Source organism: Oryzias latipes, chromosome 17 (assembly GCF_053564925.1).
Source record: "Oryzias latipes strain Hd-rR chromosome 17, Olatipes_Hd-rR_3.1".
Classification (NCBI taxonomy): domain Eukaryota; kingdom Metazoa; phylum Chordata; class Actinopteri; order Beloniformes; family Adrianichthyidae; genus Oryzias; species Oryzias latipes.
Window position 1 is genome coordinate 3,116,324 of NC_136253.1, and position 288,358 is coordinate 3,404,681.

Here is a 288,358-nt window from a genome sequence, read left to right on the forward strand (position 1 = left end):
AAGAATGCAGCAGCTTTATGGGGCATCAGCAGAAATCAATTAATGTTCATCAAATGTCAACACATGCAGCAAATTTACTGAGATGGAACATGATGCTGTTATTTTACTCTGCTTTGAAGATTTAGCCGAAAACATTTGGTGTGAATGGGATAAGGGCTGCACAGTAGGGTAATAGTTAGAATAGACTTCTCACTGTGCAGTGGGAAGTCTATGGTTCAAATCCCAGCTCTGCCCCTTTTGTGTGGAGTTTGCATGTTCTCCTTGTGCATGTGTGGCTTTTTCCAAGAAATCCAGTTTTCTCCCACAGTTTTCTCTGGAGTAGGAGCCTGGAGCCAACCCAAGCGGTCTGTTGTGATGTCAAATCCACACCCGACCCGTTTATAAACACGGACCGAGGAGTCAAACAGTATTCATAAATCATAGTCTTTGTGTTTTAATAAAATCACAACCATGCATCAGCTATACATTGCGTTTCCTATATAATGAAGTATTTATTTATAGAAAAGTTTAAAATGTCACTTATCTGTTGAACTTTGTGCAAAAACCTTAATACCATGGCCTGGGTCTTATTTTTTGTGATGATCAGATTTTTTTCTTTTTAAAATTGGACCCAAATTAAGCATATTGTGTTAATTTTACTGTGTCTGATAAGCTGTGTCTTATTGTTTACAGGCATGTCCAATATGGCGTTGATCTTTATGTATCTCGGACAATGATAACAGGCTAGCTGTCAGGCTCGACGCGTGGATGCAAAAACAGGAACAGAGAGGTAAGTTGAATCAAAGGTTTCTTCTTTAATCTCGAAGCAGAGATTCAAAGCACAAGGAATGCAAAACGCTCCCGTGCCAGGCACTGGGTAGGAAGAACTTAAATACACAGCAATGATGAACAAGAGGTGCGTGAACAGGTGCAGTTCATCAACAGAAGTAAAGGTGGAGGCAACACAAACAGGAGGAACCGGAAGTAACCAAAATAAAGGCCTAAGGAAACCGGAAAATCCAACACCAATCTAGAAAGCGAAACAAACTAAACCGCCTTGGCCCCTGAACCTCACACTAGCATAGTCTCCTGTAATAAAACTCATTGATAATATCCATGCAAATAAAGTATGAAGTCCCTCCCTGTCATTCTGCTTTTTATGTATCATATCATCTTGTTTTATTTTCCTTTCTCTGTCCTCTTTATGTCTACCTTCCTCTATCTTTTTTTCAGGCTTTTTTCTTGTCTCAGTTTACCCTTGCTTTCCCTGCTTGGCTTTCTTGCTGAGAGCACCAGAGCTGATCTGAGAAAACCTTTTTTCTCAAATGTAAACATCCATTACCGACCACCGACAGAGCTGCTGAACGGGTGGTGGAGGGATGTAGCTGCCACAAAGTGTTTGCATCTCCAGCAAATGAAACCTTAAGAAAAAATTTGACCTCAATTTCAGTCAGACAACTCTTGCAGTAAGAAATATTTATTTGACATTTTTCCACATTCTTTAAGTTGGCATTCACATATTTTCGTTTGGCATAAGGCTCCGTTCAATTCCATAAAACTTCCATAAAATTCCATAAAATTTCCATAAAACTTTCGGGTAACAAAACCCCCCTTTACGGAGCCCACAGGTGGAAGCCGGGGAGGAGGGTGGGGCGAATGAGCGCTGAAGGTAAGAAAGAATGAACAACTGCGCACCTGGTTTAAATAGGACGCTGAGCATGTGAGTTAATTAACTGAACCGCCCTAGGGTATTTACCTGAAAAACACTGCAGCGAGTATCTGCCCGAAATACGATAAATCGTCATTTCAGTCAGACAACTCTTGCAGTAAGAAATATTTATTTGACATTTTTCCACATTCTTTAAGTTGGCATTCACATATTTTCGTTTGGCATAAGGCTCCGTTCAATTCCATAAAACTTCCATAAAATTCCATAAAATTTCCATAAAACTTTCGGGTAACAAAACCCCCAACACTAAAATCATCCAGAAGAAGAAAAGTGTGAATGTATAATCAGTGTGTAATAAAATGGGGTGTGTTCTCGGCAGCATTCCATTTTCATTTCATTTCCCAGTATGACTGCTATGTGTGACCCGGCACCATTGACCGTTTGGGCCGCCCCCGTTCGAGTACAGCGCCACGAAGGGAACATGCTATCTAGTGGATCTGCTATGTGTGACCCGGCACCATTGACCGTTTGGGCCGCCCCCGTTCGAGTACAGCGCCACGAAGGGAACATGCTATCTAGTGGATCTGCTATGTGTGACCCGGCACCATTGACCGTTTGGGCCGCCCCCGTTCGAGTACAGCGCCACGAAGGGAACATGCTAACTAGTGGATCTGCTATGTGTGACCCGGCACCATTGACCGTTGGGCCGCCCCCGTTCGAGTACAGCGCCACGAAGGGAACATGCTATCTAGTGGATTTGCTATGTGTGACCCGGCACCATTGACCGTTGGGCCGCCCCCGTTCGAGTACAGCGCCACGAAGGGGACATGCTATCTAGTGGATCTGCTATGTGTGACCCGGCACCATTGACCGTTGGGCCGCCCCGTTCGAGTACAGCGCCACGAAGGGGACATGCTATCTAGTGGATCTGCTATGTGTAACCCGGCACCATTGACCGTAGGGTCGCTCCCGTTCGTGGAAACCACTAGAGGAACATACTATCTGAAAGAGAGAGGGAAAGAAATAAAAGGGGAGCCAACATAAAATTACTTATACCTGATCTTAGAACGTAAGCTCACTTCCGCAAAACGCTGTGCAGAACTATAATTTAAACCGCCAAACAACCCGTATGATACACTAACTTAACAAACAATCCAAAGCTTCCGATGGCGTATGACATGCTTAACAGCAATTATTCAAACTTCTATTAAACTAAGAACAAGTTTGATGGCCATAAACTCTTCCATTTTGACAACTATATATACACGCGCTTAAGTAACATCCATTATTTCTAAGCTCCCAACGACAGTACCACGAACGAGCTTAATAGCCATAATTTTCTCCATCTGGCATACCAATTATAAGCGCTCAAGGAACATCCATATAAATGAGGTTCCATCCCAATATTAAGAACGAGTTCAACGCCCATATTTACTATGCTTCATTGGCATACTACAAACAAATGAGCTTAAGAACCAGATTCGAGCTCTGCGCATACTATGATACAACTTAGAGCAACCCAAATTTTGAGGCTTCCACCTGGCTATAATTTTCTTTTAACATCTATAATCGAAGAATTTACATTCATTCTGCGGTTGACATTGATTAATTAATTCAGTCAGAAGTGTCATTGGAATGCAGAGGAGGTCCAACGCCCCGTCACTTTCAGTGCAGCAATAGGTACGTCGAGCAGTCATCGTTGCAGCACCAGATCAAGGAATGCATGGGTGACATCATTTCCTGGAAACGGAGAAGCTGATCGGGGCGTAGGGGTTTGCAGGCTCAGGATGCGATGCATAGATAAAAACAAAGCAGTATTAGTCTTGACAAGAATATATAAATAACCCAGAAACTGATCAGTTTCAAAATGATTGAGCTAAATTAAATAACAGTGCTTTAAAAAAAAAAAAAAAAATCTGAGAAAGTGAAATTTAGTAGATAGTTAAGGTAAAGACCCATTGTGGATTTATCGCACCCTAGAAACCACCATAATTACAAATTCCAACAGTGAAATGATAGTGAAATATATGACCTGCACGAAATCTTAACACCAATTTTTTATATATTCCAATTATGAGAAAAGTAACCTTTGACAGTTTCAGAGGGACGCACCTTCAGGAGGCCATCGAGGAGTAGTAGATGGGAAGAGTAGCCAAGGAGATTTGTAGATGAGGAAGGTCAACATCCCACGTAGCAGAGGATTACAGCTCGGCTGGATTTGATGCCTTGTATTTGATATTAGTGGTTCTCAAATTTTTTAATTATCCAAGGGCGACTGGATACTGCAAAAGAGAACTTGAGAGCCATGAAGGATCATAGGTTTTGATAGTATTTTTGCTAGACTGAACCTTAAGCATTTAGAGGCAGAGTATAACAAGCCTCTAAATGGGGATGCATCTAGCAGAGTGTCATCTGCTTAAAAAAGGCAGATAGAAGACTGACTTGTGGACACAAGATTTAACTCTTGAACTAAGCTTGAGAGCGCAAGTGATATATTTCCTACGGTCAGGGTAGAAGGTGCTCAAGGTGTTATTTAAACATTAACCAAGTCAACCGATGACACAATACTATCATTCAATATTGAAACAGCCTTAATATAATCTCCAAGGATGAAATAACCGGACGACCCCTTAAGAACCATCAGAGCCGTAGATTCTGGCGGCCGGACAAACACAAACCATTCTTCTTAAATCCTTTTCCCCCAAACCAGAAGGCGCAGACTCAGGAGAACAAGTGGAGGGAGCCTGAAGACACAACAGGTATCACAAAACCACTCCAGGCATAGAGAGGGAAAGATCAAACGCAAAACACGAAAATCCAGAACAGGAACACGTGGCCCAGGATCGAACCACCCAGAACAAGAACACAAAATGAACGGATGACCATAGGACCAAAGCTACAGCAAATGTCAGGTGGCCCAATCATTGACGAATTATATCCAACCAGAATTTGAATAAACGACATGCTGCACAAAAGCTAGAGATGACATAATGGGGAGAGACAAGCGTCAATGAATCACCCAAATCTATAGAAGAAAAATAAATCCGGACGGGTGGAGGACCGTACATAATAGATAACGTGGAAACCCAATTTTGAAAATAAAGTTTTTCCACAGAGATTCAAAAGACCAGGGATACAGAGGAAAGCCGGCCACCAAGAAATCATCAATAACATGCAAAATGAAGGGCACCCATCGCCTACAAATATCCAGTACAGGGCGATAAAGTCGATTTTATGAGGACTGCCACGACAACGGAAAGGTAAACCGGCAAACACCTCGAGCGCCAACTGAAGGCCAAGAGACGCCACTGAGAGGCATAGAGGCAGAACAGTGAGACCATCAGTGACAGTCATCCTCAGCCTTATATCGCGTTCGGAGGAAAATCGTGGAGACAGCATGGGGAGCTGAAGAAAACATATACTAATCCTGAAGGCGCATGGGGAACCAGGCCACTGATGCCCAGAAGATGAACTGCGAGGCGCTAACAGGTCCAGATCAAGTCACGTCAACCTGAACACTTCCTAGGGGCCCCCTCAGTGGTGGCTTTGAAAACGATGCTGTGGAAGAATCCATCACATAGAACCCACAACCTCCAACCAAACTAGAGAGAGAATAACAAATTAACTGTCCAGCCGAGAAAACAAGGCCGCGACGAGACCGACACACCCACTAATGCGGCCGACGCAAGTCCCTGAGGACAGGGCAGGACCCACTGGGGTACACAGAGCGGGGAAAAAACAGGCGGAGCAGAACCAGATGCAGAATGTGCGGGGGCAATGAACGAGGATCGCTGAGTGAATAAAATGAGCCATAGACGCTGCATAAGAGAGACCAATCATAGGGAAAAATGTCCACAGAGCAGAGACGGGTCCAAGAGAAACTGATTCACATTCCGACCAACCAGCAGCTACAACAACGAAGGAAACAAACAGAAGAACCGCCACAATAATAAAGCCAGCATCAAATTAAATATAAGATTTACACACAGCTCCCAAAGAACAAAACAGCAACAGAAAACAAATGCTAAAAGCCATGATAAATTCAGCCAGCATGAGAAACCTGTCCAAACGAGGACTGGCAGTCTTCACAACCACAGAAAGGACCCCACAACCCCTGAAAAAACAACCGGACGACGCAGAACTACGCAGCAGAAAAGGAATCAGAAGTGCATCATGAAGGACCCGGAGTCAAAACTACAATTCCCAGGGTCCTTAGGGGCGTGACGTCACCGAAGTAAACAGGAAGTGAGACGCAGCCATAGAAAACTACACGGGAAAAGTACCTCACGACGCTCACCGTGGATAATTGGGGTGACCACGGCAGACGAGAAGACCCGGACTACTCCTGATCGGGGGGCACGGACATCCCGAACATCGCGGAAAGCACACCCCTTGCAGATGCACGCGACCGCGGCGAAACGAACGCGCTGTGCGCCGTCAGCCGCCCGCGGATCGGAGGAGAAATTAAGGAGAGCAGACGCGGCGAAACGAAAACCCCACATCAGAAAGATGGGGATCATCCATCCGAAGGACGGGGAAACACAGCAAGATGCCGAAAGAGACGGAGACCCGCGGCCTCGGAGACCGGCGAAGAATGAGCGCTGAAGGTAAGAAAGAATGAACAACTGCGCACCTGGTTTAAATAGGACGCTGAGCATGTGAGTTAATTAACTGAACCGCCCTAGGGTATTTACCTGAAAAACACTGCAGCGAGTATCTGCCCGAAATACGATAAATCGTCATATCACAAAATTTGGGGAGGAACCTGTGCTGCAGTCTGCGTTCTCTACACAAACTGTGCTTCAGTCACTTCCAGCAGCTGTTTGCTGAAAGCAAAGTTGTCCAAAACATACCCGGGTTCCAACACCTTAAGTCAGCCAACAAGGACTTTTATTTTATATTTAAAATCACTACTCCCTTTTAGGTATAATCTTGGTTGTCAGCAGAAAGCATACTACCACAAGGATGATGCATGAGTTAACATCACATTTCATTGATGGCATTTACTTTTTGCTACCCCTTGTGCTATCCTATGACCCAACCCTTACATTGACGTGTTCTCCCTACCATGACAAAGGTGGATAAAGGTGGAAAGATTTCATGTAAACCATGGACACCAGTGAAGATCACAAATCATTGAAGAAAAAAGGTTCAGCGCGGTGTCTTGTGGGGTCTAGATGACCCAACTCCCAATGGTGAAGTGCCTAGGATAGCACAAGGGTTACAGGAGTGGATGACATGGACATCAGTCAAAACAATTTTGAAGCTGCTTAAACACTGCCCTTGATAATGCGCGTTCAAATGCCCACTTCCAATGAAAAGTGTATGTACACACACGGATAAATGTGTGTTTCAGGCTTACTTGTTCAAAATTATTAAAGAGCTAGCATTGGGACTTTAGTTTTGTAGGTGTGACTTCCTTCCATCCAGGCTTCTCACCACAAATTTAAAATCCAGAGCATTATATACATCATCATACATATCCATTTGCAACGGGAAACAGGAAGTGACTTCACATGTTTGATTTTTTTGGGGTTTTTTTTTCTCTCTAAATGATTTATATGTCTCTAACTTATTTCTGTGTTTCATAAGTTAAGAATATTTCTACTTGTGTAGAATATTTCTAATTTTTGGATTATGTTTAAGAATCTTTTGAGTTGTAAGTTAGAAGTTTTTGAAGAAATGTTTACTTAATTGGCCTGTGGGAGGGGCTAAGCCTTTGTAAGTCTATGGTCACATATCTCAAAATGCCACATACGGAGACCTGAATGCAGATTTTTCAGATCGGTAGTCACAGTTTTACACACCACTCAACAGCCGTCCTGGTTCCAAGAAATGTTTAAGGTCATTGGACGACTTTGTGACATCAGTCAGTGGCTGTCCGGGCATATATGGAGGTCGCGCAGTGGCAGTCCAGTGATAAACGGGTGCTAGGAAGGCAGCAATGTGACAACTGACTGAAAGGAGGGTCTCCAAGTTCCCCAAAATTGTCTGATGATTAGCTAATTGCAGACTGCCATCCTCCAGCCACCCCTCTGCCGTCCCACTACTACCATCTGATTTTTAACAATTGGACGGTAGAATCTCAGGCACTCGTTGAGGGCTGTTGACATCGGTCGGGGGCCTGGCGATGACCAAACATCAATCTGGCGATCCCGGCCACTGTGGATACAAAAAGGCAGACGGCACTGATGCTGCACAAATCTCATCATGGCGTTGATAGCACCACAGCGGCTCTGAGACCTGCATATTGACCAACTATGGTTGATGCTGAGAAGAATAGGATGACAGAACGTTGTGCTTGCTGCAATAATCATAGAAGAAGAGCAACGCGCACAAGAGGGGCAAAGAAGAAGAAGTTGTTGGGTGGGGTTGTAGCTGCAGCGCAATGTTGCAGGATAGCCCACTTTCATAATCCAAGCTACCAGGTGGTTGGCGGCCAGTGATACTTGATATGGACGCGCCATCCGGAGACATTTACAGATCGTCCAATCAGAGCTGCTGCTGGCCAGCGATCTGTCTGCCACCGCCCTGTGGCTGGCTGATTTCGTAATGACGTCGTCCCTGTCTGACTGACAGCTACATTAATGACTATTTGTCATTACCAAATATTTTTTGGCAGCGGCAACCAATCCTGAAGATTCCGCCGATGCCTTCCCATTACGTGGTGCCAGATTTTTTTATTACAGAGAGAACAGTCTTTGTTGTAGTGGTGACAACAAGCCTTTCCAGAAACGGTTGTGTACTTTCAGTGTTTGTTTGGGAACACTAAAATCCCATTGTGTTTTCTTCAAAATTTCTGGCTTAATCATCTTATCCCATCTTATCCCAGTTGGGACCCTTCTGTGTGGAGTTTGTATGACCTCCTCATGATGTGTGGGTTTTCTCCAGGGACTCCAGCTTCCTCCCATATGCCAAAAACATTTTCATAGGTTTTTTGGTGTCTCGAAATTGTTCCTGGGTGTGGGTGTTTGTCACAGATTGGCAATCTGTTCAGGGTGTACCCCACCTTCATCCAGCAGAAGCTGCTATAGGCTCCAGGAACCCCATGACCCCAAAAGGGAATCAGCAGGTTCAAAGGATGAGTGGATGTTTGAAAGCTTGATTTCTACTCTTTAGATGGGGGATCAAGCCACCAATCGTGGCCTTCACCTGGTTCGAGAGTATCGGCAGACCCACAGTAGGCACAACTCTACTGAGTAACAGACTTAATTTTGTGGTGCTGATATAACTGCCAAATGTTCAACGAAATTGATCATTGGTCTCAGTTTTATGTTAAACTTTGAACTAGGAAACAGCTCACAGCAGCTTCTTTAAAAAGGAGCGCCCCTCAACCTAGAGTTTTCTCATTCTGTTCATCTCACAAAGTCATGCTCAGTCACGTCAGTGACACCGACACTAATGTTGGGACTGACGGAATAAATTAAACACTTCATTTCCCATCAGCACTTTCATCAAAAGGTCAAGCAATCATGGTGAAACTGAGCAGTTTTATGAGCAAGCTGTTCCTTTCCGGAGGGCTCTATTCTGTCCCAGCAGTCCCCAATGAAATGTCACAGATCTACTGTTCATTTAGTATCCTAAAGTGTCCAACCTGAGTTACTGCGTTGTAATTATTACCGTTGCTACCGGGATGAATGAATTAGAATGGAATAATTCTGCGTTAATGATCCCTCTAGGTAACTGCAGACCTGCTTGTTTAGTCCACGGCCCGTTTGAACTGTAGTCTGCAGGAGATGAACGACTGAAATGGGCTTAATGGGGACACTAATCACTCTGCTGAAGCTGTTTGAGCTTAAGTAGCTGCAGGTTCAAAGGGTTAATCGACTCTTTCTGCTTTGAGGCCAGGAAGCAAAACCAAGTACTGGAATAGTAATGCGGAAAGAAGAAATGTTTAAACTCTGGTTCTTTCATTCTTGTTTTCTCTTAAGCTACAGGTGAAACGTCTCTTACATTTCCTCAAAAATGTTTTATTACAAAGCAAATGTAGCTGGGTACTTAACCACTATGAGGATTGTGGAGTCAAAATGAGCCATTTCTCAAACATTACAGCAGAAAAAAGGTCATCTAAAAATAGACTTCCCTCATTTATCTGATTTTAGTTTTATCATAAATTACATTGTCTATAATCCAAAGATTTGAAAAGAACTACATACATTTCTTGCTAGACTAGAAGGGGATAAAAAGATGCTAGTTTAAAAAAAACTAGCAAAGTCTGAAAATGCGCATTTAACAAGTTTACATTTATAGTTAACGACAGTTGGGTTTGAAAACATCTGTTAATATTATTATATTAAATGCACTAGTAATTCATCAACAGTACATTTCAATATTCTAAAAAATCTACACTGGTCCATCTGCGGTGCATCTCTGTTGTGTTGCATGAGGAGTCTGTCTCGTGACCGTCAATTAGATTACATGAACTCTGTTGCGTCTCCGGTCCATCCCCTCCCCCCGGTTCCCGGAGGAGTGGTTTGTCCTGCCACCCCCGTGTGGAGTAGTTTGTAACGTTCTCCTTGCTCATCCACAGCCTAAGCAATCGGGCCCTATAGTATAAGACAAAGATACTTTATTGATCCCAGCTTTATCCCAGGGAAATTGGGTTGTTGCAGCGTCCATATGTTTGTATTGAGCATACATGCTCAATACAAACAAACAATGGGTGAAAATCAGAAAAAAACAATCGGTTCGCTGAACAGCTCTAGAAACACAGACATCAAATGTGTTTATCTATTGCAAATGGATGAGGAGTTATAAAGTCCGAAGGAGTGAGGTAGGAATGATCTCTTGTAGCGGTTGGTGTGGCTGCCTTAGCGTCTTAGAAAAGCCGCTCCGCTGACAGTAAAGTACAGGATGGAGAGGATGATCAGGATTATCCATGATGGATACAAGCTTATTTACAGTTCTCCTCTCCATCACAGCTTCGAATGTGTCCATTTTGCACCCGATTACAGAGCCAGCTCTTCTTATCAGTTTGTTCGGTCTATTAATGTCCCTGGCAGATATGCTGCCCCCCCCCCAGCAGACCACCAAGAAGAACAGAGTGCTGGCCACAACAGACTGGCAGAACATCCCGAGCATCCTTCTGCACACATTGAAGGACCTTAGTTTCCTCAGGAAGTAGAGTCTACTGCTGGCAGTGCCGTGGTCTTCCAGCTCAGTCTGTTGTCGATGGTTATTAGTCTGTTGTCGTCTGTAGTCTGCTACATCCCTGCCGAAGAAGCTGGGAAGCTGGACTATCCCCTCCCCTTCCTTACTGAGTCCTTGTACAATGCATTTTTTGTGTCATAAATGTTACGTTTTGTACTTACAAAAGTAAACTGTTGTTGTCCATGGGGAAAATGGAACATGCATTATCTCGTGGGCATAACATTTAAATATAAAATAAGTTTTGTATTGAAATTACAACGGAAGTTTTTATTTTGAAACCCGGACCTGTTTCTGGTTCTCCAGCTTTTGCCGCGGAATTGACGCATTAATGGACTGGAAATAGAATTCCAAGTTTGCTTGGGTGGTGGACAGATGGGCGTGGAATGCAAAAATGACGGAACATTCTGATTGATAAATGATTGTTCTATTTTTTGAGTTACACAACAGAGACGTAGTGCAGACTGACCAGTGGGAATCAGCCTTTCGATGGCAAAGCTCACCGTACTGCAAGAGTCTCTGTATGATCTCATGAACCCACACATGGAGACGGGTTTATTAATGCAAAATAAACAAGTCCAATCTCTACACAACATCTGTGTCTTCTAATGATTTAACTGTATATGAATTTCCCAAACTGGGAGTAATAACATATCGCTTTCTTATCTTTTCTTATATACAGTTAATTCTTCCATGTAGCAATAAAGCAAAAATCTTTAAAAGTGTCTCATCTCATACAAAGCAAGAATGTCTGTCCATGTTTATGAACACATTTTTGGAGAAGCGTCCAGCAGCAAATCGGATGTGTATCAAATTCGGTGGACGCGAATTTGACACACTAATTGTGGTGTGAACACAGCATGGTTTTAGATTACTGCTAACACATGTAAATCTCTAGCAAAGGTCTTTTTTCTTTTGGACACAAACACACACATGCACACAACCACATTAACACAAGACTTCATGTCTATGCAGACACACAAACATACATTGATTTACACATATAAATATGCAGTATCATGGATGCATGCAAATGACTGAGTTTACCTAGAGAAGCAGTCTGAGAGCCATCCTCCCGGGACAAACCGACTCTGGTACCCAGAAACATAGCCAGAGAGTCCAACAATCCCACATTTTTTTTCATGATATTTTTTCTTTATTGCAAATTATTGAAGGTATAAACAAACCAATCAGATGCCTCGGTAAAAGCATGCAGTGCCTGCTGGTTCCCACCTTGAATGTTTGATTGGCAGATTCTCGCGAGCCACTCTCAGTGGCACTCCTGACTCAGACTGGCTGACTAATCGCTATTGACTAGCTTCAAATGGTGGCGCCCGTATCGCAGAGTGCATGCCCCAGCGCGGTCACATGCCAGTTCCCGTGCTGTGCCCATAGTCCAGTAGAAGGCCTAAGAAGCCCCACTAAAAGACAAGAAGCCTGCCATTGCCCAGGAGTCATAGTGTGGAGACGACACCAGGTCCAGGGAGCCAAAGTCCAATTTACACATTTTAGAATAGAATAAAATAGAATTTTTTTTCTTCAAAAACGAATTCCCTCTTGCTTAATTAAAAAACAACTTTGATTTTTTTCATCTATACTTGATCATCCTGAGTAATGAACCTCACAACTTTTAGCCTTTAGCAACAGTTTTGGGGTTTAATATTTCTGTTGCTAAACATGTTATGTTTAAACTGATGCGTTTCAGCTCAGTTTTTAATTTAAATTTAATGTAGACACAAAAAAGTCTGTCCAGCCGTCCAGCCATTCTGAGAGCTTGGACTGGGCTCAGTTACCTCATGTTGGCTGTGAGAGGGGGGAGTCGCTCAGCTTGGTGTAATTATCGGCCATTTGACACAGCCTGAGCATCACGCCTGGAATGTGAATGAGGAGATGAAAAATACAGAGATCAGAGTGAACCAAAGCCTCGAATCTGAAGGAATTAGCAATGCATTGAGTCTCGTCCATGTCCTCATCAAGCACCCTCCACCTCACAATAATTACCTCATTAGAAGCCACTTTGCCTTCCTCTATCTTCAAGCTTCTTTGAAAGGTGAGTTCCTGTTGTAAATGTTAAACTCAGCCAACAACGCAGCCTTTGTAGACTTGGCACTGAGCCCAGCCCTGCTTTTGACACCAGCAGTTCCTGGTGATGTAGTTAAAGCCTAACGATTTCTAATTGCGAGTGTCTTTAAAGTTTTATTGCTAAACCCTATTGGGACTCTTGTTTTTCAGATCTAAGCAGTTTGCTGTTGTGTCCTTCAACTGACTACTTGAGAAGAAGCACAAAGTTCAGACTTTAATGGCTCCACAGGTCATGGAGTACGAAGCCTGTAACCTGACATGGGTAAAAATAAAAAAAGACTTAGTTCCCACAAAATAATAATTCGTTCCCATGAAATTCATTCATCTTCTAATTCGTTTGTCCCTTTTGGGGTCAGGGGCTGCCGGAGCCTATCCCGGCAACTTGTGGGCGAAGGCAGGGGACACCCTGGACAGGTTGTCGGTCTGTCGCGGGGATTTTATGTGATTGGTCGAGATGCAGTATGGGATATGTGTGATGCATAATGGGATATGTACAAAGCATGTAGCCATCTGATGTAAAGTGACTGCTTACGAGTTTGTTGATATAAGACAAGTTACCTCAGTACGTCCTGAATATTATTATTCCTGTTCAACCCTACAGTAGAACACCCCATACTGCAGCAGCTGTCCGTCTGTCGGCCAGCCAGCTGCCCAGATTCAGGCATGAAGAAAATGGGCTCTGCGTCCAGCCGGAGCTCATTTGCTTATCATGCCGGCATTCGCGCAGCTGGCTAGCCGGCAGCTGGATAGCCGCTGTGGTACAGGGAAGCAGGAAGATCGGGCAATCTAAATCTCAGTAGCGATTTTAGGCACAGGCAATACAGGCAACTGCCCAGGGCGCAAAGTCAAAGGACGGCGCCATTCCCGTGCTTGAAAGAAAAAACAAATTGCACCACTATCGGTTTTCTATCATTTGTTATATCACAGAGTTTGTAACGGCCTAAAACCTGCGAATTGGCGCCTCCGCAGCTGCCCGCTCCTATCTTAGAGAAGGAGCCGCACATATGTTTGAAGAAAAAGGGGAGGGGTAGTGGGCGCAGGCAGCGAGATGCTCAGCCTCGATTGCCCAACTCCTGGATCATCACATGCTGTTGGATTACTCAGCTCATGCTAATAATGTTATTAGTTATTAATGAACTATTGTAGACCTTTTTATTACAGGTCTTTATTTTCTGTATTTTTTACAACTCCCTTTCGTTTAGTTTGTGTCAGTATTTGGCATAAAGACGGCAGGTAATGCAGGCCGTAAAACTGCTGCGCTTTAAGAGATCATAAATAGACAATAGATCATTTGTTTATGAAAGGATTGAGCTTTTTTTGGAGGATATTTACTGTAGGTGTTGCACAAAATTAGGAAAATGCCAAATATATACGTTTCATAAAGTTTAGCTCGTGCTGGTTTGCGGCGCCTTCCGTCCGTGAAACCAGGGTTCGACTCCGGGCTGCTCCCTGTTCCCTTCTCCACCCCTGTGCCGGTTCCAAGCCCGGTTCCAAGCCCGGTTTGAGAAGGTTGCGTCAGGAAGGGCATCCGGCGTAAAACATTGCCAAGTTTACCATGCGACTTGTTCGCTGTGGCGACCCCTGATGGGAGAAGCCGAAAGAGGAAGAAGATAAAGACACACACAGGACATCACACACCAAGAAGAAATGAACTTATTGCTAAAAATGATGCCAGGAGTCCAGCTCTAAAAAATGACAAAAGAGCAAAGAAAACGCCATGATTTGATTTGTTATTTCTTATTATTAATATTTCCAGGCTTTGTTATTTTTTGTTCTGCAGCATGTTCATATTTGTATAATTTTGACAGAATGCCTTTTATGGAGAGCAAAATATTATACGTTATTTAAGATTTAACTTGATTTATTCTGGATTAATATTCCTGCGTGTCTTTATTAATAATTATGTTCAACAACATAAGTTTTAAAGGTTTAAAAGTTTAGCTTTAGGGTGTTCAGTAAATGTTTATCTTGTTCGGCCCGCAACCTAAAGCGTGTTTTGGATTTAGGCCTCCTGTGCAACTCAGTTTGACACCTCTGTGATACGAGTTTTTAAAATCCTGCATTTTTTGTATAAAATAAAGTATTTGAAAACAAGACTGCTTGAATCAAAAGAATAAGCACACTTTAGAATCCAGGTAAAAATTATTTGTTATTTTTTAGCTTGTAAACCTGGATTTCAACTTGATTTAAAAACATTGTAAAAATACTTTTTTAATCAAAATTATTTGCGCACATGCAAAAGGAAATGAACATTTTCATTTAGCAACTCACTGATAAATAATAACTTATACAATATTGTTAACAACATTAAGTTAGCCCTTTAAAAAGGGGCCAAATTAGTTGTTACCATTGATTATGCATTACTCACTGACATCAAGGACCGCACGGTTTTCGCAGTTGGAAACATTTCTGCGCCTTTGAGGGAGAATTGGACCCCCGCCACATGCGCAAAAAGTCACCAAAGTTTGCACACACCTACTAGCTGGCAAAAATTAATTTTGGGCATAGTGAACGACACCACCTCATGACGGTTAAATCACAGTGGGCCGAAATATGAATGGGCCGAAAATCGCCTATGGAGCCAAAAAAAGCTATTTTGAAAAACAGTTACGAAACCAAGAGACACGTGTTGGGGATATCCAAAGGAAGTTTTGAAGTTATTATGGGATGGCCAAATGACCTAAAGCTTGGCGGTCATTTTGTGGAAAAGGTTGAGATATGGTGTTTTTCGCGTGTTTTTCAATAACATTTTTGTTCATGCAATTTTCACAAAATTTCATGCACATGCCTCTCAAAGAGCCATTGGATCAGTTTTTCACAGATATGAAAGCACAGGGAGCCACAACGCTAGAGGTGTTAGAAAAAAATCATTTTGCCCATTTATCGCGATAGTTCATTTGGCGATACTTGTATTGATTGTAAAATGCTGTCAGGATATTTATATAGTTCTTTAAAAAATTATTAATGAGCATGAAGTTTCTTTGATCTTTTGTCCATCCTCCACAACCTTGAATAGACTTTTCTGTCTTTGTTGCAGGTCTGGAATCATAAGCAGTGAGTCTAAGCCCCGCCCCCGCCTTTCTACCTGCTCACATCCTCTGCAGCTCCAAGTTGTTTTCACCCGTGCGCAACCCCCCTCCAGCATGTTCTAGACAGACAACGCTACATCATCATCATCATCGTCATCATAGCAGCAAGTTGACAGGATAGTAGGGGCGCTATACTACTAATTTGTTTTGTAATTTCTCTTTTACTTGTGTTTGTTTTCTTTTATTTTATTATGAGGGGCTTATTTAGGTATTTTATTGCATGAGTCGGGATTGGTGTTTTTATGCTCTTTTTATGAACAGCACCTTGACCTATTTTCTTTACATGAAAGGTGATATAGAAATAAAATTAATTTGAATTTGAATTTTGGAGCGGTGAGCTGCAGACACGGCAGCACTCAGGAACCATTTGGTGTATTTAACCCCAGCCCTAAACTTAAGCCTAACCTTAACCATTCGTCCGGGTCCATGTGGCAAACAAAAAGGTTCAGCACTGGCCACTCGTACATAAAAAGATTACATGCGAACAGTCACTTTCTCAATAAAAATATACATTGATGACCCAAACTAGCATGCTAGTGTAACAAATGTTAAGTTTCTGGTAGTTTTATTACACCAAATTCATGGTAAACTGTTGTTTTGCATACATTTCAACCAGAATATTATTCTGCCCGAGGGTACTTGAACTCACCACGGGCACGCAAGCAGGAGCGGATGAGCATGCGCCGCTAAGACTGCGGCCTTGTAGTTATATTATTTGTTAAATTGGTTGTTAGTTTGTTGCAATTACAACTTACAAAATTAGGAATTGTGTGGCATCAATTTTTCGTAGTTTGTGTTGTTTTATTTATTTTTAGCCGCTCTAAACAAGCTAAGGTGTACTGCTTCTTGGGAACATTAGGTTCGTGCCAATTTTCATGGATGTTTATGTCACCTTTTCTTTCTTTTTTTTAAATTGTAAATTGGGAAAAACTCTGGACAGCATTGTCTCATTTTATGGTGTTCTTTTTGTGTTATTTTACGTGCTGTGGGGGGAGCTGCTGCGTGTGTTTAGACTGCTGCGAGCCTTGGCTGAGGAGGAAAACAAATTGTAAATTTGTTTTCTGTTAACAAGGCACGATTAAAGGAGAATGACTCAACATCCAAGCATGGTCATTATTCACTCGAGCACAACGCAGGGCAGAAAACTCAACCCAGTTACACTAGCATCTAGCAACTTCCCAGTCTGATTTCTTTCTATTAAAATGTAATTACTAACCTAGGTGATTGCTCTCGATCGTGAAATTTTGCTGTCATAATTTTTGCAGTTGATTGTAAAACATTGTGTCCCCTTTTTTGATTCTTTGCGTGCCTGTTTGGACCTTGTCATTACTTCACTCGGCAAGACGGTCAAGACTCAATGTAAAGTAATGGTGCATATGTGTCAAGTGGTGTGTCACGTGACGGCCAACCCAGTAATATATATCGATGGTGTGACGGTGTAGAACCGTCAACCGCCGCTGCAGGCGCACACACACGTGCACACACGCTCGCACACACACACGTGCGCATTGACCCGCACGCACGGACCCGTAAAACACGTCATTTACATTAACTTACCCTTTTCGCTCCGTCCCTATCCCCCTGCAGGTAGCCCTGGGTGCACACTAGGTTGCCGACTCATCATCCTCATGCATACATTAACACGAAGCACACACGACGCCAACATTAGCGTCGTCAATAATTAAGGATTATTGTTATTTCTCTGTACATGACACAGAATGTTTCTATAAATGAAACTGTTCATTTCTGTATGTTTATTTATGTTCTTGAACTTTGTAAATTATTTTCCTCTCTCTTGGGACTGATGGAGAACAACGCCCAGGAGGAGGGGCTTACCATTTAAAAGAGAACCAGTTACAGCTGTCAGTGTGGGAGTCTGAGTGGAGAAACAGACGTTGGTTAGCCTTTGTGGAGCAAGTGGGATGCCCTATTCTTAAATAAAACAAGAATACTTTCACCTTGCTGCCTCTGCCCAATTATTCCCTGACGGGACCCACGACAGATGGCGAATGCTTTAATGCTACTGAGCAGCGTCCTGCACCTAAAGCAGTGTGATTCTATGAGGAAGAGGGGAGTTCTGCTCCAGTCCAAATGTACTAATAACCTGTAATAATCTCTTACCTTTTCAACTAATTTAGTATTTAAAGTTTTGAGTAAAAACTGTGAAAAAGAGAGAATCAAGCTTTTAAAGGTTTTGTGGGTGGCTCTCAGAAGAGCCATTGTGGGTCCTGGTAGGACAGAAAACAGGATTCTGGAGCTGCCATTGGTCTGCTCCCTCTGAAGCAACCTATTTTATCCCGTGCAGCGGCTGGTCTTCAGTTACCACAGCCTCATCACCAAAGGTTCCTGTTGTGCTGAGGACCTGATGAAGCTGTGCAGAACACGAGAACTTCACACTCTGCTCTGGATCTCCAGGCAGGCGCCAATACAGACTCCACTGTGCAGAGAGCATCCAGAAGGCAATCTTCACAAGTAACCGGGCAGGGGATAGGTCGTGCTTAAAGATGCACCTCTATCGGGTAAGGAGGACCCGAGGGAATGACTGGTTTGGGTTTCTCTGCAGTGGGAAGGCCTCATCTGCCACAAAGACACGGGGACGGAGTTCTTTGTTTTTTCCTCTGGGGATTCATTGGAGACAGACAATTGAGTGATCCACTGTGAAGCGTCTACCCAAAGGTGAATAAAGCCAGTGTCCCACCGTCGCTCGCCCTACCACAACTTCGGTTACCAACAATCAACCAAAGCCACAAGACGAACTACAGAAAAAGTTCCTTTGCTTTGGGGGCCTTCAGGACAACATCCTTGCTGTCCACTGCCCCACAGCAATGTAAAGCCACCTGACAAGAACTAGCTAGTCTGGCTTCAAGGTGGGGACCTGGTAACTCTCGCTAGGGAGAGTAAGTGGATCTAGCAATGAAAAGGTTTTTGTTTACTTAGTCCGGCCCGTCTCCCAGGACCAGTTTGAGGTGGAACACCACCGCCGGCTCCTGGGATCATTCGGGCACACAAACCCCTCCACCACGATAAGGTGGTGATTCAGGGAGGGGATATTTATCAGTCACTAGCCAACCACCAACAATAACTGGGGGAAACCGAAGTACTACTTAAAGTTGGTTCATTATAAACCCACAAGACTGCCAGGCTTCAATTTTGTTCTTTATCTATACCATTTTTTACTTATTTATCTATTTAATATATTATTATCATTACTATATAATCTTTTTTTATTTTATTTCTTATTTTTAATAATTATTATTATCATGGCCCACAGCAGTCACTGACTGCAAGAACCCTATTGTTTTCACAGTTGTAAAAATTGCTGCACCTTTGAGCCATTTGTTCAGTTGATGATGCTGATTGCAATGTTAGAACTTTTAGCCACATTAGCATAACTAGCATAGATGGCACTATTAGCACCTTAAGCAAAGTGCTTTTCTGGGTCAGTTGATGATGCTGATTGAAATGTTAGCACTTTTAACCAAATGCAGCTCAGACAGCCTTACAAAAAGAGAAAGGTGAGTTGTGTAGTTGCATCCCAGCAAGTGTGGTCGGGTCAAAGGCGGTTGGTGAGAGCCAGGCGGCAAGAGCCAGGCGGGCAGCTAGACAGGTGTCGGGTGGAGTCGGGCGGCGAGAGCAGGTAGCGCCTGGGGGCCATACAACGCCACTCCCAGCATCAATTGAATTAGTAATTGCATATCTGTTTAACCCTTGTGCCATCTTAAGCACTTTAACATTGGGAGTGGGGTCTTCTAGACCCCACAAGACAGTTCGCTGAACTTCTTGCTTCAATGATATGTGATCTTCACTGGTGTCCATGGATTACATGAAATCCTCTCCACCTTTATCCACCTTTGTCATGGTAGGGAGAACACGTCAATGATCATCTTGACCCCATAGGACAATACAAGGGTTAAAAACAAAAGCACCAGGAGGCAGATGCCAAGAATCAAATTCAAGAAAAATATGTTATGCATTAGGTCACTAGGTTTGTTTGCATTAAATATGATGCATGTGGTATTTCAATGGTTAACAAAGGTATTAACATATTTCAGAAATGCACTGGAATTTGTGACCATATGTAAACTAGGTTTTCACAAGTACTTAAAAACTGCAGTTTTCATACAGTTTACTCTTTTTTTTTTTTTTTTAACTTGTCCTGTCCAACAGCTGGGCAGACAGATGAGAACTGAAGGCCTCTTGTGTTGGACATATTTTACTTTAACAAGAGGGGTTATTAATCTTCAGACAAACCAATGGTATGTCTGAATAAACCCCTTTTGTAATTGAGGCCAAACTTTATTAATTTTAATCATATCTTTGGTGTTGGACCGGACGGAAAAGGAGGGAAGAAGAGAGAGGGATGTGTGTGTGTGTGTGTGTGTGTGTGGGGGGGGGGGGGGGGGGTAGGAGGGATATAATAGGAGGGGGGGATAAAACCATGAAGCAGCATAAAGCAACAAGTTTACTGGTTGTTTATCATTACGGTAAGGTTCAAATGTAGTACAAATCTCAAAGGGCGGGGACTGTCCACACACACACTCAAATGTTATCAACACACTTACTAGCTGCAAAAATGTCCACGTCAACATGTACACAAAATATTGTTCACACACGCATACTTATGCCTTCAAACCAACTAGTGTGAAATATTTCATTCAATCACACAAACTATTACTGCAAAGGTGAGCTAACACCTGAGTTTTTATGTTCTTCTAAAATGGATGGTGGAATGTGAAAAGAAGGAGGGAGAGCCATCCAGCCAGCCATCCCCACACCAAAACCCCCTCCCCAGCAGCATCGGCAGCCAGAACCCCCCAACGCGACACGGCAGCAGGCAGAGGACAACCGCCCAGGGCCACCAGGACCGCCGCGAGGCCCCCAGAGCCAGAGAGCAGGGAAGCACGGGGGGAACGAGAGTGCCACCCCAGCCCAACCAGGAGAGCAGCCCCCCCGCCGCGCCAGGAGGGCCAAACGCAGGGCCCCACCCAAGAGGGGTGCCCACAGCCCCAGACGAGCACCCCATCACCACCCTGGAGTTCCGGGCATCCCCCCGCCCCAACCCCAGGTACGAGCCAGGACCCCCCAAGGGAGACCCGCTCCGCACTCCAGGCAGCCACCCACCCGGCCCACGGTTGGTCCAGGAAGGAGCAAGGCAAGGGCCAGCCGTCCCCACCCAGGAGGGGGGCACCCCGGGGAAAAGGGGGGCCCACGAGGGGTGTTGTAAACATGGCCCGACCAGGCTCGGCCATAGTTGGAAATTGGGTGGTGCCCAGCAATCAGGGACAAGGGCCAGAACCCACCCCACAGGGATACAGACACCCCCGGCTCAGGTGTAATGTGAACCCTCTCCCTGCGTGGAGAGAGCACCGCCGGGCCCAGGAAACCGGCACCCAGGGGACACAGCCGCCGATGCCAAAGGTCCCGTACCCCCCACCAGGGATGGGGTAGGGGACAGATGTTCCTAGGTTCCACCTTCCTTGCAAAATGCGTGTGTGTGTGTGTGTTTGTGAGGGTGTGTGTGTGCATGTGTGTGTGTATTTATGTTTGAATGTATATTTTGAGGAATAAAGGGTGTGCGTGCTAAGGGGGTGCAGTTAAAATTGGCAGGTAGGGCACTCATACAGTTTACTCTTACTAGTTGTGCTGTTTGTTCTTACTTGTATGTTTAGCCAGTCAAACCAAATGGGGGGGAAATATTTGGTAAAAGTAATAAAATACTAAACATTTTCTGTTTATCAGCTTGTTTGGTGTTTTGGTTTCTAAAATACAGGCTGCACCATGGATCAGTGGTTAGCACCCTCACCTTACAGTGAGAAGATTCTGGCTTGAGGGTCCTTTCTCTGGAGGTTGCATGTTCTCCTTGTGCATGTATGCATTTTTTCCAGGCACTCCGATTTCCTTACAGCCCATGCTTCATATCCAGGGGTGCTCAGTACGTCGATCGCGATCGACCGGTAGATCTTCAAGGACATGAGGGTAGATCGCAGGCCAGCAAAGATCATTACCCAAAAAAATAAAAATGTACTTCCAAAAAATCTGTCAGCGAATCAAAATCCCCACAGAGAAGACATCACTTGATTGACATGCAGAACGGCCAATCGAGCAACCTCTGATACTTACGTCAATGAACATGTGTGTTTAAATACACTGAGCGAAAATTCTGTCTGTCATCATAAAGTCGCTAATTTCCCCGCCACTCCAGCCCACTCTGTTAGTTGTTATCACTAAACTGTTCCTGTGTGTGTTTTTTTCCCTGTGACGACAGACTGGCATCCTGTTCAGGATGTATCTTGCTTTTGCCCAACAGTAGCTAGGTTAGGCTCTAGCAGCTCTGTGACCCCAAAAGGGATTCAGCAGGTTCCGTAGATTTTTTCCGTAGATTTTTTAGGTTATCGACACTATTTTATTTGTCACATTTCCTATTTTCTGCATGTTATTCTTTACATGACCTGAACTTTGTGACGTTCCTCCTAAAAGGATTTTCACATTCATCTAACGCTCCTACTGTTGTTCTTTTTCAGCATTCACAGTTCAGCATCACAGAATCTTCACCAGAAATGCAGCCCTTTATTAACACTGATGACATATATGAATACCTACTGAGAGAAGCAGATGTTAATACAATGAAAAACCCAATATCAGAAACAAACAGGACAGATACCTGAAAAGGAGAGCATCTGAGAGTGTTAGCAAAACTGTGAAGAAATAAAAAGAAACATAAAACTGACACCGAAATACAAATTATGCAATAGAACATAGGATTTTCTTAATTATCAACTGGTCACTTGCAAAGACTGATGACATCATGATGGCGACTGTGTGAGGTTCTTTCCTCCTATTCTCTGCATTCCTCTGCAGCAGAACAAATCATTTGAAGGCAATTTAACATTCACAGTCACTCCTTAGAGAAAGAAGAGGCTCCTTGGGAGTGTCAATGCTCATCCAATCAGAGCTCTTCAAACGCAGCTCTGATTACACTTCAAAAACACCAATCTTCAGTCGCTGCGACTTACAGACGAGATGCTTTAAGTGCCTGTTCAAGATTTCTTTCTTAAGAGTTTGATTAGAATGAATTTATTATTTTTTAAGTTTGAGATACTAGAAGACCAAGGATGGTAGATCTCAAAGACCAAAGCTGGGCAGCATATACTGCTGAGAGATTATGTATTGAAGGCCCCTGCAGTGGTAAACCAGCAACAGAGACAGAAATAGTTTGTTTGATAAATAAACAATAAGTATTATACCATGGTCCGGGTGAATACTCGATTCTGATTGGCTGCTGGGTGTGCATTATAAAGTGATATACCACAGGATAACCGCACGGTGAATGACAGGTTGCGCTTCAAGATGTGCTTCCACTGATGCTGTCCATCCATCCCTCCCTCCGTTTTCTTCCATTCATCCAGGCCTGGGTAGCAGCCAGACTCTTTTCTCCCAGCCATTTCCTCCAGATCTTCCGGGGAACTCCTGATGCCTTCCTTGATCATCCAAGAGACATAAGTTCTCAAGCATGTCCAGGGTCTTCCCCAGAGTCTCTGCCTGGTCGGCTGTGCTCTGAACGTCTCTTCAGAAAGGTGTCCAGGACACATTAAAACCTGATGCCCAAGCCACCTCAGCTGCCAATTCTATATGTGAAGGAGCAGCAGCTCTGCTCTAAACTCCCTTCAGAGGACCAAACTCCAAGGGAGCACCCAGATACCCAATGGAGGAAACTCATTTTGGCCACTTGTATCCATGACCTCATTTTTTCAGACTTGACCCAGAACTTATTACCAAAGACGACAGATGGAATAAACTGAAAGTATTTTTCTTTTGTTAAGACAATTCCAGAGCTTAAAGTGGTATAGTGTTGTAGGCGTAGCCAAATGAGCATCTTTTCCTAAGACTCAAATGTATATTTTGATTTTATTTTTACCTGTCATGACAGAAGAAGAGACTGGAGAAGGATTAGAATTTTTTTTTTAAATCTAGACCTTGTGATCAAGTCAGACAAAGGACAGGTGAGCAGATGGCTAAAGGGGGTAACGTCCAGGAGTCAGGTCAGCGAGCAGATTGGAAAAAGAAAAAGACAGGGTCAACAAATGAAGACGGGCTACAACATTCATCAAACCACATATGAGCTCAATATCACCATGTTGCAGTTGACGGACTGGCAGGTAGTGGAGGGATAAACAGGATTTCAGTACTGCATTTTTATGAGTTCCACATGCACCATCTGTGAAAAGAACAGAAAGAAAGAAAAACAGCGACAGCAGTAAACTGGTAACCAAGAGAAAACTAAAAGAGGGCAGAAAAAGCATTACTTTTACATTTAGCCTTTGAATGTGCTTGCAAATGACATAAATAACACAATTATTGGTAATAAATTCACAAAGGTAATAAAAAGCGCTGGCAACTTTAGAAAAGATGACTAAATCAAAAGAACTATCAGCTAGTCTCCATATGCTGGACTTTTAAATTCACCGCCCCATTTCAAAATATGGTCAAATGAGGCAAATATACAATTTTGTCCTAACAATGTCCTTACATTAATTTAAACAAGGGCTGAATATGAGAAAATAGAATTTAAGTTGGAATGCATGGTGGAATAGTGGGTAGCACTCTTGCTGCAGCGTCAGAAGGTCCTGGTTCAAATCCCTGCTATATTTGCTTTGGTTTTCTTTAAGCACTCCAGCTTCCTCCCACCCTCCAAAAACATGCAACGTAGGTCAATTTGTGATTTTAGATCATGCCAACATGTGAGTAGTTGTGTGTATCTAGTGGACTGCCAAAACATCCAAGGTGTAACCCACCTTTGCCCAAAAGTGGCTGGACCATATGACCCCCCCCCCAAACAAAAAGGGATTGGGCACGTTTGAACATTGATGAATAAATATGGTATTGAAAACTGACTGTAGAAGTTAACTTTCTTTTTTATTTTACCATTTAGAGGGCTTACCTTTCCCTTAATGGTATCTTAGCTTATGACGCCTGGGTGGGCAGCAGTGGAACCGGGGGGTGTGCCCGTTGTGAAGGGTTCAGGCGGATTGAAAGAAATGGAAACTCTGTCCTACATCCCCCTTACTGTCACACCTGTTGCGTGTTGCTTAAATCTTCACCATAATCTGTCTTCCTCAGCATGCCTGCAGAAAAATGTGTATGAACACATTTGCTCTATGAGCTCAGTGGGTTTTCTACGATCTCAAAATTTCAGGTTTACACATTTTTTGCCCAAACATAGCCTGTATCCACCCATAAGGGCAGTTGTGAGTGAGGTTTGTTTGATCAAGCTAAAGTAAGTTAAACCCATACCTCATTCTGTTTCAGACAAAAAAGAAAGACAAAACAAAGAATTTTCTTCTAAAATCCCAAACTTATTGGAAAAAGGTTAAGGAGCTGTGAGAAGTCCCAGTTAATGTCCGTTGCTCCAAGACTATCACCTGGTCCTGCAATTTTCCGAAGGAGACAGATAAATGACAACACTAGGGTACAGGTTGCAGAAAGGATAAACTTTGAAAAGGCCTCTGATGATAACGTTGATGAATAAGGGAACTCTGTTTCTTCTAGCATTTTTAATGTCCTGAATGCCATTGTCCCTATGAACATTAGAATCAGAAAAACTAAACAGAAAGCTTCCTGGATGAACCATTATTTGATCAGGGCACAGAAATGACAGTGCCACAGAGCTGAGTGATAGTGGCGCAAGACAAAACTCTGGGTTCATTTATGAAATGTAGAAGGGAGAGTTGTACAGCCACAACCAAATCCTATGCAGAACAAGGGAAAGGTACTTCTCTGAAATCATTGGAAGTTGCAGCAGCATCTCTCGTGTCTTGTTGGCAACAGGAAACAAATTAACAAATCCTCCAGCTCAGCTGCCATTAGAACTGGTTTGCACATCTAATTGTAATGAGTTGGATGTATTTTTCAATGACAAGGTTCAGGGCATTAAAAAAAGCCAGGAACTCCACAACACAAATAGTGTAACTACCCAACAGCCACCTAGTCACTTTAAGCTGACTCACTTTGTATCTGTAACTGACAAAACTGTCCAAGAGATCATCACCTGTCTTAGTTCGTCTACATGCTGCCTTGATGTGTTACCCACTAGATTCCTAGAGTCTGTACTGAACATTTTGTCAGCAACAATTACTCAAATATTTAACATGTCGCTTCAATCTGGAACATTTCCTGAGGCCTTAAAAACTGCAGTCAGTAAACCTGCCCTGAAGAACAACCGAACCGAACAATTACAGAGCCAGCTCAAATTTGCCATTTTTAGGAAAAGTCCTTGAAAAAGTTTTTTTACCAACAGCTTCCTGACTTTCTCTTCCTAAACAATTCATTCGATGTTTTCCAGTCAGGTTGTATCCCCCTCATAGCACAGAACCCTTTCCATCAAGGTAACTAACGACATCCACCTAAACATTGACGCTGGCAACATCTCTGTCTTAATCCTGCTAGAACTGAGTTCTGTTTTTGACACTGTTGATCATGGGATCCTTTTACACAGAATCCTTGAACTGTGATGTGCCTCAGGGATCAATCCTGGGACCCATTTTGTTCAACCTCTACATGCTGCCACTAGGTCAGTTAATTTGCAGTAATAACATATCTTATCACAACTATGCAGACGATACTCAGATCTATGTGTCACTGACATAAGGTGAAAATGGGCCAGTGGATTCACTTAGTTATTGCATCCAACAGATCAGTACTTAGTCTGTTTAGTTAGTTTAGTTTAGAATTTTCCTGTTTAATTTTAAGTTTTCATGATCTTTGTGATTTTATGTTTACTTTACAATTACCGGTACAAAGCCCATTGAGACGACTGTTGTTGTGATTTGGGGCTATATAAATAAAACTGAATGGAATTGGATGCAAAACAACTTTCTCCAACCAAACTCAGACAAGACGGAAGTCATCGTCTTTGGTCCACAGAAACAAAAAGTAAAAACTTCAAATCAAGACAGAACCCTAGGGGGAATCATGTACTCTGACTTGAATGTTAACAGCCATATCAAGTCAGTAACATCAGCAGCATTTTTCCATCTAAAAAACATTGCCAAAATCCAAAACGTAATGTCAAAGCCAGACCTGGAGATACTTAATAATGCATTTATCTCCAGGTTGGATTGCTGTTACAGCCTGCTCACTGGCCTCCCCAAAAGAGCTGTAAAAAGTTTCCAAGTCTCTCCATGCCCTTGCACCAAAGTACATCTCTGACATGTTAGTATGAACCATCTCGGACTCTGAGGACCTCAGGGACCGGCCTCCTGGGGGTGCCCAGAACCAGGACTAAACTAGGGGAATCAGCATTTCAATCTTATGCAGCTAAAAGCTGGAACAGTCTCCCTGAGGTTGTGAGATGGCCCTCTGCTGTGCTAAGGTTCAAATCTAGACTCAAAACATTCCTGTTTAGCCGTGTATATAGCTGTAGAGTCCTCATTGACACCTCTTTTCATTTTCGTTTCTCTTTCCTTTCTTTTAAAGTAGATTTTATAATGAGTCAGCGTTTTGGGCTGACAAGATGGCTGACGCTCCTGGAGCTGTCGTTTGTGACTGCAACTCAGATCACTGCCACCTTCTAGCCATTATTCAAAGGCTAAGATCTGAGCTTAAGGAGAAATACAACCTGATTGATAAAATACTCTGTTTCGGCCTCACAGTCAAATTATATTTCATACATCCAGCAATCAGTCATCGTGGACCAAGCCAGTCGCTCCCTGTCACAGACTCTTCCATGGTCTGGAGGAGGAAAGCCTGCAGAAGCTCAGTCCACCGGCTCCGACAGCAATATTGTGCAGCTACGTGGCGTGACAGACGGATTGGAGCCGACCGATGAGATCCGAGGCCCAGACAACCCCAACTCTGGAGAGTCGGTTCGGTTTCCAGCTGACCTCGAGCAGGAGAAGGCCGATGCGGGGCTCAGGGACCCGGCTCTCAGCTCGACACCCAAGCTGTCATGGGCGGAGGTGACACGGCGCAGCCGGAGGACCCGGAGGAGCCACGGGCCAAAAACTGATCCTTCCTGCTCGGCTAGACTGGCGCTCTCCAACCGCTATGCCCCGCTGGGTGAAGATCCGGGACCCACTGATCCGCCAACAAACCAACAGGACCCACCAGGAACGGTGTTGTGTCAGCGTCGTCCTCCTGCACTCCCATCTCCCACGGCTGGTGCCGGATGTGATCGGAATGAGCCTCCTGCCGTTCACCCCTCGGCTACGATCAGGGTTCGGAATCGGGGAGCGACGTCCACTGCGGCCTCCGGGCCCGCTTCGAATGAGCCTGACCAGGCCACTGCCTCCGGGCACCCCTCGCGGGAGCCATACCGGAGCACATTCTCTCCAGGAGCAGCAGTGCCGGTCCCGTCGCCTGACTATCCCTTCGTTCTCCACCGCAGGAGTGAAGCACCGCCGGCTGTTACGTGACGCAGTAACCCGGCGCTCGGGCGAGCCCCTCCGGGGTTTGGAGAACATCTCGCCCGATCATCATCCTCTGCCAGATCTTCCTGCTAAGCTTCACCCGGGATCGCTGTCTGTCAGGCATTCTGCTGCCTCGCAAAACCTGGCTGTCAGGTATGGGAGCCCCGCACCGGATCCGGGATCAGCGCCCCGTCCAGTTCTCATCCTGGGAGATTCTATGATCAGGCAAGTCAGCATCAAGAGGTGCCACACACACTCCATCTCAGGGGCATCAGTAAAGGACATCCACAATCATCTCACCAGTAAACCCCCCTCTGCCTCAACCATCATAATTCAAGCAGGTACCAGTGACATTAAGTTCCAGCAGTCTGAGACTTTGAAAGCGGACTTCATCCACCTCATTCATCACATCCAGCAGTTAAATTTACATTGCATCATATCTGGACCACTACCTTCACCCCGTTACAGAGACACAAAATTCTCCCGAATCCGTCAGCTCAATATCTGGTTAAAAAGTTACTGCCAGAGATCACAAACGTTCACATTCAAAGTCAACCATTCCTTCTGTCAGATGTCTCCGTCCCAGTGGCGGTTCTACACTAACTTACTCCCTGGGGGAGTAACCCCACAGGCGCCCCCCCGCACACACACAAAATTTGACAACATCCTGTTGTGTTCCCTATCTTCTATTTAGCCATTTTACACAAAAAATGCATGAATTTTCTAGACTCGTATTACAGGGGGGTCAAACTCAGTCACACAGGGGCCTAAGTTAAAAACACGCTTAAGGTTTTGGGCCGGTTCATTTACTGAACACACTAAAGATAAACTTTTAAACCTTTTCAACTGAACCTTTTGAACATAAATATGAATAAAAACAGGAACACAAGTTAAACCTTAAATAACTTGTAATATTTTGCTCTCCATAAAAATATATTCTGTCAAAATTATACAAATATGAACATGCTGCAGAACAAAACAAAGAAAGCCTGGAAATATTAATAAGAAATAACAAATCAAATATTTCCAGTTTTTTTTGCTCTTTTATCATTTTTTAGAGCATTTTTTTTTAGAGCTGGACTCCTGCTTCATTTTTAGCAATAAATTCTTAATGTGTGACGTCCTGTGTGTGTCTTTGTGAAACATATCAGAGGGATTAGATCTAAAAAAAAAAACTTATTGTGATTAATATGTTTAGGTCTTATAAAACATTAAAGACTAAATCATAGAATTCATCAGTGGGATTACTCCAAAAATATTTGGCATTTCCCTAAATTTGTGCAACACCAACAGTAGAAATCCTCCTTATTTTGTAGGGTTTCCTGTTTTGTTTTTGTTGTGAGTTTTACTTTGGTTCCCCATCCTTCCTGATTGTGTTCACCTGTGTCTCGGTTGTCTGTGTGTATTTAAGTCTTGTCATTCCCTTCCTCCTGGGCTGGTCCATAGTATGTTAGTCAGTATGTTAGTCTGCTCTCCCCGTTTCGAGTGTTTCGAGTTTCTAGCCTGCCGTCTGCAGTGGTTTTGGTTTTGTGTCCTTAGTTTTTTTTTATTAAAGCCCCCGTTCCCCTGCAACCTCCTGCCTCCTCTCGCTCTCTGCGCCTGGGTGCTTCCTCCCTTCTCCCCCCGTAACAACCTCTCCCCCTCCCCTTCCCTCTCACACACGCGGCTCCGTCTCTATGACGGGAGGCGCAGCTGCGGCCCAGAGTTGATTGTCTACGGTGGCCCTGAAGTGCAAACCATTCAACAAATCACTCGATACAAAAACATTTTTAAGATCACAGCAACAATTTAAAAAGCGTATTACATTTTAGAAAACAAAACAAAATTTCAGAAACCAAAACATAAAAAAGAAAAAAGAAAAAAAGATTTCAGAAAACAAAATTAATTTCCAGAAAAAAAAGAAATATTACAAAATGAAAACATTTCAGAAAAAAAATTAATTTCCAGAAAACAAAATGAAATAAAAAAAATGAAAACATTTCAGAAAAACTAAATGAAATATTAAAAAATGAAAAACATTTCAGAAAAAAAAATGAAATATTAAAAAATGAAAAACATTTCAGAACACAGAATGAATTTCCAGAAAACAAAACGAAATCTTCAAAAATGAAAAACATTTCCAAACCGGAAGAAGCAGGTACTATGGGACAACGCTGATTGGATGATGAAGTTTGTCAATCATTTGAACTGAAAAGTATTTTAAATGAAGCGACGACGGGTTTTATCGTCCAAACAACAATGTACCATGATAATTCCCATATTTCCCATTTACATATTAAATCAAAAATGCAGCAAACAGATAATGAAGGTTTAAATTATTTTTTGAATATTTCGTCTGAAGCAGAACGGTCACCCGGAAGTAGTTTGTGTGGATGACGTCCGTTCTGCAGGTAAACAAAGAAAGGGACGGTAAAACGTTAACATAAACGTTAATCTTTGAATATTTAGCGGATGTGATGACAGAACGCACGCAGAAATATCAACACCAACCAGGTTTACAAATGTTTCAAAATGTCGTGAGAGGATTCTGTCTAAAGCAGCAGCTGCGAAGAAACGGGTGTTAAAGACGGCGCACATCAGGAAATGCAGTCCCGCCATCCACAGATAAGGTATGGAGGCATATTTGTTTGATCTAATAAATGTAGCGTTAAACGTGATTTCTAGGTGGGTGTTTACAGACAAATCCAAGATCCTTCAGTCATACGTTAATGACAGGTTACCTCATCAGCTGGAGAGGGGGGGGTCACGTGGGCAGCATTCTCAGACAGGTGTACCAGCCGCATAAATCAGCAAAGCTGTCAGGTAAACTGCAGCAGTTTGTGTCTGAGAATAACATTTATGAATGCATCTTATTCACACTATTAAGATCTGTGACTTTAGAGTGTGTCAGTGCACAGAAACATGACAGTAAATGACTGGATGTGCACATCATCAGACACGTCCAGGTGTGTAACTAAAGGTGGCAAAGTCTGTAGTGTAAAAAAAATCTTTAAAAAAAACCATTTTAGTCTTTCAGGCAGAGGAGGAATACCAAATTGTTTTAGAATGTATTTTTATAAGACTGAAATAATGTATTTTATTCTGAGTTTGGTGTTTTGACCCCTCCCTAATGAATTTCTGGTTTAACCCATTTTCTCCTCATTTTGATGAACTCAACTTTTTCCTGAATGAAAGATGAACGGCAGCCGATGTTTTTATGTCAGGGATTTTTAATTTATTAATTTATCTCTGTCAGGGATTTCAAGAGCTGGAGCTGGAGTCCAGTGCAGAGGAAGCTGCAAGCATGTACGAGCAGGAACTGGCGTCTCTTACCTGTGCATCTTCCTCTGGATGTGATGCTGAGCAGCAATGTGGACAAAACTTCCCTGACATGACTCTTTTTGATATAGTTGTTAAGCACAAACAGACTTTTCCCAGATTAGGGTTGGGCGATGTCCCTTAAATTGGCCGTTGACGATGTTTGCTGTCAACCATCGGGATGGACGATGATATCGTCGTTGGGGGGGGGGCTATTTTTAATATTTCGGTCTTATATAATTGCTATTCGTTATTTTACTTTATTACTTTATTTATTTTATTTCCCAACTAATGACTCATCCGCAGTACTGAGGGAAATAACTAACAAAAAAAGTAACAAACAAACTAGAAAAGAAATGGTTTGCTCCCGCACTTAACTAGTCAAGTGGACCGGCGGAGCGCGGACTTACAGCTTTGTGTTTGAGGGGAAGGGGGGGGGGGGTGCTTTGTTACATGAGCGGTATGTGGGAGATTTAGAACTGCGATCCGTTCCGCAGCTCTAGGGGAACGGGCTACCGAACTCAGAACCGGGTCTAAAAGTGTGTGTCTGAGCAGAGGATCGTGAGCACACACACAGCACTTTGGGGCGGTGTGAGCTTCAAAGCAGAAAGGCCGCTCAGTCCTTAGAAATCGTTCAAACAATCACGTGGATTTGTGTTTCGAGTCGTGTCCCGACTAAATAAAGGCTGATGTTATTCCCACATGTTTAAATGCAGCCAAGATGCAGATTGCAGCACCACCCAAAGCTAATGTTGTGTTAGCCCGTGTTAGCATACTGCTAATTCTGGCTTCTTTCCGGCTCCGTTTTTCAACAGAAAAAGCAATGACTACACGGATTAAAATTAAAACGATGAGCGAACAGGCGTTTCATAATAATCGTAACATTATTAAAAGCACGTTTAGAAGATCGTCTTGTATGTTACCGAGCTGACATATCAATGTATAAAGCCGCTCGGCAACATTGTTTTGTATTGAATTGTTACATTCAATAAAGTTTGAGAAAAAAATAGCCGCTCGGCGGAACTGATATCCGCTTCCGGTTTTTCAAACCCTACTGCGCATGTGCGAATGATTTATTCCGACCAAAAGTGTGAGCCATGTGAATGTTTTTTATATTCTGAAAACATTTTTCTGGAACCATGTACACGTTTGGATTCTAATCCGACCATTGATCCGGTCAAGATATTATTCACATGTAACCGCGGCTTATGGTGTCGACTCGCAGCGTGGCGGGGGCGTGGCATCACGATGGTGTCTCTCCATCGGGATGTCAGTCACCCATCACGATGGACGATGGTATCGTCCATCGGCACAACCCTATCCCAGATGCATTTTTTCCTCTAATAAATGTGACTGACAGGCACGCTGAGTAAATGCTGATTGTAAGCGCAACATTTGATTGACTGCATGAAGAAGCCCTTAAAGGAAAATCCACAACTGTTTCTTTGTTTCTGTTACTGAATAACATATTCATGTTAAGTTTTCAATAAATATACTGCATTGCTATGAAACAAATTTGTTTATTTTCATATCCATTATTACAATCCTCACATCAGCATTCAGTTTTTTCATTGACAAAAAAACATTTCTAAACAACAGCTTTGAAAATCAAACATCATCTTTGTTAATAAAGCTTTAAAACCTAAAATGGTAAACATGGAAAAACTCCTAAATGAAGCAAGCCTAATATGAACATTTTAAACTGGAGTTTTGCTTAAAGGAACATTAAGTTGTTTGGAGTTGAACAAGTGTTTGATGCGATTCCTCATAGATGTGATTTCCAGATCATCAGCCCGACGCTAAAGCCAGGAATTGTGCTTCGTCTTTCACTCCCCACTGCATCATTTACAACTAATCAGGCTTATGCAGCAGGTTAAAGACGTTTTTTTAAAGGACCTGCAATTTAAAAAAAAAATTAGATATTAAGGTTAAATAATATTTATTGATTACATTTCACATAAATCATGGTGACTTGCCTGTACACTGCACAATGATATGAATGACTTTAGTCTTCTTGTATTCCCATGTAGAGCTGCCATCTGTTCTTCTGCAGCACAAACCTTTCTGGAACTTCGCCTTGAGTAACTTCCGCCCCCTGTGAAGTGCCGCCCTGGGCGACCGCCCACATCACCCATATCAAAAAGCGCCACTGCTCCGTCCTATTCACATAGCACTAAATACAGAAATAAAATTAACAGAAAAATCACTGGGTTCACCTGTCACACTGAACATGGCTGTTTTTAACATCAGATCTCTTTCTAACAAGTCTTTTATAATTAATGATCTGATTACTGACTGTGATTTGAACTGTTTGTTTTAACTGAAACCTGGCTTGGTACTGATGCTCCAGCTATTCTCATTGAGGCCTCTCCACCTAATTTTAATTTTTTATTCTCTGTAAGGGAAGGTAAGAGAGGTGGTGGCACAGCATCCATTGCTCAACAAGGTTTAAAAACGGAAACCTTTACATCAACTGATTATCCTTCATTTGAGCATCACTCCTTCATGTTCAGCAACCCACCTATTTTAGCAGTGACTGTGTACAGGCCACCAAGTCCTCCCTCCGGTTTTTTACAAGATTTTTCTGAGTTTTTATCTGTCATTCTACTGAGGCACAACAGGATTTTAATATTCATGTTGATAACATGAATGACCCTTTTGCCTCTGAGTTTTTAAATATTTTAAATAGTATGGATTTTACCCAGCATGTGGCACGGCCGACTCACAATAGAGGACACACCCTGAACTTGGTCATCACCTACGGCCTGTCTGCTGGTGTGTCCTCTGTTGTTGACTTGGCTGTGTCAGACCATTATTGTGTGTTTTTTAAGATGACTGGTTTTATCCAGCAAGAGGCCTCAGTGAGAACTGTGACAAAGCGATATATAACCCCTGAAGTGGCAGAAAATTTTATTGACATTTTAAAACAAACTCCTGCTCAGATTTTACCTTTGTCCTGTGATTCTCTGACTGATGATTTTAATGACAGACTTAAGTTTGCCATTGATACAGCCGCTCCAATGAAAACTAAAATCTTGAAACAGAATCCAAAGACGCCTTGGAAAAACGGTGCTATTTTAAATCTGAAGAGAATTTGTAGGAGAGCGGAGAGAAAATTTAGAAAAACTAATTTAACAGTCGACTATGACTTTTTAAAGGATCAACTAAAAACGTACAACCACGCAGTTAAACAGGCAAGGACACTTTATTTTTCTAATCTCATCACAAATAATAAAAACAACCCCCGGTTTCTTTTTAAGACTATTGATTTTTCATTAAACAAAGATTTTAATAAATCTATCATGCCTCACTCACAAACTGCATGTGAGGACTTTGCTGACCACTTCAGGAGTAAAGTCAATGCTATTAGATCCAACCTTCAACCGGTACATGACAGTAATCCTAGCAGGTCAGTGGCATTGTCTTTACCTGAGGAATCACTGGAGAGTTTTGTCCTGGTTGATGCAGAGATGCTTGGTCGAGTTTTTTCCCAAGCAAACACTGCAACCTGCCTTTTAGACCCTATTCCCACTTCTCTTTTTAAAACATTTTATAAATTCTTTGAGTCCGAGATTATAAACATAGCTAACTGCTCTCTTCAGACGGGGGTCTTCCCCTCTGCCTGTAAGACGGCGGTGGTGAGGCCCCTTCTGAAGAAGAGTAACTTGGACCCAAAGATCATGGACAATTACAGACCTGTATCCAACCTACCATTTTTAGGAAAACTTATTGAAAAACTTGTTTTTATTCAATTGCATGATTTTTTAAATGAACATAATGTTTTTGAAAAGTGTCAGTCTGGTTTTAGGACAAATCACAGTACTGAGACGGCCCTTTTAAAATTTTTAAATGATCTCAGAAATACTTGTGACTCGCAGAAACTTTCTGTTCTGGTGCTGCTAGATCTTAGTACCGCCTTTGATACGGTAGATCACCAGATTTTACTTGACAGACGAAGGACTCGGTTTGGCCTCTCAGGAACTGCTCTTAACTGGTTTCACTCCTATCTCACAGATCGACACTTTTTTGTAAGTATGGATACTCGTTCCTCAGGAGTCCATGAAATAAGTTGCGGGGTTCCCCAGGGTTCAATCTTGGGTCCAATACTTTTTAACTTGTATATGTTGCCTCTTGGGGATGTCATCAGGAGACACGGCGTTGACTTTCACAGCTATGCTGATGATACACAGCTTTACATCGCCGTGTCTCCTGATGACCTTGAACCTGTCAACACTCTTTTAAACTGCATTTTAGATATAAATCTGTGGATGGCAGAAAACTTCTTACAGCTCAACCAGGACAAAACTGAAGTTTTAATCATTGGTGCTGAAGACAAGAGAGAGATGATTTTACCCAAACTTAGGAATTTTAAATCTTCTCAATGTGTCAGAAACCTGGGCGTTCTTTTTGACTCTGAGCTGAATTTTATTCCCCACATCAGAAACGTTGTGAAAACAGGATTTTACCATCTTAAAAACATTGCCAGAGTCCGCCCGTTCCTCTTTCTTGCCAGCACAGAGGTACTAATGCATGCTTTTATTTTCAGTCGTTTAGATTATTATAATGCACTTCTCTCTGGTTTCCCGAAAAGTCGATCTCAAATCTGCAACTATTATAGAACTCTGCGGCACGAGTTCTGACGAGAACCAGAGGGCGGGAACACATTACACCTATTTTAAAGTCGCTGCATTGGCTCCCTGTGCGTTTCAGGATTGATTTTAAAGTTCTTTTAATGGTTTATAAATGTTTTTATGCTCTTGGGCCTTCTTATTTAAATGATGTTATTTTAAAATACGAACCCTCGCGGACCCTGAGGTCCTCTGGCACTGGCCTCTTGGTTGTCCCTAAGGTGAGGACCAAGACACACGGTGGGGCTTCGTTCTGCCATTACGGTCCTCGCCTGTGGAACGGCCTGCCAGAGGCCCTCAGGGCTGCAGAGACTGTAGAGGTTTTTAAGAAGAGGCTCAAGACCCACCTTTTTAGTCTGGCTTTTAAATGACTTTGAACATTTTCTATGTCTTTTTATTTTTTATCTATCTATTTATTAATTAATTTATTTATTTACATATTTATTCATTTATTTATTTGTAAGGACTATTATTATCTCTGTTTTTAATATGCTATTCTTTTTATTGTTATTTTACCAATGATACGTAGGTTATGTTTTTAATCAGTTTACGTATTTTATTTTTTAATTACTAAAATTGTTAAATCTTATTTTATTTTTTTTTTATCTTTTTTCTATTTTTATTGTTGTTATTTTATGATTATTTTAATTCTCATGTTTTTAACTCCAGTGTTTCCTCTTGGGGATCCATTTTTCTGGGGCACCACCGGCTTGACCTGTAGGGGTTGCTGTTGCTGCAGTGCCCGTTCTTGTTGGGCGGGCTGGGGTCCCGCTCTGTGGTCTAATAGCCATGGAGTGGGCCCCGGGCTGCTCTGTGCTGGGCGGGCGCTGTGGTACTGACCCCTGTGGTCGGGCTGGGCCTTGGAATGAATGGATCCCCATCATATCGTTTCCTCGCAGCAGTACCAAGCCAGACCTTCTTTAAGCTGCAGTTCTTTGGTTCTGTTCAGGGTTCTACGGGGGGAACTGGGTAGGTGGGGTGTGGGTGGGTGGGTTGGGGGGGTGGGGGTGAGGGAGGGGTCCCATCTTTGTGTGATTGTCCTTTGTTTGCTGTTTTTAACAATTTTCGGTTTTTATGACTGTTTTATCTGCTTTTATGTGAAGCGCTTTGTGTTTTTAACTGAAATGAAAGGCGCTATATAAATAAATAAAGTTTGAGTTTGAGTTTGAGTTTAAACTGTTAGGTATTGTGATTTCAATGCTTTTTCCTGTTTTGTGAAGCACTTTGAATTACTTCGTGTACAAATTATGCTATACAAATAAACTTGCCTTGCTTTAACTATTGCCTCTTATTTTGGGCAACTATAAGAGAATGAACCCTAGATGAGTAACTCTTCCCTGAAGTTGCTCAAAATGAGAGGCAGCAAGCAGGAAGACCCCTGCCTGCTTGTTTCTCTCTCATTCCGGGTTTTTCTAGAAAAGAATAACTCCTTCTGAAGCTACGTTTTCAGAGTTGCTTGGGCTAAAAATGCAGATCTTCTTCTTCTTCTTCTTCCACTTTCGGCTTCTCCCATCAGGGGTCGCCACAGCGAACAAGTCGCATGGTAAATTTGGCAATGTTTTACGCCGGATGCCCTTCCTGACGCAACCTTCTCAAACCGGGCTTGGAACCGGTACAGAGGTAGAGAAGGGAACAGGGAGCAGCCCGGAGTCGAACCCTGGTTTCACGGACGGAAGGCGCCGCAAACCAGCACGAGCTAAACCGGCTCCTGGGCTAAAAATGCAGATATATTGCAAAAACATAGATTTTTTATTTTGTTTAAGTCTTCAAACTTGAATGAATCTCGGATTTTTCTTGTAAAGAAGGACACATCATTGACCTCACGATTTCTGTATTGGAAAAGCAGCACAGGGCTGCTGGCTTTCCTACAATTAACTCTGTAGGAGCAAAACTGAGGCAGACTTAATGATCTGATAAATGCTGAGGTGGTTGACTGTAAGACGAGAAATTAGAGAATCCTGTGGGACAATAAAGCAGTGATGTATAAGTTAGTATGTAAAACACATTTCTGTGTCTATCTTCTGCCAGAATCAGTCTCGGCTCCTCTTCTATGTTTTGATCTTCATCTCAGATCGGCACAGCAGGATGCCAGCAGAACGCCGCTGGTGGTCCAGGTAAAGTGGAGGAGCGGAGCTCTCTCTTTTTTTTAGACTTTTTGCTCCCCGTGACAGCTGATTCATTCCAAGCAGCAGCAGCCCTTTCACCTGAATTGCAACAGATGTTTTTATAAAAGTATCTGAGCGTACATCTTCAAAGAAAAACATCACCTTGTAATCTTAGAAGTGCACATCCCTCCTGAAGCTGGTTTCTGTTGGAAAACTGTCCTGGAATTATGTTCTTTCATGTCTCAGTGACTTGCTGATGAGCAAACAGCTTTTGAGAGTGTGGGGTTGAGTGGTAAAGTATCACAGCCAAAGTGATGAATCGATTTATTATCTTTTCACAAATGCACAATTTATTCATTTAAATAACTATTTTATCATTTTAATGTAAAACCTGTGAATATTTTTCATATTACCCTAACCCAATGATGCAAACAAAACAAAGGCGTGACTTTTATGAATGGACCTACACATTCTTAAATTATAGGCTATTTGAAAGCAGCTTTCCCCAGAAAAAAAATAAGAGAACCTGCACAGATCAATCTCACCCTCAGGTCTCATATACCCTTAGTTTGGCATTTGCCACCTCCACCTTCTGCTGCATCTCTCTGTAATTAAATCCTCTTCTTCTTAACACACTCCTGAACATTCCACCACCAAGTCTCCTGATCTGCTTTCCTCACTCCAGATGAGACACCAATATCCTCCTCCAAGTCTACCTTATTACTTTAGTTGTAGCTTTCAAGACTTTTGAGAGAACCTGCCGATTTCCCAAATCCTGTTTTAAGTTGTCCCTAAAGCTGCACACACCACACATTTGACGCGAGTTCTTACATGTGCGTTCACACTGAATGAGCGGGGCTTCCTCTGTTTCTTTTGCTATTGTTTAATAGTGCATGTCCCCCTCCTACAGTTGGAAAAGGCTTTGTATGAAATGATGAAGCAGGCAAATTCTGTGAATCTTGCTCCAGGTTTTTTTCCGTTCACAGCTCTATTCCAATGTATGAAAGACTTGGTGTCATAAAATTCTGTGCGGGGCACAAACCACAATAATTTTTCCTTCATAATCAGTTTTTGAACGTTTGGATCTTCAGTGTTTTAAAAGGGATGCCATCTTTCAAAAGCGCGTTCAATGGCTGCATGGTTTCTATGTAAAGGTCGAATGAATACGGTCAAAGAAACTTGTGCAGCTGCGCGTGTATGAGCTAGAATTAAGACTGTACTTTTGTACTTTGTACACATTTTTAAAACACAGGTTTGAAACTCTAGGCTACAGGTACAAAACCAAACCTACAAAAATGTTTTTACCAAATTTGGCATGCCTGGAAGAACCAATGAGGAGTGAATTTTGAGCAACATATGTTTTTAGAATCTCCATCCAAACATGGCAAGAGGATGGTTGGGCTCCGCAGTGCTCTCAACCAAACCCGATGACATTCACACAGTGGGTGTATACGTCCTCCCCAAATGTAAGTAATGTTATAGACACTAAAATGTTTGTTTTTGGGAAGAAAATTATTATTGATGTCATCTTCCTCACCAGAGTCATCCTCACATCAGCATCCTCCGCTGTCTGGCCACACTCTCCCCAACCACAACTTTACAGTCACTGATCGCTTTCAGATTCTATAAGAACCCATGGTGACATCAGTGCAACAGAAATATATCAGAAATGGATTATGTAGTCCACTTGGTGTATGGTAAAATACTCATAATTTTATTTTTAAAGAAAAAATGAGTGTGGGTTTTTACAGGTGAGGGAAGTTGAAAGATGATGACCGAAGTGTGTGTGTGTGTGTGTGGGGGGGGGGGGGGGTTGAATAATCAGCAGCAAGCAACAAGTTTCTGGACTGTTATCATCATTACTGCCAGGCGTAATTGTTAATGTTAATCTGTTACATGTAATCAACCTATGTGATGCTCCCCTGACGCTGACAGAGTTGTTCTCTGTTCTCTGACTTGTTGAGAAAATATTCCATAGCTCTCAACAATTTAACTTTCCTTTCTTAATTTGGGTTCTCATAGTCCAGTCAGATACAACCGTAAAACTCACAACAAAAATTAAAAATAAAACGTTCTTTTTTAAAATACAAAAGCTTATCTAGCGACACAGCAGACATTTTTCCTGTGACTTGTATTGTTATAAGGCAAAAACTGATTGCAGAAAAATCAAGACAAAACCTGATATAGAGCAATAAACTTAAATAGAGAAATAACAAACTATTTAAACCAAACTTCAAAACAACTAACAGCAACAGTCCAAAGACTGCAGCTTTGATGATCAGTGTAGAGAAAGATTTAATGGTTTCATTTGGAATTTCATTTTCAGTCCCATAATGCGTGTTTGTTCAGGCTTTGAAGCTCACTTCAGAGTTTTGTTTCCGTTTTAAAGTATTTGATTTGACTTTAAAACTCTTCATGCAAAGAAGCATAGAAAACATTTCTCCTTCGCCTAAAGGGACTGATTAAAAATCAAATTTGATGTTTGAGTTTGATTCAGTTTGAAATGTATTGGCCTGCATCTGTTCATCTGAACTCCAAGCAAATAAAATCCCACCAAACATCAACAGACATTAACACGCAAAGAAAAAGCACACAGCTTCTGGGTGAGAATAAGACCTGTTTTCCGTGGAGTGATGTAACGTCTGTAAAGACGGATGAAAAAAATAGCATCAATCTAGATTGAAACGAATTCCCTGCTGTGAAGCAGCATTTGTCGTCATCAGTGAACCTGAAGCAGAAACATCTGTCTGTGAACCCTGTGCCTGGCTTTCATGCTCCAGTCTGAATCGTCATATGAACCCCCCGGCAGCTTGGCTCTCATGCTGCAATTAAAACCGGCCTCTGCTACACGGGTTTAAGCCAGCACTTTAAATGGAAAGTCCATGTCAACCCACGAAAATAGCATCTTTCGCCTTCAAAACTCTCGCATTTAAGCGTCGGTACGCACATTTTCAAGTCTTTTCTTGAGCTGTACGTACAAAACATGCAAACACCAACACGCATTGAAAGTTAAACCAGGTCAAGCTTTGACCAATCAGGGACACAGATTAATTAGTGACGAATGTGCAGCATCCTTTTTGATTAACAGATGTGATAACTTGTCAAGATTAGGCAAGCAGGAGGAAACCCCGATGCAGAGAGGAACCACAAGCTGACAAGACCACAGAATGGAGAGGACTCAGATGCGGAGTTTCAAGGAGTTATTTAATCCTGAGTTCAGAGTTTGGCTTAACTTGGCACGTGACATCACCTGTTCCTGAGGGCAGGAACAGGTGGGAACGATCAAGGATGATTAGGTAGACAAAACTGTGGGGAAAACAGACATGGACAGGAAAAGGGGAATGGAACTTTCAAAAGAAAACAGGAAGTGACACATGAGGACACAAATGACAGACAGGAACTTGAAGAAACATGACAGTACCCCCTCCCTAAGGACCGACACCAGACGGTCCAGGAGCCCCGGACTTGAAAAGTCCGTCAGGAGGGACCTGTCCTCAATGCAACGCTCCGGAATCCACTGGCGATCCTCCGGACCGTAGCCCAGCCAGTCCACCAGGAACTGGCCAGGATCTTCCACACAGTGTACACCGGACCACCTCCCACCATCCTTGGTGGAGGTGGGGGCTCCGAGGGAGGCACCAGAGGACTGTCCACCACCGGCTTCACCTTGCTGACATGGAGACATGTCATGGAGACATGTCTCCATGGAAGGACCGGGGCAGACGAAGGACCGGGGCAGACGAAGGCGAACTGCTGCCGGGTTGATGATCTTCGTGATGGGAAATGGTCCCACAAACCGGGGAGCCAGTTTCCTACATGGGACGTGCAGGTTGAGATCCCTGGTCGAGAGCCAAACCTTCTGACGGGGTCGGCGTTCAGTCTGACCGTTGGATTCTGGGTGATGTCCCGAGGACAGGCTGACCTTGGCGCCTATGAGCCGACAGAATTCCTTCCAGAACCGGGACACGAACTGCAGTCCCCGGTCTGACACAATATCCCTTGGAAACCCATGGTATCGCACAATCTGGTGCATGATGATCTCAGCCGTGGCCTTGGCTGATGGCAGTCTTGGCAGGGCGATGAACCTGACCATCTTAAAAAACCTGTCCACGACCGTTAAGACGGCGGTGTGGCCCTGTGAGACAGGAAGCCCAGTGACGAAGTCCATCGAGATGTCAGCCCATGGTCTGGAAGGGATGGGAAGAGGCTGGAGGAGTCCCATGCGACGGCCAGTGGAAGACATGTTCCGGGCACAGACTGAACATGCAGCAACGTACTCCCGGACCTCCGGCCCCATGCTTGGCCACCAGAACCTCCGGGAGATGGCGTGCATTGTCTGTCGAACTCCCGGATGACAGGAAAGCAGTGAGGCGTGGGCCCAGTGAATCACCCTTTAGCGTAGTGACAGAGGAACGAACAGGCGGTTCCTCGGGCATCCACTGGGCGTCTGCACCCCACTGTTAGCCTGCTTTACCTCGGATTCTATTTGCCAGCACACCGCCCCAACCACACAGGACTGTGGAAGGATAGACTCAGGTGCTTTGGCAACAGGCGCGGGGTCGAATCGACGGGACATCCAGCTTGATGTTCTTGGACCCCTGCCTGTAAGAGAGAACAAAAGAAAAACGGTTAAAAAACAGTCGCCAACGTCTTTTGGCGTTTCGGATGTACTCCAGGTTTCTATGTTGTCCGTCCAGACCACAAATGGGTGTTCGGACCCCTCTAACCAGTGCCTCCACTCTTCCAGAGCCACCTTAACCGCCAGCAGCTCTCGGTTGCCGATGTCGTAGTTGCGTTCGGCAGCGGAGAGACGCCTGGACAGGAACGCACAGGGGTGCAACTTCCCATCCTGCTCCAACCGCTGGGACAGGACGGCCCCGACCCCTTCATTGGAGGCATCCACTTCCACAATGAACTGCCGGCGCGGGTCAGGCAGAGTGAGCAGCGGAGCTGACGTGAAGCGGCGTTTCAGTGTCCGGAAGGCGGCTTCGGCTGCAGGCGTCCACTGGTACTGCACACGAGGAGACGTGAGTGCATGGAGAGGCGCAGCTATGGAGCTGAAGCCCCGTATAAAGCGTCTGTAAAAATAGCAAACCCCAGAAACTGCTGGAGTTTCTTGCGGCTGTCTGGTGACGGCCAGTCCGTCACCGCACTGACCTTGGCCGGGTCCATCTCAACCCTCCCTGCGGACACTATAAATCGCAGAAAGGCGACGGTTGAGATGTGGAACTCGCTTTTTTCCGCCTTGACATACAGGTGATTGTCTAGTAGGCGCTCAAGAACCGCAGAGACATGGGAGACATGAGGGCCCAGGTTAGGGGAGTATATGAGAATTTCGTCCAAATACACGTAGACAAAGTGGTCCAGAAAGTCCCTGAGGACATCGTTGATCATGGCCTGGAACACAGCGGGAGCATTGGTTAGTCCAAAGGGCATCACCAGATACTCATAATGGCCCCTGGGTGTGTTGAACCCCGTCTTCCACTCGTCCCCCTCCCTGATCCTGACCAGATGGTAAGCGTTTCGTAGGTCGAGTTTTGTGAAGACTTTTGCCTGCTGGAGCTGGTCAAAAACAGAGGACATGAGTGGCAATGGGTATCGGTTTTTAATGGTAATGTCATTGAGGGCGCTGTAGTCGATGCAGGGCCTGAGGGTAGGGTCCCGTCCTTGTTCCCAACGAAGAAAAACCCAGCCCCGGCTGCAGAAGAGGAATGACGGATCAGGCCCGCCGCCAGAGAGTTAACGATATAGTCATTCAGAGCTTGGCGTTCTGCTGCTGAAATGGGGTACAGAGGCCTTTTCGGGATGGTGGACCCTGGAACCAGGTCTATGGCGCAGTCATACGGACGATGAGGTGGAAGACTCGACGCTCTGGACTTGCTGAAGACCTCTCCCAGACGGTGGTAACAGGTGGGAACTGTGCTCAGGTCCGAGGTCCCGGAACCTAAAGCAGGACGAACGGGAAATGGATTATTGTTCACAGGAGTTTGTTTACCTGCTGACCCAGAGCTCCGGTGTTCATCACAGTCCGGACCCCATCCCAGGATTTTCCCTGATGACCAGTCCACCTGGGGTCTGTGCTGACACAGCCAGGGATAGCCCAGAACCAAGTTCCTAGAGGAGCCCTTAAATAGGTAGAATGGCATGGTTTCTGAATGGTCATGTATGGACACTTGAAACGGTTCCGTGGCGTGAGTGATATGAAAAAGACCCCTCCCATGAAGACCACAAACCCGGACAGGACTGTTCAGGGGGCAAAGCTCCAGACCTAGGTCTTCTGCCAGCATCCAGTCCATTAAGCTGACATCAGCCCCTGAGTCAATGAGAGCTGAGAGGGCCGTGGTGACGCCATGGTGTGTTACCTCTAGGGGAGTGAGGCTTGATGAGGCAAATGGTGGTCACACCAGATACTGACTGGTTGTCTGAGTCCCCTGACCCCCTCAATAAAACAAAACTGAAGATTTCAGAGTGGCCTTTTCTTGTGGCCAGTCTAAGGCACACCTGTGCGATAATCATGCTGTCTAATCAGCATCTTGATATGGCACGCCTGTGAGGTGGGATGGATTGTCTTGGCAAAGGAGAAGTGCTCACTATCACAGATTTAGACAGATTTGTGAACAATATTTCAGAGAACTGGTTATTTTGTGTATGTGGAAAATGTTTCACATCTTTAAGTTCATACCATAAAAAATGGGAGCAATAATAAAAGTGGGTAACACTTTATATTAAGATTCCTTAACAAGCTTTGTTAACACATTAACAAGCATTATAAATGAATTTATAGGGAGTTAGTAAGACATTTATTAGTACAATAAATCTAATAAGGTTTATTAAATTACTTAGTTAACACATTTACAAGCATTATTATTAGGATGTTTTCAAGATGCTAATGATGCCTTTACTGATATTATAGGTGCCTAACAAATGTGTCAGTGTTAATAAGCTTAATAAGATTTATTAACAACCTTTGTTAACAAATTAAGAAGTATTTTTATTGTTTGGGGTTCTAGTAAGATATTGATTAGCATTATAGATGTCTCACACAAGCCTAAGTGTTCATAAGCTTAATAAGTTTTATTAACTAACTTAACAAATTAATAGGCTTTATTAATGTGTCAGATCTTGCTCCAGGCCTTTTCTTTTATAGCTGTATTTAGATATATGAAAAACTTGGTGACGTATATCTTTGACTGGAAACAAACACAATTATTCATTTCTCCTTCATGATTAATTTTAACAGTTGTCATTTCTGTGAATTGAAAAAGGTGCTACACAAACTGTACATAGAGTCTGAAAAAATTTGAGTAGTGATACATAAACGTGAGAGTTTTGAACCCAGAAGCCCAAAGCGCGCACATTTGTGCGTTAACAAAGACTTTTCATTAAAAGTGGTCGCCTGAATGCGGGTTGCTGAGGCTGTTGTGAACGTTATAATAATGGATTTGATTTATCTGTGCTTTTCCAGACGCCCAAAGCGCTCACAATATGACCATTATTGATTCACTCCTCATTAATACTTGGAGATTACAAAGGCGTGGCTACCGGTTCGTGGCTGCGGTCCCTCTGACCATCGCTGGGACATTCATACACATTCACACACCAGTGGGGCCACACTGGAGGCATGGAGGGTGAGGTGTCTTGCCCAAGGACATGGTGACAGTTGACTGGGGGGGAGCAGGGATCGAGCTGCCGACCCTTTGATCATTAGATGACCTGTTCAACCACCTGAGCCACTGCAGCTTCAGAAATGCAGGCAAAAAATCCATAGATAGTTGAAAGTGGATGACTAACATCCCTCTCTCTTCTTCCCTCCTTTCCTTTTCCGTCCGGTCCAACACAAAAGATTTTCAAATATGATTAAAATGAATAAAGTTTGGCATCGATTACAAAATGGTTTTTTTCAGACATACCTCTGGTTTGTCAGAGGATTCATAATCCCTGTTGTTAAAATAAAATATGTCCAACACAAGAGGCCTTCAGCTCTCATCTGTCTGCCTAGCTGTTGGACAGGACAAGTAAAAAATAAAATAAATAAATAAAAAGGTGGTGGATGACAAACCAAATCCAAACCAAACCCAAACGAGACGAGATGTTGTGATTCCCTCCATCCAAATTTAGATTACACCTGAGATGACAGATAAAAATGCATTAAAACACAAATTCACTTTAATTGGAAGTAATTAGCTCCTTTTTAATCTAGCATTTGAGTCATTAGTTTTTGAATTTTACAAAAGCTAATTAAACAAGTCCAGCTGTAATCCTCCTAGAAGATAAGTGTTTTCATTTACCTGAAGAAAGTTGTACTCCTCTTTTCTGCCCGCCTCCCTAATGACCCCATTTTCTCTGAACTATGACTCTAAGGTGTCCACTTAAGCAGCTTTTTGATCTAAATAATGTTATTAATCAGCGTCTGGAGAGAAGAAGAAGGAATAAGCTTTATAACAAGAGGGCTATACTCAACACGCCACTTTCTCCTCCTCTCACCTCCTGCCGTGCACTCTCACCCTGCTGCCTTCCTCCAGATGCCTGTTTTCCTCTCATTGGCTGTAATGTTTTCCATGTTTGAAATTGCCCCTGGAAGAACTGGTTATGAGGCAAAATAAAGGAACAAATATCAAACTCCTGTGGCCAAACTTTCATTTCAACAGCTCAGAAGCATTTTAAATGGTTTTACAAGTGTTGAATTAAAAATTTGTCTTTAAGGCCGAATCCAAATTTTTCCCCTTCCCCTCCAATTGTAGGGGCATTTAAAGGGGTAGGATTGTCCGTAAAAAAATTTTTAAAGGATAACTCTCACTGCAGAGGGATGCCGAACCCTACCCCGCGAGGATGTTCCATGTTACGGTGTGCCGCTGAGAAGCGCTTTTCTAGTGTAGGACTATCTAGTCTAATCTAATTGATATGCGTTTTGTGATGATCATTTATGAATCCTCTGTGTTTTGAAGATGAAAACTTTGATGGTTTATAAAAAATAATAATTAAAAAACGTTTTTTTTTGCAAATAATTAACAAACACACACTGGTGGGTGCAGAGACTTTCTACAGAGAAATTTCTTGGGCATTCGATTTTGGAATTGTAGATTCAGACAGCACTACAAAATGGCGAACACACTATATAGTGCACTATGTAGTGAGTAGTGAAGGAATACGGACATAGCCACTAATTTTCCATAGCACTCCGTTTGGAGGGCTAAATGCAGGGGTAGGGAGAAGCCGTAGGAGAAGAATTTGGCTTCGGCCCTAAACTCCAACCAATTGAGTATAAAAGTGAAGGGTCATTGGTATGCTCGTAACCCTTGTGCTATCCTAGGCACTTCAACAAAAATTATCTAACAGAACCAACTTTCTGCTTAGTCCTGATCTAGTCAGGGCACAGAAACAACATTGCCGCAGATCTGAGCGAAAGTGGCGCAAGCCAAAACTCCAAGTTCATTATGGAATGTATAAGGGGGAGTTGAACTCTTACAACCAGATCTTATGCAGAACAAGGGAAAGGTACTTCTCTGAAATCATTGGAAGTTGCAGCAGCAACTCTCGAGTCCTCTTCACAACAGTAAACAGATTAACTAACCCTCCAACCCAGCTACCAATAGAACTGGTTTGCACACAAATGTAATGAGTTTGCTGTATTTTTTAATGACAAGGTACAGGGCATTAAAAAAGCCATCAACTCCACAACACATATAACTATCCAACGGCCACCTACTCACTCTAAGCTGACTCACTTTATACCTGTCACTGACCAGACTGTCCAAGAGACCATCACCCGTCTGAGCTCGTCTACATGCTGCCTCGATGTGTTACCCATTAGATTTCGAAAGTCTTTCCTGAACAGTGTGTTGCCATCAATTACTCAAAAAGTTAACATGTCTGTTCAATCTGGAATACTTCCCGTGGGCTTAATAACTGCACTCATTAAACCCCTCCTGAAGAAGAGCGGTCTTGATCCCACTGTACTGAATAATTACAGACCTATCTCTAATCTGCCATTTTTAGGAAAAGTCCTTGAAAAAGTTGTCTACCAACAGCTCACTGATTTTCTCTTATTAAACAATTCATTTGATGTTTTCCAGTCAGGCTTTAGACCCCATCATAGCACAGAAACTGCTCTTATCAAGGTAACCAACGACATCCGCCTGAACAATGATGATGGCAAAGTCTCTGTCTTAATCCTGCTAGACCTGAGCGCTGCCTTTGATACTGTTGATCATGGGATCCTTTTGCACAGACTCCAAGACTGGGTTGGCATCTCTGGATCTGCCCTAAGTTGGCTCAAGTCTTAACTAGAAGACAGGAAATATTTTGTTGAAATTGGGAGTTGTGTCTCAGACTACATGGCCTTGACTTGTGGTGTGCCCCAGGGATCGATCCTGGGACCCCTTCAGTTCAACCTCTACATACTGCCACAAGGGCAGTTAATACACAGTAATAACATATCTTATCACAACTATGCAGAGGATACTCAGATGTATGTGTCACTGACAACAGGTGAATATGGGCCGGTGGATTCACTCAGCCACTGCCTCCAACAGATCAGTGCGTGCATGCAGAACAACTTTCTCCAGCTAAACTCAAACAAGACCGAAGTTATTATTTTTGGCCCACAGAAACAAAGAGAAAGTGTCAGCAGCTACCTTCATTCTCTATCTTTTAAACCCTCAAATCAAGTCAGAAATCTAGGGGTAATCATGGACTCTGACCTGAACTTTAACAGCCATATCAAGTCAGTAACATCAGCGGCATTTTACCATCTGAAAAACATTGCCAAAATCAAAAACATAATGTCAAAGCCAGACCTGGAGATACTTATTCATGCATTTGTCTCTAGTAGGTTAGACTACTGTAACAGCCTGCTCACCGGCCTCTCCAAACGAGCTGTAAAACAGCTTCAGTACATCCAGAATGCTGCTGCTCGAGTCCTGACCAAAAGGCAAGGCAAGGCAAGTTTATTTTTTGTATAGCACAATTCGTACACAAAGTAATTCAAGGTGCTTCACAAAACAGAAAAATGCATCAAAATCGCAATACATCATAGAAATAATCAACGTAAAATTTACTTTAAATGAAAAGAAAAAATATGAAAATTGATTTAAAAATAAAGGAAGGAAAGGAAAGAAAAGTTTCCAACTGTGGTCGAGCCTGGTCGGGCCATGTTTACAACACCCCGTGTGGGCCCCCTTTTTCCCCGGGGTGCCCCCCTCCTGGGCGGGGGCGGCGGGCCCCTGCCTTGCTCCTCCCTGGACCAACCGTGGGCCGGGTGGGTGGCTACCTGGAGTGCGGAGCGGGTCTCCCTTGGGGGGTCCTGGCTCGTACCTGGGGTTGGGGCGGGGGGATGCCCAGAACTCCAGGGTGGTGATGGGGTGCTCGTCTGGGGCTGTGGGCACCCCTATTGTTAAAGTAAAATATGTCCAACACAAGAGGCCCTGAGCTCTCATCTGCCTGCCCAGCTGTTGGACAGGACAAGTTAAAAAAGAAAAAAAACAAAAAACAAAAGTTCAGATAGGACCTTTCAGTCATATACACGGCTAAACAGAAATGTTTTAAGTCTAGATTTGAACATGAACACAGAAGAGGCCTGTCTTACGACTTCAGGGAGGCTGTTCCAGATTTTAGCTGCAGAATATTGGAACGCTGATTCCCCTTGTTCAGTTCTGACTGTGGGAATCAACAGGAGGCCGGTCCCTGAGGTCTTCAGAGTACGAGATGGTGCATATGGCACTAACATTTCAGAGATGTACTTTGGTGCTCGGCCATGGAGAGACTTGTACACAAGCAGAGCTGCTTTGAAGTCTATTCTTTGAGGTACAGGGAGCCAGTGCAAAGACCTGAGCACAGGACTAATGTGATCATACTTCCTGGTTCTGGTCAGGACTCGAGCAGCAGCATTCTGGATGTACTGAAGCTGTTTTACAGCTCGTTTGGAGAGGCCGGTGAGCAGGCCGTTACAGTGGTCTAACCTACTGGAGACAAATGCATGAATAAGTATCTCCAGGTCTGGCTTTGACATTATGTTTTTGATTTTAGCAATGTTTTTCAGATGGTAAAATGCCGCTGATGTTTCTGACTTGATATGGCTGTTAAAGTTCAGGTCAGAGTCCATGATTACCTCTAGATTTCTGACTTGATTTGAGGGTTTAAGAGACAGAGAATGAAGGTAGCTGCTGACACTTTCTCTTTGTTTCTGTGGGCCAAAAATAATAACTTCGGTCTTGTTTGAGTTTAGCTGGAGAAAGTTGTTCTGCATCCACGCACTGATCTGTTGGAGGCAGTGTGCTTTTGTTAAAGTCCCACTCCGATCATCATTTGATCTTTTTTTCTCAAAGCATTTACAGTGGGGGTTTTTTATGTTTTTCTAAGCCAAAATTTAAAAAAAAAGATTTTTAGAACATATTTTCTGCAGAGCAACAGTATGTCATTACTGTCAGGTGCGGGGGTTGATGAAGGACCCAAAATGCATAGACAGGACGCAGTCAGTTCCAAGGGCAAGGGGTTTGTTAGATAAACAAGCAGGGAAACCAAAAAAACCAACTGCCTGGGTTAAAAGGAAAACAGGGAAGCAGACGATGTAGACCAGCACAGAGGAAGGCATTGACAGAACATATAAACAAACCAGACTGATAATAATATAAGATCAGGGGAGAAGTAAATCTCCAAACTAACGCATGCAGGAAACCTTCAAAATAAAACAGGAAGCAAAAACCAAAGCAAGAAACCCTAATCATGACAATTACAAATTAACCTGAGTTGTAAGCGGTACCATTGGCATGGAGCAATCCCACTCCCGTTACCCATCATCCATCTGTTTACATGCTCTCCCACTAGCTTACAGTCCATCACATCCCTAAGCTAACATTAGCGGTGTAACAAAAATGGTGAGCAATATTGGAGCTATCCAGCCGTACAGTTTTAAGCCAGATGCCAGCTGATGCATTAGAATGTAGTGGGGTAGGGAGCTTGTGGCCCACCCGATGCACTCTGTCAGAAATAAGCTCTTTTTCAAAGGGCTTTTTTTTCATCTGTGATTTGAATAAAGAAATACTCAGAAATGGGATTTTTGAGCTTAATCTTCTTTAAATATGTCCTCCATCATCAGAAAAATTCCACAAGAACATTGTAAATACACAAAAAACAGCATTTCCAATTGAGTGTTTCCAAAGAAAACCATAAACATTTCAGTCAAGATTTATTTCCATATCTCTTTTAGTCTGGCATGAGGCTCCGTTCAGATCCATAAAACAAAGTTCTCCATAGAAAACCTTTTGGTATTCGGAGCTCACAGGTGGAAGCCGGGGAGGAGGATGGGGTGACGAACGCAGAGCTCGCGGAAATGGGAAGAAGGATTGGACCGCACCTGGAACTTAAGTAAGACGCTGAACAGGTGAGTTGATTAGACTGAACCGCCCGCTGGGAGGAGAAACCAGGTAAACGATCGAGATGCCTGCCTGAAATACTCTCAGGGTCGTTCATTTTTTAAACTGTTTTTGTTCTGCTAATTTTTCTTGACTCTGTTTAGTTCAAATTTATGGGTTTTAAACTAATCAGCACCTGATGATCCATCTTTAATAATTGTACTTCAGTAACTTCAGAAAAGCTGTATACATGTGTTTTTTCACAAAAAATTACTGCAATACACAGAGAGTTGATTTATTTTAAATAAAGTCCTTGTTAATTTTTTGAGAAGATAAATCTTGAATGAGCAAAAACTGCCAGATTTTGCGTGAACACATATTGATTGTCTCTAGCCTATAAAAACAGAATCCAAGGTTGTGCAAGACTTTGTCATTTCTATCCTCACTAACCCTTTCATTTTTCTTCAGCTGTAAACTGCTTTAAAAGGTTCCAAACTTGGACTGAAAACATATTTAAACAATCTTGTCATGACTGACTAGGCTAGACAGACCCAGATGCTGGAACCCAAAAGGATGACAGGAGGTGAGTTATGGTAAGTAGTGGGTTTATTGGTTCAGCCGGTGATGTTGTCTTGATACGGCAGGGAGGCGACGTGGCTGGAGGGGTCCGTGGATCCGAGACAAGACGAGGACAGGAGACGCAGCTCGAGGAACCGACCGTGGCTTGAGAGTTGACGTGGAATGCAGTAGTGCTCCACTGCAGGAGGTGAGTGTGGATGGAAACTGCTCGGCACGTCCGCTTGACCGCTCACTCGTGGACTAGGGTTTTCCTGGAACAGGACAAAGAGGCGTGAGGCGAGAAGTAGAGGGTACTCAAACATGGATCACATGAGGCTAGAACATGCACCATTAGAGGCAACGAACTCGCGTTGAATACTGGTCCTGGAGCTCCTTATGAAGGTCTGGCAGGCTGATGAGATGAGTGGCGGCAGCTGCAGAGAATTAGGCCAAGCAGAGAGGGGAGGGGGGAGGAACCTGACAGAGGCACCGTGACAAATCTGCCTTTAAAGAATATAATCTGTAGTTACAGCAGCGTTGATGCGTTCAAATCTGTAAATCCTTGGCATGCCTGGATTTTTGTAATTCAGTTAGACTTTAAGCAGCTGAGCGCAATCATCTGACTCAGATAAATATGGAGTTCATCCAAGGACACTTGTCCACCTTGACAGGCTCTCACAACCCAACAAATCACTGTCCTACTAGGCAAAAACCCCTCCTGTTATTGTTTTGCTGAAGTGACCTTGAACCTTTCTATGCTAAAACAATTCAAACTTCTCCAAAATCTTGTTTTTCATCTGTTTTACAGCAGAGGAGCCCTCCGGGAGCCCAACATCCCAGATCATCTTTTATGTTTTCTGGGTTAAAAAGAGCAAGTTAGCTGTTGTTTCCCCTCTTTCAGGTTTCCTTCATTGTTTTTAGTATCACCGTTCCAGCCTCTGTGGGCCCAGTTAAACCATCTGTGCCAGAGTCATGGCATCTCAAAGTTCAGTTTGTCTGATCACTTTGTTCTTGAGCCTTTTGCAGGAACGTACAGCCAAACTTTCACTCACTTCACCTTTTGCATTTTAACTCCGCCCACCCCCACAGCCTCACTCATTCTCACATGAGCCCGCCCACAATCACTGAAAAGGTAAAATGATTCGTTAGAATTTTACAGCAATACAGAATCAAATACAAGTGATTGACTGAAAAGGAATCACCAAAATAAAGCACCGTAACCTGAGCTTTTATACAGTAACCATGATACTGTACACATCTGTATCAGTAGACATTCCTCGTAAGCTGTTTAAATATCATAACCAGACTTAGTTAGCTCACCAGCAACAATAAACTTGCTTACAGTTTAAAGTGGCACCACAATAAGGCAAGTAAAAATTCTTTTGTATGCTGAAAGAAGTGAAAAAAACTCGTAAATTTACGACTTTAAATCTCATAATTTTACTTCTTTTTTTTTGGTTGCCCTAAAACTTCATCGTAGATCTTGGATTTGGCCCTGCAGAACATTTTTGTGAGCTATTTTCAACTGTGTATTGTCTCAATGATTCCCCAAATTTGTGTGTTGAAGGCCATTCTTCTGAGTAATGCCATGCACCAGCCCTCTCATCTTCACCTCTCTGTTCTTCTCCCTCTTCATCGTCAGCTGATCATCTCTTTCTCTCTATCGTTATCATCTTCATCATCTGAACCTCTCCCCTCGTTCTTGTCTGTTGTGACTGACTTGTCTTGTTTGTCTGCACTTGTTTTCCCAAAATTTACTGGCTTTGCCCTGAACGTCCACCATAGGACCAACCTGTTTCTTTCCTCCATCTGTCCTTAATCTTTCTCTCCTCTCGTCTTTCTCTCCATCCTCACAGCTATATGATCTTGTGCGTTCGCCATTTTGTAGTGCATTCCCAATTAACAATACCAAAATCGAGAGCCCTAAAAATTTCCCAGAAGTCTCTGTAAAAAACCTGTATGCTTTGATGCTCACTGGATTGGAGAATAAAGACCACGATGCATTGCGTTTGAATAATTTTTGCAGAGGGAAAAATGTGTTTAAAAGTATTCTTTTTATAGAACAACACAAGCAATATTCTGATTTGCATCGATTTGAATTAAGAAATAATTGAAAATAAAGTGTTGAGCTTAATTTTCTTTATATATGTCCTCCATCATGAGAAAAATGCCCCAAAAACATGTTAAAAACACAATTTTCATTTGAATGGGTTTTTAATCGACTTCATGACCCATTTCAAGTAACCTATGTCTTATTTTTACCCCAACATCAACTTTTTAGAACTCTACTTTAAAACAGTCTGAAGTTAGCGTTTGATTTTACCAGATGAGGTTCAAATGACAAATTACTTGCTGATTCTAACTGTATGCCTTTTACTGTAACCTTGTTGTTTTATGATCTTTCAGCTGTGACGGTTTGTTGCTGTTTGTTCACATTTAAATTTCAGCACTGCGCGCCGTGGAATTAATGCCTCACTGGCATATAAATCTCACAGCTGTTTTCTCAGTAGGATAAAAACAAAGATGAGGATTTTGACAGCGACAGTGATTTTACAGTGTTAACCTGGAAAACTGTTTCTTTACACAAATTCCTTTATTAATTTATTTTCAAAATAACTGCACGTGAGCGGCATGATCCATTTAAAATGCCACATTTGTTATAACTGAATTTTCCCCAAAACTTATTTTTTCTGGCTCATGTTTGTCATCCTGCAAGCCTTTCTATCTCCAGACCTAAGATGGGAAAAGTTTGGTCACAGACAGGAGATTAGCTGAAGTCCTGCGAAGCAAGTGAGCAGCAGAGCTGCTTTTATTGCTTCTGGAACCATCTAAAGTCACAGCCTGTGAACTCTCAGTGCCTCCAGCTGCAGCTGATAACAGCATCAAGCCAGGTGGATGTGCATACCAGGACAACTGAGGTGTTAATATCCATCTTAGGATGCTGCCTCCTCTTGTTGCTTCAGAGACAAAAAAAGCAGACTCCTGGCTGCCTGGGTGAGTCAACACTGTCAGTCTGACGGCTCTCTGATAGAATCCAGAGGAGACCGGACTCTTCCAAATGTTTATCAGTGGCGAGCAGCAGCACAATTACACCACAAACTACAATGGAAATGATTGCTGGAAACAGCTTTTCTAGTTATTTACATAAGTTGGAGTGAAAGCCTGTCTGTCTCTTTTCTAGTTTTCTCTGTACAACCCTGCAGCATCTGGGCCTTATCCTCAGCTCCACAGCTAAACCTGTTAACTTGAATTATGTGCAACTTAAGGATTTCCTCACATTAATTCACACTGTTGTGATTTCCAGGAGTGTTGTGTTGCTCTCTGGCAAGTTTCAGCTAAACAGAGATTAGTGACGGAAACATGAAGAAAACCTTGCCCTTTCTCTGCAAAGCAGCTCAGCTGACTTTAATGCCTCCTGTCTGTGCAGTGGAACCAGTTTTGTCCTCATCAATGTTTTTACAGCAGCCTTCTGCTCTTCTGTTTGAAGGTTAAGAAAAATTTACAAATTACCAGGAAAACAAAACAGGAAGCAACTGCTGACAAACAGGCAGAGGTAAGAGGACTTTATAACTGCAGAGCTGATTAACAAGGAGGAAAATAGCAAAACAGATGAAAATAAAACAGGAAGCTATGAGGTCACTGCAAAGAGGGCCAGATTTAGCAAAGTGAACATGTGTGAGGGAAACCATTCTTTGAACCCTTATAATAACATTTAGAGGGCCTACGCCATGCAAAAATTAGTTTTTTTGAGCTTTTAAATGAATTATAATGTTAATTCCTCGCAACAAACAACCCCAAAGTGGTATTTGGATCCATCAACGCATTTCTGAGTATTCCTATAAAACCCTGCTCTGAGTACCAGTCCCTCCCAAAACCACGAAAACGAGCGTTTTCTCACAATCATACATATGAAAGTGAGGAACAGCTAGGAAGAAAGTGTTAAAAATCCCCTTTTTTAATTAAACATTTTGATTACACTTTATATTAAGATTCCTTAACAAGCTTTGTTAACACATTAAAAAGCCTTATATTCAAATTTTAGGGTGTTAATAAGACATTTATTAGTAAAATAAGTCTAATAAGGTTTATTAAATTACTTAGTTAACACATTTAGAAGCATTATTATTGGATTGCTAATAATGCATTTATTGGAATTATAGATGCCTAACAAATAGCCGGTTTAGCTCGTGCTGGTTTGCGGCGGCTTCCGTCCGTGAAACCAGGGTTCGACTACGGGCTGCTCCCTGTTCCCTTCTCTACTTCTGTGCCGGTCCCAAGCCCGGTTCGAGAGGGTTGCGCCAGGAAGGGCATCCGGCGTAAAACGTTGCCAAGTTTACCATGCGACTTGTTCGCTGTGGCGACCCCTGATGGGAAAAGCCAAAAGAGGAAGAAGAAGATAGATGCCTAACAAATGTGTCAGTGTTAATAAGATTTATTAACAACTTTTGTTAACAAATTAAGAAGTATTATTATTGTTTGGGGTTCTAGTAAGACATTTATTAGCAGTATAGATGTCTCACACAAGCCTAAGTGTTCATAAGCTTAATACGTTTTATTATTTAACTTAACAAATTAATAGGCTTTATTAATTTGAAAGGTGCTAGTAAGATATTTATTAGCATTATAGATGTCTTGCAAATACCTGAAAGTGTTAATAAGATTTATTAACATCTTAAGTCAGACCATTGTCTTCAAAATCCATATTACTAAACTGCTTATGAGTTTAACAAATGTATTAATTATCTTTGTTAACAGTTTATTAATTGTTTTGCAGCACCTCATCTAAAGTGTGGACAGTTTTTACCACAAACAACCACAAAGCATAAAGCTTGTAAAAAGGAATTTTATAACATTAAAACAGACTAAACATACAAAAATCTTTCTGTAAAAGAAATATAATGATTTAATTCAGACAAATTTAAAAAAATAATAACTAAACATAGAGACCGGTGTTGGATGACTCTAACATCATAGCTAATAAGGATAAAGTATTAGCATCTATCCCGAGTGAAACATTCATAGCAAATTCCATCACCAGGAGACAGTTTGCTGGATTCAATGCCAACTGCATTCAACCACTGTTGCCTTGCTTCCAAGTCCACTAGAAATTTGCACAAACCAGTAATTTCTGACGACCGAAGGCAATAAACCTACGAGCCATGCTAAAGCTAACACACTAATGACCGACTGGTACAGAATCAAAGATGGGCGGGGTTTTTTGTCACCTGTGTGAAACCGTCAGAAAGTCTAAGAGGCCATTCAATTGGCCGAAAGCGGTCACGACTGTTTTGCTGATGAGTTTGATTGACAGATTCATTACCCAATGGTAAATTAGTTAACCTGCCCATCTTTGATTCTGTACCGGTCGGTCGTTAGGATGTTAGCTTTAGCATGGCTCTTGTAGGTTTATTGCTTTTGGTCTTCAAAAATGAGTAATGTCCAAACACCCTCCCCACCAAGGGACCCTGCCTCCAGTGTGACTCCACTGGTGTGTGAATGTGCATGAATGATCCCGGTGATGGTCAGAGGGGCCGTAGGCGCGAACTGGCAGCCACACCTCTGTCAGTCTGCCTCAGGGCAGCTGTGGCTACATCAGTAGCTTACCATCACCAAGTATGAATGAGGAGTGACTGAATAATGGACACAATGTAAGCGCTTTGAGTGACTTGAAAAGCGCAGATACATCCAATCCATTATTATTATTATTAAAAGGACATCTGCTGCTTGCTGGACGTGATGCCCAAGCGCCCCCCCTACCAAGGGTCCTACATGTCTAATGTGCAATTAAAACCAAGAGGGGGGGGGGGGGGGGTTCCCATACAACAACCAGGGGAGGGAGACCGAGGCAGCCGACCAGCCGGGGCAACCACCGATTGCCTCAGTGGAGACCCCAAACCTCCAAGGTCCCGTACTGATAGTGGACCCTCCCCCTCCCCCAGGCAACCCCCCCCCCCCCCAACATGGCAGACCAGACCGACCGCCCACCCCCCTTGACCCCGTGGGCGTTGCCCGGAGTGACCACAGACTTTAGGGGAGTTGCCCCACCCCGCCCCGGAGCCAGAGAGGGAGCGATCCCAGCCTCAGATGCAGATGGGAGCCCATCCAGTGCAGGCAGAACCCCCAGGGGAGGACCCCCCGCCAGCCCCCCCAGCAGAGGCAAAAAGACCACCCACCAAGCCAGCCCAGACACCCACACGATCCCCCAAACCACACCCCCCTTCCCAGGCTGGAGAACCCCATGGCACCCCCGCCTGCCCCACCCAGGTACCGCCTGCCCCACCCAGGTACTTAGCAATACAAAGAGAGAAAATGATAGATTATAATCCTCCTTCTATATCAATGGCACTCATGTCACCAAGCACGTAAAGTGACGGTGAAGCCATGATTGAAACCTTAAGCCAGACTGATAAATCGGCACATACCTGCTGCCAGAGAGCCTGGACAGGTGTGCAGAACCACAGTGCGTGCATGTAGCTGTCGGGTAGATTACTATCACAGTGCTCACAAATGTCTGAGTTACTGAGACCCATCTTGAACATCCTCTGTCCAGTGTGGTAAATTCTGTGAAGAGTTTTGAAATGGATTATCTGCAAGTTTGGACTTTTTGTAAGTTTAACCCTTGTGCTATCTTAGATGACCCCACCCTTACACTGACATGTTTTCCCCACCATGACAAAGGTGGATAAAGGTGGAAAGATTTCATGTAAACCATGGACACCAGTGAAGATCACAAATCATTGAAGAAAAAAGGTTCAGCGCACTGTCTAGTGGGTCTTGATGACCCAACTCCCAATGGTAAGTGCCTAGGATAGCACAAGGGTTGCAGGTGTTTAGACAAAGTTCTGACCAGAAGCCTTGAACTGAGCTGATGCTCAAATCTGCATCCCATTTTGTTATCGGGATTGAAATATTATTATCTAGAATTCATAAGATTTTATATATTTTGGAGAGAGTTTTATTCATTGAAAAATTAATCAGAGAGATAACTGATTCTGGTAGTTCTAGGTCATTGTCTTTGTATTTAAACTGTTTATTAATTATAGATTTAAATTGTTGATTTTGTAAGAAGTTATTTATTCCATGTTTGTCTTGAAGTTCCTGGGATGTTATGAATATTCTGTCAATAATTAAATGCTCTAGTAGTGTTACGCCCCCTGCTTGCCAAGCTGGGAAGTGTAACATTTTTTATTTATAAGGATGTCTGGGTTGTTCCAGATGGGTGTCATTTTGCACAGTAAAAGTGAGGATTTTGACACTTTAACCCTTGTGCTATCTTAGATGACCCCACCCTTCCATTGACGTGTTCTCCCTACCATGACAAAGGTGGATAAAGGTGGAAAGATTTCATGTAATCCAGGGACACCAGTGAAGATCACAAATCATTGAAGAAAAAAGGTTCAGAGCACTGTCTAGTGGGTCTAGATGACCCAACTCCAAATGTTAAAGTGCCTAGGATAGCACAAGGGTTACCCGTGGCTACCTTGCCCATGAGGGACGGAGGCAGAATGACCCAGCGGGTTAGATCATCCTGTATGATTTTCAGTAATGGGGTGTGGTTTAGCTGCACCAGTTCTGATAATTTGGGGGAAAAATAAATACCTAGATATTTTATTTTGCCTGATTTGATTGGTAGAGAGTGTCTTGGCTCTGAATTACTGTTCAGTGGTAATAAAAAACTGATTTATTCCAATTAATTGAATAGTCTGAGATGGAGGAGAATTAATTGATATTTGCCATTGCTTGGTTTACAGAACGGGAATTATTTAAAAAAATAGTGTGTCGTCTGCATAAAGACTGATTTTACGATGGCTGTGTTTGGTTTTTATTCCTTTAATGCTCTCATTCTGTCTTACTGCTGCCGCTAGAGGCTCAATAAATATAGCAAAAAGAGAAGGACCTCATTCATTTTTTTAACAGTATCGCTCGCAGTGATGTCATACTCTTGAGGGGTGTTGTTCACTATGCCCAATTTTCATTTCCACTGAGTACTAGGTGTGTGCAAATTTTGTTGAGTTTTCGATCATGTGGGGGGAGCAATTTTTGCTCAAATGCGCAGAAATGTTTTTACGACTGCAAAAACAACATGGTCCTTGTCAGTTACTACTGTTGCAGGCCATAATAAAATCAGCACAGGTAAGATTTCTCATTAGTTAGTTGGTTGTTTTTACTCCATGAATTTACTCCTGAGGTCAAGCTTTCTTTGGTTTCCATGGTGATCTGGGAACTATTGTTAAAACATAAAAACTCATCATAACCACTAAAAATCATCTCAAAGAAGTGTCAGTAAATTGAAGAAAATCAATTTACCAAAAAAAGTAAAGACATTTTTGTAGGAAAAAGGACTGTTTCTTACATCACAAGACATGAAATTCTACCACGGCTTAAAGAAGATAAAGGCAGCTTTTGTGCACGAGCCAAGAAATGAAAGGAAGGCGTGTTCTCCACTGAAGCTTGTTGACACCAGACAACTCCAAATGTGGAACTTGTTGGAGGTAATCGGGCAGGACGATGAAGCTCAGAACAGACACGCTGCTGAAACGTAAGCGAGCGTGCCAAATCAGGACGTTTGTTGAACAGCCATCCAGCAGATCGCAGTTATTCACCCAAGCATGCAGATGCTGCATTTCTGTGAAGATCTTAAGGCGGAGCTGCAGACAGCGAGTTCAAAGAAAAGCAACACAACAACTCCAGCTGAAATTGAATTTAGAAGGACCTGCTTTTTTGTGCATCACACTTCTGCACAGACAGGGAGGAAGACAAATTTCTGCACTGATTCTTGACACTATATGCTAATGTTCCATTATTTTCCTCCATTTGTCCTTGATGGAGACAGCTGCTGCCTCAGGCGTATTTGTAGATTAACAACACTAAAAAACACCGTCCGTTGATCTTACTGACTTTTGGCACTTATCCGTGTCGCTAGCACAACCAATTTATTATCTAAAGCATAACGGTTAGCTCAAAAAGAGCAGCTGCTTCCTCTGTTTTTAACACCATTTCTTGTTTTTTTTAGCATAAAATGCTGCATTTAGGCAGTCATCCATCCCTCTGCTGCTTTCAGGCCTGAATTTCTGCCATCAGAGAAAAAGATGAGATTACAGCAAGAGAAAAAGATAATGTGAAAAATGTAAAATCTGCTACCAGAGAGGGATACCTCAGGGGCGGAGATGTGAGAGGAGGAAGCACAGTTTCAACTCTTCCAGCAGAATGAATTTCCTTTCTTAAAGCCTTCAGGTTTCTGCAAGACAGTAATACAAATAAATTACACACTGAAGCTTATCCTGTGTCCTTTGCTAAAGAATTTTATACTTACAGTATAAAAAGAGGCAACAAAAAAACAGAAAAAAAAAGAGAAAAGTTTTTTTTCATGATACAAATTTCACAGGATTAACTTAACCTTTAGTTTGCAAATGAAAATGCATGAAGTCCCTATTCAACTGTAAACAAGAAGGATATCTGTAATTTAAAAAAATATAATTTTTACAAATCAGTAGTAAAAGCTTGACATCACTACAAAAAGTAGAAACCGTCTAAATCTATGAAGTCAAATCGGGGTCATAACTGTTTCCATGCTACAGGGGCACACTGAAAAAAGTAAACCATTGCTGTCATCAGTTTGATGCGTTTCTACTCATTGCATTAATATAAAAATTTTAATTTACTCTCTTGAACTCAATTCTTATAAGTTATGCAATGTGTCTTTGTTTTTTTTTTACTTTACTTTAATGTAAATGATAACAGGGTACCAAAGTAAAATTTTTTCGTTTTGTGAAAGCACAATTATTAGGTTGAGTTTGATGTGCGCATGCGCACTAAATGAAATGCAAATTTGGCGGGCCGTATTTCTGCCATAATCTGAACTGCTTCTCAGAGCGACAACTCGACAAGTAAGGTAAAACAACATCAACAAAAATCATTGTATATTAATTAGTTCAGTCGTTTTCTCCTTGTACATTTAAACGAGGATTTCCTTCACTGCCTGGACACAATTTTCAGACGACGTTAGTCGGTCCCCAACCCCCAGCAGCAGTAAGTTTGTTTGGAAAAGAGGAACTAACCGCCGCCAGGAGACCGACAGCAGCAGCTTAAAGGTAAGTTCTTACCTCTAATAAGACAAAAGCACTAATTTAAATACAGTCGGCAGTTTTCGAAGCTTGCATTGGTTTGAGTTTTCCCCAAGAATTTTAAGCTTTTACACTTTCTGCTGCAAATTCAACTTTAGCTGCTGTGCAGTTAAGCTAGTGCAGTTAAGCTAGTGCAGTTAAGCTAACATTTAGCACTAACAGTGAGGCTCTCATGCCGTATTTTGCGACTGGTGAATTTATTTTAATAAGGAGTACAAATTGATGCAACACTGCTATCAAACACTGTTTGTGGTGTATTTGCTGTCGAATGTTATTTACTACAGGAAAACATCTATGAGCCGTGTTACGTTATGTTACACTGGATATTTTATTGAATTTAACAGGGACAACTGCTCTCCCCGAACCGACCGTTCACGCATGCGTGAATATTACGTCACTTGACAGAGTATGTCGTCGGAGGTTAATAATAATAAACCTATTAAATTTTTTATAATGATTGAACAAAAAAAGAGTTTATGGGATACGGCAGCAGGATCCTTAACACTCAACACAGACACATTTTTAATGTCAAAAGCGGCTGGAGGAGCTTGTGACACTTCCCAGTTTTTCCCTGTTGTCAACATTCAAAAAATAAAAATAATCAGAGAGAATGGCTCCAAACTGTGTGGCTGTCATTATCGTGTATGATCATTGAGATTTCCACTGTCTGTAATCATCTGTAATGACTATTTTTATTTATTTTTTCATAAAGACACTCTTCGGTTTCTGCTCTGCATCCAGTCTGGAAGCCTTTGACTAACTTTTGGTAAGTTTTTTTTTTGTTTTGTACAACCTATGCAATTGTGATGAAGGCCCAATCATAACATTGCTCTCCCTACACCCTAAACACCTGTTTGTTTTCCGCAGTTACTCATCAACGTGGAATTGTAAAGACTGTGCCCATACTTATTCAAGACGATCTGAACTCCTAAAACATTACAAACTGGACCATCATCATCCATGTTCTCTGATTTCATTTTCAGATAAATGCAGACTTCTTGAGAGTTACAACAATTACTTTGGAGGCAAAGTTTTTTGCACAGTTGGACAAACACTCCACCAAACTTCTAGAGGTCATCAGGAGCAATGGAGGGCGTGTGAAAGAGCAGACCACCAACATCTTAGAAGTTCTGGATGAAGGGTCTGTATGACATGAGTGGTCCATAGAGCAGTTGGGTGGTTAGGTGAACTTTTAACTAATGACAAGCTTTCTTTTCAGATTGTTGACATTACCATCAGAGGAGAAGCCATCCTAAAATCTCTGATGATCTACTTGGTGAATCTTTTGAGCACCTCATTAAAGAACACCAGGTAAGGTTATCCACCTCTCAACTATGACACTCTTTTATGATGTAGGAAATGGAACATGGCACTGTATGGGTTAAGATCACTGCCAACAAGAAACATATTCATAAAGATAAAGTTGTGCACAAATACTAAGACTTTGTGCACAACTTTGCCAAAAAAAAATGAATACAACATTTAGTTTGCATTTTACATTTCTGTTTTAAATTTTCTTTGCTTTGAATACAACTTTTGCTTAACGTTAACAGTCAAAAATATGTTATGGGGTCACAGGCATATGTATCTAATCCCGAAACATTGATAAAGTAAAGTGAGCATACACATTGAGGCTTATTTATTTAACTAAAACAAAATTATACCTTTTAGAGCAACGCGCCAGTTGTCATATGTTAATTTTTTTTATGTCTGCAGAACGGTCTGGACAGTGATGCTCCGCAGATTGAAACCATGGCGATCTTTCTCACTGGGAGAGAGGATCTTCTCCGTCCACCAACAGACATCAAGATAGTGATGGATGAAAAAAGTTTTCAGACTGAACAGCCAGCTTTAAGTTAGTGTCAATTAATGTTTTTTTTCCCCTCACTTAAGTGTATTAGTATTGGGAAACAGTTTTGATGTTTATACATCTTAAAGATGTCATGTTTGTAAATTTGGATGTGGATATGTTCATGGAACAATAAATATTGTTTACATGAAGAAATGTGTTCTGAGTCTGTGTACATCAATATATAATTCTAAAGCTTAATTCAGTTAATTAGATTGTGAACCTGACATTTTTATCTGAGACAACTTTAAAAAGTAAATTGCTCAAAGATTAAAAAATGGATTATATCAAGTCGTTTTTTTCAGGTTAGATAAAGTAGAACATTTCCAATGAGTAAAAAACAGAACTTATTTATTTTGATTTAGAGAAACTCAAAATAATTGCTTTTCTTCACCTCACAGAATCAGTTTAACCGAAATAAAAAAAATAGGTTAGGCTAAATTATTCATTTACATTGATACAATGCAAATATATTAGGTGTGACAGATTACTTCAATTTTTTTAAGTTAAACCACTGTTATATTTTTTTCAGTGCAGCAAGAAAAGACGGTTAAGAGACAGGGGTAACTTGTTTAAGGATTTGGAACGGACAGACATACCTGGGACTGAGGTCCTTGCTCTAGCACCTTAACCAACGATCTTGGGTGGACAACCAGACCCACTGTCCGGGAGCCAGACTGGGACCGTCTCAACGATGACAATCAGGTTGTTATGTGGTTCTGCGAACAGCATGATGGAGTTGAGCATCCCACGTCTCTTCACAACGACGAAACCAGTCATCTACAGCCGGCAGTTCGGATGGAGTTTCACACCAGAGAAAAAGGAAGGTTGAACACCTAATATGCGTTGGCAAGGGGACAAACCCGTGGATGCCTTCTTTCGGGAGTTTTTTGTGTACTCTGCCCAAACCAGGAAACGACTCCAGTAAGTCCGCAGGAACCTGATGAGTTCCTGATTGAGCTGTTCCACCTGATCGTTGGATTGAGGATGGTACACAATGAACACAAAACTCAGAAGATGGCTCGATCTGCTGGTCTGAGGGAGAGACGGACGTCTGATTTCTGATAATTAATATTTCAGCTTAAATTTTTCAAGTTGTTTTATTTAGGTTTCATATAGTTATGGCCTTGATTTGTTTCCATATAGACCTGGGCTCTGCAACCTTCAGTATTTGGAGAGCCGTTTGGATTGATTAGTCACTGACTACAACCCAAACGCCCAAATCTGACTTCCCCCTTTAGAAAATTAAACAACTGTTTTGTATTTATGTTAATGCTACTATTAAGATTCTTATAAATGAACTTGTGTTTTTTTTAGCATAAATAAAACATGAGGAGAAAATAGTTTATTTTCAACGTGTGAAACGTTTAACTTTTGACAGAGGTTAACATGAATTCCTTTCAAACTAAAAGACACCCTGTGTCATATAGAATCATCTTAATACAGTAGTGGTATTGTGTAATGCCAGGAGTTATTTAAAAAATAATCAACAGTTTATTTGAGCTTTTGTGGTGCATCTTTGTCAGAAATTTATGAATCTAACAAACCAAAATTAAATCAAAGCTAATGAAGCGAATAAGTCAGTATTTCTTTAACTATAAGGTACACTTACAATCCTTCAATTTGTTCAAAAATAGGCAATCCACTTTATAATAGTTAAATATAACTATTTAATTCAGGTTGTACTGACTTACCTCAATTTGTATACCTGTGGTTTAACACAAATCTGTCTAAATGTTTAAATTCAACTTTGTCAAACTACAAAACGGAAATGGTTAATGGAGGGATTAAAGACCGACATGTTGCAGACCCATGTTCTAAATCTTAACCCAAAAGGGAAATACATTTTTAAAAAGCATCAAAAGACAAAAGTTAAAGTTAAAAAAACATAAACTCTGAGGTTAACAAGATATGAAGTTCAACTGCATTTTATTTAGACAGAAAATGCCATCCATCCATCCATCTGCCTCCGCTTATTCAAGACCCGGTCGTGGGGGCAGCAGTCTAAGCAGAGATGCCCAGACTTCCCTCGCCCTGGCCACTTCCTCCAGCTCCTTTGGGGGGACCCCGAGGCGTTCCCAGGCCAGCCGAGAGATGTAGTCTCTCCAACGTTCTAGGTCTTCCCCGGGGCCTCCGCCCAGTGGGACATGCCCAGAACACCTCCCCAGGGAGGCGTCCAGGAGGCCACCTCAACTGGCTCCTTTCGATGTGGAGGAGAAGCGGTTCTACTCCAAGCTCTCTGCGGGTCACCGAGCTTCTCCCCCTATCTCTAAGGGAGCGCCCAGCCACCCTGCGGAGGAAGGTAATTTCAGCCGCTTGGATCATACAGGTCATACAGAGACGGGACAGCCCTCAGTAAGGCTTCCCGGTCCCCATACTCCCAGAGCACCTTCCACAGGATTCCACAGATTCCACTGGTGACGCAGTCGAACACCTTTGCCAAATCCACAAAACACTAATAGACTGGATGAACCCTCCAGCACCATGAAGAGGTTATCAATCAATCAATCAATCAATCAATCAATCAATCAATCAATCAATTTATTATTATGGCCCGCAGCAGCAGTCACTGACTGCAAGGACCAGATTGTTCTCGCAGTTGGAACGACGACTTCGCCGCCTTCCAGCGAGAATATGACCCCCGCCGCATGCTCGAAAAGTCACCAAAACGTGCACACACCTGGGATAAATTGCGAATGAATTTTCCACAAAGTCCACGTCACCCACCAAAGACGATGACATCACGGCCAGCGATCCCGTCGAAAAAATGAATGGGCCGAAAATCGCGTATGGGGCCGAATAAAATGTACTTCAGAATACAGTTGTGAAACCCAAACACACGTGTTGGGGATATCCCAAAGAAGTTTTGAAATCATTACGGGACGGCCACACGACCTACGGCCTGGCGGCCATTTTGTGGCGAACTCTGAGATTTGGCGATTTTTGTGTTTTCCCACGATATGGGAAAACGACACTTTTGTTTGAGCGATTTTCACAAAATTGCACACACTTGCCGCCATGGTGATTCTACAATAACCAAAGAGGTTTTGTTGACCTTTGACCTAGGGAAAAGGCGGTCATCTTGAATTTTCAAAAAAAAAACACCTTTACTACCAGATACAAACGAAAACTCGTCCTAGAGATTTTTATCAATCTTATTGAAACTTCTCGGGCATCAATGGCGAGCTAATTCCAAAATGTTGGAATTAGAAGTTGTAGATTTTAAAAGGCGTGCACGTGGCGAATTCGCAACTGTTGCGATTTTAGCTAGCTCGCACATATTTTATTGTAATGTCCTGAAACTAAAATATGCGATTCCCTGGCCCACACTGAACAAAATGTCACATACGACAAAATCGATAAAGGAATGTGAGCAGGGGAAACAAAAAAATGATTGCAAAAAAAAGTGCTGACTTGGCAAAAAAAAAAAAAAAAAAAAATCAGATTTTTTTTTTAAGAATCGGCTAACGAAACCCAGATAACTTTGTAGGGTATATCCAAAAAAAGTTTTGAAATCATTACGTAATGGCAACACGACCTACGGTTTGCCGGCCATTTTGTGCCAAAATCTGCCATTTTGAGATTTTCGCGTTTTTACACAATATGGAAAAAGGAACTTTTTTTCGAGCGATTTTCATGAAATTTTAACTCGCGTGTCCCCAGCCTAAGTCTACAATAACCTCTGGAGTTTCGTCGACCTTTGACCTCGGGAAAAGGCCGCCATTTTGAATTTTCAATATAAAACACCTTTACCACTGGATCCAATCGTAAACTTGTCGTTGGAATTTTCAGCGATCTTCTCGAAACTTTTTGGACATCAACGGCAAGCTACTTTGAAAAAAATGTTGGAATTAGAAGTTGTAGATTTTGAACGGCGTGCGAGTGGCAAGCTAGCAAAGTGGCGCACTGTTATAAGTCCCATGCATTTCAATACAATACAGTGAAAATTGAATGCATGCATTCATGCATAAGGAATGTGGGCATGGTTAGCATAAAACCACTGTTGATAAGGACAACAAAAAGTTTACTTTTTCCGATTCGTCTGAAACTGACGTGGATCTGTTCGTCATCAAAAGGCGACAAAACACAAAATGGTTGCTATGGAGATAAAATCAACAGAAAAGCCGCCATTTTGAAAAAAGTGGGTTTTTTATCAACTTGTGACATTAAGCTTTCACCAATGGAGCAATGTGTTTTTCTGAGTCAGTTGATGATGCTGATCGCTATGCTAGCACTTTTAGCCATATTAGCATAGTTAGCATAATTAGCATATGCAGCTTGCGGTCAGGGTGGTAAGGGCGGGGAGGGCGGCGGTGTTGCGTAGAGTTGGGCGTGGAAGGCGGGTTGCGTCTGCAAGCCATACAACGCCGCTTGCAGCTTTAATTTGTACAGCCAAGGCAACCAAAGTGCTTAACATAAAATCCAATAAAATCACAAACAATATGATGCAATAAAGAAACAATCACAATAAAACAATAAAATGAATTGAACAATAAAAGCAATAAAACAATAAAAACAAAAAAAGAATAAAATTAATAAAATGAACAAGTCCCACTAGATATGCTCACTGGAGTTAAAAGCCTGAGTAAAAAGATGTGTTTTTAAAAGAGTCTTAAAATTACTGTCAGTTATAGAGCTGGTCCACTGTTCCACGACCAGGACAGAAACCGCACTATTCTTCCTGAATCTGAGGTTCGACTATTGGACGAACTCTCTTCTCCAGTACACTGGCATAGACTTTTCCAGGGAGGCTGAGGAGTGAGATTCCCCGGTAGTTAGAACACACCCTCCGGTCCCCCTTCTTAAAAAGGAGAACCACCACCCCTGTCTGCCAATCCAGTGGTACAGTTCCCGACTGCCACATGATGCTGCAGAGACGTGTCAGCCAAAATACTCCCACAGCATCCAGAGACTTGAGGTACTCAGGGTGGACTTTGTCCACTCCCGGAGCCTTGCTACGGAGGAGCTCATTGACTACCTCAGTGACTTCAGCCCAGGTGATAGACAGGCTCACCCCAAAGTCCTCATTCTCTGCCTCCTCAAAAGAAGGCGTGTCAGTGGGATTGAGGATATCCTTGAAGTACTCCTTCCACCGCCTGACGATGTCCCCAGTCGAAGTCAACAGGTCTGCACTGAACCTGCACTGAAAACGGTGCCTGTAGAGAAATGCTTTCCCTTCCTGAGACATCGGACGGTTTGCCAGAATCTCTTCAAGGCCAACTGATAGTCCTTCTCCATGGCCTCACCGAACTCCACCCAGGACCCAGTTTTTGCCTCAGCAACAGTCAGGCTTGACGGCATCCCTCACTTCCAGTCCACCGCCGGGTTCGGGGGTTGCCGCCACGACAGGCACCAGAGACCTTGCGACCACAGCTCAGAACAGCAGCAGAGACAATGGAAGTGGAAAACATGGTCCACTCTGACTGAATGTTCCCAACCTCCCTCGGTACCTGTTTGAAGTTCTGTGGGAGTTTAAGACTTCTCTAACGGAGGGCTCAGCCAGACATTCCCAGCAGACCCTCACAGTGCGTTTGGGTCTCCCAAGTCTTTCTGGCCTCCTTTCCCACCAGCGAATCCAACTCACCACCAGGTAGGGATCGGTGGACAGCTCTGCCCCTCTCTTTACCCGAGTGTCCAAGACACAGGGCCGAAGGTCTCCTGAAACAACTACAAAGTCGATCATTGACCTCCTGCCTAGGGTGTCCTGATGCCAAGTGTAGTCAGAAAATGAAATTGAGAAAATCAAATCAAACTTTGTAGATCACTTTTTCAGATTAAATTATATGATCAAGAATAGTAAATTAATCATAAAAAATTAAAATATTTGACTGATCACAAAAAGAAAAGTATTACACATAAACCGACAAGCTGAAATGAACTATCATTATTACTGTCATTATGCCAGTTTAGTAAGACTAAAAGAAACTGTAAAATGTGTTTGCTTGTAGTTTTTTTGTTTAAGTGTGTTATTGTAACCCTTGTACTATCCTAGGCACTTTAACATTGGGAGTGGGGTCATCTAGACCCACTAGACAGTGCTCTAAACCTTTTTTCTTCAATGATTTGTGATCTTCACTGGTGTCCATGGATTACATGAAATCTTTCCACCTTTATCCACCTTTGTCATGGTAGGGAGAACACCTCAATGGAAGGGGGGGGGGGTCATCTAAGATAGCACAAGGGTTAAAGGCGTCTGTAGCCTTATAACACAAAATATGTCTTTTTTATTGTTTGTTTCTCGTCACGATGATGTGGTCTAAATTGCAACATGAAATTCATTCAATGAAATTTTATCATAGGAATGTTGGAATTTTTCTGATATCCAAAACGTTTTTTCAGTCACACATTAGCTGATATCAGTCTTTAATATTTAAACTCATCTATTGAAGAGATTAAAGAACAAGTTTTACTTTGCTTACTTCTACCTTTGCTAAAAATCTAATTAGCACAAAGCCGACAAAGGAAGCAGCTTTGAACTCCATTTGATTCACTGGAGTTTAGTTCAGTTCATCTCTGCTCATACAAGAAAACAGCTGCTTGCTGATTGCAATCAACATAGCGTCTTGACCCATAAAGGTGCTGTGGGCTTTTGGGTTGTTTGTGTCAATAGAGAGTTGTAGAGAGGAGGGCCACATCTTAACCCTTGTGCTATCCTAGGCACTTTAACATTGGGAGTTGGGTCATCTAGACCCACTAGACAGTGCGCTGAACCTTTCTTCTTCAATGATTTGTGATCTTCACTGGTGTCCATGGATTACATAAAATCATTGCACCTTTATCCACCTTTGTCATGGTAGGGAGAACACGTCAATGTAAGGGGGGGGGGGTCATGTAAGATAGCACAAGGGTTAAGGGGAGTGCAGGTGTGTCCCTTGAGGCTCATGTGGCCACCTTAGGGGATATCATGAAAATGGAACATACCATTGTCATGTTTGTGCTAAGTGTATCGTGAAGTACATGTGTCAGGCTAATAGAAGTTGGTCGCACTTAAGACATATGGATGATGCTGTTGTACGGTGACCTTTAAGCAGCACTCAAGTCGTTAGTTGTGTGAGTATTAGCTCCTTACTGACTATGCACAAATGCTCCATGCCTGGCGTGTGCATGTGACACATAGGATGCCCAGACTATCTACACTCTGTCTTATTTTCTTATTTCTAACAGACTGCACGCACGGAACACTAACAGCACTTACTGCGCATTGTTGGGGGAGATTGAAAAATGAAAAGCCAACTGCGTGCCCCATCCAATTGATTGATTGATTGATTGCTTGAAAAGGAGTGGCAAAAAGCGAACGTATACAATTCCATGTATATGTAATTTCTAATGTCCATTATATTAAATCCAGTCTGGGTATTACCATTTGTTTGGCATCTGCAAATGTCTGGTGTTTTTTTCCTTTTATAAACAACAACAACATAAATCATTACATTTCCAGTCCAAACCATTAGCTCTGTGAATTCTTCTAATGCATTCATCTCCTTGCAGGCCAGCAGAGCTTGGCTCATCACCAGGAACTGCATGTGAAGATTAGTGCTTAATATTCATGGTACAATAGTAACTCCATCAACAAGGCATTGATTTAGAGAATGTATGTTTATGGTGCAAATGGACAGAAAAACTGAGCATTTGGGACAAGAAGCCAACATGTTAGAGTGCTGCGGGTGTGCTGATGCATTTTCAGCTCATCATTGGGTCAATGCTGAAATGTTCATCTTTGTAGATACTAATAATTGACTTCATGCATTTATCCAGCAGTTGTGCTAACATTTTTGGTGAATCCTAACTGCAAAAAACCCTCCATGTCCGATAATATTAGCAATATTTATTTCCCATAAAGAAAGTATTGGGTCATTTTGAAGCACTTTTATTTAACCTCTTGTTTTACAATATCTGATATGAAAGCAGCATTTTTTTTTGTGTACATTTAAGATGGTATGAAGGACTCATTCTTCTGTCTGTGCTGCATGAGAATGAACTGAAAACGATTGATTATTTTCATCTATTGTCAGCTTTTGTTGTAGTTTCCTTTGAATGTTTATCCTGAGAGGAAGGTTTTACCACCTATTGATTAATGTGCAGCGAGAGAAATGTCACAGCGCGTGTGGATCAGCAGATTGGCCTTTGTGGATAAATCTTATTAACTGGCCAACGCTCCTGTTCTGCTGTCAGTCACCAAACCAAAATGTCAGGAGGACGTTTGCACCTTTGCTCCAAGCAGAGGTGTTTCCAACAAGAAAGACGTTTAGAGGGAGGGAGGTCTTTCACTGGACAGGCTTCCATGGAAAAACTCAAGTGAAACAAAAAGCACAACATACTAATTCTTATATATTTAGTTTTTTTTTTTTTCAAATATTTGTAGCACAGAAGAAAAAAATCCTGAGCTTCATCCAAAATATGACAGCTGAACATTATACAGGGTTTGCTAAAATGTTCACAAACTATATTCATCCACTTATTTTTAGATTTGGTGTAAATCCTCCAGTGTGCTGTCAATACCTGAGCTGGCTAGTATTTCTACTGGCCAGGTTGCAATATCCACAAAACCCTCATCAGTGACTTTGTATTTTCCAGTAATGAATCCCAAATCTCCCACAGTCGGGGCTGAGACTGATGGTGAAAGCAGAGTTCACGAACAAATTCCTAAAATGTTGGGCACAACAAATCATACTTTTTTTAAATCAAAAAAGTACTAAAGACAGTTTTTATGAAGAAGTTTTGTGCCTTTAGTCCAAGAGCAACACTCACTGTTTTACCACTAGTTTTTTAACTCTTAAAAAATGTGAGTACTGAAAAATACATGCAATCAAAACAATTTTCACTTAAGAGAAATAGAAATGCTCTCTCTTCTGTGCACAAAACAAAGCAGGGCACCACGTTATAAATGTACCACAAAAGTCAGCCAATCACAGACATGGACATAAAGGTTGATGCTGATTGGTCAGAAATTCTTCTAATCAGCCTGTGGTTGGCTGGCAGAGAGAGCATTTCTCTGGCACAAAAATCCCTCTATATTATTTTCTTAAAACAGAGTTGCCACAGAAGTCTGAGAGCTTTCTCAGCCTGGTGTCTATAAACTCTGGACACAGCTGCATGAACACAGGGGTTTGACCCACCTGACCTCCTGCTGGCCTGCGCTCACATTGGGCTTTACAGAGCATGCTGAAGCATGGATGTCTCTGTCACAGCAGGTGTTGTTGTCTACTCTTTCCCATTAATTGAATTGCCTTTGGCACCAGCTGACCAGATCCCAGCAAACAACCTATTAAAGCACCAATGACACAGTAAAAGTTTACCTACAGTTGATGTCACAGATGTTGCACAACCACCGGCTTAACCAGGTGGGCTTTCTAATGCACAAATGAACATGCTAAGCTCTTCAAATGTGAACAAGGACAGATAGGACCTACTTGGTGGTCAGTTTCTTGTGTAAGATGTGTGTCAACAACAAGAAAAGTTTTCTGTGTAACTTGTGGCATAAAAATGCAAATTAAAAAACAGGCAACTGTTCATGTTTGGAAGGGTTAACAACCATAACCCTTTAACACAAGAGCTTAGCTCCAGTGTTGACATTCTTTATACTACCCTTACTTTTCATCAGTGGATGTCATCAAAGCAACTCAGGCGGATTATGAAGCGGAGAAAAGCAGCTTTGCGCTGATATGCAACACTTTAGGTTGGTAATGTGACATCACTGTGCATGTCACCGCATGGCAAAGAAAAGACGCTTTTCTCTACATCAGAATCAGCTGATTTGCATTGATAGCGTAAACGGTCAAAGATTTATGGTACTGTATGTCAAATGGTGTACACATACCATGGTTATGGTATGTGTACACCATTTGACATCTCCTGTGTTAATGGGTTAAAATGGAGGAATTATATTTTTAAGAAACATAAAATCTAAAGGAATTCAGTTAAAGAAACATTAAAATCCTTATTTAATGTGCTGAGTTCAGGCAACACAACATAGACGCCAAGTGTTCCGCTGATCTAACATAAATATTCCTAAAGAAGCTGGTTTCTGCACAGAAACACAGACATCTACACACTCAAACATTTTCACTAAAACACATCACGCACACACAAACTCACACACTCATTTATACCACGGGTACGTATACACTGGACAAATCCTCTCTGCTCTTGTCTTTCTTAAATTAATGTTAAACCATTCAATCCCTTCAAAATAAAATAGAAAATTTATAAAGTAAATGTATTGTCAAAATTACATTTAATTTATTGTCTTCATCATCATTAATACAATATAATTTTTGTCCTATAACAAAAAAATATATATAAAAACCTGCAAACCAATCTGTGTCCTTTTTAAACATGTTTAGGCTGTTGATTTGCCATAACAAAAAGTCCTTAAGAAAGCAGAGTTTGTTACTATTAATGGTCTACTTTAAGCCCTAAAAGGTAATTGTTTGTCTCCAAATTTCCAATATTTCTACCTTAGGTAGGCTACTTCAAATGTAGAACACTTAAAGATTCCTTCCAGATGAGATCCCTCAGTTTCAGGATTTATCATTTATTATTAAAGATTAATGAACATTGGGTAGGAGGCCCCTGTGAGGCACCATGGGTAATGAAGTCTACAAATTTAACTCGTGTCAGCTCAAATCATTGGGTATTTTGGGAGCAATAATGTCATTAAGTGAGCCTCCTGACATTGAGTTCAGGTTGATCTGGAGCTTTGGTAGGACTGCAAACAAGATGAAACACAATTGTTGGCTTTTGTCAACTAATTTCATATAAATAATCATAATAAAAAATGTTTTTTAAATCCTTAAGCTGTGTTAAATGCAGTTTCTTAGCTGTTAGGACAAATATTCTTAAATTTTAGATCTCCCGTAATTTTGATGTTGAGACATTTGAGGTCAACCTTTTTTATTTGTGAAGACTAAGGAGCCGCTCGGTTAAGTAAAGAATAGAAAATACGATAAATTCAGCAGAACTTAAGAGGCAGAGCAGATCATGGTCCTGATGTTCAGCTGTTTGTTTATCTCACCGGTGGAGAACTCCATATCACTGTTATCCAGCAGGAGGCAGGCAGATTGTCAACTGCATGAAGCTTTTGTCACTCAGGAAAATCTTAATAGAGATCTCTCTAAGAGCCTGAATTAATCAGTGAAGCTCAAAACCCAACCAGCCAACAGAACTTCATCTGAAACCAACTGTGAGATAGTTCTGCTGCTCTTCAAGCAAAGTGAAAAAGAAGTACTGGCTCAAATGCTTCATTCTGGTCTAATCTAAGAACTCAGTGATGCCACTTTCCAGGTTTTCCTGCTTTTTTTGTCTATTTTGTCATAAATTACAGTAAGCTGAAAGCGTTAGTCATGGTTGTTAATGTCAGTAGCACGTTTTAAATCTCTGCACTACATGCTGCAAAAACATACTTTTCAATGACGCACAAATCTCCTTTTCGAGCGTACATTCTCATTCTCTGTGAAGCAAATGTCCCAATGCAAAAGATACACACATTTAAACCTCACCTCTAAACTCACACAACTTTACAAAAATACAGCAAGAAAAAACGTTTCTAGATTGGGTTTTTCTTCACATGTCCTCCGTTGACTTCCATCAGATTAGTAAATGTATAGAATATTTGGTAGACTTCCAAAAATCCCGTTGGAGATGTTTTCCCTCTGATATCAGCCGCGTTTCCATGATGCTTCTTTGCAAACTGACTCTTAAGCCTTTTAGTGTGCAGTTTGTGTCTGAAACGTAATCATCATGCAAGACCGGAGAGGAACCCGGCCAGCCCGTGTGTGTTTGCATCAAAATGACTGAAGAAAATAGAATCACCATGCAGGAGCGGTTGCAGGAGACACAGAGGTGGTCTTGTTTGAAGACAAGAGGCGAGCCCCGCAGAGGCGGGCGCTGACTCCTAAGCGTTCGCTGCTCTTTCTCTGTCAGATCTCCAGATTACTCCAATTCTGTCAGACATCCGTTCACCCGGTGACATCCCCCACTTCCACTCTTTTAAACACAAAAATAAAAGTAGAAATGTTGCCTTTAATTAAACCCAGTTTCAATGAGACTGCTTCAGAGAGAACCAGATTTCGGAGTCTCTACAGAGAGGAAAGATAAAAGTGATTCATCAATTTCAGTCCATATGATAAATGACCATCAGCAAAAGAAAATACAAATCATCGTGGCAGATTTCTTGCGTGTCTCCATGTTTTTCTCATTACTTACTTAGTTACAGATCCGTGACGTGCGATCAGATGAGGCAAGTGAGGCTCGGCCTCACCTGTCATTGTGATAAAATAGAAAAATGCACATCAAGTAAATATTATTTTCCAGTGATCCGTGTTGAAGATACATTTTCAGTTGACTCAACACGTTTTCCACAGTTTCTGAGGTTAAAAATTGCAGGACTGTCGTGGAGCGGAAACTTCCGTTGAAGCTCCGGAGCGCTTCACCTCACTGCAGGACTCAGTTTTACCAGTGACGTTCAGTCACAGCGCTGCTGTGAGCACGCAGAAAAGGCTGCCAGTGAGGCGAGCCTCACCAGCAGGGGGCAGACGTGAGCTGCCAGCTGCTTTGTAGCTACACCAGTGCCATAGAAATAGAACAGACCGAGGAGTCTTTCTCCATTGAACTATTCAGCTATTCCATTAAACTAAAGGAAAATAAGGAAGACTTCTACAACAGATCACAGTTTTTTGTGGAGAAGGATCGGCGCATCGACTCAAAAGGTAAAGCCGAACATGGTTTTACATTTTTTATTTTTAAATAACATGGGAGTAAGTGGAAAAAAATGTAAGTATTTGAAAACTAAATTTTAGGCCAACAAGAATTATTTTCTGATCATTTTCACAGACAATATTCGATAACTGGTTGAGCACCAGAATCTGAAGTTGGAAAAATACCAGAAATAGTTACAGAGGGTCAAAATGAAATGTGTGCTGAAGACATCTGTATACTTTAATTGGTTTATATGAATAATTTATACACAAGAACAGTGTCCTATCCATGTCTATAAAATCAAAATTCTCTGTAGGACAAATATATTATTGTGTGTATTTTATGAGCTGTTAGCTGCCGTTGGATGAATGGTGAAATATTCAGTTCTTTCATTGTAAATCTGTCTCCAGAGGAGTCGGTGCCTCACCAGCCATCAACCTCACCGCATGTCACTGTTACAGATTCATCACACAGTGCAGCTGTGGAAATTCAGGACTCTGTAGACGAGTTGACAAAAATATATACATTTACAAAAGATGCAATGTAAAAATTCTGAACTTGAACTAGAAATCTAACAAATCTAAAAAAATAAGATGTCAAAAAAAAATCAGAAAGTAAAAATAGGCTTATGAACTGCCTGAGGATAATGCTCTGTTTAAAACCGAACTGTTGAACCAAATCATAGGGAAAGGTGTATGGTTGCATTGCTAATGCATACAGTAGCAGCCTATGTTTACTTTGAAAGTGTCAAACGTGTTGTGCTCATTTGAATTTCAACCAGGCTTTATAAGCCAAATGAAAAGTTTGTCTTCATTGTTACTTGCTTGTTGGTAAATAAAGAAAATTATTTTTTTGTGTTTTGAACTGATTTGTAAAGAAAGTTTATTGTTGCATCCATAGTAATTGGTAATGGTTAACACTGTCACTCAAGACCAAGAGGCCAACGTAAACTCCTGGCATCTTCTGGTCAAAATTGTTTGATAGATTTTGTCCAAAATTATTTCATTTTAGATTCATTCTCAGTGGACCAAACTTCTTGGAAAATTAAATTTAAACACTGTAGGCTACCACCAAATCAGCTTTTGTATCTAATTCTGGCAATGTCCGAATTCCCTCCCTACTCCCTAACTTGTAAAAAACTGTATGGTGCGGGACTATCTAGAACCCTGGATTGTAACCCTTGTGCTATCCTAGGCAACATTGGGAGTTGGGTCATCTAGACCCACTAGACAGTGCTCTGAACCTTTTTCCTTCAATGATTTGTGATCTTCACTGGTGTCCATGGATTACATGAAATCTTTCCACCTTTATCCACCTTTGTCATGATAGGGAGAACACGTCAATGGAAGGGGGGGGGGGGGTCATCTAAGATAGTACAAGGGTTAAAAGCAATTTGAACACCATACACATTACTTTTTTATTTTTTTGAACAGCAAATCTGATGCACCAATTTCATTAAGTAAAAACCTATTACATTCAAGCATTTTATGAAGCCACTGTGTTCTAATGATGTAAGCGTTGATTGTTTTTTTTAAAAATTCATTTAAGTAATTTTTAAAATATTCCCCATGTATTCCCCAGTCTAGTGCACACTCTTTTTGCAGAGCTAATATTTTGCCTCTATAGGCCTACTAGCTTTTATTTTCTTTGGCTAATTTAGACATTCTTCCAGTTTTTTATGCTGATTTGGCATTTAACCATTGTCTTGCCAACCAGTTATTTTGCTAATTTTTTTATTTTGTTCTCTGTTCTTAAGCTAATTTTGCATTTAGCTATTATATTGGCAATATGCTAGTGGTTTTGCTTGATTTTTTACCTTTTTCCCATTATTTCTGCAAATTCTTTGTTATTTGACCATTGTGTTTGCACTGCGCTAAATGGTTTCCCCAATTCAGGCATATCTTGAATTACTGGTAGGCTACTTAGGCTAACTTGGCACTCAGACTTACCTTTGCCTAAACTCCAGAGTTTAAAGGAAACAATTCCCCCCAATTATTAAACATTTTTTTCTTAAGCAAACTTAAACTCCCTTACTACTTTGGCAGCATCCTCACCTGCCACATTCAGCTCGCAGCATTCACATTTGAATCGGTTAGTTCAAAAAGGGCCCAAGTCCACAATATTTCAAAATAGAGATATTATATATTCAATGGTCTTCAAGGGAAAAGCTATGTGATTATGTGCAAAAAAGTCCCAAGTCCGTTGTGATGTATTGACTGTGCTTGGGCCTTGGGCCTCTCTTGCATGGGTTTTGATTTATCCCATAGATGGCAGCACTAGTTATCCAATGTGGCAGCACCCCCTTTTAATTCAAGAAGGGCCCAAGTCCAGAGACTTTAGTTTGCGAGTCCTCTGAAATGATAAAAGTGAGGTGCTTCACATCATAGCATTTTTAAGCTATAAGCTGGTTCTAAATCTGGGTAAAGTTTTAATCACTTGGTGTAGCCTCCCTTTAAGCTATGCAGTTAAAATCATTTCCTGGAAAAACAAACCTCTTAGACTTGGGCCCCTTTTGAACTAACCGATTCAATTGCATTATCCCAGGTACTGCTATAGCATTTGAAAGCATACGGGCTGCACTGTGGAGTAGTGGTTAGCACCTTGGTTCAAATCCGGTATAGGTCCCTCCTACGGTTGCATGTTTTCCTGGTGTAAATGTATTTGCTGGAGGCACTCTGGTTTTATTCCAAAAGTCCAAAAACATGCTTAATTGAAGATTCTATATTGTCCTTATGAGTGAATGTAAGTCAGTGTGATTGTTTGACTAGTGACCTTTTAATTATCCTGCCTTCACTCAACAGTAGCTTAGTTGGTTCCAGCAACCCTGTGACCCTGAAAGGGATTCAGTGGGTTTAGACAATGGTCCTTTCCAAACACGGAGCCCTGCTGTACACCTTTGCTGATACACTTAACCCTTGTACTATCTTAGATGACCCCCCCCCCCTTCCATTGACGTGTTCTCCCTACCATGACAAAGGTGGATAAAGGTGGAAAGATTTCATGTAATCCATGGACACCAGTGAAGATCACAAATCATTGAAGAAAAAAGGTTCAGAGCACTGTCTAGTGGGTCTAGATGACCCAACTCCCAATGGTAAAGGGCTTAGGATAGCACAAGGGTTAGACATGAATAAACTGGAAATCCATCCATCCATTTTCTGAACCTGCTGAATCCCTGTTTGGTATCACATGTTTGCTACCCTGCTACTGCAGGGTGAAGGTGGAGTACAATGCGTTCATTTTCCACGCCACCACAGGGCCACACAGACAAAAAACCACATACACACTCACATAAACACCTAAGGGACAATTTAGACACCACCTAACCTCTGAAGCATGTTATTGGACTGTGGGAGGAAAATGGAGTTACCAGAGAAAACTCACACCAGCATGAGGAGAACATGCAAACTCCACGCACAAAGGACCCAGCTGGGACTCGAACCACTCCACGACAGAGCAACCTTAAACTGAAATCCATCAGGTACATTTGATTTTCCTCAAACTTCCCAAACGTTTTCCTGCTTCAGGCTTGTAAAGAATTCCCATTGTATTCGCTGCTATGAGTGATTTGGTCGGAAGTTGGTCATAAACTTTGAAGTCAATATACTGAAAAACAATGAACCAATAAAACAACAGTTAGATACAGTCTGAAAGAAAAAATGTTATTAAAATAGATGTCACGCTGTCGTCTGTGACAGTAGAAGTACATTTATTTGCAATTTGACAGGATTAGATCCAGACAAATGAAGCCAGAGTGGAGTTTCAGTTCAATCAATCAATTTCAATTTATTATTTGTATAGCACTTATAAAAGCCAAGGCAACCAAAGTGCTTAACATAAAATCAACTAAAATCACAAACAATACGATGCAATAAAGAAACAATAGGAATAAAACAATAAAATCAATTGAACAATAAAAGCAATAAAACAATAAAAGAATAAGATTAATAAAATGAACAATGAACAAGCTGGCCCACTAGATATGCTCACTGGAGTTAAAAGCCTGAGTAAAAAGATGTGTTTTTAAAAGAGTCTTAAAATTACTGACAGTTCTGGCAGACCTCACAGAATAGGGGAGAGCATTCCAGAGTTTAGGACCTGCAACTGAAAAGGCTCTGTCTCCCCGAGTCACAAGCCGAGTCCTGGGAACCACTAAAAGCATTTGATCTTCAGACCTTAGGACTCGACAAGGACGATAAACATGCAGAAGCTCAGAAAGATACTGAGGTGCCAGACCATTCAGACATTTAAAAACCAAAAGCAAAATCTTAAAAGTAATTCTAAAAGACACAGGCAGCCAATGAAGTGAGCGTAATATCGGTGTTATATGCTCACACCGTCTGGTCCCCGTTAACAGGCGGGCCGCTGAATTTTGAACCAGCTGGAGGCGGCGGAGGAGAGACTGATCTATACCACTGTACAGAGAGTTACAGTAGTCCAGTCTGGAAAAGATCAAAGCATGAATCACTTGTTGCAAAGCGTGAGGAGGAAGATATGGCTTGACTTTGCTAATTAGCCTCAAGTGATAAAAACTAGACTGGACTACAACACTGACCTGCCTGTCAAATTTAAAATGTCTGTCAAGGTTTACCCCAAGATCTCTAATGAACGGAGCATCTGAAGGGTCCAGGGGGCCAACAGCACTACAGCAGCCTGTCAGCAGGTCAGTCTTTCCAAAGACAAGTTGTTCTGATGGAGTGGCCAGCAGCTCATCCTCTGTTTATCATCCTAAACAGACAGCAATTCAGCAGATATTAGCTCAGGTCTTATCAGTGGTAGACAGTGGGTACTGGGGAACAGATGCTGAGAGTAACGCAGCCCCTCAGAGAGGCGGCTAATGATGGCCCCCGCTGTCGGAGGCTGACACTGCGCCGCAGGCGCCGCCGCTCTGCAGAGGACCCACAGCAAACAGCCTCTGTGTCGTTAAAAGATAGCTAAGAAGATCTGTGTTCTGCAAAGTCCAAGTTAATGCATATTGATGGCAGCTTTCTAATTTTAGCTGAAGTTTATTCTGAGGACACGACTCAAGGTCAGCTTTCAATCTGCAGAAGCTGAGCTGAAGAAGAAACAAATATGATTCTAAAAAGTTTGAATTTCAAATTAAATGTAATCATGTCAATGTACAGAAATAATAATGAATCAAAAACAGTTTTTCTTTTTAATTTTATGTTGAACCTGATGACATTTAAGTCTTTTTTGTCAGATGGATAAGCCATGCAGCATTCAGCTGTTAAAGGATTCCTTCCAAGGACTTTGGGATTTGTGCAGCATGCATTGTAGTCTGATTACAGAGCAGAAAAAGTCCTTCAGTACTCCTATGACATTGTGAAAAGTGCACATCTGTATTCAGTGGATGACGAGCAGAGGAACAGTGGCCGCCCTGACCTCTTCTCTGCAGGTGTGGGGCCATAATTTAAAGCAGGACAGTGTTTGAAATCAGCATATGAGCTCCAAATCCCTTTGCAGCAAAAATGAGGACCTTCAGATGAAAGCTGCCAACTTCGTCCTGGATTTAGGATTTATTTAATATAAAAACAAAATCAACATTATTCACAAACACTTGGCTTCTTTGGAAAAAGTACCACATTTGGGGCAGAATCGTTGTCCTTATTAGTGCAGATTACAGAAGCATGAACTCCAGGAGGAACATCTCCTTCCAGAAACAATCAAACTCAGCCAGACTGGAAGCACTGGTGCTTCTGTGCAGCCTGTAGAGCTCAGCCTGTGAACCTGGAGGCAGGTTCTGTCATGAGCTCTGACCCACCTGAGCTTAGACTAAGCCTACAAGAGTTTTCATTTGTTTTCAAGTAAAGTTAAATGCCCTGCAGTGTGACAGTCGTGTTTGCTTCAGTAAAGGTCTAGCTGCTTCTATCACCATCAACCAAGCTTGGCAGCAGATAATGATCATGGAGATTCATCAATTATTTATCCTTTGACAGAGTTTGAGGCAAAAAAATCAACATTTCATTTTGGAAACAATCAAAAAGTTATTTAATTTAAAATAACAGCACATTCATTATCAATATCAGTGTTAGGGTTACGTAATTATCATACACTATTATCAGCATAATATGATTGTCTCAGTTCTATCTTTCAGGAAGAAAAACCTCACGTGAAAAGTTCTGATTATACAAGTTATGTTGTTCCTGTACTGCTTGATTGAATGAGCCACTTTTATGTTATCAACCCTGGCCACCAATAAAACCAGACTGGATCCACTGGGAACTCCTCTGTGGCAGCTATGTGCTGTGACAGACCGATTCTCCTTCTGCAGAAGTCTAACAGAAATTCTCATCTCCTGTGTGTTTCTTCTCTTTGTTAGGGAAAAGTCCTAACCCTGACAATCAGTACGAATGATTAAGCAGAAAATATTGAATGATTAACTTGTCTGGATGCCAGATTTGATTGCTGTTGTTGGTCCAGTGTTTTTAGCTTTGGTACAATGCAGTCTGTAAGTTACAACGCTTTAAATTAACCATGATGACATCGGTGATTCTGGTGTTTTTAACTTGCTTTTGTGGCATTTTTCTGAAGATGGAGAATATATGTAAATAAAATAATTGTCTTTCTACAGTCGTGTCCAAAAGTTTAGAGAATTACATAAATATTGGTAATTGGAAAAGTTGCTGCTTAAGTTTTACTATAGCAGATTGCATTAACTCCAGAATGTCATTAAGAGTGATCAGATGAATTGCATGATCCTTCTTTTCCATGAAAATTAACTTAATCCCGAAAAAAATATTTCCACTGCACTTCATCTCTGTCATTAAAGGAGCTGCTGAGATTATTTCATTAATCGTCTTGTTAATTCAGGTGAGAATGTTGACGAGCACAAGGCTGGAGATCATGATGTCAGGCTGATGGGGTGAGAATGGCAGACTAGACATGTTGAAAGGAGGATGATGCTTGAAATCATTGTTCTTCACTTGGTGACCTGCAAAGAAACGCGTGCATCCATCATTGCATCGCGTAAAAATGGCTTCACGGGAAATGATATTTTAGCAACTAAGATTGTACTTAAATCAATAACTTATAGGATCATCAAGAACTTCAAGGAAAGAGGTTCAATTCTTGTTAACCCTTGTGCTATCTTAGATGACCCCCCCCCCCCCCCCCCCCCCTTGCATTGACGTGTTCTCCCCACCATGACAAAGGTGGATAAAGGTGGAAAGATTTCATGTAATCCATGGACACCAGTGAAGATCACAAATCATTGAAGAAAAAAGGTTCAGAGCACTGTCTAGTGGGTCTAGGTGACCCAACTCCCAATGGTAAAGTGCTTAGGATAGCACAAAGGTTGCGAAGGCTTCAGGGCGTCCAAGAAAGTCCAGCAACTACCAGAATCGTCTCCTACGGAGGATTCAGCTGCGGGATCGTAGTGCCACCAGTGCAGCGGTTGCTCAGGAACGGCAGCAGGCAGGTGTGAGCACATCTGCACACACAGTGAGGCCAAGACTTTTGGAAGATGGCCTGGTGTCAAGAGGGGCTGCAAGGAAGCCACTTCTCTCCAAAAAAACAAAAAAACATCAGGGATGATTGATCTTCTGAAAAAAGTATGGCAAATGGACTGCTGAGGACTGGGGCAAAGTCATGTTCTTAGATGAAGCCCCTTTCCAATTGTTTGGGGCATCTGGAAAAAGGCTTGTCCGGAGAAGAAAAGGTGAGCGCTACCACCAGTTCAGTGTCACGCCAACATTAAAGCATCCTGAGAACATTCATGTGTGGGGTGCTTCTCATCCAAGGGAGTGGGCTCACACACAATTTTGCCCAAAACCACAGCCATGGCTAAAGAATGGTACCAAAACCCCCTCCAACAACAACTTCTTCTGAGAATCCAACAACAGTTTGGTGACCAACAATGCTTTTGCCAGCACAATGGAGCACCATGACATAAGAGAAAATCGATAACTAAGCGGCTCGGGACCAAAACGTTGACATTTTGGCCTGGAAACTCCCTGGATCTTTATCCCATTGAGAACTTGTGGTCAATTTCAAGAGGCGGGTGGACAAACAAAAACCCACTGATTCTGACAAACTCCAAGAAGTGATTCGGACAGAATGTGTTCCTATCAGTCAGGATTTGGCCCAGAAGTTGATTGAGAGCATCCCCTGTCGAATTGCTGAGGTCCTGATAAAGAAGAGCCAACACTGCAAATACTGACTCTTTGCAGAATTGTCGTGTAATTGTCGATACAAGCCTTTGAAACACATGAAATGTTTGTAATAATATTTCAGTACATCACAGAAACAACTGAAACAAAGATCTAAAAGAAGTTTAGCAGCAAACATTGTGTCGTGCTCAAAACCTTTGGCCATGACTTTAGGTATTTCTTTACTCAAACAATTGTGAATCAGAAGCGGATGACTAAAATGCTTTTTGAAAAAGATTGTGTTTGAGATCTAAAACAAAATGCTGGTCAGGGATACAAACTCCCTGCTCTGCTCTATTCTGATCATCCACTGTCAGACAAATATATCCATGAAGGTCTTTGTTTTTCTCGTCTGACTTGGAATCTAGATCTAAACTGTACGGCTGGATAGCTCCAATATTGCCCTACAACTTTTGTTAGGTTGGGGTTTTGAGGGGCTGTAAGTTAGCAGGAGAGAGTTTAAACAAAGACATGACGGGAAGTCTTGCCAGGTTTACTCCACACCAACTGTCCCGTCCACAACTCAGAGGTGAATTTCTAATGAACGCTTGTCGATCTGCAAAAACAGTGTTCTAGAAAATTACACACGGTTTTTGATTATGGCTAAAAACGGCAAAATCATAATTCAAAGACCATTGGGAACGCTTTTCAAAAAGGTTAAAAAATGATCGGAGTGGGACTTTTTCTGGGACTTTTTTTTACCAAAATGCCATAAGGTGTTTTCACGCCAAAGACACCTGGCAGATTTAACCCTTATGCTATCTTAGATGACCCCCCCCTTCCATTGACGTGTTCTTCCTACCATGACAAAGGTGGATAAAGGTGGAAAGATTTCATGTAATCCATGGACACCAGTGAAGATCACAAATCATTGAAGAAAAAAGGTTCAGAGCACTGTCTAGTGCAGGGGTTTCAAACTCATTTTGGTTCGGGGGCCACATTCAACCCGTCTGATCTCAAGTGGGCCGGCCCAGCAACATAAAAGCAAAACAACAGCTTTATTCTTGTTTTTTTACCCAATTGGAAAACATGCCTCAACCAACATGGTAGCCTAATCATTTCTTATTACACATTCATTCACAGAGGCCAATGGATCTTAAATGAAATTAATTTGACTTTAAAAAATATTGGTTTGTTCAATTTTATACAGACTGAATATTTTAAATCTGACACTAAAGCAATCCTGATAATAATTTCAAGAGGGGCTACAGAAAAAAATGAAACATCTGCTTAAAATGTAAATGTCCAAACGATGACAAAATGACACTAAATTAAACTTGCAAACATTTGTGAACATAAGAGTTTGGAGTTAACCTCCTTTCTCTCTCCTACGTCGCGGGGTCCCGCCGGAAAAGGATGCAGAGGAGCCAAGGTGAGTGGGTTCTTTCTTTATTCAAGAACGGTGAGCTCTCCACTAGCTCCACGCAGGGCCATATCAACATAGACAACTCCTTCTTACTCATTCCTCACTACCTGTGATGCACCCTTTTAAATGATGAGCCCCTCCCATTGGGCGTGGCTCTTCATCATCTTCCAGGTGGCACCACAGGTAGATATTTTATACATAAAATATACAAAAATACACAAAATAAAAACAGTGTGGGCCCCCTCGCCATCTGACGGTGCCACACAGTCACATCCGGAAACTTCACAAGACCGTTAATATCAGGATTCAAATCAGAAACTCATTTACAGAAACACATTTACTGTCATTCAAGTGAGCAAAACACAATGAAATGTCCATTATTATTATCATTCATTATTATAAGAATCTTTCCTGGTTTCTGCCTGAGTTTTGTGGCAACACCTGCCTTCTTCCTGACCTTTGATGGAGCGCCATCAGTGACCAAAATTACTTCATGTGACCAGTTCACTCCAACATCGTCCAGCACAGTAACTAGAGAGCTGACTATGTCATCAGTTGTTGTTGTGTCCATCAACTCCAGAAACTCCACTCTGACGTCTCTTCATCACCTCTAATAAATATGCACAGCTGTACATATCTGTGATGTTGGTGCTTTCATCAATAGTGACTGAAAATACAATAAATGACTGGATTCCTTCATATGGCTGCCCATGTTTCCTCAGAGATGTTAGATCTGATCGTAATTCTTGACAGACTCAGGTTTAAGGTCGACTGCTTTTTGGGAACAAGACTTCTGCAGCCTTCAGCATTTCTCAATAAGTTCATCATCAGAAAATGGATTGGATGTTTGCTCCAACTTGTTTGCAATAAGGTAGCTAGCTTTAACTGATCCATCACTGACGTCACGGCTGCAGTAAATCCAGATGGTTATTTATCGGTCCAGCTAATAGTTCCTAAATGGTTTTTTTTCTTAACTGCAAATGGTGAAACTTTTCTTTGTGGAGAGTCTCATAGTGGTGCTGAATGTTATATTCTTGGAGAACCTGTTGATGACATACCAAGCTTGCAGGTTTGCATTCAGCTCCATGAACAAATAAAACGCTTTCCATTTTCCTGGAAAGCTCAGGACTTCACTTCAACCTTTTTTTTCTTATTGACAACATTTTGTTCATTAGGGTGTCATTACTGATCATCCTTCAGTGGTGAAGCTCACAGGGAACCAAACTACTGCCTACCCAGACACAGAGCTGTTAGGTTTCGTTTTTGGCACATGCAGAGTTATGTTGCTCAACTGTTAAGCTTTTCCTTTGCTCCCCCTAGTGGCGGAATTGCGCATTTCGGTTATTTCTTTAAAAAATCATAACTCGCCACAAGAATGGACTAGAAACTTGCTTTCTTTTTTAAACATTCTTGTGATTTTTACTCTTCATGTGTGGGCCGGACTAAACTACCTGGCGGGCTGGATACGGCCCGCGGGCCGTATGTTTGACACCCCTGGTCTAGTGGGTCTCGATGACCCAACTCCCAATGTTAAAGTGCCTGGGATAGCACAAGGGTTACATATAGTTACACAGGCTGCGAATGATGGAAAATGACAATGATCAAAGCTGTGGGTATCTCGTGTAGTCACAACTGCAGCTCATTTGGGGACAGCAGTGCCTAAAACGACCACATATGCAAACAAAAATAAAACATTTGAAAATTTAGATTTAGATGCTCACCAAAACATATCGACACCATTTGCAACCTCTTTGTGGTTCTTGCTTTTACACATTTTCTGTTTTTGTTTTTCTTTTAATACCCAGAAAACTTTTGTCTTTCATCCCTGATGTAATTTGCTTCTTTTCTCAATGATCTTATAATTATTGACTTTCACACTGTTGATGAATTACATTGGGGTTTAGTGTGAAAGTGCCTGAAGGCTGCTTGGATCTAAGTGTAGCCTTGCTCAGGGACAGGGTAGATGCAGAGAGAATATCAAGCAAACCATAGAGCAGAAGTCAACCTAAGGGAAGGTCAGAGGTCATTTGGGTGATAAGACCCCCAAACCAGTGGCTGTTGTCATCTATCATTGAAATGAAGGCATCTAAAGGCTTAATGAATCAGAATGAGCTAAATTCAAGTCAAATGTTTTGATTACAGGTCACAAGTCTGGGTCTTTAAATCATAGACCTGAGTTCATACAGTATGTCTGCTTTTCTCCTTTCTTGTTTCAGAAGAGACTCATGATGGTTCTCATGGTTGGTTCTGCTGTGTTTGATAGTCTTGCACATGTGTGTCTTCATGCTCCATCCATGCAGGATCTGCAGTTTTCTTAAATCCCGTAAAATTAGTTCTCACTCCTGTCCATTTATCTGCTTGGAACAGCACTCTTCAACTGTGAGAGACAGAATTTTAAAAAAGAATCAAAAGTCAAAAACCAACATTGCTTGATTTTTACATAAAGACTGTACTTGTATGACAGTGCAGAAAGCAAATATTAAGCTCCTTAAAACAAGCACAAACCAGAATAACACAGGGGACCTGGTCAATGACCTGCAGAGAACTGGGACCACAGTAACAAAGGTTACTATAGTAAACAGCTGACTTCCAGCTCCAGCCAAATGAAGCCGAATCAGTGACCATTTTTCCACAACATGGACGCCGCCATTTGGAGCCAGATGAGGTCAGTAGACAGTGATTGGTCCGAGTCGGTCTGAATCAACATTTCTATTGTTGCCAATCAGTAGCCTGTTGGAAGTCCACACCTCTTCCACCTAAAGCAGGCTCAAGAGAATCTGTCAATCAAACATTTCAAGGTGGGGGCCACCGGGAACCACATGCATTTATGGAGGCATCTGATTGGTCAGTATATAGCTTAAATAACTTGTGATGAAGAAAAAACATTATGACAAAAAAAGGATTAGGGAGATATTAAGAAAAATGTATCAGATCAAGAATGGTTATTCTGACCAATAGAATGACTAAGTAACAGCTTTTTATGGGATTTTGGCTTCTTGGAGCAGCAGAAGCCAGCAGAATGCGCAGGGGGGGTCACCAACTCCAGTTCTCAGAGCTTGAAAACGGTTGTAGAAACTTGTGTAGCTATGTTTTAGGGCTGCACGAGATTGGGGAATATTCGCGATTTGCAATATTAGTGATCAATATTGCGATGACGATATAACTTGTGATATGAACAAAAAGCAAAAAGACTAAATGCATAATTTCCGTTTCACTGGAACAGTTTAATTTAAATGACCCTCGTCTGCATAGGAGGGGTGCATCTAAGATCAAAGGGGTCCATCCCATTGGTCAGCAACATAAAGGGTTTTATTCGTTAAATACTTCAAGCTGCCATTAGGTTGTTTTAGCACACTTAAGGTAACCAGTAATCACAATTTTCACAGACTTTTGCGGTATGTGCATTACACACCTTGATATCACGATAAATTTGTGATTTATTGTGTAGGCGTATTATGTTTGAATGTGAAGGTTTTGAATGCGAAAGCCTTAAAACGCATTAAAAGTGGCAGCTTGATCGCGCGTTGCCAAAGGTGTTGTGAACGTAGCTTTAGAGGGAGATAGGATTTGGGTACATTTCTTTTGTCATCCCCGAGTTACAGTGACTTAAATCTAAGGCCATTTTTAATCTTAAGAAGCTTTAACATCAGTAAATTTAATATCTATACAGATGCATGCTATAATTCACAAAAACTTGTTCTTTTGGCAACTTTTAGTCTCTTCTTTTCTGTAGATTTGCATGCAGAGCGAGTGCTGTCAAAGGTAGCGGGGAACAAAAGCCTGCGGTGGCGTTTCACAGCTAAAAGCTCATCTGTGCTCTGAAGCTGACCATGTGGCATGAAGCTCCTCAGACTCAGGCGTGCGCGTCACGTCATATCAGCAGCACCACGCTGTCTGAGCAGCGCCAGTCTGTCTGACCTCTGCCTGTAATTTCACACACGTCTGCTTCCCTGATTCTGCGACGGATGCTGTGAGCTCCTCTTTTGCATCAGGTAGATAACTTCCCCTCAAGACTGCTGTTGTTTAGAGGATTTAGAAGATAAAGCTGATCAGCGTGGCTTCCTCTGTCCGAGAGTGAAAGCTCAGTGATTAGAGCTGATAGAGGAGGGCAGAGGCTTTCATCTGCTTCTGGAGACTAAAGCAGCAGGATAGAATGTTAGAGACTCAGAAAAAGCTGCAGCAAAAGTCAGAATGCCCACAATTTCTACATCAAAGACGATTTCTGCTCGGCAGAATAAAAGCAGACCTTTCCCCCTTTGCAAAGTGCTTTGTATTCTCAGGGAAAAGAGTTTATTATCACGGCTTAACTCTGACCAGACATCAAAGATCTCATTAAAATCCATGAGCCGCACTTCTGCCACATTTTATGCATTTGCATTGCAAACTTTGACTTTGTTTGGCTGTAATAGGGATTTTTATGGCAGCAAGCTGCTGATGAAATATGCTTACTTTGACTATAGTTTAATTTCTACACAGAGGAGCCGCAGAAGTGACCGAGGTACTTTTGTCATTAATGCACAAGTGAATTTGTTTCTATTTATAACAACAAACAAGAAGACAGGATGTTATGGTAAAAGAGAAAAACTGGAGGTTTTCTTTTGGCTGAAACTTTAGCCTAAACATGGAGGAAAAGAGCTAAACTATTTTAACCCTTGTGCTATGATTCCTAGACACTTGAACATTGGGAGTGGGGTCATCTAGACCCACTAGACAGTGCTCTGAACCTTTTTTCTTCAATGATTTGTGATCTTCACTGGTGTCCATGGATTACATGAAATCTTTCCACCTTTATCCACCTTTGTCATGGTAGGGAGAACACGTTAATGGAAGGGTGGGTCATCAAAGATAGCACAAGGGTTATTGTAAACAGCCATGAGTCATCTCTTGATTGCATTTTAGTTTTCTGTGTCGGTCTTTAAAGCACATCTGAGATCAGTGATGTCAAGGTGCTTGTGAAGGTTGGAATGAGAATTTGACTTCAGACTGATCCATTTAGAGATGGACCTGCTGATGTGTGAGAGCAGCATCCCACTGCAGGAACAAGAAGATTTAAGTTCACAGGTCAAAATGGATCATTTTTCTTGTCAAGAACAGATCAGGAGAGATTTTAGGGATGGGAATGATGAAGATTATTTTGGGATACAAGTGTATAACGGTAAATCTTTTGGGCCGATGATGACTTTATCATGGTAGGATCTGCTCAGACCATGCATGGATAAACCCCGCAGCCGAGACGCTGATGGTGGTTGAGGCCAGTCCATATTGGTCCAGGTGGAGAATGGGGCGGAGGGGGGCCAGCAAAACCACCTAGAATGTAGAGATAAACATTCACGAATTTAAAAGCAAAAATATGATTGAGATTGGCTGAGAAAAGAAGGCAGGGAATTTAGCTATTGGTTTAGAGTGAAGGCTTAATTGATGAGTAGATGAGCAGATCCATCAGCAACTTAAGCCGTCTTGAAGTCCAAATTCAATGCTCTAATTCCCCCACTTCCCCTGTTTTCTGCTTTTAACCTCCCATCAGTTGCTGAAATTAGTGAACTCATCCAAACATCCAACCCCTCTTCCTGCCAGCTTGATCCAGTACCCACTGCTTTGATCAAGGCTACTGTCCCTTCTCTGTCCCCACTGATCACCAGCATCAGCCACGCCTCCCTCAACACTGGAACAGTTCCCACTGCTCTCAGATCAGCAGTAGTCACCCCCATACTAAAAAAGCCTGGTTCAGACCCCTCCAACCTCAACAATTTTAGCCCAATATCAAACGTCCCATTCATTTCAAAAATTCGTGAAAAACTGTAGCTGCTCAACTCCACGCTCATCTCTCCGGCAACAATCTATGTGAACAGCTCCAGTCTGGTTTCCGTCCCCTCCACAGCACAGAAACGGCCTCCTCCTTACAACAGATGCTGCTTCCATTTCCATCCTCCTCCTGCTAGCTCTGAGTGCAGCGTTTGACACCGTCTCCCACCCCGTCCTTCTGGACAGACTTTCAAACATTGGCATCACTAACCTTTGCTCAGCTGGTTCCATTCCTATCTTTCAGGTCGCACCCAGTTCATCCGGTTAAAATCATTCACCTCTACCGTGACTCCAATCACCACAGGTGTGCCCCAGGGCTCTGTCCTGGGGCCCCTTCTCTTCATCATCTACCTCCTCCCCCTCAGATAGCACAAGGATTTAAAAAAAAAAACTTATTGCAGTTTATTTCAAGGAAATTTCTGGTGTTCCAGGATTTTACCTCAAGAAGACAATTGGAGAGGGAAGAAGGTGGAAAAGTGGAGCCAGGCTTGGAGGAGATGTAGAGCTGGGTGTCGTCCACAGAGCAGTGAAAAAATGGATGTTGTGTGTCTGATAAATGTGACCGAGGGGGAGGAGGTAGATGATGAAGAGAAGGGGCCCCAGGACAGAGCCCTGGGGCACACCTGTGGTGATTGGAGTCACGGGAGAGGTGAATGATTTTAAAGCTTCACTTCATTGATTACGTGAAGTTGTCCTGGTTTTAGAGCTGCAAAGCAGCCCCAGACCATCATACCTCCATGTTAACTTTTGCTATGATTTTGTGAAATGTGAATAGTCTAACTTTAACTCTAACGAGACGTATAGAAAGGTTATGTTAGACTTTTAACTATCAGTCCACAGAATATTTGTCTTAATGTTTTTGAATCTTTTCTAGATGTTTCTGTCAAATTCTCTTGTGGATTTCAACAAGGAGAGATCTGAGGAAGTAAAGAAGTATTTGTGTTACAGAAAAATGTGCATGAAAGAAGTCCATAACCTTTGGCCATTAGGCTCTGGTCGGGACCATAGATGGATAAACCCCAGAACCTAAACACTGATGGGGGTTAGAGGTCAGACCATGACAAAGCATGGCTCCAGGTAGAAAAAGGGGTGGAGGAGGGACAGCAGAGCATCTAGAATGCAGAGACAACCATTCATGACTTTACAGACGAGAGTATGATTGTGATTGACTGAGAAGAAAACAGACTATTTAGTCATTGGTTCAAAGTGAAGGCCTCAGTGATGATGATGTGCAGAGTGACAATAGGACTCAGTGTACCTGGAACTGAGCTGGATCTTCATTATTGAAATTGCGGCCCAAACCTTTTCGTTAATCTCCAGCTGTTGAATCACAGACTCTGATCCTAACAGAGAAAGCCAGCACGTGTTGTTCTGTATCTTTTGGAACCTTTTGAACGGTCTGCCGCTCCCGGGAAGATTCTCAGTGTCGTGTTTTACAGTTTTAAGAAAAAGAACTACTAAAAAAAAAAGGACAAACGACAAAGGAAGCCCCCCCCCCCAGCACTGAAAAAGCTTCAGATAATTGCTCACTGCCTTTTACAACCGTCTTGTTTTAGATTTTGAAAAATTGTTGGCGTCTTACCGTAAATCATCCAGATATATCTAAAAAAAAGTAGCTTCCGCTCATCTGACAGAATATCAAACTTATGACTTAATCACAAAACATCAGAAATGGATACATTTTAAAAGTTACATCTGCCCTGAATTACAAAGGGAAATAATTTCCAACCCATACAAAAGTAGTAACCACAAAAGGCTCTTCCTATAGGGCTTTTTTTGGACATGCCTACCAAGCTAATTGTTGGTCATCTGCTCCAGTTTGTGTTGACAAATTTGACACATGAATCAAAATGCTTACATTTGTAAATGGACTTTAAATGCAGCAGCACTTCATACATAAACACGAATGACTTTTTTATAATCTGTGACAATCTGTCCAGTTTAAAATTTTAAATGTCTTTTCCCTCATTGTAGAAAGTTATGAATTGTAGATTTTTGTTTTTTGAGTTTTAAGGTCCTTAGTGGGTCCAGAGCTCAGCGGTAGAATCAGGAAGTGTGTTATTAAAATCTGCCACACACAGCTCAAATGGAAGATGAACATTAAAACATGTTTGTAAATAAACAGTAGTAATGATATTTAGTGAAATGTAAAAAAAAGATCAAGTGAACAAAAAAAATATTTTCTTTTTTTTTGAGGAATTTATTCCAGTTTTGTTAAAGCCAGCAGTACCTGTTTGTCAGGTAAACCTCCACATCCCAGTTTATTTCTGTGTGATCTCCACAATCATCTTCCCATCGCTCACATTTCCTTAACATTCCATGCATACAGACTCATATTAACTACTTTTTACAGCATATTATCATCAACGTTATCCATCCACACCCCCCTTCACATGAAAACACTGTACAGATTCATGGTTGGAGCTCAAACGCCATAACATCTTAAATTCTTACAGTAGCAGCTGAGTACCGTCGTTTGCTCTTGTTGCTCTGACAGCTGCGATTTGTTCTACAAACTGGGAAAGTTTCATGCAGATGTAACACGGAGGGGTGACAGAAACCCCGTTATGTGTTCGGAGGGCCTCGTCCCAGTAACGGAGGACACATCAAGAAGAGAAAGACCAAAAAAAAAGAAGGTAAAAAGAGCCCAGAATTTCCTCCCCCTCAGCCAGCTCCAGCTCCATTTCACCTGTCAGGTAAAGGATGTAAAGCTAAGCTGACAGCAGCAGTGGCGTCTATAAGCCGTGGGATCGTCCTCTTCACCCTCCAGTACTGCCGGCCGGCGTGTCTCACAGCCCAGCGAGGCGCTCCTCTGCTGCTCGAGCTGCCGGCCCGCATGAGGACAGGACTCCAGTGTCAGGACAGTTTGCAGTAAAGTGGCACAAATGCAGGAGAAATGAGATACTTCAAAGTGCAAAGAGTTTTGGTCGCTACTCTGACAGGCATTTGTGTTTTGGCTCATGAAACATTTGGGGCTGCATCGATCCAGGAAATAGATGAGCCCGGTGAGTTTGAGATGAACAGAAGCTAAGCCAAACCGAGCCGGGCCGGGCTGGTTTTGCTTAAAGGAGTGGAAACACGCCATTCTCCTCCTGTGGCGTCTACCTGCTGAAAATGTTCTCATACTCCAGCAGTATAAGATCCACTATCTGGTTCTGGTAGACCATGTGGACCGCCATGTTCCAGGTCTCGGTTTCAGGCCGAAGCAGGGTTGGGCCGAACACAATCGCTATGCTTTGGTTGCTCATTCGGTTTTCCTCGCTATGGTCGATCACCCTGAGGGGACAAAAAGAGGAATCAGATGGTAACCATGGAAACGTGGAACAAATTCTGCACTTCTCTCCCTAAAGTCTGACTAGGATCATCATTAGATCTTTTGTAAAAGTGGTTTCTTTAATGATTATGCTGCTTTTAGCCAAAATCAAAAATGTTGTTTTCTAAGACATACTTTCTGCAGAGCAGGAGGAGTTGATTAGAAATTCATCCGAGTTGTGGGCGGGACTGTTGGCGCAGAGCCCCCCCCCTCTTCCCGTCATCCATTTGTTTACATGCTCTTCCGGTAGCTTACAGCCCCTCACACCCCCAACCTAACATAAATACCGGTGTAAGAAAAATGGTAATAATAATAATAAATAATTGATACTTTATTTATCCCACAATGGGGAAATTCTTCTCCGCATTCTTCTCCACTGCAGCCGAACCGCGCTTAGGAGGCAGCAGTGTTTATGGGTCTTGCCCAAGGGCCCCCACTGGGTCATGTTAATTGCTCACCTTTGATTTGGTAATTGCCCCCAGTACCATTGTTTATTTACCATTGTTTTAATGGAACCCCGGATTCCTGCATGGCAGCCTTCTACCTCACCAACCGAGCTACCCAGCCCTTACAAGAAGTCAAACCATATCTGGAGCTCCAATAAAATACCTAAAGGCATTTTTAGTGCACCTGGAGGAGCAGGGGGACATGGTCAACCCAGTGCACCAGAGTGGTTCAAACCAGATTAGACTGGTTGATGCTGACTCCTAGGAGTGCATGGTGTGCATTATTGGAGATATAAAGAGATATCAAGGCAACCAGGCTTGGGACCGGCACAGAAGTAGAGAAGGGAACAGGGAGCAGCCCGAAGTCTAACCCTGGTTTCACGGACGGAGGGCGCCGCAAACCAGCATGAGCTAAACCGGCTCCTGATTTTCTTTCTATCTATCATCAGAAAATGTCATAAGAACACGCTAAAGACGCCCAAAATGTGATGTTCATCAGATCGGGTCTCTAACAGGGCGGGGGATGTATTAAACAGAGTTATACCATGGTCTGGGTGAATACTCGATTCTGATTGGCTGCTGGGTGTGCATTAAAAAGTGATATACCACAGGCTAACCGCACGGTGAAAAAAGAAGTTCCGGTCAGCTAGCTTAAATGTTTTGTATCACTGCGCCGGCTTCTTTAAAACAACCTTTTGCTTCATAATTTGGACAAAAACAAGCGGTAAGAGGTGAACTTTCTCTCTGAACTGATGCTTTATTTAACCCATCGGAAAGATCAGCATATATATAATCGCTTTATATTGGCAAGTATGACTGCAGCGGTGGTGCGGCGCGACTATTTGTTACGTGGTGCGGCATAACAAATAGTCCACTTTTTGTGAGAAATTGGAAAAAAACGAGAAGTAAGGACTAAAAGCGGGTTCATATTCATTTCTTTTGTAAGTGACCATGGTATAAGCGGGTTGATGGCCTTCGTAGTATGCATTATGTCTTTTTAATGCACTTCGCGGAAGCAACCGTCCTCCGTTCAGGCTTCCACAGCGTGCGTTAAAAAGTGATAATGCACACTTCGTCGGCCATTAAACCTTACATGATCATCAATGAAAGATTAGGGATTTGTTTTTTTAGGATTGTGTCTGCCATTTAAAAAAAAAAATCTAAAATGAATAGAAAGCTAGTAGACACCCATATATAAGCACCGTATATTAATGTAGAAATATTTTCTATTCCAGACCAACTGTCAAAAACTATATACATTTTATTGTTGACAAACAACAGAGAATGAGCCAATAAATCACAACTCTACCATTGAGCTTTTAGCGTGACAGTGATTATTGAAGGCCACCAGTAACATGCAACTTCAGAGGGAAATGAAAAAATAGAATAGGAGTTTAAAAAATGTATTTTTAGTGAGTCACAAAAAGGTGCAAAAACTTTAAAGCTCTTCTTGGAATGTCACCACACATCTGTATTTAAAACTCCACATTGATTCTATTATCTGAATGACCTCCTAGGGTTTATAGCTGCTGGTCCTCGTGCACGTTGGTGTGAGAATTCTTAAAAGATAACAAAATAGATAAGCAAGGCCTTAAAGCTTACTTCATGAGGTGTTTGAAGAGCGCCTGCATGGTGTCATGATTGGGTTTGGGCAGCTGTCTGACCAGATCCTTGATGGCCTGAACGCGCTGCCTGTAGTCATTCATTTCTGCAGAAGAAAAGATCAAAGTCAAATGAACCGGCTTCACAAAACAACACCGTTTTCCCAAAGGTATCAAGCTGTCAGGTTTAACCGTGAAGGTGTTGGTGAGACTGTGGGAAAGTTCAGCAAACTCATAAAAAGAGATTGCTGTGAAACAAACGGAAACAAAACTAGTGTTTGAGCAGATTCAGTTTGTCTGTGCATCTAGGATTAAGGATAATGGTCAAAAGGAGAGTTAAGACACTGGGAGACCAGATGTGTGCAACATTTTCAAGTTAAAAGGATCTTGCTAAGTTTAAATGAAGTAAAGTGTGCACAGTTTGCTTGATAAGGATTTTTAAGCCATTTCTCCATGAATTTGCACATTTCTGTTTTCCTGCACTGATGAGCATGAGCTATTTGAGGTTAAACAACGTAGACCAGGTTCACATCCGTATGACAAACGCATCCTGGAAATGTTAGTTTATGTTTCAGTGACCGGAAGTGACATCACATTGACGAGAACAAATTTAAGACCTATTCATCCAGAATTTAGGCCAATTTAATGCATAATAAGGCCTAATTTCAGTTCAGTTAAAGGTAAGACTTTTGAAGGATCTGCAGCCACCCTGATGGAAAGACTTCAGACTTGACTTGGACTTGCAAAAAGAGACGTGAGGATTTCTATGTGTGTCTGGAGCCTCAGTAAAGTAGTTTACACTGAAGTTTCAGAACAATTAGACTGCTCCCTCTCTAGATTAAGGTTCACCTTTCAGGGTCTCACTTTCACTGATTTATCATTTTGGCATGTTTTTTCCCCCAGCTCATTGTGTTCTGCCTCCTGATTGGCTGTTGACCTTTGAGAGTTTCAAGAAGACAGAAAAGTGTGAAAATGTTCACGTGGTCTGAGAAAAGTGTCTCAGGTGTGTAGTGACAAGTTTTACAGTCTTAAAACATCTTTAATCCTTCAGATTTCCCCTGTCGCCAGGTAGTTTTGGAATGTAACCCCTGCGATAAACCAGGGCACACTATGTTTCTTTTGTTTTTATTAACAAACCCCACCCCATCCACTTAACCTCTTTTCTGCATGGAGAAACAGGAGCAGTAAAGCTGTGCAGTGTGGATAAAACCAGACTTCCCAAGAGTTTAAACATCAGCTCTGCACAATCCTGGGTTTGCTTAATCTCACTTTGGCAGACGTGTGCAGCGCTCGCCGTCATCACGGCAAAATGAGTTTATGGTTCCTTGGGTTCTTCAGAACATTTTAAATCTGGGTCACTCCAGCACTGCACTGACAGAATAAATGTTTACGCTGCTTATCATAAAGATCGCAGTGCTGGGAAACAAAGCAAAGCTGCTCTACAGGTCAGAAATGATGTTTATTAAAAAATAAACACACAAAAAACCCCACATATGAGCCAAAACATGAATTTGGTGTAGATGTTTTTTAAATTGTTCTTGATAAGTGGACAGAAGTCAGGGTTGGTGTACGGTGCACGTACTGATGGCGTTAACAAACTGCTGAAACAGAGCGTAGGTGAAAAGCGGCTCCGACAGCTCTCTGAAGAACATCTTTAAAGCCCCAGTGGTCACATGGATGTCCTCCCACTTTGGGTCCGACAAGTTCACCTTCTCATCTGAAGACACAGACCATTTATTTAGTGAGTCTTTTGAACGAAGAGAGTCCGAAAGTTTGGAAGCCACTTCTAAATGTTGGGTATAAGAGTTCCAGAGAGCTCCGACTCACCGTGATTGACGGCAAAGCGTAGTTTTTGTATGACAGCCAGGTTCCCGCTGACTCTGTACAGCCCATCGATGCTCAGCCCTGGAGAGGATCAACAACAGCGCGGTAAATCAGTCTCACAGCCGCCGTGTGTCAAACCTTCTGTGTTATCTCGAGGCTAAGAAGCAAGCCTTTTTTACAACAGCTAAAGCCCCACGATGGGGTTAGTGAAAAGAACTCACCTTTGCTCTCCACGTGATCGATGCACAGCTTGACAAAGTGAGGCACCGTGCTGCTCTCCCTCTGACACAGGCTGGCCAGACTGCAGCCAAACACCTGATCTGAAAATGGATCAGACAGGAACATTAGCTGGTATAGAAAACAAAAAGAAATTCTTTTTCTGTTTTGGAGTACATTTTAGCAGCCAGATTTCATCTCTTTGTTTTTTTTCTTAATCTTGAAGAAGAGGCTGAAGGCCTCTTGTGTTGGACATATTTTACTTTAACAACAGATCTCTACATAATTTGTGTCAATTACATCAGTCAAATCAGTCTATTAAAGTCCAACTCTTTGGGTGGAGTACCTTTAATGTATCCCTTGTCTCTGACTGACTGCAGGGTGGGACGACGGGACAGGAACTTCCTCAGCTTGTGTTTGGTCTTGTCAGAGGTTTCAGTAGCGGTGGCCGGCTTGGAGGCTGCAGAGAAGCGTTGAGACACGACAGCGTTATCCACCACGCGCCTCAGCGCGCTGATCAGCATGGCTGCTAGTTTGAATGTTTCAGAGAAACGAAACCGATATGTTTTTATGGAGCAGCTGGCACATAAGCCTCCTTCAAGCAGCTTCTGTACTTTGCTCTTTCTTGTCGGCATTCTATTCAACCAATCAGTAACGGGCCTTTTGGACACATTTCTCATCCCCAAAAATCAGTGATGAAAGTCAGGCAAGGAAAAAATCCCTGAACTTTTCTTTGAGCGATATGGCGACGCAGAGAGAAATTTTTGAAAAATACATAGTCTTAGATGCATTCTGGTGCATTCTGGCAGCTCGTTATTCACTTCTTAATCAAGAAACTAAGACTAATGGGAGCATCATCATTTGTCATTCAAACCCCTAGTTTGACTCTCCATTAAGGACTTGCTGGTCCTAAAAAAGAATTTGGAAAATTGCTCAAAGTAACACAATCCTACAATCTACGCTTTTCCTTAAAGCTGCAAAACATACAATTGCTAAAATATAGTAACATCAAAGCCCCAAATGGCAAAAAGAACACCAGTAACTATGATATTCTATGAAAATACCTCAGTTATTTATACATTATTTCTGCTTTAGAAATGACTGATGTACAACATCCACTTGCACTGTTTTCTCAAACTATAATTACATCAAAATATGGGATCTGCTTTAAACTATAATTCTATAACATAATACATCAATTCTTTAACACCAATACTAAGTAATCTGGGAAATATCAAAACAAACATACAAACTAAGCTAAACATTGTAAACATTATTTTTTAAGGGAGTGCGGGTCCAAACCATCAAATACTTATAATTAATGTCAACTATACTGAACTAAATCATGGTAATTAGGAAATACAAATAAATTAGATAGATAAATGTATTCAAAATAAAAACTGAAACTCAAAACTAAAACTGTAATTATTTCTGAATTTGGTTTTGAGATTATTTTACACAAAAAGTATTTGACCTACACTACCTTAAAAATCTTTTTTTTCCAGCCAAGACCACTTCAATTTGTTTTTTATCGTCTTCTCACAACTGAGGTCGTGACCACGCTCAATAATGACGATGCCTGCCATTATTTTAACACAAATTTGATCGCAAACTCTTCAGATGTGTTTGTGAAAGTTTAGCGTGGGTCCGCCAGTTTTGGTCTCTAGGGAAGCGAGTCACGCTGACCACGTGGTGCAGACAGAGCCAATCAGACCCGTCGACGCATCCGAAAGCAACTAAAACATCCCGTCATTGGTCAATTAGGCCGGGAAGACGAGAGATGGCCACGACCATAGAGGAAGCGATCCGCGGAGAAATATAGAAAATAAAGCTAAAATTCGCCGATTTCAGACCATTTTCTAATCCGGAAAGCGATTTGTCCGTAAAGATCAGGTCTTTATTTCCCGGAAAATACGTTCGGTTTGCTCAAAAACCCGGATTTCCGGGAATTCCCGGAAGACTTTCATCACTGAAAAATCAATATTTTGATTTCAGAATTGCGTTCATCTGCAGTTCATCATTTAGCACTGAAACAGACCTTTCTCTTTCTTAGACACCCTGGAGTCCTTCTTTTTTTTCATTTCTTCACCAGGCGACTCGGGCAGGTCTTCTTCCAAGGCCTCGTCAGATTCACAGGCCTCAAACACAAAAACAGACACAAAGACGTTAGATACCAGCGGCCATAAAACGTCTCCAGCCCTGACCTTTGACCTCTAGGAAAAAGGTTTGTTTATCTTCTGTTGCAAACAAGCGAGTTCAGAAAAAGATGCAGATACTTTTGGATGTTTCAAAGAAAAACACAGTGCTAACTGAGAAGAAGCAAAAAGAACATATCTGTTTTTTTCTTTCATATTTAAAAAATAAAAAAGGAAAAAGAAAAGCTGAGCTAAATGTCTGTTCTGAAGCAAACATCAGTTTTTACAAACTGATTTTTTAAGTCAGTTTAGTTTAATTGAGAACAATGCAGAGAAATATGCAATAAATATTAACTGACGCTCATATTATTAAGGGCATCTCAGCCTCTCGGCTTTTCTTATGAAAAGGAATCTTGACATTCCATTATTTATTGCCTTATTCAGCTCTGTGGTCAGACGGAGGGTGTTGTGAGAGGGGGGAGGCACTGGTCCTCACATGTGAGTGGACGGTTTCCTCCAGCGCGTTGAACCACTCGGTGATGGTGCCGTCGTTGTCGCACTGGATCAGCAGGTCTGTGCCGTTCTGGATCTTCAGCTGAAGAATCCAAGAGAATTCATTTTTAAAAAGTCTGTTCAACTGGGCAGAAAAGGTTCTTAAAGGAGTTCAAAAATGAACATTGTCTTGGCCTAGCTTAACCCTTGTGCTATCTTAGATGACCCCCCCCCCCCCCCCCCCTTCCACTGATGTGTTCTCCCTACCATGACAAAGGTGGATAAAGGTGGAAAGATTTCCTGTAATCCATGGACACCAGTGAAGATCACAAATCATTGAAGAAAAAAGGTTCAGAGCACTGTCTAGTGGGTCTAGATGACCCAACTCCCAATGTTAAAGTGCCTAGGATAGCACAGGGGGTTACATGAACTACTTCATGCTAAATCAACTTATTTGAGCTATTAAACTTCCAACTGTTTTTATCTGTATAGCGCCTTTCATTTAGGTTGAAAACAGAAAAGCGCTTTATATAAAAGCAAATAAATTAGCCACAAAAAAGAAAATTTTGACAGAAAACACAGGACAATCACACACAGTTGGCACCCCTCCCTGACCAGACCCCCCCACCCCCCATATAACCCTGAACAAAAACGTAAGAACTGCAGCTTAATAAATAGATTAATAAATTACAGTAATAAATAGATAAAGACTAGAAGACTAAAATAATGAGGCAATTACAAAATCATGTATATTATATTTGTGTAATATAATATTCAAGCCTCACAGTAGTTTGTGCAGCTTTCCTGTGTCCTCATGAATGAGTGAAGGCTTTACACAAACACATCTCTACTGACCTTCAGTCTCACTATCTGCTAAGGAAATGCACATTAACAAATGACGGAACGCCCATCATAACTAACCCCAAGGCGATTGTTTGATCCATTCACGCATTTTGAAGTATTCCCCTAAAAACCCGCGCTCTCATCACCAGCCCCTCCCGTTCCACAAAAGCCAGTGGGTCCTTACATTCTGACATCACAGACTGAGGAACAGCCCCTTCCAGGAAGAGTCTGCGCTGCCAGCACGGCCCTCAGGCTAACACACACGCCCAGTTTCACCGCGGAGCAAGCAGTGATCGAAAAACGCTTTTGTAAGGCTCCCCAATATTCACATTTCTCTTTGCAGAGTTTCAGATGTTTTTTGTTTTCGTTTGGGAAACGTAGACACACTGCCAAGGGCGACTCTAGGTTGATGTCATGAAATGGGCGGCACCCACAAGTAGCAAAAGGCGGTGCCTCCAAGATCCAGATGTTTTACTTCTGGGTAGAAAAATTGAACAGGAAAAGTAACTCATATTTTTATTTAAAAAATCGTTCTTTTGTGTGCCAAAGGTAATATATATCAGTGTTTTTCAACCAGTGTGCCGCGGCACACTAGTGTGCCGTGAGAGATGGTCAAGTGCGCCGTGGGAAATTGCCCTCATTAACTGATCTAAAAACATTTCCCATCTCCAGGAAATCAGCTCTTTGTTCATCCAAATAGGCCCTGATAAAACACTAAGTAGTTAGGAATATAAAAGATTATACTATTAAATTTTCTTTGTGTTTATTTAATTCTATTAAATACATTTTGATAAGAATGACGTTACCGCGATTTACCTGCAGCTATAAGTGTTTGCGGAAAAGTCCCGCCCCTTTAACTGTCTCAGCCAATCATTCTTGAAGGCTTAATCCCATGTCATCAGTCTGACCAATCAGAAGTGGTTCAAGTCTTCACTTCCTTGTTCCAATTTAGCTCGTAAAGTCGCTCAGTTCTAACAAAAACACCAGCTAAAGCTCGTCTTTAGCGGTGTAGCTTTCCACAGAGTCTGGTGTCAGACCGTGGAACAAATAAACAAAACAATGAAGCTCAGAGACGCGAGTCTTTCTTCCCTCTTTCGGTAGTTTTCACACTACATCTCCCATGATGCATTGGCTTAAAGGGACAGTGTCTCAACGCACAATGAGACCTCCTTGTTTAACGTCTTGAAACCACAACAAATAGTTTCTAAATTTTCTAACGTAACTTTTATTTCATCTTAGAAAAAAACTGCTGCAACTTCCTGCTTTTTCCACCACAACTATCACAAAAATGCACGTTAGATTGCGGGGGGCGCGGGGGGGGCTCGATCAATAAAGACCATGAATTTCTGCTTTTTTTTTTTCTTTGGATGCTGGTGTGCCGCGGGATTTTTGGCAAGGTTAAAGTGTGCCGTGGCTCAAAAAAGGTTGAAAAACACTGATATATATCATCATATATGTGGACATAGTTTACTGTGAAAGCTCAAGAATACTATGATAAAGGTCCTTTAAGTTTAAGGTAGATTACAAAAAGCTAGCTAAAAGTAAAACTATTTTAAGATTAAACTCTCTTAAACCTAGGCTAGCTTAACTCTCCCCCCCCCCCCCCCCCCCCCCCCGACATGTTATAGATGAGTTTGTGTGGCATTTTGTGCTGCAGACATACATAAAAGTATATCAAAAGTATTTCTTTAAAGTTTATTTTAAACCCTTGGACTTTGTTAGCTCACGTCGTCGATTTAAAAGAGCTCATTTTTACTGGTTTCTTTTGCGTTCTTGTTCAGCTGCCAACTATTCCCTCAATAGATCTGAATGTTGGGCCTCTCAACACACAAACATTAAAGGAGACTACAAAAAGATTGTACATGTGAATGTATTCATATTTGAATGTTTGCTGTTTATTGTAACAGTTTTTTGCTCAGCAAACGTTTCCATGAATAGAACAACAGATACAAAAATATATGTATTATTTACTGCCTATATATTTTCCTTTTACTTTAACACTTTTTATTTATTTATAAAGATTAAGTTAAGGTTTTGAATGTTTATAAAAGTTCATCATATTGGATACCATGACGGCCCTTTAAATAATTTCCCCCTAGTTTATCCAGCAATTGCAGAGTAAGATTCAGGGGTATCAATGGTTCTGGGAGGACAGTCTTCTAAATGTTGAATGAGAATGTTCCGTTTCCTCACCTCTATAACGTTCTTCTTGCTGGACTTGTCTTTGGAGGCCCATTCCACAGAGGCGCCCTTCAGATCCACAGTAAACTCGGGTTTGGACTGACCGCCTCCAAACTACACAAGCAGAAAAAAACACAACAACAAAGAAAAGGTGCTCGTGTAAACTGCTGTGAAAACAGAGCAAGAATGTGAAGTTTGACCGAAAAATCAATAAAGGTTAGCCTGTCAGTAATGTATGTACTGTCCAGAGTATGGACATTTGTAAAACCATATTTTAAAAGTATTTTACGATTTAAAATCTTTACATTTTCTGATAGCACGGAATTACAGGTTGTAGATTTTGTGCAGCTTTCCTGTCCACTCATGTACAAATGCATTAATGAGTCACAGCTTTCCACAAAAGTATCTGTAGTGACCTTCAGTCACACTATCTGCTAAATAAATGCACATTAATCAATGACGGCACGCCCATCTTGACTAAAAAAAAAAGGAAAAAGGAAAATATGTGAATGACTCACCCAGCTGGATCCACTCGCCTGACCTTTGGCAAACAGCAGCTCGGATCCTTGGAGAACTGTCCAGGAGGAAGTCCAGTTCTTTCTGCAAAGCGTAATCATTATCAAGACTTGAAGTCCTAAAAAACACTCTCCAGACTTTTCAATTAACAAATTGGGGTCAAAGACTTTTGGAGGAATAATCCAAAATCTTCAAAAGTCAAGAATCTAAGGCTGCTACAAAGTAGGGATGCAAAGGTTACAGATTTGCATCAAAATGGATCTACAGTAGTACTGAGAGTAATGGCAGCATTGTTGAAAAGCACAGAAACAAAGATGATTACGTAGGTAAAAATGTATAGAATCCATTGAGAAGTAAATAATCGGTTTCTGGTCAACTTTGTCAGTTTCTCTTCATGTTGTGTCTCTTCTGTCTTTCCCTTTTAATGTACATGATGCAAACAAAATGACCTTCAATCACAAGCACAATCTTTTATGTATGGATTTGTGGACCATGTATTGTGATGCATATTGAATCATGTGAGCTACGTTCTCACTGGTCATGTGACATGTGTGCAAGAATGAGCTGAAAGCTGCTTTTAGCATACAACATTCACACAGGAAAAGCAGAGAGGGATTTTTCCTTCTTTTTACTTTCCTGCTATCCTAGCGCCTGTCCAACACCTACAGCTGGAACAGGCGTGTGCGACATGTCAAAGCGGTGCAAAGCTCATGAATATCCCTCCAGGCTTTTTCTTTTACTGCTCTATTCCCATACATCGAAGACTTGATGTCATAGAATTCCAGCACAAATCACAATTATTCATTTCTCTTTCATGATCAATGTTCAAACGGTTGGCAAGTCCATGAATAAAAGGGGGCGTTAACTATATGTCACTACCAAATCCGAGGTTCCAATGATTCAAAGTTCCACCTGGTTAAACTTTCAATGCATGTCAAATGGACAAGCGTTTATGGAAAGCCAGAAAAAGGTGCGAACATAAGACTAATATAAAGTCTCAGCTTTGTTTTGGGTCAAAGAATTAAATATTACTCAAGGCCATATAAAAACCGAAGCCTTTTTATCGTCTATTCATTGAAAATAATTTCAATATTTTGATAAAGCACATGTGTGTGATGTAAATGTCAGCATCCCGATGCGTCTGTGCCTCCACCAAAAAGCTGGATCCAAAGTCACTGTGACTCACCGTACTCGCTTTCCATTCTCAGTAATCTTTGTCATGTTCACCACTCCACACTTTTCATTTGGCTGCAAAACAAGACAACAAATGGTCATTTCCATGAACTGGATTCTAATCTTCATGTGGATCAGACAGCAGAGAAATGCCGTTCGTTCATCAGCTGCTTCACTTTGAAAAACCTCCACCCAACAGCCCAACACCAACTACAAGCTTTCACTATGAAGAGAAGAGGAAGCCACGCCACAAATCAGAGGCCCTTCTTAGAAAGACCTGGACACTCATGCAAGTCAGAAAAGGTTAGAAGCAAAACTTGATTCAGACACTCTGGAAAATTTCAGGAGGATTTTTTCACCAAAGCACAAAGACAACATCAAACCACTTCTATAAAACATTAAAAAACCTTTATTTTTCATGATGCTTTCTAGTAACAACATTCCTTCACAGTCTCAAACATTCCTCCTACTTGTGTTTTGTTATTGTTTTTAGGGACATGTTTAGCCTTTTATGCCATGTCTGCAGATCTGTGTAGGAACGCTGCACTAAACTGCATTTTGCCTTACAACCCTGAGCACGCTGGGTTAGTGGTGAGTACTAACAGAAGCGGGAGGCTTTGGAGACGAAGAGCAGGAGTCAGAGTCGAGAGAGGGAGACTTGGGGGCCAGAGGAGCTTCCTAGTGAGGAGACATCAACCAGGCAAAAAACACACACAAATACTGTCACTGGAGCTAAAAGAGAAATTAATGAGAGGAGGATGCACATTGAGAAGTATTGGATGATGAAAATAAGTAGTGAGATTACTATGATGCAAAATGTGCCAGCACATCACATTTTCTACTTCATGCAAAGTAGAAAATTACACTGACCAAAAATATAAACGCAACACTTTTATTATTGCTCCCATTTTTTAATGGTATGAACTCAAAGATGTGAAACATTTTCCACATACACAAAATAACCAGGTCTCTGAAATATTGTTCACAAATCTGTCTACATCTGTGATAGTGAGCACTTGTCCTTTGCCAAGACAATCCATCCCACCTCGCAGGTGTGCCATATCAAGATGCTGATTAGACAGCATGATTATTGCACAGGTGTGCCTTAGACTGGCCACAAGAAAAGGCCACTCTGAAATCTTCAGTTTTGTTTTATTGAGGGGGTCAGGGGACTCAGACAACCAGTCAGTATCTGGTGTGACCACCATTTGCCTCATGAAGTGCGACACATCTCCTTAGCATAGAGTTGATCAGGTGGTCTTTTGTGGCCTGTGGAATGTTGGTCCACTCTTCTTCAATGGCTGTGGGAAGTTGCTGGATATTGGCAGGAACTGGAACACGCTGTCGTATACGCCGATCCAGAGCATCCCAAACATGCTCAATGGGTGACATGTCCGGTGAGTATGCTGGCCATGCAAGAACTGGGATGTTTTCAGCTTCCAAGAATTGTGTACAGATCCTTGCAACATGGGGCTGTGCATTATCATGCTGCAACATGAGGTGATGTTGTTGGATTTACGGGACAACAATGGGCCCCAGGATCTCGTCACGGTATCTCTGTGCATTCAAAATGCCATCAATGAAATGCACCTGTGTTCTTCGCCCATAACATATGCCTGCCCATACCATAACCCCACCACCACCATGGGCTACTCGATCCACAACATTGACATGAGAAAACCGCTCACCCACACGACGCCACACACGCTGTCTGCCATCTGCCCTGAACAGTGTAAACCGGGATTCATCCATGAAGAGAACACCTCTCCAACATGCCAGACGCCATCGCATGTGAGCATTTGCCCACTCAAGTCGGTAACGACGACGAACTGGAGTGAGGTCGAGACCTCGATGAGGACGACGAGCATGCAGATGAGCTTCCGTGAGACGGTTTCTGACAGTTTGTGCAGAAATTCTGTGGTTATGCAAACCGATTGTTTCAGCAGCTGTCCGAGTGGCTGGTCTCAGACGATCTTGGAGGTGGACATGCTGGATGTGGAGGTCTTGGGCTGGTGTGGTTCCACGTGGTCTGCGGTTGTGAGGCCGGTTGGATGTGCTGCCAAATTCTCGGAAACGCCTTTGGAGACGGCTTATGGTGGAGAAATGGACATTCAATTCCCTAGCAACAGCTCTGGTGGACATTCCTGCTATCAGCATGCCAATTGCACGCTCTCTCAAAACTTGAGACATCTGTGGCATTGTGCTGTGTGATACAACTAAAGGTTACAGAGTGGCCTTTTCTTGTGGCCAGTCTAAGGCACACCTGTGCAATAATCATGCTGTCTAATCAGCATCTTGATATGGCACACCTGCGAGGTGGGATGGATTGTCTTGGCAAAGGAGAAGTGCTCACTATCACAGATTTAGACAGATTGGTGAACAATATTTCAGAGAACTGGTTATTTTGTGTATGTGGAAAATGTTTCACATCTTTGGGTTCATACCATAAAAAAATGGGAGCAATAACAAAAGTGTTGCGTTTATATTTTTGGTCAGTGTACTTACAGTCATCCATGTATCATTCTAACAAGTTCTTTCATTAAAGCCCCACTCCAATGATAATAGTGTTTAACATGATCTTATAGCATTTTTTCTAGATGGGGGACATGAAGACAATTAAGCCTAAAGTTCCACTCCGATCATCTTTTGATCCTTCATAAAAACGTTCTTAGTGGTCTTTTAATTTTGATTATGCCATTTTTAGCCCAAATCAAAAACTCAGTTGTTTTCCAGTACAGAGGTTTTGCAGAGCATTAGGAGTTCATTTGAATGTCATCTTTGAGATGTGGGCAGGACTGCTGGTGCAGAGGTAAGCCTCTGTTCCTCTCCTGTGATCCCCTTATTTACACTCTCTCCCATTAGATTACAGGCCCTCACAACCCCAACTCAACATTAGCAGTGCAACAAAATGGTGAGCAGTATTGGGGCCATCCAGCCGTACAGTTTTGAGGCAGATGCCAGCTCAGACGGGGAAAACAAAGATGTACGTTGATCTAACGATCCTCCATCCAAGCTGTGGCCCAACGACTGTTGTTTGTACATACACGTAGGCTCTTTTTTGTCTGCTACTGATTTACCACTATTTGATTAAAGAAATATTCAGAAATGCCAGTTTATCAGAATTTTCTTTAAAAATGACTTCCAATATGAGAAAAGTGCCACAACAATATGCTAAAAACACCAATGACATGATTTTCAGTGGAGTAGGTGTCTGACTGTTCGTTTATTTGAATTGTTGTGAATCAGGAACAGACGAAAAATATGAAAAAAGGGCCAATGTGTTCTGTCCAAACTACGACTGGCAGGCTACAAGCTTCCTGCTCCACTGCATTCTGATGCATCCTATCGTAGACAAATAGATCTGTAGATCTTGGTTTTCCTGGTTTGGGTCAAAACTGTACAGCTGGATAGCTCCAATATTGCTCCTCAATTATTGTTGGACGAATTATGTTAGCTTTGGGTGTGAGGAACTGTAAGCTAGCAGGAGAGTGTAAACGAAAGGATGATGGGAAAACACGTTGGGCTTACGGAGGATCAATGGTCCCGCCCACAACTTATGGGTACATTTCTAATGAACTCCTGCCGCTCTGCAGAAATGATGTCTTAGAAAATGACACAGGTTTTTGGATTTTGGCTTAGAAGCAGTAGAATCATAATTAAAAGAAAACGCTTTTAAATTTGATCAAAGGATGATTGGAGTGGGACTACTATACTTAAAAGCATCTTTAAAGTGTATGATTCACAGAAAATAATAATTCAAAGAATCAAAGTGGATACGTCTGCACAGAAATCTGATTGTGGCTCCTGTTTGATATTTTCATGCAGGCTGATTGTGTTGGATTGAGAGATGAGGCGGTGACGGGTGGGGCAGAACACTGACTTGGTGTTTGTATGGGTGTGGGCGGGCAGAGCCTGAGCGGGAACGCCTGCTTTTTAACAGCCGCTGCAAAAGGAATCAGTCTACAACTGAACATCCTCACTCAGCAAACAGATGAACAGGGTTTCATTTTGAACTTCTTCAGACAACAGAAAAAAACGGAAAATGCACGTCTAGATGACGACCGCTCTTCAGCTAGCAGAGACATGAAATGAGATTAGGAGGATCAAACCTTTTCACTCAGCTCAGGGAAGACGTTGCTGTTTCTCCACACAACCAAGGAGGGGGGTTTGGTTGTTTTCCTGTCCAAACTATTGGTCTTCTGGACATCTTTGGGCAGCTGAGGTGGGGAGGTGGTGTACTGCAGCTAGGTAAAATAAACGGGATAAAGGATGTTTAATCAGTTACACAAAGTATTAAGTTCATGAGATCTTTAAAGTCCCACTCTGATCATTTTTTATTCATTTTAAAAGCATTCCCAGTGGTCTTTTAGTTATGGCAAAATCAAAAAACCTGTTGTTTTCTAGCGCATCGTTTCTGCAGAGTGGCAGGAATTGATTAGAAATTCACCTCAGAGTTGGGGGGGGGGGGACCACTGGTGTCAAGCAACCCTGGCCACAAAAATGGTGGGCTGTATTAGAGCTATCCAGCAGTTTTGAGCCAGATCCCAGCTCATATGAGGAAACAAAGACGTCCGTAAATCTGTCTATCTGCAAGTGGATGCATTAGAATAGAACAGAGCAGAGTCATCTGCTCCGGATTCACAACAATTTGAATTAAGAAAGAAATATTCAGGAATGCTATTTTAAAACCAATTTTCTTAATATATGTAATTTTTCTAATCAAAAAAATGCCCCAAGAAAACGTTAAAAACACCTAAAAAACCATTTTCTTCAGAGTGGTCATCATATCTTCACTCCAATATTTCTCCCTATACATCACTGATATCCTAAATAAATGTTTACTGTTCACCTTTAAAGCAAACTGTCAAAGATAAAGCAGAACATCTTATACATTCAAACTATGTTTTACAGATATTGACAATGCTAGGTCTTTAAGTTTTAATTTTCTAGTCAGACTATTGGTGAAAGACGATCAGGAACAACCATAAGTGGCCACTTTATTAGGCACACCTGTCCAACTGTTGTTTAGCACACATTTCTAAGTGGCCAATCACATGGCAGCAACTCAATGCATGTAGACATGGTCAGACGATCTACTGCAGTTCAAAGCGAGCATCAGAATGGGGAAGAAAGCGGACTGAAGTGACTTTAGACGTGGCATAGCTGTTGGTGCCAGACGGGCTGGTCCGAGTGTGAGCGCCGGGAAGAAACTGGAGAGGGGTGGCAGCAGGGAAGTGGAGATCCCTCGGCTGCCTGCTTGCCTTTTTATTTTGTTTCAAAATTCTGCTCTTTTTCCCACCACTTCCAGGTGCGGTACATTGCTTCTTTTGATCAGCTGTTCTCGCTTGGTAACAAACAAATGTGGCAGGACATTGCTGTTATAATCTATTTATGCTGCTATAGTATCAAGATAATATCCCTTCCAAGGGGATCATTAACATTCTAAAAGGTTGATTTCTGTTTTAGTTTAATATTTTAGTTTAATAAATGAGGCTAAACGCGCATGCTCACTCAGTTGAATCGATGTTTTCAGGACTCGATGCATGTATGTACATGCCTGTGACCCCGTGACGTATTTTTGAACGTTTGTTCAGAACAAATTTTGTATTCAAGACATATCAAACTTAAAATGTTGTATTCATTTTTTTTTTTTAATTGTGCACAAAGTATTTATTTGTGCACAATTTTGTTTTTATGCATATGTTTCTTATTGACAGCTATCTTACCCCATAAAGATGGGCTACAGCAGCAGAAGACCACACCGGGTGCCACTCCTGCATGCTAAGAACAGGAAACTGAGGCTACAATTTACACAGCCTCACCAAATGGACGGTGTTTGGTCTAATGAGTGTCCATTTCTGCTGTGACATTTGGATGGTAGGGTCAGAATTTGGCGTCAACAACACAAACGCATGGATCCATCCTGCCTTGTATTAATGGTGGTTTAATGGTGTGGGAAATATTTCCTTGGCACACTTTAGACCCCTTAGTATCAATTGAGCATGGTTCCAACGCCACCGCCTATCTGAGTATTGTCACTGACCATGTCCATCCCTATACGACAACAGTGTAGCATCTTTTGATGGCTACTTCTAGCAGGTTAAGGCACTTTGTCATAAAGCAGGAATCATCTCAAACTGGTTTCTTGAACCAGTCTCATCCAATCTCAACCCAATAGAGCATCTTTGGGATGTGGTGGAACAGGAGATTGACATCATGGATGTGCAGCTGACAAATCTGCAGCAACTGTGTGATGCTGTCATGTCAACATGGACCAAACTCTCTGAGGAATACCTTGGGCAGCTCCCACTCTGACCTGGAGCCGTCTGCGCTGTAGTAATACGGTCTGCCCTGGTCGTCCACATGTTTTAACCACTGACAGCACAAAGACAGACACAGCAGAGAATGAGCATTGGGGGGAGTTCGGTTTTCCATAGAAAAAACCTCCAGAAAGACTGAAGCGACACCCTCCTCTGTTCCTCTACGACTTTCTTTTTATCCAACAGTCCTTATCAGGGCTGGATGTGTCCGCCAATTTCTTCAATTGATGTTTTACATTCACTGGGTCATAAATTGATTGGTGTTTAGTCTGATTCAAAAGCAATGCAAGAGTTTTTACAAAATACATTTTTGAAACTAAAAAAAATTGAAAATGTAACTATTGAATCAATACTACTTACATTCAAACCAGACAGAAAAGGTTTTTCTAAAGATAGATGTCATGATTTCTGAAGAAATCAACTTTAAATGAGAAAAATACATATATTATAAGATGTAAGATATGAATATTAGGCCTGCACAAAACATTAAAACTTTAACATCATTGCGATATAGATGCAGAGCTAGTGGGAAGTCGTTACCATTCAATATCCAAAAACAGTTCTTAGAAAATGAAGGAGGAACGAACTGAAGGGATGTAGGACCTTCAAGATCAAACTGATCAGAACCACTAAGAAAAGTTTCTGTGTGTCGGTGTGTGGCACTAAACCTTGGAACGGGTTCAGTAAGGAGCTCAAACAATGTTCAAATATTCAAGAAAAGATATAAAGAAACTCTGATTTCACGATATAAAGATTAGAGGAGTTAAGGATCAACAGGTGTATGAATAATTCTAAATACATGAATCTGATGGTGGTGAAATAATCAAAGCTCTTTTAATTAAAATCAATCAGTCATTGTGTAATGTGAAATAATGATTACTCATTTATACATTCATTCATCTTCCGTTTATTCCCTTTTGGAGAACATGCAAACTCCACACAGAAATGTCCCCCATTGGTGTTCTGGTTCAGGTCCCCCAGCCGGGACTTGAACCGGGGCCCTACTTGCTGTGAGGCAAGGGCGCTAACCACTGTACCACCGTGCAGCCAAGTAATGATCCCTGAAAAGTTTAAATTAAAATTAATAAGCTTTTGATTTTTTCTTTACTTGATCTGCAATGTGTAGCAATAATTACTGGTTTAATGTGATCATGTGTTCTAATAATAATCAATGATTTTTACATAATGGTTACCGTTTCTGTTTACTGAAATCATGAATGAATGCTTTCTGACAATAATCAATTAGTCAATTATTCAATCATCAATCATTACTAGCCACTAGACTTTGTTACTTGAAAAGAATCTATTGGATCAGAACCGGATTACAAAACTGTAAAACTATAAAGTGAATGAATTTAGTAGGGGTGGGATTATATAAATTCACTTCTTCCCGCTCCTTTTCAAGCAATAAATCAAGCTCTACTTAACTTTAGTTAATGATCACTATATTTAATAAAGCAAATGTGATTTAAGTGACTTTTTTGTTTGTTTTATTTTCTGTTTTTTTAAACTATTCATTTTATCATTTGTGCAATGAGTTTGATAAATCGGTGTGCATTTTTATTGCTTTGACTACAATGCTTGAAATAAATCAGTCATCAATATCAGCCTGTGCATCGCAAAAGATTATGATGAATGTGATAAATGGCTACTTTAAGTATTTCCACACATACTAAAACAACCTCATGGCAGCTTGATGTAATGATCAAATCAAAAAGAGCCCTTTAAGCATTTGACCAATTGGATGAACCTCTTCACACTGTTGACCAATCAAAAGGAGCCCTTTTATGTTAGATGTAGATGGAAATCATTTGAAGTATAAATTAAGTGATGTTGACTTTTATTTAACTAAAACAGTTAAAGTCCCATTGTCATTGCAATATCACTAACATCGCACAACTCAAGTTTTTACTCATATTGCGCAGCCCTAATGTACATACATAATATGTGATATCTATATATTTTTTTAAACACATTATTGATTTCTATGTCATACCTGTTTAGTCATATTTACTTAATGTAATTACTTATTACTCCACCTGGGGAGGCACAGTATTGTCAGCCCACCCCCTCCTGCCCCCATCAGCCAGGAAGCACCACAGTAAAGACATGAAGACAGAGCAGATCAATTCTGTGTAGCTTGTACCTTCTCATTAGTATAGTCGCTGACGTACAGCGTGTGGCCGTACTCATCCATCTCCTCCGACCAGCCACGTGGCGGGGAGCCATACTGGCTGTCAGACTGGCTAGAGTAGGTACTGAAGCAGGTGTCCTCCGGAGAAAGAGGCAGGATTCGACCGAGGGAGAGCGACAGGAAGGGAAGGAGAGAAGGCGACAGGGAAAGAGGAGTGGTCTAACAGTTGAGCAAAAAAAGAGAGAAATCAGAGAGCCTTTTATACCCCAGAACAACAGCAGACAAGCCGACACCAACAGCCCATAGATCACCAGAAACATCATCTCTGCCCAGCACCCATAGAGCCTTCAGAAGGCGCTGAAAACCCCCTTAACAGTCATACTTGATATTAGACGTAGAAACTTGGGAGGCTGCTGACAGAGAATGAAGTGAGTGCTGCTGGAGTGTAGGTGGCAGTGTGGTGCAGCCTTTGACCCAGGGTGACTTATGCTCTGTCAGCTAAGGTGCTCGTTAGTTTTAGTCATCTTGTGAGAAGTGAGCAGCAGAGAGCTGCACGTCATTTTACTGAAAGACTCCCTGAGCAGCCCGCCGTCACCAAAGCGACCTCCTGACTCTGATGCTTTCCATCTGATCATTTAAATCCCTGATGACATCCTGTCAGCACTGACGGGTCTGTTTGCACATCATTGAGAAGACACAATGTGGGATGAAGGCTTTATGTGTCACACCCAGAGTCTTTTTAAAAGGTTCTTTGACAGTTGCCAGATGTGTTTTTGCAGTTATTTCCTGAAAAAAAGTCTTTTTGGGAAGATCTGTGACGATGCAGGATGATTCCACAGCAGAAACCCCTTACAGAAAGGGTCATGTGGACATTAGGGTTTTCTAGGTTCATGACATTTTTTCTCCTGTCCATGAAGCTTTTTCATTCTGTGATTTTCAGAACTGTATCAATTTAGCTTTAAAAGCTCAAATGAGCCGTTCAGACTTCATGGGCTGATGATCAGGCTTTAGCCTTGGTGTTTAGTTTAGTTTTTTTTTTTTTTATAAGAGAATATGATTAAATAGAATCAGATTTACTAGAGAACTAAATGACAAATCATCATTGAGTCAAGTCATTCAGTGATATTTAGTGATGCTGCTGAAGTTTTTAGTCCGATCTAGTGTGGAGTCTTTACATCGGTGTATGACTCACACACACACACTAACACACACTCCTAAAATGTTAGTCACAACTGCCCTTACGAGTAGATACAGTCTGTCTGTGGGTGAAAAATGAGCAAATCTGTACAGAAACTTACAAAAGGTCGTAGGCCGCTCAGTATGAATATATATGTAATTATAATATTAATGCACATTTTTTTTCTACCTGCGAGCGACAGGTCGTAGCAAAAAATTAAATACATGCGAGGAAAAGTGAGGCTAGTAGGTGAGACACAGTCACGTCAAACATAGTTTTGATTTTTTCAACTCCCCTAAACCCTGCCGACTGCTCTACGAGCCCGTTAGTGCTGCTGATGTCATACGTGTGCTCTCCATGCTTGCAGCCTATTCAAATTTAAGAAATTAGACAATCAGGGTGCAGTTTGAATGGGCAGTCAACAAGTCTACATCCTATGTCAAAAGTGCCAGCAATATCCATTATCCTAAATAATACTTCATGATACACTTTACTACACGCACAACCAAGGTACGTTCCATTTTTAGATCGTCCCTTGGAGGTGGCTGTACGAGTCTCAAGGGAACTGCAAAAGACACCTGTGCCACCCTAAAGATAAGTCTTGAACCCGCTGCTTCTCACTACGACCCCCTGGGGGCCCGGACAATCCAAAAACCCTCCATCCAGATCAACCCCTCGTACAGGTGCATGTGACTAAGACCTTAGCCCTTTCACTTAAAGATATCTAACAATCTTAAAGGTGTTTGCGTCTTTCCAGGGCGATTTCACATCAGTACAGCTGTTAAAAGGTCTTTTTATGATGCTTAAATGATTGGATTTCTCAGCTTTGGTTCAACCTTTTGTCACTTAGAATCCCTCTGCTTTCAGGGTGATTCTATGATTCTGTGGTCCAAACTAGAGTTCAAACAGTGTCTGGTTCTGATCAAACAGCCCATGTCAACATTTTTGGTTCCAAACACTAAATGACTAAACCTATACAAACAGACACATTTACAATAAGCGTAATCAACACTAGGGGTCTCTTTAGCCGCTGTCATTTAAACATTTCAGACACTGTTATTGTGAATGAATTTGGGTTATAAGTTCAATATTAAGTTCTGTGCAGCTTTGCTGATACTTGAGACAAAATGTTTTTTTCTTTTGTTCTTCCTCATTGGCCCCAACCTGTCAGCCTTTCCTTCAGTAAAACAAATGACAGCTTTACCTCAGAGCTTTCTTCAGCGCTGTGACTCTCTCCTCGCGAGTTTCCGTTGTTGACCTCTTTGGTCCGGGGCGGTTTCCATGTCGTCTCCCGAGTGAAGCGGTTATAGTAATAGTGCCTCCCACTCTGGTCTTTGTGGGTCTCCCAGTCCCCTGATATGTGCAGTGGGGAGCCAGAGGGCTGAAGGGGCAGGTTTGCCTGTGATATCTTCAGGTCCTGGAGGTTAGTGTAGATGGAGGAATCAGAACCGACCTGACCCGACGAACCCATCTGAGAAAAAGACAGATTAGAGGTGTTATTCTATTACACAATAAATACATCTTATCCATATCTGGTAAATTGCTTACGACCTACTAAAATCAAACAATAGCCTTCTCTATCAGAGATGAACCAAACAAACCACTTCCATTAAAGACACCAGCTGCTAAACCACAGCCTCCTTCCTCAAGTTGTGCTGAGCTGTGGTGTAAACCAAACACCACCTAAAGTTCATGACATCATAGGAATCTCTGGGCATTTTCAACACTTTAGAACTTCCTCCACTGAAAAAACAAACTGCTTGGTGACTGAGCAGCTGCTAAAATGACTGTCAACAGCTTTCTTCACCTTAGTGAAATGAAAACGTACATGCTAATGCTGGGGGTCTGGAAAAACTCATTTATATTAGAACATGCCCTGTATGAAAAACTCAGTTTATGTATGCTTTGTATTCAGCAGTGTGTTCAAGCTTATAAAATAATGAAAACAAATATGTCTAGATTAAGCTGATATGCTTGGAACACTGTTGTTGGATAAACATAAAAATAAAAAAGCCTATTGATTGAACTGCTTAGTGTACAAAAAAGCAGTTTTGGATGTAACAGTTTTTTGTAAAAAGGTCAAATATACATTAACTGGACAGCATGATGTGTCACTCCTGTGCAGCTCAAAGTGCTGTTCAAATGTCAAACAGGTAAATGTGACACCTTAGTGACCCCTTCATTTCTACTGTAACTCGTTTACACACTCTGCTCGACTGCAGGAAAAGGAAGTTTGTCAGGAAAATAATAAGCAGTCTTTTAAGGTTACAAAGCAGCAGGAGGAGAAAGGAGCAGATCGGTAAATGAACAGAGACAGCAGGAGGAAACTGCAGAGGCTGCTGTTGTTTTTAAACAGAAAGTGGTCTTTATGTCCAGTAGGAATAAGAAAGTAGCAGAGAATTAAAAACAAAACACTGACACATCTAATTCCCATTGATAACGATGACCTTTTCTTAAACAAAAAAATAGAAATGAAAGACATTTAAGTAAAGGTCAGCAGCATTTCTTCTTTTGCCTTTGTCTTGGCTCTTGAAACATGAACACAATTCTTTATTGCTCACATTAATGTGAATATACTCTTATTTTCCCAAATCGCACAGAGGTATAAACATACCAACTCCAAGCTTGAAAATAATAATAGAGCCTCACAGTTCAGTCGTTTTTTGTTTGAATGAGGGGATACAGCTGAAATGAATTGGTCTGAGGACAAAGTTAGATAAGATATAAATACAATTTTAACCAGCAATCTACAGCTTTCACATTTCTCTAACATGAACCACCTACAGAGGCAACACTATTCAAGTCCCACTCTGTTCCTCTTTTGAACCATTTAAAGAATATTCCTAGTGGTCTCTTAATTCTGATTTTGATGTTTTAGCCAAACTTTAAAACAACAAACTGTTGTTTTCTAGGACATAGTTTCTTCAGAGCGACCGTAATTCATTCGAAATTCACCTCTGATTTGCGGAAATGTTGGCGAGGAGCAACCCTGCCCCCACTTCCCCTCCCTGTGCTGAGCTCAGAGCAAACAGCATTTATTCATCTGCTGCTGAGTCCCAATTTAAACAAAGAAATACTCACAAATGCAGTTTTAAGCTCAATTATTTTCATTTATGTCCTCCATCATCAGAAAAATGCCACCACATTGGAGTGGATCTTCAAAGTCAACTGATCCAGATGTACATAAATCCAAGCTTAAACATTAAGCAAACATTTGTTTCTCGTGTTATATAATAGCTATAACTTGTAATGCCTTAACATCTGCATCTTACATACTGATCATTGATCAGTGAGCAGAGGAATACTGTAGCATGAAAACAATCCTGGCCTGCTGGCTGTAATGGCGCAGAATCTTTCAGAGGAAGGAGCGATCCAGTCAATGAACCGCCTCCCATGATTATTTCATGGTGACATTACATGGAGGCTGCCCGTCTGCAGAGCGACAAGGTTGAGCGAGTCATAAATAATGCTGGAGCCCAGAGGCAGAGCAATATGGACTCCTTGATGTTTTTATTTCACAAGGATCAATAGAGATTAAATATGCACGAGCCGAACAAACAGCTGGACGGACCCGGGAGAGCTAAATATTCACTGGACCTTCAGTTTGCAACCCTAAGATATAGTCACTCTATATTCTGCAACTGAAAATAATTTGCTTCTCTGGCTGGAAAACATTTTGTTGTATAAACATTTCCTTTAAAAACTAAAAGTTTTGTCACTTTTAAATACGTTTTACAGTAACATTTAGATGGTTAGAAGCTGAGAAGCTCAGTTCGGCCGGTTCCCTTCTCAGCGGTCCTCTGGAATAAATCAAAGTGTGCTACCTTAAAGCCTTGGACGTATTCAAACTGAAAGGTTGAGGTTATTTTGGACGGTGGCACAGGAGTGAAGTGTTGCTTACTGCACCTCTGCACAAATTTTACAACTCAGGAAGTCACTGAAAATCCTTTTTTTTCCCCTCATAAAGGTGACAATAGTTTTCCTTTTCACTCATTTATTCAAAAATGCACTGTCACTAGAGAGACGATGTCTTCTGTTTAAAGGGCCTGTCATGCTTGATTTAAGCCTTTCAGGGTAAGCTATATCCTTAATTCTGATCAAATATTAGCTTTGGCACACTTAAGAACTTTTATTTTTATGAAATATTACCTAGCTCCACGGAGAAAGCGGCTGTTGTGTTAGCATGGGGGCAGTGCTGGCAGTGCAGTCTTCCTGGACCTCACTTGTCTACGTCACAGTGTAAGAACCCGCTCGTTTTTTGGGAGTTTAGAGGGGTTGGTGCTCAGAGAGCAGGTTTTTAGAGGAATATTCAGAAAAGCCTGAATGGTTTGGGGTTGGTTTTTTGTGAAGAATGAACACTATAATAGACTTAAAAGCTCAAAAAGTTGATTTTGCATGATACAGGCCCTTTAAAGTCCCACTCCAGTTAAGGATCTAGTCGTCTAGAAGTGGATCCATCAGAGCAGGGAGTGTATTTTTGACATCAAACATACGCTCTTTTTCAATCTCCGTTTTTTTTGTCTGCTCTTGATTCACAACAATTTAAATAACAAAATACCCAAATATGCAATTTTGAGCTTTATTTTCTTTAAATACTGTATGTCCATCATCATCTGAAAAATGCCACAAGAACACTTTAAAAACACCAACAACACTATTTTTGTCAGAGTGGGTCTTCGAGTGTTCAACTGTGATGCAAAGTGATTCTTAACTCCATTACAGCAGCAGAATCTTCCTGAGCAGCTGGTCCAGGACATCTGGTGTGACCTGACAGAGCGTCTAAATCAATCCAGAACTCCGGAGCACGGAACCACAAAGGCCTTCACCCTCACTATGAGGGAACTGTTTCTTTACAGCAAGAGGGTATCTGTGAACACTTTAGTATCCACTTAAACATCCTGTAGTACTGCCTACCCCAAAAGCAGCCTTAGCAGATAAAATGAAGCTGCAAGGTAGAGCAAAAGTGGAGGTGTATATCACAATAAAGCAACTGAAAGTCAAATCAAACTATACAACAAATCAAACCCCTGTACCCTGTAAGTCGCGCATGCTCAGTGTTTGTTCAGTGAAGTTAGAGAATTAGCAGATAACGTGAAAGGAGAGAGAGATGTAATTCACATTTTGTGACGATGGTTAGATAATAAAATGCACAGAGATGCTAAAACGATGAGATAAAGTGCTGCCTGGTTCACAGTTTTAGCTGCATTAGCAGCAAAGAGCGGCCACACAGCAGATGTTCCAGCTTACTTTCAGCACTCGATCTGCCGAAAACAATACTTTAAGGTCATTTTCAGCCAAAAAAAAAAAAAAGATTCTGTTTCTTTAACATCTTAATTTATTTATCAGGTATCTTTTATGCTAAGGAGGGGAGCCGGTTTAGCTCGTGCTGGTTTGCGGCGCCTTCCGTCCGTGAAACCAGGGTTTGACTCCGGGCTGCTCCCTGTTCCCTTCTCTACTTCTGTGCCGGTCCCAAGCCCGGTTGCTTTGAGAGGGTTGCGTCAGGAAGGGCATCCAGCGTAAATAAAACATTGCCAAGTTTACCATGCGACTCGTTGCTGTGGCGACCCTTGATGGGAAAAGCCGAAAGAGAAACAACAATCTTTTATGCTAAGGAGGAGAACTGAATTGTGATCAAAGCAGATATAAACGCAATGTCAGGAGGGCAGTTCATTCAAGTACATACGGAAGAGAATTGGTCCCAGTATGGTTACCTGGGGGATTACGGTCAATATTTTACCAGTGGCAGATCTTAGATTATCAATTATTACATATCGTTCTTGACCTTATAGGTAAAACGCAAACCATTAAATGGTGTGACCTGTTAAAAGTTGACAGTTTAGAAATTAGAAGGTTGTGGTTTACTGTGTCAAATGCTTTCTTCAAGTCCAACAATAAGGCGCCAACAATGTTGTATTTTCCAAGCGACTGCACAACATTTTCAATCAGTGTGCAGGTAGCAGACTCAGTTGAATGGTTGTCCAAACCATACTGTTGTGGAGTGTGGTTCATGACACGAGTCAACCAGACTGGAAATGAAGTCTGAGTAAGATGAAGATTTTTACCAGCATCAGGTCCAAATTCTGCTTCATTCAATTTAATTGTTTCTTTTTAATGAGCCCGTTCAGTGTTTATGGCACAAACTGTAACACCAGAACCAGAAATCCTGGAGCTTCAACAACTTTTTTAGTACTTATAGAACTCAGCGTGAGCCGATTTGCTCACAGTCTGACCCACAAATGCATTGACCAGAAAGCCGCGACGACATCAAAGGTTAACTGCATAAAAACAGACGCCCTGCCGTCCAAACACAGAATCTCTGAGGAGTCTAAGGCCAAACCACACTGCAGCAGGCAATTAACTGTCCTCATTGAAGCTCCACAGACTCTTAATTTACCATTTCGGTCCAGAGATGTGCTTAATGGGGAGAGAAAGGAAAAAGGATAGAACAGAACGATGCTAGTTCAACTGCAAATGGAGGACAATAGTCTTATCAGTCCTGCCTCCACTCTGCATAACAATCAGCTGCTTATGTGTTTCTTCAGCCAGAGATAAAGCTCATCAGAACCCAGAAAAATGGGCTAAATGCGTCACCACTAATAGAAGCGGCAGCTGCTTTCAGATCACACGGTTTATATTTTGACTACTCTGCTGAGGGAACACTGCACTTATTTTCTGCAAAGCTGTTGTCCTGATTCACTTGAAGTTGGGGTCACCTTATCTCCACTGGCTGTAGTTTTTTTCAGGCAAATCCCTCAGAAATTGGGTCAGTTTGGCAGAATGACCAGTTATGGATGCAGTGCTGATTACAGTCAGGTTGGTACACTGGACTATGCCGGATTTCTTAATTGTCATCATTTTATTCACCACTTGTAAACGCTATAAAACCTCTTGATATAATCTAAAAACTTGATGACTAGATGTAAGCTGATGATGCTCTTTTCCACTTGTCATGTTAATTATATATGACAAAAAACATAAGCTTTATTACTTTAAATGAAATGTTAACAGGTGAATTTGTTTTACATTTTTGGATTAGGGACATTTGTCTGGTAGAGTGTTCTCGTCCCTAATTGGTTGAGCTTTATTTTGGCAAAAAATTAGAACAGGTCCCCTCGCTCAGTGTGTGTTTAAATCGCTGACTGTATTTGAGAACTGGTCTTAGTGACCCTTCCACTTGCGTGTCAAACAGGAAGTACCCGCTGATCCCAAGAAGTCAAAATCCCGTAGACTTCTAGAGAGAAATAAACAGCTGTTAACGGCTATTAATTCAATTACACTGTAATAAACTTTCAATGTTTAACCCTTGTGCTATCTTAAATGACCTCACCCTTACATTACATGGCACAAGTCTTTCATATATCGGAATGGAGCTGTGAAAGGAAAAGCCTGAAACAAGATTCACAAGATTTGTGCCACTTCGACATTTAGGGTCAAGCCTCTTCTAACTGAGTACATGCGCTAGCATTGGGTAGCAAAAAATCAACATGAACACCATAAGCTAAAAGCGCTCAAAAACCCACATTCAACGCTTTCTTGAACACGCCACAACACAACACGCCAGTGTGAACGTAGCTTCAGAAACATTTGGTCTGAGGAGCCTATTATGTTTGTGCTAATTGCCTCCATGGACAAAAGCACATCACTTGAACTGTCAATGTTTACAGCCAACAAAAATCTAAATACTTAATGGTAGACAGCTTAAATATAAATAATAAAGCAAAGCCGAAAGAACAGCATGAGTCTAGAACAAAATATCTGTCATGGATTAGTTTCTATATCACCACCCATTGACAACACACGTTTCAACTACTTTTCATATTGTTGGTTTCGGTCAGCATGGTTAAGACCAAAAAAGAAAGTTTTTTTTTTTTAAACTCAATTAGAGTGGATGAAGCTGCAGCGTCCTTTAGGTGGCAGCCTGATTATGTATCTGGATGTGCCACTTATCTAGGAGGAAGAGGAGAAGGAGGTGGAGCTCTTCGCCTCCTCTTTGCTCCCATTTTTAGTCTGACACAGACAAACCTGCTCTGCTGCATTCCACAGAGAAGCGGCCGTGCAAACACAAACTTGCACAGGCCTACGGCGCGCACTGACTAAATTGTGTGTGTGTGTGTGTTAGACTAGTGTGCAGAAATGCACGTCCATACATGTTATGTTATTCCCTGCTCCGCTTTCTGTTCTAATGACAACGTGTCTCTTCTCTGCGTTAAACGTTCACTCAGTCATGCTCCCACCTGCAGCTCTACTGCAGAACATGTGAAATGTCTGTTAGATTCTCTTCTGTTGAATATAAATTCTGTGTAGCATGAACTTTTTACTTCATGTTTTAAACACAGGCGTTATCTTTGAATCAGTGCATTCATTTTGGTCATTTAAACTCATCATGTGAAAGTATGTCAATAAACATATCATAAATGGAACATGAACAAGCAAAATGACCTGTTTGGTTACCAGGATGTAAAGAACTGCAATCACCAAAGCTAAGTTAAAAATAGTTACTGACAGTTACCAGATGGATGCAAGACTAATGACCTGTGCAACCGGTTGGGAAGTGTGACAGCACCTGATCGAAACAGGAAGAGAGGAGAATTCATATCTGTTGACGTTTACAGCCTCTATTTTCTTATATGACTGCATCTCTGCATGGTAACATTACAGGAAAAAGCCTGAATTGAACAGCGGGCTAACCGCACTAACACTAACCACTGTTTATCTGCTACAGACAAGGGCAACGATGGCTAGCAATTTATTTAAAGAAACATTTAAAGAAAGAAAAGTCATTGCGGTCAATAAGAATGCATCTGATCCACTATACAACCTTTCTATATAAAAGTGAAAATGTGCACAAAAACACTGAAAGTGTATCCACCTTAGATTTTGTTTTACATGAAGTTTTGACTCAAAATCAAAGGAAAATGCTGACAAAATATTAATATTTTATTTCAATAGTCTCCTGTGTTGTTTTCAAGGCCATAGTTTCTGCTGAGTGGGAGTAGTTCATTAGTAATTCACCTCTGAGTTATAGGCAGGACCGCAGGTGCAGAGCAAGCCCAACCCCACTTCCCGTCACCTATCTGTTTACATGCTCTCCAGCTGGTGTACAGCCCCTCGCAACCCCAACCTAACATTACAGGGGCAACAAAAATGGCAAACAACAGTTTTGAGCCAGATGCCAGCTCAGAGGAAGAAAACATAGACAGACATGGATCTATTTGTCTACCAGTGGATGAATCAGAATGGAGCTGAGCAAAATAATTTTCAGACATGCAGTTTATAATCTTATCTGTCTTTATATTTGTCAATAATGCAACAAGAACATGTTAAAAACTCAAGAAACACAATTTAATTTGAATATGTTTTTAAAGAAACCTGATCATCAAATAATGAATGTAACACCGCTGAGAAGAGAGAGACTGTAAGACGGCACGTACCAAATCTAATAAAGCCTCTACACAAAGGAAAGGAGGAATTAAGTTGTGTATGTCGATGTGTGTGGGTGTGTGTCTGTGTTTATGCTGGCAGATCTGGAACAGGACATAGATGCCGTTCTTTACCCTCTAGGGACCTTAGGGCGTATGCTCCAGCCTGTGACATGCAACTTTAACACTCAGCTGCAAGTTTGACAAATGCAGGATCATTCTGTTTTACCAACACTAATCATTTCAGCATGTAATCTGAAAAACCTAACCTGACATTAGATGTCTAGATTGCTCAGGCCTTTAAAGTATTGACTATAACTTCCAAAACTGATTGTTTTTAGAGGGGATGAATGCATCAGAGGACCAAGTAAAGTATCACAAAGCAGTGAAGCAGCTCACTGCTTCAACTGGTTGACTAATACTAATTCCATTAACCTAAACGATTGAAACTGATGACGCCAGTGCTGTTGTTGGCAGCAGGGTGGAGGGGTCCACCTGCCAGCAACAAATAAACGGAGTAAACTCAGTCAGTTCTGCTCCTGAGTAAACTCAGAAACGGTGGTGTGTAGGTAGTTAAGTAAACTCTGCAAAGCTCTCATCTTTGAGTAAGGCTTTAAACTGGAATTCATTTGGTTTATGAACAGACATCAGGCCACAAAACCCTTCTTTTTTTTAGAACTTTGTCTGGTTTTTAAAGTAAACTAAATGCCAAAATTAAAAAGGTTAATAATGTATAAAAAAGGGAATAAAGATCAATTTAGGAGGATAAGGATTTGATTTTACCTACAAAAAGCAAATGATGTTGTTCAATCCCAACCGCATCTTTTTATGTATCCCAACGTGGTCGAAAGGCAGAGAAGGATGAAGAGTTGCTGCTCAGCTCATTTCTGCAGCTCACAACTTCATAAACAGCAATTCACCAAACCTGGCGTACCATCAGGCCTTTTTTAAGATGCTGTTCATTTTTTACATCAGTCTGTCAAAAGCATTGGCTCTTCAGTCCTTCAGTCTGTGGGTAGTTTTCTGTAAAGTTCCTCATGCTTTAATTAGGCAGAAAAAAGGGCAAACAAAGAAAACCAGACAGGTTTAATACACCCAGACGTGTGATCAGTTAGACTACAACCAAACTAATCTTTTCAATCTGAATGGATTCTGGCCTATCCAGGAGATGGCATAAGGCGATTGATTGACAACAGTCCTCCAGCTATCAGGACGCAGGACGGTTTATAGAAGAAGGGATGAATGTCCCTTCCTAAAAATAAAAATCTGCGATAAATCTGGGTTTTATTTGTTTTATTATTACCAAGCAGATGTCTTAGTCATGTAGTTTATTGGGACATCTGCTTAGTAAGTCATTCCTCATTTTATTAGTAATTCATTATTTTAATTAAAAGTAGGTTTTCTTTAGAAGATTTCGCAGAACACAAATTGAGAGAACTATGACCTTAGAGTAAAAAAAACTAATCAGAATAAAACTAATCAGATAAATACCTGTTGTCCTTGGAGTATGTTTTGTGTTAAAAATTGTTTTAGCAGATTTTATCAACAAAGAAATGATGATTAAAAAAAAAGAACTTAGTGAGGTTTAGTTCAAAATTTCGAGGTCTTGGGGTCTGTCAGGGTTGGGATAGTCAGAAACGGTCTGCTGTTCTTCTTCTAAACCCTTGAAAAAAGTCTGACACAGCAGTCTTTCAACTCTCAGCTGGATGCAGGTTAAACTCCACACGCCTTTCCTGACACGCTACACCCCTGATTGGTTTTGACAGCAGTGAGAACAGCGCCGTATTTGTGGCTCTTTGACGGTGTGTACTGAGATCTCTGTGACTGGATTCCAGCTCATCTCCAGTCTAAAGTGCAGAAGAGGTTTACTGTTAATTACTTAAACCAACAAGTTCCTCAACTTTCTGATTCATCAAATACATCACTCAACTTCAGAAAAATAGTGCAGATGTTCAACATCTAAACCTCTGACAGCATCCAAATTTATCTCTGATTGCTACTTAAGTTATTGTTTCCTTTGATCTTTAGGTAAAAATAGTCTTTGTGATGTAGATATGATTGTTTTTTGTAAGAATTCAAACATTTATTTAAAAACCTTGGGTTAAAACCTCAGTTAAGATTCTAGTTATTGGAATGAAAACGTGACCAGAAGAAGAGAAAAACAAGGAGTGCAGCAGATGTGAAAGGAATGAAACAAACAAGTTTGCAACTATGTAACTATGAAAAGAAAACCCCATTATTTACGATTCCTTTTGACATTTTTGTTTGACATTTATTGGTTCCCATTGTTTCATTACTTCTGCTAAACTTCTAAGTATTTTCTAAAAGCATGTCAAGAGAATTCTTCTTTTTTAAATCTAAAAAAATGCTTCCAATTCTGAATGGAAACATGTTTTTCAAGGTCAGTCTGAATGAAGCAAAACCCACAAATAAATCAGTGCTTAACTGTTTGTTGACAAGTAGAGTTTTGTAACCTTCCAACATTAGCTCAAAGACATCCCAGTCTTTTTTTGATGAAGCTATGGTTGAACTAGTGGACATATTTGTTTACTTTCCTGATAATCTCATCCAGCCACAATAACAGACACTGTTTTACTGTTGAGCAGGCACGGACGGCCTAAATGCACCCGCTGCAAGTTTAAAGACCAAATCCACCAAGCAGGAAGAGAGAGGGCTGGCTTTTATCTAACCAGTATGGACACAACTTCCTCTGGGCCAAATGAACATAAACGAAGATGTGCAACCATTAATCCACAGAACAAAGAGACCAAACTGACATGAAGCACTGATCTAAAGAATAAATAGATCAATAAAAAGACACTTAGTGGGGAGCTGGGATTATCTGATTCATTACGAATGGAAATGTTTGACCTCCAGCTGAAACACACTGGGTAACATCTGAGTTACATTAGAATAATCGTTGAACAGATATGAAAGGCTATGCCTGATTCCTAACCGTTGACACCACTATAAGGAAATTGATGATCGGAACTAACAAGTAAGCAAATGTTCCATGGACAAAAAGAAACCCATACCCTAAGCCAACTTTTAAAGTAATACCATCTTGTTTTAGCTACATATTCTGTTGCAACATCACCTGTTTCAACATATCTCTGTTGCATCCTCATTCCACTCCAGCTTTGCCCAGCAGTCACTGCAAGCTCAGATATGCTTCACTGGAATCCAAACACGTTCAGATGCAAATCAGGTTACCTCCCACCACAATGCCAACACACTCAAATGAAAAACTCCATGCAACATATTAACACACCGGAGCAGGAAATAACACGCACTCTTTGATTTACCGCAACTCTACGACCATTTGCACAACCAACATCATTCCTTTTGTCTGCCTTAAATCCACTGACATTACAACTGAGGAGTCAGAGTAATTCAAAGAGCATCAACAAGCTATAAAGCTTATAAATGAATTCATTTCTGATTTCTGTAAAATAACAGTTTAATTTGAAAGTATTTTTTAATCTAAGTCTGTATATGAAAGAATTGATTTTTACCACATGAACATAAATGTATTTACATTTATTTAAAACACACTATTATTATGACATGTATGTTTAAATTGGCAGTCATTTGCCACCTGCTACTTTATTGTTGAACTTTATGTAAAGTAGAAAGTAAAAGTCTAATCACAGCAGTCAGTTCTGCTCCTTTGCATTCATTTGCTATGCAGCAACACAAGCCACAAAGTTAGCCAACTTTCGCTATGTTTTGTATACATACCAACAGCTCTGGGGTCAAACGTGCATTTGTCTCCACAGAGGATAATTATCACCATATTCAGAGGTGGAACAGAAAAAACGCACACACGCACACACACATACACACACACACACACAAACATCAGGGGGGGGAAAAACAGGAAGACATTCAAAGGAAACAGAAATAAGGGGCTGATGAATAAAAGGAAAATCTGAGTGTCACAGATTTACGCCATAGAAACAGTAATGCCATTGCACCATGGAGTGGAAACCGGAAAAAAAGTATTCAAGGTGTGGAGAACACACTACAGAGGAGGATGCGTTACAAACACTCGCCCTGTTCCTTCTTCATTCTCAGGCCTTAACTGAGCTTTACATTCAATCAACAGCAAAGCATGAATGCTAATTGGGAATGTTTTCTGACAATAGTTTTAGAAAATTTTGTAAATAAAAGGTACTAACTTTACTTACACAGAATTAAAAGATCTGAGGCCTGGTTTTAGGGTGGTGGTATTACCATGGCCTGATTGGCCAAATTCGGTTCATGGATGTTCAGGTATAAAGGTGCAAACAAATGGTCCCAGATCAGCTTTATTTAAAAAAGCCACAGATTGGTTTCTTTTATTTAATCAGCACAGAAAGAAACTGACAAATCTTTGGGCAAATTCAAGTTGCTTCCCTTCCCCTCTGGCTCCTCCCTATTGCCCCAGTTGTAGGGGTATTTGAAGCTGTAGTGGTGTCCGACAGTATTTTTTTAAGGGGAAGCCATAGTGACAGAGTGGAGGCCGAGTGGCAACAGAAAATGGAACAAACATTTTTTAAACAAACAAAAATAAACTATATCGATATATATCTATATTATCTTCCGTTCATCTCTAAAATCCTTGAAAAACTGTTGCAGAACAACTCCGCATACATCTATCACAGAATAACCTATATGAACAATTCCAGTCTGGCTTCCGTCCCCTTCACAGCACAGAAACGGCTCTCCTTAAAATCTCTATTGACCTCCTACTTGCTGCTGACTCTGGCCTACTTTCCATCCTCCTCCTACTTGACTTGAGCTCAGCCTTCGATACAATCTCCCACACCATCCTCCTAGACCAGGGGTCGGGAACCTTTTTGGCCAAGAGAGCCATAAACGCCACATATTTTTAAATGTAATTTCGAAAGAGCCATACAATAATGTAGCGTCCCTTTCCCACACTGAGGCACGGAGACTTAACCTCTTTTAAGGTTCTTTATTCTGGTTACTGTAGACTGCAACAAACGCCGTACAATTAATTCAGCAACTCCTGAATCTCTCCCGCAGAGACAAGAGCGCTTCTCCCAACTTTATATTCGCTCCTGCCGCGTCAGCCCTCCCATTTCCCTTATTCGGCCCACAGCTGAACCCCATTGGTCCAAACTACCTAACAACAGCCTGAGCGACAGAACTGAGAGCCAATCAGATCTCTGCTTGATGCGTTCATGAACTCCAGAACTTTTAACGCGGCCCAACAGCCACCCAACTCAGTCCGCGACAATATGTTTAAAACTAAATATACAAATGAATGTGTGCATTTGATGTAAATTCAACATTTTTAAAGTACAATAAGTCTGTGGATTATTTTTTAATAACATTGTTATTCTGTTGCTAATAAATGATGAGTATTTCTCGTGGTAGTTTTGCTGATGGTCTAGTCTGGTTGATACGTGGTGAGTTTCTGCTTCATGCAGGTGTTGAGACTTCAAACGTGATCGTAGGTCTGAATGTTCTGTAGATATGACAAAGACTGATCACATGCAGACGTGGAGCCAAACACACACTCACACGCTGCAGTGAGTGACAGGCAGCGGGTTTTATGTTTCTTCCTCACACATCCCGTCCCCGCAACTGCGCGCTCTTTCTCAGAGACGGGAGCGTGCAGTTTTGGGCACGGCAATTCACAGGTTTCCGGCTGGTACAAACTCTGTGAAATAATAGATAATAGTAACTGATAGCGCTGGCGCTGATTTTCTCTCCAAGCACCGATACTACTGCGCGCCTCTGGCATCGCATCGCGCCCGAGACGGACTGGTCTAGTGAAAAAAAAAAAAAAGTATAATTAAAGATTTGTCTGCGAGCCACATGTGACCATCAAAAGAGCCATATATGGCTCGCGAGCCATAGGTTCCCGACCCCTGTCCTAGACAGACTGTCCGCCATAGGTATCAGAAACACACCTCTCAACTGGTTTCACTCTTACCTCTCTGGTCGCACCCAATTTATTCAATTAAAACAGTTCACTTCTCACTCAGTTCCTGTCACTACAGGTGTTCCCCAGGGCTCCGTCCTGGGACCCCTGCTATTAATCATTTGCCTTCTCCCTCTTGGTCAAATCCTCCATTAATACCAGATTCACTTCCATTGTTATGCAGCAATTCCTCAGCTCTACATCTCCACCTAGGAGATGTAGAGCTGAGTTGTCATTTTGCACCAAACCATAAAAATCACACCCAGGGCCCCGCCCATAGTATTACAGTATTTGAGTTTACCGTTTAGTTCATTACATGGGACGGGCGCTACACATACAAAATACTTCTCCTGACTTTTAAATCCATCCACAACCTTGCTCCATCTTATCTATCAGATCATGTGGCCATTCCCACCCGTACCCTCAGATCCTCCTCCTCCCTTCATCTGGATGTCCCCACTGCTCGCCTTGTCACTATGGGGGGCAGAGCATTCAGCTGCTCTCCCCCCGGCTCTGGAACTCTCTACCTCCGGACCTCAGAAACATTGGGTCTCTCTCACAATTCGCCAAAAAACTGAAAATTCATCTTTTCCAACTCGCCTATCCCCTCCGATAACTTCCTATTTCTGGCCTATTTATATGTATATTTTATTGTGCATTCGATTGCTTTTATTTTATTTTCACTTTTATGTACAGCGACCTTGGGTTCCTTGAAAGGCGCCTTACAAATAAAATTTATTATTATTATTATTTTTATATTATCCACGCTGAAAAACTTTAATTTACTGAAGAAAATGGATTAAAACCCAATCAGTGCAAAGATGCAGTACTTGCCAAGTCTCAAAAACTGGAAAAACGTATAAAAGGCACTTTCACTGTGGGAGTCTGAATTACTTTGTTTGATTGGCTGGGGGGAAAACATTGATAAAAAAAATATATATATATATTCTTTCATGTGATTCTTTGTGTTTACACAACACTTTCAAGCCTGGACAAAATTGCCTTGAACCGTCACAAATGTACAACTGTACTTTGTGAGTTTACAATCTCAGAACAATGTTTGTCAATGAAACTGCTGCTAACAATATTTTCAGGTTAAAACCTATTTTTAGTGTAATGCACAACTCTTACAGCAGATTCTTTCTTTGGTTTATTTCCTGGCTTTAATGGCTAAACTGCTGGATAACTTGTCTGCATTCACACTAAACCACATCAAGGTTCACTTGCAGGCAAACAAAAGAGTGTTTAAAAGTTTAGGTGGACTGAGACATCTGCTCAAACCAAGCATCCTTTCGCCGTTGGTGATTAATTACCTTTAACTTTAACAAGACTCAATATAAGTCACACTTTATACCATGTGATCAATCCTTCAGGCTCCCTCTCCTGAGGTACACTCATCATCACTACCTTTTCAAATACACAAAAACACAGAGCTGCTCCTGAAAAACAGGTCAAAGCAGGACACCGTGTCTTTAAAAAGGAAACAAGACTTAGTAGGTTACCTTAAAAAACATGATTAAATGTTTTTTTTCTCCAGTTTGTTGTAGTTCACCAATAGCCAATACTTGGTCATTTAAAATCTGTGGATGTGTCAGTGTTCTAAATGAGGATGAGCAATAGTTTCAAAAATTTGCATGGTTAACACTTTCAAATACCACCACATACAATCTTTATTAACTTCTCCCTGTCACTCACTAAATCCGAAATAGCATTTGTGCATCGCACAGCTCGCTTTGCTTGCTGTTCCTCAGCAGAATCATGTTTTGACCTGTTTGTGAAGAATGCAGTGCAGAGAAAAGAAACGTTTAAATCCTTCTCTCCTCTAGGGCCAACTTCCTTACAGACTCTTGTCTCAACAGTCTTCCTCTATGGGGGGATTATACTTAGCCTGCAGAAACCTTTAGTTTTATAAATTATATTATGTACAAGTTAGGTACCAAAACTTACAAAACCAGTTAGAGTTTGTGGTTGAAAAAAAAATGTACCACTTGTCTTCAAAAATCATTAATTCTCTTCTGCTCATCAGGTTCAAAAAGGACTTTTATTGCAACAATACAAGACATATTTGTTAACTGCTAAACCTTTAAAACTCTGGGGAAAATTCATAGGTATCAATTGTTTGATTTCAGTCTAATAAACACAAAAGCTCCTTTTCTATGAGAGTTCCCTGAAGGCCAGTTTGCTGTTTGCAGTCAATATCCTGCTTGGTTTTGCATCCAGTTTCAAATGTCAGCAGTTAAAGAAGGAAATGTCACTCTGAACTGATAAATCACAAACAAATAATAGAGGTTTGTTAGGTGGCTAGAGAAAAAAGAAAAACAAGTCACAGATATAGTCATACATGAACAGTGCTGTGGGTAAGGAATTACAAAGTGACAAATGACTATTACTTTGGTCGGTGACGGAGGAACGTAGCAAACTACAGTTCAAACTTTGGTAATTAAATAATTACTGGATTACAGAAACTCTCGTCACTTCAAGTTTGTAGGCTCTGACATTTTATCCTGGTTAAATAAAATAAAACTGAGATCTTTTGTTTTTTAAATAACGGAGTAACTGGTGCATACGTGCACCCATGCACACTAATGCAGAGTGTGCAGTAACATTGATTAATACTCAAAATCCAATGACAGAAGGAGATGCTGCGAGGAGACTCCTCATCTCAAAGTGTCAGACTTGCATCCCTGAGGGGCAGCAGGTGAGCAGCAGGTGAGCAGCAGGTGAGCAGCAGGTGAGCAGCAGGTGAGCAGCAGGTGAGCAGCAGGTGAGCAGCAGGTGAGCAGAGACTCGCCCCGTCGTGAATGGAACGGCTCTTAGGTGTGACCGACACCAGCCAGCTCCTTCCTGGGAGCCGTGATATTCTTTCACCCTTTCTTACTCTCTAAGCTGCATATAATCGGTCAATATGAGTTTGCGCCAGTGACTGTAAAGGATTTCTTTTCAATGGTGTGCAGTGAGCAGAAGAGGGAGGGGCAATAGTTGGCTACACTCGCAGTGGCACAGGAACTGTGTGCGTGCACGAGGGAGAGACGGGTGCAACAAGAAGTCATTTTTTTTACTTTATTTGTTCTACTTCACTTGTCGCTACGCACTTGAGTTCCATTCTTTATATTTACATGCATAAAATATTTGCTGTATGTAAGGAAAAATATCTGATTTAACGACGTACACAATTAAATAACGGTCGTTAGACAATCCTACATTGGACAAAGTCTTAAACTTGTTTACTCAATTCACAAAATATAATCAAATATTATGAATATTCTTATTTCCAGTGTATAAATTTGATTTAAGATGATTTTCAGTTTTAAATGACTTGTAATAGTCATTTAAAACTGAAAAAAGCTAAATAAAGTAACATAAAAAACTGCACAAGTGTCTCAAATGGATACTGGATATTTTTTTACTCGAGATTTACTTGAGATGCTAGCATTTATCAATACTTTTGCTGTAAAAAATAAGAAAAATCTAATATTTTGTATCAACAATTAATGATAAACCAACACTTGAAAAAGAACTGGCACTCCGTCAAGATTAGATTTCAATATTTACATGAATAACCTGAACACACCATGAGGACAGATGAGGCAGGAAACAATGATCATTGAAAAGTTGTTTTTTTTTAAACTTAAAATGTGCTTTAAAGTTTTTTAAATTCCCTCCTTTTTCCTATTCTGACCACAAGTCATTCCCAAACTGGAACCAGTCTATCTGGTCTTAAAAACAAACGCTCAGTAGGGACCATCCTGTCTCTTCTGAGACTGTCAACCTGGACAAGCCACTACAAACCCCATCAAGAAAAACCAGTTCAACCAGTTCATGAAGGTGCTCTCTGAAAGATGCTGGAACCTCTCTGTGAAGGTGTTGAACAATTCTTTTTGTTAGCAGTGACATTAAGTGGAAGGCAGTAAAGAGGAAGAGACAAGAACAATCTAGCAATCAGACTAGAAATGAAATTTTAGCAGGAACTCAGCAGAAACAGGAAGTTAAAGAGATTTTATCCAGCAGGAAGAACTAATGATGCACCGCTCAGACCCTATTATGACTCTGCACTTCTGCTTATTCATTCTGCACTGTTCATCCATTCATCTTTTCTCAAAAGAATGTAATCACAATCCCTCCCACCAGAGAGGGAATATCTAATAGAATTCAGCGATAAAGACAGTCAGACACTGTGAGAAGCTTTGAACATTAAAGCTGCACAGCGGCTGTCAGTTTGACAAATAAAGCACCAACTATCTGCATGAATAACTAGATTATGCAGCTGGAACCATTGATTATTTTGCTCTCCTTTAATGCTGCTTGAATATGCAACAGGTGCCAAAAGAGGCCAGGGTCCGAAAGAAAAATCAGGTCCAAAAACACATTTTTTGGTCAAAACTATCAACATTTTTCTAATTGAAAAAAAATGTACTGGTGTAAAAAAGAACATTAAATTATTTTTATTACCGATACAAGCTTTAATATTTATAGGATAAGCATGTTGATTACTGCGCTAGTTATCCTAAATTGGTTAATTCACACTGAACAGTTCCCAATTCTAGTCCATTTGTGGTTTGGTTGAATATGGATTCTTTTATTCCAAAATTAACTTTTAAGAAACGTTTCCAACCAATGATGTAAACTGACCAAAGTAAAGCACTTCATGGCCAAAAACAGAATTTTCTCATTTTTAGGTGAAAAACAAAAAATATTTTTGACTAAAATACTGAAAATTGCCTTAGAAAAAAAAATGGATTAATGACATGTATGAATCGATGTTCCATTTTGTTAAAGGAGACTTATTCATCCATTTATTAAACTCACCTTTTGACTGATTAAAAGAATAGCCAGAAGAATAAACGATAAATCATGTAATAAAATGGTTACAGTAGAACAGGGGTGGGATTGTACAAGTTCACTTCCTTCCACTCCCTTTCAAGCAATATTTGATTTAATATCTAATTATTCTACGTTTGATACATCTCTGAGTGAATGTATGAACGCTTATTGTATTGAATTTCTTGAAATAAACCATTTCAAATCAAATCAAAGCAAAAATCTTCAATCGTAAAGAAACCAAATTAGGAATAAAAGGTATAGACATTTTTTAAAAAGGATATGAAAAAACAGAAAATGCTGCATCAAAGAACCGAATCAGTTGTTTGATTTCCTTGTTTGAAGTAAAAATCGTGCTTTTAGAGGTTTTAACATGACCTTGTGGCATTTTTCTGATAATAGAGGACATATATTAGACAATATTCAGATCAAAATTGCATTTCTGAGTCTCTTTATTAAAACCGTTGTGAATCAAGAGTAGATGAAAAAATGCTGTTTAACAAAAAGCTTTTTGACGTAGAAAACACGTTGGGTGGAGCACAAGCTCCCTGAGCCAAGCTCAGAGGAAAGGGAAGAGGGAAGGGTGGGGGTTTGGTCAGCACCAACAGTACCGCCCACAACTCAATGGTGAAATTCTTCATTTATTTATTTATTTTTACTTTTCCTGTCCAACAGCTGAGCAAATAGAGGAAAACCACCCGCCAGGCAATCACATCCGCCACCCAGGCCAGGGCCGGTAGAACCGCCACAGGGGCCCCCGATGCCAGAAAGCAGGGAGGCACAAGGGAACAGAGAGCGCAAGCTTCAGCCCAACCAGAAGAATAGCCGCCTTTCCGCGCCCAATGGGGGGTCCAAGACGGGGCCCAGCCCTGCAAGAGCACCCCCAGCCCCAGAAGAGCAGCCCACCACCACCCAGGAGTTCTGCACATCCCCCCACCCCAACCCCAGGCACGAACCAGGGAGATCCGACCCACACTCCAGGCAGCCACCCACCCAGCAGGGCAGGGGCCACCCACTCCTACCCAGGAGGAGGACGCCCAAGAGAAGTGGGGGCCCCAGGTGTGTCAGAATGTTAGAAATTCAACTCATCTTTCAGAGAGGAATTTCTAATGAATTCCTCCAACAGTTCAGAAACTATGTTTTGTTTTAATTGTTTTTACATCGTGTTTTAAAAATGGCACAATTGTGAGACCACTGGGAATGCTTTGAAAATAGATGTTTTTTTAAAGATTGGACTGGGACTACAAGTAATTAACCAGCATCTACACAGCACTACAACTCAGTCACATTAAGCAAAGGAATACTTACTTGCCTTAGCTTGTCTTAAGCCATTTATGATACAAGCTTAAATAAAGAGGCCTTCAGGTATGAAGAAATGTTCAAACCTGTCTCACCTCAAGTACATCATCAGAAAGGAATTATAAAGAAAGTGCAGATGTGTGATCATCCTTATGTTTAAAGATAAAAAAAGACCATGTCAAAACGTAGTTGCACTTTTAAACAACCTTGTCTGCAATCCTGTGCCATGGTTTTCTTAATTACATGTCTGAATGTAATTAAAGGTTTATATGTAAAACAGAGAGGCTTAAACTGGGATGGTCCCATAAATGCTCCTGGACTGATTCATCTTTGAAACAGGGCTGTCACAACCAGTCTGAACTTGAGAGTGGAGCTTTGATCAGGGATGAAGACACCCCCTGACATGAAGGTTTCCCCCTACTAGATTTGTAAAGAAAGTTTGTCTTTCTCACTGAAGACTAAAGCAATCTGATGTAAAGACACAAAACGCATGTACGACTCCTCTTTAATTCCGCCTGTTTGTTATGACATGGAAACTAGAAAAAAGGCTGTGCACATGATAGCAATGACATGCCTTCATAATTGTAGCATATTTAGAGAAATGTCCTCTCTTTAACTGGGGGGAGAAATTCAGACAATCTTTCATCAAAAGTTCAACTTCAAACATATGATTCTCAGATCAGGACCATATAAAACAAACAAAAAATGTTCTTGTTTGGATTTTCACAACAGGATGAGGACAAATGTAGGACTAAGAGGTTTACCCACACTAGACTATTGGCATTTTCATGTGGAATCCGTTAACATTTCTCTGCTCCATATTCGGTGACAGTTAAGCCAGTGGTGCCATGGTGGGTTTACACAGGTGGGACAGAGCACACTTTAGAGGATTTCGGCTTGGTATGGATCTCTGGGACCACTTGCCATAATTCCAATAAAAACACATATCCATTAGTCCAAATGTGTCAACCTAAAACCACAATGTAAACCAAACTAAACAATTGGGAGTCTCCAAGGCAGAGCGGTGAAATTGTCAAAAACAGAAAACAATCTGCATTTGTTTTATGTGAATTCTCATTTTTTATGCATCCACAATATATTAGGGTTTTAGTTTATTAGTACCTACATATACCTACATTCAGTGTATGAGGTGTGTACACACAAAAGCCCACATTTTTACCAGCAATTTAACCACAGCATGTGGAGAGGTCCATACTGTGCACATACTGTGCCTCAGTATAGTTCAGTATATTTTGACTAACAGTAGCATGCACAATTTCACATTTCCTTCTTGAAAGAAAAAAAAAAGTCAACATTTACTTTAACAATAAGTTTGTCTTGCTTCCAAACATCAATCAAAAATCTATGTCAGGTTAAAAAAATACCCAGTGTTTACAGCACTAGCCAACTAAGGCAAACCTAAAATAATGGTTACTATTGTGTAGGAATCAAAGTCCAAGAAAGGGGAAACTCAGAGAAAGGGAAGACCAGAACTCAAACCACATTTCTACAATACAAAGTTAATCATTCCAGCGCTTAAAGAGCAAAGTCCACAAAGACAGTTCATGTACAGTGAAGTTACAACAGTAAGTACCTGTTAGCATGAAGATGGTTAGCACAGATGGGACAGAGGAAACCAAGTCTTTATTTACTCTGGACAGGAAGACTGCATGGTGTAACGGTTAACCATCATTTGGTGGTTGTTGAGGTAAGCATGCTTGGCCCAAGCTGACCAAATAAAGGAGAACCAATGCAGAGATGTGTAGATAGAAACCTGTCCAACTCTGATGATTTTCTCTGGAGCCATGGCACAAACAACTGCTACTTTTTTAAAGATAAATGTCCTTTTATTGTGTTATTACATTTTTAAAATGCTCACAGTTAGGCCTGCACAATATACCGCAAATTTATCGTTATCGCAATATCCAGCTCTGCAATATGCATATCGCAAAAGGCGGCGAATATCACAATAAATCGCAAACCCAAAATGTGTTAAAACAATCTTCTAGCAGCTTGAAGCATTTAACGAATCAAATAAATCCCTTTATGCTTTGACCAATCAGATGGACGCCTTCCCATTGTTGACCAATCAGATGGAGGCCTATTATGTTAACCCTGGTCCTGAAGAGCCTCAACCCTGCCTGTTTTCCAGCTCTCCTTAACCAGCTTGCTGTTGATTGGCTGACTCAAGTGATTTCACATCCTGATTGACAGAACACACCTGATTTTGGTTATCATTATCGAGCAGTCTAGGGAGAATTGGAAAACAGACAGGGTTGAGGCTCTTGAGGACCAGGGTTAGCCACCCTGACGTTTGTCCCCCATGTCGATGAGGGTCATTTGGAGTATAATTTTTAAACTGTTGCAATGAAATGGGAATGATGTTTTTGTTAATTTTTCTATTTGTTTATTTACCGCAAATTTATCGTTATCGCAATATTGATCACTAATATCGCATATCGCAAGTTTTCCTCATATCGTGCAGCCCTACTCACAGTAGAGATTGAGTCAATTTAAATGAATAAATTCTTAACAGCCCTAGTCCTGCACATGGTTTTAAAGATCCTCTGTGAAGTCAAAGTAAAAATGTATTCAAGAAAAAAAAACACTAAAAATATATGTTTAAAATAAAATTGAGTTTACAGCAAACAAACAAAGCACATTTTACAGACAGAGGGTTCTCTGTACTGCACATAAGCTCCACCAATCAGAATCGGAATCAAGCTGCTGAACACACAAACCTGCAAGTCAAACTCCTCCTCCCCTGCTGTGCCATTATCATTGCTGCCCTAAGCTCCTCTCAGCAGGCAGCTGGCCAAACAAATGTTACGTGGTGGGCGCTTATGTAACAAATCAAAGCAAGTTCTCTGTGCATCCTCCATCACCATCCGGCCTAAAGCCATCATGGGTTCAAACGGCTCACGATCCTCATGAACCTCTGCAGACCTGGTCAAAATCATAATTAAATAGTCATTTTTGGAAATGCAGAAAACTGGCTGTAAAAGCAGGAAGCAAAAAAATAAAGACAAAATACAAGAAAGATTTAGTCATAAACTTTGAAAGGACTTTTTCTTTCTTGCTTGTAGAAAAAGATAAAATTCATAATTCAATAAAAGTTTATTTTCTCTTGAAACAACTGCAAACTGCATAATACCAGCTTCATGATCAGTATTTTAGATGAGAACACTTTAAATGGTAGCCAGTACACAGATTACTTTGGTTCAACAGAATTCAATATGCTAGAGGTTGAGCTGACATCACAACAAAATGCACCTGAGCTAATCCAGATACACCCAGAGCTCATCCGTTTTTGCACCGTAGAGTCTGCTGGTGCATGCATAGATAGAGGATCCGTCTTACCGTCGTATTCTCATCTGGGTACATGTTTCCTGCGTCTGTAGGTGCAGAACAACAGCAGATCCTGTAGCTGGGGGTCCTGACGAGGACACAGATGATACGCACTGCTCCGCTCTGCTCACCAAAGTCTATGACATGTCACATGTCTGCGCTAAAGCAGACAATGTCAACGTGAGACCCCACACACACTCCGGTTCACTCTTTCTTACATAAATGGAGAGGGAGCGGGAAGCCTCAGTGATGCTGGCATCTCTGTGCTGCCGCGGCTAACACTGACTGACCTGTCCTTTCATAATGCCATAATGCTGCTCTGGACAACACTGCAGCTGACAGAATAAACAGCAGGCGCGTGTGCAAACACACACACACACACACACACACACAGGAATATTCAACTGAATCTCTCCGAAGGATTAGGAAAATATCCACAAAATGTGGGACTTTTTATCGTCTGTTCATGCACACACAAACATATGTTTGTGTGCTCGTACATATTCAATGAATCCAACTCAAGATTGAATACTGGAAACAACGGCTGTTTCTTTTGGATCATCTCTCGGAGGATGCTGGTTACACTCCACACTGTGTTGAAAAAGTTCAACTTTCAGACAATGTTTTGGTCAAAATAGATCTACAAAAATCTTAGCTCACCAGTTAAATGAAAGGAGAAGAGATCAACTGTGGTCAATACATCCACTTGAAATTCTTAAAGCAATATTCACCAAGAACCACTGCTAAAAATATACTAAACCAATTATGATTTTTTAAAACACACACACACACACAATATAGTTTCAAAAGGTTTAAGATTCCTTTTGCTGACCATAAAATAAGAGTTGGTATTTTTGCAGTGGTAGATCAAAGCGTTAAAAGTTTCCAATTGGCTTACAGAGTGAAACGCATATAATTTGTACTTGCCTGAAAACCTTAGCATGAAATTTGCCTCCTCTTGTAAAAATCTGTTTTTGTAAATAAACTCTGGGATGTGAAGCAGTTTTCTTCAGCCAAAAGCTGCTTAGAGTCTTTAATCTGACAGAAATATTAAACAAAAAAGCACGCTAAAGCCAAAAATAGTTACAATTTCATTCTCATTATGAGAAAAATGTTCGATAAAAAAAGTGATTGCTCAACATTTTAAGCAGCACAACACATTGCTGCCAGATGAATAGTGATTTAACACAAGAAGGAAATATGATGAAGTGAGATAAGATGCAGAAGAATGAAAGATAAAACTAGGAATAGAAATGAGGCTGTGGAAAAGAAAAGGCTAGTTCTGCTGCGTTCTTTATGTTCAATGCATTGACTGTATATGAGAACTGGAGCCAGTGGGTGGGACTTCCCCCATACAAAATGACTTACTTCCAGCTCCAACCAAATGTGGTCGGTTACGTCGACATTTTTTAGCGATACGGATGCCGCCATGAAATCTGTCACTTAAACATTTTCAAAATTCAACATGAGACCACGTACATCTATTGAGCCATCTGATTAAATGGTTTATAACTTAAATAACTTGCACTACAGACAGTAAAAAATTAAAAATGTAATTAGCAAGAACATGTTAAAAAGGTAGCAGAGCATCAAGGGTTATTCTAACAGATGGAATAGTACCGGAAGCTGTTTTTACACCAATCCTGATCGGCTGGTGATTGGATGCTAGCGTCACCCCTCTATAAATAGCCAGCCCTTTAAACCTAATGGGTGTTCAAAGTCCTGGTCCACGATAGTTTTTGTCAGAGGACTAAAACCCAAATGCCTCTGCAGCATTAATTAGGCTAAGTAATCAAAGAACTGAGGAGGTGCTTCAGCTGTGAAAACCTTCTGAGGGTTCCTGCAGGTTTTTAAGTCGATTGCATTCATCATCAAGACACATGCTGGGAAGGAAGAGAACACCTCACAAGATCCACAAAAAGGTGGTGTGCAACAAACACGTTCAATTAGACTTCTTCAGCAGACTGTTTGGGGGTTAAAATAGAGCTTTTCATAACATTAGCTGCCGTTACATTTGCAAAATGTCTTTGCTCGGATCAAAGATCGGATTAGAATTGAACTGTGTACAAGGACCCTAAAAACCTTTTCTGGTTATAACAGGTATAAAGGTTTACATCCGCCACACTTTGGATCAGAATAAATCATTTTGAAATGTGCAGAAATATCTAAAATACCGGAAACGGCAGTAGAAGAAGAAATAGTGAGTTCCGTTTGTAAACAAACAAAGCTGTGGCACTTAGAGAGATGATCCTCCAAACATGCTTTTGTAATTATTAAGTGCCTGTTGGCTCTTAATTTTCTAAATCCGTGCTGCCAGTTCTTGGCCGCACGGACCCGGAAGAAGGGTTAGGATTAGGTTAACACATGCTAACAACATTTAGCCTTGGATCCACCTAAAACACCTTGAATTAACATCAGCCTTCATTTTGTCTGAACATGATTTGAAAAACAAATTCACGTCATTGTCTGCACAGTTTCTCAGGACTGCACGGAGCGGGATTCCGCATTCAATAGCCGCCTCCTCCGCCAGCTCACACACTGCTCCCAGGCTGCACAGACACAGTTCTCCCGGGTGACAGGGTTCTCCTGAGTCCAGCAGCTCGCTCACGCGGAGCAACCAGACGGACTGCGGTCAGAAGCCTCCTCCGGAGTACACAGCGTAACAATGCACCCTCCCCTGCCCGCACACACGAAGCTACGAGTCCGACTGCTCTGCTCAGAGACATGCTTCGGTCGCGCAGAGCAGCCAGCGGCCTACGCATGACACAAAAGCCAGAGTAGTAGTCACACACAATTTGATCCCAATAAGTCTGATTGGGTCAGATTATTCCGAACGCCATGTTTATATGAAATATTTTTGTTCTGATCAAGCGTTTATTCTGATTACTTTTGTCCATGTAAACACAGCTACTATCTAAATCAATAGTTTACATTTTTGGCAGGAACATAGACAAGTTTTCTGGACCAAATATTTCTAAGGATTTTACCAGGATCAAAGAAAGTAAGGCTTGGATTACTGAAGGCATGGTTGAACAGACACCAATTATGAACCCTCTGTTTTATAGAAGTCCTACACAAATTGGCTCAACAGCCAAATGATCATTGATTCAGTCTGCCTTCTTCTGCCTGTTTGTTTCTATGCATGTCCATAACAGCGGAGAAAAGCAGTGGTCAATCAGCTAGTGTTTGGAAATGACACATTTTCTACTTTATCAGCTTTGACAGGCGAGCAAAGTCACAAGTTTGATTATAAACCATTGTTTTAGTCTTTTCACCTGAACTAATCCCTCCAATGCATGCTTTGTAAACTGCATCTGATAGCAATCAAAGAAAGCTGTAAATCAGAGAGTGAGTTTGACATGAAACCCACTTCATGCCAGCCTGAAGATGACGCTGTGGCTGGTTGATCCAGATTTAGAGAATCTACATGTTCTACTTTTCAGTGACCTGAAAAAATACTAAATGGATCCCAATGATAGCATGTACTTTGTTCCCAATAAAAAAGTCAGAGAGCTGGATGAAAGGGAGAAATCAGAAACATTAACCAACAAAAAACACAAGAAGGAATAATGCTTCAACAAGAAGTGGAATAAGAAAACAGCCCAATTCTCCACCAAGCATTTAGTTCACACTTAAATTACAGATTCTAATGAGGTGTGGACTTTGAGATAAACACTTTACTGACCTAATTTAGTTATAATATAAAATATGTGCTTCTATTTTTTAAGCCCATCTTTTCCAGTTAAAGCCTTAATCACAACTGCCCTTGCAGACTGCAGGTGAAAATAGGCAAACCTGTACAGGCCATGGAGGTAGCCCCCATGAAGTATCAAGGTTGTAGACCACTTGGTGAACCGGTTGAACAAAAATGTTCATGAGCATTTTTTTATAGGCATGCTAAAAGCGACACGTCGCAGCAAAGCCTTGTACAACACACAAATATATGTAGGAGTGAAGTATGTGAAACGGAGGCATGTCATGTATATTATTTATCCTTTTTTTCCCCCCAAACCCTGCAGACTTTGCAAAGGGGGCTTATGAGTGCTGATCATGTCAAAATTGCAGATTCCTTGTGGGAGCCTTGCGTACAGCCTAAGGAAACGAGAGAATCAGTACGTAGTTTCTGTGGGCGTCCTGGGGGCGCTTCCATATCACATGCACCCCCTGTGCTTGCAGCACATGCGCAGGGTCAGTGAGGGGCTAGTACTGGCACCTTAATAATGACTAGAATACTGCATACAGCTGCATCACCTGTTGGTCATAAGTGCTTGCAGCCTACATTATTCCTATGGATACTTCATGATACACTTACAAAACGCAGGACAATAAAAGGGAGCTTGTGGCCTGCCAATTGTAGTTTCTATGTAACAACTACAAGCTTTTTCCAATTGTATTTTTTATCTAGTCCTGATTTACAATGATTTGAATAAAGAAAAACTCAGACATGCATTTTATTCTTCATTTTCTTTATACATGTCATCTATCATGAAAAAATGCTACAGTTATATGTTAAAACACCAAAAAACTCTTGATTGGAGAGGGTCTCTAACGTTCCTGTCCTTTTAATCCTTGTCAGGTCATCTGCTCTGTTTTGTCACCGGTTTGTTTCTCCCCATAGTTTTGTCATGTTTCAGTTTGTTTATTAAATGTTTTATTTCCTGTCACCAAGCCTGCTCTCCTGCATTCTGGGTCCTCCAGCACCAGTTCCTGACAACTGGAGGAATTTCCCATGGAATGACAGCCATTGATGAAAGTATCCCAGCGACATATATTTATTCCTTTGACAATGCTGTGAAGTTCCACAAGATGAACACAAATTTGAGCCATTTTGGAAATCAATTTATATTTCATTAGGTTTAGTTGAAAAGATAACAACCGATGACAAACAGTGACATGAGAAAAGTATGGCTGTGTTAGCCGGCAGAGGAATAAATGTTAAATAACAAGACCAGAGGTTGTTTTCTCCAACTTATTATTTGAGATCCTTAAAAAGCTGTGTCAAAAATGATGAACTATTGTGATCCTGAGGGTAGAGGAATGATTGAAATCAGTGGAGGAGAGGGCAGTCAAGCAGTAAATTAAAAACACAGAAATGTTGATGGCCATATTTTCTACAGGCTGCAGGGAAACGTCTGCTTTAGTGAACTCTGTGTCCAATCCAACATGACCGCAGGTTTTCTGACATCCTGTACACATGCACATGAAAGCTCCACAGTAGCCTCAGTGGCTCATGGGAATAAGGCAATAAATACTACTTTTTTTTTTTATGCTTTTTTTTTAAACATTCATTGAAACTTTACAAAAACATAAAACGATAAGAGTGAAATGCATCGTCTGTGGTTAACTGGACAAGCCTACAGCTTTTTATTCAAGTGCATGCAAATGAATCTAAATACAAATTTAAAATCTAAACTGTACCACTGTCCAGGTATTGACTACCTATCATATCTTAGGTGGTAGAAACCCCTTTGAGTTTTCATGACTAGCTCTTATCATGGAACTTTTTATAAGTTTCCCGTTCACGATGTGCAGACATCTAGTACCTTATTTATCTAGACTATAAAGCGCTGGTCATCTTATAATTAAAATGAAAAATCCAATCCCTGATCAGGAGACAACATCCCATTTCGATTGAGTCTGCAACCACGCGATCGGCCTGATTTCAAATAATCAGATCGGGACATCCCAAATTCACAGTATATAAAAATAACCTTATTCTGTTTTATTTATCTTGTTTTGTTGATCTGATTCTGTTTATGTATATGCATATGTATACGCCCTGATGTTTTAGTTTAACGGTCATTTGTTTTTTTCTTTTTCTGCCACTGTCTATTGTAAAAATAAATCCTCTGGTGAATCAGAGATTCAAGGTTAGTTAGGGCGTGCTTATTATAGAACGTCCAGAATCAAAACTAAGCAGGTATCACCAGCATCAAGCTGTGGGGAAAACAAACACGCAGCCAAGTGAAACCAGAGCAGTTTCCCATCAGCAGGCCTGCATGGGAAAGCTTTGGTCTCAGATCACCTTCACAGGACTGTGGATCTGAGCATCAATCCCAGTGGGAAAGGCCAAAGCCTTTAGAAAACCACAAATCTACCTGGCAACAGTCACTGCAGCCTTTTGGTGGACTGAAGAAATAGTATAATAAATATATACATTTAAAAAATAATTTCAGTGCAAAGACTTTCTACTAAACAGTAATGAATGCAGTAAAATGATCCAGATGAATGAAAAGAACAGCTGTGAGGTGTAAATCCCCTCACTTTGTAAATATTTAAGACATGCAGGCTAGTTAAGTGGTGTTACAGATGTGGGTAAAAAAAAAAACTGATAAAACAATCAATCTTTATCAAATTGATAGATTTTCCTTTCAAACTATTTCTTTTAGTTGTTTCAGGCAAAGAAAATTCATTTCTATTTTCTAAATTTCTGATTTGATAGTGAAAGTTCAGGTTCTGTTTAGTTTAAGTCACTAGTTTTGCACAACATGGACTCAAATTAGAATTAAATGATCATGATGATTAAATGATCAATACTTCCAAATCACGTAGAATCAAAAATCAAACAAATTTCTAAACTAAAATTAAATTATTTTTTTTATTTTAGCAGTGATGCCAAGCGATACATACCTAAGTTTTTCTATGATGCAAATGAACCGAATGAAAATTCTGATGGTGCTTTTTCCTGCTATTTAAAAACTCTAAAACGCTGTACAGACAGAGGAATGAAAATATAACCACTATATTTACAGAGAACCAAAAAAAAGTTACTAGCAAATAAAGTTAAACACGTAGATGAGTAGAACCAGCTCGACTACTTTGACCTTTGTTCTATTGTTTCAATGGAACAAAAAAGGCTCAGAAAGGAAGGAAATCTATTGTGGAGTGGGCTGCTTTACGGACTTTGAACTCATATATGTTCCCTGTGTGATAACCTTTCACAGAAAACATGCTGTCAATCTAGTATATCAATATTACAGAGAAAAATGCATTAGACGACATGTTAACGTTTCTCTGTAAATACAATGGGGCAGAAAAGTATTTAGTCAGCCACCAATTGTGTAAGTTCTCCCACTTATAAAGATGATAGAGGCCTGAAATACTCATCATCATCATCAACTATGACAGATAAATTGAGAAGAAAAAAAATCCAGAAAACCCTATTGTCTAATTTTTTAAAGAATTTACTTGTAAATTATGGTTGAAAATAGACCTGCACAATGAATCGCAAATTTATCATTATCGCAAAATCAAGCTGTGCAATATGCATGTGGCAAAAGGCGGTGAAAATTGAAACAAATTGTTACATTAAATGTGCTAAAACAATCTTACTGGAGCTTGAAGTATTTAAGGAATCAAATAAATCCATTTTTGCATTTGATCGATCACCAACTGGATGGAGTCCTTTTATGTTAGATGTATGGTTATTTGGAGTCTAATTTAAGTTGTGTTGACTCTTATTTAAATTAAACTGTTGCTGTTAAATGGAAAGTATGTTTTTGCTTGTTTTGCTATTTGTTCATGTATCGCAAGTCATCGCAATATTGATCATTATTATGGTAAATCACAAGTTTTGCTCACACCGTGCAGCCCTAGTGGAAAATAAGTGTTTGGTCCATAACAGCAGTGCATAGTTTACCGACTCAGACGGAGACCATTAAACTCTGAAACACAGATGTCAGCGGCGGCACCAAAATATCACACACTCTTTGAACAACCCCAACTGTGTATGCAATTTACAGAATTCCAAGGAATTCTGACGAGGAGAAGGCGTGACTTTACTGACGTAAAGGTTGAACAATCAGTGCAAGACTGCTTTTTTCAGCTAAAGAATGTGTTATCATTAATTTAATTGCATATGTTACAGTAATTCAAACAACATCAACACTGGAGCTAGAAGGGGTTACAAAGTTAAAGAATCAAGAAGCCTTTGCAGATGTTTTGAATTATATGGCTGATTATGTTGAGACACTAGGACCTTTTATTGTTGCATTTTTTTAAATATAATTTTAAGAGAATCTCAGTTTGTTTGTTTTTTCTCTGTTACCCACAATCATCAACAATTAGAAGAAGTAAAGGCTTAAATAGTTCAATCTGTGAAAAGATGTAATATAAAATGAGTTTCCCTTTTTGAATTGTTAGACAAACTTTTCATCTTTTTTTGAAATTCAAACACATTTGAGACAAACCAGTGTATCACTTTAAAACTCAAAGGTTAAGTCACGAGTCGTACAGTAAATGAAGGAGCTTTAAAGCAGAGGGGAAAAAACACTTCTGGTTGCGCCAGAGCATAACATCATATTTCTGAACTCTATTTTTAGGGGAACAATTCTATGGGTCTGCAACAGACTGGGGGCCTGTCCAGGGTGCCCCCTGCCTTTGCCCACAAGTGGCCGGGATAGGCTCCAGCAGCCCCGTGACCCCGAAAGGGACAAACGGAAGAAGATTAATGAATGAATGAATTCTATAGGTAGAAAAAAGCCAAACACTATTCCACAAGTAAAACATGAACATGCTCTATACTGACCAGTTTCTTCCTTTGTCTGCACAAATCGGAGACTATATAGACTATTTGAAGACATTTGCTTTAAACATAAAAGAGGAAATAAGCGTGCAGTTAATGTGGAAAAGAATGCTTTTAAAAATAATAACTGTGTCTGACTATGCTTTTTTGTGTTTCAGAAGCAACTAAACATCGATGACAGCAATGACTTCAACAGGGTGGCCTCAGAAGCAAAACTGGCCGCCTTGTTGATTAAAAAAGAAATAAGACCAGTCTTACCTGGAGATGTTCGGTGGAAGAGCCGCTCAGTTCATCTCCAGACTCAGAGTCATTGGTGCCTCTATCTTCCCCCGCAGAGTCACAATGAGTGCCATCACCCTCCAGGGGGTCTCTGACCAAGTCTGGGGATCTAGCTCGGCTGCGGGGCAGAGTGATGGACGACCCCTGTTGAGGTCTCTGGCTTCCAGCCTCCAGAGCTGGCTCGTGGTCAGTCGGACTAAGGGGGGGTTGATAGTGGTTACTGTTCCTGCGTTGACTTGGGGGAGTGAAGTGACCTGAAGAAGCGGTTTGAGCAGACGGAGACCGCCGCGTTTTGGATTCACGCCGACTGATGCCTTCAGCGGGTTGATCTTTTAGTCCCAGGTCCAGATGAGCTGGTTTGACCCAGTATGAACTGCCAGGAGTTTTTGAAGCACCACCATGGTGATAAGGAATGGGCTTGGGAGGAGGCATGAGAGCTTTGCGAACTTCCCGAACATACTGAGCAGGTACATAAAACGCTTTTGTCCCGTCATCTTTCTTCACCTGCCACCAATCTTCATTGGTTTTCTTGACCAGCAGGTAGCGTTCACCCTGGCGGATGGAAATGAGACGGTCCTTGGACGTGTACTCATAGTCGTAATCCACCTCCACGTAGACCTCACCTGGGGCTATAGGCAGGTGTGCCATATTGCCTCAGACTGTCTGCTTGAGAGTTCAGGGCAAAACAGAAGTAATTCCTACCATGGCATCGTGGGAAAAGCTGAGAAAGAAAACAATAGCTTCAGATTAATATGGCGTTTTAAAGGACACGTGTTTACTTATATCTTGTCACTGCAGGAAAAAGAATCATGTCTGTGAAAGTCTTCAAGAGTCAAAAGAAATGAAAGATTGTCTCCTGATTTACAAGAGTAATTGAAACGATCAGAGGTACACAGGAAACTAATAATCTGAGAATGACATTTCACATGAACTTTTCTCTGGTAAAACAAACAAAAAACTAGGAAAACAAATCCCAAAAATCCCTAAACTTTGTGACTTGCAGAAAAATTGATCACATCCTCCCTGAAGCAGTTTGTTACGTCAAACAATGATAGGCTCTCTAGAACCAAGTCTGACACTAAAACTGCTCCCATCAATCAAAATGTCTGCAAAGGTGGTTCATGATGCAACATTTGGTTTGGTTGATGCTGTCGTGGCTCTCTAGTGAACTTTTGAAGTTCCTCTCAAATCATCTTTTGATCCATTTAAAAGTCTTCCCTGAGGTCTTTTAATTGTGATTATGCAGTCTTTAGCCTAAATCTGTCTTTTTTTTAGGACATAGTTTCTGCAGAGCTGCAGGAGTTCATTAGAAATTCACCTCTGAGTTAAGGCCAGGACCACCGGTGCAGAGAAAGCCCTCCTCTACTTCCCATGATCAATCTGTTTACACTCTTTCCTGCTAGCTTACAGCCCCTCCCAACATTACCAGAGCAACAAAAAACTGAGCAATGATGGATCTATCCAGCTTGGAGCCAGATGCCAGTTCACCAAACATGGATGTACCAGTACATGGATCTAGTCGGTTGTTATGTTTTCAACTAAACCTAGTGGATGCATCAGAATGGAGCGCTGCAGGGAGCTTGTGGCCTGTCGATTGTAGCTTTTACATCACAACTACATAACTTTCCAAACAGCATTTTTTGCCTGCTCCTGATTCTCAATGTGTTAAGATGCAAATTAACTGATTGTGTTTGTGTCCAGACCCCAAAAAAGGTGTTGCCCTTTATTCATGTCGGCTGTGTTTATGTAACATTTATATAACAAAAACACAACTAATGTGGTCTGCTCGAGCTCAATCAGATGTGATACGCTGGGTTGACGTTTAATCCGCCTCCAAGACTAAAGGCCCGTTCACACCGGGACGAATTCCGTCGGCGATTTTCGCCTACGTTAACGCCTCGTGACTAAACAAAGGGCACCAATTAGAGCAGGGGTGGGCAATTCCAGGCCTCGAGGGCCGGTGTGTCTGCATGATTTCCAGATACTCTTGCCCTACTCATGGCTGATTACCTGGTTCAGGTGTGTCCAGCCAATCAGAACATGCCAGAGCAGGGTATGCTGGAAAACATGCAGGACTGCGGCCCTCAGTGCCCACCTCTGAATTAGAGTGTGCACACCGACGCGAAAAAACGCCACGCGTCAAAGCTTCAAAAAAAAAAAAAAAAACGCCTCGGGTTCGCTTTTTTTTTTTGACGCGTTGCGTCGAAATCTATTCGACCAATGAGAACGGCGCTTTTGCACACGTGTCTGGAGCCTCTGAAGTTACAGTAAAACACAACTTGGGGGCGCTCAAACACAAAACTGCCTTTCTGAGCACACATACCAGTGAAAAAGATAGACGCCAAGTAGCGTCTACACAGCCGTGAAGAAATAATGACGGCCATTCTAAAATATCCCCGAACCAAGCACCAGTTGGAGCTACTGGTGCTTGAAATATTCATGTTTTCTTTGTATGATTCTGACAAGCGCGTAAATACTTGCTCTCTTCTTCTGAGTAAAAAGCGACTTTAAGAAGCGTAAAGTTGCGCAGCGCCACCTTGTGTACAGGAGTATTTATGTTTACATTAAGCGCCATCTAATGTCAGGGAATGAAATTGCATGTTCGCTCGGCTCATCGTCAGCAAAAATCGCCTGGGTGTGAACACAAAAAACGTGGCGAAAAACGCTGGCGAATAACGCCTGGCGAATATTTGTCCCGGTGTGTACGGGCCTTAATAAATAAGGCATCCAACTCTTTACTTCTGAGATTATGTAGTAGAGTTCCTCTGGTTAGTTCACTTCAGCTGTCCTTCAGGGTGGATTCAGACTGGAAAGGTCTATTGGTCCGGACCGATGAATTTGGTCTGGATTGAGTCATGCACCTTACGATTGGTCTGTTTTCAGACTGTGGTCAACCGGAGATTTCTGTTTCAAACTAAAGCCTGTAAACAAAAGCATGTGACTAAAATTGTCTTCATTCATTGGTCAGGAATTACGAGAGTGGGGCAAAGCAATAAAAAGTTCTACGCTTTGCAAACCTTGTTGGGATAGTTCACGTCTTCAAACTTCATATTTCTCTGACTAAATTTTAACATTTGTGTCAACGTCAGGTACAAAACTTTTGCTACTTTTATATGGCAGAGGTGTGCTGCAAGAGGAGACCGAGGAGATAATGGCTAGGAAGGTACGCCGATAAGTGTTTACGACATATAGATTGTTGAGAAATCAGCGCGAGAAGCAATGAATATCAGATTTGAAGTTTTTTTGATCAGCCTGCATTCATCCAACCAAATTTCAAGGAGTTGTTGTTACACTGCTGCTCCAAGTTTGTGTGCAGCTCTGTTTCCATCCTGTAATGACCCACTACGGGGGCCATTTAGGTTCAGTTATTGAATCAATTGAAGCATGTTTCCACTGAGCTGGAAGCCCAATCCAGTTTTTACATGGCTTCCTGCTTAAATCACATGTGTAAACACCCAGTCCCTGTTCCAACAGCAGGAGAGGTTGCAGCAGACCATGATCCTCCTGTGCTTTGAAGCAGATCTTCATTACAGTAGTTATGTGCAACAGATAGAACCCGACTCTTCAATACAACTACGGTACATAAATTGATCTGAACTCACTTGTACTCAAATAAAGAGAAAGCTTCTGATCCAATTGCTTAAAGGAAACCTTGCATTTACCATTAAATCCAAACAATGTTTAGTAGGAGTCACTATTTCAGTGACAAAAGGTGAAAGAAACTGCCTTCATTGTGCAACTGCTTTAAAAATGTCAGCTTTCCAGAGTTTGTCAAGAGAAAACATTTGCTGGGCTGCATTCCACGCCTCACAAAATTCAGCGCACTGGTTCTTTGACAACACCTTTGCCCCTCCCAAAAAGTTAAGTGCACTTCCTGCAGTGACAAGTTGAGTCCAGCACAGAGAAAAGGCAGCCTCAGGTCAAAGTCAGAGGTGAAACTATTCCAGCTGTTCAAACCACAGGTCTGAATGTGCCTGACATCCAGAAGAGCTCTACTTTGATGGAAAATGACATACGAGTGTATTTCTGACAAACATAGAAGCAGCTGTTGCAAAAAATAAAGTTGAATGTATAAAAAACTTTGTTAAACCCTAAAAGGAAATGAATTCTTCTATATTTAATTCTTTATTTAACTTTTTTTATAATCTCTAACAAATTGGATGCAAATAACAGAACGTACCAAATTCCAATGTTCTTAACTTTTAGATGGCTATATCAGCCAAAACCATTTTTTTAACCAATTCTGACTTTCTTCTTTAAGTAATAAATGAAAACACGCACAAACTAACTTCCTGTTTTTAATTCAATAAAGAATGTTAGTAACAGAAAGGACAGCGTTTCGTAATGCGTTTTTTTCCTCTCTTATTTAGATTTTTCTCCTAAAAAAGGGCGTTTTAGGTTTAATTAAAGGAAGTAAGAATGAAATGACTGAGAAGAGAGAAGCTTGAGGCACGTCTCAGGTACAGCAAACAACATCAAGAGGAGTGCTGATGCACCGCACAATATCACACATTTAGTTACCGTTTCAGTCTGTTTGAGCTAAACAGAATCAAAGAATGCTGCAGCACTTCCACATTTGACAACAGAGCAGGACTGTGATGGATAAGTCAGAGCTAAAATAGGCAGCTTTCCTTGTTAACCTCTGACCTCCTTACTGAAGGGTTGAAATGACAGAAGGACGTCTCTTCTAATCCCAGACATATTTAATGCAGCCTGATCTTCTATGAAGAGCATCCATAAACTACAAATGCAGTTTAGAGTTAAAATATTAATTTTTGTCCCAATCTGATGTTTAGAACACTCAGATTTTAAAGAGACTAACTAAAGTGAAGCTTTCTCTGTGGAAACAGAACAAAACTGATCCTTGTTGCTTCTGTAAATTGTAAAAAATGGTTCTAAAATGTCAGTAGATTTTTGACAAACAATGTGTTTACCAACACTTTGAACATCCTTAACCTCACAACACATGTGGGATTATATCTATATATAGATATATATGTAATACATGTTTACTTAGGGTAGCTATAAACAGAAAATGTTCAAAAGAAAATCAAACTAAAATGAGGATTAAGTAAAAGAAGTTAGTTGTTTACATTTATTGCAGGAAACACAATAATTCCTTAAAACCAAACATTTATTTATGAAAGAAGTTAAATAAGATTTGCTTCCTGCAAATCATTCCTCTTTTGTCTTCATCATTCTCTTCCTCACTTTTCAGATGCATGTATAAATCTAACAGGATCATTTATGATTAAATTCAGACACATTACATCTAAAAAAAGAAAAAGCCAAAATTGTACTTCCTTAAGTCGTGTTCTGTTAAGTAGTTTGTGTAAACCTTGATATCCATCAGAACTGGACCTAAGTAAGACATTTAAAACGAGTTCATCTTAGCAATTTTAGGAAACTTTGAGGCGAGTCAAGATAGTAAAAATGTGGCTAAATATACTAACTTATTGGGTAAATGAAGTTCTGTGATTTTCTCTCCTACAAAAAGTAGGAGAGAAAATCTGGCACAGTTAGTATATTTTAAAGCTAACAGACAAATAATCTAGTAAAAGCATGCTTTGAAAATGCCTCAGGGTTTAAAGTGAGGTTGAGTCTGGACCAGAAAAAAACCCAGACACACATAGCAGCTTGTGACCCTCACACAGCCTCCCTTCTTCATTCTGAAGGACCTTTGGAGCCTTAAATACCTGGGGGTTGCCGTCCGTCTCATTCACTTATCCCTCCCTACACTAAGCTCCAGTTACTGCACTGCTTTACGGCACAAATCTTCTCAGAGTCCAATCAGCAAATTCAGAGGAAGCACCTTCATTTGAAGCCATGGTAATAAGCTTTACAGTGGAGCACTGAGGGGACTGCGGGCTAAGAGGGTAGCAGTGAGCAACAGAGAGGCAGGCGCCTGTGAGTGACGGCGATGTTCAAACACATTGATGTTCATTTTTGTCATGGAGAAACACATCCTCCCATGTTCTGTTCTGCTTGAGGATAAACAACAATAGAGCCTGTAGTGTTTGTGCTGGAGCCCAGGGCCACCAGCACATGACTCCTGTTAGCACACATCAGACAGTCTGTGTACAGATGTGGACAACCATAGTGTTAGGATGAAAGCACAGACCAGAGGGAAACAGTTGGAATAAACTGTTTTCCACAAATCTAATCAAAAAAGCCTTTTTGTCATTAAAAAGACCCCCTTTGATGAAAATCATGTTTCAGTGTTTTTAACATTTGTAGCATTTTTCTGCTAATTAAATTATTGAATTCAATAAACTTCCAAAGGTTATTTATCACAAGAGAGGAAAAATACAATTTTAGGGAAAAAGATAAATTTGTCATACATAAAGCACGTACAAATAAAAAGAGATTCTGTGTTTCAATTTGTGGAGTGAAGTTGTGGAACAGAACCAGTAAATGCTTGAAACAATGTCCAAACATAAAAGAATTTAAATATAGATACAGAAAGATGATCATGGATAAATATGAGCAAATACAAAAAAATACAGAATGTCAGCATTTATAAATCTGCATACTTTGACAATACATTTTGTTATTCATTTGCATGTTGTTTGGAAATGAAAATTACATGTATATATGTACATATACACTTGGGTAGGGCCCTGGACTTTGATGGTGGGAAAGTAAGGGCTTAAGGTAAAGGGGGGTGAGAGTTTATAAGATTTTTCTTCTTCTCACTCCCTTTTGGACTGGTGTTTATATAATTTTTTTTTGTTTTGTTTTATATAATTTACTTGTCTTTTTCTTGTTTATTTTTTGCAAGTTTAGTCTCGTTTTTGTCTTATTTTGTTATTTTACACTTGTTTCACTAGTCCAAAATAAAAGGAAAGAAAAGAAAAAAAAAACAACTTTATTTGTATGGCACTTTTCCTGTTACAAAGCCTATCAAAGTGCTTCCCATTATAAAATAGATAACAGTAAGATAAAAAAATAGTTTTAAAAATAGCAAACCTAGTAAAAATATCAATAATAATAATCAGATAAAATAGATAAATAAAAACCCAACACATACTAGCGGTGTAACGATACACGTAGTTGAACCGAACCGTTTCGGTACGGCAGTCTCGGTTCACTTCTGTACCGTTTTGGTCCGTTTTTTTCCCGCATAAGCATTGTAACGACTCAGCTGCTTTATCACCCTTAGCGGGGAAACGAGAGCGGAGCTGCTATTTAACTAGCTGCTAAGACTGTCCCCCCCCCATACTCCACACGCCCTCACACAGTCTCAGAGAGAGATTAGACAGATACATGGATGCTCCTTCTCCTGTCTGGCAGTTAAACCCATTTATTGTGAAGACACACAAACAGCATAACAACATGAATCCTCAGAGCTCTAGTCATGCGTCGCTCACCAATGAAACGGCTCTTAGAGTTTCACGGGATTAACTTTGCCCAAGGCAGAAGTAATGTTAACCGTGAGTTTCCTCTAAGACGCTATTAGGTGACGGTCAGTTAGCATGTCAACATATGACTAATGCAGACGCCAGGCCAGAGATGAGGACCCCCCCCATCTCCTTACGCTCTCCTGTGTTGGGGGGACACTTTGGCTTTGTTGTTAGCATCCATGAAGGGAAAAGACAGTTGGATAAGTGGAATGCTGTGTGTTGACAATGTTACACAAAGATAGCGTAACACAGTTAACACATCTAATCTGCTACCCAACTTAAAACGGCATCACCGACTGGAACAATCAGGTCTACAAGAAAAAAAATGTATTAAGCAAGTAAGTATTTTTTTTCTGCCTTAGTTTTTTGTACCAAAAAAGCTACAATCAACAAGCCACCAGCTTCCTGCTCTGCTCCATTCTGATGCATCCACTAGCAGACAAATAGATCCATGAACGTCTTTGTTTTCCTCGTCTATCATAAAACTGTACTGCTGGAGATATATATATATATATATATATATATATATATATATATATATATATATATATATATATATATATATATATATATATATATATATGTGTGTGTGTGTGTGTGTGTGTGGTCATGAGCTTTGGTAGAGAGCTCATGTTGAGACAAATAAAGATTCTGTTGTTGTGTTACATAGATTTTCTTGGGAATCATCAAACATGCCATGACGAGCAGGAGGTTCACTCTGACTGCTGTTCTGGTTTCAGCTCATTGTTTGGGCTGTTTGGCACGTTAATTCCTGTTTTAGCAACTGCAGGAAGCTTCTTCTGAAAACCCACAATGCAACTTGCCTGAGACCAGAGAAGACAGACAAAGGTGAGAGACTGTGAAACCGGCAGGAATGGAGGATGCAGGAACCACACAGATGAAAAATTACCTTTTCAAAAAAGAAGAGCATGAAACTTGGTGTTGGTTTTCTGTTTTGTCATCTGTCAAATGCTTCTATATCTAATCTATACATCCTCCAAGCTTGTCATCTTCTGATTACACTTCAGACAACTGATGAATAGTGTTTGCTGTCAGAGAAAAGCAGAACCACTCAAGTAGTTCACTGTGACCTTCACATGCAGCTCCTCCAAATATAGACCCACATTGACCCAAACAGCTTGGATTTAGCACAGACTGTCCCACTTAGTCATTTCCAACCCAACTTCTCTGCAGAATGAACCCTTGGGGCATCCTGAGACTGTTGGAACAGCAATCTGTCATCTGAGCGGGGCAGCCTTTAATGAAAACATGAACCTGAGTGAGCAGGAGCTGCAAATCTACCTGCAGCAGATGACAGTGACAAGCCCCGCCCCCGAATTACAACAGTTAACTCTACGTGTCAGGACTTTTCAGCAAACCCTCCTTAACAGACAGAAAAACATTCAGTCATGTCAACAAGCAAATGTTTGATCAGATTTCTGTCAATTAGCAGATTGGTGTGATCTCTCCATCCAAATCTGGGCTTCTCCCTGTGTTTATAAACTGATTTCATGATAAGAGCATCAAACATGTTTTAGTCATGAAGACATGCTGGTTAATAAAAGAAATGTTCGATTAATACAAAAAAGCGACATAAAGGTGTTTAAAACAAAAATGAACTGTCAATAAAAAAAAACGATCAAATGGGCTTTTATCAGATTTAAACGGAATAAATTTAAAAATGCAAAAACTATCCATGTCCAGCGTCAAAATTACGTTGGTGATTTAGGAATTTTTGTTTTTCTAAAGTGAGTCAACTTCTCTGCTTACAGTTTCCTTCTAAACTTGTAAATTTCTTGTGTGAACCACAACAGCTAAAAGTTTCTGCTTCACATTCCGCTAAGGTTAGCTAAGCTAGCAGAATTAGCATTCTGGTTAAAACCTCCCAGTTTGTCCCAAACAAACGAGACCTGCATCTACCTCTGCTTCCAGTCCGTCCGTCCGTGGGGAGAAGAAGAAGACTCCCTCAGCGGCTCGTGGACGGAGTCAAATCCCGGAGAGCTTCCCTTTTCTCTGCTCGTATGGCCGCCAAAGTTTGATTTAACGGGCTACTTGACAGGTTGGGTCGACCCCGCCGTGTCTCCTGAGCTTCCCTGGCCGCTGTAATCCCGTGGACTCTCGCCTGTCCTGACAACTTGGCCAACCACCTTCAGTCAAAGATCGTCTACTAGCAAGATGTATCGCCGAGGAGCCTTTTCAAAACATTACCCAACTTCCGGTCCATTCACTTTAGGGGGGGGGAACTTTGTGTCTGTTTCCATGGCGATAGGATTGGTAGACGCACCTCTTTAAAAAAAATACATATTTTATTTAAAAATATAAGAATATGTGTAAGTAAAAGCGAGCAAAGGATTTAGTCATGTAGACAAGTGTAATGCATGTTTTAGCTGGAATATGTGAAGAGTGAGAAGTCACCCCAAACGTGTTTTATGCTTTAGTCCGATCCACAGGTGTTCTGAAGGTGAAGGGCCATCGGAGCGCCCCCTGCTGGTAATCTTCGGAATTACAACAGTTTTCACGCCAAACATTTTCATCCAAATTTTTCAGAAGTTTTCTAAAATTGGAACAATTTGAAAACAGTGTTTTTTACACAGAATCTTAAAGATTCTGTGTTCATTTAGATTTAAATTTTTATAATTAGTTTAAACCGTAAAGGTAAAGTAAACAACGTTCTGCGTAAATTATTTTAAATCAGAGAATTTGTTATTACTGTACAGTAATTATAGAAATATTACCTTAAAAATGTAACACAAAATAACAAAACATTGTTTAATTGATTTGGTCAGTGAGTTCGTCTTGTTGTTAGGACTCCTAGAACTGAATTTGATTGTCCACAGATTGAATGAAGGCAAAACTTTACAGTTAATTAAAGGCTTCAGTACTGTGTGTCCCTGGACACCACGTGTTATTTAAAGCTGTTGGCTCAAGCTGTGAATCATCATCGTTTACACAAACGGAGCTCTGCTTGTTGGTTTTGCAGTGTTGTCTGCATAATGAAAGCAACATTTTTTAGAGGTAGCCATGGTGACCTTTAAGGTGACCTTTGAGCTGAGGGATAGGCTTGGCTTAGAAAACCGTGTGGACTGTAATGCTGTCTAAATCTGTCCTTTAAATGTTACCTCCCTAAATTAAGTTCAATTACACAAAATGATAAAGAAATATTCCATAATAACCTCCTGACCACAGCTTTTGCAAAACTTCTGCAAGCATGGGTATGAAAAGTCGTTCTAGACAAAAACCTATAGCCCCAAGCTTCACACAATGAACACATTCCCTCCTTGTCCAATGCTCCTTTTACATGTTGAAAGCCTTTTTATGGTCAGTGCTGCTGCATGTGAGTAAACATTTAAACATATTTAAATGAAAAGTCTCAGACGTCTCTTTGAATGAATGTCTGCATGTTTACATCAAGACTTCTCTAAACGATTGAAGGTTTTCTGCCTTTTGTTTCCTGCTAATTGGCAAAATGCAGAAATTCAAAATAAGAAACAGAACCTGACTGCACTTTTTAGCCTTTGCAGCGGTGAAGTGTTGCAGCTTCTTTGACTTGTCCAAACACAAACCAGTGCAGGGTTTTGTGGTGCTGGGATAGCAAACCAATTTGTAGGAGTTTGTGTTTCTACAATGAATGATTGTTTGAGGAAAGTTAACTTAGAGACGATCAATGTTCTCAGATTAATGGTGAACGGAGATCACAGATGATGAAATGGCGTGGCAGAGAGGAAATTCTTAAATGGTGAAGCAATGTATTAGTTTGAGGCAGATTTTATTTTTTGTGCACTTTTCTTCATCTGAGGAAACATTGCTGGTCAGACTTTCTGACTCCAGAGCCACAGTCTCGTTCATCTTTTGATCTATTGTTAAAGCGTTCCCTGTGATCTTTTAGTTATGACTATTAAAAAGTAAAATAAACTGTGTCGTTTTCTAGGACGTAGTTTCTGCAGAGCAGCAGGAGCTCATTAGAAATTCACCTCTGAGTTGTGTTCAGTTGGCACAGACAAACCCCACCCCCTTTCCCATAGCTCATGACTGAGAGCTCTCTGTTTACACTGTCTTGCTAGTCTACAGCCCCTCACATCCCCAACCTAACCTGAATGGTGCAACAAAAATGGCGAGCAATCCAGCAGTCCAGTTCTGATCCAGATTCCAGCTCAGTCGAGGAAAACAAAGACGTTCATGGATCTGTTGGTCTGACAGTGGATGATCAGAATAGAGCAGAGCAGGGCCTGTGGTCTGCCCAGCGTTTGTTCTACCTAATAAATGAACCCTTCTATGAACAGCTTTCTTTTATTATTAAAAAGGTAAATTCAGAAAAACAATTTCAAGCTTAATTTCCTTTATCTATGCCCTCCATCATCAGAAAAATGCCCCAAGAACAAGGCCTGCTCCAAAACCCTCTGTGTCTCTACAAGACCAGGAAGACAGCAGTCAGCTTCAGCTTTTTAGTTTGTTAGTTAGTTGGTCCTTTTCATCATTTATGTCCCCAAACTCTTCAATCTTCAAGTGCTAATCCTCTAATTTGATTTCCTGAGCGTCCTCTGTGGAACAGCTTTTCTGAAAATCTAAGAGCTTCTGTCTATCTGGGAATATTTTATGGCGAGCACAACACTTTTCTTCTTTTAATTCTGTCTTTGACTAAATTATGCTAAAAAATCCAAAATGTTTCATTCTTTACTATTTTTATTGCATGTTAAAAAATATTTTTTCAGGTGTTTAATTAAGAAAACGCTGTTGTGTTTTTGCATTGGATGCATTTTGTCCATTTTTTATTCTTGTTGTTTTTGGTTGTTGTAACTTTTACATTTTCTTAATATGTAACTATACAAACACAACTTCATTAGTCTGTTGTTTCTAGATGATCTCAATTTGATTTTGTTGTTTGTGTCTGATATCTATCAGTGTTTCTTCATTATTAAGGTCAGTTTACCCAAACTACATTTTATGTCTTTATTTTAGTATCATAAACTATATTTGGGTGAGCTTGTGCTTTTTATTGTGTCGTATCATTTTTTGTCACTACATGTTGACACTTGTTTCAGTTTAACAGTGCTCTAAACAAAGGCTGGTTGTTCTTTTGTGGTGAAAGGAATGATGAAAAAGGACATGTGTGATGAACCAAGGATGGATTATTTACAGTCATCTACTTTTTGTTCTTATCATCTCCATTCTGAATTGTTTCTTTGAGCGTCTCGTTTCTGAAGTGAATTCCTTTGAACTCGTGGTTTTGTTTTGGTTCCAGCTGTGACAACCATGTCGAAAACCCAACAATCCTGAGGGATGTGAGAATTATTTTTTGCATTTGTATCTTTGCAGTCTCCCATGAATCCCTTGCTGTGTTTGGTAAATATGATGGTTGATAGTTTTTGGTCTCTAATGACTGAAAAGTTGGAACTTAGAGGAGCTTTATTTAACTTATTTTAAAACTTCTGTTTGACTTCAGAAGTAGGACTGAGTGGTTGATGGAAGTGTACAAACTAACCACCTGCTGAACAGAACACGAAGGAGGAAAGGAGAACGTTCAATTCATGTTGACCTGATTGTGGAGTTTCTTTTCACTTAATTGACTTGAATGAGGGTGGCACAGTGGTAGTGCTCGCCTCACAGTGAGAAGGTCCTGGTTCTGGTCCCAGCTGGATCCTCTCTGTGTGGAGTTTGTATCTTTTCCCTGTGCATGTGTGGGTTTTCTTCCAAAAACATGCTTCATGGGGTCACAGGTGACCCTAGATTATCTCTATTAGATGGGATTGTGTGTGAGTGTGTGACCCTGCAATACAGTGACGACCTTACCAGGGTCTAAACCTGCCTTCCCCAGTGGCAGCTGGGATAGGCTCCAGCAACCCTGATCCTAAACTGTATTCAGTGGCTTCATTTGAATGAATGAAAACTTTATTAATCCCAACAAGGAGAAACTCAGTTCCAGTACATCTCGATGAAGAAGGTCAGACAAACAGCAACACAGGATACACACACACATCTCGAGAGGTCACTGAGGTCAATGCAGCCGAGCGCCTTAGATGACCTGCGCCGGCGCACCTTTGTATAGCATGCAGATGGACCATTAAAAGGGCTGGGGTTGGGTTTGGTGACAAAAAAAAGTCGTATCCCTACACTGCGTACAATGTGTTGATACAAGAAAAAAACTACACCGTTTAAACACAAATAGCACATATTCAGACAAAGACACAGTACATGAGGCTCAGGGGGGAAACGGTGGTGGACAGGAGTGGGGGGCCCCCCATGAGTCTGTCCATCAGGTGCAGCTCCGTGAGCCAGGCACATCTTCCGGGCAGCTCACAGAGGAGGTAGGGAGGGGGTTGGGAAGCCGAGGACAAGCAGGGAGGGGGTGAGTTGCAGTTATCAACCCTCAAGAACAGCTGCTGTAGTCCACTCTGTAGAAGCGGCTTTGTTTTGGTGGAGCCAAGGACAGTTGTCCATAGCTCCTTCGGGGAGTCTGATTAGATAAAATACTTTTGGGCGCCATGGATGCTTCAGGATGAACTGCTATTGATGGAACTGAGAAAGCTCACAAAGATTTATTTCATTTCAAATATATAATCCATCGGTCAGAAGTTCATCCATCATTCCATCTTCTTAACTCACTAAATCCCTTTCAGGGTCAAATGGTTGCTTGAGCCTATCCCAGTTGGTCAACGCGTTGCAGGGCCACAAACTCACATTCACACCTAGGGACATTTTACAGTCACCATTCACCTATGAAGCATGTTTTTGGTCTGTGGGAGGAGACCAGAGTGTACTGAGAAAACCCACACATGCATGAAAACATGCAAACTCTACACAGAAAGTACCCAGCAGGGATTTGAACCAGGAATTCTCACTGTGAGTTGAGAGTGCTAACCACTACACTACCCCACCGTGCAGCCCTGGGAATTAAAGTGAAAATGCATCTCTGACATTTTAAATCCATTAAAATCAATACAAGAAATAAAAATAGCACAATAGTTTTAAGTAGGGGTGTAACAATGAATCAACTTAATCAATTTATGTTCCCACAAGCCAATCAGATTGATCTGTTTGAGGTCATTTGTTAATTAAATCAAATCAACCTAGATCATTATAAAATTGATTCAACATGTAATAGTTATATCAATATTGGAAAATACCATTTGGATTGAGACGTGGTAGATTTATTTTACTATAACGTGAAAATGACAACACATGTGATGTCATCAAACACGAATCTGTCCATCATTCCAGTCCAATGTGGGGAAAGACTTTGAATAAAGTCATGTGACCATCCAGTGTCTAGAATGTTCTGATCATGTTCCCTTTGAATTATTTGGATGTAGAAAAACAACAGTGGGCTGAACTTTAGGAAACTAACATGTGAATGGATTTGACATTCATTCTAGTTTGTTTGTTCATTTACTTATTTCAGACTTGATTCAACCTCACCTGCACTGTCCAGCATCAGGTATTCCTCTCTGAGTCACACTGGTTGAATTTTTGGCTAAAGATGTGGTGGATCCATTCTAGGTCAGCGAATCGGATCGTTCAAAATGAACCAAACTCCACTGAATCGTATCGGCAAACACAAATTAAACGAATCGTTGATACCGCTAGCTAAAAGGATGCACATGGATATCAGATGACCAACTATAAAAAATGGGTTTCATACAGGCAAAAGTCTGAGGTTGATGGTTTGCCTCTGAGCAAGGCAGTCAGCCTGCTTTCCTGTGTGAAATTTGAACTGAGCATGAATTGATAGGACTGTCTCAGTGCATTCTGGGAAAACAAGTTCAGTCTCATCGTCTTCATGATCCTCCAGCTGTTTCTGTCATTTTCATTTTCTGACCAACCGTTGATGGTTTACCTGACGGAGCGGCGGTGAAGCACAGACGTGGTGAGACTCAAATGAGCGCACGCACACACACACACACACACACACCAGAGTTTCCTCATATTTAATCACACATACATGTACATCAAGCAGTCAATCCAGAACTGATCTCATGAAGCTCCCGCCTCCGTCAGAGCCCTGCTACTTGTGCCCCAGTTCTCCAGGAATGATCCAGTCCCTTTGTCCACCGACAGAACCCCCGTTAAAAATCGACCAACTATTACACAGTAATAAAAAAAGTGGCTACACTTTTGTTTTTAATTTAGAATTAACACAACATTTTATTCAGGTAAACACCAAAAGTAATCTTTGTTTTTGTCATCTCCTCCTCCACATTTCACATCCAGTTTTGGTGGAAGGTCAAAGCATCAACATGTTGAGGTCCACGCTGCAAAGTCTCAGCTAATCTAGTTACACATACAGAAGCCTAGATAGACGCCAAACGCTGCCGTCACCGACGCCAAGGTGGAGCCGCTGATCACCGTTTGGCTCCACACGGCTCTAGAAACTCTGGTGACCTCTAATCACAAGCAGCCATATTTGGAGGGTTTTATTTTCTGGAGTGCAGACATAGTGAAGACATGGAGCCAACAAACCCACGTTTGGTTGTGTGCGATGACAGCCTAGAGTCTGACATCCTCTTTCCTTCTCCATGCTGGATCTGGGCACAACAGTCGAAAACCTCCTCCTCGTTCTTTTGCCAACGCTGCATCTTTAAGCTGGACCGTCCACCCAGGTGGTCGTTTTTTCTCTACTAGACGCTTCTGCATCGTCTTTCAGCTCTTCAGAATAAACCAGAAGGCTTTCATGAGAAAATCCAGCGTGACACAAACAAACAGAGGTGTGGCACACAGCCCGATCACACCTGCCGCTCCACTGACTTCCAGTGTCTTTTACAGTATTATTGCACTAGCACAGGATGTTAGTGTTCTCATGCTGGGGGTACAATCACAACAACAGTTCTTCCAATGCACCGGGGGCTTCACAGGGCAACAAAAATGGATGTGGTGGTAATAGACAAAAAAACAGGAAATCCCGCACCCCCCACCTCCATGACAGAAAATGACTGTGCAATTTTAGACCCTGCTCTCTGACTGTCAGGTCAGCAGCGAGGGTCCGACTCCACACCCCCACCCAAAAAAAACCCAAAATATACAGAACAGAAAACCCAGCATTACAAATCTACCAAACTCAACAAGACGGTGTGGAGGAGACGAATGAGAAGCGAGGCCCCCCCTTACAGAATTCATGTCAGGTCCAGGACAGAGTGAGTGACAGGATGAGTGTGCGTGTGCGTGTGTGTGTGTGTGTGTGTGCCCCATCACAGTCTAAACGCCTGTGGTTTTAGTGCTCCCATGTGCAGAGAAAAATAAATAGCATCCTTCACCCACTGATATCAGTAAAACAGTCTATGTAGCATCGGAGCTAAAAGGTGGAAGTGTTACCGGATCATTCTGTTCTCTTTCTTCCTCCTACAATCTTCACTTCTTCCTGACACCAACGAGTAGATCTCTTAATTTAACTTAAACAATTGGCCTCCACAGGTATTTAGATAAATACATCTACAGTAGACCCTCGCACTCCTTCAGCCGCTCCGCCGCCGTTTCTTTCCAGCTATTCCAGCAGAGGAGCAAAGCCGATCTTACATCTGTACAACACCAGAAACAACAGTAGTGCTCAATGCCATCTAGTCAAATCAAAACTATCTTTTTTTGCATTTTTTTTTCTTTAAGAAGCATGTAAAATCTATCCAGAGAAAAGTGTGGTTGACAACCAAGACCATGACATGTACAGAGGTAAGCCTACAGAGTTTAGCCGCCTTTGGCAGCATCTCCAGGGTTTTTGGTCTCTTTCTCTGCGTACATTTTCTTCAGATCTGGTTATGATTACATTCAGCTTGGCACAGAGCAGAACTACTCGCACAAAGATGACCGATGACGACGGGCTGTGCAAACAAACAAACAAACAAAAGCTGAAACCGTTACATGGTTTCACTCGCCGAGGGCTGCGCTCAAGACTGCGTTTGGTTCAGTCAAGAAGGAGGAGAAGAATATTCTTTGTAAATTAAAATAGCCTTTTGTAATTAATATTATTGTTATTATTATATTCCATATGAGAAAAAGACTTCATGATGAGAAGAGGTGGAGGGTGAGGGAGTGTGGAGGCTGGAGCTGTACAGGTTGGGAATATTTATACACATTTATTTATAATCCAGAATCTCCTTCATGGCTCCAAAGCTGCGACGCGGAGCCTGTTAAATGGAATGACAGGTCGCCTGGGCGGGCAGCCGAACAGGGAGGGCGGGGCGGGGGGTGTTGGCTTCTGTGGTGGTGGAGGGGTTCTTTTGTCCCGCTGCTCCTCAGCTGCAGACAAAGACAGAAAGAGTCAAACATCTCCTCATCTGCTGTCACTCAGACTAGCTGGCTTGAGTAAAGCCAACAGCCTTTGGAGTCACTCCGCTAACTCAACAGAAGCTAAACTTGCCAGGAGGATCAAACCCGTCCCAGACCGAGGCAAACACAACGGCTGCCCCCCCAGAACATAATACTGCATCTTCTACACTAGAATGCTCCCTTACGGTAGAAGCCTTTTTCTGTTTGTTTTCCAAAAATCAACAGTGCGCCTCATATATGAATGAACCCGTGTTGTGCTCACTGATGCTACATGTTAGCCACGCTAATGTGGCTAACATGTAGCAGGGGATGTCCAATTCCAGGCCTCAAGGGCCAGTGTCCTAAATGCTTTCCAACCAACCTGCCATTGAAGCTCCTTATTGGCTAAACACACCTGATCCAGGTAATCAGCAGCAGATGAGGCAGGGTTTCTGGAAAACCAGCAGGAGGCCGGCCCTCCAGGCCTGGATTTGGACACCCTTGAATTGTAGCGGTTTGGGATTGTGTGTCTTTGTGTGTGTGTTACCAGCAAGGTTGGGAGTTAGCGTAGTCACAGTAACGTGTGTTTTAGCAGTATTAGTCTGTTGTGTTTTTTTACAGGTTGCCTTTAAGGCTGGGAGTTACAGATATTGTAAATATGCTAACGTGGCTGATGTGCAGCGTGTTACAAGTTCTAGAGTTACCGGTACGGTGAACACAGTGAGTAAAGACTGACTGACTTATCTCAGACTCTTTAGTCTCGCCTAGTGCCCATCATACATGACAGAAGTTTAAAAATACCCATTCATTGACGGAGCGCCTTATAATACAGCAAGTATTTGTTGAAAAACAGCGTTTGAGCTCACTTCTTGTCAGGCTTGCTGCCTCCTCCTCTGATAGACACCGTCTGACTGTTCTGGTAGAAGCCTCCTCCGCTGCGGTTGAGGTTGGGGTGGGTGGGAGACGCTACAGGCTGCTGGCCGGGCCGGATGGGCTTAGCTAAAGACAAAAAGAGAAGGGGGGGAGGCTTTTTAGTCACAGAAAGGTTTAGACTGCATTTATGGGAAAAAACAGGCCTTTTTCTATCATTGTCTGGGTAAACACGGTTCTGATTGGCTGCAGGGTTTACAATAATGAAGCGCTGATGCCTTAGGAAGTCTCCATTATCAGAAATGAACTTGAGGAGTGAAGCATCAGATACAAAACCTTTACCATGACAATTCACAACTCCATGTACCAGTTAGTTTACTTCTTATGAAAACAATTTAAATGTTAAAAATAACAAGATTAAAGTACTAATACTTTATTTAATACTTATTTATTTTGTAAGTGACCATGGCATAAATGGGATAATGCCCAACGAGGTGTCCATTATCAAAAACTAACGGGCTTTATCCCTCACGTCATCCAATGTGCTTCTCCGTCTTTACTAACCAATCTGAGCCGAATGCCCCCTCCTGGCCATGTTCTTGGCCCTGACAGCCTCCTTGATGCGGTCCACCTCCTGCTGGTAGCGCTTGCGGTCGCGGGCGGCGTTCTCCTTGGCCTCCTTCAGTGCAGATTCCAGGGCCTTGACCCGCTCAGCCGTAGCACGAAGGCGCTTTTCCAGTTTAGGAAGCTCACAGCGAAGGTCTGCATTATCACGAACCAGCTGTGGGGGGAAAACCACAGCACCCATGTCCAACACGCATTTGCAGGAGAATGAAACATCAGCTAATCAGCAGGAAATGGGAGGAACTAGTATTGCAAAAGAATGTCTAACCTGTTTGTGAACTTTGGTGAGCTGCTCAAGATTGTTCTCAAGAAAGGAGATTTTCTGTTTCTGGGCTGCACTGCCACCCGTGTCGTCTGAGTCCATCTCAGCACTCTGCAGCAGAAGAGTTCAGCCACACATTAATCCTTCTGAAAATCCTACAATCCGCTTTTTATAGTCTCACAAATACAAATGAAAAGGGGCTTCACCTTCTTGACTCTGGTTGCCAGGTCCTGAACAAAGAGTTTCCTCAGGTTGTGTAAAGTCTGCAGCTCCTTGGCCTGAAATGTGAGCAAAAAGTGCCATTTTCAATGATAAGGCAACATTATTTGTGCAAGTTAAAGACCCACAATGATAAAAAAAATAGTCCATTCGGTGTTTTGAATATGTTTATGTGGCAATTCTCTCATGTTAGAGGACACAAAAATTGTTCTTAATGTTTTGCCTGGTGAAATAAAGGTTTCTATCTACATATTAGGTCAAACGCCTTATTTGTTCTAATTATGTATTACTACAAAAAAATATGAATTCACACAACAAAGCCATTTCTCTACTCTTATTGTGTAGTTTTATTCAGTTATTTCTACATAAACATAGTATTTTAGACTGAAGATATATCAGAAGTTGTCAACTGAAGTGGAATAAAGTGACTTTGGTGCATAATTCCCTGTTCTACATGTCCTGCACTGTCATGTCAGAGTGAAGAGAGAGCTCTGAGTTATGGATGACGGGAAGGAGGGGCGGGGCTACTAATGCAGTCCTGCCGTGCTGCAGAAACTATGTCCTAGAAAATCACAGTCACAGGTTTTTTTTTTAATTTGGCTAAAAATTGCACAAATCCTAATCAAAAGACCACTGGGAGCCGCTTTGATACTTGATCCAAAGATGATCAGTGGGTCTTTAACCAATGAGAACCCATGGTGACATCAGTGTAACAGAAAAACCTCAGAAATGGATTCTGCGGTCCACTTGGTCTGTCTAAAAATACACAATTGTATTTTAAAGAAGACAAGGTTCTTATGGCAATTATTCCAAAGGGATTCAGAACGGTGTTTGAGCCTCCTTTGATGAACTCACCACAGTCTCTTCCAGACCCTTCAGGTCCTGTCTGGCCTGCTCCCTCCTGTCCTGCATCACCCTGAGCAACACAAACGGCGGTCATAAGCAGCAGTAATCAGAATGCAGGCCAGCACACGTGTTCATGCCTGAAACATACGTGAGCTCGTGCAGCTTGCGACTCTTCTCCTGGTCTGTGGATTTGAGTTTCTCGTGCTCCACCCTGAGCCTCTCCTGCTCCAGCATGATCTTCTGGTTCAAGCTTGAGCAAACAGATGCAGTCAATAACAAAGTAGTCTAACGTATTTAGATCCAGATCATATGTTCTCTGTGCTGTAGTTAAACTAATGCTGGCTAAAACTTCCAACTCTTCTAAGATTTGAGCTGCTTTGTACATAAATGTAACGATAATTTGAAATCAGGCGTAGCAGCAGATTCTCAGCTCTTACTCCTGCAGCTCAGTGATCAGTTTCTCTTTGTTGTCCAGCTCATCTCTCAGGCTGCTGATCTGCTTCTGGTGAGCTTCACGGTGGGAGTAGATCTGCTTCTCCACGGCTTCCTGAACACATTTTCATTCAGGAAATATTAAGTCAAATATTTGCAATAAAAACTGGAGTTTAGTGAGGGTAAACTAAGCAGAAATATTCAGTGAAGGACAGAAAGCTGCAGGTTTGTGATCTAAACTTGGACATGAGCGTACCTTAACCTCATTGGCCGTCTGGATCTCATTTTCCTTCTCCATAGCGTGAACTTTCTCTGCACGGAAACAGGATTGTCATTAGTGACTTACATAATCATCAAATGTAAAAAAAGTGGGTAATTATAAATTGAATAATAAGCAAAATATGCACCCCCTTATGGACTCACTTTTCAGTGAAAGTTAAGGAAGAAATAATGAAGTAGATATTTTTTGAAAACATTAATTGCCATTTTTGTTTCATTTAAATATCCCACAGAAGTGAGCTGCATCCGTCTGGAGCAGCTTCTTACCCTGAGCACTGAGCTTCACAAGCTCCTCATTCAGAGAGTCTACGTTCTCCTCCAGCTGCCTCTTCTTCTGCTCCACGTTCTGCAGGTACTCCGTCAGGGACTTGATCTTAGCCTCATGCTGTGTTGAAAAACAGGAAACGTTTCGTGCTTCGTACCGTCTTTGATGAGTTTGAGGGTGGCAGAACAAAAAGGTTTCTGTTGTCACACTGGAGTTACCTGGGAGATGCGCAGCTGACAGGCAGCCAGCTCTTTCTCATTCTCATCCATCTTCTTGTTGCTTTCTGACTGGATGCTTTCCAGCTGTTTGCAGCGTTTCGCCATCGTCTTCACCTCCGACTTCATCTTGCTGATGTACAGACGGGCCACGGTGAACTCCTCGTCTATCAGGCCGCTGCCTCCCTCATGTTGCTGAAAGAAAAGAGGAGAAATGTTATTAAAGTCGGAAAGAAGGAATGAAAAAGGAGAAGTTTGAATAGAAGGAGGGGAAAATGCACCTTAATGTCATTGCTGCCTACTGCAATGCCGATCTCTGCCAAGTCTTTGAGCAGGGAGGACATCATTTCTGTCACCCTTTTCTTCTGGTGGTTGGACATTTCTTTGAGCTTCTGGAGCTCAGAATCCAGAGATGACAGGATGGACTGTGAGGAGAGGAAGATGTCGTTAGCCACCCAGAAAACGGGATCCCTGACAGCTGGATTTTGGAACAGCGACAGCGAAAAATAATAATAATTCCCAGACGATACAATACACAAGCAGCAGAGTGAGTGACAGACAGAGCTGTAATCTTCCCCAGTATTGAGTGTTTTTAATGATAAAACTGTAGAAGAACTGAAATGAGCGAGCATTACATCACCCAGAGAAAACGGCTTACTTCTGGCTCCGTTTTCTGTGAAGTGAACGCCACCATCGGGGGCCAGATGAGGTTGGTAAGCAGCGATTGGTCCCACTTGGTCTCAATCAATGCTTCTATGGCAACTACTGTCACCAATCAGGAGTGAGCTTGTTGGAAATCCAAGGGTTTGGGAGAATCTGTCAAGCGTTGGACATGGGGGCCAGCTGGGCCCCCCCACGCTTCTATTGAGGCATCTGATTGGCCAGTTTAATAGTTGAATAACATGCAATAAAGAAATATCGTGAAAATCAAGAAAATTGTTTTTTTAAACGTAAAAGAGCAAGAATGGTTGTTCTGACACACAGAATGAGTAACAGCTGTTTATTTCTCTATAGAATCCTCTGGGATTTTGGCTTCTTGGAACCAGTGGGTACTTCCTGCTTCTAACGTGAGGGGGAGGGATCAGTCCAGGCTCACATGACTCTTCGAAGTTAAACTTTGTAAACCTCCACATTCTCTAACTTCTAGGACGATTTCTATCGTCACACTTGAAGATGTCTGTGGCTGAAACCAAGAGTTTGGTGATTTAAAACAAACAAACGCACCAGCTGGGCGTTTGTCACGTTACAGGTGTGTTATCCAACATGACCTCAAATGACTTTAACACAGACACGCACCCATAGCTTCCAATAGTTGGTCAGGGCTGCGGTTGACCGTTTGAGTTCTGCTTGGTTTCACAGATGCGTTCCAGCAGAAATATTTCTAGAGAGGACCGGGTACAGCAGGAAGGAGAGCAGGCGCCAAAACAGACAAAACTAAACAATGAATGCGTCCACGCCAGATTGAAAGACAAAACAAACAAACCAAACTAGTTTGTTAAAAGCCTCATCCATCACTAAAGAGTCTGAACAAAGCTCGGCAGGTGGGAGGTTTTCTTTCATAGAATCTATGGTGGGAGGTTCAAACTCAGAGGAAGACTCTTTTGTGGAGATGTTGGTCCCGACTCACCGACTTCTGGCTGAGCTCCTCACTGATGGTCTCAAACTCCTTGGTCTTATCCTCCACCTCCTGGCTCTTCTGGTCGTAGTTGACAGCCAGCTCCTCCAGAGCCTGCAACACCTCCTTCACCTCCTCCTTTGAGGCCTCGTTCTCTGCCTGCAGGCGATTCAGCTCGGCCTGGAGGTTCTCGTGATCACGTCGGGAGGAGGCCAAGAGCTGCAATGTAGATGTAATGATTACTGTATTTTCACCACTATAAGGCCCACTTCAAAGTCTTTATTTTTTTCCAAACAGAAGGGGGCCCCTATGAGGCTGATGTGTAGTTGGGGAGCGTAGATAAAGGCAGCATGAGGAAGGGGGAGAACAGTATGAGCCAATTGCAGCATAACTCTTAATGCAGCTAATGAGACTGAAACTGTTATAGAACTGGTTGAAATAGTGAGCTGCCAGTCCTCCGCCTATGTCCCAAATCTTAACAGGTTCACCGAGGTGTGGATGAGCAGAGGAACAGTTCACCAACACCTGTGTGCAGAACAACAACCTGTTTGCTTTGACCAAACTGTAACAACACGAGGGTTACTTCTCTTCACAGCTCCCTAACTCATGGTGTGGGAATCAACACTTCCCATAAGTCTTAGTGGCCATGGGCGGGGCTAAGTCTCGGGTCCCCACCACATTGTTAACAAAATGGCTGAAGTCCTGTTCAAACTGCAGCTACACAGGTTGATGATGGATTTTTGATGCCGTTTTGAAAATAAAAAAAACTCTTATTTGCTCCTGCTGCATTTTTAAACACACACTGAGTGTTTGTGTGTGTGCTTAAGCCGTGTCTTTGCTAGTGCGTGTAGGAAGGAGGGAAACAGACGCACCCGCATGAACAACAAGGAGGGGGGTCAGGCGCTGAGCACAAGTGAGTCTGTGATGTGCATTCAGTTTGTGCTGCCCAGTTAGGGAGAACAGCATTTAAAAAAAAAAAAGGTTTTCTCTGAAAGAACAGAGACCCGTTCTTTTATTAACCCACTCTGGAGGTTCTGAGGGTCTGAACGGGGCGTTAACGTGCCCGTGCCTTAACACCCGGTGCGCCTTTTGTATGTGTCAGACTGAAAAATCCCTGTAACTTAGACCGTGCCCTATAATCTGGTGCGCCCTATGGTCGTAACAGATACGGTAGATGTCTGTAACGGGACTTTAACCTTCTGGCACCATGCCAACAAAGTCTGAACTGAAGTGAACTTCTTTAGTTGTTGTTTTCTTGATGTTGGACAAAACTAAGGCTGCAGTGATGCAGTATCATCAGTTTGTTGACTCTACCTGGTTTCTACAGGCTGTGTTTTTGGAATGCACAACTATGGGGAAAATCTTTAAGGCGTTTTTGGCAGATTTTTGTAGTGTTTGCAGAGATCTTCATCTCAAACAGACGTGCCTTAATTCCAATAACTCTAAACTAGTCCCTCAAAAAAATTCTGTGATGTAAATTCTTTTTATCCATTTGTCTCTCTTTTATAGGATGAATTGTCTAGATTTTATATATCAACACTAAAGGCATTAATATATTTTGATTCTACTGAGTGGAGTCTTGCATAAAAGCATTATTTCAGCATGTTTTACTTCACACTGGGTTATTTGTGGTGCAAATGTGCAGCTTGCTTGAAGATAAAATCACCAAAAAAGATGACAAATGATATTGCTATAATCTTTACTTGAAAAACGACATTGATTCATTATGTATCCACGGTTTTTTAAATAATTTGCATATTTTAAGGGGAAACATATTTTCAGTTGGTTTTCATTTAACAGAAATCTTAGTTTTATTCGTTAAACTTAAGTCTTTTTCAGTTTAAATCCCTGGTTACGTAAGGGGTTGTCATAACCCAAACAATTGTGTTTTTAATGCAAATTCAATTAATTCAGTATTGATTTTTTTTAACTCTGAAACAAAATGAAATGACTTCAGTATTTTGCAGTGAAACCTCCAACTGAAGCTCACTTCAAACAGTCACACCACTGTATGTAAAACGGTAGAACCCCCAGAACATCTGTCCTCCCAGCTGTGGAGCAGCAAACACCATGACCTCCCTCTGCACCTGCGCCTCCTCCCACCTGTTAGACCTGCAGTACCCACCTCCTCCTGATCCAGCATCTGCTGCTTCAGCTTCTCAGCCAGCTGGCTCTGCTGGTTGATTTCTTCATCCTTTGAAAGCAAGAAGAGCCGCAAAGCTGAATTAGCAAAGAGCAGTTGTTAGACGATGGCCACAGTAGTCAAAATGGATAGTCAAAAATTGTTTTTAAATCAACTAATTTCACAAATATGATTAATAAAAACATGACTTCAGCTTTAACCTTCCCTGTCTGTTTACCAGGCCTGAACAGAGGGAGACATTTTCGGATTAACCTTTACTGATAGAAATCTAGAAGATAATCTCTGCATCTGCCGACAGAGATTTGAAGATCTGCAGGATTCTGAGCCACACCTGTGAAGAAGTGAAGAAGCCTCATTTTGAGCTCTTCCTCACCTTATCATCCAGCTGCTTGTAGAGCTTTGCCAGTTCCACCTCGCACTTTTCCTTCTCCACATCCGTCAGGCGGACGCCGGGCACGTTGGGTGTCGAGGCCGACTTGTCGTTGAGTATGTTGTCCAGCGCCAACACCTCGGCGTTGGCCTTCTCTTTGTCAAACTGCTCCTCCACGGGAACACTCTCACCTGTGGACAGAAGCGTATTTTCCATGACTTGAGTGGATGTAATCACGGCGTTCATGGAGATCAGTAGATGGACGGACCGTTCCTCCAGCGGTTGAGCTCATTCTCCAACCAGGTGACGGTGTTTCTCAGCGTCTTATTCTTCTCCTTCTCCCGCTCATACTTCTGCTTCCACTGCTCTGCTGTCAGCTCAATGTTCACAGTCACCGTGTTCTTGATGGTCTTTGCTCTGGGTGGGAGAAGGAAAAGTTCTTTTAATATCATCATCTTTTCATCCCTTAACAGAAAACCTTTAACTTGTTGGTCTTTGCCTTTCCCATCCAGCTCATTCATAGCGAGGTTTTCTGCTACTGACCTTTGTCCGAACATCAGCGTGGATTTGGTTTCTGCTTCGTTGTAGGAGGAAGGGGAGCAGCAGATGACGATGGTGGTTCGACAGTTACCACCCAGCGAGTCCTGAAGGATTCGGGTCATCTTACTGTCTCGGTAAGGGATGTAGGCCTAAAGAAGTATGTTGAATAAAGAAAAGTGGTGAATTTCTTAACCCTTTAACACTGGCAACAGAAAATAACAAACCGTCTTTGAAGTGCTGCAAGTCTTTGATCATTAGAGCTATTGGCGTAATTCCAACAGACTCCAAAAAGTGAGGAAAGCAACACTTTACACTAGTCACAGTGGTGGTGTGAGGGATGGAGAGACAATTAGATTGTTTTTTGCAGTGTTTCTGATTAGGGTTGTGCCGATGGACGATACCATCGTCCATCGTGATGGGTGAGTGACATCCCGATGGAGAGACACCATCGTGATGCCACGCCCCCGCCACGTTGCGAGTCGACACCATAAGCCGCGGTTACATGATGATTTATATGATGTTATATATAAACATATATAACATCATAATGATGCCGTTTTTAGCCAAAATGGGGGGGGGGGGGGGGGGGGGGGGGCGTGTCGTTTTCTAGAAAATTATTTCTGCAGAGCAGCAGTAGCTCATTAGAAATTCGTCTCAGAGACTGCGGAGACCGTTGACGCGAAAGTAAGCTTCTGCTCATTTCCCATCAACCCTACCTTTACACTCTCTCCCGCTAGCTTACAGCCTCTCCCAACATCAACCTAACTTTACCGGTGCAACAAAAATGGCAAACTACTATCAGAACTATCCAGCCGTACAGTTCTGCGCCAGATACCACGTCGGACGAGGAAAACAAAGATATTAATGGATCTGTTGGTTTGCAAGTGGATGCATCTGAACGGAGCGGAGCAGGGAGCTTGTGGGCCGCCGATTGTGATTTATACATAACAACAAACTGTTTCCCACTGCATTTTTCTGTCTGCTCCTGATTCAACATAATTTGAATAAAGAAATATTCAGGAATGCAATTTGAATTTGAATTTCCTTTATATATACATCCTCCATCATCAGAAAAACACTACAGGTAGATGTTAAGGAGCCCAAAAACATGATTTTCATTGGAGTGGGTCTTTAAAGGGTTAATGGGAAATACCAACTAAGATCCACTCAGTTCTTCAGGAAAACTGATGGAACGATATATGATCAGCAGCAGGCTGCCACCCCTCCCTCTGAGCCATGGCTTCAGTGGTGGATAACCACTCATCTGTTTGGAACCACCATGAATACACGAGCAGCCGTCTGTCTGCCGCCGGTTGTTTACGGAGCGGATGAGCCATCGAACAAACAAACACTTGATCAAAGTGAAATCAGCATGAAAAGTCTGAGCACAGAATCTCTCCAAGCAAAGTTATTTTTGCAGCACAAAGGCCCCGTAGACGACTGAAAATGAAAGCGTCACTCTGAGATAACTTAGGGGGGGTGTTGATTTTCATCATGCACACCGAGCTCAAGGCTGTGAAAGTGAGGAAAGAACAGACTTCTCTTCTGTTTGCTGTATTAACAGCAGTGGGTCATTAAACACAGTGGCTTTTGTTGAGTGTGGGTGCAATCCCGGCATAAAGCAGCAGGACAATGCTTATTGTGGTGATAAGGTAGATAACCCAGCCAAAAAACAGATTAGGGCTCATTTGAGTCTGTAGGAGCTTAAGTTTGACATTTAGGCCGTTTTAACAATTCAAAACAAGAAATTCAACTTTCTTTAAACGTTAGTACCCTCTGCACCTCTTATTATGCAGCTATTTTGTCATTATTCTTATTATATATGTCTTATATTGATCTACAAGGAAAATGGTCATCCTTGTACATCTCAAAGAAATATGAAAACTATAATAGCTAGCAACTCTTAATAATAAAAAAACATGTCTTTCCCTTTTCTGGTTTTTATGATTAGCCTAAAGCAAAAGAAAAGGATCTTATTTAGCAGAGACGTGGTGGAGTTCCTTCCCATGTAGAAAAAAATGGTAGAAAAACGTCTGAACATATGTTTTAAATGACTGTGCTTTCCTTCAGTGTTGGAGAAATACTTTAGTTTTCCAGAAGAATTCCCCAAACATAGAAAAGGAGAATAAGCAGAGCTAGCAAGCACCCCATAAAAAAATCAGAATTCCACAGAACTTAAGAGAAACTACGAACCGTTCCTTCAGCAAGCGCCGAGATGACGTTTCCCAGGGAGGACAGGGACTTGTTGATGTTCTTTGCCTCATCCAGAACGGCTCCCTCAGCACCCGTTTTACTGACCTAGAAGGGACAAAGGTCAACCCAAGGTCAACATGGACCAAGGACCTGCCACTGCCTTGCAGCAATAAGTGACAAAACCCCAGCTGGAGAGGAATAAATGAATGATTCTTCTAGACATACAGGGATTGTCACTTTACCTTTTCACTACCAGCAAGATCCACCAGGTAGAGTTTTCCACTGAGCTTCTGTTCTGTCTGAGTGTTCTCCTGTTTGACGTTTATCAGGAAGATGCTGTGACTCCTGGAGCTGTGCTCATTCATGTCTGAAGATTAGAAAAACAAACATTTGGTCTCAATGCATCCCTCTAAAAACCACAACAATCGTTGCAAAGGAAAATGATGGCGGCGGCGTACTCGTGACAGCGACGTGTCTGTTGGATTTGCCTTCATCAATGGTGTCCATGACCTCCTCTGGGCTGCAGACAAATCTTTCAGTGCAGCCCTTTCAAGACAGAAGCAGGACACGAGTCAACTTCTGGAGCAGGTTATGGCAGATTCCTGTGACTAATCTGAGCTCTCACCTTCACGTAGGGTACTCTGTTCTTGTCTTCGTGCACTGATAAATTGGTCTTAGACACTGGAAACAGAAGTGAATACAAACATCAGGAAAAAGCTTCATATCAATTCTGAATAGGGGGACTAAGACATGGTCCTGACATTTTCTATGATTAAGACACTTGAAAAAATGAGCTCCCAGTGCTCTAACGCTTTAAAAATGAACATTATTTCTGATGGAGGTTTTCTTTTTCTTCTTCTTCTTTCTCTTCTCTTTATGCTTTTCAGCTTCTTGAGAAATGAATACCAACACTGTTACTTACCATCCAGAAGATCTCTGATCTTGTCTAAGTAAATTTCAAAATAGGAAACCTAGGATTGGAAAAACAACAACACATTATCTAACAGAAAAAGGTATATATTTACAAAATAAAAAAAGAATAGAATAACCTGTTTTTCATCACACACAGCCCTCATCTTTAACAGCTTTAAGCTCTTTTCATCAGTAAGGATGGGTAAAAATATTAATAAAAAAAACAATTCATACATCTATTTCCCCTTTAAATTGACTTACTGTGTTTTTCCAGACAAAAAAAATCAAATAAGCTTTTAATTCTTAATGTGACAAATTCATTTTTTTCTTTAAATGAAAGGTCTACTTTTCCATTTGAATCACAAGTTGTATGGAAATAACTTTAACCAAAGACATAATAAATAAAGTATTTTCTGAAATGTAAATCTTAACAAGAACAAAAGGACATAAACTATATGTTGTCCACGGGTGCACGGTGTTTTCATGAATGAGAATTCTATATTTAAGTATTTGAAATGCCATAAAAGTGAAGCCCGAGCTACAAAGAAAAGACAGGAAGCATGACTCAGCAGAATGGAGCCGGTCTTTACACACAGGAGCATTTGGGTTAAGAGACGGTAAAAACGTTTTTAAAAAAAAGGGCAAGTGAGGCAATGATTTCCAACACCAAAAATATCAGTTAAACTCTACTGTTTAGATCCTAAACATTAAGTATTAAACTCAGGTTCATAAAACTGAAGACGTTGATGTTACATTTTAAACCACACTGAAGGATTTGATGAAATCACTTCACTTTTGGATTTCTTACTTTGATATGAAACTCCAGGTTTTCATCCATGGAATAGATGTAGTTGAAGATATCTTGAACTATTCTGGGGATGATCCCCATTGAATCTGTGTCATGGAGATTTCCCTGCAAACAAACAACAGAAAAAATGTCATTTCCTTTTTTGGTCAACAACTCAGAAAACCCCTCAACTTCACAGGGTTGTCCTCACCTCCATGGTGTGTGTTTTTCCAGATGATGTCTGCCCATAGGCAAAGATCGTTCCATTGTATCCCTCAAGAACATCTAGAAAGCAGCAGAAGGACATTTCAACACTATATTTATATATTTTTTTTAATATTTAAAGCCCCACTCCGATGAAAATCATGTTTTTTGGTGTTTTTAACATGTTCTTGTGAAACAGTAGGGGAAAAATGTAAAAAAGAACAATGTATTTGAGCGTTTCTTTATTCAAATTGTTGAGAATCCGGAGCAGCCAATACGTCATTTGAAAAAGCTTGTAGCTGTGACATAGAAGTAAAGCTGGACGATTTTGTATTTAACAAAAACTATTTTATCTTAACATCTTTGGAAATTTGCACTAACACAAAGTTCAACTAAATACAAACTGTAAAAATGTTTGTAGATCAATGCAGCCGAGGTTTTAAGAGCTACTGCTACCGCTCACCATTGTTGTGGTAAGCTAGCACGAAGCACGTAAACAGATGGGTAGTAGGGACGCTGTTACCAAGTCTAGTCATAACTCAGAGGTGAATTTCTCATGAACTCCTGCCGCTCTGCAGAAACTATGTTCTAGAAAATGACACAGGTTTTTGGATTTTGGCTAAAAACAGTCTCATCATAATTGAAAGACCACTTTTACGATAGATCACAAGATGATCGGAGTCTGACTGGAAATCTTGAGTTTGGGCCATAACCACAATGACATGTAAATAAATAAAACGTACCTTTTACAATCTTCTGGGCGCAGGCGTTGTACACTTGCTCTTGTGTTGTGCTTGATTGAAAGACTCTGTCAAACATGTAAGGTTTACCCTGGAAAACAAAGAATGAAAATGTCAGTAAGGCTTAGGTCAAAATAAATCAGAAAACTAAAGGAATAAGAATAAATCAATCAATATGCCCTTCAGATTAACGATATTGATTTGGGGGTTTAAAAAGGTGCACATGCATGGAACAGCAGGAACTGACAACATTTAGGGTTTTTTGCAGACATGCCTCAGCAACCCCATGGAGGGTCACAGATTTCTGGGAACAAAACCAACAAGTGGGTGTGCAGAACCCTAAAAGCATGGAGCTTTATGCCAGTAAGACTGTGTACAAGTCAGAGGAAAGCTCTCTAAAAATGATATCTGTTTATGTGATTAAGAGGGTTCACCTCGTTTCAATGCAGATAAAGCAGAAAATGCAATAAATAAAAAAGAAACCTGGAAAAGCAGATTGAATACTTAGTGCACTACATAGGGGCATTCGCCATATTTTCCGGGTATGAATCTACTATTCCAAACTGCTGTGCCCTAGAAATGTATCTCTGTGAAACACTAGTGTGCATCACTGCTCAATCCATTGGTAAATATAGACCACAATGCAGTGCATCTGAAAGCTTTAGTAGCAGTGGGGCAATTCAGACATTGAGCGTGCGCCCTGAACCTTTTCAAAATAAAACTCCCAGTTAATAGTTACATGCTATAGCTGCTTGAAGATCCAGACTAAGTAAGTTAAAGCACTGTTGTTTTTGAGCGCTCATTGTAGTGATGCAGCAGAACTAGGCCATCATGAACCTCAGATAAAAGGCTTGCATGAATGTTGACATCAACAGGAGGAACTTTCTCCACACAACACGCCTCACCAAACCCTTATCGTTGAACCTTCTCACTTTTATCAAACTATACGAGAATACACTAAAACAAACCAGTCGTCAAAACGTCAAAGCACAATTCCAGTGACAGTAATCAATGACCTGGAATTAGGATGGCAAAGTGCCAGGCGATCAAAGTGGTGTTACAGGCAGCTCTGAAGTTGAGATAGAATGCTGTGTTTGGGAGTGTTTTCAGTCCCAGCTGCCTCTTTTCCTCTCCGCTCTAAAGGGTGGAGCTCCTGTGATGTATTACACGAGTCCCCACTCCAGTTAAATTGCTGGACAAGCCAAGAATGTGGAGAAACAGCTGCTGTCACCTTGAAGGGGTCTCTGATTAGAGCTTGCTGGTGTAGAGCCAGTCACACATGTGAACACTGAAGGTTAAACCACATGTTTGTCACAGACAGGTAACAACGGTATGTTTCCCACTACTGGAATTATTCAGTTAACTAAAACTAAAAAAATCCCCCCAACAACTCCACACCTATCCATATTCTGTTGTCACAGTCCCATCCATACGTGACAGAGACATCTGGAGTTTATGACAGATCAATACATCCAGGCAATTAATCCTGTCCAGAAAAGAAGCACAGAAAACCCACCACTGCTGCCGGGTTCAGCTAGCAAACAATGGCAAGCTTAAAGCCTCCGTTGCTTCTGCTTTTGTTACTTACACTTCTGCCTAATTACATTACTGGCTGAAATTGCAATTACAAGGAGATTTATTCCTGTCGTGTCCATCAGGGCTCACTCATACTCCCTCCTCTCCGTGGCTTTAATAGACACTGCCCCAGTACACCATATAGACACTACAGTCATTAAAAATGAGCATTGTCTAAATCTTAAGAAAGTCCCCTTTAAAAAATAAAAAAAAAATAAAAAAAACTTCTAAACAAATTTTTTCAATAGCAAAATAATCTTAGGTTAAGAAAACATGTTTTAGGCTACATTCACTCTGACCTCAGCTAGTCTATGTAAACACACATTTAGGGCACATTTCTCATGGATAGTTATGCAACTTTCTATGACCATTTTCGGGCTCTATGCAGAAAATGTACGGCCACTGAACGCGCACTGTAAGTTAAACCAGGCCGAACTTTGACCAATCAGGGACTTAGGTCTGGTAGTGATGTATGCATGACATCCCTTTTAATCCACAGAAGTAAAAACCATTTGAACATTGATCACGAAAGAGAGATGAATGAAATTAATGATATAACATCAAGTCTTTCATTTATCGAGTTGTGAAAAGAAAAAAAATCTGAAACAAGATTGACGAGATTTGCATCACTTTGACCTTTGGCCCCACACCTCCTCCAACTGGAGGTGGCAGACATGCGCGGGTGAAGAGTAGAAAAAGAGGAAGAAGCACCTCTCTGCTTGTCCAGTGTGAACACCATGGCCTACGCAACCACGGGCTGTTCAAGAACATGCGTTTAGTGCATTCTTGAGTTTAGCACATACCTCAAATGCCCGGTGTGTATGTCAGTGTCAAGAATTCTTTTTGTAAAATAACAATTCTTGGTAAGATTATTTTTCTTACCTCGATGGAAGATTTTTTTTTTTTGCATATTTAAGAAAATCTTTCAGATTTGAAGAAAGTTTTACTTGTTTCTAGGGGGCCTATTTTTGCAGTGTACACATTTTTTGTTGTACTACGCAAGAAATTTAATGTTGATTTTTCTTTTAAAAAGTATGAACACCCAGGTTTTGTTCTTTCTGTATTTTCTTGCTGATGCCGGCAGTAAAAAGAGAAAAGAATAGCAGGTGTTTCAGATTACAAGTGTGACTCTGATCTCTTTAATCCTTTTCCTTCCTTTTATCTCTCACACTCTTCAGTCAGGTAAGGCTCCGGCAGCCCATGACCCCAAAAGGGACAAAAACGGGTTGAGAAGATGGATGGCTCTCTGCAAAATGCAGAAAAGATGATCGCTGCATTCCTCAGCAAGCATCGTTTGTAAATGTATGAAAGATGAAAAAAAGGCAACTGGAAACGATCTGATCTTGAAGTGTAAAGACCAATGAATTATTCACCTGCTTCTCACTCACATCACTGGCAAAGCTGGGTTGGTAAATGGATCTTGATACAAATGCTCATGCCAGCCTATCTGGAGGTTTCTGCTTCCTTTTATCTGGAGAATGACATGGTTGAGTACGTGTTCTGCAAAGGTTTTCTTGGTAACAAACTATATGGATAATCCCAAATGTAAAAAGGAGCGTCACATTGCTCTGAACAAAAGACAAGCTAGAGACGTGTCTTGACAAAGTCGCTGGTCCTGAGACCTGCTCGCTTCTTAGAATCTACACCAAACAAATTGTCATAACGGTTAAAAAATATCAGCCAAGTAAAGTCGCTTCAGCTCGCAAAAACCATCAGCAAAACAAACTACATCATCATCATAATTACCTTCCCCACCCACATAGACTGCTCAGTATCCGAGCAACGGGCTGCTCTGATTGGTCTAACAGCTGGTAACCAAGACAGAAAACAAGAGGATTACCCAAAGGCCCATACTGCTGTTGCTGCTTATGGGTACCGTTAACAGGCCTTCTCCCAGCAGATGCAACAGCAGGCTTGAAACATTTGGTGTCCCTCGCAAAGTGAAGTGGTATTTCAGCATGATGACAGAACTGGGCATGGCCACGCCTTCATGACATGGACAGTTTGCCTGCTTTTAGCCAAAGGCTCAAAGCTGACCGAGCTAGCCAGGAAACCACTATGTTTAATATGGACTACACTACACTCTGGCACAGAGCAAATAGAAAGCTCTGTGGAGTACTACAATCTGCATTTACACATTTTAAAAAATGTATTGTGTTGTATAGAGAACAATGTAATTTCCATCCCTGGTCTGTTAAATAATTGACTATAAAGCTTCTTTGACTTTAAGATTTCAAAGTTCGCATTGAAAGACAGTTAGCTGCAAGTAACGTTTAACCATTTTTTATGGCGTGCATTCACACCCATGATGTGTTACAAGCTCTAAAGAACAAACTAAGATTTGTGAAAATTGCTACACATATAGAAGGTTAGTTTGTGCAAAGGTCTCTTATGACAAAATGTGTGATAAAGAATTAAAGATGAATGTGTTTTATAACTAAATTTCCCTTCAGGGATTAACAAAGTTGATCTTGAATCTTATAAGTCGTTTGTATGATAATAAAAAATAAATAAATCTAAAGACTATTCTGGACTGTTGGAGTAAAATGTGTCAACACCCAACACTTTCTTAGACCCCTTTACTACTCATAGAAGACTAAATACACTGTTAAAATGTAACTCTTTAATGAACACACAGTGGAAAACAAAGTAGCTTCCTTTAAATTAGTTGACCATTATTAAGTGATAAAACAAGCCCACGTTTTATTTACACAGAATCTCTTGTTTACATAAAGCTGCTTCCTTTTCCTAATTAAAGCATTGCCCCGATAATATAATATTTGAATAATACACAGGTTCTCCTGCAGGCTGGTCAGTTAGCTGCCTTTAGCATGGTTAAGCCCGATCATAGGCTAAGTATCACAGCCCAGCTGGCCCAGCCTGTTAGTGGCAGCCAACAGCGCGCTAGCTAGTGACAGGCTTACGCTTTGTGCTGTCATTAACTGCTCCTAATTTATAGCTTTACGACAATAAATGCACAGTCCGCGTACAACTTTCTATATCACGATGAAATGGCAGCACAAAGTTGGCAGACTGACAGGCGGGTTTTTGGGCGACACTTTAAGCTGTACCAGTCTCTGTTTGCGGCTTTGTTGATGACAGCTTAGCCGCGACCGGACAACTCCACCAAAATAGGGATTTTTTCCCCCCCCAGGAAGAACAGCAGGTGGAAAGGGCATCAGAAAGGAAATGTGATGAATTTCATAGACCATTACACATTCCTTTTTCAAAGATACATGCTACATATTAGGTGACACCAGCAGTTGGCAGCAGCTTTAGGGCCAGCGGTGAACAGGTCAGCCCTGCTAACATTAGCTAGCCAGCTAAGATGCTAACGGCTACCAGACAATCAAAAATGGCGTACAGCTGACTGTGCCAGAGGGCTCGGACTGACAGGGAACCGAAGCTCCTCACGGCCAATAACTCACCGCAATAACGACAGTGTCCTCCCCTTGAAACTTGGGAATGTATCTGTCGCCTCTGGTGACCTCGGAGCTGTTCAGAGGCCTGAATCGGCACATCACTTTAATCGTGCACTCCGCCGGGTCGGCCATCTTCGTTCGACCGCGTAAGAATGGAAATTCACCGCTAAAAATGAACAGATATCGAGTCCCGGGGGCGGCCGTGCGAGGGAAAGGGAGGCCGAGCCCCTCTGTCCCGAAGTCAGGGTCTGAAAAGGGTGACAATCAGTCTGTCATTCAACAAAAATCCTGGGTGTCCTCCCGGTGGTTTAGGAAGCCATGATACCGGTGGTTCAGCGACGGTCTGCTGCCTCACCCCTCCGTGGATGTGGATCACGGTGACGTCATGGCGAGGGCGCTCCCTCAGTAATCAGCAGCAAAAACACCAAACGGAACCTGACCGCGAACCGAGTCGCATCCTCCGCCCAAACACATGCTTTACAGCGCCTTAGGAACTTTAGATCATCACTGAGTCATTTAGGCAGGCTTTTCTGGACTCATTCAAACTATCGTCTTTTATTTTACTCCAGAAATGCACCCAAAAATCAAAGAATATTATGTTTCCATTTGTCGACTAATGCTAGAAACATTCTAAAAACTATACCCCAACACAATACAAAATGAGGCCATTAAACTATCATTTCAAAGAGTTTCAGGTTAGAGCATAACATTTCTCTGATTGGAGAAATGTAAATGTGTGCCTTTATTTCAAAATAACGACTTTTAAAATAAGTATTTATAGTTATAAACTGCATTTTAAATCACAGATTCATGAGAGTTCTGAAAAACACCTTTAGAAAAACTTCTAAAAAAAAGTGCAATCTGATGATAAACTCAGCATATTAATGTCTATAAAGATGGGTGCTATTTGTCCATGTAAATGTTCAGGTAGGATGTTAAAAACATTTTAAACAAATTGATATGTTTACTGAAATGCCTTTAATTACATCAGACACACTCAAAGATATTAACCCTGCAAGAGTCTTAAGTTCTGATTTATGTTTCTGGTTTTGACTTTGCTTTTTATTTATGCTACATAATCGCTTCCATAGTAGCATACTCTGACATTCAATAAATGTAATGTGTACACTAACTGGCTGCTTTATTAGGCACACCTGTCCAGCTGTTCATTAATGCAAATTCCTAATCAGCCAATCACATGGAAGCAACTCATCAGACATGTAGACGTGGTCAAGACGATCTGCTGCAGTTCAAATTGAGCATCAGAATGAAGAAGAAAGATGATTTAGGTAACTTAAGTGACCCTATGAAGGCTGGCACACTGTAGGACGTTTCCGTTAAGGAAAATCTTAAACACAAGCGTTATAGTTACACCCAGTAGGATGATGTCCACTGAAGTAACTGTAGCCTGTGACTCAGCTGTCCTCAGGACAGCACGCTGGATTCTGCAGCTGTGAGATCTCTCAGATAAAATGTCTACGCTCATTCAAGAGATTCCAGAATGGACAAAAACTCAAACTAGCTGGACATGCCTGCGGGCCGCTCCCTTGTACTGTAGAGCTAAAGGATATCCTCTTTCATGTTTGAGTGTTGTGCTAATACAAACACGCTGCAGCAGCTTGTGTGCATTCACAGAGAGCACAGAAGGGTGTGGTCCCACTGTGAGCTAACAGGTCTATCTGAATTTCAATGAAGGACTAGTTTCCAAAGAACTCCTCATTTGCTGGTCAGTCTACTGCATGCACCAAGCTCTTAACTTCTGTTCCCTCAAAAAGAAAAAGATCAAGAAAGCAGTTCCTCAAGCTGCCACTGGAGGCTGGATTCAAAGGGACATAGTTCCCCATTAACTCCCATGTAAAAAAATCCAACTTTTTTTTAAAATTAATTCATGTACAGCCTAGTATCATAAATATTTCCAATTCTTTTTGCTTAAAAAAACGTTTAAGTGCTATAGTAGTAATGTGGTTGGGAGGATTAATGCGTTTTTAATTTAATGGAGCTAAATGTTATTCATTATTAAAAGGCTTGTATGTTTTCCCCAAGAGTGGATTCTCATTATACAGTACATCTTCTAAAGTAAGCTTTTTTAGATTGAGTTCAGCAAAGTAATCTCCGTCAATGTAGCAGTGTATAAACTCACAGGCTACTTTATTAGGTACACCTGTCTACCTGCTCATTGACTTCTAATTAGCCAATCACATGGCAGCAGCTCAATGTACGTAGGTATTTATACATTTATAGATGATCAGGGGGGTATTCCAGAAAGCAGGTTATGCTAGCTCCCACGGTGAGTTTAAGGCTAAGGAAGTTGATAACCTCAGCTTTCGGTTCCAGAAATGGAGGTATGTTTCAGGGTATGTCAAGTTGCCATAGCAACTCATGCTCTGAACATAACCTGGTCCGGAGCAGGTTTAGTTGAAGGTTAGTTTGTTTTCAGAGAGGTGAAGCAGCATGGCGTGTCCATTTGAAGATGATTTAGTGGATGAAGAAGCTTAGATAATACTTTTTCCACCGTGAGAAGGTGATAAGACCACGTATGGATGTTGGAAAGAGAAACTTTTTACTTTGATCTAACTTAATTATTTGCTTCAGTTAAGATGAATCATTTTTTTGTTAAGTCCGCTTGAAAATAACACGTAGTTTTCAGACAATTATTTTACTTTCATTCAAATTAATTCAATTAAGTAGGTTTAACTTTGGTGCTGCTGTTAGAGCGGCACCGCAAGGGATTCTGGGATATCATTCCCTTTGCCTGTCTGGACGGATTTGGGTTTAAGTGTGGCTTTTTGACAAAATGTGTTAAGTTGTTTAACTGTTTTACTGTGTTTTGCCGAGTTATTTTGTCCTACTGTGCTAAAGCTTCTGCACCATGAGTGAGAGGGAGGGAGAGGAAATGAGAGGCCGCCTGAGAGATAATTCAAACTTCATACTCACAGATACCATCATACTCTCACACACATACCACTATAGTCTTACTCACACAACAGTATACTCTCATATGCACAATCATACTCTCATGCAAACACTACTATACTCTTTTACAGAGGGTAGTGTTTGAGCTGCAAATCAAATTCATGCATACGCACAACTATTCTTTGTTACAAATACAATTATTTTTTACTTACAAATTATATTATACTCTTATGCATGTTCCATAGTTTTCTAAATAGTGCTAGGAAGGTGTTTAAAAGACTATAATTGTCTCAATAGTACTATATGTGGGAGAGCATGACTGAAATTAATCAAAATAACTTCCGTTTCAATCAAACTCTCTTACATGTGCAATTCTTCTTCTTCTCATGCCATATCATGTTGTTTTGCATTCACATTTATTTTGTCACTTCCATTTTACATAATTATGTTTGTATGTGCAAAATGATACTGTGGAACATGTCAAAGTATTGAAGTCTCTGTGAGCATATATGAATGTAAATACAAGAAGATATGACTGTGCTTATAAGACAGTATATATAAATAATTATGAGAGAGTACACCAATATTTATATAAGAGGTGAGCAAGAGAGTATGGAAGTATATGAGAGAGAGTATACTGTTGTGTGAGTAAGACTGTAGTAGTATGTGTGTGAGAGTATGATGGTATCTGTGAGTATGAAGTTTGAATTATCTCTCAGGCGGCCTCTCATAAGAGGATGATGAGTTTGGATAGCACCTTACTAAATTGAGATGTAATGACAATGTTGGAAAATTCCTAAATCAATTTGTGTACTCTGTACATGTAGCTTTGTTCTTTTTATTGTTACGCAAATGAGAATATCTGCCGGCTCAAACTTAAACCTATGAGAGTTCAAGAATTATAATTGATTAAGATGGAAAAAATATTAATTCAATTGGAGTAATATGACAATTAGTAAGATAAATATGTAAATTTGAGTTGTATAAACAGTTCTTGAGTTTTATAGACGTAAGAAAGTACGTTGAATAAATTTAACTCAATTACTTGTTTCCAATAGAAGTAATTCATTTGAGTTGGCAAAATTGGATAAGTTTTATATATATATATATATATATATATATATATATATATATATATATATATATATATATATATATATATATATATATATATATATATATATATATATTGTCCGTTCTTTTTCTACACGCAGAAACTCTTTTTACTGATGCAGCAGTGTTACTTTTTTGATGGATGTATAATCTTCATACGCCGTCATTACAATCTCAGACTCTGTCTCACTGAAGTATAGCGCTCTCTTTTTTTCTCCATGCGTTTCCATGGTGACTCCAGAAATCGGTGATCTATTGAGAATGTCTTTATGTACCTGCTGTACACGTGCATTAACCCAGGGTTACCAAGTGGAGCGTAATTATGCTAACTCATATCCGGTCTTTTGGAACCAACATACCCCGAGTAAGCAAGTTCAGGCGGATTTCAGCCAGAGTTCAGGCTTAAAGTCAGGCTAGTTTAAACATGCTGCCTGGAATACCCCACTGATAGCATAGATTTGTATACTCTAAGGTCAACCATTGAATTCTACACAACAGCAATGAAGCCTATATTGAGAGGGGAATATTTTGATTGATGGAATGATAGATTGGTTAATTACAAGCAATTTCATCACTAAAACCAAAGAAAAAAAAAGACAACAATAATTAAATCACAGATGCTATCTTCTTGACATTGTGGTGCTGCTGTAGAGCAGTTGATTTCTGATCCCAGATTCTGTTCCTGCCCTGTCCCCCACTGAGCCCCACATTGCTCATGGTGGTTACAAGTTTGCGTCAGTGTTTGGCAGCAGAGCCGCCATTAGTGAATCAATGTATGGGTGAATGGGACTGAGACTGTAAAACGCTTTTAGCACTTTGAAAGTAGAAAAGCGCTATAAGTATTTGTCATTTACCACTGTAATTTTTTAAAATCATAAATTTACTTATTTGCACTTGTACAATAATAACACACATATTAATCCATTAAATATAATGATTGTCAGATAGTTTGCTTAATTGCTTAAAAGGGAGTGAGAAGGTCCTAGGTCCCACCTTCCTTGCAAAATGTGTGTGCGTGTATGTGTGTTTGAGAGGGTGTGTGTGTGCATGTGTGTGTGTTTATGTTGGAATGTATATATTGAGGGGGGAGGGGTGTGTGTGCTAAGGGGGGTGCAGTTAAAATTGGCGGGTAGGGCACTGAGGGGACATCTCCTGATTACTCACAGTGACGTCCCCTCACCCTCCCCACCAAGGGACCCTAAATGTCTAAGGTGGGACCTAGGACCATCTGTCCCCTGCCTCTTCCCTGGTGGGGGGTACGGGCCCCTTTGCAACGGCGGCCGTGTCCCCGGGGTGCCGGCTTCCTGGGCCCGGCGGTGCTCTCTCCGCGCGGCGGGGGGGTTCACATTACATCTGAGCCGGGAGTGTTCGTGTCCCTGGGGGGTGGGTTCTGGTCCTTGCTCCTGGGCGCTGGGCCCCGCCATATTTCCAACTGTGGCCGAGCCTGGTCGGGCCATATTTACAACACCCCTTGTGGGCCCTCTTTTTTTTTTCCCCGGGGTTCCCCCCCTCTTGGGCGGGGGCGGCGGGCCCCTGCCCCGCTCCTCCCTGGACCAGCCGCGGGCCGGGCGGATGGCTGCCTGGAGCGCGGAGCGGGTCTCCCTTGGGGGGTCCTGGCTCGTACCTGGGGTTGGGGCGGGGGGATGCCCGGAACTCCTGGGTGGTGGTGGGGTGCTCGTCTGGGGCTGTGGGCGTCCGTCTCCGGTGGGGCCCTGCGTTGGGTTCTCCCGGCGCGGCGGGGGGGCTGCTCTCCTGGTTGGGCTGGGGCGGCGCTCTCTCTCCCTCCGTGCTTCCCTGCTCTCTGGCTCTGGGGGCCTTGCGGCGGTCCGGCTGGCCCTGGCCTGGGTGGCGGGCTTGGTCGCCCGGGCGGCGGTTGTTCCCTGCCGGTTCCCGTGTGGCGTTGGGGGGATTCCGGCTGCCGCTGCTGCTGCGGTGGGGGTCTTGGGGTGGGGATGGCTGGGCACTCTCCCTCCTTCTTTCCACGTTCCACCATCCATTTTAGAGGAACATAAACACTCACCTGAGCACAGGTGTTAGCTCACCTTTGCACTTACAGTTTGCATGACTGAATGACTGAAATATTTCACACTAGTTGGTTTTAAGGCATAAGTATGCGTGTGAACACTATCTGTTTTGTATATATGTCGACAGGTGGACATTTTTTGCAGCTAGCAGGTGTGTTTATAACATTTGAGTGTGTGTGTGGACAGGCTCCGCCCTTATTGCACTACATTTGAACGTTACCATAATGATTAACAACCAGTAAACTTGTTGCTTTATGCTGCTTCATGGTCTTATCCCCCTTCCCCTCCTATTATCACCCCCTACCCCCCCTCTCTCTATCGTCCCTCTCTCTTGTTCCCCTCTTTCCTTTTCCGTCCGGTCCAACACCAAAGATTTTCAGACATGATTGAAATTAATAAAGTTTGGCCTCAATTACAAAAGGGGTTTATCCAGACATACCTTTGGTTTGTCTGAAGATTAATAACCCCTCTTGTTAAAGTAAAATCTGTCCAACACAAGAGGCCCTCAGCTCTCATCTGTCTGCCCAGCTGTTGGACAGGACAAGTTAAAAAAAAAAAAAAAAAAAAAAAAAAAAAAAAAAAAGGGAGTGAGAAGGAGTGAATTCATCTCACCCCTCTCCTAAAAATTTTTAACTTTCTTTTTCACATAGTTGCTGTAATCCAGTTTTCTACCTTTTCCCCAAAAGCAGACTGTAAGGGTTCTGTGGTTTTGTTTGGTTTTTGTGATTTCTGGTCCTGTTCTGAGTTTCCCCCAGTCACACTGTTTCTATCATGATCCACAGCTGTTGTAATTTTAGTTAATTGCCCTCAGCCTATTAAGTGTCTGGTTTGCAGTTCATCCTCTTTTCTCTGCTCTTTTCTACTTTGTCACCTTTTTGTTGCTCCCCATGGTCTTGTCATGTTTCAGTTTGTTGATTAAATGTTTTATTTTCAACAAGGCATTTCCGCCCACAAAATTCCCACTCACTGGATATTTTCTCTTTTTCCAACCATTCTCTGTAAACCCTAGAGATGTGTGAAAATCCCAGGAGATCATCAGTTTCTGAAATACTCAGACCAGAATATACACCGCCACCAACAACCATGCCACTTTCAAAGTCACTACAATCACCTTTCTCCCCCATTCTGATGGTCAGTTTGAACTGCATCAGGGGGGTATTCCAGGAAGCATGTTTAAACTAGCCTGACTTTAAGCCTGAACTCTGGCTGAAATCCGCCTGAACTAGCTTACTCTGGGTATGTCGGTTCCAAAAGACCGGATATGAGTTAGCGTAATTACGCTCCACTTGGTAACCCTGGGTTAATGCACGTGTACAGCAGGTACATAAAGACATTCTCAATAGATCACCGATTTCTGGAGTCACCATGGAAACGCGTGGAGAACAAAAGAGAGCGCTATACTTCAGTGAGACGGAGTCTGAGATTTTAATGACGGCGTATAAAGATTATACATCCATCAAAAAAGTAACACTGCTGCATCATCAGCAAAAGAAAGAGTTTCTGCTTGGAAAAAAAGAACAGACAAAGTAAGCGCACGAGTTTCTGATCTTTTTTCCCATTACATTATGATGTAATATCTATCTATCTATCTATCTATCTATCTATCTATCTATCTATCTATCTATCTATCTATCTATCTATCTATCTATCTATCTATCTATCTATCTATCTATCTATCTATCTATCTATCTATCTATCTATCTATCTATCTATCTATCTATCTATCTATCTATCTATCTATTTAGTATAAGTTATGTATTAGTATAATTTCTTATGTCTGTCCAACTCAATATTTTTTTATAACTCAAATTTACACATTTATCTTACTAAATGTCATATTGCTCCAATTCAGTTAAATGTTTTTCCATCTCAATTTATTGTACTTCTTGAACTCTCATATGTTTAAGTTTGAAGTGAATGACACAGTGTGGGTTTGCAATAAATTACATGTATTCAGTTACCATGACACTGATTCGAAGTCATCAGTTCTTGCAATATTTTACAAAGCACTAGGGGTGATAAATAAACTCATCACCTTTTAAGTTAGATCAAAGTAAAAAGGTTTATTTTTCCAACATCCATTCGTGGTCTTATCACCCTCTCATGGTGGAAAAAGTATTATCTGAGCTTCTTCATCCACCAAATCATCTTCAAATGGACACGCCATGCTGCTTCACCTCTCTGAAAACAAACTAACCTTCAACTAAACCTGCTCCAGACCAGGTTATGTTCAGAGCATGAGTTGCCGCATGGCAACTTGACCTACCCTGAAACATACCTCCATTTCTGGAACCGAAAGCTGAGGTTATCAACTTCCTTAGCCTCAAACTTACCGTGGGAGCTAGCATAACCTGCTTTCTGGAATACCCCCCAATCCACAGGTAACATTCTCTCTTCATAATAAACACTTAATGCTAATTTTATTGTGAAAATCTTCTCTGGTGGGGATAAATGTTTTCACCTGCAGGCATTAGACTTCTGCATGATCTGTCACCTATGTGTGACTTTTTCATAGAGTATTTTCCAAAGGTACACACATGCATGGGTTAAAGCAACACACATACTTTCATATCACACTAAGATTTTCCATTTGATTTGTCTTAATGCCCAAAAATTAATTTGATATCTACAAAACTTTTAGATTTTTGACACATTACATAAATTGGGGCAACAATACCGTCAGCAGTTTGCTGTGCCGCAAATAATTTCTTCTCCCAACTTTATTAAGATTTGAGAGTTGGCGTTGCAGCAAGCAGTGCGTCATGGTGCCATAAACAATGAAAATAATCACAACAAAGGACCCGTTCTCATCCCTGCAGTGCATAACGCCACAATAAAAGACAGTGAGCATAAAAGAGGAACTGATGAATAAATAAACAGACGAGATGCCCAAGGCACCCAAGTCTGTGACAATCTTAGGCAGTTCTCCTAATGTACTGAAAAAAGTAGTTGCAAGTCAAGATAGATGCATTAAAAACACTTTTTAAATTAGAAAATATAGAAATGCCCTTAAATGTGAGTGGGTTCAAGGCAATAAATGCCATGTAATCTGCATTAGTGGCGGAGACATTAGCAATGGAGGGAGGTTTTCAAATTGCAACAGGCACAGACAAATATTCCCCCCGCTTCAACTGTTGATGTCCCAAAGACTTAAGGGTACCACATATTTTAAAACTCCAAGGCCAAGACATGCCAGTAAACTCCTCCACACTGAGAAGAAATCTGCTCAAGGAGAAATGCTATTCCTTTTTTTATTGCATGGTCAGTTTTTTGATTGATTTGGTTTATTTTAAACAATTTCAGCAATAGAAATATAGATTACTGAAGCAGTAAAAATTAGAATTTAAGATGATAATTCAGAAGTTGATTTATACATTAAAAAATCATCAAATAACTTTTTTGCCAGATGAAGTTTCTTCATGTTAGGATCCTGCAGTCAGTCACTGAGCTTGTTCATGTGCCTAATCAAACAGACCACATAGCAAAAGTAATCTATTTAAGTGTACTACATGCATACTTTGTCTATGCTAAAAGTGAGGCAGTATACTTTACGTTTACTTTTATATACTACCTAAGTACTGTAAACTTACAATATTCCATATTATTTCAAAGACGTATTCAGTTAGTTTACTTCCAACACTCCTACACTACATCTAAATAGTCTATATCAGACGTCCTATACTTATACTAATACTCAAGCACACTTCATAAAATAATCTTCAAGTATACTTCTGTTTGCTAATAAATATTTGCCGTAGTAGATAATTCACATTTCCAGAGTTTTGAAATTTAATCATAAGAAAATGTAGACACTTGGTTTATTTTGGAAAAGTCAAGTTTTGTTTAAATTTTCCACCAGGCCGTTTCTCGGTAAACACGGTTGCGTTGATGGTTGTTGCTTCGCTTTGCTAATATTGAGGCTAAACAGTCTGTAAAATTGAAAAAAACAACAACATATTGATGCTCCCGTCCATTGGAACTCCATGATGAGGAATGAGCCGTTTCTCCAATGATCTACTGCCCTGGTTTTACTTTCATGTTTCTTACACAAGTGCAGATATTGGACAGCTGGATACACGTCAGTAAAAACCGGCTTTGTAGGAGAAATCTAAAACATAAGAGCAAAAATAGAAACAGAAATAGAAAGCCTTTATTGTCATTATACCTGGTAAAACGAAATTCAGAAACAGTTCTTTGAACAGTGGCAGAAAATACAGAAAACATGGCACAAAAAGTAGTAAAAATGTCCAAGAATCGGTCAAATCAATTTGGAGTTCAATAAAGTGAAAGCTTTTGAAACGAAGCTTTCGCCCAGTCTGTTGGTTCTGGCTGGTTAGAAATGAGACCCAATGTCTCCCTGCTTGACACTCAGCTTGAAGGGGTTGGATTTGGGGGTGGGGGGGTTTCTGAAGTTGGCATCCGATTCCCAGCCTTAGTGCTTTGCGAGGGCACTAAGGGAACATGCCACTGCATTTTCCGCACTACAGTATAGTCAGCTAAAACCGGGTCCTACTGAAAAACCTCTGGACCTAGACTGCTTAAACCTGGATTAAAGTTTTGATTTAGATTCTAAAGAATGCATTAAACACAGTTTCTGATTTGTGAAACCTTTACCTGATTTGTGAAAATGTGAAATAGGATGATTTTTATAGCATTTTATGAACCGAGTCCACCTCAGACCAGGTCCTATTGAAAAACCTCTGGACCTAGACTGCTTAAACCTGGATTCAATTTTGATTTAGATAGTAAAAAATACATTAAACAGTTTCTGATTTGTGAAACCTTTACCTGATTTGTGAAAATGTGAAATGGTATCATAAAAGCGTAAAACGTGATAAAAATCATCCTAAATTTAATAAAGGTCATTTTTTTTCTATACTTTTAGAAGATGACAGCGCCGTGACCTTGGAGGAGGTGTTCACGTTAGCTGCAGGTGTGCCACGTGTTCCTCCTGCTGGTATGAGTCCTCTGCTTCACTTCCCATCTTCAACATCAAGATTACTGTTTTAAAAACCAGTAACACCGGGGCTACAAATGACCCTGTCTGTCTCCCAGGTTTGATTTTCAAAAGTGTGTGAATGAACCAAAAGTCCTCCTGTCTGACTGGTCCACAGCACAGGAACCGTTTGTAAAGTTCTCTACTTTCTAATGTGGATTAAAAATAAGAAGACGCATGCTCACACAATATTTTCAGAGTTTATTGATTATCCCGTGTGTTTACAGCAGGAGACAGAAAGGATATAAAAATGGTTTTCCAGGCTTTGTTTTGTTTTTCAAACTGTCCATGTGTGAGCAGTGAGTCCACACCAACAAAACTGACCTCCTCCAGCGGATCTGGGCAAATGTTCTCACTTCTTCTGAAAAAATCCCATAATAGAAGCTTGTTTTCCTCCTTTGTTGGAGTTGGCCGGAGCTTTTTTCTGAATTTTCTTGTCGTCCTCTTTGCTCCCCGGGTTTGGTTTGGCCTTAAACGGCGCCGTCTGAGCCGCTTTGGGGGCTTGGAAATCCTCCTCGGATTCAGAGTACGATTCACTCTCAAAGCCTTTTTCTGTGACTGTAAAAAAAAAGAAAAAATATTCAGTAAAAAAATCTATGGCGTTTAAAAGGTTTAAAACTGTGTTTGTCATTTTTAATGAACCTTAAAATCATTTAGACAATACAAATGAAGAATTTACTTTGAGGACTCATATCTGAGCTTTGGAAAAGAAAACTTTCACCTTTGAACTATGAAGACAATAAAAGATGATGGAAAAAAAATGTGTGTTGAATTTGCAAAGAATTATAAAGTCATATTTCTGAGGAAACTGTGATTATAATAGTAATAATGATTGCTTTTTCATACCCATACACCCATCAGCGTCCAGATATGTGCGAGACTTCAGGACCCGTCTCCTCTTCCTCACCTTCGCCCCAGAGTGACCCTGCAATATAAAGGTTCATTTATATGAACCTAAGCAACTCATCATTTGAATTTTAAACTAAGAAGTCACTCACATTTGACGGCTGAACAGTTTCCGTTTCTTTTTTAGGACTTCTCTCTCTAGTTAGAGTCTCTTGGGGCTGTGGGGAATCCGGAACGACTGTAAATAAAACAGAAACAGAAACAGAGCCCAGGTTTTAGAAAAAAATTAACTAGAAGTTTATACAAGGTGCTATTTTCTTAAAGGACCTAAACATTCAAAGAGCAAATAAATGACACCTGAAATGGATAAACAGACACCAAAATGAAGTTACATTGATCAGCTGAGATCACAACTCGACTGACTGGAGGAGTTTTTCCAGAACAGGTTAAAAAGTCTCAGATTTGAAAGAGTTGAGAAAACCTGTCAGTTTTTAACTTTCACTGAAATTCAAAGGAGTATTTTGGCCATGAAAGACAAAAAAACATACATGAGAATAAACTCATAAAAGTATGAGAAAAGAAGGAATATTCACAAAAATAGGGTTGTAAAATTATGAAGAAAAGAAAAAGGAAAACGGCAGACCTTGGTTGTGTAAGCCTGAATCCACATTACGTGACTAAATGCAGACGTTCATGGTGATGCCATAAGGCTTAAACATTGGTATCTAGGTGCCACAATCCGCTTGGACCTCTGCAAACACTGCCACAGCCAAATCCACTCCTTTTGGGTCAGAATCTTTCAGGGTCCTGGAAATTCTTTTCAATATCCTTCTAATAAAACAATATTGACTGGACTTAACATTTCCTTATTTGTGAAACCAAAAGTGGTAGTACCCACTTACGTAATATTAGCACTTTTCCTCATTATTTCACGATTACTATTGTAAAATTGCACATTTTTCCCATAATTTCACAACTTTATTCTCATAAATGTTATCTCTCCGTTTTAACAATAAACTGAAAAGAGAAAAATGTCAGTTTTCTCTGACAAACTGAGAATCTTCATTTAATTATTCCTCATTTCTCAGCATAAACTGATCAATCAAAAGAGCATTAAAAGACCTTCTTCATCACTGCTGTCTGGTTCTGGTTTCTTAATCCTCCGCCTCTTCTTCTTGTCCATCTTGTCCTCTTCACTGTCTTCGTCTTCCGCTCTCTTGGTTTTGCTGTGGAGGGAATAAGGCAGCACATTCCCATCAAGCAAAAGGAAAAGCTGGAGTGTTTTTTGCAGGTCAGGGGTAAACACACCTTCTGGGGTCTTTTTGGGTCTGCACTGCTGCACCGTCAAACTTTTCACAGGGTTGAGGACTTTTACGCTGCGGCGGCGGCGGCGGCTCAGATGTGGAAGACGTCTGATCTGCTTCCTCCTTCACGGCTTTGACTGATTTTTCTGTCGAAATGAAGAACCTTTAGTCTAAAAATGCCATTTCCTGTGTGAACATGAGCAGCGTTTGGTGAACCTCAACTTGAGGTAAAGACTAAGAAGATTTAAATGCAAGATATGGAATTTTCTGATGTCGACACACTAAACGGAAGCTGGAAATAGGATTTGGTTAGTAATAAACTGTATTGATGATGGAACTGACTTGCTGTTTGACTCCCAAAGAAGTTCATCATTGGATTGGCTTTTGCAGCTGGCTTGTTTTTAGCAGTATCCACCTACAAAACACAATAATCATAGGTGCCAGAAGCAACACAGAAAACAGGAACACACTAAATAAAGCATGGCACAAATTCATGATAAATAAAACAAAAAACACTTTTGTCCTCCCGTAAAATGGAGGCTTTTCTGTTAGTTTTATATCCATAGCACCCATTTAGGCAAACAGCTCCATGAAGTTTTACAAGAATCAGCAAAAGTCCATTTTTGGATTTACTAGGCTGTTATCCGCGCCCACATTCCTCATATGTTCATGTATTTATATGGTTAGTTTGCTTGAGCCAACGAGTCATATATTGAATTTTCCCAATATTCTGGTAAAGAATGTGTGAGAAACGGAGGAACAACCCTTTTGTGAAGTCGCCAAGCGGACGCCGTTAGCAGCTTTCAGGTGATGCTCAACACAACAAAATCCCTGTTTGTAGCCGCCACAAATGGGAGAGGGGTTTTAAATCCAAGATGGCGGGCTCTTATCGAGGTCAAAGTTCGACTAAACTTTGGTTGGGGTTATAGACTTCAGACGGTGGCCTGGATGTGAAATTTTGTTGGGGAAAACTGCTCGAACTAAAGTTTTTTTTCCTTTATTGTGCAAAAATGTCAAAAATTCACACATAGCCACAAAACAAGCTGTAGGTCCTATGGCCATCCCATAATCATTTCTAAACTTTCTCTGGATCTCCCCGATACGTGTGTCTTGGTTTTGTTAGATGATTTTGAAATATAACGTTTTCAGCCCTTTAAGACATTTGGGTCTGATTCATTTCTTTGACAGTTTCTCCTGTTGTGATTTTTTTTAAATGTGGGTCGTTCACCGCGTCCAAAACGTATTTTCAGCGAGTTTTGGGAGAATTTTATTTTGGAGAGTTTAGGTGGGGGGGGACATTTTTGCTGCGGGGCAGAATAAGAAGAAGAAGCTGCAGCAGCCTACCACTGCTGGCTCATCTTTCTGCTCAGGTTTGACTTCTTCGCTTGTATTCTGACTCTTCACTGCAGATTTCTTTGAAAACATTCCCATGATGCCTTTTGGCGGTCTGGGGTGGGCCTTGGAAGCGGGGTTGGTTTCTCTGTTGGTCCCAGAGTTTCCAGGCTCAGACTGAGGAGGGTTGTGTGCTTTCAACGCCTGCTGCCGCTCCAGGGAAGACACGGGCACGGCGCCGGAACACTGAATGGCGCTGTACCTGCAGGAGCAGGAAGAGAGGAAGGCAGCGGTCACCACCTGCTAGATCTGCAGCTTTCTGTCCACGCATCACCAAAATCCTTCGTACTTGCTGCAGTTCTTTAGATGGTCTTTCACGGCGTCATAGTCGACGGAGTAAAGGGGTCCGCTGTCTTTCAGCAGAGCTTTCTGTACGCTGTAGACATGAACGCTGACTATCAGGCTCATCTTTGATTTGAAATCTGCAAAAGAAAGCATCAAGTATTTTAGCCCAACTGTGCCAGAAAAACAAGCATTAATGAAAATTTGGACTCCAAAAATGTTATTTTCTTTGCCGTTTCGTAAAAATGATCATGAAAAGAAACTTCAGTTTGACGGCGCTACGGAAAGCATCAACACACCTTCCAACTGATCTTCTCTCACAATCGACACTTTGTGACACTGGAAAGGAGGACATTTCAAACATGAATTGAATCAGACAGAGCTGTCAAAGCGTCCTGGACAGAAGCTGTCCCAGTTACTCACAGTTTGACCGTTGTCAACAAACTTCCCGGTTACCAGGTAGGTTGCATGCAGCTGAGGTGAGCTCTCCTTCCTCTTGTGCTCCAAGTAATGATAAAGCATTCTGCAAAGTTAGCAATTTACACATTTTATTAGGATTAAAACGAATGTTTTCTTTTTCAGGTCATAAATAATTATATTTTAAAAAATCTATTTCTGCTTTGTTGTTTTTATAGAAAGAAGTTAAACCTTTTCTCTTTAAATCTGTTTACACAACACCTTTTTTAAAGAGTAATTTTAGTTTTTATTTCCTTTAACAGAGTCATGGTAAAAAGGTAATTTCCCCTTTGTGGGATCAATAAAGTTTTATTCAATTCTATTCAATCTTAAAGAAAATGCAAATTCTTAGGCAGGTGATAGTAACATTTTAAAAATATACTAAAATTGGACATATAATGTTTAGCAGCTTTGTTTGACTTGGACTGAAGGTCATTTACTTTTACAGAGACCATTTTAAGAGTCTTTAAAAAACACTCCGTTCTTCTTTTCCTTTTTATTTTAATTTAGATTAAATCTGAATGTAATAACCACTCGAAGTGAAGCTGGGTCACTTACTGCTTTGCTGTGTTTACATGGACTCCAAGTGTCAGACTCAACGATTTATAGGTAACCTGGAAAACAGATCAGTGATTATCAATCAGGTTGATCCTGTCACACTAATTCTTTACACAAACATTCTGGGCTTTATATACGATGACAAACATAAAACATATTAATTATCAGCCTCTTTTAGTCAAAGTTTTTTTCAAACTAAGAAACCGACAATCTAATCAACTGTAGAAGCATTTTTTTCTGCAGTTTAGTAAAACTACATTTCAATGGCTGAATTATTAATAACCTCAACAAATACATGAGTTGGAGTAGAAAACAGAGCTCGTCTTCTTTCTAGATAAAGCAAATATAATTCAACGCATGATGAGTGTTTTTAAAAACAAGGTAAACAATTCGGCACTTCGAGGCTTGTGGGAAGCTAAACTACAAACATCACAGCAACAAAAACCCAATCTGACATTGTACTTACTATTTTGTTGTGATCGTTCACAAATTCGTCAATATTATCCAAGTACAACTCATCCATTTTCTTTGTTTCAGTGTAAAGGTGTTCCTGATCTAATTTGACTGCGCGGGAAGGCGCTTTATTTACTTCCTTTCTGGTGTCACGTTCATGCACCTGCTTCCGTTGTCATGGATGGCGCGGCTGCCCTCTAGCGGTTGGGAGAGGTATTACCGCGTGTAGTTCACTTTGACTTGAACTGATTGAGCGCAAAATGCTAATGAAATGTTAATTTATTGTCACGAAACACCAATTTGTGCACACAAAACACTAAGCTGTGGCCACAACTTTTTTATTTGAGGGAACAATATATATATATATATATATATATATATATATATATATATATATATATATATATATATATATATATATATATATATATATATATATATATATATATATATATATATAATATCATGTCAAGGGCTCTGTAATTTTCTATTGACAAACAAGTATAGCGTTTCATCTCTGCCATAAAGTGAAAGGGCGTAAAGACAACTGAGCGCAACGGCGCTCAAAGTGAAGTGGGTATGAGGGCCGATCTTTCTCCTGCTGATGTTGGAGAGAGATAATGAACCCTAACGCTTTTTTTTAACTGCAAAAATCTCAATCCCAATCACCCAATCAGGATTTCAAATCTGAATAATAGAATTGTATAAATGTTTTGATTATTCTTTCACATATGTTTGGTCACCGAAAACGATTGATTGAACAAAATTCTGAAAGGAATCCTGACAATCACAGCTGCAGCAACAACAGAAGACATTGTTTTAAGCGTGTAGAGGCCTAAAAAAATGATGATTCATTTAGCATTTTAGACACACACACTGCACACTGAATGTTAGCAGCACACACAAAGCAAGCACACACCAATCACAGAGGGACCCCGGAGTGGGGGGGCTCTACTGCTTGGCAGCAGTGGGGCCCTCCACACTGGAGACCTCCTATTTTGCCTGCAGCACACACACCCACCATACATCGGTGGGGTCTGGGAGGGGCGGCCGGCCTTCACCCGCCTGGTCCTCTCAGGGCGGCCAGGCTTGTGGGGATCCTGTCGGCTGCAGTGGTGGTCGGGCGTGCGAGCTTGGGGGTCGATCGGACCAGAAGGGGTTACTGCGTGGCGACGGAGGGTGGGGGACATCCAGGAGATTGTGAGCAAGTGTGGGAGAGTGCATGGCTCACCGGGATCCTCTGGGGCCCTCCCCATTGCAGAGTGGGGAGGGCATTAGGGGGGGTTTTGGGAGGAGGGGTCGGATAATATGGCGGGTGAGGAGGGTTGTAGAGGGTAGAGCAGTGGGGGGGTGGGGGGGCGGGGTTGGAGTTGTGGGTGCGCGGTGATCTCTGGGTTGCTTGGGTCGGGTGCAGGGGCTGGCTTGCTGAGACGGGGCTCCGGCTGGGTGGTGGGCGGATCATGGTTTCTCGGGGGCCTGGCCTCGTCTGTGGCCTGTGTCTCGGTGTCCGGCGCCCGGTGGCCCCCATGGCTTCCCCCTGGTACGGCCAAGCACGCCTGTCCTGTGGCCTGGGGGCCCAGACGCCGGGTTCGCCTATGCCTCTCGGCACTAGGGCTCCCTCTGCGCCTGGATGGGTGGGTGGGCAGTCCCCCCCCCCCCCCCCCCCCCCCCCCCCCCCCCCGGGCTGCTTGGGTCCTGTCGCCTGGGGCGCTTCCGGCCTGGGTGTTCCCGGCCTGGGGATCCCCCCCCCCCTCTCCTGGTCTGGCTGGTCAGGCTGGGGAGGATTTGGTTCCCCTTATGATCACAGGGTTCACTTCAGCAGCATGCTTGTATCTCCACCCCAACGTGCACGTGCACACTGCTCCCTGTCTGCTTCATCCCTCCTCCTAAACCACAGTGTATTGATGGACAGATGTCTTCCACTCATCTTCGTGTCAGATTTTCACCTTTGGTGTAATATTTGTCTTTCCATCAGATCTGGTATAATTGTTACAGCTTAAAATAATAACTTATTCAAATCAGTGCTTGTATCCCCCAGTTTCTCCACCTCCTTTCCTTTTATTCTCTTCCAACCCCCCCCCCCCCCCCCCCCATTCTTCCCCTCTCCCTCCCCGCACACTAAATGTAACAAATAAATATAAAATAATAAAAAGCAAAAAGGGTTTATACAAATTTTCACTCTGGTTTTTAGAAGTTATTTGACTTCTTTTTGTGATAGTAAAACCTGTCCAACACAAAAGGCCTTCAGCTCTAATCTGCTTGCTCAGCTGTTGGACAGAACAAGTTAAAGAAAAAACAAAACAAAACAAAAAAATACAGTTACGAAACAAAAACACACGTGTTGGGGATATCCCAAGAAAGTTTTGAAATCATAATGGGACGGCCACACGACTTACGGCTTGGCGGCCATTTTGTGGCGATCTCTGATAATTGGCTAATTTTGTGTTTTTCCATGATATGGCAAAACGACACTTTTGTTTGTGCGATTTTCACAAAATTGCACACACTTGCTGCCAGCTCCAGTCTTCAAACATCACAGAAGTGTTGTTAACCTTTGACCTTGGGAAAAGGCTGCCATCTTGCATTTTTAAAAAAAAGCCCCTTTAGCGCCACATACAAACGAAAACTCGTCCTTGAGATTTTTTACGATTGTCTCGTAACTTCTCAGGCATCCATGGCAAAGTACCGTGGACAAAATGTTGGAATTAGAAGTTGTAGATTTAAACGGTGTGCGCGTGGTGAGCTAGCAAAAGTGGCGCACTGTTATGACTTATGTTTTTCAATGGAATACTGTGAAATTTGAATATATGCATCCAAGGCTGGAATTGAGCATATTGAAAAACACTGGATATGGACATATAAGGAATGTGGGCGTGGTTACCAAAAAAACCCTCAGTTGCTAAGGACAACAAAAAGTTGACCCTTTTCCAATTCGTTTGAAACTGACGTCAATCTGTTCGTCATCCAGAGGCGACCAAAACATAAGATGGATGCTATGGAGATAAAATCAACAGAAAAGCCGCCATTTTGAAAAAAGAGGGTTTATTATCAACTTATGACGTATTGCACTCACCAATGGAGCAATGGGTTTTCGGAGTCAGTTGATGATGCTGATCGCTAAGCACTTTTAGCCATGTTAGCAAAACTAGCATAGTTAGCATAATAGCATCTTAAAAAATGTGTTTTTCTGAAAGAGTTGATGATGCTGATCGCTATGCTAGCACTTTTAACCACATTAGCATAGTTAGCATAATTAGCATTTTAAGTAATGCGTTTTTCTAAGAGTTGATGATACTTATCGCAATGGTAGCAACATTAGCTTAACCTGCATTGTTAGCATAATTAGCAGATGCAGCTTTGACCAGCCTTGATAAAAGGTAGGCGGTTAGGGCGGCTGTGCTGCGTAGATGTGGGCAGCAATGGCGTGGCTGTGGTGCGTAGAGGTGGGCGTGGAAGGCGGGTTGCGCCTGCGGGCCACACAACGCCGCTTGGGGCTTTAATTTTTAGTTGGATTTCTAAAAATTATGGTTGAGGTGCTCCAATAACAGTAGGATAAGCAGATGTGTAACGTTTCTCTGCCGACCTTAGGGCCTACTCTAAATCAGAAGCCTTTTGTGATCTACTTTTTCTCAAGAAGACACACTTCATAAATACAAAGCCAGATATTGATAAAAAGTCAGTTTCTGTAAACTTTGTTTACTATTAGAACCAGCTTAAACCACATGCTATGTTATGCCACACATCAATGTTTAGTTGTTGTCCACATGGGATGTGTTAAATATACGTATTTCTACATTCTCTATATATTTTCTATTGGAGCAACAACCGCTGAAGTCATGTTTGTATTCAGGTTAACAGCAGTAGTAAGTAGGAAAAATGAGGTCAACCCATTAAATTACACTTAAGGTCTACAAATAAAAAATGCTATTTTTTTTCAATTGCGTTGTATAAAATGTTTTCCATGTTGTACATTTGCTGCAGAGAGATAATCAAAAGTTGCACAGGGTGTCAATTGGTGTTTTTGTTAAAAGTAAAAACACATATTATATTTTAGAGAAAATTGTATTTTCCCTTTGTATTTCTATGCCTTTATTAATGCAAAAACAATAATCCATTTCATAAAGACATAGTAAGAAATCATAATTACAAAGCAATGCTGCAATTTCTCAGTTTTTGTCTTTTAAAAACCTTAATAAAAACCTCTAAAGTGGAAGGTTGCTAAGGCCTGGATCAGACATGCAAACTTTAACATTTGACAAAAAGCCACTTTTGGTTTGTTGAGTAATAACTATTCACATTCTTTTTCTTTTGTAACATCTTAAAGTAGGTACCTCAAAGAGAAAACGTGAAGCTCCCAAAGCAGGGACGTATTACAGGCTCCATAAACAAAGCTGGAAGTGAAAATCCATAAAGATGTGAGGTCTCAAAGTGCCATATTCCTGCTTCCTCTTATTATCATGTTTCAGCCTTTTTTTCCAGGTCCAGGCAGGAGGCCAAAGATTGATTTGCAGAAAATGAAACAACCTTTTCGACCTCCATCATCACAGAGGCATAATAACAACTGCCCTTTGATCGCTGTGCACCTGGGGGGCCTGCATGCCATTTTTGCAATAATGCAACCTCTGTAATAATAAAGCAGGATAAAAAAAAGAAAACCTGTCAACCTATCTGCCATTGTCGATTGAATTTATGTGTGTGTGTGTTTGACTTCACATGAAAAACAGGAACACAACGTGAGAATCAATCAGGGTGAATTACCACCTACCCAAATGTGGATTGTGGAACAACAACAACAATGAATATGTGGCCACAACTGCAGATGATTCTAGGTTTTACAAAAACATCTTTCCTTTCTACCACAGAAAAAAGGACCTGTGAAAAATCTTTTGACTCTTTTGTATTTTTTGAAATGCAAGATTTGAGGAAACATAAACACTGCAGATTATTCTTAATCATTCAAGGCATTATAATTGATTTGTGTTGACAGGTGTTTAATTTCTTTGCTGGTTTTCATAGTTTTATTCATCTAAACTAAAAAAATTTTTAAAAGAAGTACTTCTTTAAAAAAAGAAACAAAAACTTAACCCAACTGTAACAAATGAACTTGTGCAATTGAACCAAATATTTATTCCAACGCTACACGCTATTTGTGAAGTTATAGTCTGGACTTTTACTTTTGGACGATTTAATGTATGACAGTTTTGACAAATAATGTATGACAGTCTTGCAATATAATATAGGACCGTTTTTAATTTAAAATAAATGTTTTTGGTATTTATTTATTTTATGTAACCTTATTTAACCAGGAAGTTCCCATTGAGATCCATTTTGTTTCTTTTCCAAGGGAGTCCTGACCAAGAGGCAAAACGTTACACACCCTAGACTCTTTGTACTCTCGTACAAATGTAAAAACATGAAAAAGTTCAAAACAGCCACAGGTTAAGGATTTCATCTCGAGGTTCTTCATAATGGTGTCAATCTGAGGCCAAGATTTGAGATTTGGTAGTAGAATTGTTTTTTTTTTTTGTAGAGAAATCCTTGCTGTAGGTATCTAAAGTGAAACACCTCCCCAGGGAGGCGTCCAGGACGCATCAGGACCAGATGCTCAATCCACATTAACTGGGACCCCTCTATGCGGAGGAGAAGCGGTTCTACTCCGATCTCTCCGCGGGTGACCGAGCTCCTCCCCCTATCTCTAAGGGAGCGCCCAGCCAGCCTACGGAGGAAGCTCATTTCAGCCGCTTGTAGACGATATCTCGTTCTTTTGGGCATGAACCAGATCTCATGACCATAGGTGAGAATTGGAACGAAGATAGTCCGGTAAATTGGTACAGCGACACTGCTCCAATCCGCCTTTCCATCTCATGGTCCCATTTTCCCCTCACTCATGAACAAGAGCCCAAGATATTTAAACTCCTCTACCTGAGGCAGGAGCACTCCCCCCACCCAGAGAGGACAAACTACCTTTTTCCAGTCAAGCGGGGCTGACCCTCGTCCCAGAGCAGAGAGGAAATCATGTGGTCCCCAAACCAGACCCGGCTGGTCCCTGGCTGCACCTAAAAATTCTGTCATACAGACTATGAACAGCACTGGTGAGAAAGGGCAGTCCTGCCGTGGTCCAACGTGCATCGGGAACAGGTCTGACTTACTGACAGAACAAGCTCCTGCTCTGGTCATACAGAGACAGGACAGCCACAGGACAGCCCTCCGTAAGGTCCCCCGGCTCCCATACTGCCAAAGCACCCTCCACAGGATACCACGAGGTCGAACGCCTTCTCCTAATCCACAAAACACATGTGGACTAGATACACGAACTCCCACGTTTTGTGAGGAGCAGATTTTGCCAAATCAAAGTTGTACACAAATGTATTTGAATTAAAGCTACAAACATTGAAACAAAAGTAAAAAATATTCCCAGAAAGAACAACAGCTTTTAATGGGGTCTCTATAAACCTCTACTAAGGATTCCCACCATCAGTTCCTGACAGTCTTAGTGTCAGTTGTGAAATTTGTTCTGCTCCATCAAACTGCTTCTTGTTCAAACCTTCAACATCCTTCAGTGGGTATTGAGAGTAATTTGTGTTCCTGATATGTTTGCAAAGACGTGCAAAACCGTCAAAGTATTCGCAAAGCAATCAGACGCTGCAGAATAAGGAAATTAAATGTTTACAGTTGACAAAAGCCATGCACACATGCACCTGGAAAACTGCATGTCTGGTTCCTGTTCCCAAGAAGACTGCACCATCTGGACCCAGTGATTACCGTCCTGTTGCCCTCACGTCCCATGCTGCCAAGGTGCTGGAAAGGATTTTGTTGTCCCACTTGAGACCTCTGGTGAAACCATCTCTTGACCCACTTCGGTTTGCCAACCAGCCACGCCTGGGGGTGGAGGATGCTGTCATTTACCTGCTGCAGCGTTCTCATTCTCACCTGGATGGAGGGGGAGACACTGTGGGGGTCACATTCTTTGATTTCTCCAGTGCGTTCAACTCCATCCAGCCCTGGTTACTGGGTAAGAAGCTGTGGCTGATGGGTGTGGACAGGGCCCTGGTCTCCTGGATCATTGAAAGGTGCTCACAGCTACTAGTTTTGCTAGTTTTATTTCTACAACACATCTTCTCACTTTAATAGAAAACAATCCCAATTCAAACCTGAAACATTCTGTTCTTGACGCAACACTCTCAGCACCTTCCTTTACCATACAGACCAATAAACAACACTTCAACGTCCTGCTTGATGCTGGTTCACAAACTAAAATGAATGGAGCGGAGTCAGTCCAGCGTGTAACCACATGCTGGACTGTTACATTCAGGTCCCTACATAACTTCTTTTTTATATCTCTGCCAGTCTCGGTATGGGGATTTCTCAGCTGACTCGGTTTTTCACATTTAAAGCATCTTTAATATCTCTGTTTATGGGAAGCATGAACCGATGATGGTTGTGCCAGACCTGGATGATGTGGAAGGACTACAGTATTTATTTAAATCCTGGTTTTGGTCTTAGCTTGGCTGTGCTGTAATAATGCGCCCTTTAATACCAGTAGGAAGAAATGATGGTTTTGTCCTCTGGATGGTTTAGTAGAAAAGCATCACTATTGTTAGACAGCTTGTCTATGAGAATGAATGTGTTGAGCAGAAACTTGTTTTATTTTCATGTTTTCTTCTCACTTGTGTGAACTTTCAATTCCTTTGTCTCAATCTGAATTCTGACTTTAAAGCCATCATGACAGAAAAACAGCTGAAAGGGAAGCATTTGCTTTGTCTCTCTGTGCTAAAAGCTGTCAGTTAAGTGAAAATAATGGAACAACAGATTTTCTTTATAGTTGTCTTTTATCTCAAATGTTTTAAGATTTGGAGAAATTCTGAGCAGAATTGGTGGAACACATCGTGTTTGAAGCTTAACATTTTATGTTGTTTTCATCTTGTACACCACAGGAAAGCGCTGAAGTTTGAAAAGGTGTTATCAGGTGTGCTCTTACTGTTTCTGCACGAGGCTGATTTAAGGGAACATTTAGGTTTGAAGTCTTCTGTGTTTTTGTTCTGCAGGATGTTTTTCTCAGGCTGGAGGAAAACGAAAACTGTCAAGCAGGAGAATGTCTTCATCATTATGAGAAAAACACGCCCGTGCTGTTCAGCTGTAAAATGATGAGAGAGAAAAAAGAATAGCAAACGTGCTCTACTGAGCAGATAGCTCCAAATCCTTTTCTGTATCTGCGTCTATTTGAACTCGGAGTTGCCACTGAATTAGGGAACAGTTTTTCACATGAAAAGGCTCACAGCTGTGTGAGCAACACAACATATGAGGGGGATCTGCTGCTGCTGCTGCTGCTGCTGCTGAAGTGACAAGAGAATATCACACCTTTAACCAGGGAGCTTCTGTGTACAGCAAAGCAACTGCAATGCAAATTTAAACATCTTTAAGCCTAAAAAAAATATGACATTAGTGATGCGTATTCTTCTTCTGTGTGTTCATATAAAAGCATACTTTCAGCAATAAAAGCATACATTTTACTCTGATTTTAAGAACAAAAGCTGAACTGCTTTGAAACTTGAAAATGCAGCTAATTAAAAAAGAAAAAAATAAGAAACATTTTTAATTGTTTTAAATCACGGTTTGCAACCTTTAACAGTAAAATAACCATTTAGACCTGTTTCTTCTGATTTAAACCAAGTGGGAGCTGCAGTCTTATTTCAACCTTCAGGAAAATTAGAAACTGCTTTGCATTCTTTACATTGTTGCTTTTATAATGAACATGTATCTTTTTCTTTTTGCGTGAATAATTATAAAGATTGGAAATTTTTTCTTTCTATTGTGTATGACTTTCTTTTGAAATAAAAAACTTCCTGTCCCACACAGGATCATCCCATAAAATGCTCCTACACAAGGTTTCAAATAATGCAAGATGAAAATGTCATTTTCTCTTTTGATATCATCTTAGGTTTACTTTTGTGAGCTGTCATCATTTCTCCTTCTTATTAGTGCTGTTAACCTGAACATAAACAGAAAATTCAATGGTTTATGTTCAGTGAAAATGTACAAATGTCTTTTTTTCAGCAACTACCCAACAACCATTGTTGTGAAGCTTAAAGCTATGTTCCCATCCAGGGGCGCAACTACCTAATTTCATGGGGGTGTGCAGCCACATTACCCCCCCCCCCCCCCCCCCACACACACACACAAACACAAACACACAGACATAAATGCACATTATAAAACGTCCCATCCACCCCTCCCAAAGCTATATAAACATCAACACAACCCCTTTGTTTAAATGTACAAATCTCATTACTTCTTATCTGATTGGATATGACCCTGCAGAACATTTTTGTGAGCTATTTTCAACAGTGTATTGCCTCAGATGCCTCACAAACCTCATGTCTGTCTCCTTCACCTCTTGTCTGTGTTCTTCTCCACTAAATCATGCGGCCAAGAAACAATTACTTCATGTTTTAAATAAATGAAACATCTTGCTAATGCATGTTTTTTTAAATGACGAATACTATTTCAAAACTTGGTATTAACTGGCTTTGCCCTGAATGTCCATCATAAGACTAACCTGTTTCTTTCCTCCATTTTTTTCCAAATTTATTTGACCTTTTAAGGCTCTAGGTACAAAAAGCGCAGCTATTGAACAAACTTTGAAAGTTAAGTCAAACTTTGACCAAGTAGGGGCTGGGATTTGGTATTGACATATGGATGGCGCCCTTTTAATACACAGAAGTGCTATTTGAAAATAGATCATGGTGGAGAAAGCCTGGAGCAAGGTTAACTAAACTAAACTTAAATCAAAGTGTGACTCACATACATGCAGTAAAGTGATAAGGCAACGTTCAGGCTGGAAAGGTGGCGGTCATGCGCTAGTAAACAGTAGAAAAAGAAGAAGTCCCTCCCTGCTTGTCTAGTGTGAACAGCATTGGCTAAAGCTACTCAAGAAAGCACATTTAATGTGTTATTGAACGTGTGTCAAATGTCTAGATCAGGGGTCGGCAACCCATGGCTCCGGAGCCACATGTGGCTCTTTCATCCATCTGTTGTGGCTCCCTGTGACTTTGCAAAATAATGAGTATTTTATAATAATTAAATTTTATTTTAGTTTTTTCAATTTTCATGGCATTTCAAAGGCGCTGCTAGCTCCGCACGAAGCACGAGCCACGTAAAAAAACAGCTTCGTAATGAGCTCGTATTTATCGGGCGAGACCTGCAGAGCTGATAGCAGGGAGAGGCACGCGGGGCGGCTTCAATAAACACTCCGATCTTCTGCCGGGAACTTGACGTACTGCGGGGCAGAGACTGATGACAGACTGAGAGTTCGCGGCAGCTTTGCCAGATAAGAGTCACAGGTTTCCAGCCGAAAAGTCATCTGAAAACCGCCAGACCCAGCCAAAAACCGCCCAACACAGCTTTTGTTTATGTTTTTTTTTCATTCTGGACTGATAAAATAAAAGATTTTTCTAAATAAAAGATAGTTCAGACTAAAAATAAAATGTGTACAATATTGAATATTTCTTCAGCGGGCCGCCTTCTTCCATTCATTTTCTTAACCCGCTCTATCCCCGCTATAACCTGCGTCCGGCTCTTTCATCCTTGTGCTGCGCTGGAGCGACCCAACTATCGTATTTTGCGCTCTCTGTGTAGGACACACTGAGGAGCGCGGGGGAAACAACTCAGCTGTAGAGGATGTGAACAGGTGAACAGGTAGAGAGGAAAAGCAGGTAGAGAGGCGGAGGAGGGGCTTTGGCTTCAAACTCTGTCAGAGATGCAAACACGGGCGTCAGATTCAGACACAGCTTTCCCTGCAGGAGTTGAAGCAGAGACTTTCCCTGGGATGATTTTATGAACTCACACATGGAAACATGATTACCAAGTAAAACTCTTAAAATAATAAACCTGATCTCTCCACATTCTCAGTGTCTACCATGCATTGATAAACACATCGCTCCATGCAGCGATCAGACCAGAACCAGTAGCTCCTCCCAACGCGACCGCGGTATCATCCTTTAAAGAACACAATGTGCATTTGCAGCGGCGTATGCTTCAGACTTCTCAGTGAGGATTTTGATTGGCTGGTGGATTTTAAAGAAGTACTTTTTTTTTTATCTTTTCTGGCCCGCGATCTACACTCAGGTCATTTAAGATCGACCGGTAGATCGCGATCGACGTAATGAGCACCTTTGAATAATATATACATGCATAATATATATAGTGATGTCAAAACGGGTTGTGGCTCCGGGAGCTTTCTTTTTTATTAGGGGCGGTACCAAATGGCTCTTTGAGTAAAAAAGGTTGCCGACCCCTGGTTTAGTGTGTACACACAGCTTCAGAGAGAAAAAAAATCCGACTTTTGACCAAAGTTTTTCTTAGTATTTGAAGTCCGTGCATTTGGAGGAAGCCTAAAGCCTCTGTTAGCGGGGAGGCAAAACTTTACATAGTTTATTTACTTGTAGGTGCACTTCAGCCATGAAATTATAAACTTAAAGATCCACTCCAATGAAAAATGTATTTTTTGCATATTTAACATATTCTTGTGACATTTTCTCTGATGATGAACAACATATATATAAAAAGCTTAAAACTGCTTTTCTGAGTATCTCTTTTTAAAATAGTTGTGAATCAGGAGCAGATGAAAAAAGTCATTTGAAAAAGAACTTATTTGTGACGTAGGAAATCCGCTGGGCGGGCCACAAGCTCCCTGCTCCGCTCCATTCCGATGCATACAAGACAAATTTACTTCTTTGAATTCCTCGTCCGAGCTGGCATCTGGCTCAAACTGTACGGCTGCATAGCTCCAATATTGCTCGCCATTTTTGTTGCACTATTACTGTTAGCTTGGGGGTGTGAGGGGCTGTAAGCTGGCTGGTGATTGTAAAAGGTCTCAGTCATGGGTGACGGGAAAGGGGGGCCAAGGTTGCTCTGCTCCAACGGTACCGCCCTCAACTCAGAGGTGAATTTCGAATGAACTACTACCGATCTGCAGAAACTATGTCCAAGAAAACAACACAGGTTATTGACTTTGGCTAAACAGCATGATCACAACTAATAGACCACGGGGAAGACTTTTACAATAGATCAAAAGATGGTCAGAGTGGAACTTTAACTAATCTAAATTAAATTAATGCTAATTAAGTACCTTACTTTAAAGAAGGATGTGATCTTGTTTTTCCTTAACCAGAGAGCCACTATGGAGGCGTAGAAGAGCCACATGTAGCTCCGGAGTCTCCAGTTGCTGACCTCAGTTTTAATCAATCAGTCTAAACTTAACACTTTAACTAGTTGATTATGTACTCACTACTTGGTTCTTGTTTTGGAGACTCTACCACATCACCAGCAAACACTCCACAGAGTGAGTCTAGATCTGAGTAACAGCTTAAACCGTCTTTTCCAAAAGGAGGCTGTCACTTGGACGTGTCTAAAGGCAGGACCCTGGGGGTGTCCCCTTTCAAAAATGTTTTCAATTCATTTATTCATTTATAGAACACCTTCCACCACAATTCAGGGAGGCCCAAAGTGCTGTGCACAATGTTACATCAATAAATAATAAAATGATAAAAACAATTAAGAACAGAATGATAAAAAGATAAAAAACTGTTGAGAAAAATATTAAAAACGTGATTAAAGGTCAGTTAGGCAGAAACTTAGAAAGTAGTATAAGAAGGTTAACGTTCACTAACAGGCTGTCAGTTTTACAGCTTGGGCTAAATACAATTTGGATCTTAAAATGAAAACAATTGGAATCCAACCTCTGATTAGTTTTGAGGCAAACAAATTGAGTGCAGTGGGATCAAGTCACAACACCCCTAATGTTGCCCCAGGGTGTCATTTGAGTGTCTTAATGCCCCCTTTGGTTGGCTCAGATTGCTCTGTGGTGTGGACTAATGGATTGAAAATAAAGCTCTGTAATTTAACCCTGCACTTAAAAGAAATGTCTTCATCTGTGGTGCTGATCTGAGTCCAGACTGTTGCCGCATCTGCAGCTCTCTTCCATCCCACTGAATGCTTTTCAATCTGTCTTGATCTGAAGGCTTTATTTTAGAGCAAACAGCAGATATTGGAGTGTAGATTAGAAATCCAGTCTAAAGTTTAAAATTACAGATGTAATCTCTCTGTGAAGCTCGCAAAAAGACAGCAACTGAGCTGTATTTAACACGCCTCTCTGCAGGAACATAAAGATGTTCTTCTCACACCTGCAGGAGTTGATGAGAGTCAGTGAAGCGAGCGGATGTCAAACAGGGACATGTTCAGGCTGTGCTGCAGGCACACTGTGAGGGAGCAATTCTTCCTCACCATCCACCTGATCTTCTCATCCAATGTAAAAACATCTGTCACCCACTGTTAACCTACACATTCATAGCCTTTAATTCACTTTCTGATACTGAGACGTATTGCTCAGAGGGGTGAATATAAATCTCAAGCAGTTCCAAACACAGAATAATAGCATTAATCTTTCAGTAGTGTGGATTCTCAGTTGAAAAAGTAAAATAATTTAATCTGAAGGAGAAATTGAGGTAAAACCAGATGAGGATTTGCAGAATCTTTAAATGTTTTCTTTTTTTAAATCAGCTTGTTATAACTTTATCTGTTTTTTAAAAACCTAAATATGTTGTTTATTGGTAAATATTTACAATAAATGAAGTGTAAAAGTCCATATGCAACATTTGCTTAACTCTCTGCAGGGCTGTCTTTTTTCAGGATCCACCGGTGAAACTTTTTGTTTGAAGTAGTTTGCCTAAATATTTATTTTGATGCTCTAAATTTGACTAAAGCTGAAGGTTGCTCCTCCAACTGTACTTTTAGAGCTTTTAATTCAGCAAAAATAAACTATTATTAATGGTCATCGTTAAAACCCTCATTCACATTTGTAACTTCAGATCATCAGGTCATCTTCTAATACTGAAAGGCCTATGAAGAAAAGTGGCTTAGAGGAAGACAGGTATGGAGTTAATTCGTGAGGCTGTGTGCATTTCTGATTATTGAGACTGAATTAACTCCATAGGACAGGTGTGCAAATTGCAACTTTGACACAGTCATATTTTCTCTTCTGTGAGATCAATGAAATCTTATTCTATTCTATTTTATTGTATTCTATTTGAACAACAGCGAGTCATCTGCTAATTGCTGGTGAAACAATCAGGATTTGATTCTTTTGGGCTTTAGTGTGAGAGTGTTGGGCATCATCGCTGGGATATGCAAATAAACAATAATAATACGTGAATGCACAAACCTTTACATACATATTTTACATTAAGCTTTTTAGTATATTATACTATAAATTTATTTAAAACTTCACTGAAATCTTGTTTTCCAATGTATTGCGTTATTTTTCATCTATTTATCCGTTTCCCGCCTGTCACATCAGAGCATATAACTTTGTTTAAAAGCTTAACTTCTGTGGCTGCAACAAAGACAAAAGTTTCAAAGAGAAATTTGACACAAAATGAAACTGAAGCGAAACAGGAAAACAGGTTTCCTGATGTTTGTGATCCAAAAGTGGGCATAAAAAATGCATCTGCTGTTTTGTCTGGCTCACCCCCGAACAAGGATTGTGTCAGAGGCAGAAGGCATCACCTTTCTCATAAAACTGGCATTATGTCAACTTTTTCTGGCGGCTGAATGAAAGCCCTGTGATAGCCTTTCTGACTTCTCCCTTTCCTCTGATCTGCAGCAGATATCAGTTCTCAGAAAGATGCATAATTAAAGCATTAGATCTCCCTCAGGCTCCCTCATTTCAGAGGCCTTTCCTCACAACGGCCTTTAGGATTCCTTCAACATGGAATCCAGATTGGTTTTACGATGTAAGATGTCGAGTCGGCAAGCTCAGGGGGAAAGTTATCTCCTTAAACCCAGCTTCCTAAAATGCTTGACAGCAATAACACCTCACATTTAAGCTTTTAGGAAGGCAGACACACATGCAATGAAATGCAGAGATCAGAGGTATCCCCTCAGAAACACAGCACAGAAACAACAGGCTCCTGCAGGGGGGTTTGGTTCAAATGCTCCGTCTCTTTTTCATGTCAGGAACGCGGCAACGACTTGCTTCAGAGCACAGATGAAGATGTGACAACATGTTTTCTTTTCAAACCCCTGCAGACGGCATTTTTGTCATTACGTATGACATCAGATTGAAAGTGTAATTGTTTTGCGCTGCAGGTGGTGACGCTTCATAATAGTGGGAGAGATGAACTGCACCCCCAGAACATGTTTTAAACATTTTTCTCAGCCTTCTGGTCTGGAATAATGAGATGAACCTTTACCCCTGAAGAAGCCCCTTATAGAAAACTCAGTGTGGACCACCGTGTTCCACAACAGGGGGGAGTTCATGTTTAAAATAAAAATCAGCTTAGTGCTGCTTCTTCGCCTGGGGCAGCTGGTGAGATCTTTTTGGCTTCATGGACTGAACACCTCCAGCAGGCACAGGGACAGTTTGGAGCTGAGTTTGATACAGCTGGAATGAGAATTAAATGCTGACCAAAAAGCCCCTGCTGAGGTACTCAATCCAGGAAATCAGTCCTTAATTCAGGGTTAAATATCTCTGAGCCTCATTGGAACCACATTTATCATCCTAAAACCACCAAATGTAGAAGTAAAAAAGTGTGAAATCCTCCTAAAGCCCCATGAGACAAACTGATAGCCTGCCCAGGATGTTCTCCGCCTTTGCTTGAAAACAGCCAGGATGGGCTAAAGTCCCACCCTGATGAAATGTATGTATTATACAAAGTGTCCTCCTGGCATTTTTCTGAGGATGGAAGACAAATGAGGCTCAAAATTGTTCTAATTCTGAATATTTATTTAATTAAATCATTGTAAATCAGGAGCAGACAAAAAAAGGTTGAAAAGGGTCATATTTGTGATGAAGAAAATGGACTCAATACACAAGCGTTCTGCTCAGCTCCATTCTGATGCATCCACTTGCAGACAAATGGATCATTTACGTCTTTGTTTTCCTCGCCGGGCTGGCATCTAGCTCAGAACTGTACTACTGGATGTCTCCATTATTGCTTTGCATCGATAATTTTAGATAAGATAAGAGAGCTGGTAAACAGATGGATGACAGGAAGTGGGGTTGGGCTTACTTTCGCACAACAGTCCTGCACAACTCAGAGGTGAATTTCCGATGTACTACCCCCGCTCTGCAGAAATTATGTCCCAAGAAACGAGGCAAGTTATAGATTTAGGCTAAAATGGCATAATAATAGTTCAATGACTATTAGGAATGCTTTTAAAATAGATAATCAAAAGATAATCGTCGTGGGACTTTAAGGAATTGTTACTTACTAAACAGTTGTAGCTAATGGCTGAAAGACAAAGAATATTTACCAGTTAGATACTCTAAGTTTTGGACTGTTTTGAAATGAATAAACTGTATTTTGCTGAGATTTACATGGTCTACCACTTCCACAGTTGGGTTTAAGTTTTTTTTAAAGTCTGCTCTGTGAACATTTGGATTTTTGAACCCTGATTTAGAATTCTTCATTGGAAAAAACAGTAAATTTCTTATTTTGTTGTAATTTTTCTTCAAACTGCATGAGATGTTTGAAGTTCATGTATTGATTTTCCTGTTGCAAATGTCAGTTAGATTTAACGAAAGTTTACATTCTTCAGGCCATGCCTAACTGTCCTTGAAATTCATCAGATTTGATTTGATTGGAGTAGAATTAAAACTAATTGTTTGGAATTGAATTGATAGGATTTGATTAGATTGAAAATGAATCTGAAGTCCAAACTCGAGAAGTTTTGTGTCTTGATTTAGAAATAGAAGAAAAGCCTTGTTTGTTGTCTTGGGGAGAGACTTTGCAAAGTTTGTCCCGAGCAGAGATCAGTGCTGAATTGAACATTGAAAGTGGAGTTCTGGCTGTGATCAGCGCCTGACAGCACTGATCATTCTTGTTTGAAACTCGTCTCTTCCAGACGGATTGATCAGGTGACCTTGCAGTCATCAGTCTCCTTTTCCAGCATCTCAGCGTCCTCCCTTCTGAATTGTAATGGTCCTGTTTGATGTAAGTGACTCTGCATGCTTTTGCAGTAAATGAGGATTTTTATTGAAATTACACATTGCCTGTCGCTCCTGCTGCCTGTGCTCCACAGAGAGGTTGTTGTGGCTGCGCCTCAGGGCCTGTCTCAGGCTCTGTCAGCGGAGACGATCATTAGCGCCCCTCCCTGAGGATCTGTTCTCTTCTCGGCATCCGCTCCACTTCACCCGTCAGCCCTTTGTGGCGCCTGCTGATAAGGCCAAGCTAATATCTGCTCAGTCGCTGACTGCATGATAAACATGGGCTGAGCTGCTGTCCACTTCATCAGGACAAAGGAAACCAGATTCTACCTGCAGGGTTTTTGTTCTTCTACAATACAGAAATTGTGTATCAGCAATGCAATCCTGTCCAGGTGCTTAAAACAAAGGAGCAGACAGCAAACACTTGACACATAGACTTAGCAGTGACAATAGAAGCCTGGTAAAAGAGGATCATGGTTTTAACCCGGCTGTCGTGTTCAGACATTCTCTGGAGAGACAATAAACTGGCTGGGTTCTCCTTTAAGACTGTAAAAAACCAAAGAATAGTTCATCTTTCAAATTCTCCCATAATTCCACAAGTTTGGGGCTTTCTTCTGTTTAAGTGAATAACCTATTTAGCAAGGTTGAAGGATTTTGTTTCCAAAAGGTTCAAACCTGAGTGGAATTATTCCAGAGACCAAAGTAGCGGAATGAAAAATAATTAACAGATGAAGGCTGGAGATTTTTTCTGTTCCCAAAATCATTAAAGAAGTTGAAACTCCAGCTCTGTCATCATGTCTAAATATATATTCCAGACACACGTCTGGATCTGAGCTGAAGGAGAGCAGGGTATAGAGATATTTAAGCGTTTTTACAGAATGCAGGTTGGTAACTGAGAGCAAACGTTTCTGGAATTTCCAACAATTTTAATAACAGTGTTGGCTTACTGTTTGCAAAGTTATAATTTAAATCATCCATAGGGAGGATTTATCAGATGCATGAATAAAATGTTTATTTTTCTGAGAAAGTGGGGAAAAAATGTACACTTTCATGAGCCTGATGCAGCAACGTCAAGGTGAAATTGTTTGTGGAGGCCGTCCTTCTGTTTGATATTTAATAATATTATAACAATAATAATAATACTTTTACTAATAATAATATATTTAATAATAGGAGTGGTTGGACTTTTGCATTAGAAGAATATTTTTTGCCACAGATTAAAGAGGATCAACGTTTGGTCTGGACCAGGAGTCTGCAATCTTTCAGTCAAAGAGCGCCATTTGAGCCAGTTTCTTAACTTTTAAAAACCAGAAGGAGCCCCAAGGTCCCGCACTTTTTTTTGCGATCGTTTTTTGTTTACCACGCCCACATTCCTTTATCGATTTTGTCGTATGTGACATCGTTTTGTTCAGTGTGGGCCAGGGAATCGCATATTTCAGTTTCTGGACATTACGATAAAATATGTGTGAGCTAGCTAAAATCGCAAAAGTTGCAAATTCGCCACGTGCACGCCTTTTAAAATCTACAACTTCTAATTCCAACATTTTGGAATTAGCTCGCCATTGATGCCCGAGAAGTTTCAATAAGATTGATAAAAATCTCTAGGACGAGTTTTCGTTTGTATCTGGTAGTAAAGGTGTTTTTTTTTTGAAAATTCAAGATGACCGCCTTTTCCCTAGGTCAAAGGTCAACAAAACCTCTTTGGTTATTGTAGAATCACCATGGCGGCAAGTGTGTGCAATTTCGTGAAAATCGCTCAAACAAAAGTGTCGTTTTCCAACATTGTGAAAAAACACAAAAATCGTCAATTTTCAGAGTTCGCCACAAAATGGTCGCCAGGCCGTAGGTCGTGTGGCCGTCCCATAATGATTTTAAAACTTATTTGGGATATCCCCAACACGTGTGTTTGGGTTTCGCAACTGTATTTTGAAGTACATTTTGTCGGGCCACATACGTGATTTTCGGCCCATTCATTTTTTTGATGGGATCGCTGGCCGTGATGTCATCGTCTTCGGGGGGGTGACGTTGACTCTGTGGAAAGTTCATTTGCAATTTATCCCAGGTGTGTGCACGTTTTGGTGACTTTTTGAGCATGCGGCGGGGGTCATATTCTCGCTGAAAGGCGGCGAAGTCGTCGTTCCAACTGCGAAAACAATCTGGTCCTTGCAGTCAGTGACTGCTGCTGCGGGCCATAATTATATATATACACACATAGATATACAACATAAGAGAAAAGGAAACATCAATTCAGAAACCTTTGTGGTTTAATAAATTTTACATTTTTCAAAAATCAAATTAGTTCGAATTGCCTTTTGGTTTTGCAGATGTTTGATAATGGTACAGTACTGATTGATTTCACTCAAAAAATGCTGGAATTTAGGTTTGGAGTTCAACCATTTTGCTTTATGAATATGGAATTTTGTTAATAATAAAAACAATTGTGTAATAAAGATAGAATCTTTGTCTACTTTGTCATTAAGGTAACCCAGAATCATTTCTTTATCCAAAAATGTAACAGTTTGTTTAGTTATATTTCCAATATAGTTTTCCACTTCCTTCCAAAACACATTTGTATGTCTGCAGTGAGTCCACAAACAGGTGAGAAATGGTTTCCTCTTGAGTCCCACAGAATAAACAAGATGGGTCCATGTCAACAACAAATCTACTCAAAGTTTTTTTGGCAGGATATATACAATGCAATATTTTGAAGGACACTTCTTTTATTTGGTTATTTAAAGAGTATTTTTTATGTACTTTTATTCCCCCCAAAATGGGGAAGTTGTTCTCCGCACTTTAGCCCCCCCTAGGGGGAGCGGTGAGCTGCAGACTAGCAGGGGGGCGCTGGCTGGCCAGAGCAGGGATCGTTCCTCCAACCCTTCGGTTATTAGACGACCTGCTCCACCGCCACCCACATTTATTACTTATTGTCCAAGCATAAGTCCAGGGATAAAGCAGAGATGCTGGTGGGTGGGGGGTGGATGTGGGTGTCGTGAGAAAGCGATCTTATGGTGCTGGAATTGGCTGACTGGTCACAGAGGGTCACACCAGGTGGTCTCTTCTGCAAGTCCTCTGAGATCCTGTTAGGTGGGATTTAACAAAACTTTGATAAGTACCGGTAAGTTATCAGTCACCTTGTTTACTTTGGGCTATTAGAAGAAAAAACATGTTTTATACTGATTGTTTATACTCAGACCCCTGCAAAAGATTTGAAACCAGTTGTAACAGAACAGCTACTCATATATTTCAGAAACCAGCAAAATAAAGCTTAAAATGCACAGGTTGTATTTATTCTCTACGCTGATCACTCAAACAAATTCCACATCCACAAACAACAGCAAAAGGCTGAGATTTCAGTTTAACTTGTTTCTAAAGTTCATTTTTCCTGTATTTACATGGACTTATGCCCACTGTTACATCCCACCCCAAGGGAGGGAGAAAAAAGGGAACATAAAGAAATAATATTAAAGCCGGTATGGTTTAAAGGCTGCCAGTGCAGCCGTTTATTTGAGTGACAGACTGCAAAAGGTGAAAAGGAGGTGACAAACTTAAATTCTCAGGCACTATCGCAATAAATAACAAAACCTAAAGTGAACTAAAGGGACGTCACAAAGACACAAAACACAACCGAAAACAAAGATCCCACGCAGAGGGAAAACCAGGCCGTTTCCACAGGCTTCTAAAGCCAAGTCCGACAACAGGGGCCAGCGGACACAACAGATTCCTCCCAGGAAGTCAGCTGCCACTGGAGCAGGGGTTGCTTGAGGCTTTCATGCTTCCCGCTCAGCCTGGTGACTGGAGGAGGGAAGGAGGCTGCAATCATCTCCTGCAGGAGGTGAAGTCAGATGGTGTGGTGGAGGCTTCTGCAAAGGACACACACACACACACACACACACCCACACACACACGCACACACAGCCGGACACCCACACACACACACCCACACACACACACACCAAAAGGCCTGGGGCTGTAACACCCACACAGCGAGACAGTGAGAGCGCCCCCACCTGGTTTCAGTGAGTCACAAGGCCTGAGAGCCCCAGGTGGTCTCTAATCCAAAACTAAACAGACCTGCTTAGCTGCTGGGACGAGGTCAGCGTGTCCAGAGTCTGAAGTCTGCATGTGCATTTCTGAGAAATGTCTCATTTTCACCCATTTATTTCCATCAAAAACTGCAGATTTCTGAATTCTATTTTTCTTGCTGTTATTGCCACACATCCCTCCATCCATGACGTGTTATTCTGCAGCTTCACTGACTCACACAAAGTCATTACCAGCATCGGCTCCTCATGAATGCTAATTGTTTATTTTAGGCAGTGAACTGTTCCTGCTGTTCAATGATAGAATCTTTCAATGGTTTTATTTTATTTCTCAGATTGCGCTAAGTGGCTGTGCAAAAACCTCCTAGAAAAGACAAGAGTACACAATATCTAAGTAACTGGCAGAGGACACACACACTTCTCAGGGTGGTGTCTTTGTTTCCACCCACACACAAACACATGACCTCTACTTTGACTCCTGCGACCACGCCTGCATGCTAATCGTCAAAAACCTTCGCTTAAGAGACCAACGGGCTTTGGAGCCGACTCCAGCTAACGCATGTGCGGGATGATGGTGCTCTTCACAGTGAGCTGCATGTCAATCCTCTGCGTGTCTGCGTGAATCTCTGTCATTCAGAAGCCTCATCAAGGCACAGAGGGAGGTTGTGGTCCTCAGACCTGCCTGCTCACGGCTCAGCATGGTTACCTCTCTGAAGGAGGAGGCCCAGTGTTGACCTGCCACGTTTGCTCGGCTCTGTCTCTGCATCTCTGATGTGACACTTAAATCTGAAAGGACTGATGGTAAAGGCGGGAAAATTCCTCTCACACGCCAATTCATCCAGCACCTTTTTTCTGTGTATTCTGTTGCATAATGTGACAAATGTTTTCATTGCAGCAGAATGTATAAAAGAAGGAATCATAAGTAAAGTCTATACAAAAAGCTGTGATCGTTTATGCAGAAAAACGAAAACTTGCAAAAGAAAAAAAAATGTGATCGAAATCCACCTTTTCAAAAATGCTTCAATTAAATGCAAAAAATTGACCAGAATGGCAACCCTGTTCTTTCCTAGATTTAAACCTTAATCACAAGTGCCCTTACAGATGTATGCAGGGTGTCTGTGGGGGGGGGAAATTTCTAAGGGGAAACATGGGTGGACCACAGAAAATATCCAGGTTGTAGACCACTCGGTAAGTCGATGGGGGGAAAATAAACATTGTTTCTACAGGCAGGCTGCAGGTGACAGGTCCTGTATGAAGGTAGTCCTAGCTTACATTAGCCTAATGAACACTTCAAAATCCTCTTCTGGATGATGGGTTCCCTTTTCACAACATACCCTTGAAGCCTATACAAGCCACCTGAAGAGGCTCACCTGCGTTCCCCTTAAGATGAAGCCCCATGGGTCCACACCTGTACTGGTGCATGTGACTAAGGCTTTACATTCATGCTAATATCTGTTTGAATTAGATTAAATAAGACTTCATTACGATTTTCTAATCATGTCAGCTAAAATATGAAAGTAATTTTGAGAGGATTTCTGATGGTTGCATGAATCATAGCAAATTTGAAGTCTGTGTTGTGCAGAAGTTATATTTCAATTTGTACTTTGTACCCTTTTTTCCAATTTCTCCATGAACAACCTGTAGCCCGCTGTATGTCAGAAGTCAGAGCTCTGTCTCCCCCTCTGGTCACAGGCGAGAACCGTCTCCAGAGTACTGAATGCACTTCATCTCCCAGCAACCCCAGCGTACACATCCTTGATTTAGCTTTGTGGACTTTTAGCTGTGCTAATAAAACCTGCTGCAATTGGGACCAGCTGTCTGTCCGTTTTGTGTCACTATGATGCGCCAAAAACCTTCATTACTCCACTAGCAGAATAACCCAAAATGTGCAATATCTTTGAAGAACACAAGGGGAATTAAAAAGTTGACCTATTGTATTTTTCACACTATAATGTGCACTTAAAAGCACTAAAGGGCCTATATCATGCAAAATCAATTTTTGGAGCTTTTAAATGTATTATAATGTTCACACCTCACAAGAAGAAACCCTAGAGAGGTATTTTGATCCATTCATGCATTTCTGCAGGCTCCATTGGGGCGTGTGTGGACTTCGTTCCTTCGCGTGTGTGCATGTCACAGAGTGGGGTATGTTTCCTTTCTTAATCCTTTGTTCTCCTCTATGCGGGCCAGCCCAGCGCTCTGCTGGTAAGCCTCGGTTCAGAGGGACCTCTTCTCCAATCTTCCCTCCCCGGTTTATTTGTGTTTCGTTTTAATAAACTCTAGCCTTAAAAAAAGATTTGAAACTGGTACCACATCTTGGGCTCATTTTAGAAGACAATCTGCACACATTTTATTGTTGAAGCGCCTTTGGGTTCCCCGGACCCTGTACCGGGGTGGGCGTGTTGACTCCATCCGCTCCATCTGCCACACAAACAAATAACAGAGTTACTGTGAACGCAATCAATTAATCAAGTCTGACTCATCTCTGACTCTTGTCTCGATTATTGCGCCTCATAGTTCGGTGCGCCTTATATACAACACAAGTTTAGGAGCAAATGACTCATTGACAGTGCAGATAATAGAGTACTTCTTTCTAACAGAGTTTAGTTCTCAGATCCAGCTTTAGAATTGACGGTGAAAAGTTACTAGTTCTTTTTCTCAGCCGAATTAACACATCATGGCAAAATCTCACTGTATTTGAACTGAAACACTTACCACAGAGCTTTCTTAGACCTCATCTGTAGTCAGATTTAAATGGATGAATTCTCTGGAAAAAATGGAGTTGATTTTCTTTTATTTTTATATGTGCCGTTCATTCCTGAGAGGGTTGTTCATCTTTTGCAGTTATAATTACTCCGAAATTAACTTTGCTAGATCTAATTTACCTTTTGCATAATGTAAAAGGGCCAACTATAATTTTGAAATGATGCCAAAACTCATTATTGGCAATTACCACATTAATTTGAGACTTGTAAATTGTATGGAGTAAATTAAAGCACTTGTACAAACAGAATTTAGAAAGATTTCAAAGTTCACATGAATCTTTAGCTGCAGGAGTATGAATCTTGTGGAATGCTAATATGTAGAATCTTTGAATCAGGTCTGCAGCTTTTTCTTCCCAGCAGTCTTTGCTGCTGCAGGCGTTTAACTTGAATGTAGAGCTCTGCTGTGATTATGCGTTTTGTTCAAGGGTAAAAAAACGAAACTGAGCCTGACTAAAGTGGCCCAAAGCCTTTGAAATGCCTGCTTTAAATTCCGTCTGTAATGAGTCGCTGCCCAGCATAACGCAGCTCCACAGCTTTCACAGCCGAGCTAAACTTTACTGTGAAATCTGGGGACCCCTTCAGCTGCAGCGATTGTCTGGGCTTCCAGTCGAGAGGCAGAAGTGGGAGCGGGACCCGCAAACGCTCCTCTGAAAGGCTCAGGGAGTGTCATACAGATGTCTTTTTATGCCAACAATTTCTAGTTCATGCAACATTCATGCTTAACATTTTCTGGAGAGTCTGTTTTTTAAGGGCTGCAGTTAAGGACCCACTCCAATGAAAATGGTGTTTTTGTTGAATTTAACATGTTTTTGTGGCATTTTTTGGATGAAAGAGGATATTAATGGAGAAAATTAAGCTCAAAATAGCATTTCTGAGTATTTTTTGATGCAAATCAATCAAGATCAGACAAATAAATGCCGGTTGGACAGGTGCAAATTGAGTGTTTGCTACGTAGAAAATACGAGGGGTGGGCTTCAAGCTCTCTGCTGTCCAGTCTGATGCATCCACTTGTAGATGAGTAGATCCATGTATGTCTTCATTTTCCTCGCCTGAGCTGGTATCTGGCTCAAAACTGTAAGACTGGATAGCTCCAATATTGCTCGCCATTTTTGTTGAACCTGTAATTTTAAGTTGGAGGTGTGAGGAGCTGTAAGCTTGAGGGAGAGTGTATGGAAAGATGGATAATGGGAAGTAGGGAAGGTTTATTCTGCATCAACAGTCCCACCCACAACTCAGAGGCAAATTTTGAATGAACTACCGCCCCTCTGCAGAAACTGTTCTAGAAAACAACCTTTTTTTTTAATTTGTTTTGGCTAAAAACAGCATAATCATAATTAAAAGACCTCTGGGAACACTTGAAAACTGAAAAAAGATCAAAAGATGATAGGAGTGGGATTTAAAACAGAGAAAACCTCATTCAGACAATCTGGCAGACCAGAAATATGCCACAAGTTAAACTTGTACACTCATAAAACACTGTAATTCACATGCATGCAGCCCTTTGTTACAACCATACTTTTAAATGACTTTCTCACAAAAAACCAAAAAGACACCATTGTGCAGGAAGCTGATCCTCTCGTGGATGTTTCTTTGTGTCTCTGTTGTTATGGCAACAGGCTGTCACACAGGACTAAATGAATACCTGCCAAAAGAAAAAAAGAGTGTGGGTGTTCCAGACAGAAGAAAAAAGTGGAAGAGGAGGAGGGAGATATAAATAGATTCTCCTCCTTTTTTCTGATGACAGTAACCAGCATTTCTTCTGGGCGTGTCTTTGTGTGTCAAGATGGCAGTCCAAGACAGCCTATAGAAAACTGCTTTCTCCATCTTATTTGGACCATAGGATGGTCTTACTGTAACATTCCCAAAAAATGGCTAATCATGGGTGAAACAATCACCAAATCATGCAGAAACACTATCCAAGAAAGTTTAGCAAAGCATCAGCTTCCATTTTTGTCTTACAACACATCTCACACTGAGAACATTTTGCTATAAGCTGCACAGATAAACAGACAATCAGGGACAATCGAGTCCATCAGATTTTTAAGGAGAAATAAAGAAAAAACGTTCCTTCACCACTTTAAAATCCTGGATGCATAAAAGTTTTTTTCCAGGCACACAAAAAGACGTTTGGTGTAGGTGATGAAGACTTTTTGACTTCTTGGAAATAAAAAATATATTTACATGCTATATTACAGAAATGTTCATTTATGCATTTATGGCCCGAAGCAGCAGTCTCTGACCGCAAGGACCAGATTGTTTTCCCAGTTGGAACGACTTCGCCGCCTTTAGGCGAGAATGTGACCCCCGCCGCATGCTCGAAAAGTCACCAAAATGTGCACACACCTGGGATAAATTGAAAATGAATTTTCCACAAAGTCAACATCACCCCCCCGAAGACGAGGACATCACGGCCAGCGATCCCGTCAAAAAAATGAATGGGCCGGAAAAAAAAAAGATTTCAAAATAGTGGTACGAAACCAAAACACGCGTGTTGGGGATATCTCAAAGAAATTTTGAAATAATTATGGGATGGCCATTCGACCTACGGCTTGGCAGCCATTTTGTGGCGAACTCTGAGAATTGGCGATTTTGTGTTTTTTCACAATGTTGGAAAACGACACTTTTGTTTGTGCGATTTGCACGAAATTGTACACACTTGCTGCCAGCTCCAGTCTACTAACACCACAGAAGTATCCTTGACCTTTGACCTTGGGAAAAGGCGGCCATCTTGCATTTTGAAAAAAAGGCACCTTTAGGGCCACATACAAACGAAAACTCTTCCTAGGGATTTTTAGTGTTCGTCTCGTAACTTCTCGGGCATCCATAGCAAAGTACTGTGGACAAAATGTTGGAAATAGAAGTTGTGATCTTAGCTAGCTTGCACATTTTCCATCAGAATGTCATGAAAATGAAATATGCAATCCCCTGGCCCGCAATGAACAAAACGATGCAACATACGACAAGATCGATAAAGGAATGTGGGCATGGTAAGCAAAAAAATTGGATTTTCTTTTTTTAAGAATTGACTAACGAAACCAATATATCCTTGTTGGCGATATCCAGAGGAAGTTTTGAAATCGTTAAGGGATGGCGACATGACCTACGGTTTGGCAGCCATTTTGTGCCAAAATCTGCGATTTCGCCATTTTCGCGTTTTTCTACTTGGGAAAAGATTTTTTTTCGAATAATTTCCACGAAATTTGAGAAACGTGCCACTAGCCCAAGTCTACATCTACCTCTGGAGTTTCGTCGACCTTTGACCTCAGGAGAAGGCCGCCACCTTGAATTTTCAAAAAATGCTGTTTAAAACCAAAATTTGCTCCAGTAACAAATTTTCCAAATTTCGGGCATCAATGGCAAGCTACTGTGGAAAATATGTTGCAATTACACGTTGTAGATTTTCAACGACGTGTTAAGCTAGCAAAAGTGGCGTACTGTTATAACTATTATGTTTTTCAATGGAATACTGTGTAAATTCAATGTATGCATTCATGGCAGGAACTGAACATATTGAAAAACACTGAATATGGACATATAAGGAATGAGGGCGTGGTTAGCAAAAAACCTCCGTTGCTAAGGACATCCAAAAGTTTACTTTTTGTGATTCGTTTGAAACTGCCTTCGATCTGTTCGTCATCCCGAGGCAACCAAAACATAAAATGGTTGTGGAGATAAAATCAACTTAAAAACCGCCATTTTGAAAAAAGTGGATTTTTTATCAACTTATAACATGTAGCTTTTACCAATAGAGCAATGTGTTTTTCTGAGTGAGTTGATGATGCAGATCGCAATACTAGCACTTTTAGCCCCATTAGCATCACTAGCATGGTTAGCATGATTAACATCTTAAGCAATGCTAGCAACCACATTAGCAGAACTAGCATAGTGTTGGGTTAAAACAACCTGCAACATCAGAATAACAACATAAGGAAAGAAAGACAACAGACCAAAGGTACCTTTTTACAAAGAGAACAGATGCATATTCTGTCGCCTCCTCTTTTATTAAGTTTGTTGAGTATTTCCTAAATTACATATGCACTGACCTCTAAGGAGGGGAAATAGATAAAACAGAGCTGCAGAAAACATTCGTTGCAACATGTCTGTCTTTTCACAGTCTTCCCACATCATCTTTGGACCTGCAAAGCCTTTTCTCACGTATAACTAACACAGAGCATCTTTGGGTTCAGGTCTGGACACAGATGACACGTACTTCTCATGCTGAAGACTAAGAAGACGCTAAGATAGTTGGTTTCCCCCCAAGAGTTTCGCCTCCACCTTCCTGTGAAACAGAGTTGGAAACACACACTTCTGCATGCATTATTATATCACCTATTTAGCTAGGTAATGCATAAAAGCAAATATGAGATAACTTATATACATTTTTCCAACACATAGTTACCATAATTAGCATCTTAACCAATGTGTTTTTCTGAGTCAGTTGACGGTGTAGGTACCATAACCGTTCGGGCTGGAACTTCCGTTCGGGGTCATTTGGACTAATGCTGACGTCACATTATGTGATTGGCTGTACAGTGGTCCGATGACATCTCAGATATTGATTACTATACTACCATGGAAGAAGATATTGTGAAGTCTGTTGTAAACAAACACAGCTCCGACATAGAGCGACATTGTCTTGTAACCCTTGTGCTGTCTTAGATGACCCCCCCCTTCCATTGAGGTGTTCTCCCTACCATGACAAAGGTGGATAAAGGTGGAAAGATTTCATGTAATCCATGGACACCAGTGAAGATCACAAATCATAGAAGAAAAAAGGTTCAGAGCACTGTCTAGAGCAGGGGTCGGGAACCTATGGCTCGCGAGCCATATATGGCTCTTTTGATGGTCACATGTGGCTCGCAGACAAATCTTTAATTATACTTTTTTTTTTTTCATTAGACCAGTCCTTGTCTGGCGCGATGCCAGAGGCGCGCAGTAGTAGCGGTGCTTGGAGAACAAAATCTGCGCCAGTACTGTCAGTTTACTAATATCTATTATTTCACAGAGTTTGTACCAGCCGGAAACCTGTGAATTGACGTACCTAAAACTGCGCGCTCCCGTCTCTGAGAAAGAGCGCGCAGATGCGGGGACGGGATGTTAGAGGAAGAAAGCAGAGGGTGGGGGTGGGGGGGTGTGGGCAAGGCCAGTAAGGTGAACAGCGCAGGGATTGTAAAAACGTAAAACCCGCTGCCCGTCACTCACTGCAGCGTGTGAGTGTGTGTTTGGTTCCATGTCTGTCTCACATCTATAGAACATTCAGACCTAGGATCACGTTTAAAGTCTCAACGCCTGCATGAAGCAGAAACTCACCACGTATCAACCAGACTAGACCATCAGCAAAACTACAACGAGAAATACTCATCATTTGTTAGCAACAAATGATGAGTATTTCTCGTTGTAACAAACAGCATAACAATGTTATTAAAAAGAATCCACAGACTTATTGTACTTTAAAAATGTTGAAATTACATCAAATGCACACATTCATTTGTGTATTTAGTTTAAACATATTGTTGCGGTCTGAGTTGGGCTGGGTGGGTGTTGGGCCGCATTAAACGTTCTGGAGTTCATTAAACGCATCAAGCAGAGATCTGATTGGCTCTCAGTTCTGTCGCTCAGCCTGTTGTTAGGTAATTTGGACCAATGGGGTTCAGCTATGGGCCGAATAAGGGAAAGGGGAGGGCTGGAGCGGCAGTGAGCGAATATAAAGTTGGGAGACGCGCTCTCGTGTCGGCAGGAGAGATTCAGGAGTTGCTGAATTAATTCCGTTGAATTAATTACGGCGTTCGTTGCGGTCTGCAGTAACCAGAATAAAGAACCTTAAGAGAGGTTAAGTCTCCGTGCCTCTGTATGGGAAAGGGACGCTACATTATTGTATGGCTCTTTCAAAATTACAATTAAAAATGTGTGGCGTTTATGGCTCTCTTGGCCAAAAAGGTTCCCGACCCCTGGTCTAGTGGGTCTAGATGACCCAAATCCCAACGTTAAAGTGCCTAGGATAGCACAAGGGCCGAACGTGCCTTTATTATTGTTATGATTATTATTGAAACCATGTTCGCTTATAGTATTTTTAATCCAGTGCTTTATTATTGGCAGAACAGACCCGGAAGAACAACATTTAGCCGTGCTGATAACATTTTCAGCCAAGGCTGAACTTAAACTGGAATAACAAGCGGATTGTGGCAAAATCTCTTTATAAAAATTACAAAGAAAATTGTCAGACACAATTTATGAAGGAAAATAACTATAGGTTACAAGAGGAAACGTGAAATGAAAATTTGTAGAGCCCGAGCAGATCTAGATGCTACGTAGTTTGTCCAAGTGGGGCTACCGTAGTGTGACGTTACCTTCAGTAGAAAGGACCGCGAACAGAAGTTCCAGGCCTTATCGAACCTACAACGGTGCTGATCGCAATGTTAGCTTTTTTAGCAACAGTAGCACAACTACCATAGTAAGCATGATTAGCATATGCAGCTTTGACTAGCCTTTATCAAAGGTGGGCGGTGAGGGCATCAGTGCTGCGTAGATGTGGGCAGAGATGGCGCGGCGGTGGTGCGTAGAGACGGGCGGCGGGGGCGGGTAGCGCCTGCGGCAATACAACACTGCTTGCGGCTTTAATTATAAATATGTTTAGTTAAAGTAACTTTTTTATTTTGATTTTATATATGTAATTATATATAAATATATATATATATATTATCAGTTATCTAAAAAATGTAAAAGGGGCAGATAAACAGGTTTGGTAAATGGCGTATACTTATATAGCGCTTTCTACCTTCCTTTGAAGGCCCAAAGCGCTTTACAGTCACAGTCACCCATGCACACACACATTCACACACTGATGGTGGCTCTGCTGCCAAACACAGGCGCCAGCCTCCCACCAGAGGCAAGGTGGGGTTCAGTGTCTTGCCCAAGGACACTTCGACGCATGGGCGTGCAAGGCGGGAACCGAACCTGCAATCTCACGATCATGGGATGACTCCCCTACCGCTGCACCACGGCCACCCCAGGTTTTCTTCTTTCTGTCCCTTTTCATTTGCCCTGTGTTATAACTTTATCAAGATCTTTTGTTTTGTCGATTTGTGGAAAAGAAAAGAACTGAAAAAACGAAAAAAAAAAGTGTTTTTTAGAAAGAGGCAAAAGAGAAAACCAAAATTTAACACACATGACTGTTTTGTTGATCATTTAGAAATCTAAGATTTTAAATCAATTTTATCTGGTAACATCTCCACAGTAGATAACTTGCATAATCCTGGAATCAAATACACAAACCTCCACTAATTCACTTTTGTCTCTTTGGATCAATGAAGATACTTCCTGTAACTGCAAGATCTCTCCATGCGCATGAGCCAAAATTCCAATTCTTTTCACTTCTTTAGCTCTAAAAATATTTGCATTTTGCTCCACTACGCACACAACACACCTTTCTATTAAAAACAGCTGTTTCTGAGAAGGGAATGGTGTTTTTTGTATATGCATCAATGCCCCTTTTTTTTTTTGTGTGTGTGTTTTTTACCAGGTTTTACATTTTTTTAACTTCTCAATGCTCTACTACATATTTCTAAGTTTTTCTCAAAATCAGTGAAGTCGATATTTTTTTCCTGGTTAGAAACGAGGATCTAGAAATAAGGAAATTCACATTAAAATGAGTCCAAATCACTTTGCTCCATAATCTTGACAAGAGAAAAACTTTTAACACTCAAAAACCTGAAACTGCACTCTTTTTGAGGAATTTTGAGGAAGATAGAGTGCCATTTATTGTCATTATTTTGGGAACAAATGTAGATTTATATTCTAAGAATAAGTGCTAGTTTTAGATTTTATGAGGCTTATCAAGATGATCCAACTTGTACTAAGATGTTATTCTCATTTGGTTTAGAATTTGTTCTAAAATGAGTCCTTTTCACTTATTACACTTGATATTTGACACTAATCAAAATTCACTACAATAAGGTACATAAAAAATGGACATACAAACATTTATTTAGATATAGCAAAAAATAAATGTATTATTAGGCTGCATATAATTTAAAGTAATTCTATTTAACAATGAGCTTTTATAGATTATTTTTCCTTTTTGAATACTTGTGAAGAACCGCTTGTTTCAGATTTGTGTATTTTATCATAAGATTTCTTGTTAAAGGGCCAATACCATGCTATTATTAGGCCTTTTACAGCAAACAATATCCATGAATATGATAATATATCCTTCGGTAGACAAAAGAACAAGTTCATTTCCTATCTGGAAATAAGACGACTAGATCTCTTAGGCTCCACCTATCGCTCCTTGTGGGTGCCGCCCATTTCATTACATCAACCTAGAGCTGGCCTTAGGGGTGTGTCTGCATCTCGCCCACGAAAACAAACAACATCCAAACTTCTGGGGGGTTTTCCAGGAAGCAGGTTATGCTAGCTCCCACAGTAAGTTTGAGGCTAAGGAAGTTGATAACCTCAGCTTTCGGTTCCAGAAATGGAGGTATGTTTCAGGGTAGGTCAAGTTGCCATAGCAACTCATGCTCTGAACATAACCTGGTCTGGAGCAGGTTTAGTTGAAGGTTAGTTTGTTTTCAGAGAGGTGAAGCAGCATGGCGTGTCCATTTGAAGATGATTTAGTGGACGAAGAATCTCAGATAATACTTTTTCCACTGTGAGAGGGTGATAAGACCACATATGGATGTTGGAAAAATAAACTTTTTTACTTTGTTTTTAACTTAATTATTTGCTTCAGTTAAGATAAATCATTTTTTTTGTTAAGTCAGCTTAAAAATAACAGGTAGTTTTCAGACATTTATTTTACTTTCATTCAAATTAATTCAATCAAGTAGGTGTAACTTTGGTGCTGCTGTTAGATCGGCACCGCAAGGGGTTGTGGGATACTGTCTGGATTTGGGTTTAAGTGAGGGTTTTTGACCAAATGTGTTTAGTTGATTAGCTGTTTTCCCGTGTTTTGTCGAGTTATTTTGTCCTACTATGCTTAAGTCTCTGCACCATGAGTGAGAGGGAGGGAGAGGATGATGAGTTTATATAGCACCCCTACTGTGTGTGTCCATAATGACAATGACGGGAAATTCTGAAGTGAATGAATGCTCAGTGCGCATGTTGTTTAGTTCTTTTTATTGTTGTACAAAGGAGTATATCTGCCGGCTCAAACTTACACATATAAGAGTTCAAGAATTATAATTAATTATGATAGAAAAAAAAAATATATATATATATATATATATTTTTCTTCTTAACTTGTTCTGTCCAACAGCTGAGCAAACAGATTAGAGCTGAAAGCCTTTTGCGTTGGACAGGTTTTACTATCACAAAAAGAGGTTATAGAACTTCAGAAGCCAGAGTGTAGATTTGTATTAACCCCTTTTTGTTGTATTATTTTTTTTATTTATTTGTTATATTTAGTGTGTGTGGGGAGGGAGAGGGAAATAATGTGTGTGTGGGGGGGTGGGGTGGAAGAGAGTAAAAGGAAGAAAGGTGAAAAAGTGGGGGATACAAGCACTGATTTGAATAAGTTATTAATTTAAGCTGTAACAATTATACCAGATCTGCTGGAAAGACGAATGTTACATAAAAGGTGAAAATCTGACACAAAGATGAGCGGAAAATATCTGTCCATCAATACACTGTGGGTAAGGAGGAGGGATGAAGCAGACAGGGAGCAGTGTGGTAGTGTGCACGTGCACGTGGGGGTGGAGATACATGCATGCTGCTGAAGTGAACCGTGTGTTCATAAGGGGAACCAGATCCTACCCAGCCAGACCAGGAGAGGGGAGGAGAGCCCCCCAGGCCAGGAGCCCCCCCAGCATCCGGACCCAGGCAGCCCGGGAGGGGGGGAGGAGGGGACCGCCCACCCAACCAGCTAAGCGCAGAGAAGGCCCCCCTCCCCCAACGCCCAGAGGCATAAGCGAACCCGGTGTCCGGCCCCCAGGCCCAGGCGGCAGCCATGGGGGCCACCGGGCGCCGGACACCGAGACAAGGGCCAAAGACAAAGCCAGGGCCCCCAGAACCCATGAGCCGCCCACCACCCGAACGCCGCCCCGTCTCCGCAAGCCAGCCCCGGCACGCGACCTGAGCAACCCAGAGATCGCCACGCACCCACAGCCAACCCCCATAACCCTACACACAACAACCCCCCCCCCCCCCCCCCGCCATAATATCTGAGCCCCCCTCCCCAACCCTCTCAGTGCCCTCCCCTCTCTGTGATGGGGAGGGAAAGCCCCGTCCCACCCATGCACTCACGCACACATACTCACAATCATCTGGTTACCCCCCCGCCGCCACGCAGTAACCCCCCCCCGGCCGACCGACCCCCAGCGCCGTATGCCCGACCAGAAAGATCAGATAGAAAAAATATTAATTGAATTGGAGTAATATGACATTGAGTTAAATGAATATGTAAATTTGTGTTGTATAAATTTTTTTTGACTTTTATAGACGTAAGAAATTAGGTTGAATCAATTTAACTCAATTACTTGTTACCAATAGAAGTATTTCATTTAAGTTGGCAAAAGTGGATAAGTGATATATATATATATATATATATATATATATATATATATATATATATATATATATATATATATATATATATATGCGTCACAAGGAAAAGGGAAATAAGATCAGAAACTCGTGCGTTTACTTTGTCTGTTCTTTTTCTCCAAGCAGAAACTCTTTCTTTTGCTGATGATGCAGCCGTGTTACTTTTTTGATGGTCGTATAATCTTCATACGCCGTAATTAATCTCAGACTCCGTCTCACTAAAGTATAGCGCTCTTTTTTTCTCTCCACACGTTTCCATGGTGACTCCGTAAATCGGCGATCCATTGAGAATGTCTTTATGTACCTGCTGTGCACGTCCATTAACCCAGGGTTACCAAGTGGAGCGTAATTACGCTAACTCATATCCGGTCTTTTCGAACTGACATACCCAGAGTAAGCAAGTTCAGGCGGATTTCAGCCAAAGTTCAGAGTTAAAGTCAGGCTAGTTTAAACATGCTTCCTGGAATACCCCCCCCCCCCCCCCCCCCCCACAAAGATGGATGTGCACGTTGTGCATTGAAAAGGAAAGTCTTTAGCCGATCACCACTAACCTAGTGGGGAAAGTGGGTGTTTGTGTTAGTCTGGGGGCGGAGCTAGCAGTGCAGGCTCTTCCTGGAAGAGGCTGTTCTCGCTTATCTACGTCAGCTCGTGAGAACCCTCTTGTTTTTGTGGGTTGGGAGGGGCTGGTGTTCAGAGAGCAGGTTTTTAGAGGAATACTCAGAAATGCGGGTTTTCTTTTCGTGAGGATTGAAAATTACAATATACTTAAAAGTTAAAAAATATATATTTTGCATGGTATAAACCTTTTAAGTAAGAACATTTTTGTTGCATGGACAGATCATTTTCCTAGATATTTCCTTCTTTAAGATTTGCTCTCTTTCCCTTTTTTTTAGGTTACCTCTTTTTGCAGAGCAGTGAGACATTCCTGTATTCCTGTGTTCTATACACAAACTTTGCATAAACGTGGAAAAAAACACTCCAGCTGTGGCTGCATAGCTCCTGCAGTGATGATACAATTCAAGGCACAACAAGGAAAATTTGTCCCACATGCCTCGGGGTGCAGCTGACTCCATCAAGGGCAAATGTGAGAAAATAATAGCAGATTAGCATAAAGTGTCAAGAATCAGTTTAGGAATTTGTCTCCTCACTTGCCACACTCAGCAACTGTGACATATTCGCTTTGTGAAGTAAGAAGACATGGAGCAAGTCTCACTTCAAGGATGAATAGTTATGTGCTGGCAGCGGTTCAACCCGCATTTTAAATCTTTACATAAATCCTGAGCAGCATCTGTGAACACAGGGTGCATGGTTAGATAACTGAGCTTTGGGCTCAGCTGGAGGACTGTTGAACACTCCTTGATTTTGCATGCTCAGTTAAGTTTGTCCACCAATGTCGGCTTTGAGCTGCGTCGTCTTGCCCGATTACCTCCAACAAGTTCCACTTCTGCAGCTATCTGGTGTTGACAAGCTTTCCACTCTTTTTTTCCTGGAACCATTTGCATAAAAGACGCCTGCTTTTCTCCTGGAACTCCACTTTGGAACTTTTGCCAAAACTTAAAATCTGTGGTGAAAGAAAACTTCAAAAGTAAAGTACATTTGATCTATTTGCAAATTCTGTCTTGAGCTGTCCCTCATTTTGTCTTTGTGTTATTCTTGAATTTGTAGATTACTTTTAATCCATACACCATTCAAATACTGATACGATAATCCAAAATATGGGATTATGCTCCATCAAAGTTTTGGATGGAGATCATTTTTAAAGCTAGTTTTTGGGAAAGCGATTCTAAAATCATATCAAATGGGTTTTGTATTAAACAGACATTTTCATTGATCTACACTATGTAATAAACATAACCTGTTCATTTTAATAGGAAACATCTTTTAAAGCCCCATTCAAACGAGACAAAAACTGTATTTGAAGGGTTCTGCTAAGAACTTGACATTCAATCTGACAGATTCTATTCCATGACCACATCTCTTGGGCTGTGGTGCAGTGGGTGTGGGGATTGCGATAGGCCACTGAGTGCTTCTAGTCCAATTCCACTCCATATGCACCTGTCTAAACCTCTGGCAAAACACAGTCAGTTTACCAGGGCGACCATGTGATAGGGGAACAACCCAAAAGCACAAGTTAAAATTGAAGCACCGACGAATGACCTAAACATGCTATTTATTCTGAATCAAATATTAAAAGTTTCTGAATTGTCACAAAAGTGCCACCATCGGCAACCCAGTCTGTTCTTTAACTTAAACAGTGGGACTGAAGAGAAGGAAAATGCCTTGAATTAAGAGGACTGGAAAGAGATAAACTAAAAAGGAAAGAAAAAGAGAGGCTGTCACTTCAAGCCATGCAAATCTCTAAGTCTAGTTTCCAGTAATCTCTGTGTTGCAGTTTGTGCTGAATTTAGGCTGATAAACATTTGGAAGAGTCCGGTCTCCTCTGGATCTTATCAGGAGGCCGTCAGACTGACAGTGTTGGCTCATCCAGGCAGACAGCAGAATTGGTTTTTTTTGTGTTGTCTCCACAGCGACCAGTATTCTCATCATGTGAAGAAAAGACAAGCGTTGGAACAACAGATTACCACCTCACCTGTCATCACATGATCATGACGCTCGCCACTTGTTGTTTCCAGCTGCAGCTCGAGGAACGGAGAGGTTACAGACTCCGATTTAGCCGTGGAGTCGTCTACTCGCCGCACCTTACAGGTCTTCTGGTAATCAGCTGCCTGTGTGTTTGTCTGACGGGTTGGTAGATGAGGTTCACTAGAGGCAGGTATGGGTTTTCCAAATCTGCCGTTTATCTATAAACTGAACTCAAGTGTGTCTGTACAGTAAGGCTCTGTGGTTTCTGATTATTTGTGCAGTGAGCCATCTGTTATGCTGCAGATTATCTTCATCTCAATCTGCAGCATGTTTTTACTCGTATTTCGTTTGCTGAAAACATTTGGAAAGTTCCATTTTTGAGGTAACTTGTGTTGATACAGTATCTACACTCATTGGCCACTTTATTAGGTACACCTGTCCGACTGCTTGCAAACGCAAATTTCCAATCAACCAATTACAGCAACTCAATGCATTTAGGGATGCAGACAAGGTCAAGACGATTGTGGAGGTTCACAATTAGTCAATGGACAAAAAAGGGGTTTCTTGCAAGATCTTTTTATATGGGTTATTTTTTTGTAGAGTTTTTTTCTTTGTAAAGGAAGATAAAAAGGTACAAAAGCAGAATAGTTTCAAAACTAAAGTAATTTGGGCCCAACTGAAAAAAATAACTAAATGAAACAAAACAAGTGGGACCAAACTGAACAGGCCTGACCAGACTCAGCCCTTAAGGCCCGTACACACCGGGACAAATTTGGCGCGCTAAAAACAAGGGGGCACCAATGTGAGTGTGCACACCGACGCGAAAAACGCCACACATAAAAGCGTCATTTTTTAAAAAACGCCTCGGGTTCGTTTTTTTGGTTATAAACTATACGACCAATGAGAATGGCGCTTTTGCACACGTGTCTGGAGCTTCTGAAGTTACAGTAAAACACAACTTGGGGGCGCTCAAACACAAAACTGCCTTGCTGAGCACACATAAGTAACGGCGAAGAAGATAGACGCCAAGTAGCGTCTACACTGCCGCGAAGAAATAAGACAAACAAGATGCTCTCAATGATGGACATTCTAAAACATCCCCAAAAACGCTCATGATACATTTTCAGCTCTAGTACCAGTCGATAAAACTCCCCATGTTCTTCTCTTTTCGTAACTATGGGATGTACCCAAAATCGGCGTCTTTTCCGGCGTCTTTCATCATTCTACAGAACAATAATTTCTTCATCGCTGGAACTGGACCTGGAGCTACTGGTGCTGGAAATATTCATGTTTTCTTTGTATGATTCTGACAAGCGCGTAAATACTTGCTCTCTTCTTCTGAGTGAAAAGCGACTTTAAGAAGCGTAAAGTTGCGCAGCGCCACCTTGTGTACAGGAGTATTTCTGTTTTACATTAAGCGCCATCTAACGTCAGGGAATGAAATTGCATGTTCGCTCGGCTCACCGTCTGCAAAAATCGCCTGGGTGTGAACACAAAAAACGTGGCGAAAAACGCTGGCGAATAACGCCTGGCGAATATTCGTCCCGGTGTGTACGGGCCTTTACACTGACACACTGGGGAAGCTTTATAGACAGGGACAAACCATACTGGACACATGAGGGTGGGGAAACTAACTAAATAAACATTCAAACTAATTATTCTGATTACAAAACAGGGAAACAAAAACCAAACAAAATTCTTATAATACAAAAGTAGTCTTCAACAAAAAGTGGACTAAATCATTTCCTTCAAATACGCAAAAATAAAGTCCATGAGGAGAGTTGGCAACCCCTGCAGTTCCCCAGTGGAATTTCCCAATCTCCTCTGCTGATTACTATGGATGACTCACCTGGGATGGAAACTCAGAAAACAAACAAAAGTGAATAAACTACTTTTTCTCACTTAAAACAAATTAATCAAATGTGTGCACCCATTGTTAATTTATTTTAAGTAAACAAAGTAAAAATGAATGTTTTAATTTAAAAAAGAATAAAGAAATACTAACACCTATGTGGTGGTTTGAGGTTCAACCACCACAACGATCTGCATCAAATTGAGCATCACAAAGGGGAAGAAGGGGGATTGAGGGGATTTTGAACATGGCATAGTTGTTGGTGGCATACCGGCTGCTCTGAGTATTTCAGAAACTGATGATCTACTGGGATTTTCCCCTTGTCAGTTTCATCAGGTTCAGGTTGATTATCCACAGCTGTCTTCATTTAGTTGATTAGCCTTTGTCTATATAAGTGTCTGTGTTGCTGACCATGTCCACACATGTCATCTGACTTCTACTTCCAGCAGGATAAGGCGCTATGTCATAAAGCTGGAATCATCTCAGACTGGTTTCTAGAACATGACAATTAGTTCACTGGACTTAAATGGCCTACAGTCACCAGATCTCAACTCAATAGAACACCTTTGGGTGGAACAGGAGATTGGCATTCACAAATCTGCAGCAACTGCGAGTGATGCTGTCATGTCAATATTGACCAAACTCTCTGAGGAATGTTTCCAGTACCTTGTTGAATCGATGCCATCAAGGATTAATGCAGTTCTGAAGGCAAAAGTCCTATCAAGTAATAGCAAGGCTTTACCTAATAAAGCGGCCAGCGGTGAGTATATAAAAGGTATTTTAGATGGTTTTGAGACATTGTTTGCTGTTTTTGGAACTTGTGTCACAGGCAACAATTGTACTTTGTAAAATGTGTGTTGTTAATTCAACAATAAGTATTTCATTCTGCTATCTTTGATCAAAATCCTAGTTGTGGGAAAACCATTTTTCAGGTATAGCTGAGTGCTATAACAGGCAAATTGATCCATCCTTTTTTTTCCAAAGAGCATGGCAAGGCCAAGTTTAAAGCAGTGCAGGGTCACACGGAGAAAAGACAGAGGTGGTGAAAAAGCTGGGAGTCAAAAATGAAAATGCACCAGTCCTTTTAAAGAACGAGCAGCATAAATGTGCTCAGACGGTGATGTAGGTTCTGGACGAATCAATATAGAGTAGGATCATGCAGCTCAGAAAATCACACACGTATTACTCTGATTCTTTGTCCTGGTTGCTGTTCCTGGATGGTTTTTTCATCAGCAGGAGCACCTTCAGCTCACCTAGCCACCCCCAGGTCTTTGTGGAGGCAGGTTGATTTTCTCCAAGCAGGAGTGAAGTTTGATCTGAAAGAAAACCCTTTTCTTTTCTGCTTGTCAAAAATATTCTTTCTTGTGTGCAAGCTTGACGGAACCCCCCATCCCCACTAAAACTGTAAATTTTCTCAGTTGAAAGTGTTTGCAATTGGTGATTTTACAATTTCAGGTTACAGGCGTGCTCCAATTTCGATGGTCCCCAACTCAACAGGCTGTAGCTCCGTACCGGTCCATGGGTCACTTGGTACCGGGCCACAGACAAAAACAAATACGGTAACTTAGATTTCCATTTTGTTTGTTTTCTGATTCTGAAGGAAGATTAATTTGGGAAAACTATTGAATTCTCTTCACTACATGAGCTTGAATTTAGTTCTCAGTGTGAAAAATATTAACTGTAATTTTTCCTTTGTTGAATTTTTACAATTCATAATAAACTTCTACAGATCAGCAACTTTTTTTAATTTAATCCTCATATGTAAAGTAGCTACAGACAGTTATAAATTCTCCTTTTAAACTAAATTTCATAGCATTTTATTTTGTAAAAAAAATTTATTTAGAAACCGGCAGCTTAAAAAAACTAATCGCCAACTTCTGCCCTGTTCATGAAAATAGTGTCCGACTTTAAACCAGTCCGTGGCCTAAAAGAGGTTGGGGACCACTGTCGTAGTTAATGAAAGAAAAAACAAAGTTTGTCATTAGAAAGGGCGGGAAAATGAGATGCAGAAAGAGTTTAATTAAGTTAAGGAAAAAAAAGTTGAATCCCACATGGTTTTTGTCCTAATGACTCAGCCATCTGGTTTTCAGGCTCCCACCGGTGGGCTGCGGTACACTGTGCCATGAGAAGTTGTTAGGTGTGCTGCGGGAAATTCTTCATTTTCACCTAATTGATCTTAAAAACATTTACCACTGCTAGGATTTCAGATCTTTGTTCATCCAAACAGGCCCAGGTTTTAAACGAAGTAGTGAAGGAATAAAAGATCATAAAAATTGTGTTCATTCGTATTTCACCTTGACTGTAACATGTTATACAGAGTTTCTTTTTCTTTTTTGCATTTTTCGTTGGTGGTTAACCTTGTGAGTCTTATCAAGGACAAATTAACCTTGATTTAAAAAAAGATTGAAAACATTTAAGTTGGAAACTGTTAAAAAAAGGAGGTAAATATTATTTTACTGATGTTCTAGTCTTTTCTGATTTAATTCAAATAGAAAACATTTTAGTTCTTAAATGACAAACTCCTTAAACTGTAATAACTGAAAATATGTTGATAATTAAAAAAAAAAAGTAAAAATTATCAACATTTCTCTGTTCAGAAAATTGAAATAGAATAGAAATGCATGCTCAAAAGCAACAAAGAGTGGCTCAAATTATGCATATAAAGACCCCAGAAGGGAAAGGAAAGTTTTAAAATCCAAATTGAAGCAGTTAAAAATCCTATGCTTGTTTTTTGGTCACTTTTTGTTGTTTTGTTTTAACTAACTGGAACCAAAATGAAAGATTTTAATGGCTCATTTCCACAATAACCCTTTAAAAGTTTACCAATGTATTATCATTTGACTTTTGAAACTCATTTTCTGCAGAGCTTTTTCCATCATAAATGTGTCATTCTGACTTTGCAGATTGAACAGTTAGTCAAAGAGCTCACAGAATGGGGGCTGCCAAAAAATGCAGAGGGACACTAAACATCTGACTTTGTGGACGTAAGAATCCAAACTGCAAAACCAAAAAAATATGAGCCTAATAACGGAGCAATCAAGGGTAATTAATCGCCGCTGATACACTTTTGCTCCCTCTAAACCGTCAGTAATTATGGAAATGTATGCTGGGAGTTTGCTAAACTCAATTTTGTGACTTTGATCTTTGGACACTTTGCTAATAAATTTGTACTGTTGGTGTTTCTCAGAATTCAGATAAAAGTTAGTCAGTGATGTTTTAAAATAAGAGACAGAATGACTTCTCATCAGTCTGCTGCTCTATTTTCTCCTGTTGCTGCTGTAAAGCAGCAGGAAGCTGTTTTCGGAGAAAAAGCTGCGAAAGTCAGCTGCACACTCCTGCTGAGGAGCAATTTACAGGTTGAGATAGATAGATATAGATATATATATATATATATATATATAGATATATATAGATATAGATATATATATATATAGATATAGATATATATATATATAGATATATATATAGATATATATATATATATATATATATATATATATATATATATATATATATAGATATATATATAGATATCTATCTATATATATCTATATATCTATATATATATATATATATATATATATATATATATATATATATATATATATATATATATATATATATATATATATATATATATATATTTATAAAATTTCGTTTTTATCTCAACTATTTGGAAAATCTGTTAGGAGGGAGTGGAATCAGGCGACTGAATGTAGCTTAAATCTGTAGTTACAGAATATAAATGAAGAAAAAACGCAGTCAAAGGCTATGTCCGAATTCCTTCGCTACTCAATACATAGTGCATTTTATAACTCATTCGCTATCTTGTTGCGCTGTCCGAATCCACAATTCCAAAATAGATTGCCCTTGATATTTCCCAGCAGTCTCTGCGAAAAATCAGAGTGCATCGATGCTCACTAGTTAGGTGAATATAGACCACAATGCATTGCCCCTCAAATTAAAAAAAAAAAGTATTTAAATTCATTATTTTTTAATAAACCTTCAACATTTTATCTTCAGAAAACTATAAATGGTCATTGCAAAGCGCTCATATCAATGAGATTTTAACTTTGTGAAATCGTCATATTTAAAAACAAAGTACTGAGCATGGTGTCCGAATTGCTTTTAAAATCCATGGCACCACATAGTCTCGCACTATATAGTTTTTTTTTAATTAGGAAGTTGGGAGGGAATTGGGACACAGCAAAAGATTTTTTTAAACACTACCGTTTCAGGACTGAGAAATTAAAAAATGTGTTTAGAGAAGTTTATTTCCTAACAATTCTCAACAATTTGTTGAAGTATGTCATTAGGACATTTGGAACAGCTAATGTGAAGCTTTTATTTTAATTTTAAATTACAAACTTTCAATTAAACTGGTTGTGTTTTCATATTATATCAAAGAAGGTCTATAATTTAATCAGCCAAACCTTTTTAAATGAATGTTATTTCCTCACAATGTAATCAAAGACCAGCTAAACTTCAGCACCGTGGACAGCAACACTCTTTCCTTCCCAAGCAGGTTTGAGTTTTATTAGGTAGGATGAGAGTTAATGCAATGGTGGCTTCATCCAAATGTTAAAAACAAAACAAAAACAAAAGCTGAATCCCTTCATGTGATACCAAAGGCCAAAAAATAAAAGTTTGACCCTCTAAGGGGTGTCACAGCTGAATCTTAGTGACAGCAATCAAACACTTGTTTCCTGGTTTCCCTGTGCAAAAACACCCAAGGTCATTTCATGGCAGCAACAAGAAAACAACAATATCAACAAGAGGAGTTTTTTTCCAGCGGGAGTTGCTCTGTGGCTGTGATGTGACGCATGTCCTTGACTGAACTCCAGGAATCATTGTGTGAGCGGCCACGTGCTGTGATAAAAGACGAGCCGTCTTCGTTTTCAGATTTGCTAAGGAGAAAAGGAAAGCAGTTTCATCTAAATTCACCACATTTTCAGGATTTAATCTGCAGTCTAAAGCTGCTTTTGTCTTGGTAACAGGGGCCGTAATTCTCCAGAACAAAAGAGAAGACAGGAGCAGATCCCAAATCCACTGTCAGCCTAAAGCAAAGCCAGAGGCGTTTTACTATTTTTTTCAGGGCAAAATGGTTGTCTCATTAGGTAATGTGGAAAACTGTGTCCACTCCTTTTATCTGAGAATGTGACATAAGAACAGAGTTACATCTGTAAAATGGAACAATAGAAGAGCTATGTTTCCAATGTTAAAACAGCATTTTTTTATGTTCAGCACAACATGAGCATTAGGAGATGATCTGCTGAGTAAAGATTCCTGAACATATTTGTGCTGACATTTTTCAATCACCTATTTTTAGCTATTTTGGGTAGAAATGACTTTATTATTTTTTATTAATGCTGTATTTTAGCAATATAATTGGTTCAGGTTGTAAAAGAATATCCATGTCTGTTTCACAGTCATGTTACAATATATGGTTTAGCACGTTGGCCTTGAAGTACCCAGAAGTCAAAAAGCAAAACTAACAATAAAAAACATTGAATTGTTGAAACCAAAACAAAATTCCAGAAACCAAAACACAATCACGAAAAAAAAGTTTCCAGTTTCATCTTTTGCTTAGATTTTTAACATTTCCTTTTGATTTCACCTTAGAGTTTTAAAAATTGTTGAAAAGTGTTTCTGGGGTGTCATGGAAGGAGCAATTTTGAAATGAGCATGAAAGGCCCTTCTACTGTCCCTAGTGGAATGATGATGAACTACAGGGCAGAAGAACGGACCAATTTATATACAATGGGTTTTTAGGGGGAGTTTAGATCATCCCAATGAGATAGGGGGTCTCATAAGTGTGTTTATCAAATCTCAATGGTTGTAACCCTTGTGCTATCCTAGGCACTTTAACGTTGGGAGTTGGGTCATCTAGACCCACTAGACAGTGCTCTGAACCTTTTTTCTTCGCTGATTTGTGATCTTCACTGGTGTCCATTGATTACATGAAATCTATCCACCTTTATCCACCTTTGTCATGGTAGGGAGAACACGTCAATGGAAGGGGGGGGGGGGGGGTCATCTAAAATAGCACAAGGGTTAAACAGGGTTAAGATTATTCCTGTGTACCCCCCAAAAAGGAGTAAGGGTGACGGTGGATAGACAAATTTCTTCTGAATGGAAAATGAGAAACTTTCAGGAGAACCACAGGTGAGCGTCTGCAAATAGGAAAGAGACAGATGAGCATAATAAAAAAATATTGTATAGAAAAGGTGTTGTAGAAATTTAGGAACTGTTGCAACGAGTAAAAGAGGAAGCAGGTGAGTGAGCATAAAATCTCTGGAACATCTGTAGCTTGAAGTTAATCATTGAAGCAGAAAAGAATCTAAGGCAGATGAGCAAACAGTGAGCAAACATCTGGAAGATCTGTAAAGAGTACAGAGAGCTGATGAGGATAAAACCACTGGACCGTCTGTTTTAAAACAGGAGATTTGATATATAAGGCATAATTTATCTGGCCTGAGCTTTGCCTTAATTTGTGGTTCATTAAATGATTTGGAACCATTTTGGCCATGTTTTGAGTCCTTCCTGCATGTGGGTTTCAACCTGCTCGCCTAACTGGAACATTACGCTTTGACCATGTCAAACCCAGCATCAACCTGTCATTTGCAGTTGAGGTATCTGCAGCACGTCATGATATACTAGCTTTGGCCCAGGAGATGCATGGCTGCATGCAGCAGCTCCATGATCAGTCTGGCTTTAGAACGAACCACAGTACTGAGACAGCCTTGTTAAAAATCGTCAGATGTGCCTTGGATTCAGGTCAGATCTCAGTACTAGTTCTGTTAGATCTAAGTGCTGCTTTTGATACTGTTGATCACCTGGTCCTTGTAAACACACTTAAAAGTCTTGGCCTATCAGGGACTGTTCTCAAGTGGTTTGATTCTTATCTCATGGAGAGAAACTTTATGGTAAGCATGGACACACACTTTTCTGGGGTCCATGAAATTAATTGTGGTGTGCCTCAAGGTTCCATCCTTGGCCCCTTGCTTTTTAACATTTACATGCTTCCACTTGGGAATGTCATCAGAAGCCACAACATCAGTTTTCATAGCTATGCTGATGATACCCAGCTGCACATAGCTATGTCTCCTGATGACACAAGACCAATAGAGGCACTTTTTAACTGTATTTAAGATGTGACATTATGGATGGCAAACAATTTTCTGCGGCTCAACCAGGAAAAAACTGAAACTTTAGTTATCGGTCCTGAAGCTAAGAGAGAGAAACAGTTTCTGAAGCTACAGGAACTTTTATTAAGTCATTCAGAAACAGTCAGAAACCTGGGTGTTATCGTCGACTCCAAGCTAACTTAGAGGTGCTGGAGGGGTACCTGGAGCAGTTATCGACAATGTCTGATGCAGAATCGGGAGAGGTTCACCATTTTGGCCAACTGTTGTTGGACTGCTGTAAGGTGGGGGAAAGAGTGTGACTCTCTTCTACCAACGATGGAGAAGGGAATGCACCAAGAAGCTGCATCCCAGGTTTATCGGTCATTTTCTCATTATCAAGATAATCAATCTTGTAGTTGTCAAGATAGACATTCCCTGTACTTTATGGGTCCACCCATTTTTTTATGTTTCCAAACTGAAGCCAGTCACGAACAGCCCCCTTTAGTCTACACCAACCTCTCATCCTGCATCTTGTAATGTGGCAGGTTGTTCTGCTTACACTGTTCCGCAACTCTTGGCCTCCAGGCGGGTTGGTCGGGGCATCCAGTATCTCATTGACTGGGAGAGTTATAGCTCTGCAGATCGTCAATGGGTCCCTGAGCGTCACTTCCTGAACCAGTACTTAATCAACCGTTTCCATCTGGACTCCCAATGTTTTGAGTCCTTCCTGCATCTGGGTTTCAACCTGCTCGTCTAACCGTAACAACAAGTTGGAAAATAGCAGATGTCGATGCACCTTATAATCCCTATAGTTCAAAAAATACAGTAACCAGTGTTGGAAAGAACATAATCTGGAATTGTTTAAGCATTCCTGCTCCTGATTTTTCTCCATTGGCTATCAGTAACTGTTTGGATGGGAAATGAGAGAGGGTAGTAGAGATGCACACTGCTCAGGAATGGTGCAACAAATTTTAAATTAAAAAAAGGTTTACTGAAAGTATAAAATATGTTAAGTTCACATTTACTTTGCCCTTCTGTCCAGTAACTGTCTAAAGAACGGTTTAATAATATCAAGTGAACTGGACAGGGACTCCTACTAGGAGTCTCCTAACCGATGACAAAGGAAACAGAAAAACCCTAAACATACTTGAAAGGGGAAAAATACATTCCAACATCCATAGGAGAGGACAGTCTTGTTCTGAAGAAAAATAATCCCTTGCTTCAGGATCTTTAACACAATAAAAAGAGAAAAGATAAATCCATCTTCCCAAGAGATTCAGAATCAGTACAGTCAAGAGGCAGGCATACATCTGTTGTCAAGAAGGCAGCATGTTCAGAATTCAGAACATTGAGACCAAACAGTTCCTTAGGAATGTAAAGGATTCCCTTGCAGAGATTTGCTGTGTAAAACATATTTAAAACAGACAAAAAACCCAGGCAGGAAGCATAAGGCTGATCACCTTAAGGTGCTGCAGGCAGTGAGTGGTGCAGAATCATGACAGAAAAACCTAAATTAGTACATTAGACAAAGAGAGAGAAGAGAAAAAGAGAAAATCATATTAGACAAAGCAAATAGGATGGGTTCTACACAAATGGCAGGGATAAGGAAACTCTTCCCACATACCCCCCCCCCCCCCCCCCCCCCCCCCGCCAGTAGTTTAGCCTTTAGCCGCATGGCTTGAGGACATAGACAGAGGGATGAAGCATAAACAACTCAATTTATTGATATATAGTGCTAATGAGAAATTTCTGCTTAAATCTGAAAGATTTTTTTTGTTCTTTTTTCTTTATTCAGTACTCTGAAGCCAGTATACTTTCTGCATTAATTCCACAGTTTTGGTGCTACTCAATATTCTCAATCCCATTTTCTCACCCTGACTCTATAACAATCCACCACAAAAGCAAACAAAGAGAAACGCCTCCCTCACGGTCTCCTTAGAAACCAGAGGACATCTATATTTTTGTTGTTATCTTTCATCCACCGAGCTAAAACAGATGATAGGTGTGATTGTTTAATATTCTTGCTGTCAGTCAAGTTTTAAAAGGATTTATGAACACATTCTGAGCAGGCAGTAGAAGGGCCTTGAATGATCTTATGTGGGGGAAAAAAGTATTTTAGTCACCAATTCTTCAAGTTGTCCCTCTCAAGGATAGTTTGGTCTGTAATGTTCATACAGAATACAGTCAGGACCATAAATATTTGGGCAGAGACTCATTCTTTCTTATTTAGTTTCTGTACATTACCACAGTGAATCTCAAATAAAATAACTCAGATGCCATTGAAGTGCAGACTTTCAGCTTTTATTCCATGGGTTGAACAAAAAGATTGCATAAAATGTGAAAACTAAAGCATTTTTTAAACACAATCCCTTCATTTCATGGGTTCAGAAGTAATTGGACAATTGCCTTCCATGCTATTGCATGGGCAGGTGTGGGCAATTCCCTTGTTATGTCATTATGAGTGAAGCAGATAAAAGGCCTGGAGTTGATTAGAGGACTCGTGCTTGCATTTTTAAGATTTTGCTGTGAACAGACAACATGCAGTCAAAGGAGCTCTCCATGCAGGTGAAAGGAGCCATCATTAAGCTGAGAAAACAGAAAAAAAACATGAAACCCGAAACTGCTACAGTATTAGGAGTGGCAACATCAACAGCTGAAAGTCTGCACTTAAAAAGTGAAACCGATGTGTATTGATAAGAAGATTGCATAAAATGTACGTGTTAGAAGCTTCAGCAATGTTCAAGTTCATAGTAAGGTTTAGCTTACCTTTTCAGTGAAAAAGAGTTTTCTGATGGACAAAAAAAGGCAGAACTAAAAACGTTGCAAAATATTACAATATAATTCAGAAGGCTACAAAACAGAGCTCTGGTTTTCTACCAGCATCCAGTAAGGAATTAAATATTCAGGACATGCAGAAAAATGAGGATAATTGCAGCTCTGGATAGTTGAGTGTCTAATGAATGTCTGAGTGTGTGAGAGTGAGCTTAAGTGATTCAAATTTAGCTCTCTACACTTTGATATTTCAGTGATTGACATGTTATTTTCCACGCAGCAGATAAATAAAGAGGATTCTCCTTTTGACTTGATTAATGCACGCTTGGAGGGTTTGTATATTAGTATCAATTAGTTTTATGCAGTGAGGGGTTATGTGGCGAGCAGTCTGTGCAAGAGAATAAAGACATTTTGACTTTTTTGTTTTATTTGGGGTAAAATGATAAAAAAAAACAGACTGACTTCAACATGATCAGGAGATAATTATCCCTGTTTTCTTTAGGATGTCTTTACTGAGGTATTAAAAAATTATTTAGAAAAATATAAACTTCAGGTGGTATAAAAGAAGCATTTAAGTTCAGATTTGTAGCAGCAGAAATCATAGTTTTCTTCAAACCAGAAACAAAAACTAACAGATTTTTCTTAAATATTAGATATATGTCTTTGCACTGAAGACAACAGAGGTGTTGTTCTTGTTTTAAATATGATTCAAAACCTTCTTTAAAGGTGCATTTAGTTTTTTTAGTGTGAAAGAAGTTTTGTACATGTGAACAGTGTTGAGAATTTATTTTTGTTGAAGTAATAAATGACAGTAACACAACACTTCTTGCATTATCAAAGTAGTTTAAATAATTTGTACTTTTGTTTTGTCTGATTTTACTGAGTCCCTTTTTCAGTCATTTCTGTTTTACCAAAGTTAAAGAATCAGAAAACTAGAATCAGAACTGAATCATTAAATACATAACTAAACCAGCTGTGTGATGTTCATTCATTTTGTCCCTTCTGGGTCACGGGGCTGCTGGAGCCTATCTTGGCCACTTGTGACAGGTGACGCCTTGGACAGGTCTCCTGTCTGTTGCAGGGCCACAATCACACACCCATTCACACCTAAGGACAATTTAGAGTAAACAATTAACCTAAGAAGCATGTTTTTTGGACGGTGGGAGGAAGCCGGAGTCCCAGGAGAAAACCCACGCATGCACGGGGAGAACATGCAAACTCCCCTGATGTTTTTGATGTACTTGAACTGGTGACCTTCTTGCTGTGAGGCAAGAGCGCTAACCACTGCACCCATAAAAAAGTCCATTAGATTTAGCAGCAGGGCAGACCTCAGTATATAGAAAAGACATAATGGCATTCCAAAGCTGACTGTGTGAACCTCTTTTTATAAAGTCAATAAAATGAACCTCATTTACCTCAACAATATCAATAAAATCAATCATCATATAGATTCACACAGATCCATTCATTGTAACGAAAACACACTTCGACACCATTTCAAATGACAATAACCAGAGAAAAAGGCACAGTTATAAGTGTGTATAATAATGTATATTATTATAATAATTTTTATAATAATAATGTGACATTTTTAAATAATTTTATTTTGTTATCTATGTTTTAATAATTCATGAAGAATAAAGAGCATATTTAGTTAGCTCTTAAATAACTGTGTTCTATCAAATAACATGCACAGAGAATCATACTGTTTTTTAAAAGGAAATCTAAACTCTGCTGATGTGACCTGGTCTTCTGCAGACAAGTGCCCTTAACCCTTGTGCTATCTTAGATGACCCCCCCCTCACATTGACGTGTTCTTCCTACCATGACAAAGGTGGATAAAGGTGGAAAGATTTCATGTAATCCATGGACACCAGTGAAGATCACAAATCATTGAAGAAAAAAGGTTCAGAGCACTGTCTAATGTCACAGAAGATGACCCAACTCCCAACGTTAAAGTGCCTAGGATAGCACAAGGGATAAGTCAACAGAATCAGCAGAAGCAATCATTATAGTAACATTTGCATTTAACAAAACAAACAAGTACTAAATAGGTTACATGAAAGTAGGTTTGTCTAATCAGTGCACTTTAACAAACAAGGTCAAAACACGACTTTTTAAAGAAAAATGGAAATCTTTTGAAACCTTCACAACTGCACAACATCTGTCACTTGGATTGGCAGACTTGCTAAAAACTCCTCTTTTGTTTTTGAAGTTTAATGATTGTGATCTTCCACCTAGATGGATCATTATGTTTAACTTTTCTACCTGGATACTTCATAGTTGGATCTCTCCTCAGCAACACTCTGAGCTTTTTCCTTATCTGAGATCTCTGGTGGGTCACTCCAGTCTGTTTCTGCAGTGACATCAATCACCTGCTCTGTTTCTATGGAAACCAGGATGGGACAGAAGCATGACCAAAAGTAGGGACCTCCTCTTCACTTTTCTTTTGTGTTGTCAGAATCTTTTCCTACTGTGTGGAGGAGAAAGCAAACAGTTTCATGAATGCATAAATAGTTTGCATTTCATCTGCCGTCCCACCTCCTGCTCTTTCTGCTGCTCTGAATCTTTTTTTTTTTTAAAGCGCCCACATAGAAAGGATAGTGGTGGATTAGAAATGCCTTAAAGATGCCTGCATTTAAATCTTAGGCCTCCAGGCAGAGTTTCCACCCACAGCCAGATTTTCTTGATTCATGTTGTCCCGTGTGGCTGCAGATCTCTTTCATCTGGCATCAGTAAGAAGCAGAAGGTGGCACATAACAGTACTGCAGAACACAGAGGGCAAATCCAAATCAATGTGCATAAAATGTAAATGCAGCATGAGTGCCTGGTATGTGAGCAATCCCAAAGGAGTATGTCCAATTAACCACGACTGCCATGTAATGTGGGACTAAATATCTGGCTTCAGGTCAGCTTTGACTCTTGATTTGTAACATAAAAAATCATGAAACAGGAGGTTTTGTTTCAGTATCAGAAATGTTGACAATATAATTAGGCTTATAAAAAAGAAAAAAGCCTGTGGAGACGAGCAGAAAGACTGTCAATCAGGGAACTAATAACAAGAACAACATGGTCAAGTGTTTCAAATCCAGCTGTGATCTTCTAAATGTTCAACAGTTTCTTAGAAACCCAAGAAAAACATTAAAGTGTCACGGAAGTGTTTTGACAGCTTCAGCTGCATGCTGAACAATAGTATGAGAAGCATGAGAACAGTGTTTTACAGCAAGTCAAAAGTTGAAATCAAGACAAATTCGAAATTGTCTGCTCCTACAGAGGCTTTCTTCAGGATCCTTTATTTACTCTCTCTGTATGTGGATTGCTATATGAATACATAATCAGCAATATCGGAATCATGAAATTACAGCTCACCATGTGACAGCACGGATGGAGTCAGTAGGTCTGAAGCATATTTGGTTTTAATGCTACAGTTCTAAAAAATACAACATTCCTCAACTACATCTGGAAACTCTGTCTTTAACATTGTGACTCTGGTTAAGCCTCAGTCACATGCACCCATAGGGGGTTGACCAGTACAGGTGCTGTGGGTTTTTGGGTTTGTTTGGGGCCGGGGCCGGGGCCTTGGAGAGGCATCTTACCAAGAGTACAGGAGTGTCACAGAGTTCCCTCAAGGCTCACGTGATCAACTTAAGGGACATCATGCAAATGGAACATTCCGTTGTCGTGCATTTGGTAAGTGTATCATTGAGTATTTATGAGGCTAAGTTACACACACTTATGATTACATATGGTTTCCTTATGCTGGACTATTCATTATTAAGGTGTAAGAATTGACTTCTTATTGACCACACACAATTGCTGTATGTATGTGATGTGCAAGTAATACATAAGTGCTATATGTAAGGATTCCCACACAAACCACACTCTGGTTTGGCCTTTACGGTTGGATGGTTGTCTATAGGCAAAAAAGGGGGAAAGCTAAATGGGCCACGCAGGTGCCCTCCATGAAATATCCAAGGCATGCATTGCACTGTGAGGCCGTACAGCAAAAATATTTATACACATTTTTGCTACAGGTATGCTGCAGGTGACGGGTCTGCACACTGAGCAGGGTTCAGGGGGGTTAAACGCCTCAGCTCTTTGCGCACAGCCTGACCGTTAGAAGTGAGGGAATTTGATAGTCAGAGAGTTGTTTGTGTTGTCATTTACGTATCACGTACACACACACGTCAATAAGGACCCAGTGCGTGCACCTTACCAATGACTAGAGTGCTGCATAAAGGGCACTGTGCGACACCATCACCTGTATGCAATTTTATGCAACTTGCATGATACACTTACCTCACACACAACAGTGGTACGTTCCGTTTACGTGATGCCCCTTAAGGTGGCCGCACAAGTCTTGAGGGAACTGCAAGACACACCTGCGCTCCCCTTAAGCTGTGTTTACACCAAAAACGATTTGAGCGTCAAATTCATGTTGACCGCCTCTCCTTCGCAGCACGGTGAATTCGCTGCCAGCCGCCTGTCCAAAAATGTTAACATAAGCTTGACGCGTCGGACACGTGTGAGAAGAGCTACCAACAAATGTTGTTAGCCTGAATGCTACATGGAGCAGTGTCTGTGTTATGGCATTTACAATGGAAGACATGGATGATGGTTAAACATCAGGTTTATTTATTTTCAAAAGCTCTACAAAAACATAGGTAATCACATCTCCATTTTTGGATTAATGAGATCATTCAGAGACTCTCCCAGTACAGTGATCTTCACTCCAGCTGCTGTGTCTTAAAGACGGCCACTTTCTTGGTGTTTCTGTCTCTCTAAAGGGTTGCTGTACCACATTAACCCAAAAGGGATAAAAACAAAACAAAAATAAAACTAGAGGAAATAGAGGACCTTTTTTTATTATTGTCTTGATGAAAATAAGGTGAGCCAGTTTAGCTCGTGCTGGTTTGCAGCGCCTTCCGTCCGTGAAACCGGGGTTCAAATCTGGGCTGCTCCGTATTCCATTCTCTGCTTCTGTGCCGGTCCCAAGCCCGGTTAAATTGAGAGGGTTGCGTCAGGAAGGGCATCCGGCGTAAAACATTGCCAAGTTAACCATGCGACTCCTCCTCGAAAGAGGGGTTGTTTCGCTGTGGCGACCCCTGATGGGAAAAGCCGAAGGAGACAAAAGAAAGAAGAGTCTTGATGAAAATAAGAACATTGTCATAAAGTTCAGGAGGCCCGAGCTGGTTCTCTGTCTGGCTGCCAGCTTTCCTCCTGGGAGCTGATTTAGTGAATTGCATTTGGTGTGAACGCAGCTTCAAGATGCAGCTGCACACGTCTAAGACCCACAACAGGCCCGTGTTCAGCAGCACCACTATGGGTAAACCCATGTACAGGTCAATGACTGTATATAGAACTGGACATACTGGGCCCTGGCATGTGGGGGGGCTTCCTGGGGGAGGGGGAGGGCCCACTATTGGTATGGGACCTTGGGGGGTTGACGGGTCGGGGTCGCCGCTGAGGCCATCGGCGGTTGCCCCAGCTGGTTTGCTGCCTCGGCCCCGTCGAGGGCCTGACCAGAGCTCTCCCAGGGGTGGCGCCTGGGGGCGGGGACCTGGGCTTGCTCCGGGGGGCGGCGCTTTCTGGCTCCTCTCTCCCTGTATGGGGTGGGTGGTGTGGGGCCTGGAGGGTTGGCGCCTCGGGGGATGGGACCCCTGGGCTTAGGGGACCTGGGCCCGATGCCGGGGGGGGCTGTTTGACCACAGGGGGACAGTCCCCGACTTACCCCCTTCCTCATATAATCTCTTATTAGGGTGAGGGGGGGGGGGGGGGGGGGGGGGTTCAGCCTGCGATGCACCTTGGGGAAAGGGGAAGTACTTGGCAGTGGTCCCCCTCCCATGGTTGCCGTATGGAACAGGCCCCCCCCTCTCGGTTTTATTTGCACCTTAGACATGTGGAGCCATTTGTAAGGGGGGTGTTTGGACATCACTGCCAGCAAGCAGCAGATGTCCTCCTAGTGCCCTACCCTTGTACATGTTGACATGTGAACATTTTTGGAGCCAACAGGTGTTTATAAGATTTGAGTGTATGTGTGAACAGGCCCCGCCCTTTGAGATTTGTATTACATCTGAACCTGACCGTAATGATAAACATCCAAAAATTTGTTGCTTTATGCTGCTTCATGGTTTTACCCCCCTCCCCCTTTCTATAATCACCCTCCCATCCCCCCCTCTCTAACATCCCTCTCTCTTCTTCCCTCCTTTCCTTTTCCGTCCGGTCCAACACAAAAGATTTTGATTAAAATGAATAAAGTTTGGTCTTGATTACAAAAGGGGTTTATTCAGACATACCTCTGGTTTGTCTGAAGATTAATAACCCCTGTTGTTTAAGTAAAATATGTCCAACACAAGAGGCCTTCAGCTCTCATCTGTCTGCCCAGCTGTTAGACAGGACAAGTTAAACAAACAAAAAAAAAAGAACTGGACATACTGACCCATCCCCCCTTGCAGTTCATATAAGAAGTTCTATAGACTATCTGTCTATAGAAAAAAAGTTATTATCTATTAATTCTATTGATCTGAATAACCATTCTAGCTTTCGTAGCCTTTTTCTTAAAGGGCCTATATCATGAAAAAGCAACATTATTTGAGTTTTTAACCCTTGTGCTATCTTAGATGACCCCCCCCCCCCTTACATTGACGTGTTCTCCCTACCATGACAAAGGTGGATAAAGGTGGAAAGATTTCATGTAATCCATGGACACCAGTGAAGATCACAAATCATTGAAGAAAAAAGGTTCAGAGCACTGTCTAATGTCACTCACTTTCTCCACAGAGCTAGCGGTAATCATTAAATGCACAATATGCAAATCCATCTCTGCAAAAGTTTGATGTTGCTGTTTTTTTGTTAGCAGACACCCTTCTGAGGCCGACTCTAGGTTTATGGGTGGCACCCACAAGGAACAAAAGGTGGTGCCTCAGAGATCAAGTCGTGTTCAGCTATAAGTGACAGTAAAAAGAACAGGCAGCATCTTGACTCCAGAACTCTAATTATAGAGGTCATTTATGGTCCCTAACCTCCAAGAACTGACTAATAACATCAATTTCTCTTAAATGCTACTTAACTCAAGAGCCCTGTGGTGTACTTTAAGGAGAAAAAAAATGGTTTTAGGAGAAAAAAGGTTAATACGTTGTCTTTCTTACTTCTTTGAACAGTTTATCCTCAAATAACAGCACTCTGGTCTTAAATGTATTATTTCTGTCATGTTGAACTTTTTTTTTCCTAGTATTTTATTCTGCGAAGAGCCAATATGTAAAATCTAAAACCCAAAAATAATCTAAATAATGCACAATTGCTTGTAGCTAAAGAGATACACTTAAGCTATGTCCGAATTACCACCCCTAATTTCTATATAGTGCTCTATATAGTGCACTATGTGGTGAGTCCCCTGGAAATTCCAAAGAAGTCTCTGCGAAAAATCAGTGTGCATCAATGCTCACTAGACCAGCAAATGTAGACTACATGGCATTGCGTCAGAGAAAAAAAAAGAAGATTTTTTTTAATAAATCATCAACATTCTTCTCTTCAGAAGACAGTGGACTCATAAATAATTGTTGCAAAATGCTCATATCAATTAGATCTTAACGTCATGAAATCCATTACGTCATATCTGCTGTTAGAAAAAAAAAAAAGGAGTGATTATGGTGTCCGAGTTGCTTTTAAAATTCAGGGCGCTATATAGTGCTGCACTATATAGTTTTTTAGTAGTTAGGGATTAGGCACAGCCTTAAATTAATTGGTTTTAGATTAAACAACAAAGCAAAACTCCGATGTAAGAAAACAAAGTTTCAACTTTCCTTTGGCTTTGTTAGATGTAGTTTTCAGACTGTTTTCACACCCTTTTGCCTAATTTTGCAAACCTGGCAGCACCAGCAATGAACTCTCTAATTCATCTGTACACCTGGCTCAATTTAAATTTTAATTTCTCCTCCTGGCTGCGTTTATTATGTGTATAATTGTCCTGTTTTTTTATTGGCTGACTTTGCCTGCGGCTCAGAGAGCAGAACGAAGCTGCAGGATCTTGTTAATGACAGTTTTTGAAGAACCACACACTCAGACTGAAAGTTCACATGACTCACTGACAGCATGGTGGCTTTGCTGGATCTGTAATAAAGCAAGCTTTTCTAAACCCCAGAGGTCTGAATCTTTATGTATTATCTCCCCATCAAGCTTTTTACGCCTTACAGATGACTTTTAAAGCTTGCAGGGATGTGTTCGTAAACCTAATCAAGTAGTTTGTATTCCCTAAACCAGGAAGAGAATGAAAGCTTTACAAAATAAATGTGCCTAAATAGCTGAGGTTTGAGATAAAAATTGTTTTGGAATATTTTTTTGGCTGAGGCAAAAACCCAAAGGAAGACCCAGGAGTGACTGTTATTTGTCCTCTAAGGCCCCGGCCACATGCGCCCGTATGGGAACTGTAGGTTTTTGGGTTGTCGCATCTTAGGAGAGTCTTGGAGTTTGCTTAAAGTTTTTACAGCCACCTCAACGGATGTCAGGAAAATAGAATGTTCCATTGTCCTGCATTTGGTGAGGGCATCGTGAAGTATTTGTAATGATCATGTAAGTTACAGGCACTTATGACGTACCCATGATGTGGTAATATGCCCGTACTCCACACTTGGATGACACGCTTGCATCTACTTCCCCTTGACTAACCATTACGCGTTGTTTTAATATTCGCTTCAACCTGTCGCCCCCAGCATGCTCATAGAAAAAAAACAACAGATGAACATTTTCACTCCACAGGCTCAACGAGCAGAAGGGCAGATGCTTGAGGGCCACCTATGTGCCCTGTACATGTTTGGTCAATTTTTTACCCTGCAGATGGCCCATATCCACCCATAAGGACAGTTGTGACCAAAGCCGAAGGGAGGGGGTGTCAAAATCCTGGCCTCAAGGCCCGGCTTCCTGCTGGTTTTCCAGAAATCCTGCTTTATCTGCTGGTGATTACCTGGATGAGGTGTGTTTAGCCACTAAGGAGCTTCAATGGCAAGTTGGTTGGAAAACCTGTAGGAAACCGGCCCTCGAGGCCTGGAATTGGACATTCCTAAAGGTTGTGGGTGATTGTGAAAGACAGACTAGAAACATATTTGACATAAACACTCATGCTTAAAACCTACATCTATAGGGGCCGTGTTGGTTGTTTGGTTGCTGTGTTGTGTACGTGTGTGTGGGAGGGGTCCTGGGGCCGGCTACCCTTGGCCAGTGTTTTGCCCGTAACCTGCAGGGTCATGCGTGGTCCCTGCTGTGCTGCGGCGGGCAGGTTGCCTGGCGCTTGGCCCGGCACCTGGTCAGTGATGCATCCACAACAGAGGGTTAAAGAGTTTAATTTATTTTATTTATTTATTTTTTGGTTTCTTGGGGTAAAGGTAAAGTGTTTATTTATCAACTTTTTTGGGTGGAGGGGGGGGCGTAGTGCTGGTCTCTGGCTGCCCCGACGACTTGGGAGGTGGAGGCTCCTACTGCAGCTGGCTGGGGGGCCACCTTACCTCGGTTGTGCCCATTGGTCTGCTCTTTCCTGCTCTCACCCTGACAAATCGTGCACACATGCACCTGGGGCTCCAGGAATTGGAGCACTAATGAACACACGGTTCACTTCGGCAGCATGCATGTATCTCCGGCCCCACTTTCACATTCACACTGCCACACTGCTCCCTGTCTGCTCCATCCCTCCTCCTAACCCACAGTGAGTTGATGTACAGATGTTTTCCGCTTATCTTAGTGTCAGGATTTCACTCCTGGATGTAGCATTTGTCTTTCCAGCAGATCTAGCATAAACGTGAAGCTTAAAATCCGAACCTACTGAAATTAGCAGCTTGGCACTTGTATCCCCTTACTCCCCCCCCCCCCCCCCCCTTTCCCTTTTTTCCACACTTTTCCCCTCTCTCTGTCCTCCGTAAAAAAACGAAAATATGTTTAAAGCATAAAATGTAATACATAAATAAATAAAAAATAATACAAAACAAATCAAAAACAAAAAGGGGTTTATACAAATATACACATTGGCTATAAGAAGATGCATAACCCTATATGTAATAGTGAAGTCTGTCCAACACAAAAGGCCTTCAGCTCTCATCTGTTTGCTCAGTTGTTGGACAGAACAAGTTTGAGAAAGAAAATAACAAAACAAAAACACGCAAAAAAAACCTATATCCTTGCAAATATCTATGTTTTTTGCTGTTAGTTCTACTATTATACTATATATACTATTATATTATTTTCCCCCAACAATGTCTTTGGTTTCAGCAGAAACAAAATATGTGCAGATATAGAACTGACCTGTGAGGTGGAAACAAACATTGGCAAAGTTCCAGTCATAGCCAGTTGGGAACTTAGTGATGATGCAATAACTGTAGGCAACAAGGCAACTTTAGCGCATTTGAATCACCCTGTTCAGGTGCTTTTGTGGGCCTAAAACAATTAATGAACAAATAAACATGATGTCGTCATGGCTTTTGGTTGCCTAACTTGAAGAATTGCTAGCAGCACTTTTGACAAAAGCCCTTAAGAAGCCCTGACATCTGTGGATCTGCTGGATCAGAGTGAGAGGGGAAGGGGCCCAACAGAATGTGTTGCGGAACAGAGGAACCTTTCACACCATATTAAGCAGCCGGCTCAGGCCTGCTCTCACTCCTCATCTGGGATTCTTGCTTTGCTCCGTTCTCAGTTTAACGCCTCAACAGTTATGAAATCATTAATTAAGCCTGTATCAAATCCACTCCCGCAGAGCCCAGGGTGTGTTTATGCGTGTAAAATGTGTGCGCCACGTTTATGGCTGGTGTCAAAGCTGGCTGACGGAAAGCTCGCCGTCTCGGTGGGGTTATTAAATTATTTCATGCTGTAAGCTGCAGTAAACATGACAGGACAGCCACTTCTGAATAGCTAATACAAACATCTGCAGCTCTTTCAGAAGAACCACAGGCAGAAAATGTAATTGAGTTATAAGACTGTGCTTTAATGCTGAGATTATGAACATTTTCTTCTGATTTTCCGTATTTCATTAAAACTTTTTTGCTTTCTTGGAGGACAACTTAAATTTTGACTGCAACTTCTGGTTTAAAATGTCTCTAATCGATTAATGAGGAAATATGCCAAAATAAAAATTCTCAAAGAAAAGAGGGCACAGGAAGACTAAATAAATAAAAGTTATGCAACAATGTGTTTTGAGATGACTGAGCACTTTCATTGTTTTAGTAACTTGAAGTGTGTCTTGTGGACAAACACATTTGGGTAAATCTAGAAAGCATCTGAATTCTCAAAGTTTACACTCAAGGCGACATGTCAAATTCCCATACATTATTAATGTAAAGTTACCCACAGATCACAGAGAAGGTTATTTTACACCCACATCCCTTGAAACAGGCGGCACCAATGAAATGGAGAGTTAATGTGCATATATTCCAAAATAAAATGCTGCAGAGTGTCAATGTGATCCAATCAGACTCTCAAATGTGTCACATCCCCCATGCTGATTCAAAAGCTGCTTGAAGTAGGATTGAAGCACTCGGTCAAGCTGTAAACAGAGATTGTTAACATTCTTCATGCTACTCTGTCTCAACAGCTTGTCATAGATTTCATGTTCTTATCACGTTCACGTCTGGACATCTTAAGTAGATTTGAGGCCACCCAACCCAAAATTGTACAAATGCAGCAGGAAAACCACCATGGATGCATACATTGTTGATCAAGGGCACGAGGTGCAATGTGGCAACAAAACATAGCACATAGGAATATCTTTTTGAATCTTTTGGAGGTTATCATTGGACAGATGATAGTTTGCTCAGTTCTAACATTTGGATGGAAGTGAGAGAAAATTCCTCTTCAGGTCAAGAACAGCAAGGTTACTGAATGCAAAGATCTATCTGATCATGACTTGGGCGTCATTGGTACAGGTGTTCTGTCAAAAAGGACCTCAGAGTGGTTGGAGACATCATCAGATACTGATGAACTGGGACAAAAACAAAGTTTAAGTAAAGCATTTTGAAAAATAGGTGTTAAGTTTTTTGGTTACAAAACCGAGAAAACCTGTCATTGGTTTGTCTAATACAACCGTCTAGAGCAGAGATGTCAGACTCCAGGCGTTGACGGCTGGCATCCTGTTGGTTTTTCAGAAACCCGGCCCTACTTTTATAGCAGATGATGATCATAGAGAACTGATCCATGACTTAGTGGGCTGGTGCCAGTGGAACCAGCTCCAGATGAACCCAGGAAAAACAAAAGAAACTGGGGATGAATTTTCGCAGGAACTCACACTCTACGCTAACACTGATGAACATCCAGGGAAGGGACATTGCAAGGGTGGACCTCCCACAAGTAATTGGGTGTGACTGGTCCCACAACACCAAATCACTGTACCAGAAGGGGCAGAGCAGACTCTTTCTGCTGAGGGCCTGAATAAGTACGGAGGGGCTTCTTTTTATTTAGCTACTGTCTACTAGCACATGTCCACCAATCTACAATAAAAAAAGTTTGGTGTGAAATGTGGAAGTGGTGCAAATCTTATTTTGTAGGCTTTCACAGCTCTATTCTGATATGGGAAAGACCTGGTGTCGTAGAATTCTGACAGGACAAAAGCCGCAATCAATAATTTTTCCTCCATGACCTATTTTCAAGCGTTTTACATTTATGTGAAATTAGGGATTTAAATAATGAAATCCAAGCATTTTGTACGTAGAAATTGAAAAAGATCATTGAAACTTGAGTAGCCATGTGTGCAGTTTTAAATGTGGAAGCCAAAACTTGCATTGTTTTGCACATACATGGAATTTCATTGAAGTGGCTGCTTGACAGCACGTTGCTGAACTTGAACATAGCTGTAGTCTGAACATCCAATGATCATCAAGATCTCCATTTATACTCAAAACCCTGAGCTTGTTAGCAGCTAATAACCACACTGACCAAAAATATAAACGCAACACTTTTGTTATTGCTCCCATTTTTTAATGGTATGAACTCAAATATGTGAAACATTTTCCACATACACAAAATAACCAGTTCACTGAAATATTGTTCACCAATCTGTCTAAATCTGTGATAGTGAGCACTTCTCCTTTGCCAAGACAATCCATCCCACCTCACAGGTGTGCCATATCAAGATGCTGATTAGACAGCATGATTATTGCACAGGTGTGCCTTAGACTGGCCACAAGAAAAGGCCACTCTGAAATCTTCAGTTTTGTTTTATTGAGGGGGTCAGGGGACTCAGACAACCAGTCAGTATCTGGTGTGACCACCATTTGCCTCATGAAGTGCGACACATCTCCTTCGCATAGAGTTGATCAGGTTGTCTATTGTGGCCTGTGGAATGTTGGTCCACTCTTCTTCAATGGCTGTGGGAAGTTGCTGGATATTGGCAGGAACTGGAACACGCTGTCGTATACGCCGATCCAGAGCATCCCAAACATGCTCAATGGGTGACATGTCCGGTGAGTATGCTGGCCATGCAAGAACTGGGATGTTTTCAGCTTCCAAGAATTGTGTACAGATCCTTGCAACATGGGGCCGTGCATTATCATGCTGCAACATGAGGTGATGTTGTTGGATGTACGGCACAACAATGGGCCCCAGGATCTCGTCACGGTATCTCTGTGCATTCAAAATACCATCAATGAAATGCACCTGTGTTCTTCGCCCATAACATACACCTGCCCATACCATAACCCCACCACCACCATGGGCTACTCGATCCACAACCTTGACATCAGAAAACCGCTCACCCACACGACGCCACACACGCTGTCTGCCATCTGCCCTGAACAGTGTAAGCCGGGATTCATCCGTGGAGAGAACACCTCTCCAACGTTCCAGACGCCATCGCATGTGAGCGTTTGCCCACTCAAGTCGGTTACGACGACGAACTGGAGTGAGGTCGAGACCTCGATGAGGACGACGAGCATGCAGATGAGCTTCCCTGAGACGGTTTCTGACAGTTTGTGCAGAAATTCTGTGGTTATGCAAACCGATTGTTTCAGCAGCTGTCCGAGTGGCTGGTCTCAGACGATCTTGGAGGTGGACATGCTGGATGTGGAGGTCTTGGGCTGGTGTGGTTACACGTGGTCTGCGGTTGTGAGGCCGGTTGGATGTGCTGCCAAATTCTCGGAAACGCCTTTGGAGACGGCTTATGGTGGAGAAATGGACATTCAATTCCCTAGCAACAGCTCTGGTGGACATTCCTGCTATCAGCATGCCAATTGCACGCTCCCTCAAAACTTGAGACATCTGTGGCATTGCGCTGTGTGATACAACTAAAGATTTCAGAGTGGCCTTTTCTTGTGGCCAGTCTAAGGCACACCTGTGCAATAATCATGCTGTCTAATCAGCATCTTGATATGGCACGCCTGTGAGGTGGGATGGATTGTCTTGGCAAAGGAGAAGTGCTCACTATCACAGATTTAGACAGATTTGTGAACAATATTTCAGAGAACTGGTTATTTTGTGTATGTGGAAAATGTTTTACATCTTTGAGTTCATATAAAAAATGAGAGCAATAACAAAAGTGTTGCGTTTATAATTTTGGTCAGTGTATAAAAAAAGGCTAAATGTGTAAAGTTTATATGAATGCAACCGACAATCCCTAATATTAAGTGACAATTGAGACGTGCTTGAACTGTAGCTATAAGAGACAGATGTGACAGAGAGAAGCTCTACAGTTATGTACAGCATAAAAAATTGGGTTTTTTGAACGTAAAAGTAAACCTACCTTCACTAGAGGGGCCATTCAGGATACACTCTGGTCTGTTTTATCAATAATTCAGCAGTTTCTTTGAAGGTGCTGCTAGAACTTCCTGATCTCTGAAGGTTTTATTTAGTAATAAAGAAAACTGTAGTGAGATGGATTTTCTGGGATCAAAACAGTTTTTTTTGTACCTTGTCCTGCTGGTGGAGGCTGCATAAATTTGCAGGATAAATCCCTGTAATCCCGTGTTCATGCTTGTAGTGTCTTTGTAGTATTGTGTTCATTTCCATGTTGTTCATCAGCCTTTTGAAAAGGCCACCTGATCATGTTGTTAACCGAAATCTACTGTTTGACTCCTTTGCAATCCTTCACCTGAAATGTTCTCAGGTTTGGTGAAATCAAGAATGTTTTCTGATCATCTCCATAATTACCTGAACTCCCCTTTATTCACTGTGAATTAGATTTTATGAAGTTGTGTAACTTAAGTCCGTCTTTCGTGTGAACGTCTTTATGTTCAGAGACTGTCCTGACTTTCATGTCTACACAAAGCCTGTCTCCTTACTATTTCACAGCCCTTTACCCCAACCCGCTGGACGCCTCCGATTTGACCTTGATATGCGTGAGACTTACAGTGACTGTATGCATGGCCTCCATTCAGCTGCTGAGCACCCAGCTCCTGTGTCCCATCTCCGTCCATTGACCCCCTGCCAACAGATGAAATCTGCTCTGCCCCTTTATTCCCTCTCCGGCACCTTGAAGGCTGACGTTCCAGACGCTTCCTCTACCTCCGCTCTTCTTCTGTCGCTCTTTGTTCTGTTCGTGTTGCAACACATTTCAACAGAAAGTTGGCTGACTGTCGCTGCTGTCGGTGATGGTCTGTCTGCCTCTTATTACCAGCAATCTGTTCTTTATCTTCCTCCTCATCTGGCTGTCTCAGTCGCTCTCGGCTGAAGCCATTATTGGATCTGACAGCCGTTCGTATGCACTGAAAGCCTTTGTCGCCTCTTTGACATCACTGTAGCAAAAGTGGAGATGCAATTACCTACAAGAGGAGCCGATGCATGCATTCAAAAGGCCTTTTATGTCATATCAGGGAAATGAACCAATAAATGTCCCTGCAGACAGCAGAGATTAGTTTGAACTAAGTAAAAATGTAAGCTTTTAACTGTAAAACATAAACTGGCTGTTATTTTCTTTATTTGATAGATTTCCAACAGAAACTGACTCCAGGACGTGATCTTCTCTCCCCACCAAGATGCAAAAGACTCCTGGCTTCTGCTTTACTCTCCTCCCTCATCAGACAGACGGATGAACACACGGACGGTGCGCCACAGGCTGCAGTTGTGCGGACAGAGGTCAGAGTGGGAATGAAGAATTAATGACGGCATTCTGTTTCTGAACCTCCGTCTGCAAGTCAGAATACTCTATTTTTATTTATCCTGCTGAAGAAGCCGTCTGTCTCGTCGGCATCGCTCCAAACGCTTCGCCATCTTAATTGCACAGACAGAGACTTCAGAATGCCTGTTTTGAATTATGGAATAATATATCATGTACAGGAATTTACAAGCTTCTCATTTATTTCCTGTTGTCAAATTTAGAAAGAATGTTCTCTTTCTCTACTACATAGTTGTTTTTTTTGCTTTAATGTGTTTAAAACTGTGAGATAATTTGTTTGACCTCCACTTCAAGTAAAGACTAATAAACAAAAAGCTGTTGATTTTTTTTGTTTTTGTTGAAAAACGTTTGATTTCATTTCTCAATCATTTTTCTTTAATTTAAAATAAATTATTTCACTTACATTCTTCAATGCAGAAAATACTTATTTAAAACCTTAAACACTACTGCAAAAATTACTGAACTTAAAAAAAAACAAGTGAAAATCTGATGAAGGGTTGTTATGGAAGCAAAGCAGGAGCTGACGGAGGCTGACAGGAAACAGAAAGCACAGAAGGAACCAATTAACTGAACTGAAACAGCTGCAAACTCAGGTGTGATCATTACATGAGGTAAGCAGAGCACAACATGACCTGAGGGAAACTAAACAGAAACAAATCCTGGCTGAATCTTGCTGTGCAATGTTAACAAAGCTGTCTTTTGTTTGAGGAGCTTTTTACTACTTTTTAAAAATCTACTGCTGCTTTCAAGAGCCTTATCAGCAATCTATTCTGAGTTTCTCTTATGAAATGTGTCACAATATTTGTTTTATATGTATTACAAAATAAAATTGTAAATACTAAATTTCTATTTTCACAAACAAAAGTTAAAGTATATTTAAAAAAAAAAATGCCCCTCTCACCCTCCGCGGGTGGTTTCTCCTCCAAGCTGGGGTCCTCTACCAGAGGCCTGGGAGCTTGAGGGTCCTGCAGTATCTTAGCTGTTCCTAGCACTGTTCTTTTCTGGACTGAGAGGTCTGAGGTCTTTCCAGGTATCTGTTGTAGCCACTCCTCCAGCTTGGGGGTTACTGCCCCGAGTGCTCCAATTACCACAGGCACCACTGTCACCTTCACTTTCCAGGCTTTCTCCAGTTCTTCTCTGAGTCCCTGGTATTTCTCCAGTTTCTCATGTTCCTTCTTCCTGATGTTCCCATCTCTTGGCACTGCCACATCCACCACAACGGCTTTCCTCTGTTCTTTATCCACCACTACAATGTCTGGTTGGTTCGCCATTACCATCCTATCAGTCTGGATCTGGAAGTCCCACAGGATCTTTGCTCTCTCATTCTCTACCACCTTCAGAGGTGTTTCCCATTTTGACCTTGGGGTTTCCAGTTCATATTCTGCACACATGTTCCTGTATATTGTTCCAGCCACTTGATTGTGGCGCTCCATGTATGCTTTCCCTGCCAGCATCTTACACCCTGCAGTTATGTGCTGGATTGTTTCAGGCGCCTCTTTGCACAGCCTACACCTTGGGTCTCGTCTGGTGTGGTAGATCTGAGCCTCTATCGCTCTGGTGCTCAGGGCTTGTTCCTGAGCTGCCAGGATGAGCGCTTCAGTGCTGTCCTGTAGGCCAGCCCTTTCTAGCCATTGGTAGGACTTCTTGATATCAGCCTCTTCAGTTATGGTCCGGTGGTACATCCCATGCAGGGGTTTGTCCTCCCATAAGGATCTGTCCTCCAGCACTGTATTCTCTGCTCTCCATTGCCTGAGACATTCACTGAGCACACTGTCATTTGGGGCCTTGAGCTTTCTGTATTCATGGATCTTGGATGTTTCATCCTGGATAGTGGCTTCTACGCTCACTAGTCCTCGGCCTCCTTCCTTGCGGCTAGCATACAGTCTCAGGGTGCTGGATTTGGGATGGAACCCTCCATGCATGGTAAGGAGCTTTCGTGTTTTAACATCCGTGGTCTGTATCTCTTCCTTTGACCATCTTATTATTCCTGCAGGGTATCTGATAACTGGCAGTGCGTAGCTGTTTATTGCCCGGGTCTTATTTTTGCCATTGAGCTGGCTTCTCAGGACTTGCCTTACTCGTTGGAGGTATTTAGCTGTTGCAGCTTTCCTTGTTGCCTGCTCCAGGTTGCCATTCGCCTGTGGAATTCCAAGGTACTTGTAACTGTCCTCGATGTCTGCTATTGTTCCTTCGGGGAGTGAGACCCCTCCTGTGTGGACTACCTTGCCTCTCTTTGTCACCATCCGGCTGCATTTCTCGAGCCCGAATGACATCCCAATGTCAGTACTGTAGATCATGCATCTATTGCATCATTCATCTACTTTTCCACTTTTAATTTGTTTTATTTTGACAGTGTTTATTAGACGAATTTTTCATGTAACATTTTAAAGATATTTTGGATCCGTTTTTGACACCTACATTCTACATTACAAATGACACACAGAGACACTTCAACCTGCTGCCATCAGGGAGGAGACTGCAAAGTCTCCAGGCCAGAACCAGCAGACTCAAGGACAGTTTCCTCCATCAGGCGATAAGGAAACTCAACTCCCTCCCTGCCGACCCCCTCTGCCCCCTCCTGCTGTAAACTAACACTGAAAAACTTTCACACCTGTTCAGAACAACACTTTAAATTGCCACTTTAACCATCTCATTGCTCTTTTCAACTGTTTAGATTGTTGTTGTTATTATTCTTATTATTACTGTTATTTTAACTATTTTATCTTATTTTATTATTTTATAAGTTGCTTGCACTGTGGGGCAAGAGGAAAGTAATTTCATCTGTGCTGTATGTCTTGTATATGCAGCATATTTGACAATAAAGCTGACTTTGACTTTGGCTTGACTTTGATATCAGGTGTATCACGAAATAATGACATTTCATTTGAGGAAAAATGTAACACGTATGTAGTTGCTGTCTGACATGGCCTTTAGATTAGGACATATTCTTTCTACCCCAGCTGTGGCAGCCTCTCAAAATTGTTAAACAGCACAGCTAAAAACTGGTTGATGAGACAGTTTTGAACTAAGAGTATGAGAAATGTTCCAGAAAGGAAACTACGTTCTGAAAACATTAGATTTAATTAGGGTCAGTTCACTAACTAAAATTAAATAATCCCCTCCTTTTAATGTCCTTCAACTTTAACTACTGACACTCAGCAATTACCATCCTTTCCTCAGACCTGATTTGGCTTTTGTCTCAAATCAGCCCTTTAGAAGGAACTGAAACGAAAGGATTTCATATGCAAGGATGTCTTTATGTGTTTAGGATTAACATATTTTAGAAAGGTCAACACTGAAGAGGAGGCTCAAAAGGTCCAAAGAGGTTCTTGCAAAGACAGTAAACAGGATGTGGACAGAAATAAGAAAGGCTCAAGAGACAGGGAAATTCTGTTATTAGCTGCATCCCTGAAAGCTGCACAGATCAGGCTGGAGTTTTGGGCTTTACAGCAAAAATCTAACATCTTAACTAAAATAAATTCAAACTTGCAGACAAAAAGAACAGAGAAGCTTCAAATGAAGTGGTTGTTGTGCGTTAGTGAAGCCTCAATGAGGACATTTAGGCGAGTTGAGGCGTCACTAATTCCTTTAGGTAAAAGGCTCTTCTTTCTGCAATCTCTTGATCTAATTGTCTTCTCATTCATATTCCAGACAGACTCTCATTCTGTATCAAATGGCCGATAATTACACAGAGAGGGGAGTCCCACTTATAAAGCCACTTGGTGTCAACCCTGTGGACCCTGATTATGACTGTCCTCTGCTAAATGAGCTAAACTCATGTGGAGAACTGCTCAAGTTTGTACAGAAGCTGGACACTATGAAGAAGCAGTTTTCAGTTTTACGGTTCTAAAGGCCACAGAATTCTTTTTATGCAAATAGAGGCATAAAAACCAAAGAACACCCCTCTCACCCTCCACGGGTGGTTTCTAACCCAAGCTTTCCCTGCCAGCATCTTACACCCTGCAGTTATGTGCTGGATTGTTTCAGGGGCCTCTTTGCACAGCCTACACCTTGGTTCTTGTCTGGTGTGGAAGATCTGAGCCTCTATGGCTCTGGTGCTCAGGGTTTGTTCCTGGGCTGCCTTTCTAGCCATTGGTAGGACTTCTTGATATCAGCCACCTCAGTTATGGTCCGGTGGTACATCCCATGCAGGGGTTTGTCCTCCCATGAGGATCTGTCCTCCAGCACTGCATCCTCTGCTCTCCATTGCCTGAGACATTCACTGAGAACACTGTCAGTTGGGGCCTTGAACTTTATGTATTCATGTGTAGCCACCCAGAATTCTTGGATTCTTGGATGTGTGTGGAGACAGGACACCCAGGACAGCAGCTAAAAATTGGAGCAGAAAGAGTTTTTGCTCTGTCCATTTGTTGGAACCAGGAGCCTCTGCCTAAAAAAACAGAAAAATCCAAGGAATACATAAAACTAAAACACCAGGCTCAATAAAACCACTATAAAAAACATAATTAGCAAAATAATAAATAACATGCATTTAAAAAACGGCTCTGGCGGCTACACAAAATCTTCCCTGGGTTATCCAAAAACAGATAAAAAAACAGAGGGGTACTTAGCTTGAAGAGGGGCGGGTCACAACCACAACTAAGATATTGATAGAAATGAGTAGGAGAATGTTAAGTTGTTTTTTTTTAGGAACAAAGGAAGTTTTTAAACTGTAAACCTGCAGACGTTTATTTTACATCTGTGATAGGAAACAAAGCTAGATTTTTCCATCCAGAGCATTGCTGGTTATGTTCAACTGCATCCTCATGTGTGCTCACCTTTAAGTCTGGACTCCTGGGTTTACAGTGAGAACAAATTAGCTTTCATCCATCTTTACGCATTAAAAATCACACTCAGAACATCTTTTGATCAATTATAAAAAGTGTTCCCAGTGGTCCTTTCATCATGATACCATTTTTAGCCCAAATGAAAAAAAATTGTAACGTTTCTAGGACATAGTTTCTGCAGATAGCTCATTACAGATAAGAAATGTTTTCTTAGAAATTCCTCTTAGCTTGTGGCCCACCCAGTATATTTTGTACATTACAAAATGCGATCTTTTTCTCTTTCAGAGAAGAGATACTAAGTGTCATGGCTCGCTTAGCGAAGCAGACCCAGATGCTGGAACCCGGAAGGAATACACAGGTAAGTAGGAAGGTAAGTAAAGATTTATTTCTTTTGTCAGAAGATTTGTAGTTTTGTCGAAGCAGGTGACTGGGTCGCAGTTCGTGGCGGGACTGGATCGTAGCGTGACAGGATCATGGCTCGTGGCGTGACTGGATCGTGGCTCGTGGCGTGGCTGATGGTAGCAATGGCTCGAGGCTTGATTGGAGTTTGATGCTGATTTGAGGCTTGGCAGAGGAGTCCTCTGAGTTCCGTGAGGAGCTTCTGTTCCATAGGACTGGATACTCAGGCGACAAATCATGGTTAGATTGTCCTGGAGATGAGGCATGGCATAGGATCCGATTAGGCAAGGCATGACTACATGAACTAAGAAACTTAGATTGACCAGACTAAGCACCATCAGGGGCAACGAACTGGCGACGAAAGCTGGCACTGGAACTCCTTTTGTAGGTCTGGTGGATGATGAGGTGAGTGCTCACAGCTGGGAAGAGTCAGGAACAGAGCAGAGAGGGGAAGGGGAGGAGAGACTGCCAGAGGCACCATGACACTAAGAAATGCAATTTTAATTTTATTTTTTTTATATAAGTCATAATCAGAGAAATGGCACAAGAACATCCTAAAAACTCTAAAACATAATTTTCACCAGAGTAGATCTTTAAAAAAGAAATACCGGTACGTTTAATCATGCAAACTCTACAAAAGCCGCATCATTTCTTATACAGAATGCACAGAATGTTCTGTATAAGAAAAGGTGCTGCATAAAGTTTTGCAGGATTGCAAAAATAAACAGTCTGGCTCCCTTTTTTGTGTCACATTCCTGCTCAGGTGCATCAAAGGTCAGACTCAATCTGCAGCCGACACTAATGCTCATGCTGACAGAGAATAAGTTAAACACCTCATTTCCCCTCAGCACTTCACCACGAAAGGTCAAGCAATCACTGAACAATTCAGCAATTTTTGACGTCAAGTTGCGCCGTTCCTCAGAGCTTTGGACCGTCCCAAAAGTCGCCATCAAAATGTCAGCAATCATGCGTTGATTCAGTATCTGATGTTTGACCTTCACAGCCATACTTCAAATGTGACTTTTACTGTAAGCTTTTAGAAGGACTGAATTATTCTGCTGTAATGATCGCTCTCAGTGAGTGTGGACCTGCTTGTTTAGCCCACGGCGTGTTTGAATTGTCTGCAGGAGCTGAGTGGAGGATTAATGGAGTCACCTATGACTCTACAGTTAGAGTGGAGCCGAGTGCAGTCAAGAAGCTGCAGGTGCAAATACTTATTAATTGATATTTTTTGTTTTGAGGCCACAAACGGAACAGTGGAGCTGCTGAAAGATTCAAAATGTTGGAATTCTTCATGAAGACTTTAGAGGCTGCACAGATGCTGCAGGTCATTTGGTCATAATTGCTCTCATTTGTGTTCCGCTGTGTCTAATTAGCCTCTTAATATTCCCTTTTTGTCAAAGCAGAATTAATTAATGTCCTGACCTTAATCATAGTGATAAAACCTCCTAACTTCATTTGTTTGCGACAAAGTAAACAACAGAAGAAAAGGCGTCACCCTTCATGCTGACAATGAAACTTTAATGGTGATTGATAGATTTCTACAGACAGTAATTTAAATTTTGGTTTTCATCTTGAGAATCTGAAGGTTTTTCTTTTTAAGGGAGCTACAGAAATACTTTTTAAAATTAAATTTCATTTTTGTTATTTGTCCTGTCCAACAGGCAAGCAGATCAGAGCTGAAGGCCTTTTGTGTTGGACAGATTTTTACTGTTACAATAGAGGTTTATGGATTTCCAGACAGAGTGTATATTTGTATAAACATCTTTAGGATTTGAGGCTAAGCTTTTTATTATAATAATTATATTTATATGCATTCCTTGTTGGACCAGATCGAAAAGGAAAGGAGAAAGAGAGAGTGGGTTGTTAGAGATGGGGGACATGGGATTAAGATGGGGGAGATGGGGGGCAGTTGATAATACAGAGTCATAACATAGAAGTGTCATGGGTAAATTGCATGACTTAGTCCTCACAAACACACCAACAAATAGTCTGCATGTAGCTATTGACAGGTTTTAAGTATATTCATACATTAATGATGGAAGATTTATCTCACAAAACTTATGCACACAGACAGATACACACAAGCTTTGCATAAGCAATACTCTCAGTGATCACAGGGTTTTATTATCCTGACTGGGACAGTCTGTCGGTGTAAAGGACACAGCACTTAGTTGGTTCAGATCTCATCTATGTGGCAGGAGTTTTTCTGTCCAACTTGGACAGGGATGTTCTTTAGAGGCTCCACTCAAACATGGTGTACCCCAGGGCTTAATTTTAGGCAATCTTTTATTCTCGTTTTACTCACTGCCACTGAGGTTCATTTTTAGGAAATATAATGTGTCGTTCCACTGCTACGCTGATAACATCCAGATCTATCTTCCTTTAAAAACAGGAAGAGTTGCAGCTCTTCGCAATTTACAGAAGTGCTTAGCAAATCTTGGATGGAGGAGGTTAACTTCCTATGTCTGAATAAAACAAGAAAGAGGTGTTTGTTTTTTGAAAGACTGGCTTGCTGACAGGTTGCTGTAGTGCTGTTGGCCCCATGGACTGTTTAGATGCTCATTTCATTAGGAATCTTGGGGTAAACCTTGACAGGCATGTTAAATTTGACAGGCTGTTGCCCAGTCTAGGATAATCAGCAAAGTCAAGCAATACCTTCCTCCTCATGCTGTGGAACAAGAGATCCATGCTTTAATCTTCTCCAGACTGGACTACTGTAACTCTTTACAGTGCCATTGACCGGTCTTTGCTCTGCCGCCTCCAGCTGGTTCAAAATTCAGCGGCCCGCCTGCTAACGTGGACCAGACGGTGTGAGCACATCACTCCAATATTACGTTTGCTTCACTGGCTGTCTGTGTCTTTTAAAATCATTTTTAAGATTTTAGTTTTGTTTTTTAAATGTTTTAATGACAGGCACCTCATTATCTTTCTGAACTTACATTTTAATCGTCCTCGTCGAGTCCAAAGATCTGAAGATCAAATGTATTTAATGGTTCCCAGGACTCTGCTTTTGAGTCAGGGAGACAGGGCCTTTTCAGTTGCAGCTCCTAAACTAATGCTCTCCCCTTTTCTGTGAGTTCAGACAGAACCGTCAGTGATTTTAGGACTGATTTTAAAAACTCATCTTTTTACTCCTGTGAGCAGATCTAGTGGGCCAACTTGTTAATTTGTTTTTATTGTTTTATTTGCTTTTATTGTTTAATTAATTTTATTGTTATTGTTTCTTTATTGTATCATATTGTTTAGTGATTTTATCCACATTTGATTTTAGGTTCAGCACTTTGGTTGCCTCTGCTTTTGTAAGTGCTCCACAAATGATTAATTGATTGATTGATTCTTGAAGAGGGGTGAAAACACGGTACTGATGCCCATATTTGTGCAAAAGTGAACAAGTAAGTGGGTTGAATGGATGTGTGCTTCTTAAAGTGTACCTTAATCACATTGAATACTCCGGTAAAAGTAGGAGGCCTGGGACCCCACACCCCAGAACCATCTGCAGACAGCGCAGCAGCCCGGGCTATCCAGGCATCCCAAGTGTACAGGGCAGGGACCTGTCCCACCCCAAGGCGCTACGGGCTCAGACCCAATGGCATGACCACATAAGACAGGCACCAAGATAAGAAGCACACCACTGCTTGGGAGTCCTGAGCCCCCACCCCCAGAAGCAGGCCAGAACCACACATGGCCAGCCCACACTACCCATTTGTGCAACCCGCTCGCCAGCCCTACCGAGGACAAACTGGGAAAGGCGGACACCGGCAACCAGCAGAGGCTCCAGACAGGGCCAGGGGACAGTGAGCATAAGGACCAGTCTCTAGTTGCTGTTAGCAACAAGGGAAGAATTGGGGTGCCCTGGGGTGCCCAGAAAAGGGGCCCTACATGCTTCTCTGGGGATACGGTCCACCCCGCTCAGATGTTGTGGACTCCCTGACCGCGTGGAAAAGAGCTGCAAGGTCATGGGCACAGGAAACCCTGGGACACCACCAATGACCTGGCAAAAGACGCCGGCCCGCCCCACCCAATCTGGGGAGCGGGAGACAGGGAACAGCGTGACCATCCCCCTCTCGCTGTGTGTGTATGTGTATACCACATACCAGGCAATGATCCTGAGCCGGATGATGGAGCCCCCAGACTTCTGCCTGGAAAACCCCCAGAAGCCAGACCTATACAAGAACATCAAAACCCCCACCAACAGGCCGCGGAGAGAAGCACATAGGCCATCCAGCCCCATTAGGTGACGGTGTTTATTACGGGGGACCATTCTTGTCTTTGTTCACTGTTGATGTTAACTCTAAGCTGATTTGATCCAAAAGTAGGTTCTGGTATTGATTATAACTGATGCTGTGTTTACTATTACAATTAACTAAGATTGTTTTTTTTAGCTATGCAAAGGGCAGTTAAGATAAAGGATATCGATCTGTCCTCTATACTGAAGGCGCTCATAACACCAAGTATACAGAGAGATGGAGAAGCTGTGACAGGGATTTCAAACCAGCTTGACAGATCTACACACACCTTCTGCCAAAACCATGAGACTGATGTTCAGAGCCACAGTGCATACAGATAATTTTACGGGGTATGGTTGTTACAAAACCTACAAGTGTCTGATTCTCTGAGACCCATCTTGAACATCCTTTGTCCTGTGTAGTGAGTCCTATAAAAAGTTTTAAACTGAATCTGCTGCAGATTAGGACTTTTCATTAGTCTAAAAGTTTTTGAGCAAATCTGTGACCAAAAAGAATCGTTTGGTATTAATACCCAAGTCTGAATCCCACTTCTTCAATGTATTCTTTGATCATTGGAACAAGAGGTTAAAGCTCAGATACACAGTACCGATGTCATGAGGTGTACTGCTGTTTGCATCTGAATTTACATATTTAAAACACATATGGGTGTTGACTATTACTTTCTAATCCTTTTAAAAATCAAATGTTTTACATTATATTAACCAAGCTTTTTTGGGTGTATTGCACAACTATTGCACAAACTAAACTTTGTATTTTGTGCATCTTAAAGGGTGTATATCATGCTAAATCAACTTTTGAGCTTTTAAGTCGATTATAATGTTCATTTCTCACAAAAAACAACCCCAAAGTGGAATTTTGATCCATTCACACATTTCTGAGTATTCCTCTAAAAACCTGCGCCCTGAACACCAATGGACACCTGGAGAATTTCAAACAGTCACGATGTCCCAGGATTTCTGTTGGCCTGGATTACAGCGGTGTTCACACCGCGCGTGATTCCCATGGCAGGGTCATCCAGTTTAAATGTTAAGTCAATGTACAGACTCGATCAGAGGTTCTGCAGCTGTTCGGTAGCAGCAGAATTCGGACAGCATGATACTTCTCAAAAATCAGGACTTTGGTGAAGAATTAGCAACGCATCAACTGATCAGAGGCTCAGTTTTGGTCCACGATGACACTATCAGTGGGTGAAGTTCAAAACCAACATTTTAATTTAATGAATTTTTATCTAATCGTATTCTTATTTTTCTTTTCTCAGGCTAATGTGTGTCAAGTCTTCAAGCTGGGTCACACAGAGACAGAAATACAGTGATCCCTCGCTACAACGCAGTTTACTTTTCACGGTTTCACTACTTCATGGATTTGCATCGTGCATTGTGTTCTGCATTCTGATTGGCTAAAAAGTCACTCCGCTTCTTTTCTACCTGTGCATCAATAACGTTGCAGTTTAATATGTTAACATACGTAAAATAGCTTGCCAAATTTACATTACGTACTTGCAAATTCTCTTGCAATTTCGAGTTTCTCTAAAACCCATAGAAAAAGAACGACAACAACTGCCAATCACTATGTTCTTCTCCCGAACAAACACAGCTGCACCGCGGGCTTCAAAAGAAGAAAACACTGCAGAGCGGAGTCAGGATGCAGCCGCTCAGTCTGAAAAGCAGTAAAATACACCTGAGTCACTATTTGTCCCACTGTACTTTGTATTTATTTCATGATCATTGTAAATTTTCTCCCGTTTAATCCAATTACTCAGGTCGCGGTGGGCGGGGCTAATCTCCGCAATTTGAAGCCTTCTGTTCACATTGATGATTAAAATTATTATTTGACGGGGCAGGGGGGGTTGACGGGTCGGGGTCTCCGCTGAGGCCATCGGCGGTTTCCCCGGCCGCTTGGCTGCCTCGGTCCCGTCGAGGCCTGACCAGAGCTCTTCTAGGGCCGGCGTTTGGGGGTGGGGGCCTGGGCTTGCTCCGGGGGGGGCCGGCGCTTTCTGGCTCCTCTCTCTCTGTGTGGGGGGGGGGGTGGTGCTGGGCCTGGGGTGTCGGCGCCTCCGGGGGTGGGGCCCCTGGGCTGGGTGGGCCTGGCCCCCTTGCTGGGGGGGGGCGGGGGACAGCTGTTTGACCACCGGGGGACAGTCTATCAGCTGTCCCCAACTTACCCCCTTCCTCATATAACCTCATAATAGGGTGAGGGGGTGGGGGGCTTAGCCTGCGATGAGCCTTGGGGGGGGGGTTTACTAGGCAGTGGCCCCCCTCCTATGGTTGCCGTATGGAGTGGGCCCCCCCTCTTTCGGTTTTATTTGCACCTTAGACATGTAGGGCCCTTGGTAGGGGGGGTGCTTGGACATCACTGCCAGCAAGCAGCGGATGTCCTCCTAGCACCCTACCCGCCAATTTTAACCGCACCTTAGACATTTAGGGCCCCTTGGTGGGGAGGGGGAGGGGACGTCACTGTGAGTAATCAGGAGATGTCCCCTTAGTGCCCTACCCGCCAATTTTAACTGCACCCCCCTTAGTACACACACCCCTCCCCCCTCAATATATACATCCCAACATAAACACACACACATGCACACACACACCATCTCAAACACACATACACGCACACACATTTTGCAAGGAAGGTGGGACCTGGGTCCATCTGTCCCCTGCCTCTTCCCTGGTGGGGGGTGCGGGCCCCTTTGCAACGGCGGCCGTGTCCCCGGGGTGCCAGCTTCCTGGGCCCGGCGGTGCTCTCTCCGCGCGGTGGGGGAGTTCACATTACATCTGAGCCGGGGGTGTCTGGTCCCTGGGGGGTGGGTTCTGGTCCTTGCTCCTGAGTGCTGGGCCCCGCCAAATTTCCAACTGTGGCCGAGCCTGGTCGGGCCATATTTATAACACCCCTTGTGGGCCCTCTTTTTTTTCCCCGGGGTTCCCCCCTCCTGGGCGGGGGCGGCGGGCCCCCTGCCTCGCTCCTCCCTGGACCAACCGTGGGCCGGGCGGATGGCTGCCTGGAGTGCGGAGCGGGTCTCCCTTGGGGGGTCCTGGCTCGTACCTGGGGTTGGGGCGGGGGGATGCCCGGAACTCCTGGGTGGTGGTGGGGTGCTCGTTTGGGGCTGTGGGCGTCCTTCTCCGGTGGGGCTCTGCGTTGGGTTCTCCCGGCGCGGCGGGGGGGTGCTCTCCTGGTTGGGCTGGGGCGGCGCTCTCTTTCCCTCCGTGCTTCCCTGGCCTCTGGCTCTGGGGGCCTTGCGGCGGCCCTGCTGGCCCTGGCCTGGGTGGCGGGCTTGGTCGCCCGGGCGGCGGTTGTTCCCTGCCTGTTCCCGTGTGGCGTTGGGGGGATTCCGGCTGCCGCTGCTGCTGCGGTGGGGGTCTTGGGGTGGGGATGGCTGGGCACTCTCCCTCCTTCTTTTCACGTTCCACCATCCATTTTAGAAGAACATAAAACCTCACCTGAGCACTGGTGTTAGCTCACCTTTGCACTAATAGCTTGCATGACTGAATGACTGAAATATTTCACACTAGTTGGTTTTAAGGCATAAGTATGCGTGTGTGAACACTATCTGTTTTGTGTACATGTCGACAGGTGGACATTTTTGCAGCTAGCAGGTGTGTTTATAACATTTGAGTGTGTGTGTGGACGGGCCCCGCCCTTTTTGTACTGCATTTGAACCTTACCATAATGATTAACAACCAGTAAACTTGTTGCTGTATGCTGCTTCATGGTCTTATCCCCCTTCCCCTCCTATTATCACCCCCTACCCCCCCCCTCTCTCTAGCGTCCCTCTCTCTTCTTCCCTTCTTTCCTTTTCCGTCCGGTCCAACACCAAAGATTTTCAGACATGATTGAAATTAATAAAGTTTGGCCTCAATTACAAAAGGGGTTTATTCAGACATACCTCTGGTTTGTCTGAAGATTAATAACCCCTCTTGTTAAAGTAAAATATGTCCAACACAAGAGGCCCTCAGCTCTCGTCTGTCTGCCTAGCTGTTGGACAGGACAAGTTAAAAAAAAAAAAAAAAAAAAAAAAAAAATTATTATTTGACAATACAGTACAGAAGTTATTTGTTGAAAAAAATGTTTCTAAAGTACTTTTATTTGTGAAACAAATGCTTGAGCCTGTAAAATGGTTTGTTCTTTCTTTTCAATGTATTATAGAGTATTTAATTGTATAATAATTGTTAAAAAAAAATAAAGGTTTCTACTTCACGGATTTTGCCTGTCACGGGTTCTTTTTGGAACGTAACCCCAACGAAAAACAAGAGTTTACTGTACTACGCTAAAAGTGCAGTCATTCAGACGCAGCTCCTGCATTAGATGGTGAACCTCACCATACTGGGAGAGACTGAATGATCTCATAAACCCAGACATGGAGACATGCTTACCGATGCTTTTGCAGAGCTCTTCAAAATATCTTAACCTGGTCTCTCAACATCATCTGTGTCTTCCATAATGTAAAACTTTTGACAGTAGCTCCTCCCACATGCATCACAAGTGTCAGATTTATGAAAACACTGTTAGACAAGTGTCAAACAGTGAATTTGACAAGCGTTGATTTGATGTGACTTTAGACTGACATTGTCTTCAGCAATAATTATGGATTCTACCATTTTACAAAAACTTTGATATATGCACTTTTGTTATATGTTTATCACAGTTTGAAAGGGAAAGGCAATAATGTTAACATGTCATTTAGAAACAAATTCCTTTTTTAATTGTCTCAACAACCCAGTCATGCTGGCCATATTTTTTTTATTATTATCTGGAGTGGTTAAAGATATGCAGACACACTTTCACTGGTAATTTTTCCAATAGTAGTGTCATTTGGCACCTTTAGCCAACAGAATCAGATTGGGTACATGCTGGGAACTACTGACATGGATTTGGTGCGGTCCATTGAGCCAGGCGATCGAACCAGCCAAACAAGTCAGATTTTCGGGGGTCAAACTTGCCTGGATGAGGTGCAGATCACTAATGTGAATAAATCTCAGTCCTTAGAGTGTTTTGGGACAGGCAGAGTCTGGCCTTTGATGAGGCACAGCAGTAATGTGACACTCAGCTGTCAACACTTCTAGAGTTTCCTTTTTCTCCTCAGAGAAAGTTCTGTTCAAGGTTGCAGGATCTGACACTTCCTCACACTTCCACACTGGTGTGGCGCTGCACGTACTCTGATGGATGATGGCAGGACATGAAATATATTCTGAGACAGAACATCAAAGCTGAAGGTGTCACAGCAACAGAGAATGTGGGCAGCAGCTGCAGCAAGGCGGCATCAGAACCGTTTCCTTGCCCATATTATTCACATCTGATTGTTGTTACTGTTGAGTAGGTTTCAGGACAATCACCCACTCAAACAATTGAAAGTTTAACTCTTATTTACAAATTAAAAAACAATCTTTCTTTACAAGAAATCCTTACACAAAACCAATAAAGATGAGCCAATTCACAAAGATTTATTGGTTTGTCTGGTTTGACTTAAAAGTAAAGGAAGAACATGTTCAAATAAATTCCAAAATATGACGTTTTTTATTAACACAATGTTTGCTAATTTGGCTCCCAGAACTAAATTTTTCAAAATAAAAGTAAAACCATCAACAAAACAGAGGTGTTCTGACGATGAAATGTATGTACATTTAATCAGACTGATCTTGGACAGACCGTGCAATTCTGCAAATAAACCAGTTTTACGATGTTGGGTTGGAAAATGCTCCCTGGATATCAATAATCAAAAGTTTGAATATTTTTTCCCCAAACTATTCATCATCTTCTTCCGTTTTATCCCTTTCAGGGTCACAGGGCTGCTGGAGCCTATCCCGGCCACTTATGGGCGAAGGCAGGGAGCACCCTGGACAGGTCGCCAGTCTGTCGCAGGGTCGTTCCCAAACTAATTTTTTTAAAATGTTGATCATTTTTTAGGCTTGATGAAACTTTTACAGCTTTTTGTTCCCTCCCATTCTTTCTTAATTCAACCATACAAGCTGAAATGAGGACTTCGAGGTGTTCCACAGACCTGAGAGTATTGATGTGTAACAAAGCACCTCTGTCGTTCTTCAGGATTCTTGTTCCAGATTTGTCTCATTGTGTTTAACACTCTTTATAAAATGATGAAGTTCATTTTCTGGAATAGTTTCATCTAAAGCAGGGGTCTGCATCCTTCAACGCAGAAAGAGCCAAAATTGTTTTAGTCTCACTTAACCTTTTAAAAAAATACACTTTATTTATGTGTGTATGTGACCATTTAGCCATTCATTTATTAAATTTATCATGTAAATATTTACAATAATTGAATTTTAAAAGTGTTGTATTTTTCTATAAATGTCAACTTTTACTTTTGACAGCGGCACATTAAGTTCCTTTCAAAATAAAATACACCCTGTGTCAACTAAAACCCTTCTGCTGTAGCAGATTTACTGGAAATAATGCTAGAAAACCAAGTAAAACATGACATCTATCAATATGAAAAAAAATTGATGCTATTGTCAAGCAAAAATTAGAATACTTGCTTAACTGAGCTAATTTAATATTTGCTCAAATGGAGTGATAAAAGATTAGCATGCGGCTCCTGAGCCTCAGGTTGCATTTCCCTTATCTAAAGCAAGAAAAAGCAGTTATCTGAAACATATTGAAAATACAGTGTTCCCTTGTCTAATTGCATATTTTTTTTGGTGGAATTTGGTATTCTATTTTATTTTTATTGTTTTTACAGTACATTATGTTCTGCATCCGAATTTGGCTGTTGACTTTGTTATCCAGTCTCCTCCGTTTTGTGTCTCGAACACAGAATGCGTTCCGTTTGTCAGATCTATGAAAATCTTTGATCACAAGCATATCTATGTTTTCATTCTATAACTGTACTTACTTTTTTATGAAGATTTGAACTGTGAGAGTTTAAACAAGAGAGAAAACGGTGAAAATGTTATGGTTTGTCTGAGAAAAGTGTATAAACTGTGTAGTGAGAAGTTTTACAGCCTTAAAATATCTAATCCTGCTTTGTGGGTTTCACCTTATCTTTAGAACGGATACCCTGCGATAAATGAGGGACCACTGTAAATAATATTGACCTTTTTCCTGTTTCTGCTTGAAATATTCAAGAAAAAAACTTTGCTGAACTGATCTTAAACCTTCGGATAAGTTTTTCTTTTCTTTTTAAAGATACCTGATAACAATTTTTACCCTGACACCTTGTTCTTACATCCTCCCCATCACCTCCCTACTGGTGGTCAGCAATGGATGTTTACATTGGAGGAAAAACCGTTTGCTCAGATCAGCTCTGGTGCTGTCAGCAGGAGATGGACACAGGGGGCCCTGGTGTCAGCTGTGACAGGAAGAGACCCCGCAGAGAAAAATGATCGACACTGACAGGAAGAACTTGCTGCACAAAGAGAAGGACGGGAGTTGGAGCAGAAGCAGGCATGTCTGCTGCAGAAATCTCATCTGTATGGAAAGTATAGCCGGAGGCAGTGCTAAATGCATTAACATTAGTGAAGAGCAGGAAATGATGTTATTACCACAGAGGCTAAAACAGGTTATTAGAAATGACTAATTGCTGGAATGTAACTGGAATTGCAGCTAGTTTTTATTAGTTCAGACCTCTCGAGATAATACTGCAGTCCTCTGTGAAAACAAAAAACTCCATCTACAGAGCAGTTTTGTTATTTCAGCATCTTGCCGACACTGAACCTCTGGCACGGCCGTCAGTTTGATCTGTACGTCCCCAGAGATGTAGCCGTTTGTGGAACAAAACAGAACAACAGAGGCTGGATAGCTTTGCTCTGTTTACACAGCATTCTGCTTTGCTGCAGTGTAACAAGCTTGTGAGGCACAAATGTGGACGTCTGTATTTGATGCAGCTTTGCTCACATAGCTGACACAACAGCCAGCATTCTGTTTCAGAACATGTGGGTGACTGTGGTGCCGTTGTGCCCTTAGGCAAGACACGGGGCCTCACATTTGCTTTCATCCGTATGAAAAGTTGCTTTTGAAAAAACCGTTTGCAAATTGGTTAAAAATGTAAGTTTCATTCTAAAACTGTCATCAAAACCTGATGGTTTTTGATTTCGCTGATTGTTTTAATCATAATTCTTTAAAAAACTCTTTTTTGCTTACTGTAAAAGGTATATAGAGCTCCATAAATTATCTAAAAACCCTAAAAAAGCAGATCCTAAACTGAAAGACGTCAAATGCTAACTCATGTAAGACCTTTTTACACTCAGATGCAAACGTTTGCACTCAACATGAATCAGCTGATTCTGACGCAGAGAAAAGTGGCTTTCCACCGTTAAGCATATTATTACTAACGTAAGCTGTTACATATCAGCTCAATGCCGTTTTCTCCACACAGAATCCACTGGAATTATGCTAATTGCATTAATAGTTGAAGAGTTATAGTAGTCAAAGGAATGTAAACACTGGAGCTAAAGCTCTGGCTCTAGGCCATGTAACACACATCAATCAATTTAATGTATTCAAGCACAACTATGCAGATGACTCTCATTACCATTTCACTTACAATAGGTGAACACGACCTACTGGACTCACTGCATCCAACTAGTCACCAAGTGGGTAAAATATAAACTAATTGCAGCTAAAAACCGACAACCACAACTACAAAACCTATCCTTGCCCCAGAAAAAAAAGAGCAGTATCCTGCTCTTGTTTTCTCTAAAACCCTTTGAGATTTCAGATTAGGAATATGTGGTATTTATGGACGAAAACCTAAACTTCTTCTATCTAGCCATCTGAAAAAAAAATCCTGGTTAATTTAAATTGGGTGACGTTCAGATTTTAGGAAATACATCTTTAATTTAAAACAGAACAATAAATTAAATTAGATTGCTGCATAAATCAAATGTGTCCTTGAATAGTGGAAGTAAAGGCTATGAATTCAAACTGTCAATCTGCCCTGCAAAAAATGATCTGTGGTCTGAACAGTGCTGTAAAACCACAAAAATAAATTGGGGAGCCAATTATAAACCAAGAACTCTAAATTAAATTTAGATAAGAATTTATAAAGCTACCCTGTGTAGGGATTGTGGATGGGCTTCAGGTGGTGGGAAATGCTCCACAGGGTGCTTTCTTTATCTCCCTTGTCACCCTGAGGTAGTTTTAGCAATTAATTACAAATCCAATCATGCTCATGTATGTATCACTTTAAAAAGATTGCATGAGTATAATTGTTTTTAAAAACAAAACTGAGTACAGTAAGTTTATAATTAGAAGCGTTATTTTATTAAATTCTGATGTGAAAAAGGAAGGTCTTAAGCTTCTTTAAAAAAAAATCCCGACTAGAATTTAGGTTCTCAGATCCATAGATGAGGCCTCCCCAAGGCAAGAACTCTCTGTAGGTTTTTGTTCTGATTCTTGAACTGTGAGCATAGCTGCACCTGAGGCTTTGAGGACTCTGGAAAGGTTCACAGATTAAGAGCCTTCTTCTTTTACTTTCGGCTCAGGGGTCGCCACAGCGAAACAATCTCTCCTTCGAGGAGGAGTCGCATGGTTAACTTGGCAATGTTTTACGCTGGATGCCCTTCCTGACACAACCCTCTCAATTTATCCGGGCTTGGGACCGGCACAGAAGCAGAGAAGGGAATAGGGAGCAGCCCGGAGTCAAATCCCCGGTTTCACGGACAAAAGGCGCCGCAAACCAGAACGAGCTAAACTGGCTCGTTCATAGGCTAAGAGTAATTCTGTTAAATAGGAAGGTCCAAGAATGATAAAACATTTATGAACCAATCAAAGGATATTAAAATGAACCTTTCAGCTGACTGAGAACCAGTTGAGACTCTTCAAAGCTGGGGTTCTGTGCTCCTTTGCTCTGGTCGAAAGGTGTGCTGCAAAATTTTTCACTGTCTTTTAAGTAAGGAAAGAAGGGCATTTGAATAATCAATCATGGGTGTGATAAATGCTTCAATGCATATGCCCTGGACAGAACAAGCGTGACCTAGGGGATATTCCTAAAATGATAGAACTGAGTTCTTGTTAAGTTGTGTATGTAGGCTTCAAGGTCAAGGTTTGCATATTCTTAATTTTGTCAAATATTTTAGTTAAATATTTAAATATATCAATCCAACACACTCCCTTAGCCCCATGACTAAAATTTAACCCTGGAGAACCCACAGGGTCAATTTTGGCCAATGTTTTTTTGTGAACGACCTTGGGATCATTTCAGGCAGACTACTCGAGCAGTGTGTTTACTTCGGTTACTCCTCCCTATGGCGGTTCAGTTTAATCAAGTCACCTGTTCAGCATCTATTTAAATCCAGGTGTGCAAGTTTTTCCTTCTCCTCCTTTACCACAAGCGCTGCGTTCGTCGCCCCACCCTCCTCCCCGGCTTCCACCTGTGAGCTCCGTTAGGGGTAGTTATTACCAAAAAGTTTTATGGAGAACTTGTCTTATGTAATTGAACGGAGCCTTATGCCAAACTAAAAGAATGTAAAAATAAATGTTTTTACTGCCATCCGATCAGCAAACAATTTAACTGGACCCATCGGGACCAGGGTCGGGTCGTGGACCTCCAGCAGTCTCATTTGTCCCAGTTGCTACCAGACTCGCCCTGACAGCACCTCCTGCCTTTACCCCCTTGGCTATGATTGGTTGCCGTGGATGCCACTGGAGCAGGTGACTTACAACTTAAGCTTACAATTTATCATATTTGCTGCCTGGAGGCAGTGGTGGACACTGAGGGGTCCCCTTCCGTGGTTTAGAAAACATCTTGCCTGGATGACCCTCCTGGAAAGTTGAAAAGTTTGCACGTAATCGCTGTCTGGCACAGGGTGGTCCCTCACCATCCCTTGATCCACACTGGCCCCTGGATAAGCATGCTACCCAGTCCTTATCTTGGGAGACTCCATTGTCATGTCAACATTAATAAGTGCCACACAGGAGCATTAGTCAATGACATGAATAACTATGTCCACCAACTCACCAGTAAACACCCCTCTGCTTCAACTGTCACAACACATGCAGGTACCAATGAGATCCAATGAGACCAAAGTAACAGCAATCAGAGACTTTGAAAACAGGTCTTATTCACCGCAGTCACTACATCCAACAATTACACTTAAAATGACTCATATCAGGACCAATACCTGCACCCTGTCACAAAGACATATTATTCTCTGGAATCCGTCAGCTCCATATCTGTTAGGTATCGAGGCCAGGGCGGCTTTAGTTTTGTTCACTTCCGGTTTTATTTCGACATTTCCGGTTACTGGTTCCTCATCACACTTGTTGTCTTTACGTTCATTCATTGTTTGCACCTGGTTACTCACCTGTTTCCCATTCACTGTTGTATCTATATTCTGTGTTTCATCCGGCACTTGTCGCTGGTTCGTTTTGATTACTACTTCGAGTTCGAGTTTAATTATAATTAAATCTTTGGTAAACCTACCTTCTGGCGTCCTGCGCTTGTGTCCAAACACTCATCCTGACATT

At 41.3% G+C, this 288,358-nt stretch overlaps 3 protein-coding genes and 3 long non-coding RNA genes across 14 annotated transcripts; 2 read left to right on the forward strand and 4 right to left on the reverse strand.

Annotated features, from left to right (window-relative positions):
* Positions 1 to 5,713: 5,713 nt before the first annotated feature.
* Positions 5,714 to 17,924, forward strand: LOC144986619 (uncharacterized). Its single transcript, XR_013650450.1, has 2 exons — positions 5,714 to 6,255; positions 15,915 to 17,924. It is a non-coding gene; the product is annotated as an uncharacterized LOC144986619 (long non-coding RNA).
* A 15,243-nt stretch (positions 17,925 to 33,167) lies between these two features.
* LOC144986620 (uncharacterized) lies at positions 33,168 to 34,844 on the reverse strand. The gene is made up of 2 exons (XR_013650451.1): positions 33,644 to 34,844; positions 33,168 to 33,563 (listed from the first exon to the last, which is right to left on the reverse strand). It is a non-coding gene; the product is annotated as an uncharacterized LOC144986620 (long non-coding RNA).
* Positions 34,845 to 62,059: 27,215 nt separating this feature from the next.
* On the forward strand, positions 62,060 to 64,354 carry LOC111949138 (uncharacterized). The gene is made up of 6 exons (XR_002875206.2): positions 62,060 to 62,199; positions 62,304 to 62,398; positions 63,144 to 63,197; positions 63,415 to 63,572; positions 63,651 to 63,742; positions 64,148 to 64,354. It is a non-coding gene; the product is annotated as an uncharacterized LOC111949138 (long non-coding RNA).
* Positions 64,355 to 94,473: 30,119 nt separating this feature from the next.
* Positions 94,474 to 159,954, reverse strand: LOC101158884 (rho GTPase-activating protein 12). 9 transcript variants are annotated; one of them, XM_020710647.3, is made up of 19 exons: positions 159,611 to 159,952; positions 150,267 to 151,008; positions 117,870 to 118,136; positions 115,501 to 115,707; positions 113,329 to 113,409; positions 111,144 to 111,278; positions 110,915 to 110,977; positions 107,638 to 107,712; positions 107,048 to 107,109; positions 105,864 to 105,945; positions 105,358 to 105,459; positions 102,326 to 102,424; positions 101,733 to 101,832; positions 100,041 to 100,154; positions 99,700 to 99,798; positions 99,482 to 99,559; positions 99,237 to 99,371; positions 97,656 to 97,761; positions 94,474 to 95,570 (listed from the first exon to the last, which is right to left on the reverse strand). In XM_020710647.3, exons 2-19 carry the CDS (start codon positions 150,933 to 150,935, stop codon positions 95,396 to 95,398), a joined length of 2,649 nt encoding a protein of 882 aa, XP_020566306.1. In that variant the 5' UTR covers positions 150,936 to 151,008; positions 159,611 to 159,952; the 3' UTR covers positions 94,474 to 95,395. The 9 variants fall into 9 exon arrangements, with proteins under 9 accessions (XP_020566306.1, XP_020566307.1, XP_011484272.1 ...); XM_020710648.3 differs by lacking the exon at positions 115,501 to 115,707; XM_011485970.4 differs by lacking the exon at positions 110,915 to 110,977.
* A 5,843-nt stretch (positions 159,955 to 165,797) lies between these two features.
* LOC101155960 (kinesin-1 heavy chain) lies at positions 165,798 to 186,886 on the reverse strand. Its single transcript, XM_011485975.4, has 26 exons — positions 186,440 to 186,886; positions 181,440 to 181,527; positions 180,704 to 180,777; positions 180,514 to 180,618; positions 179,716 to 179,764; positions 179,419 to 179,474; positions 179,252 to 179,339; positions 179,036 to 179,160; positions 178,794 to 178,898; positions 176,604 to 176,749; positions 176,329 to 176,477; positions 176,064 to 176,251; positions 175,673 to 175,741; positions 173,560 to 173,766; positions 172,214 to 172,357; positions 171,936 to 172,127; positions 171,720 to 171,837; positions 171,430 to 171,485; positions 171,179 to 171,288; positions 170,890 to 170,991; positions 170,751 to 170,811; positions 169,883 to 169,954; positions 169,683 to 169,787; positions 169,355 to 169,571; positions 168,787 to 168,919; positions 165,798 to 167,911 (listed from the first exon to the last, which is right to left on the reverse strand). Exons 1-26 carry the CDS (start codon positions 186,563 to 186,565, stop codon positions 167,908 to 167,910), a joined length of 2,889 nt encoding a protein of 962 aa, XP_011484277.1. The 5' UTR covers positions 186,566 to 186,886; the 3' UTR covers positions 165,798 to 167,907.
* A 10,781-nt stretch (positions 186,887 to 197,667) lies between these two features.
* On the reverse strand, positions 197,668 to 202,940 carry pold3 (polymerase (DNA-directed), delta 3, accessory subunit). Its single transcript, XM_004078559.5, has 12 exons — positions 202,784 to 202,940; positions 202,318 to 202,373; positions 201,727 to 201,826; positions 201,603 to 201,642; positions 201,311 to 201,443; positions 200,974 to 201,223; positions 199,972 to 200,044; positions 199,634 to 199,775; positions 199,448 to 199,551; positions 198,478 to 198,563; positions 198,326 to 198,404; positions 197,668 to 198,037 (listed from the first exon to the last, which is right to left on the reverse strand). The coding sequence occupies exons 1-12, from the start codon at positions 202,838 to 202,840 to the stop codon at positions 197,832 to 197,834; spliced, it is 1,326 nt and encodes a 441-aa protein (XP_004078607.1). The 5' UTR covers positions 202,841 to 202,940; the 3' UTR covers positions 197,668 to 197,831.
* Positions 202,941 to 288,358: the final 85,418 nt, after the last annotated feature.

Excerpts from the sequence above, each read along its gene's own strand:
- pold3 (XM_004078559.5), bottom strand. The coding sequence starts at position 202,840 with ATGGATGAGTTGTACTTGGATAATATTGACGAATTTGTGAACGATCAC. Across the intron at positions 201,827-202,317 it reads CATGTAAACACAGCAAAGCA|AATGCTTTATCATTACTTGG; the intron begins GTAAGTGACCCA and ends CTAACTTTGCAG. Across the intron at positions 200,045-200,973 it reads AGAAAGATGAGCCAGCAGTG|GTGGATACTGCTAAAAACAA; the intron begins GTAGGCTGCTGC and ends TGTGTTTTGTAG.
- LOC101155960 (XM_011485975.4), bottom strand. The coding sequence starts at position 186,565 with ATGGCCGACCCGGCGGAGTGCACGATTAAAGTGATGTGCCGATTCAGG. Across the intron at positions 178,899-179,035 it reads ATCTTGCTGGTAGTGAAAAG|GTCAGTAAAACGGGTGCTGA; the intron begins GTAAAGTGACAA and ends TGTCCCTTCTAG. Across the intron at positions 176,252-176,328 it reads GCTCAACCGCTGGAGGAACG|GTGAGAGTGTTCCCGTGGAG; the intron begins GTCCGTCCATCT and ends TTCTGTCCACAG.
- LOC101158884 (XM_020710647.3), bottom strand. The coding sequence starts at position 150,935 with ATGGCACACCTGCCTATAGCCCCAGGTGAGGTCTACGTGGAGGTGGAT. Across the intron at positions 102,425-105,357 it reads GCAAGAAGAACGTTATAGAG|CTGAAGATCCAGAACGGCAC; the intron begins GTGAGGAAACGG and ends TGGATTCTTCAG. Across the intron at positions 101,833-102,325 it reads AGGAAACCGTCCACTCACAT|GCCTGTGAATCTGACGAGGC; the intron begins GTGAGGACCAGT and ends TTTGTGTTTGAG.